Consider the following 287220-nt stretch of genomic DNA (forward strand, 5'->3'; position numbering starts at 1 on the left):
TGCTGGGGAGGGACTCTTCGTCAGGGACTGTAGTGACAGGACAAGGGGTAACGGGTTAAAACTTAAACAGGGGAAGTTTAGATTGGATATAAGGAAGAAGTTCTTTCCTGTTAGGGTGGTGAGGCACTGGAATGGGTTGCCCAAGGAAGTTGTGAATGCTCCATCCCTGGCATTGTTCAAGGACTTGGGCAACATGGTCTAGGGTGAGGTGTTCCTGCCCATGGCAGGGGGGTTAGAACTGAATGATCCTAAGGTCCTTTCTAACCCAAACCATTCTGCGATTCTATATCCCCAGCGAAGCATTGCTCTGAGCTTAACACCAGCATGCTTTATGGGCTCAGGACCCACGCTCTGCAGCAAGAGACAGGGTTGCTGCTTGGAGAAAGGTTTTGGGCAGTGAGCAGGGAGGAACTCACCCACCCCACCATGGATTGCTGCAAATCTTCTATTAATTATGCTGAATGTAAAGCAAACACCATGAAGTATTGCTAGGAAGGCTCTCACCCTGCGAATCATAGCCTTTCTCATTGAGACAGAATAAGGGAAATAAAAGGGGAGTCTGACTTCATTTCTTTTCCCCTATGTTACAGAGAGCTCAGACATGACTGCTACACAAGCAGTAACCCCACTGTTTAAATGACAAGTTAAAGTCCCAGGGTTCAGGAGCCATGGCTGCTTAAAAGTACCACAGTTCTTGATTTTGATTTCTGTAAGTTTTGCAAATGGAGCTTGTAGAAATGTCTTATTCCCTTTTCTCTCTGGCTGCTGCTGTATCATGCTGTCAACTGACTGGTTTCTTATAGTCCTATGAGGGGAGAAAAAAAATTAGTGAGAAAATATTCCAAAATATATCTGACTGTGCTAGGGGGGAAACGTTCCTTCTCCAAGTCTGACTGCTACCACATTTTGGTTGGAATTTGTAAAAAGTGCGTTATTTTTATCTTCCTAGGTGACACAACATCACCTTTGCTACCGTCCCAGCGACCTAGCAAAATCCTAGCTATGTTTTTAGCACTGCTGCTTACATGCTGTGACTCACGAGAGCTGTTCCACTGGTATTCTTCATTACCAAAGCTAAAAGTACATCCCTCTAAAGAAAAAAGACGCTGTCAGGTAGGAATTTTTATTAAGCAGTGGGAGTTTGGGGTTTTTTGTTTGTTTGCTTGGTTTTATTGTTTAGGAGACTCAGGAACACAGCTGCTTCTTTTGCACACAATTTTCCTGGGAGCAGATCAATGCATTTAATTTGGTTTTGAACCTTGCTGCACAATCAATACTGCCTCAAGACTAGAAGCAAATCCCATGGAAAGTGACTTCAATGTGAGATTTCAAATCAGTATCCCTAAAATTCAAATGTGAAATCCCTTTCCCCAAAAATATTGCTTTTGACCAAATCCACATTAAGAAGAGGGCTATACATGTTTGTTAGAAGAGGCTAAACTCTGGCACTGTTCTGGAAAGCTGCAATAATAAGGTGTAGAAATAACCTAAGGAGTGCACTCCATGTGTTGGTAGTCCTGTGAGGTAGTCTGTTCTCATGTGGACGTACACTTCTTCTGCCAGTGATGGTCATGCCTGTTTGCCCACATCCTTGGGCTCTAGACTCTAGCAATGTGTTTCTACATTCTCTTTTTATTGGGTCTTTGCCCTGATTTTTCACATTTGCACTTTGCAAGCCTGGGCAGTGCTATCAGTTCATCTTACCTTGTCACGTGAGGCTGTGATGCTGATGCTGGTGTCCACCATTACAAATGAAGGGCCGGTTAAGTTTGGAAGGCTCTAGGACCTGGGTTACTCCATGATGCTCCGCCCCAGAAGAGGAAGAGCAGTACTTCTCTGGTCTCTGCCTATGCCTTGGGCAGGATGTTGGTTTCCTTTTGCTTACAGCGAACTTCCCAACAGGCATCACCTCTCTTTCATGGGTAGTCAGATCACTGTTTTGAAAGCAGACTTCACTATTCCATAGTTTCTGTTGAGCAATCAGCAACAATTTTACCCCATACCACTCTCCACTGTCTTTGATCAAGTGTCTCATCAGTTATTATTTGCTTCCTAATGACTTCCAGCTGTGCAGAGCTCCCCAGACCATCTTCCTGCAGCCTGTGGGCCTCTGTTCACCCCCCACCGCACAAAATACTGCCTTGTCAAAATACATGGCTGGGACGTTTCACTTAATTCCGTTTCTTGATTTAGGGGAAGAGAAAACAACATGAACATGACATTCACTTCTTCTTTCTGACAAGGCAATTAGACTGAATTAATCTTTCTTAAGACCTGTGTTAACTGTTTCTGGTTTGCTGCAGTACATTTGTCCGTGTTGCTGGATTGGTTTTGTTGTTTGGTTTGGTTTTTTTTCTCTGAAAGAAGTTGCCCTTAAACTCCTGATTTAATAATTTCAGACTGCTTTGAATGGCAGCTTTTGTAAAACAACAGCTATAAAATTTAATGCTGCTAAGGGAATAGGTATACTATATATTATGATCATAGTAAGCATATATTCTTCAGACAGTGAACACAGAAAACCTTTAATTCAAGACTGTAGATATTTCCTCTTATCTTCATGACATTTCCAAGCATAACTTAAGCAAAACTCCTCTCTTCTGTGTTATCCCATGCTGATGGCCAGAATCTCCCAACACAGGTACAGCACTTGATAGTCCAGCAGTGCTGGTGAAGCTTTGAAAACTTATTAACCCAAACCCAAGCAGCCCAAACCTGCTGCACCTCCTAATGATGGTCAATGCAAAGGTTCCTATTGTTTTAATAGGTGATGAATTGAGCTCACAAGAGCAAGTTTAAGGAAACAGCAAGGTAAAAAACACCTCTACACAGACAACCACTGTGAGAAGGTGTCTGTATCCCCCCTACCCCATAAGCAAGGACTGTCTATACGGGCCAGCAAGTGGGCCAGGGCTATGGAGCACTGCTTGGTGAGACAAGCCAGTCACCAGCAGCTAGAAATGCAGCAGGGAAGGGTAGGCTCAGGACATCAACAATCCTTGAGTGAATTTAGGATTGCCTCTCCATTTAACTAGTGAGGTTGCTGCACAGGGGAGGCTCGGGAGAATTTCCTTAAAAGCAGTCAAATGGCAGAGGAGGCATTTTTCAGGCATAGGTATCCCACTGTACTTTACAATCAAATAATTAACACCCACTAAAAACTAGGAAGACCATTCCAAGTTTAGAGGTAGCTAAATAAACATTGAGATGTTGGTGTGCAACATCCACTGATTTAATAACTGCTATCACAGCAGAACCAAGGAGCAGTTAAACCCAAAGAAAAATTATAGAAAGAAGAGTAGATTTATTTTTAAAGTCTCCAAAGAGTAACTGAAAGCATCCCCTTTGTTAAATATGTCTTAATTTTAAAGCAAGGAAAATAATCCATACTAGTAACAAACTACCTTGGGATCTTTTTGCCTTATTGTTTCTCCCTCTTGGCAGAATTTGAGCTGATCTCATGCCTTTTAATGAGCCGTCTCTCAGTTGGAAATGACAATTTCTACTATTTTTCCAAAAAACCCCATGTTCAGACTGTGTAATGAAAGTCTAATCATCAGTACTTGTTCAGGAAACCGCATGGTGGAATATATTGTAAGGAAGTAACGTCTTGTTGATCTAAAAAAAAAAAAGAAATCAGAATATGCTCTACCTTCTTTGTATTTTCAACAGTCAGACCTATGACTGGAAAGCTGATCTGTACACACATGAAACAAAACCAGGTAGGTATAACCTGTTAGGACAATGATTAGGTTTGTTTCTAGAGCATATTTTATTGCCACTTAGGTAAGTTGGGAGAAGCCAATGGCATGTCAGCACTGGACTTCTAAGATGACCTTGCAGTGTGCCAGGAGCACACTGCACAGAGAACATTGCTGTGCTTTACTTCAGATTTCTCATCCAGGTGGAAGGCAGAAGAGGTTGCAATCAGTGGCTCGTTTTGGCTGACTTCTCTCTTGCTTTGTCACACCTCTTTTCGCAGATGTATGGTGCAAACCCAACCACAGCGGGCAGTCTTGGGTGAGACCATGGCTCTGTGCAGCCTGGGCTGCCTGTGAGGTGGGAGATGCAGTTTGCTCATCCCCAGTCTACGTATGTTTTCTGTCTCAAAGAGTAACTGGGGAGCGGGGAGCCAGGACAATGTATCTGCATATGTTCAAGTATGTGTGTACATCCGACCTTTAGCATTTCAACAGCATTTTTAAAGTTCTGCTGCAAGAAATACTGCCATGTCAAATTCTGTATGAGGAAAAATCCCATTTTTTAGGTAAAAGTTTTTCATAGATTATAAATTCTGCTACGCAATAATTCTAATTTTGATTCCATAGTAATTTCAATCATGATTTAAGGCATCGTTTGATGTTCACTGATTTGTATAATCAATCTTAAGCTCTTTTTGTCCTTCATCTTTATGATATTTTCATTTTTCACTTGGAAAAGTTATTATTGCATTAAAACCATTAAAATAGGTAATTTTGCAATCATATGTAGTTTTACAGTACTTCATAATTCTTCCTTGCAAGCAGAATCTGTATATATACTTACTAAAATAATTAACTACTTTAACATACATTTATCCAAATGCTTATTTTTTGCATTCCCAATGTACTGATTAATATGTCAGTAATAAAAAGAAAATTAATGTGAACTAATTTGTGCCAAGCACTTTTGAGGAAGAATGGAACTCATTAAAAAATGGGATAAGTCAGTATTTCATATTTGTGATTTATGTACTGTAGAACCTTCTCTGGTACCTGTCTGCATTTAAATTATTAAACAAAGGAAGGACTACCCGCTCCTTTCCTCTAACTTAAACACTTCAGAAAGTATTTTTCTTAAGTAATTGGACTTCTTCACATTTTAAGAATCTTCCAAGAGCTTATTCAGTCACTGATAAAAGGAGTGCTTCAATTACACATATTCCAGTACTGAACAGCCGCTGATGCTAGCATCTTGCACGTATTCCTTTTTTTTCTGTTTCATGTTTTGAGGATACTGTCTTTTTATGAAATTCTGTTGAGATGGCAATGCAATAGCAGCAAAGCTGAGCATGCTGCTGCTTTTATTCTTTAAGGGTCAGGTAGTCAGTGAGACCAGTTTGGAGATTTTGGCTCTTGGTATCACTTAAGGCAGCAAATTCTAAAGATGCTTTGTTAGAGACTTCTATGCTTTTAGGCTAGGTTTAAATATGATGAATTTCTTGTTAGTCGTTTATCAGTAATTAATGGTTAGGGCTGGAAGGGACCTTTCAAAGATCATGTAGTTCCAATCCCATGGGACGCCTCACCCTAGACCATGTCTAGGGTCAAATTATCAAGTGATAATTTGATGAATCCTGATTTATAAATAGGGCTATACAAAAAAGGTCTCTGTTCTTAGACCTTTGTGTGCCCTGTGGATGTGTTATGGAAGAGAAATATCATTTACTTCTTGTAGTGCCTTTATTGTTCTTACCTGGCAAATGCCAAATGCCATGTCATACCTACAGCTTCCAGCTTCTCTTCTGCAGTGCTAATAAGCAGAGATCTTCTGGAAGATCTGCAAATATCCACTGATCCTTTTTATTAGGTTCACTCTGTAATGTAGAGCTATTTCCTGGGATGGTTTCAGCTGGCCTTCTGTTCTCTTCTGCTTGTCCTCTTTCTCTCACAGTGATTCACATGGTGTTAGCAGTGAAGCCAACTCTTGGCCATAGCGCTACTCTACTCAAAAACTTTTTTGCCTATATATTGCTTTGGATTTTCTTGGTTTGAGCTCTGCAATATATTTACCACCAGATTATAGATAACAATCATATTAGAAACAAATTATCTGAATGTTGTTGTGGTTTGGGGTTGTTTTTTTTTCTATCTCAGCAGGGTAGTTCCCCAAAATCAGACTCCTGTTTACAACAGGAAGTGCTTCTTCCACTAATCCTGTTATATGATTTCATAGAGGTAGAAGTCTTACTGTTGAGTCAGTTACGGCTCTTCCATTTGGATTAATGGATATCCTATTTTTAACCAGAAAATGTTTGCATCAAAGAGTGCTTCCTAGTCTAGTCTCCAGATTGAGTCCTGTGCTTATTTTGCTACAATGATATCTTAATTCTCAGTGTATATATGGGAGCAAGCACAATGATAATGGGCTTTTGCAGCTCCAATGTCCCCACTGAAAGTTGGGAAGTACCTGTTGTCCATTTTCTGTGCAGATTTTCTTCTCTGACATTTGATTACTGTGCATTACACTTAACTAGCACTTCATGAATCCCTGGTTCTTTCAAGCACATTTTCGTTTTTTCATCTGACAGCAGAGACAGTCTGCTTCATATAATGATCCACTTGGATCTGCCTCAGAGGCTCCCTATCAATCATTGCTGCTTTCCTGTTCTGACACAAATGCATACAAACATTTCTTCCCAACTGCATATATGCTAAAGCACTGCTGATAACGCTGGATCTGCTGTACTTTACTCTCGTTTCCATTTCTGGCAAATCCAGGCTGTAACATGACTGAGGAACTGGCATTTCTCAGAACTTGTGGTTTGTGAATGTAGGTTTTGAAGCAACCATGTACGAGCCATGGGATTTCTAAGACTGTGTGAATTATAAATGCCCTTGTGCTCTCAGAGGGAGGAGAGGGATGTTTGCTGGCTTCTTTCTCTTCTCTATTTAGCTTCAGAAATGCGACAATTACATTGAAATCTGCAATTAAAAAATTATGTATTCTATGCTGCACAACAATTCACCAGTATTATGTAAACCAGAGAGTCAGTAACAGATGTACAGACCAAACAGATACTGTGACATTTAATTTAGTTTTGGTGATGTCTCGGGAAAATTACTCATGTGGAAAGATTAACATATACAGAAAGACTACAAAACCATACAAATAAACTTAATGGAAATGTTTCCACAACCTTGCATAGTAGTTCCCACCTGGTTTGTGGGCTTAATTATATCCTTAGCCTATGGCATTAATTAATGGCACAAATTGGGTTTTATTTTTCTCTCGGATATATTGTTGTAATGCCAGTCTGACCCCACTTGTGTCACCAAACCACACCTGAGAAACCAAGGAGTCACATCTATAGAGCAGGGATTGTATATGATGATGACAGATAATATTGGACACTCTCCTCTGGCTTCATTCATACATTAACAAATCAACTGAGATTTATTTTATGATACATACAGCAGTACCACTAAATCTTTGTCCTTTTAAAAACATGTTTATTGAGTTTCAGGATGGCAAAGCCACAGATTACTCCAGAACAGCATTTTGAAGTATATCAAAACCATAGTGGGAAAGCATTTCCCCTTCTGTAGAGCAGCAGCTTACTGAACTGTAAATGCTTTGAAAACCAGGAAAAGCAGGAAAAAGCAACTTCTTCCACTTCTTCAAGTTTTCATCTGTATTAGTGATCTGGCACATTGCAGTCTTTTATCTTTTTGTGTTTTACATGTTTATACATAACAGGGCGACTTACCAGCTGCTCCAGCCAGAACCAGCAGCAATGGCTTAGCTCCGAGGGGGGTAGGTTTTTACTAGAGCAGCTCACAAAATAGGTACGTTGGTCTGTCAACATTTGGTTCTGAATACTGCATACAGTGCTGACTGCCATTGGAAACATGACAAAACTGAGTGGTATGCCAGTGCCACGAGAGCTAGAAAGCCAGGTACTGCAGTTAACAGAAGCAATCCTAATGCGGTGCCAAAGCTGAGGAATCTCATTTGCCTTCACATTTTGGTCCTCATCCACCATTCTGGCAATGCAAAGGAAAATCAGTTGACTAAGATTCCAGAATTTCTTTAAAAACTCATATAATACCAAATCTGTTTCCTACGTCTATGGCAAAAATCAGAAAATTCAGAATCAAGAATATCCAGTAAAGTCAGCTCTGTCTCCTTGATCCTATGTGTTTAGTAGGGTTTCATTACCCCATCCTATTTCTTTGTACAGATGTTTCCTACAGGAGTCTTTTTCACACTGTGGTCTGGGAGCCATGCACAATTCATAACCTGTCAGAAGGTGGAATGGGCCACTGAAACTCAGTATCAGACATACTTGCATCTTTGTATACATGCAAGCAAGAAAATATGCAAGTTCATTAAAGGAAAGCTAATAAATAGATACTTAAATATGAACCTAACACTTTCTCTTTGTAAATGAAAACCAGAGTGGGTGCGTTACAAGGTCCTTTAATTTTATGTGAGGTGGCTATGTAGCCCTTGGACCAGATGAAAAAGCACCAGGCTAGGTGATGTCCAGCCAACACTTATGCAGCCACACAACACAGCATGTGCTGGATTCCTTTCACCTGACACTCATGATGTTCACACTGAGCTGGGCTCCCCGCATTAGCAGAGGGCAACAGGCCTTGCTAGGAGACCAAGCCTTGCTCAGGCTTTGGAGGTTGAAAACGCATCACTAAGAGAAGGATTAAATATATGCTGCTAAGAGGGGTTAAATCAAAGTAGCGTTTATCTGAGATTTCCTCAGATTCAGTTACATGTATGACTGTGATCCTGCTTTCCTTGTACAGAAGAACTCCCACTAAGTTAATTGGTATTTTTTCCTTCAGCGGATGTACAAGATACAACTCTTAGATTACAGGAAAAAGTATGCAATTTCAGTGTAAGTCAAGAGTGTTTGGTTCGGCTTTAAGTGCCTTGCAATAAGAAGAGAACTAAAATTCACCTCAAGGCACCCAAAGGTAACAAATGCATTTTCAAGAGAAAGTATAGAGATTTGTAGTTACAGCAAAAAGTGTATTGTGTCATTGTGTTGGTTTTGGTCTCTGCTGAGCAGCATGACCTATTTCCCAGCATCATGTGATTTTTGCATCGGAAGACTCTTCTGTAAAGAAGTACAATTAATTTTTCAGGGGAAAAGATACAAATCTGATTTTCCTTAATTCTGCAAGATAAAATAGCATTATGTAGTATTTCTTTCCATTAACTTACTTAAACTTCATAACCCTTTGAAAGATACGTATGTATAAAGCATATGCACACACTTACGTGTTGCTGGCAGTAGGTAGTTTCATTAAAGTTTTTATTCAAAAAAATGTACAAGGCATCGGGAAAATCCAAATTAAATTACACTTGGATTTAATACAATTTAAAATCCATCTCCCACCACAATGACAGTTACGCACTTAGGAGTCTAAAGTGCATGAAGGGAATTTAAGCTGCTTTCTACACCTCCCAAGTGGTGCCTAAGTTTTCTGCTTAGATTTTGCTTAGCTGCCTGACATGTTTTCAGCTAAGCACACGGAGATGGAAATCTAGGGGTGTCATCTCTGGCTGAAATGATGTGGCATCTCTAAAGCAGGAATTCCAGTGTCCCAGTCTCATAAGCAACCCTGTCTATAAGACTTCCTCAGTTCACTCCTAATAGCCAACACTAGAGCAGAGAGAATAGAGAGAATAAAATAATGAAGCTGTACCAGAGACATCCGGAAGGGAACTGTTTACACAAACTCAACAACTTTTGAAAAGCTGGCCCCTTAAAGCATGCACAGTTAGGCACTCCAAATCGTCAGTCCCTTCTGAAATAACTGCTATATAGGCATTTTTAGCTTGTGCTTCTTTATTTCTAGGCATATTTCTTCTAACATACTGGAAGCATTTGTAATTATGGTGATAGGACTCTTTTTAATGCTTATGTAATTCAAAAATGACCAAATGAAAGCTGACTATGCTTTCCAAAAGGCGGGGGGGGGGGGGAAATATGTTTTATGCATCAATAAATTTCAGCTCTAACAGTAAATAATTTTCAGGTAACTGTTAGAAAGCTGTGTTCGTAGGACAGGTTCCTGTTCATTTGCCGGTATCAACAGCACAATCCTACTGAGAACACAACAAAGCAGAGAATACTGTAGTAACGATTATAAAGGCAATGTTGAACATTTGGTAAGATAAGCGGATATTCAGTTAGGTTGGATTTAAAGTATTAACCTCTTCACTAGATGAATTCTGCCTTTCTCTATCTTTCGTATCACATGCATGTTAATGCACTGCGTCGGCATGTGGTTTTGATTAAGACCTCAAACTAATTAGAGCTTAAATTTAGGATAGGATGTGTTAACACTAGAATATAAGTGTTGTGGTTATGTCATGTTTTCACTTAGATAACCAGTGCTGTGTATCTGCACTTGCCAGAGCACCCCTGAATTTTCAAGTACAGATGAAACCCAGTTCAGGGTCAGCTTCAAGTCTCCTTGACCTGCCAGTGGCTGGTGCAGTTCCTGCTGTACAAACCTGCAAACAGTTCCTTGGCTTCTGCTCGCTTCAGAAGTTAATAAGGGCTTCACTGCAGCTGATGGGAAGTGAAGAGGAGCTGCCTTTGGACCAAGGTGTTGAACAGAACTCAGACACAGCTCAGTATTGAAAACTAACATGGAAATGTACTCTGGTGATTTCAAACTAATGGTTTGAGAAAACAGAATGAGATTTGGGGTGGGAGGGGCTACAGCAGGTACAAAAGGGATGGTACATCTAAAAAACAGCAGGTACAAAAGGGATGGTACATCTAAAAAACTAAGAGACTCTTTAGGTAGAGAGAAAATCTGCTTCTTCTACTTATATTCATGTTTTCAGAAAAATTGACAAATGATGATCATTGTAAGATTCTTTCCAGCAGACCCTGCAGAGCTGTTTGGGTGACTTGAAATAGCTGCTTTCTTGATGCTCATTGTATCTCCTGATACATTTCAACTGTGTTAATACGTTAAGTAGTTTTTGCTCAACAGAAAAGGTTAATAGTGGTTTATTTGAAATCTTGCTTCATGCACACGGCAAACACTGCTTCTGTGGAAGAGTTCATTTTAAGCCTGGGGATGATAATGGATAAATACCAGGACAGTTGGTCTCAATTTCACTCCAGTTGTAACGGTCAGCACTTCACAGAGCTCCCTTAGCAGCTGAGAAAGGGAGAATGCAATTTGCCAGTAAGGTGTCAGAACACAGCTGGGCAGGAAAAGTGGAAATTAATTTCTTGGCAAATTTTACAGGTGTTACCTTTTGGGATTTTTTATTTTTATTTTTTTTCCATGCTGTTTCCATATTCACCACTTTTATTCCCAAACTTCACATGTATTTTCTTTTCTCTTTTTCTTCTTTATCTGTCTCATGCTAAAATACCCTGTGAATGCACCATCCTTCCAGATTTTAGTTTTCATCGTTTGGTTGTCATATGCATAACACTCTCACTGAGCACTATAAGCATGTAAGCACTGTGAAGCAAAACTACCAGTATATTAGAAAAATACAGGTAGTTTATACTTTGCTGTAGTTAAAATTCAGGTAGAGCAGAGATACACCAGGCAGGCTTAACTGTCTTCACATTAGTGATACAATCCGAAAAACCTTCTGACTTAAGATAGTATGTCATGCTCTGTTTCTGCAAACTGTCATAAGCTATTTCTATTAGATAATTTCCTTGAAAGAATTATTTCTTATTTAGAAACAGATTTGTGAGGTATGCTTAAAGTTCATACAGATAAAAACCCACAATTATCTGTGTATTACAGTGTGGAAAATGAAGACAAACAGGAGACTCAGCACCAGGCCCCTTAGAGGAATGCCAGTTGCCTTTATCCTGTCACAGTTCTGAGCTACACAAGGGACTGAAATCACCTGTGATGTTCTCCAGAAGCCACAGAGGCGCCTGTCATTTACAGCAGCCTACTATAAAGCTCCGCCAGCACAGGAAACCAGCCAAAGATTTTGTGATTGGCCAAACCAGTATGGGCTGAGCAGCACTAGATAAGGCTTGTCAGAACTGCTGGCAAGAGGCTGTGTGGAGGAGATAGAAGGAAAAACAGCGTATGTACTTGACTTGAGGGCAGAATCTCTGCCTCGTACTAGAACTTGTGTAAAACTGGAAACCAGTAGTGAGTTCTGTGATGACAGAAAAAGCCAGCAATTAAGGATTTTAGGGCACTTCAAGTAAACACAGAATATAAATATTTAGATATTACTTGTGTGTACTTTCCTAAAGCAGGTCAAGTTACGATGTTCTGAATGCTACATACCACAGGTGAAAGATGACAACATTTAGAACCTAAATAACTAATAAGACCATTTTACAAGTCTTCCACAACTGCCAAGGGCAGTATTTGCTTTACTGTGATGATCTGAAGAGCACTTATAACCACTGTCTTTTCATGTTATTGCCTAACAGTGGTCTCCTCGAAATCTCTGTTCTGGAACCAAATAAAACAGACTTTCAGAGGTAATGAACACCTGCAATCTTGAACAAAAAGATTTGAGAGTTGGAGGCACTCCCCACTGTGAAAAGTAAGCCCAGTTACTTAGTGGCACCGGTAAGGTGTTTGAAACATAATGCTAGATACCGGTATTTTAAAACGTTGCTCCAATTTTAAAGATTTTTTTTTTCTTCCTAAAAAAAGATTTGTAACTTCCCAACTTTGACATTCCCTCATACTGCACCCAAGAAAGGAGCAGACCTTCCCACCCCTGATCATTATCGCCTGTAAAAGCCTCACCGAGTGGGATTTCTCTGGCAAGAAAACGCAGTTGCAGCAGCTCTGGCATTTCAGTCCTCTCACACCCTGAGAACGAGCAAGATTCCAAACAAAACCCAATCTATTGCAACACTTATTGTGAAAACCAGACTAAACTCGTACTCCTTTTGGTATGTTCTGACCTGCTTCTTTATGATGCACACAACGCAAGGATATCGACAGCTTTATATTGGTTCGAAATCAAATAACCTCGGCGATACCCTGCTCCTTTCGTAAAGGACTTCCACCAATCCGGTCCTTGGCAGGGCACCCGATTTACTGCCTGTGGAGCATCACCCCTACTAGCGCTCCCCCACTTCACCACTGCTCCTCACTCGGACCCGGGATGGAGTCGTTATGTATTAACACCGTTACGTAGCCGTTTCCTGCACTACTGAGAATTCCCGTTATCGATTCGTCGCGGTGCCACCTTCGCGTCCCTTCCACACAGACCCCCCCGTTCCCCTATGCGCACCCGGAGCTCCGCTTGCACCCCCCGGCTCCCAGCCCAGCGGGGCAGCAGCGCCGGTCTCCGCGCGGCCGCGGCAGGCCCCGCATCTCCCTGCCGCTGCGGCAGCCGGACGGAGCAGAACACCCCTCTCCTCGAGGGCAGCCGGCGGGAAAGCGAACCATGGCTCCGGTGAGCGGCCGCGCCCCAGCGGAGCGGCCCTCGCTGCGCATGGAGGGACCGGGGGCAGGCGCCGCTCCGGAGACGGAGAGTGGGCTTTCACCGGCCGGCCGCGGTGTTTCGGCACTCCCCTCCGCGGGGCTTGCGCTCGCCGCGCACCCTCCAGCGGGGAACACCGGCTCCGAGCCTCACAGCCGTTCGCCGCTAACGGCGGTCGGAGGAGGGGGGCCTCGGTGAGGGAGCGGGAGCGGCGGCGCCTCCTGGCGGCCGCAAAGCAGTGGGGGGCGCTCGGGGCGGCTCCGCTGCAGCGCGTCCCTGCGCGGTGCTGCCAGAGCGGGCGGCTGGGGTCCCGCCGCGCTGGCCGGGGGGGAGCAGGCCTGGCCCGTGCCGGAGGAACTGCGGGAGCGGCCGCTGCTGCCCGCGGTGTCTGACCCGACCTCCGGCTCTTCTCCTCCTCCGCCCCACGGCTCCCGCTCCCAGCGGCCCGGGAGGAACTGAACCATCGCTGCACAGGAAGTAGCGGCTGCGGGGAGCAGCGGCGGCGACAGCTGGGGCTGCCGCACTCAATGAGCGAGGCTCCCGCAGCCGCCCGCCCTGCTCGCCCCTTCCCCGCCTCCCGAGGGCAGCGGCGCCGAGCCAGCCCGCCGCCGCCGCCGGGGGGGCACCGCGGGCAGCAGCAGGCGGAGGCGGGCAAGGCCGCCCGCCCCGGGGCTGGAGGCTGAGGCGGGCAGAGGCAGCTCCGGCTCTTCCCGAGGAGGCGGCGGCGGCGAGGACTGCAGGTTGGTGCCGCTCCGCCGGGGAGGCGCGGGTGCCGGGCTGCGGATGGAAGGCGGGCGGCGGACCCTGCCCGTGCAGTGCCGGCCCCTCCGTGGCCGGGGCAGCGCCCCCCGCCTCGGCGCTCCCCTTTGCTGGCGGCGGTGGCAGCTCCGCCGGGCATCCCCCTCAGAAGGCCCCACAGCACCGCCCCACGCTGCGGCGGCACTGGAGGAGCCGCGCCGGGCCCGGCTCGGCTCGGTCCGTTGACCGCGGTGCCGCCGGCACTACAGCCCTTTGTGCACCGACTGGGCCCGGCGGCGGCGGGGGAGGGGGTGGCGGCGGTGCTGGGATGGGCACAATGGTCCCGCCGGCGCGGCCGGGCCCCGGCTGGAATGCAGCCTGCACGGCCGGGGGTAGATGGACATCCTCCGCGGGGTGCGGAGGGACGGAGGCGCTGGCTGGCGGCTCGCCGCTGGGAGGATGGCAGCTGGGCTCTGCGCCGAGCGTGAGGGGAGGGTGGGAGGGAGGATAGGGGGAAAGTGGGAGAGCGGTTTGAAACAAAAAAGAAACAAAAATAATAGACGGAAAGCCCGTTTCCGAAGGGCCGGGCTGTCCCCGGGTGCGCGGCTTGTGAGCGCAAAATGGAGAAGAACAATCCGTATTGATCTGTGAGCAGCAACCAAGTAGGATGCTGTTACGAGTGGATTCTGTTCAGATGATGTTGATGGGTTTAATAAGCTGCTAACCTAACGTGTAGGCATCTATATCGGTGAAAACATTGATTATCCCCTTATATTAAACAGACTGTATGCTATGGGGAGTTTTGTGTTGAGACTGTTACTTTTTTGATGCCACATATGTACGTGTTTTTTGCTTTTTGTGTTTTGCTCTTTGAATCTTCATCTGCCCTCCTCGATCATGGAGAGAGCGGGTGCGAAACAAGAAAGGAAAGCGGCCGAGTTTGCAGTAATTTTGCAGCTCCTTTTTCAAAGCAATGATAATCTCATTAGCTCATCATGTCATCGAACTCATTTATTTCAAGTCCAAAATAAACATCATGGCCTTTCCCCCACTTTCCTGCTCTAAGGGAGGTAGGCTGGAGTCCAGTAGTACATGTTTGCCATTAGTGAATTGCTGATACGTACAAGCATGTTTGGGAGTGAAGTGGTGAACTCTCCACTTGCCTTGGCAGTGTTTCTTTTGTGGTGACGGTGCTCACTCAAGGCGCTTTGCTTGAACTGCTGCTCCTTTGGGTGAAGTTCAACATAATCACAGATAGAGACATTAATTTATTTTTTCCCCATGCAAACCCAGATGGGTCCCATTCGTTTTTCTATCAAGACCACAACTGTATATGAGATGTTTAAGTTACATGGAGTTTTTTTTGTTGTAACCTGCAGTGAACTTTCTTTGCTGTGGTGAGTGTTGGACTGCTAGAGTTCCTTATTCTGGCCCTTGGAGCCTAAACGTAAATGTTCTCATCTAACTTTCAGAACAGCCTTGGCTTTTGGTTCCCTTCTGTGTGCTCTGGTCTTGTTCCCCTTCACATCTGTTGTTACTGAATCTTCACAATCAAGATTATGTGCATTACATTTCAGTATCTTTTCTTCAGCCTTTTTAAGGGCAGCCTTATGTACTCCAAGAAAGTCTCATTATCTCTTTCTCTCTTAATTCCCACCTTCACCTCTCCACCCTTACGCACACACTTAATTGGAGAAAGCAGGGTAGAGAACAGTTGGTCTCCAAATATAGCTTGAATTCAACAAGCGCAGGAAAAACACCTGACCAGCTTGTCCCTGTTGAGCGTGATTAAGATGGCAGGACTGCTTATTGAAACTTTGTGCTGCAGTTCAACAACACATGGCAGATAGCTCAGGTGACGGTGCGCGCATTGTGCCTGACAAGGACTGAAATCAGAATGGGCTTGAGTTGAGGTAATGCTGGACAGAAGTAAGGATGCTGTTTCTTCTTCCCTGTGTGATTTCTTTTATCGCTGCAGAAATGCATTAACAAACAGGACAAATTCCACTTACAGGGAGCTCTGTCCCAGCACCAAATGTATGTTCTTTTCCCAGCCAGAGCCAAAGGTTTCTGCTCTGTGTTAATCTTCTTACAAAATGAAACTATTGCATAGCCCTGTGCTAGCTTCTTGGGCTGGAGATTTTTTTTCTGCCTCTGTTTTCAGAAAGATGCATTGTTTTCAAATCCCAAATGGTGTTTTGTTTACTTAGAAAACTGTTACGGAATAATTGGATTTGGGGCTTTCATTTTGTGGGTGACTGGTGTGAATAAAGTATTGCTGCTTAATGTAATATGTTCACCTATGTTAAATTTATGATAGCCATAAATTGTGGTAGGCTGCTTCTAGGCTTTCTGCAAATTCAAAAAACCACAAGAATGTTTGCATTCATAGATTCACAGAATGGTTTGGATTAGAAGGGACCTTAAAAATCACCTAGTTCCACCCCCGTGGCATGGGCAGGGACACCTTCCACTAGACCAGGTTGCTCAAAGCGCCATCCAATTTGGCCTTGAAGACTTCCAGGGGTAGGGCAGCAACAGCTTCTCTGGGCAACCTGTGCCAGTGCCTCTTAACCCTCACAGTAAAGAATTTCTTCATTATATCTAACCTAAATCTACCCTCCTGTCAGCTTGAAGCCATTCCCTCTTGTTCTGTCCCTACATGCCCTTGTAAAAAGTCCCTCTCTGGATTTCTTGTAGGCCCCTTTTAGGTACTGGAAGCTGCTGTGGGATCTCCCTGGAGCCTTCTGTTCTCCAGGCTGAACAACCCCAGCTCTGTCAGCCTGTCTCCATTGCAGAGGTGCTCCAGCCCTCTGAGCATCTTTGTGGCGTTCTCTGGACTTGCTCTAACAGATCCATGTCGCTCTTGTGTTGGGAGTCGCAGAGCTGAATGCAATACTGTAGGTGTGGTCTTACAAAAGCAGAGTAGAGGGGCAGAATCGCATCCTTTGACCTGCTGGTCACACTTCTTTTGATGCAGCCCAGCATCAGTCTTGCTCCTCTACCTTAGGAGAACATAATTATTGATAGGAGTGGCCAAGGTACTGACAAAGAAATGTAGCTGTTATCTGTGAAGGCTAAAAATGTTCAGTTCTTTCAGTGTTCTTTATTTTTAGTTTTAATACTGAGTGTTGGTGCATGTGTGTTACTCTGTTTATAGTAAGCGCCCAAACAAAGAACAGGTGACTAGGTAATCGCTATCTTGAGTATTGCGAGATAAAGAACAAAAGAAATTATAAAGAGTAAAGTGAAGCCAGAAAGTACCTGTATCTCAGATTGTTCCATTACCTTCTGGTGCTGAGCCACTAGTAATAAAGATTGTCTGTCTATGCTTGTGTTTCAGGCTAATACCAGGGAACTTTTGCTTGTGGGTAGCTCTTGCTAAAAAATTGATACCGTCTTTGTAAGTAAGGCTGAAAGGAAGGGAATAGAGAGGCATTAGAAGGCATTATCCAAAGTTTTTGTTTGCCTGTGATATTAACCAACATAAAATGAAAAAAAAAGAAGCACTAATCCCAAGGCCTCTGCTATGTCCTTGGTGAGAATACTCTTAAATGTGTTAAATGTGTTACATGAAAATCAGTTTGCCATCTGATACATGATCATGTCAGGATTCCAGGAGCGAGTTACCACCTAAATTGGGGACCAGTTATCACTAGGACACAGGGTCTTACAGGTATAACCAATATATTCTAGGGAGTGTTTAATTTGCTGGAGCACCAAACTACTAATCTCTGCTCCCTGTTTTTATTGCAGGAGTCCAAATTTCAAATGGTTAAAAAGGAAGCAAACCCTTGCTTGCTTTTTTGCTTTTTTTCTTTTTTCTTTTTTTTATTGATGCTGCTGAAATCAGTGGATGTTTACTATTCTTGTGTAAAATTTCCTTGTGCCTCTGAGCTTTGACACATTTAGGAGGGTGCAAGACATGATGGTGATGAGAAGCTGGGCATTTAGAGCTATTACACACATGTCATAGCAGAAATGAAATAAATGCTTGTTTCTTTTGTAGAGACCAGTCTAGGAGTGTTACTTTTGGATCTGGTCCTTCACAACAGTGCCTCCTTCTGCTGTCTTTATCTGTGGCTGTCTAAACTTCCATGGAACAGACAGCACAACTGTGCTTTACCACGGAAGTCCTGGGTTGAGGTTATGATACCTGCAGGGAAAAAGGCAAGGAAAGCTGTGTAGAAACTGCACAGATCAAACTATGAGAGGATGCTGCCTGTCAGGCTAATGTTAAGGGAGTCAATCAGTCTTGCCTTGCTGCTTCATGCTGGTGTTTTATGAGGGGGTCGATACAGTCTTGGCATGTTGAACTTTCCCCTAAAATTGTTGATCTCTGTGAGACATAAACTGAGGAAAAGCTGGGATCTATGGTACATCTTCTTGCTGTGCGCTATTGGCCAAATAGCCTAGGTGCTTGTGTTGGTTTTCTGTCGGTCCCCCTCCCCCTCTCCGCCCCCCCCCCCCCCCCCGCCTCCTCCCCCCCCCCTTTGCTTATTCTCAGGCATGCAACGTCCTTCATGTATTTTGTAGGGAGAGCAGGAACAAAATTTTGGGCTGCCACTTCCCCTGGGATTTGGGGAACTTGGGACCTAGTCTTTGTGAGGCATGGTACTGCTATGCTGCATTGTTTGTGCGCCCATTGGTGCTAGTTTCTTGGTGGAGACCTACAGTGAAATAAAGAGAAGAAACTTTCTGTCATGTCTTGGATGGGGAATAAAAGCTGGTGTACTGACTAGGCCTAGTGCTGTTGTTTATCTTGCAGTAGTATCAGTAATGTGGTGTTTGCTTTCCAAACAAAAGATGTGGTTTGTGTCCCAGAGTTTAAAGAGCCTTTGAAGCTTTGTGTAGGGGAAATGTTAGTTCTCTCAGCCAGATCCATCTTCACTTGGGGCACATCCTTGTTGCCTAATTGTGACTACTGCTGTAGTTTGAGACTGCTCAGAAAAAAAAGAAAATGCTTATCCTTGGAGTAGATGTTGAGCTATTTATGTTTTATGAGAATGAAAAGGCATATAGATTCCTTATACATTTGGAGTGAAGCAGTAGAAGTTTTCCTTTCAGAAGAGGTAGATCTGAGTGTATAGCAGACCTCTTAGAATCCAGCACCTTCTGTGTAGTTGTATGTGTGTGGGGAAAAAGTAAAAGCAAACCTAATTAAAATCTTTACAATGTTTCTGCATCAGTGTTAACAGCTCTTTAATAGTCAGGCATAAACAGTATGATGTTGGCCTCTTTCTGTGTGTAGCACCTCTTCTCCATGCAGACAGACTTTCTCATTTGCTGTAAAGGAAGTGGGATTTCAGTGAAATTTTTAGTTGCTTTTTTTTCCCCCTGTTGTTCTTGTGTGTTAGCATTACTTAGGTAATTACAGTGTGCTGGTTGGGAGCCCTGACAGCCTAAACTGAGTTCTTTGTCAAAAAGGCAATGTTTCCCGTAATTAAGAGAGACCAGAAGCAACACCTGAATCTATTAATTAAATAGTCAAAGTTGATGGCAATTTAGGATATATTAACAAGCAAAATAAAATACATTTCCGAATAAAGTGTTGCCCAGAGCAAATGAGCTACTGGGAGGCTTTTTTGTGAGGGAAAGTAATCTATTGGTGCTGAAGCTGTCACACATGCATGGTTGTGCAGAATTCATGTGAGATCTTTCCCAATTCTGTGGTACTCAGGATAATAGCCACTGTTTCTTCTTCAAAGCTCTTCAGAGATGTTAAATCATACTTGCGACAACCCTATGAAGTGAGTATTGTAATGTTTTATGGATGGCAAAACAATTAATTGGCATTGTTTCCAGCTGTACTGTGAAAGCTGGATTTTCAAAGTACCTGCAGCGTGGCCCGCTGCTAGAACTTGTGGCTGTGTGAGTAAGCGGTGGGTGAGCATGTCTTTCCACCTCTTCTGCTAGCTGTGGTTTGCTGATGAAAACATTTGGCAGATGCAGTGGTTGTCACTGTGTAGGTGAGTGCATCAGGCTGGACCCTATGCATCCTCATAAAGGATGAACTTATGTTGTTCTGAATTATTCTGCCCATGTTACAGGCATCACTTCTTGGAGAAGAGAGATGCACAGCTATTGGCTGTGCTGGTGTCTTTAAAGTCTGTCCACATGTGAAAGTTGGGTTGCTTACACTGACTTGAGAGCACAAGTTTGTTCATTTTTGGGATGAGGTCCTGGTCGAACTCTTCCAGCTGAGCTCTTGGCAGGCTGGTCTTGCTCAGGTTTACAAGTTGCTTTGAGACTGGGCTCCTAACTCCCTTTGATCTGACCAATCTGCAGACCCAGCTGTTTCCTTTGGTATGTGAACATCAGCACTATCTGCAAGCTGAAGGAGGTCTGGATAACCAGGATGTAAGTTCCTGTTAGGGTCAGACCAGCATCACAGCTTTTCTGAGAAGCCTGGCTTGGGTTTCCGAGATATGTGTGTCTCTTCTCCTCCACCAGCTCTGCTGGCTGCCCTTCCAGGAGTTATAAATGCCACAGCAGATGGCTTGGGGAGGCAGTGTCTGTAATTACTGTTGCAAGACTTGCCTAAGCTTGACTCTGTACAAAGAAAGCTTTTTTTCCCCAAAAGGTTTGAAGTTGTCGGTGCTTCAAATGCAGATTTGGTCTTTTCAGGAGAATGTGATGGTGGAAATGTGTGCATTAGGTACTGGTTCAAAACCAACCTTTCTTTCCTTTTAACACAATTCATATGATGGTTTAGTGTTACCAGTTCTCAGTCTTCTCCTGCTAGACTGCTAAAGTAAAGGCTAGTAAAGGCTAGACTGCTTATGGACCCAAATTTTGAGAACGGCTGCCACACCATTAAATAACACAGCTATAATCAGCTTATTTGATAAAGGTGGGTTTTTAAACCCATTAGTCTGACTGGTAGCCTTCCATCAGGTTTCAGTATGAACATTGTTTCTCCTCCCGACTGAGCAGAGATGTGCAGCTATATGGTTGATATATGCAAATTTAATGCCTAATGCAAGCGGTCATCTCCCAGAGGCAGTTGTGATTAATTGATCCAACGTTATGCTGCACGCTGTGTACTTTTATGTGGGCATCCTTGCTCCAAATGCCTTGCTGCAGTCTTGGGATCCCTACTAGTGTGTCTGAGCTGAACTTCTCTGGCCTCCAGCTGGTGCCTGTGGCCTTAGCATTATTAACCATATAGCCAGCCTCTGCTGTAAGTTTGAGTTGTGAGAGGGCTGAAACCAAAGGAAGGTTTTCATTTCTTAGGTCAGAGAAGATGCCATGACCCAAACCACCCAGGCCCACTCAGCAGTGGGCTTCTGGTGGTCACAGCAGAGAGAGACACCTTCAAACAGCTTCCTGGGGCTGCTCAGAGGGTTGGAGCCCTCCTCTTCCCAGGCAGGAGGAGTCTGCCATCTCTATTTCAAGGCTTTATTTTTTTTCTAAATGAACTTTTCCTGTAATGTACTGTCCTGGGTTCAGCAGTAGCAGTTACTTTTCTCCTTCTTAGTAGCTAGTGCAGTGCTGTGTTTTGATTTTTTGGCCTGGGAACAGTGTTGATAAGGCTGATGTTTTCAGTTGCTGCTCAAATGTTTGGTCTGGCCAAGGACTTTCTGAGCCTCATGCTCTGCCAGGGAGGAGGGGAAGCTGGGAGGAAGCAGAGACAGGACACCTGACCCAAACTGACCAAAGAGGTATTCCATACCACAGCACGTCATGCCCAGGATGTAACCGAGAGTTACCCCGGAAGGGCTGGGAGGACTGCAGGGTTGGACGAGGTATTGGTCGGTGCTCGGCTGGGGTGAGTGGGGCGATTTGTTGGTCGGCTGGTGTTGAGGTGTTGTATTCTTTCCTCTTGTTATTTCCTTTATCATTATTATCATCAGCGGTAGCAGTAGTGATTTGTGTCATACCTTAGTTACTAAACTGCTCTTATCTCAACCCGTGGGAGTTGCATTCTTTTCGATTCTCCTCCCCATCCCTCCAGGAGCAGGGGGAGGGCAAGAAGCTGGGCGGGGAGTGAGTGAACGAGGTTTGTGGTTGGGTTTAAACCACGACATGTACCTTTAGTTAAAATTACAAGCAGCTGTGGGAATTTCGCCCAGATTCCAGATCCTTGCTGATTACTGGCACCCCCATTTTCAGTGAGATATTCCCGTCACTTGGATCATAGGATTGAGTTGGTTCTTTGTATTTTGTGTTTTGAGGTTTTTATCTTGTCTTTTGCTTTACTGGCCAACCCGTGGCAGTGGGACAGTGCTGTGCCTTTCAGCAGCCTCTGATCATAACTAACTCTTCTGAAACTTGTAAATGTTTTTCATGTTGAGTTTGTGTGTGGTGTCACTGTTACCTGTGCAGAAGGCAACTACTTGAACACAGGTCTAGCGCTGTGGCAAGGATAGTTACATGCTCTCTCTTAAGAACTGAGATGGACTAAGCTGAAATACCATGTACTTTGAGTAGTGCAGTTTGCTTTTTGTCCTTTCAAGGTGTACTGGTTTTGATGGTGGAAACTGACCTGGCTAGCTTAACTCTCCAGTAGGTTTTTTTCCCAACATCTTTCTGTGATGGTATGAGACCTATCGCTGCCTAATGCTGCTGGATTTCTTTCAGGCTTTCCTGTCCAAATATTCACCAGAAAACACTCAACAAGCCCCCTCCCTCTGCCTGCTCTGAAAGGATTGAATTTGCATTCATTTCCTAATGTTAGAGCAGTATGTCTTAAGCTGAACTCTAAAGGTAGCTGTGCTCCTTGTACCTTGAGAAGTGCCTTGGCTGCAAATTGCTAGACGCTGAGAGGTTAGGCACAGTACGCTTGGCTTGGTTCTCTGTTCTTCCCTGGCCATTGTCTCCTTGCTGCTGCCAGGCACATGTGGTGAGGTGGGGGTGGACCTTGGTTCTGACCTGGTACAGATGTGCCTGCTTGCAGCCTGGGTCCTGCTCAGCCCTGAAAAGGCATTCAGTGTTGCACTTGAAATGAGAACTGGTTAAAAATGGCATTGCTTCAGCTTGCCTGTTGCAGCTGTAGCTGTGGCTGGGAATTGAGGGCCATAGCTTAACTAATGGGAAAGGACTTTGCAGCATATGTTCTTAGAATGAAGATACGTCCATTAAATGCATACGTATGCTTATGCTGTTAGATGTATACTGCTAGCAAGCTCTCCTGTGTGCCTCTGTGCCTACAGCAAAGCCAGCTTGATGATACCTTTCTTTTTCTTAATTTATAAGCTTTTGCTAGCAACTTATCAATAAGGAAAACCTTTCCTGGCTGAAAACTTTCATTTCAATTTGTGTACTATCGGTTTTTTATGGTATACTCCGGTACACTGCTGGAGTAGTATATTGGCTTTTCAGTAGCAATATCATACTAGAGAAAGAGAGCTGACCAAAGTAGTGGTGATATTAAAGGGAATTTTATGTAATGACTTGGAAAGCAGGTTTTGTAGCTTTCCAGGACCCAAAAGTATCATTAGCTTTACTGGCAAAAAAATGAGGTTTTTGCTGTTTACCTGAAGAACTGCCATTGACAGTGTCATCTTGGTTGTATTTCACAGTAAAAAACAGATAGTCAGTGTTCATCATCGCTCACCTGCTGCATGCAACCCACTATGAGCCTTACCTCATTCAGGTAATGTATTTTGCTGTACCTTTCTCTACAGCAAAAAACATAATATCCTTTTATTTCCTTTTCTCTGTGTGTTCAGGTTTCTTCCTGAACAGCGTGGGAATTAGTGGAATAGTGGAGTACTCCTCGGTGTGAGCATTTTGTCACAGGGCAGATAAAACTGGCTGCTTACCTCCTATCTAGTTGGCTCCTTGCTCCTCCCCAATGCAATAGGAATACCAACACTGATAAATGTTGGCAGCATCTTTTCTAGTGGGACTGCAAGTTAGTCTGGAAGGGAGGACTCTGCTTGCTGGTACTCTTAATCCCTCTCTTTGAATAACATTAACCAGATTTTACAGACCAGCCTCAGTTTTTGGTGATATCATTGCCTACATTAATTTGTACCTCTGGATTTATGATGGAGTGTCTTCTTTAATACTACTCATTAGCACAACTAGTTTGGCAAAACATCTAAAGGAAAAGCTAGCCCTAGGTTTGACCTGTATTCCTGCCAAATACCTGTTTTGATAATAACCAAAAATGTAATGCTTCCACTCAGCAGTTTGCAGACTTCAATGTGAGTCAGTCTTAAGTGGTAGCAAAAAAAGAAACACCGAAGCAACCAACCAAACTCCCCCAAAACCCCAACCCCAAACCTTTCTCTTCTCTGACCCCTAAAGTAGAAAGCAAGCTCACTAGGTGGGGATGCACGTACATGAGGCTGGGGTGCATACACACTCCTGCAGAATGGTTCTACTGGGCATGAACTGGCCTATGGCATGCTACTGAAAGCATCACCTTTTAAGAAACACCTTTTTCTGTGGACAAAGCTGTAAGAAAACTTGAGTGAAAAAAGTCACATGTATGTCTAGAAAACATTACCAAAAGGAAGGTTTACAGAATGAAAGTTGGTTTACATAGAGAATACCTGAAAGCTTGCTGCAGGAGAAGGGAATGAACTTCTCTCTGTGCCGGCTGTAGAGAGGACAAGAAGTTATGGATTTAAGATGCAGAAGGAAGAGCTGGAAAGCTTTGGAAAAAAGCTTTCTGTTGCCAAATGGGAGTTGTGAAATTTCAGTTTCTGGAAAGAATTCAAAAAGAAAAGATCCTGGCAGATGCCTATGGGAAGGGGTGGGTTTTGGTGCTCCTGCACTGGGAACCAGAGTGCTGGGTTCCTGGTGGGAAATGCACCCTTACAAGATGTGGACAAGGGGCAGGAAGGATCCAGAGAACAGAAGTTCTGGCTGTCCTGCTCATTCCTTCTGTTGTTGTGTAAAAAACATGTGGGAGGTGGTTGTGGGGGGCAAGTGGTCAAGATGAAAATAAGTTAAACATTTTGGAGAAGCTTGGCTTTCAAACATTGGAGACAGCTGGGTTAGTTGTCCTCTTGACACCCTCTTCAGCTGCACACACTGCAATTTTATTTTGGTAGAGACTCATGCTCCAAGCCTGCTCCACTCTGGAAGCCTTGCGTGCTGTGAGTTCCAGCACAGGGCAACACTGCTCAATCTGTGCATCAGACTGACCCCAGCAAGGGTATATTGGTATTTTTGCTTTTCTGACAAAGGGTCCTTTTAATTAGTGGCTGCTTCATATCTTCCTCTTTTAAGTGTGTGAAATAATTTGCTTGTGGTGAATTAATTTCCATGTGCGTTCCATGCAGAAGGTGGAGCAAAGCCTTGAAGGTGTTTACCTTAGAGATCAGCCCCAAAAATGAAGCCTGAACCCAGCTACCGGAAAGAGCATGGTGCCTGTTTCCTTTGGTTTGCTATTTTTTCAGCCATTTGGCTCTTGATGAATTTCTGTGGCAGAGAATTAGCCAAGTTCCTTAGAGTTGCCCTGGCCAGAAGCAGTAACTACCAGCAATGTGTGGAGGGAACTAAACAAAAGCTGAAACCTCATTCAGAGGCTAGTTGGTGTGTGCCCACAGAATTTAAATGCAAGTGCTGGTTCTTTCTCCAACAGAGCACTGCTTGCCTTTTTGGTATTGCAGCCATTGCACGAAGCTGGTGGGTGCTGAAGTAGTTTTGCAGAATGATAAGGAATGAATTAAAATCTGAGTCAAGTTCCTGGCTCCCTGTACTGGGGAACGCGTTGCTAGCAAGTATTAGAGGCAAAGTACCAGAAAATTTATGGGCTGTGATGGTCTGTCACTCTGTATGAACAGGAAAAAAATACCATTCAGCTTCCTGAAATGTTTTCTTTTGTGCGTAGTATGCCTAAAATGGTTTGGCAGGACATATGGGTTTTGCATGTTGGTAAAGCACAGGCGATCTAGGATGCTCCACACAAGGAACTTCTTGTTCTTTGAGTTCTCCCCCCAGCAATGGACAGTGAGTAAACTTGGCAGTGCTGAGCTGTCATCATCTTTGTCTGAAAAACTCATTGAAAGTGTGAATATATTTAATATAAATGAGACACAACTTGTTTCCTTATGACCACAAGGAACTTTGGTCTTCCTCTCGCTGTGGAGCGTGTGCCTAAGTAGGAGCGACAGAGCTAAGAAAACTTGAGCCTCTATTGAATGACTCAGTAGCTGTTGGTGGAATTTGTAATGCTCTGCTTTTTAAAATGCCATATGCTCTTATGAAAGGGGAGCCCTACTGCGTTTCTTCCTTAATTCCAGAACAGTGTTAAAGTAAGATTCTGTGTGTTGGAATTATTTTGGATGCTATTGTTTGGTAAATGGCCCTTGTATCTTGGAAGACTCCATCTTTTGTAGTTAATGTGGTGTCTGGAGTTCACAGATCTGGTGGAATTACATACACAACAGGGGGTATAAACAGCAGAAAGCCAGTACCTGCGCTTTCAATACACGTTTGCTCTGGGTAGCCAGTGAGTCCTCATTAGCTATGTGCTTCTAAACCAGAGAATAATTGTTACACAAAGTAAAACCACGCTGCACTGATACAGATTCTCTCCGCAAGGGTGTCTGGCAGCAGCTTTGTTTAACAAGTTCTAGTGGTGCCAAGCACATGCAACTTGGTTACAAAACAGGAAGTTTTTTTCTCCACGGTGTTTTTTGCATGAAACTTCAGCTTGCAGATACTCGCTAGAAGAGAGTGGATCTTCTCAGGCAGGTGAATTTGTGCGTCTCCGACTTGATCTCTTGGTGCAGTTTTCTTTCTCACATCCTCCTCCTCTTCCTCGTTTAATCCCACTCATTGTGTGGTTTGTCAGGGCTCTTTTTAAGCATTTGATTCAGTTGCCAAATTACAGTAACGAGCAGGTAAATTTAATGCTGCGTTGGATGAGAGATGAAGTAATTGTACTAGCAACACTTAGTCTTCGTGTATTCCATTTTTGTACTTCCAGTGTAATTAGATCAGGTTTTCTTTATTGTACATCTAACCTTTTTTTTTCTGTACTAGATGTACTGGGGAAGGGAGGGGGAACAGGAGAGAGGCGTGAAGGGCATAAAAAGGGCCTTTAACTGTTCCTAGGTTTCCTTGGATTTATGTTTATGTAAGCACATCTGCCTTGGGTGGAGCCTGTGGGTCTTTACTCCTGAGTGCATTGCGTAGATAGCCAACAGACCTGAATGTAATTGGGTAGATGCTGACATTATTTCAGCTATAAACTAAGCCAGCAGGTTTTTGAAAGGGTTTGGGCTCAAATAGAGGAGAGGGAGAGGGGAGATGCTGCGGGGTTTGCAGGTTCATCTCTTCAACCCACTGATTTTCGGACTCCCTGTTGCCTTCTTGCTCCAAATTCCTACAGCACATCAATGCTGGCCTCGCTTGCTGCTTCCTGGGATCTGTCTTTCACATCTTGAATATGCAGTTTGTCAGATTTCTTTATTTCTTCCACCATGATCTTGTGGGGTTGTTTCTGCTGCTTCCTTCCCCCCCTTACCCCACCAAGGCACTCTGTTGCTTTGTCAGAGGGTAAGAGGCTAGGGCTGCTCTCTGGAGGGGTCTCTCAGGCTTTTAAAAGCTGCTGCCCAATTTTTAGGAGGGCAACATCTCTTCTTTATCTCAGGAGTCCTAGTTTCCAGCTTCAGGTCTGGATGCAATCCTAAATTATGTAGGGATCCTATCTTAAGACTTGTTCGGATGTTAACTCAGCACAGACAGCTTTGCAGTTCTTGAGATGGAAGTGATAGTTTCTGTGTGTGGAGGCAGCTGTGTAAGCTTGCTAAAGACCCTGGTTATATTGGGCAGTTCTCGATGCAGCCTTCCTAGCTGTTTGATGAGAGGTTGTTTTGGGAAGAAGACTGTAATCAGGTCAGAAGTCAAACTCTAGCCAAGGCTGACTTATTTTGTATGGGTGTGTTTTGCTTGCTAGGCATCACTCAGTAGAAGTTGGAAGAATTAAAGTATTTAAACTACTTTATACTAGTGGTCTTTTCTATTGGCAACGATTGGCTTTCCTGACATGCTTTCATTTCAGATTCCTGAATACTAAATTCTGTTTTGTATTAAATGTACTTTTGACTGTCTAACAGAAATACTGCGGTGAAAATAATAATGGCCAAAGGAGAACAAAACCATTTCCTTTTGGCTTAGTGTTTTTCCCTGTAGATCAGCTGTGGCTATATTTTGGGTTGATCTATTTCATTCCTAATAAGAATTTGAAATTTGAAGTACTGCCAGTGGGCAGAGTAGACTTAATAAACATTCAAATACAGTAAGGTGGAGTACTTGGAGTCTTAATGCATACTTACTTTACCTTTGACCATGGTGTCATGGTGATTCCCATGAGTAATGGCAGTGGTCGTGGAGAAAAGGGTACCAGCTCTGTGCAGGTAGGAAACACTTTCCAAAACTGTGTGTATCAGGTATTTGATACCTAAAACCTTGGGTTTTGAGTTTGTAGTGTGTGCTCTTCCATACTGGGGCCTGACTTTGCTTTTATTTTTTTATTTTTTTATTTTGTAAATAGAGAAATTACCATCACAGAGAGATAGTGGACACAGCGATGTAAATTCCTGGATGCATTGTGAAAGCCTAGTCCTTTCATGCTGCTATCTTCTATCTGCCTTCTGTGCAGATCAGTTTTTAGTATGCCTCTTTCTCTCATGGTCTTTAGTCCCAAAAGTTTCTTCAGTTATTTGTTGGACCAATACCATGCAAAGTATTCCAGATATTTACTCTGAGAAAGCCCCTTGCTTTTCTTCACACTGAAATCATGTGGCCATCCACCATATGAACTGGCTGGAAGGGGGTAGGGTGGAGGGACTAGGCTGGTTCTAAACCCAGCGGTAATCTTCTGCTTTAATTAAATGCTGTAGACTAGTGGGGCTACTCAGGTATCTGAACATCTGATGTCACTTTAGGCACCCTAGGGTATTTCTCTTGGTCTGGAGCCACCACTCTGAAGTGGTATAGACTTCCCAGTGTTCTGGTGTCGCATCTGTCAGTCCCATGTGGATGATGTGGATCTTGGAAGAGTTTAAAAATGATACTTGGCACCTGTGCTTAGAAACCTACATCTCTTCCTTAAGCCTTGGTAAGAATTTCAAGAACAACTTTTCTTTGCCTGTTAACCTAGAAGCTTTCGTAAGAGATAGATGTTTCCTCAAACCTCAGTTGTCTTTTCACCTCCCTGCCTTAGTGGTCGTCTTTGTGTTTGAAGTCAAAACCTTTAAGTGCCAATACAAAAATACACCCATAGGTCAGTGTTAATTCAGTTTGAGATTATTTGACTGTCATGAAGATGTTACTTCAGTGGTGTAAAGCTCTTTAAAATCTCTCTGAAATTAAGATCTTGGAATAATCTGTTATTAAGGAATGTTCCATGAATTCAACACTCCAAAAATGCAGGTGTGTCAGTGCATGAGTAGTGTGCCTTCACAGATAGCTACTTATGGGGAGTAAGTGCTGTAAAGCTTAGTATTTTTGTTAGTAGTGGTGATCAAGACTTTTATTATGTATTAAATAGTTTCTGAGCAAAGTAGTGTCTGATTGCTTGCTTTCTTCCCTATTCCTGACCCACACTGTCATATCCAATTTAATGAAATAGCATGCCTCTACTATGGTGAAGGCAAAAGTGTTTAGGTAGTGATTGGTATAGTGAGAGTTTATTTTTTGTTTCTTTGGTTTCCCACTGTCCTTTAACACAGTACTTCCACACTAATGAATGCATTGGAACACTATGTGATAACTTTGTAATAAATTTGATGTTCTGAAGAGACAAAAGAAAACACCTCCAGAGGTTTCCAGCTTTGGAAAAATATTTGTCCTGTGAAGAGCAAAATCATTCCCTAGCAAAAATTACTTCTGTCTCAGTGCTTTCTAACCCTCTGTTATTCACTAAAACACTCAGATTTATGTGTAAGTCCTCCTGATTTCAAGATTCCCATGTGTGCTGAATGAAGCTGCTTTATTATTATCATCAATCATCATCATCGATCATCATCCATGAAGAGTATTTTGGACTTTGATAAAAGGACCATAGTTGCGGAACTGCCTTAGAAATAGTGCTGTGGAAAGAATGGTTAGTGTGGATACTAAGGGAAAGTTCAGCCTCTGAAAAGCAGTCACATCAATGGTGCAAAGTTGGGTATGATTCAAGGAGTCTCTGAATGTTGTTCTTGGTGCCTGAATGCCTATCAGAAATCTAAAGTGAAGCAAACTATTTGGTCAGTAAGCAGTCAGTCTTTAGTAAGACTTCTAGTATGCAGGTGCATGTGAAGGATCTATACCCATTCAGCTGTTTAGTATTTGGGGTAAGTATTTCATGTTGTAGGAGGGAAGGCATTCAATGAAAGGAGGAAAGGGTGGGGTTTTTTTAAGTGTATATTCCTTTTCTGTTGGTTTTGTGGGGTTTTTTTTGTTTGTGTTTTTTTTCCTTGTCCAGAAGGGAGACACAAGCATAGTTGGCTGTTTTTAAGAATCAAACAATAGGCAGAGTTTTAAGTCTAGTAATGAAGAGTTCCCTCCACCTCAGTAGTTCATGCCCGTCTTTGTAGTAACTAGCATTTCAAGTCATGATCCAGGTTATTGCACCGCTGAAAGCAAACATCCTTTCCTTTGGAAGGCATCAAGTGCTGGTTGCAGTTGTAGTTAATGCATTTGATTTCAGAAAGTGTTAACAGTGTGCTTGTTTTTACCTATTTTTCTTTGTCTAAAAATTAGCCAGTGCTTTGTATATGGGTGAAAATATATTCTATTCACCAGTATATACGCTGAAAAGCAAAACCTCTTTCAACAGCATGTTATAACAGAATAATGGAAGGGCTAAATACTACTATAATTCGTGTTTTCTAAATAGTTCAAATTGTGTTTGAGGATTGTAATCAAATGCTGCTTTGTGATGTGACAAACCCCTTGCTGTGTTTGCAGGGGTGGATGCAGCTTGGTTAGGAGGCAGCAGAGCCTGCAGTGCTGTGGTTGGGCAGTGGGGCAGGACACTGGACTGAAAAGCCAAGCCTGGCAGCTGGGAAAATGCCTCCTGAGAAATCATAACCATTCCTCCTAACTGTAAAAAGCACTCCAAAAGAGAAACCTGCTCATACTGACTTGTGCTGATCGGTAAAATTAGTTGAAGGCTGTGACAGTATTTCTCAGTGCCAGGGTTGGCCACAGAGATCCAGAGTGCATTTGTATGTTTGCTTTACCTGTGTACTTTACCCCGATTGTGTGGCTTTTCCAAATGGTATTTATATTTTAAGCAACATGAGATTGTGGCTGGACCTTTGAAATAGGTGAGTGGTGGTGTGTGCACGTAAGGGTCAGTATATACTTGCTGTTCTCCAGACATGTTCTGCATATCTCTGCAGGCCCAGGTGGGCTGGGATTTAACATTTTAAGGTGATGATTGTGCTGGGGGGCAATGTTGAAGCTGGGAATTCATAAAAGAAAAGCTGTAATGCCCTTAGATGTGTCTTCTGAAGTGTGTGTGAGGTCTTAATCCATTTACCACGGCATGTGCTATACTTAGGTTGTTTTGTCAATGTGGAATTCCATTTTCCATGTGCCAGTAAATATTGTGACCTTTACTTATTGTTTTATGGGTTCCATATTCTTCAAACAGCAATCCTTTTTGTAAAATCTCTCATCCACTTAGGAAAAGTTGTCTTTACGTGTGAATTCCTGTTGCCTGTGAGGATAATGAGACAGTTTCTGCCTTCCATGATATGTGAAAATAGATGGATATGATAATGTGGAAAGGCATCTCACTTTTTTTAAATTAAACTTTTAGTTTCTTAGTAGGGTAGGAAATGCTCTGCTATTCCATTTCAGCCTTCTGTGGCATCTAGGAAATGAGAATGAGAGAAAATATAACCCTATGTTTAGGCTGACAATGAGGTGTGAAAACAGGCTTCTGACATGTAGGTGCCATTGACTCTTTCTTGGAAATTGAAGGCAGACAGTCTGACTGCAGGACCCAGATCTGTCACTTAGAAACAAAATTAAAAGTCTGGTTTCTCAGGATTTGACTGTTAATTTCTTTCCTTTGCCCTTCCTTGTGTTTAGGAAATCTTGTACAGAGGAAAAAACAAATCAAAAAACAGGATTATTTCTTCAATGGTAGTTTCATACAATCAAATGTTGTGGGTTTTTTCCCTTTACTTTTAAAATTTTAAAAATCATGCTGTGAAATGAATCTGAAAAGCAGTAGGTAGATTAAAAAGGCATACTCTTTAACATGAGTAATGGAGCTCCCAGGAGCAGAGCGACTGGAAGCTGGGCGAAGCACACTCATGAGAAGGAATAAATCTATGACTGTGCTGTTTAACACTTAAAAGACTTTCTGTGGGGGGTGTGAGTACATTACCAGCTGTCTACAGTGTTCAGGAAGAATTACTCTCCTTTCTTTGAGTCATTCTGGAGTCATTCAGCTATATCTATACATTAGCAAGGTTTTTTCTGCTTCCTTCTGATACCTCCAGAGCGAATATTGCTTGGGACCACATAATGCAGTGTGGGGATCACTGAGCTGATCCACAGTGGTATTACACAAGTTGTAAAAAGACTATTTGGGATTGATTGGCAGGGTGGGACAGACCTGTCTTTGAACGCCTGTGTGTTTACTGTGGGGTGGTTTTTTGTCTTTGTCTTTGTTTTTTGTGTTTTGTTTTTTTAATCTCCAGTGGAAGAAGCCATGTGGATGAAACATGAATGTAGGTGGAAGCGAAAGGGGATGTATCAAACCCCGCTGTGTTCCCTAAGACTTTCAGGAGGCTTATTTTCCCAGAGTTCCGAGTTTTGCCCGTGACTCTTTATGTACTTGTATGATGCTGTGTGTTTTTTCTGTTTGCAATAGTGCTCAGTTGCAGAAAGTGTAAGCTTTTGTGCAGTGTTTATCCACTTAGAAGTTTCTGTTTTGCTGAATGTGATTTTTGGAGCAAAGACAGGAGTGAACTTGGATCTGATGAGGGAATGGATCCACCCCCCCCTCCCCCAGCAAATTACTATCCCATGCCTAGCAGAGGTGAGAGAAGCCTGTGGTGCTGCTGTAAATAAACTTTCTTGCTGTGTTCAGAGAGACCGATTACTTTCATTGATAGAGCTGTAAGTGAGACAAACCAGCCTGCTTTAAAACCTCCATGGCTAACAAATCAGTCAGCATGTTTTGATCTGTCCTTTAGAGTTTGCCACCTCAGCTACTCTTAACTATAAAGATGTGAACCATTATATGGAAAACCCTTTTAATTTGGTTATTGTTATTCAATCCTATAGTTGTTTAAAGCCAACAGAAAGAGCTGAGCTAGGTAGTCCTTTCCTTCCTGTGCTTTTGTGTATCTATACCTGGTGTCTTGGTGTCTCCTTTCCTTTTGCATAGATCACAATGCCTGCACACATCTGATCCCCCACAGAACTGGTATCCAGGTAAAGTTTCTCTGCTGTGCCTTGTCGTGGACCTTGAAACAAGTAGTAAATGAACACAGCTGTATTGATCAAGGCAGCATGCAGGAATACAGTGACTTTAAAGAGCATCTGCTTCCACATTTCACTTGGACAGGGGATCACTAAGTGTAAGGATTTGTCACCTGGAAGAAGGCTGTCTGTGAGTGTGACTGGGGGCATGTTTTAGCTGTAGCATTTTTCTGGCTTACTGTCATGTGGCACTGTGTACTGCCTACACAATGTGAGAACAGTCAGAGTACTGCATAACAAGCTGGACCTGGGTTTTGCGGTGCAGGGAATTTTGCACGTGGAAGACTCACACCTGAAATACTCCGTGACTTGAGGAAATAAACAAAAAAAGATCTTTTCCCTCATGGCCTCTCCTTCCCTCCTCTCTAGCCCCAGTCCCTTGTTCAGAATTGGTTTTTCTTGTTCTGTTTCTTTCCTTCCTCCCATGCATCTTCAATTAAAAGAAATTAAATCATTATGTACTTCCTTTGTCTTTCTGTTTATAAGTGCTTTTATTCATTCTGCTTCATTATCAGTATGATTTGTTTCCCTCTATGTCTTTTTCTGTACTTATTGTCTTTTCCTGCTCCATTTTCATTCCCCAGCCCCTTCATACATCTACCCCTTGGCTTTTTAGACCATGAGACAAAGGTTGAGGGTGTAGGAATTATATCAGGGTTAACTGTGTATCTCATAAATCTGTATGCAAACTGTAAGTTGCCTCCATGAAAAACTTCCAAGCTTGATTTAGAAAACAATCAGTCATGAAGACTATCCTGGCCCTTGGTAAGTTGTTGCAGTGGCTGGCAATCTTTGCTGAAGTACGTGGCTTGTGACCTGAATTTTTTGTTTCATTCAGAAGCCAATGGCTTTTGTTTAGCAGGCTTTGGTTCTGGCAGCTGAGGCATAATCTGCTGTAAAACCTGTTTCCATGCAGGGACTTAGACTGTGATCAAGTGTGTGGTGTGTTGTTGTTTATTTGTTTGGTTTTTTGTTCATTTGTTGTATTTTTAGTTTTTCCTGAAACTTGAAACAGCTTCTCCTTGTTGAGCCTCCTGCTGAAGGCTTGTTTTCTGGTGGTTGAAGTTTGTTTGTGAAGCTCTGCCGTGTGCACTTATCAGTCTGTAAACATAATCCTTGAACTACTGAAGGCAGAACTAGACATAGCGATGTGAGATGCATGACGACCCCATCTCCTGTTTGTATGAGCTACAGCAAGGCCCTGGGTTGTTTTCTTTTAATTTTCTCTCCTTTTCCATCCTGCTTCCTGACCTCCACCCTGCATCTTCATCATCTTTGCACACTCTTTGTTTCTTCTCTTGCCTTTCCTATGGAATTTCCTTTACCTGCTCTGATTCCCCTTTCTCAAGGACTGTCTCAGCTTCTGATGATGCGCGATTTTCCTCTTCATCATTTCATTGAATCACAGGATGGTTTGGTTTGGAGGGGACCCTAAAGATCATCTAGTTCCAACCTGCTGCCATAGGCAGGGACATCTTCCACTAGACCAGGCTGCTCCAAGCCCCGTCCAACATGGCTTTGAATGCTGCTTGGGATAGAGCAGCCACAGCTTCTCTGGGCAACTTGCGCAGTGGTGAGGACCCCTAATTTGTGTATGTTTTGGATAGAGGAACTGACTGTTTTGAAAGCCATTGAGCCAATATTGGGAAGACTCTTAGGGTGGTTCTACTCTTCAGGCTGGCTTTGGAGGAAGCAATGACCCCAAGTCGTGAGGCTCACCAGGCTCAGGCATGAGTTGTGTACGTAGTGATCTCCCTTCGTTTTCAGTGGCTTAGTACCTCTTTGCTTTTCCAAGTGCCTGTCAAGGCTTCTGTGGGAAAACTAGTCCTTTTGGTCACCTGGGAGAAAAATTGACAGGGCTCATACACAGGAGTCTGTATTATTAAAATCTTTATAGGTAGGCAGAATGTAATAATTTTATTTGTACAACAGTAAGGCTTCAGTTGCTTTAAGCTTTGTAATTTGCAGGGACTGAAACGAGTCTTGAAGGCTGTTGATTTCTCAGTTCTCAAAGGTAGTGCTGAAAGGTAATTGAGGAGAGCGAGTGCATTTTTTCCAGCCTTCAGTTTGACAGTCAGACCAAGCCTGTTCTGAAGAAAAACATTGCTTGCCTTGGAAAGGTCATTCATGTATTCAAATAACAGCACGCAGGAACAGAAGACTCTTTCAGAGCAGGTGTCCAGAGATGCAACAGAAGATAACTTCTTGTCTTCTCTCGTACCTGTCACCATGGAAATCTGGTGAAGGAGTCTCCAGTTGCCAGCAGGAGAACGAAGTTGCAGTGAGCAATAAATAAGAGGCCCACCGGGAGCATCATCTTTCACACAGACTGGAAGCTCTTTTATGCCATGTGGAAAAAGAACAAATAAGTAAACCTTTCATGTGCCACTGAGGGGACACATTTGAAACATTAGGAAAAATTAAAAGGTCAGGTTACTTGCAGTTCTTGCTGAAGTTAAATCTTTATCTCTGTGCTGCAGAATCGCAAGCAGCATTTCTTTACTTTTCAAAGGAGAGGGTCAGTCAATCTGGCATAGGAATACAAAACCCACTTTTGTTCCTCAAAGTCTAAAAATGGCTTGGTGGAACAGATAATATTGTGTGAGAAGCCCATGGAGCATATGGAAATCTTTCATTACATGGTTCTTTGCCTTTGCATGGAGTGTACAACAGTGCTAGAGGTGGGCTGTTACTTGTCGCTGAAAATGTTGCAGTAGGGAGTCTGTAGTAGTCCAGTGGTAAACTAGTGTTTGCTTGAACAAAAATATGAAATGCAGTTTTGTTCCATAATATTTCTCTGTCCCATTAAGGCAGCTTAATAAAGCTCCTTTAATAAAGGTCTCCAAAGCTGAAGCTAGCTTTTGCTTTTGATTATTGGTCTAATTTAACTGATCTGTGACTCAGCTGGAGTGCGGTAGGATGATGCCAATGAAATCTTTGTAACTGAAAAAAGCCATTTAAAGAAGAGTGCTTATTTGTCAGACTTCCTCTTACAGGTAAGAGTACCTGGGAGCTTTATCTTGTGTGTTGAGAAAAGTTCAATTTGTGCAGGGTATTTTTTAGTATGGATGGTAGAATTTCATATGAAGTACTGATAATATGTTTAGATAAAGATTGTTCCATATAAGTACTCCTGTGCAGATATGTATTTGAATGGAGTTTTCCATAAAAGTGAAATAATCCCGAACATGTCCACCCAATGGCTTTGACCTACCTCTCTCTCTAATCAGCAAGCTGGCATGGCAGCTTGATTTTGCAAGATTAGCAAGATGTGGGCTCTTCACTTACCTGTTGTTTGGTCTCTGGTTTTCACTTCCCAGTGTGTCATAGGAAAGTTTTCTAAGGACATAGGCTTCTGCGAGTGCAAGCTCAAGTACCAATTCCCGCAGTTCTTCTATTCTTTGGAGTTTCTATCTTTGTTTCCTGACAGACAGCAAGGTGGGGCCATTGCTTCGTGGCTCAATCCTTTTGCATACAGAAATGAGCATGGCCTGGTTGGTGGAGATCGTTGTGTAGGACAAAGGTGGCTCCTGATGGAGCACAGCCTCTGTGTGCTGAAGCTCAGCTTGAAGGCGCCGGTGCTGGTCCAGGGGAGCTCTGCACAGGAGCTTATGGATGTGATAGTTTCTGGCTGCCTGGCTCTCTGCATAGCTATCCCTGCCTTGGAGATTATTCATGTATCACTGCTCCTGATCTATTGCTTCCCAGTGCAGTGTCTACTTTTGATGGAAAATGCTGCTTGGCAGTATGCTGAAGTGCATTAATACAGCAGTGGCTCTAAGAGTGTCTTGGGGTCACTGATAAAACCATTAGCCTTGAGCCTTTCCTTTCCCAACCAAGCTTTCTGATGTGTCAGTACAGAATTGGTGCTAAACTCTTTTGGAAATTTGCTAACCAGCAGGGGCCCCTGATGTCAGGATCCTTAAACTCATTCCAGCATCTTTGTTGATGAACTATAGAAAAACTTTTCCTCTGGTTGCTCTGGGCAGTGGGTTGCTTGCCATTCCCCTGATTCAGTGTTCCCCAAGCAGTGTTCTTCTAAGGCGGATGGCCTTAGTCTGGAGGACTGTAGGGAGAGTGTTCATGGCAAGGCTTGGTGCTGCAGTCTTGAGGGCTGCTTTACAGGTGCTTGAACTGGTCTGTGAGGAGAATGAGAAGGGGGAAAGGTGGAAGCCTCTTTAGCAGAAAAGGTGCAGTAACCTCTGCAATACACTGAAGAGGCAAGAGAACTGCTTCTGAAAATTGCAGCAAGTCCATTGTACTCCATGGTGGCCCTACCTGGGGCTTTGCACTTCTGTTTTATTCTGAAGACTTTTACAGCTTTTTATAAAACAAGTTTATAGAAAACACTTGAAGTCCATTTTGCATTTAGTCTTACGAAAGGTTACAGGATGAAGTTAACAGTGCAGACTGTAAGCCAGTGGACCTCAAGTTGCTGCAAAAACTATTCTCAAACTAGTACGGGTTTCTTGAAATAAAGATGTAGATCTGCCACAGACTCATCACTTTTGGATGCACGTGATTGATACTGTCCATTAAAGGACAGTATTGATACAGGTTTCCCCTGATGTTTGCCATGTGGTAGAAGATGTTTTCTGTCTTGCTGTTACTTCCATGTACAGGAGCAAAAGCCTTGGGTTTTGCTGTTTCAGCATTTTGGAGTTGGAAATCCTGTGGATTTCCAAAGGGAATGTACTTGTTCTTATGTGCTATAGGATATGCTTGGCTGGGGATGATGATTTTGGCTAAGAACACTGCACCAAAATGTTTTCCACATGACAGACTTCTCCTGCATCAAACTCAGCAGCTGTTTCCTCTTATTGCTGTCTTCTGCAGCACTGTCCTCTGCCAATTCTCTCTTCTCTCCCTAAGGAGAATGCACACTGGTGAGCTGATTCATCCCAGTGATTAGCTGTGCTCAAATTAGTCCTTTCCCCAGGCTTCAGAGTATTGTCCAACCATGAGCAGAAATGGATGGTACTAAGGTATTAATGTACAGCTCTAGTCAGGATTTATCCTTTGCATTTCTGAGGGTCCTGTTATCCCATTTGAAGCTATTTCTGTCCCCTTTTGCAGGCAGCTGCCAAATCTGCTTAGTCTGTTCTGTACATTGACCTTTTTGATTCCTTTTGCCCCATCCCTCAATTTGTGTCTTCCCTGTTGTCTGCTACGCAGACCCCTAGAAGACAAACGAGCTGCCTGATAAAGAGATTTTGTTGGATTTGGTTGGTTTTTTTTCCTTTTGTTCAGGAGCTGTTTCTTCCCTCTTTAGGAAGAAAACACTGAGGTCCACCAGAGGATTTACATCTAGGTGGTGATAATATGACTATGTGTGAGATCTGGTATCTCTTGGATTTCAGTGGCTGAGAAATGCTTTTTGTTGGGAGGGTAGGTCAGCACTTCTAGTTTAGGAGCTGGGAAAGCACAGAAATAGAACAAGAAATTACTGAAAAAAATATTTCAGTCTCTAGAAATAATGATAAAGATTTGGGGTTTCTTCACCTCCCCCTTAGTTAAAATATTTCTCCTCATGTCCCTCAGTTTTGGAGAGCCCTTATAATCACCTCGTGTCACAGTAAGCCTGGATGAGAGGAAACATTCCCTCCGTCCCTCAGTATCTCCTTTATGTAGGGTATAGGTACCTGTTCAGAACTGTGGAGGATGGGAAAGGTCAAGGCAGTGGACGTCTTCCATGCATGTTTGTAGTGGAGCCCTTGGTGGGAGGCTGGTGATGGTTCATGGCAAGCTGGAAAGGGGTCATGTTTGGGAAGTGGTGGATGCATCAGTAAAGCACTTGGTGGTGTTACTTGCTGGAGTGCTCTGACTTCTGTGGAGCCCAAGGGGGGAATTCTGTAAAAACAGTCCACAAAATCATCCTAAGGACCACAGCCCTTGTCATCCACCCTGCTTAGCTGTTGGCTTGCCCCCGACTTGTTTTGAACCAGACTCGGCCTTTCTTTTAGCAGCATTGGTCTAGCTGTAGACTAGTGCCTCAAGTAGCAGTGGCTGCATTACCTGGCAGGGTGCATGCCAAAATGGAGTCCTACACTTGCCTTAAACTCTTCGTGTGGCTTGTGAATTGGTACAAAATCCACCAAAGAAGAAATAGGCTTCTATAGCAATTTGCCCTGGGACCATGGTATTTGGCTCCTGAGAGGCTGATTAGTACTAGCTCTGTGTTTGATAACTTCTGGCATTCTGAATGTCATGTTTGGAGGAGGAAGGGGAGAAATACACCCATGTGAAATGTTCAGACTCAGGATATTGCTCAAACTAGAAATCAAAGGACTATATGGTATGCTTTTCTGTCCTTATCAGTTGTTCAAATAAATGTGCTGGTCCCTGTTTTTCCTAGTAGCTAACAAAGGTACACATTTAAGGAAAGGATGATTGAAAAGGCACCTGTCCATCAGATAGCTGAAGCAGAAGTTTATTAAGACAAACAAGCCCCTTAGCAACAGAACTGTACTGCAGTATGGCACGTAATACTCATAATGCTGTTTAGCAGAAGTTGTCTCTTCCCCGCAGTGCTGGTGCTGGGCTTTGGCTGGGATTTTGGAGCTGCTTTCTCTGGGTTCTTCTCAATGGGGGAGAGAATCTTTTTGCCAGAGGAGTCATGGCTAGCCACGTCTGTGTTAACTGCATGTGCAGGGCAGTCAGAGCAGGCCAGCAGATCACATTTCAGTTTCATTTGCTTTGTCCACTTACTGTTCTTTGAATTTGAGTGAGCCTACTCCCTAGACCAGCCATCCTCCCTGTGTTTGTGCTGCAGAGTGCTCTGAAGGAAAGCTGTCCCACTAAGCTCTGCTGTTTGGACTGTTGCTCCAGGAAGTGTAAAATTGTCCTGTTCCCTGTTTCGCAAGGAAGATGCCAGCATGTCATTGCCCTGTCAGCAGTGTCTGTGTAAGCTTCTTGTGGGAACAGACAATTTCTCTTCCTGCTTATCTAAGTGACCTTTCTAACCTGCTGCCTGCATCCCCTCTTGGCTCTTGAGATCAGTGCTGGAGATGGGTGTTTTGCACCATCAGCTGCTCCAGGAACACACCCAGAAGGCCAGGCTCTCGCCTTCCAGGACATCCTGTTGTTCGGGAAAGAAGAACATTCGCTGAAGTTTTGCCGCTACTTTTTCTCTGGTGCTGGTGGAGAAGATTGGTGCTGTAGGGTGCAGTAGGATGCCGTAGGATGATGACACCAACGTATGTGGTGCAGTCAACATGCTGGAGGGAAGGGGTGCCATCCAGAGGGACCTTGACATGCTGGAGAGGTGACTGCCAACCTCATCAAGTTCAACAAGGACAAGTGTAAGGTCCTGCACCTGGGTCATGGCAATCTTGGGCACAGCTACAGGTTGGGTAGAAAAGTGATTCAGAGCAGCCCTGCGGAGAAGGGCTTGGGGGTGTTGGTCAATGAGAAACTTAACATGAGCTGGCTTCAGTGTGTTGCTTGCAGCCCAGAAAGCCAACCGTATCCTGGGCTGCATCAAAAGGAGTGTGACCAGCAGGTCCAAGGAGGTGATCCTGCTCCTCTACTCTGCTCTTGTGAGACCTCACCTGGAGTATTGTGTGCAGTTCTGGTGTCCTCAACATAAAAAGGATGTGGAACTGCTGGAGCAAGTCCAGAGGAGGGCCACGAGGATGATCAGGGGTCTGGAGCACCTCCTGTATGAAGACAGGCTGAGAAAGTTGGGGCTGTTCAGCCTGGAGAAGAGAGAAGGCTGAAGATGGACTCTTCATTAGGGCCTGTAGTGATAGGACAAGGGGTAATGGCTTCAAACTTAAACGGGGGAGATTTAGATTAGACATATGGAAGAAATTCTTTAGAATGAGGGTGGTGAGGCACTGGAATGGATTGCCCAGAGAAGCTGTGGCTGCCCCATCCCTGGCAGTGTTCAAAGTGAGGTTAGACAGTGCCTTGGGTGACATGGTTTAGTGTGAGGTGTCCCTGCCCATGGCAGGGGGGTTGGAACTAGATGATCTTAAGGCCCTTTCCAACCCAAACTATTCTATGATTCTATGCCATTGCTCTCTAGACATGAAATGACCAGCAGTGTGCACAAAGCTTTTGTGTGTGATGAGGCACAGTCAAGGACTTCTGCTGTCAGAGGGAGCAGCATCTCTGCTGTCACCAAATTCAATTTTAGCAGCCCAGACCTTGGATGAAAGAGTGACTGTCATCTGTAAAGTCTCGTCACCCTCAGTTTCCACCACTAGTGGTGAGCTGATGTGGGATGAGCTAGTCTGGTCTTGGTGTAGTTGTCATCAAGGTTTCCAAGGTCATCTTCCAAACCTTTTACCTCCATGTAGTGGAGCTATCATCAAGATAACCTGGATGCTTGCCTTCTGTGGATCCCCAGGCAGTGTGAGCAGTATTGATTCCAGTGTGGTTTGTGACCCAGCCCTGCTGTTAAATAAACAGTATGGGCAGCCCTTTGTTAGTCCTGCTGGCTACAGACCACGATAGGGAATTTCCAGGCCATGGCCTTGTATCTTGCTCTACTGAGGTAGAACAGGCTCCCTGGTTCTGCCTGCACAAAAGGTGAGACATAAATAAATTCAGCAGCCTGCAAGTCACACAGGTGGCTGCTGTGGACACTGAGGATGTGGGTGAACCTTTTCTGAGGCTGTAACTCCAGTTTCCCATATCCGCTTCAAAAAGTTGGAGCACTTCATATTACACAGAGGAAACCCACCGTGATCAGTGGCTGGGAGCAGACAGAGTGGAATGAAGGAATGAAACAATGCGCCATGACTTATTAGTGTGTGAAAACGTCTGTGCTGAATAAAAAGAGATTCCCAATGGACTCTGGATCTGCTTAACCTGCCCTCCCCATGTTTGCATCTCTGTTCCTGGTGGCATTCAAATCCGCCATCACATTTTTGTCCTTTTTAATTACTGTTTTTGCTGGGCTTCCAACCCTTTGGGCTGCTACTACAGAAACTTTGGGATAAGATGCCTACGGCTGGTGAATAGGGGCTGTCTTTCAGATCTCCTGTATGTGAGAGGACCTTAAAGAGGAGAGAAAAACAAACTGCAGCAGAGGAAGGGGAGCAGTGCAAAAGGGAGAAGCAGAGAAGGAAAAGGAAGGAAAAGGGATTCCTCAAAAATGTTGATCTCTTGGGTATTTTTTGCTGGTCAGCTCTGAAGGGAGAACCAGTTGGGAGTATCTGGTGGCCTTTGAGGGCATCCCATTGGTAAGTATTGTGACTCTGCTTTACGCCATACAACAGTCCGCCTGGATCTAGGGGTCACTTAGATTCATGTGCTTTGCGGTTTTGCCCCTACACTGGGGAAGGAGGGCGCGATAGTCAGGGCCTTTGCGGGCTGAGTTAGCAGAATATGCTTTATGCACGTGTGTGCTTGGTTAGCAGGACTGAGCAGGGCTTTTGTACAGGGCACAGAGTGGAGAGATGCTATCTAGTCTAGCTGCTTGCTATGAGCAACAGCAATCTTCTGCCCTTGTGGAGTTGCCTTTAAATCCATGACAGCCTTCCCAGTCAGCCTGCCGATTTGGCTGTTTGCAGACTCAGGATCAGTGCGCTGTAATTCAGCTTGAAGACTTGTGCATACATCCTTCTTCCCTAGCAACAGCTACAGAAAATCAATGAACCTAACTAGGTTGGAATCAGGAGTGTTAACGCAGGAAGTTGCTGATGTTGTCCATGTGTAAATGAACATAGGGAAGGGTCCATTCCCTGAACATCAGTGTTCCCTCATAGGAGCTACCTGCAGAGTCTGGGAACAGGAAGCATAGGGACTGTGTTGTCTTAGAGTATAAGCTATGCGATGATCCTGGCCCCAGCACAAGCACATCCTGTGGTAGTCGGGGGTAGGGTTGATGATATGCCTAAAGATCTGTTTGAAGGTATCTGTTGCAAGGGTTGCCTGCCATGTTGCTCGCATGTTCTGTGGTCTTTAAGAAGGCAGCCTTCGTCCCCTTGATCTTTTGTGACACCAGTCACCAGTCCTCTTGCACTTGCAAGTAAATGGTCTTTCTCCTTGGCCAGTTATCCTCCTCTTGCTGCTAGAGAAGCCTTCTTCTCCTTTCAGCATTGTTTGATGATTGGTAGTGTGTCCATGTGGCTCCAGCTGCCACTGTGCTGCTGTGAGCATGAAGGGGATTGATTTTTTTGCCAGGGGAAGGGACATTTGGAAGGAGTACAATACAAAATGAAGCTGAAAGTAGTAGTAGCATTCAGCAGTGGTGAGGAAAGCAACAGAAAGCAGGGCAGGTATTGGGGAAAGAGAAATGGCACAGGAGCAAGAGACGCCTCGGCACAAGGTAAAGGGTTCACAAAGAACTGGGAACTGGTGGTTAACATCAGACACAAAAGTACTTTATGTAACAAAAGTGCAAAGGGTACTACTTAGTCCTTTGTTTAGTATGAGGTACTCCAAGTATTGCGTAAATCTGCGTCAGTTGAGTCTCCTAATGTTTGGGACATGCTGGAGAGCTTTGCAGAGATGCAGTTTGCCTATTGCTTTGGGTGCTTGTGTGTTTAGAGCGATACTCTTAAGTGGGTTTTCCTATATGGTTTCATCCAAAGGGAAACTGGCTTGTGCACACTAAACCCATCTTCTGATGCATGTCACAGAAACAATAGGGTATTCCCTTCAAAAGTAGACTGATGCTGTGGATTAATATGCTATTTTAGATCATTTGGGCCTGTATCTTCTCAGGTGACTTTGATGCTGGCTATGGCTATGGCTCAGTGGTGTCCCTTGCTGCTTTTTCTAGTGTCTCATGATAGGGCAGGTGCTGGAGGTCTTGTTGATGTCTTCATTTCTCTGAAAGAAGCTATTTTTGTGGCTCATGTGCCCGTGATTACAGAAATACTGTCCTGAGAGTGACCCCCTCAGTTTGGATGTGTCCTTGTGAGTTTTGTTTTCCTGGCTCATATTAAGGAGCCAGCTTGTACCTGCAGGATGGATCTGCATGGATCTGCTCAGAGAAGCACATCATCACACAGCTCTAGTGCTGAGGAGGGTATGTGAGCAACTCTCTGAAATTACAAATGGGTCATACCTAGCTGCATATTAGCTTATCAGCACACAGGTTGTATGTGGTCAGTTTGACACCCAGGTACTAACACAAGCCATAAACCAGCCTGATTCGGGCATTGAGTAATGTAACGAAAGGGAAGATTGCCAGAGACAAAACCGATTTCATTCACAGTGCATGTTTCTGGACAAACTTTTACTGACATGCTTATTCTGGAATTTAATCCATTTTAAAAGGGGGATTATCTAATTCACAAAAGGTAGCTAAATTGTCTAACAAAGAATTGTCATGTGAACTCAATGGCTTTTAAACTAGGATATAAGAAGAAATTTGATACACTGTCACTTCCTTGACAGATGCACTTCTTTTAAGCAAACCCAAACTTGATTTTGGTTAGTGTATGAGTTTTCTATTATGTTTTTCATAATCAGAGAGGATATACAGCCTTTGGTTTCTCTCTAAGGTTTTGGATGCTTCTGTTGTCTTGCTTTGGGGTTGTTTACAATGATAAAGAAACTATTGTTTGGTAGCAGAGGAGGAGCTGGCAACAGTGAAAGAATTTCCTCTTTTTTTGTGAATTTAATGTGGCAATGAGGAGAGGATTCTTGAATTCAAACTAGCTATTTCCTTGTCTTTGGTTTTCTACTGAAGACTGAAATGAAATCACAGCTGCATGGGAAACATTTTAATCAGTAGGGACAAAAGTATTTCAGAACTGGGTAGAAGAGGTAGGTGGGTTTCCTCAGTTGAAAGCTGCCTAGCAGCTTGTTTTAAAATTGTGTAAGATTGACCTGAAGTCTCGCTGATTTCCACAGTGCAACAGTGATGCAGTGCAGGGTCTTCAAAGGGTCAGTCTGTGATTGAGGTAATTGAGGCACATAGATTTTTAACTTGGAAAGCCTATAATTTTTTTAAATCCTTACTTCCACCTTGTGGTGAGTTGCAGACTCAGGTGATTTGCACTGTATGAAAGTAGTAATAACCCACTCACTTACCATTCACCTGATGTCGGTGTGTGCACTGAGATGTTTGTGGTGTAGTTTTGTATTACGGAGTCCCTCAACTCTCTGTTATTTACCCTGTGATTAGAGGTGTCAAAGTGTAGGTAATGCCAGTTGGAAAAATACTTGGAGGGTATGGCTGAGTGATGAGTAGTCTTGTAGTAGGGAATACCTGGAAGGAAGACAGAGTTGTTTCAAGTTTATATACAGAGATATGTATTCTCTTTCCCTACCCCAACTTTTGCTGTTTTGATGAGTATGTTAAGAGGTTGAGCTTAACACAAAATCTAAAATAACTGGGAGTAGATAACAGGTATCTTTCTAGAGCGGGAAACTGAAATACTGTTAGCTTCAGAATACAAGTTTTCTTCCCAGTTTTGTGGATATAAACCCTGTCTTAAGCTGCTTTATTTTCTCTTTATTTTTTAATGGAAGTTTGTGACAATTAGGAGAAACTTCCTTGACAGAGTTCTGCTTTTCTTGTCTATCAGACCTATCTCTTCCCACACAAATAACCTATACCTTTGATAAGCTGTATCCTGTCCTTGAAAATAAATCTTCAGATGATTTGCATAAGATCAGGGACACGAGGTTATTGGGGTAGAATAAATATGTTAGCAGTTATAGGGCCTGAGTATTCAGGGCAAGAAGGTGATGGCTATTAAGAAAGAGAATAAGGAAGAGATAAGTAGTCTTTTGTTGCCTGAGGGGTTTGTATGGCCTGAGCTGCTGCTATGGCTGCTGACTTAAGTTTTTGCTGAGGTATGGTGTATCCTGCAGTTGGGGTGGTGGGTTTGGTTTGTTTTTAAGAGCTAGCCTACAAGGTCTTGAGGGGTTTTGTGGGGGCTAGCCAATTAGAAATACTTAAAAGCGGCAGGTTTTAAGTATGAGTCTGAAGTGTTGCATTTAAGCAGAATGATAAAAAGATGATGCTGAGGATGCTGAGGAGTTTGCTTTCTGTGTTGGTTGGATTTTGTTTTTATTTGGTTGGTTTTTGGTTGTTTGTTTTTTTTTTTTAAGCACCTCTTTGAAACTGAGGAAATGTTCTTCAGCGTACATGCGTAACCCTTAGGTTTGTGTGGTTGAACGGGTGGCATGACGTACTTGTTGCAGTGCTCATGGAGCTAGGACTCATAAAGCAGGCTTTCCAGTAGAACATATTTTCTGGTAATGCTTCCTCAGAGATCATGCTGCTTTTTTTTTTTAGATATAAAGGAATAAATATAGCACAACTCCGGTGCTAAAAATAACCACTTGCATGACGTCTACATTTTTTTCTTTAAAAGAGACCTTTGGATATTTATCAAGATGCTTCATATCTGCTCAGAATCATTTTGGCTGCAGTCATTTTGAGGGAGAGACAAGTCAGCTGATCTTAGAAAATAGCTTATCTTGCTTTAAGAGTGCAGTGTGGGAATGGAGCAGATGCCGAGGAAGAGACTTGATGTGGATAATAGAATGAGAAGTTGGTTTAATTACTGCAGCTGTAGAAGCTGGGCATTTACAATCTGAGAGATTAGAAGACTGCTCAGCTCTTGTCTTTATGGGGAAAAAAAGATATGAAATACCTCAGTCAAAACCTAAGATACATACTGAATCTCACTGAAAAGATGGTACTTTGATAGGAAAGCTGCTTGTGCTGAATGGCTTCAGTTACAGTCCAGGATATAGTAATTCTGGCATCCTTTCAAGTGTGAGATGAGGGAATGAATAATCTTCCAAAGGTCTCTAATCATAGAAGCTGATATTTCTGTAGCATAACTTACTTGAAAAGGATTTTGAAGTAATTCTCAAATTGCAGATGATCTGCTGTGGACATAATTCCCTGTACATAGTTGGCCACTTCGTTACATTCAAAATAGTCCTTTTGAGATCTGTGATGTGAGAATGAACTGCTGAATCAGTTAGACTATTGCTTCAGTGCTCTGTCATGCAGAACTTCACAATGTATTAATTCAGTGCGGCACTCCTTTATTTACAAATTATGCACACCTTACAGTATCCAGAAACATTAAATTAGCTTAAACAAGTGTGTGCTACCTGCAGTCTGGTGCTGTCAGAAGTGGGTTGTGTAATGCACGGGGAAGAAAGGGTCAGGATTCTTGGTATCTCACAGGTTGTGCAGCTGGCTTATGACAGTTGGAGTGTTCCTGCAGACTGTTCTGCAGCCCACCAAGCATTTGAGGGCCATGACTGCATTTCCCCGCTCAGCTATAGCCTGCCCTTCTCCACCGATGAGATGGGAGCACATTGCTTTGCCTGCCCAGTGGCATTGCTGCAGTGGCTTCTCCCTTTGAACTTAATAACAGGTCGGATGTAAATTGCAGTTTAGACATAAAAATAGCTATCACCTGCTGCAGTCATGCTGGGCTGGAGTGAACCCGTGCCAGCCCTGAGCTGGCATGACCCAGAGTGGTCTGGTGAGGCTTGGTACACGTGGAGCAGCCTTGGGGAGGAGAGTGGACAGCCCCTTGGCAGGGTTGTTGGCTGGACTCCTGCAAGATTAATAAAACTCTGGTGCTGTATTACCCTTTGATCACAAGTATCTTTTGTCTCCTCAGCCTGTGCTCTTCTATTAGATGTGGTTTTTTTTTTCTCTGCTTTTAACCTCTAACATAGCAATTTCCTCTCTTGCTGTGTTTGACCAAGACCAAGTTAGGACAGTGTAAAAGATAATGCATCTTCTTAGGAATTACATCGTTATTTTAGATTAGAACTAGCTCAAGCTTCATTAGGCTTCTGGAAATCTGTTATTCATGTATATTTCTGATTTAAAAATGCTATTAAGGTGGTATTAAACTTATCTTGAAGAAAGACATTAGTTCAAAGGTTCAATGCACAGGTTCTCCTGGAGAAGATAAGCTGGGCCTTTCTGCCTTGGCTGTTAGCTCTGTTGAAGATTGTATTTTATTTCTATTATTTTACTCTTAGCCATTATACCTTTGAAAGGAGTTTGCATATCTAGGGTATAAGTATGTGTATTTATGGGTGTTTGTTTTGAGACCCTGCAGAGCTGATGCATCCAAAATTGTCGCCTCCTTCACCGTGAAATGGTTTCACTAATAACAAAGAATTTTTTTTTCTTGAGATATAGGTGTATTTAACTGTTCTTTCCTTGTTTGCATTACTCAATGAGCTATGATAGCAAACGGAGCTAGTTTCACTGTTGTCTGTTCAGATTTTATCTGCAGTTGTTCAGAACTTTAAAGCTTTCTTTAAAAGGCTTTTACTTAATGCAGAGTGCTGAGGTTTCGGGGCAGGAAGTAAACTTAATTAGTTAAACTTAATTAGTTCAAGTGCTTTATGATACTTTGTTTCTAAGATGCTATTCGTGTTCATTAAAGTTCTTAACTAGATTGCTAGATCCTTTTAATTTCATTTGTATTTGAATTATGAATAGTGAATAAACAGGAATGTGTGTAGTTAGTTTAGTCTAACCAGGGGCAGTAAGTTAACTAGTGAGGAGGAGGATCCCTCAGCTGTGGATAGCTGCCACAGAGGTTTGTGCCCAGTGCTAGCAAGTGGCTGTCTCCTGGGAATTGCTGGTGCTAGCGCTGACAGCAGTAGGTGCTTTGCAAGCAGTTTGGAAGCTTGAAGGATATCCAGCATCAAGGCAGAGGGTGTAGTAGACAACAGTGAGGCACATGAGGGACAGTGTTGGAGAATATTTTTAGCCAAGCCTGTTTGCTCATGACCCCGTTGGCAGTCTCATGCTAAAAAAGGCTTAATGTGGATAGGGAAGCGGTGTGGAGGGAAGGGGGGCAGCTCAGCGAGAAGACATAGGTCTGGTGCGCTGGACACATACAGGTTGCAGGGAATTTTAATCCTGATGTGAGTAACACTTCACCTACAAGTTTTCGTTTTGGAACTTTACAGATGCAAGACCAGTAAAGGAAAGGTACTCCTGCCAAAGGCTTGCTGCAGTTCTCAAATCCCATGAGGTAACTCCTTCCAATTAACTTTATCTGTGAATTCCTAGGAAAATTGTTAATTTGGAGTAACTGGAAAGCCGGCTTGTGGAAGATCAGAGCATGACAGTTAATGATCAATTGTCTCTCATTAGTGGGGTAACTAAGGAGAATTGTGTTTGGGGATTATTTTTCTTCGCCTCTGACTGAAGGCCTTTTAAAAACCTACAGCTCTAAAAGCTATCTATAAATCTATTGTACACCAAATAAAACACCAGAGCAATGGGAGAAAAACTCGTGAAGCCCTAGCTGTGCAGTGGAGGCTTCCCCAGAGTGCAGTGCACGGACCCTCAGCCACAGGGTTTGGAGCTTAGCACAAGGTGGCAGGGGGCCACTGTAGTGAAAGGAATGCGCCTTTATGAAGGTCAGCCAGAGGATATCAGTGGAAGGTGTTTGCAGCTCTTTTGTCTCTTGTTAAGATTTGAACAGCGAAGGAAGGAGGGAAATGAGGAAATTAAGCTTATCTCTTACCCTGCAGATTATTCCTGTGTATGTTTTCCACACTAACTTCACAGCAGGTCTCTCTATAGTATTGTGGCGCTAGATACAGCAAGTGGCTATCCTTATTTTGGTGAAGGCAGTCCTTTATGTAGCTCTGTGGTAGGCAGAACTGTGTTCTGTTATTGCCATAAACATTTTGTACTAGGCATATTCTAAGCAAAAGAATATTACAGTGTTTAAAAGGAAAAAAATATCCCTGGTATTACTCTGACCATGGCAGGCTTACATTATATATTGTGGTAGGAACAAAACAGGTTTATAAGTAATAGCCATTTAGAAAAATAATTTAGGCCCTTTTTTCAGAGCCTGCTCCTTCCCAGAAGCCAGTTTATACAATTTTTTATAAAGCACATTTAAGATTTATTCACAATTGTAATTTCATTAATAAACCCAAGTGAAACCCAAGCATTCTTAAACACGAAGAAATACAGAAACCTTGCCTTAGCCTACTCAGCTTCCCCTCTTACTCATTTATGCTGGGGGTTTTTATTTAGGCATTTAATCAGGGATAAGTCATGGCAAAACCTTAGAGATAGCTGCTCTCTGAGAAATTGCAGATAAATTACTAATTTTCTTGGGTATAAACCTGTCTGGGCTGTAACCGGGGTAACATATCCCAGGACAGTGCACGCTTGGTTCAAAGATGTTCTGCCCTAGTTGCTTAGGGCAGCTATGGCTTTCGCAGCTTATGTCATTTTAACTGGCCATGGTTTCCTTTTCTATACGTCATATTTAAAGCTAGAAGTGAGATGAAAGCTTTCCGACTAAGCACTATAGTGCTACACAGACACCTGAATTAACTGGCTGAGGTCTTACCCTTTTTCTGGTCTCAAGTATGAGAAGAATTATAGCCTCTTTAACCAAGAATAATTCAATTTCCTTAAGTAGGATCAGGGTTGCCTAGCAGATCTTGCTGCAGTGATCTCAGAATTTGGTTGCTCCTTCAGATGTTAGCAACCACTGGCACCACAGAAAGGGCCATGTGCAGGTGCTTCAGCCCCTGCAGTACACAGCTGGAAAATGCTGGTGGAGTTTGCTGTCTTTACTTAAAAACAAAATAAAAATAGAGAGTCATGGCAAGAACCCACCTTCATCAGGGGTTTAAACCAACACACTGAGTTCTGAATTAAGGCAGCTAAGGTGCAGGCTATGAAGATGTTCCAGCTGTAAAGCAGAGGTCATCAGCAGAAGGCTGGGATGGACAAGAGGGGGCAGTAATGTTTTAGGCTGCCGCAGCTGAACCTGATGGAGGATGTTTATCCTTCAGAGCCCTGGCCCCACAGAAGGCTATGTACAGGGTTAGGTGTAACCGGTCTTCTGCCGGTGCTCAAGCCCTCTCCTGATAAATAAACAGAAAATTTTACAGAGTCATGAGGCCACAGGTACATTCTTTCTCTTCATTCTTGCTTATTTGCTCCCCACCTTACAGAGGGAAGCTCAAAACTGAAGGGTTTGGTTGCAAAAGCGCTTTGCTGCTGCAGAAGTCTTGAAAAGGGAGAGAGACTGGCTGTTATTGGTCCATCTAGGTCAGCAGTCTGGCTTACAATGGATGTCTTACAAAAGGATTTGCAGTCAACACAATGACTTGTATTTCCTCTGTCATATCCTTCTAATATCCATTTCATTAATAATTCCAGTTCCTCTCTTTTCAGTCTACTTATGCCACCTTTAATAGCCACAACAAGAAGGTTCACACGTCAGGCATGCATTATGGGGGTGTGGGGAAATGCTTCTGATTGTTTGTTGTATACTCTTTATAATTTACTGATATTCTTCTAGTTTTACCTGCTATGAGTGAAGACTCATTTTTCTCAGTCAATCAGTTCCAGTTGTCATTAGGGAAGCATTTAGTTTTTAGGGTCTCTAAGAAACAATGGCCACAGTAGTTGGATGGTGGTAGGAAGTAATTTCCCGAAGCTGTTATATTAATATCTCTCTGATTCCATAAAACATTGACAGAGGTTTATAACGAAATCAGTTTTACCATCTAAGGAGTAAGTTAACTTGTGATTAAAAACATATTATCAAGCTTTTTCCCTGAGTGCCATTTCTTTATCAACATTGGGATATTATAATATGCAAGATGGTCTTTACAGAATGGACTGAGCTGTGGTTCAAGGGAATAATCAGAAGATTAAAAGATACTGTCATTTTCTCTGGTAGGAAGAAAACAGGCCAGAAAATGGTTTCAGTAATTTTAATAAATTATTTTAAAAAGGGGTGGAGATGGGGTGGGGAGGGTGGAGAGTGGAGGAAAAAAAAGAATGAAGTGTTCCCCATGTGAGATGATGCTGAAGGCAGAGTTGTATGTATCCACTTTTGAGTCTTATGTGTCCTAAATGTTGGAGCACTGAGAATATTTTCAAAGCTGTGCTGTCAAAGTAGCTAATGGAAATATGGGTTTGAAGGTTATCATATTGAATTCAATGCAAGGCACTATGCGAGAGAGAAACTGCTTGAGTGTTCAAGTGTGTGCATATGCATTTATATTTGACTTTTTTTTAATGGAAAAATATGTCTGTATTTAAATGTGACTCCTTTATCCTCAGTGTACTGCCTAAATCTGTTTGTTCAGTCTTAGAAGACATCAGAAAGCAGTTTGATACAATTTGAAGTTTCCAGTTCACGGTTAGAAATATATTTGCATGTGTGTGTATATATATATATATATTTATTTTTTTTCAAGTGAGGAAGATGAGGATCTTAAATGGAAAGAGCTTTTCACTGTTTAGGGCTCAAGTACCTTTTATGCAGGCACCGGTACAAAACCAGTGTCAGATCAAAACTTGCTCTTTCGCATAACACTGCTGTGCTTCAGTATTGAACTAGAATTTCTTCTACCAGTTGTAGTCTTTCTGGAAACTTTAGCCTCACTTTTATCACTTTTAGTAAAATCTTACAGGCAGTGAAAAGGCAGACATCCCTTTGATAGGCCATAAAGGCAGTATTCCAGAATCCCTTCAAGACCAGTGAACGTTCTTGTTCCAGGGAGCAGCTCGGTTTGAGTGATACAGTTTGTTGAATGATGGCATGCTCTGTTGCATCGGTCCTACAGACCTCTTTCTTGTGGGAAGTGGGATGAGATACTGTTCATGGCTTGCTGATCTTTTTTAATGGACGGGTTTTGTTGCCGTAGTTGTATGTGAGGGTTTTAATGTAAACAAAATGGCTAACATTATTTTAAATTAGGAGATACATATTTGCCTTTTAGGTATGCAGGAATGTTATGGTAACTATTTACGCTTTCCTCTGTAACTTACCTTCCATCCCTTGCCCTTTAACTCACAGACCTTCCTCCACTAGCACTGAGAACTGAACCAGCTGGTTTTGGTGATAGTTCAACAGACCCTTCAATGAATGTTTAGATGGGACAGCTACAAAAATGGTGGGAGCTATAGGAAATGGGTGATGCGTCATAATGTACTTCTCATAACAAGGGCCTCCTTAAGCATGTAGGTTTATTGTTACCAAAAGCCTATCCCAGAGCCTTGTTGTTCTGATAGTCTCCAGCCTAAACTTACTTCTGGCCAGTTGATACCTGTTTGTTCTGTTAACAGCAACCTTTTTTTGGCTTAAATGGTTTATTTCCCTTCCTAGCACTTAACTTTGCTGTCTTAGAGTGAGCAATTACATCCCCTGTAAATCCCCCTGCATCCCTCTGCTGAGTGTGCCCATCACCATGCATGATGTCAGCGCTGGAAATTCTCCTTCAGCCTCCTGTGTTTTTAATGCCTCATTTTTGAGCATGGGTAGCCTCTCTTGCACGGTATTCCAGATGGGATTTTAGGAGTGCTTCTTATGTACCTCCCTGTACTTCCTGTCTCCGTTGGAAAGGTTTCTGTGGGTACATCCCATGATTGCATGTGTGCTTTTTGCAGCTGTATCTCAGCAGCGACACGCAGCCACTTTGTGCTAGGATGGGCTAGGGCATCCAGGCCCTTCTGCTTCAGGCACTGGTCAGCCTCCCTCTACCTGGGGCTTGTTTATTTTATATATGTGATTGTGCATTGTGCGTTAGTGACTTTCATCCCACTCTTACGGCTCCAGTCTTGAAGGCTGTGGTGCCTGTTGTATAATGACTCAATACACCCTGATGTTCAAATTGCTTCCCAGCTTTGCCATCAGCTGCCATAATTACTTTTTTCTATGCAAGTCATTAAGCAGTGAAAAATGAAGCAGAAGGCAGATCGTTTGGCTTTGTTTAGTGTTTTCATTAGGGACGTCCAAGATGTCTGCAGTTTTTCCTTCCTATGTTGTCTGCCATGGTTTCTTTTAGGCAGGATCTTTGGTGCTGTGAGTTCCTCTACTAGTTTCCAACTTCACATTTTCACTGTGATACTACATGGAAAAGTATTAAATAATGTTTGTTGAAAACCCAGGTAACCAAGACTTACTTATATTTATTTTGAGTAAACTCCCTGAGGCAAACGTGTTTTGTCCTGATCTCTTTGTAGCTTCATGTTCTTATTTTTCTTTGTCAGTCTTTGGTGAAATTTTATGCACTTCGGATGAGTTCTGTAGCTTTTCTTCTATGCTAAATCAAACTGGCTCATAAAAATACTGGCACTAGATTCTTGAAATGAATCTCCATCTTCCACATTTATAGAGGTAGGTCTGTATTTGTTTGAATGCAGTTGACTTTTAATCGAGTGTTGAGCAGTTGCATGTGCTTGGTTTTGTTAGACAATTTTGAAGACAAAGAGTTGCAAAAAGTGGTGTGTTTTTGAAATGCTTCCCAGTCATCTGTTTTCCTTCTCTCTAATGGCAGCAGTGGAAGATGATACCCTTTGTTCCAAAAACCAGCAAATCTGTTTGGACATAAAACTGGCCTTGGGCAGCGTGCCAGCCCAGATGGACGAGCTGCCAGTGTTGCCATTAACTGTATACAGACCTAAGGCTGAGCTAGATGGATAGTTAGCTGAAAAACTAACTAGCATTTCCTAGCAATCTTTGGTTTCAACAACATGTTTACACAAATTTGTCTGAAGTAGATTGGAATTGAGCAGTTTGGGAATGGTATGATAATCAGGGTAAATATGTACAGTATAAACATACCTAGTCTTTTTTTCTGTTCCTCTGATAGCACTGTCACAGATGTGTTTAAGTGAGTGATTCAGTATTGGTTACATCCCATGGCAGACACCTGCTGGGCATCCTAATAGACACACACATTTTCCTGTAGACCTGCTTGGCATCCTAATACGCACATACATTTTCCTGTAGACCTGCTTGGCATCCTAATAGGCATGTACCTTTTCCTGTAGGCCTTACATCCTGGTTAAAATAAGTTGTAAATGAAGTGATTTGTGTGAGAAAAGCATTTTTTTTGTTGTTCTTACGGCTTTAAACTTTACTAAAGGTAGTGGTGGATTAAAGAAATGCTTTATAGTAGCTTTTGTGATACATTTGACTTGTTGAGCAGATGTTTAAAGACTATTTTTCTTCAGGTTTTTTATTTTTATGGAAAAACAGGTTTGCAGTTCGGTAAATCTGAGTTTCTTTGGGGGATTTCTTTTTTTGAAGTTTGGTTTGTAGATTTCATGGCATTAAGGGCTTGTGAAATTAGATAACATGCTTTAAACAAGCCACCTCTGGGTAAAGTACATCTCTAATTACTGACACTAAATTATGTGGAGATAGAGCTTGTGTCTGAAGTAAATCTCCAAGTTCAGCAATCTAAAATTAAATAATGATTAACTTAATTGCTTCAGGATCGTTAAAAAACGCTCTTAATATAAGGATTAATTGTGTGTGTTGAGAGTGAATAATTGCTTCTGCTTCATTTTCAATAACTTATATCGAGGCAAGGTTTGTAGGTAAAAGAAATACCTTTTGTTATGCTGATTAGTAAAGCTAGGAAAAGTAGGCTAGTTCTTGAGTATGCAAGCTCTTGCTCTGTTCTGAATAGAAGCTGCAATTTTACTGCTAAATATAAGTTGAGAACACTTGCTTTTAATTTCATAGGTATGTGCCAGTTAGACCCTCTAAAAGCGATAGTGGTTGGTACCCATGGAGCAGAGTGTAGTATTAGTACATAGGAAGGATGATTAAACAGGGTTTTTTTTTCCCCAAAGAAAAGAGAGAAATGGGTAATTTTAATAAGAATTTCAGTTAATGTTTTTGACCTGGGTTAGCAACTGCATGTTGTTTGCATTGAGTTTTGCTTCTAAACAAAATACTTTTACCTTCATTCATTCAAGAATGTCCTTTTTGCTTATAGGCAAATGAAAAAGCAAATCTCTTGAAACATAAACAGTGGTACTTCCCTGGAGGGAGGAGATGGGGATTCTCCCGTTGCTCTGAGTGTTGCCAGGTGCCAGAAGTGGTCCCCAGTGGTGGTGGTAAGAAAGAAATCTTCCCCCACATTTCTGTATTTGCGTTTTGTCTGTAGCAATAAGCTGCTTTTAGAAAAAAATGGGGGTGCAAATCCTGTTCTTTTCATAGAACTTATGAGTTGCTGGGGGAGGTGTCAAAAGTCTCCCACTCTGAGAATTTTAATCTGGGGACAAAATCAGCGCGTTAGCTTGTTGCTTCCTCCTGTGTTTGCGCCTGCTCTCTCATGTATGCTGTATGTGTTGGTAATCATTGCAGCAAAGATTAAACCACAAAACCCCCTCCAGACGACTCTAGAAATACTTAAGTATTGTCTCCCCCCTTAAATATAGAAGGAGAACTGTGGCCTTACAGTACTTTGAGGATATCCTTTAAAGGATTCTTAGAATTCTCTTGAATGCTGACTCTGGGATCATCTTAGGCTGTCTGTAGCCCAAATATCCTTTAATTTTGTTCAGCAACCAGGCATGGAAATGTTAAGCTACAGGAGCAAAATTCCTTTTTCTTTTCTTGTTTTTTTTCCCACTTTCTTTTGTAGTCTGTCCTGCAGTGACAGCAAAAGTGGAAAGCTGATGAGACCCCATCAACACAGCATTAGGACAAGGTTTTTCCAGGACAGGATCTTAAAACCCCAGAGTGGTTAATGTCAGATGTAGGTATTTTAATGGTGATCTCTGATACCCTGCCCCTTCTTGGGCTGTTAGTAGCTTTTTTTAATAGGAAAGTCATCTGATCTTTATGATATTTCAAAGACCCAGAGTTTTGATTTAGTATTCAATAGCATTTCAAGGTCTATTATAGGGCAAGTAGACTCCCAAGAAACTTTCATTTCTGTGAAATGTTTCTCAAAGCTCTGATTCACAGGGCAGTACAGCCACCATCTGTGATCAGGGCACGTATTCTGACCTCATGCAAAGTTACATCCCTTTTGAAGCTGTACATTTTCCTGCTACAGGGGAAGTTAAAGCATTTATCCCAGATCGCATTAGGTGGGCAAATAACCACTCTGTGAGCCCCATATATTCTTGGATCGAAGAGGGGTCTCCCTCTGGGTGTGCCTCAACCCCAAAAATTAGTTATTGCAGCAGAATCTGGTTAATGCTGACCAACTGCAGCCTTAGTGGGTAGAGGGAGACCCAGTAGGCTGCTTGATGAATGTAGCCTTGTTACAGTGTCATGGTGATCAGCTACTTTCAAAACCAGTTCTGCAAAATGCTTGTGCCTGGGCTCATTGCCATTGGTGTGAGAGCAATGCCCCAGAAATACACAAAAGCCTGTTTTTATGTGTTTGCTGGTTTGTGGCATATTTTGCAGTTTACACGGCTGCAATTTTTTGCCTTTTTTTGCATGTGAGGCCTGAAAAGGCCGTCAGTGTGAGTGTTACTGAGAAGCTAAGATATGCTTGGGGAGCAGGTTTTTATGAATTATGTACAGTTCTTGAAGTTTTAAGCTCTGCTTCTGTTTGGAGAAGAGAGAACTTGGGCTTCTCAGATCCAGCCCTGCAGGCTGCCAAGGCTGGTGCCTGTGCTCCTTTTGTAGTGGGTGCCTGCGTGTCTTATCGCAGATTGCTAGAACCTGCAAAGAGGAATAATCTGGATATTAAATATTCTGAATGTGAAGTGGATGGCCATGCTGGAAGCTGCATGGGTTGAATAATCCCATGACTAATTCTTTCAGCCTTTACCTTCTTGATTGCTCAGATAAATCCTGAGATAGGTATTAATATGGATTATAGAAGTTGCATAAAGAGAGAGCTTTTCAGTGTCCCAGTGCATGCTTCTTTTTGTGGAACAAATCCCCACTTGACGAACCAAAGCACAGCTGGTACCAACAGGCACACAAGGGGAAGAAGGTGAGGGACTGAATTACGGGAAGGCCAAATTATGATAACACTTGCCATAGCAGCCGTCCCCTCCTGCTGGGGTTTACACATAGGCAGAGGGCCTATGGGTATCATCTGCTGCTCCTGTCCTGGTTGTGTGCCTTTGTGAGGGGATTTCTCTTACTCAGGCTTGCCAGTGTTACAATTTGTAACAATTTTGATGAAGATTTGGTTTTCATATAAACTTAGTTGGGGGCCACAGAGAGATAAAAAAACCAAACCAACCAAACCCCAGAAAAACAAACCAAACAACAAAAAAGCCCCAACCCAACAGAAAACCACCGATCTTTGCAAAGCATCTGTGAACGTAAAGGTGCAGCAGGCAGGACCACAAAGCAGCTCACAAAAGCAGTCACAGCAGCCACAGTTTCAAGAGTTTTCCATAGTTCAAGCAAGGAGAAATGTGAAGTGCATTGAAGGCAGAATTACACTGTGCTTTCATAGTCGATTTACCAATGTGGAGTCTACAGTAACAGGCTGTTTCAAAGCCGGTAAGACAGAGGTCTCTTCTCTGGCAGACAGGTGCTCTGAAAAGCTGCTACCAGAGGTGCAATCCCTGCTGTTAGTCTGGTGTGGTATAGTCTTTAAACTGAGTCGGTTTTGCACAACATGTAAAGGTAATGTTCTCTCCTGTTTTGTTTTGTTTTTTCAATAGATAGCATGCTGAGTTGAGAGACTATGAAAATCAGAAAGGAGTAGTTTTCCTTGGTAGTCTAGGAGCACTCAAGAAGGTCTGGGTGTATTAAGTGCATTATAGCATGGAGCACTCTTTTGCAGAGCGGAAAACATTGCTCTAAACTCTTTCAGGACAGGGCAAATACTGTGTGCATGTCCTTCGCTTGAGTATGTCTCCTCTAACTCCTGAGTGTGTGTAAGAGGCAGGCACCAGAAGACCAGCTCCTTGTGGCATTTATTTGGAATAGCCAAGCATGTCACCTGTATTTTGTGAAGCACTCCGTTCTCTCCATCTTTGAAAGCACTCGGATTGCTTCACACTAAGCTTTACTCCCCAGAAAGCTTAGGGAAAGAGCAGCCTTACTGGACAGCGCTGGCTGTGCTTCTGTCCAGGACCCAGTGCTGTTCAGCCCTGCAAGGGTGGTCTGTGCTCTGGGCCAGCAAAGGGACCACTTCTGACTTGGGGAACCAGCTGGTGAAAATCAAAGACCAAGGACCTATATGCTGGATATTCTAGTGATGTTTGAGAAGAAAAAAGAAAACTAAAAGCTTCTTTATAAGAAGCTATAATCATAGAATCATAGAATGGGCTGGGTTGGGATGGACCTTAAAGATCATCTAGTTCCAACCCCCCTGCCATGGGCAGGGACACCTTCCACTGGACCAGGTTGCTCAAAGCCTCATGCAGCCTGAGGCACCCACTTTTCTCGGCAACCTGTTCCAGTGTCTCACCACCCTCATAGTGAAGGATTTCTTCCTAGTATCAAATCTAAATCTCCCCTCTTCCAATTTAAAATCATTCCCCTCTTGTCCCATTATTACAGGGAAGTCCCCCTCCAGCTTTCCTGTAGGCCCCCTTTTAGGTACTGGAAGGCTGCTCTAAGGTCTCCCCGGAACCTTCTCTTCTCCAGGCTGAACAGTCCCAGCCCTCTCAGCGCTTACTCTTTTCTAATTGTTTTGAAAATGTCACTGGTGCTGTGAAGCAGTTGTTTTTATGTTATTTTTTAAGTTGTGAAGGCCACAAGTAGATGCTCTTTGTACTGGCTTTATGAGCTTTAGCCTTGTTCAGTAAGAAATCATCTGGGTACTTGGGGTCTCTATTGCAAGATGGGAGCAAAAGACCTAAGCATCTCCTTGTGTGGTTCTTTTTCCTTTACTGAAGGTATATCAATGCCACTTGTTATTGTCATGTGTATGCCAGAAAGAAAACATCTTCATTGTTTTTGAATGTAGGCCAGTGTGGTGTCCCAGTACTGGGACATTTGATAACATAAACTTACAGCCCAGTTGCAGGTGCTGCTCTGTTAAGGCTGATCATCCCTTTGTGTCTAACACTACCAGTTTCTCAGCTTTACTAGGTTAACTTCACTAATGTCTAGCAGAATTATCTATTTGCTGAAAATTGTAAACAAATATTAAAAAACTCCAACCAATCATAAATCCCCAAACAACCCCCAAAACCACCGCCAATCCCTCCAAAAGAAAAAATTCTCTTAAGATGTATCTTGTTATCACAGACCTGGGATGAGTAATAACTGTGAAAGCAGTTATACAGACAAACCCCAGAGTAACACTCACCTTAAGCGCAAGTTAAGACCGAGCCCATAGCAGTGACGTGTTGAGCAGTCAGTCAAACCAGGCATAGGGTAAGCTCCCAGTTGCCTGAAAGTAATGAACTTAGTTAGGGAAGAATACTTCTCATTAATGGAGTGAAGTTTCAGTTATTACAGGTGTTTAAAAAATCTGGTATATTGTAGTAAAGGTAAAAGGAATTTAAATAGAATGAATCAGGTGAAGTAATTAATGTTAATGGGCTTGAAAGTGAACAGCACGAAGCACAGACAGCAGACTGAAGAAGCAATTACACATTGCTGAGTAAATAGCACAAAGGTTCTTGTTATATGTCTTGACTGGAGAAATATTGATTCTTCTAGGTTAGTTCTGGCAATTAGACCAGTGTCCTTGTTTGTTTATTTTAAACGAAGGTAGCCTGGTCTGCTAGACTCATTGTCCAGAAGTGTGTCCTGTATTAACACATCGTGTGGAACTGCAGGCACTTTTTAATATCCTTGAATATCTGATTTTTTTGGCATACAGCTGCAGACGAACTAAGGGTAATTCTGGCAGATAAGAATGAATCATAACAGCATAAATGCTGCTTCTCAAACCAATACTCTGCCTGACTGAGGAGCTTGTGAAGAGCAGTGCCAAGCTAGAAGCGGTCACATCCAGAATTGGAGTATGGCACACAGGCTTTATTCAGTATGAGGCTTTGGTACAATAAACACCTCTGTGTACTAATTAGCTTCTAATTTTTCACATGATGGGGAGCAGTTTTTGACTTGGCAGTCAAACTGTTCTGAAATGCTGCAAGCTCCAAGAAAAACGGGTGTTCACTTTTATAATAGTAATTTCACATTTCACATCTCTTTCAGTGCTTTATAACTGTGCCGGGTAGCAGGAAACATCTTTCCTGTGATGTTGTACGTATTTGACAGAAGTGGAAATGATACAGTGGAATGTACAGAGATGTAGAAATTTCCATGCAGGCAGCTGGGAAATGTCCTGTGGTCAGATTAGTATCAGTACTGTGGCACTTGTTGGACTGAAAAAGTACTTGCAACATCATAACTTTTTAATGTCCTTTTTTCCAGTTCAGTCATAGCTAGCTTATGTGAGACAATGATAAAAAGAGCAGAGAGCATCTGTGGAAACTCCTGTGCTTTTGCCGTTGGTTGTGGAGCAGCCCTCATGCGAAGTAGGTGTCTGAATTTTGCTGGTGCAGGGCAGGCACATGTTTCCAGTGGGGTGGTCATTTGAAGGATCCCTGCAGCCTTCAGTAAAAGGATATTTAGGTCACCTCCCTCTCAAACACTGTGTTAAAAAGCTAGCATCCAGAAGAAGCTGAACAAGTGAAACTGAATCATGACAGTACTACCCTGTGCTGGTTTTCTAATCTTTGCTGGCGGCATCTTTCAGAGACCAAAGACTATGTGTTAACCATAGAAGGGTCCCCTCCTCTGCAGAATTCATAATGGTTTGAATTAACTGTATGTGCTACAAGAGGCCTGTTCAGCAGTGAGATGCCAAACTACCAGAAGATGGAAGATCTTAACGAACAGGGAAAGCTGTAGGTGTTTCTTTTCACGTTTTCCTCTTACGTGGATTTTAAGATAGGTGGGCTGTTTGCAGAGCAGCTGCTGCTCAGTTTCCCAGCTGAATGGCCAACCACAGCCTGAGTTTTAACCAAGTATAGACTTCCCACTTCTACATTAATGTTTTTGGACGAAAAAGTGTTCTGGTTGTAATTCATAAAGATTTCACCGTATCTGTAAGTGCCCATTCCTGTGCAGGCAGTTCAGCTTTATGCTCAAAATGTGGTCTTCAGATTTGAGTTTTTCTTCTTTTTTTCCTCATGCTGTTTTTGTGGTTTTTTTTTTTTTTTTTTGGTTGGGTTGGGTTTTTTTTTGTGGGGTTTTCTTGTTGATTGGTTTGTTGGGGAGAGTGTGTGTGTGTTAATGTTCCATTTACGCTGAAAAGATTGTGTGGCATGTGGCTGCTGCCAGTACTGGTATTCAGACCAGAAGGGGCTGGTGGTGTGATCTTGTCTGACAAAGCAGAGTAAAAAACTTTCTCCAGCATGTATTTGGTTTTGCTATCAATCTGCTTGATAGTCTGCTCTTATCTTTTTAGAAAGATACCTGCTTTTGTGTACATGCAGAAAGAGATCTGACCACAAGGATAGTTAGGAATCTAGACTGGTAACAGCCTCGTGAAATATTTGTCAGTGAAATAATCCGAAAGAAGCGTAGCCATTGTGTTCGGGTAGAAACATGCTGCTGATGGCAGCACACATGAAGGAGAAGAGGATACAAGTTGGATCCCGTACAAGGAAGAAGGGGGATGATGTGGGCTCCTTCCCAGGTACAGCTCTGCCTTTCTTGTTTTCTTCCCCTTTGGGTTGTGAATAGCAGGCTGCACACAGCACTGTATGAAGCAGTATTGCACCAAACATCCTCTTCTTCCTCTTCAGGATCAAGGTCCCTGGTGCAGTTCAGGCTGCCAGTTCAGCTTACACGAGCTGACTGAGGAACCGTTTGGGTTGTGTACCTGTTGGTTTTCCAAATCACATTTTTCACCTATTAGTCCTTCCTATAATTGCAAAACAATAGGGTTCTATTATAAGCTATTGTAAACTCAATAACAGTTCATCACCTAGCAGAACACTTACTGCTTCTGGTTTTAGTATTTTTACGTCTCTCCCTGTCTCCCCCATACTGGAAATCTTCCATATCCAGATACTTCAGAACAGTGGCTTCCACCTTCCCTCCCTCTTCATGTGGCCCCCACCTCCGTCCTCTGTTGAACTACAGAAAATTTGATGGTGGAAGTGTAGACTTCCTAAAGAAATGTCTAGAGGAGGCATCCTTGTCCATGTGACAAAATGTTGGTCTGGTGACAGAAGGCTGGTTGGCCTTTCTCACTTGTCACAGGTCTGTCAAGAAATATGGGGACCATAAAGTTACAATTGTGTGACATGTATTCTGCTTCTCAGCTATCTTCTAGAGCATCCGTTCTTCTTGCTGGTAAGCTGTGAGCAGTTAGCAGCTTGGAGGTACACTGGTGGGGTGAAATAATGCAAATGCTCTTCTGGGAAATTTGTGGATTTAGTATAGCACAGGGGAAAGCATTCCTGCTGTCTCTCCTCAGTTTTGCAGCTGTGATTCTTACAGCATATGGATAGCTCTAACGTCATCTGGGCACTTTGCTTTACTGGGTTATTCATTTACTTATTTAATAATCACAAAAATAAATAATTGTATTTCTTTAAGCTTTTCCATCCTTGCAGTTACAGACTGTGATAGCAAATACTGGAGCAGAAGCATGAGGCATAAGTGAACAAAGCAGGCATGCTGAGTCTTGTGTCTGTCTCCCAGCCTTGCTCTCGGGAGAGGGTAGGTAAGGGGAGGTGATGGATTTGCTGCTGGCCAGCCCCTGCCTGCTCCTGACGGTTCACTTGCGCCAGTGATCATGTGTTATCATGGATGCAAACATAGGATAAATCATATTGCTCCTCTAGTATTTTATACCTAAAATTTAAAGCAGCTCAGCGCGTCTTGAAAGACACACTTCCAGTTTCTTCCCAATTAGTATGCAGTAATTCAAAGAAAAGCTTTGAACTTGGGAAGGGGCTTGTAGGCCCACACACTGTTTGCTGAAACTTCGTTTAGCAGCAATCGGAAGCTTCTCCTTGTTCAGCCACAGCACATTTGCATGTTGACAGATATCTCGTGGTTGGCTCTCTGTTTCTTATGTTTGAAGGTTGATTTTTATTTTTTTTTTTGGCATAATTTTCCATCCAGAAAGCAAAGTGTATCATTCATCTTATAACACTTATCTCAGATGATTGCAGATGAGATGGCTTTTGTTTATCCTCTATTTTGCATCCCTGTTTTAACAAGTAAGGAAACGGTGTCACAAAGCAATTTTCAGATTGACACAGTCTCTCTAGAAGGAAATGGGTCCCTAGGTTTCACAGCTTGGTGTGCAGATGCACTTACACTGTTGAAATTTCTCTTGTAGTTTATTTTTGTCTGAATACAAAGGATGAATTCCCACTTGCCTCAAAAATTCAACCACTTGGAGTGAAGGGAGCATTTTGCATAGTCATAGGGATGAGTAGACACTACTGAGGTTTTTCTTAATCATCAGAGACTAAGATTGACAGCAACATATAATTACATAACATTGATCTATTTTATACAATACAAGAGACCTATTACTGAAATCGTTTTGCACTAATAAGACTTCTGTTAGATAGCTCCTTTTCTGTTTGTTATATAAGGGCTTGTATTACAGAGTCACTGTTTGAATGCCAGCACTATAATTTTAGAATTCCTTTTATAATAGAAATACCAAGTAAGCCTTGCTCCCAAATATAGGCAATTATTGCACTATCCTAATTATTATTATTATTTCTTTTTTTAACTTCATTTTTCTTTTCTTTTCCCAAATGAGGCCACTTGATAACTGCTACTTTGGGTTTGTATCTTATTTATAAAATTCTAAGGCTGTCCTTTGCCCAGTCATATTCCATTATATGCATTTTCTGTAATGAAAAAGTATTGATCAGCAATCTTGGAAACTGGTGATTGAGCTTCACCTACGAAAACATTGCAAGTGCTACTTTGCAGACTCTGCATGCCTGGAACCCTCCTGTCACTTTGAACTACGTATGTGTTTCTCTTGTGGTTTTGGCATTTCTTTTAATATAATTTTATTTCTGTAACTGAGAAAGAAAACAGTGTGAGCAGTCGCAAAGGGAGATTGGGGAACACAGGCGGTAAAAATTCATTTGGAGCCCACAGAAACTGACTATGCCTAAGCAAGGAGTTTAGGTGCAAGCTATCTCCTTCACTCACAAATATAGATAGTAGTAAGACTTTTATCTGTGCAGTCACTTGAGAAGTGTGGTTGAGCTATAGGTGAGGTTGAAAAAGGTTTTACAATAGACCTGGACTTTGCACAGGATTTAAGAGGGCAGGAGGACCTATAGACGGTGCATAGAGACCACCCAAAATTTTCCCTTATTTCATGAATGCTGTGATGCTTCTGTCCTGATTGAGAAGTTGGTTTCCACTGGACCCTATTCACCATATTTTCTGGAGTATGTCATATTTATTTGGTGTGTGTTTTTAAACTCAGAGGTGGCAGCTTATATTCTTTTTTGGTTTTGGCCAAATAATTTCAGGTATTGTATGTTTCTCTTTTTGTAAAAACTTTCCATTTGTTGTATCTTAAGTGGTTTTGTACTGTTTTCTCTTTATTGAAACCTCCTAAAATCTCTTTGACTCCACTTACAAGGCAGCCAAGGGTTTAAGAGGAGCTGACAGCATGTAGCTTTCTTTAGTGCTGCTGTTACAGTTTGGTTAGAAATGGGAGCATCAAGGTGCTGCAACTACCACTTTAATCTTTCTTTAGCACTTAAGGCAGATTTTGTTTGGGTTTTGTTTCTTTTTGTTTCTTGTAGGGGCTTAACTCCTCAGGTGAGGATCAGTTACACCAGTGAAAACTAATCTGCAAGAAGGGCTGCGTTGGTGCAGTGTTAGGTGGATAGGAATCACACTCTTGTGTCCAACTGTTAGTCCTGTATGGACATTGCATCAAGTCTCTCTTTATCAGGACTGTCCAGATTGTGATGCAGAACAGCCAGACAGGCCCTATAGCCTTAATGGCACCAGTGATACCATGTTCCTGCCACCTGGGTAGGGTATAGCTGCTGCCACCTTATTTCTTTCCTCTCTAGGCTCTGGTATCTCCTTTTTGTTAACCAAGCTCCTGGAGTGTGCCTGTTGTGGCTCAGATCTTCCAAAAGCCCTGAATGTGGAGCAGGGAGACGAAAGAGAAAATACTTTTATTTAGTTGGGTAGAGGTCTCCTCAGAGACCTGCAGAGAAAGATGAAGGAAGGGCAGTGGTGTCCCAGGTCCCCCTTCAAACAAAGCACCCCACGAGCCTGCTCCCCTGCTGGCTTCAGGGTCCCTTTCTGTAGTCTGTGCAGTTCAAAGATATCCCTTCTTCATGCCACAAAGGCAGGTGGTCCTTCTGCAAGGACTGTACTGTGGATGCAGACCAAATTCTTTCTTTGCTGTGGCGTTCTTCTCAAGCTCTTCATGGAGAAAAGACAGGCTTTGGTGGGGGGGAAGAGGTTTCTTTTTGTTAAAATCTAGATTTTGCTCAAATCGTTTTGTCAGCTGTTAATAAAAGATGTGTCAAGCAGCAGTGCTGAGAATACATACCTCACCACACGAGCGAACCCAGTTGATTGTAGCCTGGTAATTTGCTGTAAGAAGATTATTGGATTACAGCAAAAGCTTGGTTTGTCAGCAACACCACCTGACAGTAATATTTATTGAGGAGTATTACCTATTCTAAATATTAGTCCACTTATGCCTCAGTCGTACCTTCGTTCTTGAGGTAAGAGGGGCTTTTTTAGTAGGTTGCTCTATGTGGCAGGGAGGACACCCAGCTTTCTTTTTGCCTGCTGCTGAGCAGGCTGTTTTAGTAGCTGCAGCGCTTCCAGATTTACCTCAATGTGCTTTTGTCATCATAATCCCTCCTACATGTCAAGACTGATTTGCGTTCCTAGGCAAGATTCACATCGTCCATTTTTGCCGTTCCATTTCTCCTCTTCCCTTTTTTTTTTTTTTTGTTTTATTAAGCAATAACAAATTGGGAAGATGTTGGTAAACCAGTCAGGTATATGCTTGCTAGCAGGAATCTGTGCTACGCTCATCGCCCTGGCTTTAGCCTATTACTTGTATTGGTAAGTTGGGTTTTTGTGTTGCAACTGCAGTGGTGGCTTGTTCTTTAAAATGCTTTCTTGGAGTAGGCTTAGAGAGTGGTGCTCCTTTTGAAGTGCTCTAGAAGGCTGATGTAATGTGGGATACCTTCCCTGATTTGTGCTGGTACCCTCTTGTTTTGTTATGGTACTTGGTTTTGCTGTTGTTTGAGGGTTTTATGTTTTTATTCAGCTGAGAGCATAGTAGCTAAGGATGCAATAGCCCACATTGGGTAAGATGGTGATTTTGTCTTCCCTATTTGTTGTGAGAGCTCTTTTAAACTTCTTTTGCACTCACATTGTTTGTGCTTTGCTTTCGCATGGCTGTTTCTCTGGGCATGCAACTTGGGAATTAGGCTGCAACAGGCTCACAATGCATTAGGGTGTTTGTGGGGCAACCTGTGTCCTTAGTACTTTATAATATAATGTTTCAGGCAGGTGCAAATTGAAGGACTGCCATAGCTTTTCCCACCACCAGGAGCTCAGCAGGTTGCTTCCCCTTGAAGGTGAGCTGGGGCCCAGAAAAGTGGTGGTATGGAGTGGTGGGAGTATTCACCATGCTTGAGGAGCATGTGGTGGTGGACCTTTGTGGGTTTGGGGAAGGTAAGAGCAGTGCAGGGCTGCCCTAGATTTCTGAGCTGGGTCTGTTTCTATGCACCTCTACATATGTCCAAGACTTTCAACCAAAAGAAACCTCAGAACTTCTTAGAGCTGCATCTGGAGCAAATAGCAACTTACAGAAGAAATCCGAGTGCAATCTGTGGATTACTTTTAATGAAAGAATTACATGTCACTTCAGTTGTAAAAAGAAAAGCCTGCCAGAGTTGTAATTAGTATGCTTACAATTGGAAACCTTTCCATGGGGTGTGATGTTGCTAAGAACAAGTCTGGAGCATAATATGTGGGTTCTTTTACTTGTTTTGTAAGTCAATGAAGAGGCAAATCAATGAAATCGGTGGGGTGATCTAGGCTTTGTTTTTTTCCAGGCAGTTATGCTTATGCTATTTACAAGCCTACAATCCTCTGTGTGTGTATGCACACCCTTCTAATATTAATTAGTTTATTTCCATTTAAGCTTTACAGTGAATCTCTGCAGATATGTAGGCTTTCAGCTGTGTAGTGTAGCAGCTCAAATTAAAATGTGTGTGATTACTGGCCTCTAGTCCTCAAAATGTCCAAGAAAACAGGATGTATATAAGTGACTTAGTAGCTTTAATGTCAAAAACCAGGAAGAGCAGAGATTAAGGATGTTAAGGGTTGTCCTGCTAAATGCTTGTTGTTTTTTTGTTTTGTTTTTTACTGAAGAAAGTACATGTGGTAGGTGTGTGTGTATATATGTGAACACTGTAGTTTTTAGTTAATTCTTCATGTCTTGACTCAATATTGGCATGTAGTATATGCATCTCATATCTGATATATTATGCTTTTGTATTGACACAAATACAAAATTGAGTGCATGTTACGCATAGGCATAGTGTGTACATTTCTTGTAATTTTATTATTTTTTTTATCTTTTTCCGTATTTTGCTCACTCTTCAAATTGTTGACTTGAATCCAGGTCAGATCTGGTTTGTAGGAGAGATTATAACTGCACACAGCAGGAATTAACCGCTGTTAGGTCAGATCCTCTTCAACAGCCTCAAGGTTCAGGGAGATAATTAATGACATCATCTATTTGTCTGTGAACAGAAAGCTCATTCAAAACTCTCTGATTAGATATGGATGACACCTAACGCAAGTACCTTGGAATGCTCTTTTGGCTGTGTTGGTTTGGATAATTTTAACTCTTTAATTTGATGCTTGAAGACAGCTAATTTTGATAAGTATTTTAGTTTATTAATATTTTAACGTAAGTCTGCTCTGTAGGAAGTAACTAGAAAGAGTGTTTTTTAATGATATTTTTTTTTTCCTTCATCTTAAATGTGTTAGTTTGGCTGCTGCAATTTTCTTAGGATATCTTCATACAGAGCTAGTGTGTTAAGATCAGAGACCGCCAGTTCAGCAGGGAATCAGTTTTGCATATTGAGAGATTAACCCATTTCTTCTGTAATTCCATCTGTGATCTTTGGCTTCTCCTGGATTGGATCACCCTTATTAGCTTGCTGGACAGGGTGTATTTTGGTCACCTTCTGGGGTAGATTTAGTTTGTATGTTCTAAGGAACTTGGCTTTGTTCTTCTGGAATTTATGTGGCACCCATATTGCAGGCCTGAGGCTGGCTCCCGTGCTGTGTGTCTGATGTAAGAACACCAATAACCTCAGAAACAGCCTAGGAAATCCAGCATAACATCTTTCCAGCACCCCCCACCCACACCCCCCACCCCACCACCCCCCCCAAAAAAAAAGAAAAAAAAAGTTAAAAAAATAATTATTAAAAAATGCATTGCTCAGATCTGTGAAGGCTGGTGCTCAGGCAGCAATGAAAGATGTGCAAGGGACCACCACAGTAATGCTCTCCTGAAGTTACAGGAAATATTGCAGAGGGCTCACGTTTGTATACCCATATGTCTCTTCACATAGGCTTGTTCTGATATCAGGCATGAATGTTTCACAAGATACACTGCAGCAAATTACAAGAGTATGAGACATCACATTTTCTTTGGTCAGTCATCACTTCCTCAGGAGTTTGTTTGGTTAAAGAGTCCCCACAACATGAGACCCTAGAAGAACTGTCCTTTTTCACCAATTAACAAATTGCTTAGTGCATAAATAATGGATTTATCATTCTGTGTATGCTTGTCTTCACTTAATAAATAGAATAAGCTGAGAAGAATCTTCTGCTCTAATTTTTTGTGGCTTTTAATTGTCCCATTTGAAGGTACAAAGTGTTTGGAACAAATGGCTTTTTCCTCTGTTGCAAAATCTGCCCTCTAAGTTTCATCTTCTGGCCACCACAGGAGCCCAAAATACCAGTGTTTAATTTGATTAATTGATGTACATTCCATTAGAACTTAAGGCAATCTAACTCTATCTCACCATGTTCCTAGCCCTGCCTTGTAGCTTGTGTGATCTGTTGAAACACCTGAACTTGCCGTAAATGTTTCGATTTCATTAATGCACTTTGAGTTAAGAGCAAATTAATTCAGATCACACTTTTGGCTACTGTTGTATTTTGTACTGCAATAGTTTATCGTTTTTTGAGACAGATTGAGAGAGGGGAGGCCTGTGCTAGGCTTTCACTTATATTCAAGCAGTTTTAATGAGCTGTTTAATTTCACTGCCATTTAGTTTATTTGCTTATTGACTGTAATTGTGCTTTGTTATCTCGATTTCAAGTGTTTGAAGCAATAGTTTAGCAAATGATCTCCATCTTCACTTGGATGTTATTGATATTCCCTATCATTGTATTTTTGGAGTGAATGTGTTGTCTGTTACTTTAGGCAGAATAACCTGGTGGTTCCTCATTTGTATGTGCTGGTGGGGATGACTTGAGCACACAGGGGGTCAGGTTGTTTCCACGTGGATGGGAGCCCAGTGCTGCTGGCCCTGAGGATGGTTAAGCACTGTGGGAAATGCTGCTGTGTAAATGGTAAACTGGTGAAACGTGAGCTTTGAGCCCTGCTCCTGTTAAGTTTGGTGCTTGGTTTGTATTTTAATCCAGAGTAGTGCAGCAAAAGACTGCACAGTGACTGCCTGTTAAAATTCTATGTTAAAGGAAGATTGACTTCTGAAGAAGATAAATAGGCAAAAACTTGTAGCCAGGTCATTTGTTAGTGTGGCTGCACCAGTTCCCCAGCCTTGAGGGGAGGACCAGAGCAATGAAGAGCACTGATCTGCTGTGGGCCCTGCCATCCACATTGGCTGAAGGGAGGGCACCCTCATGGATGGGGAACTCTTGGGACAGAGGTTTAAAAGATACGTCTCATCTATCCTTAGTTTATTATTCCCGTATCTAAATGCTAGTATACTTCACTGATGGTTTCTCGTAATGGTGGGGCAGAGGATCGTTATGCGTTGGCTAGCACACCCTTTATCAAGCCTTCTGCACCACCATTAAGGGAGGCTGAGGAAGAACGAGCCTGAGCCTGGTAGAGGAGCAGTTCGTTTTTTCCAGGTGAACCTGTACAGATTATTACTTGACACGCAAAATGCAGCATGATCTATTTCTATATAATGTCTGTTAGCTGTGGGCAATGTGCCCATAATCTATGGGCTGTGCTTGAAATACCACGTTTGTGTAAAAGTCACTGTATACTCTGCTGCTTTATTTAGGCAGCTTAAACTGAAGCACTGAGAAGATAGGTGTCCTACATTGACTGGGTAGTTGTCTATGAGATAAGTGGCTAGAGATTAAAGCAGCCAATATCTCTCTAACACACCCATAGCACCAAACCATGGAATTTTAAGAGCTTAGATTATTCAAATAAATCAGGAGTTTGCAGAGATGTTGAAGCTTTAAGCACTGTTATCAATGTGGATTCTGGGCGGTTGTTTCTGTGCTGTGGCTGCTGCTCGTGGATCTGCAAACCCGTAAAGATCAACAGCCTATAGAGGTTCAGCTTGACCGATTTTTAGCCTGCTTCAAGTGTGGAAATCAAACTTCGTATCATGCTCTTGAAATATATTTATCTGTGTCCCTCTCCTTGGCAATATGTTTTGAACCCACTGAGGGCTTTCCAGCCATGCTTGGCTGGCAGGTGGCAGCGAGCGTGTCCCCAGAATAACTGGAATACTTCAAGTTTCATGGAAGTAGCTAGGGAGAGGAGAAAGGGGCTGCTAAGAGCCTTACCTTAGGGAAATGTCATGACATAGGGTTGGTTGTTCTTTGATACCCAGGTCTCCACGTGGATATGAGCTTGTACAAGTGTCAGTCAATATTAAAATACAATTTTGTAGGGAACCAGTGTCCTGGAACTTCTTCTTAAATTCCCTTCGTCAGCAGGCTGCTGTCTCATGATGTGTAGCTGGCTACTCAAGCTCTTCTCTGCAAACAGAGCAATTGTTACACGTGAACAAAACAGAGACTCCTATATATTGGTCAGAGTTGGAGCATAAGAGGAAGGTGAGATAGTAAAGACTAGGGGAGCAGCTGTCAACACTGCATATACTGTTTTTTACTCTTGAACACAAACTAAGTCAACCTTGGGGACTTTGACGATCATACCCCTTACGGTTGCTCTGCCACAGACTCTAGTCCGCAGAGGCAGGCACTGTTCCCATTTCAGTGGGGATGTGCAACAGTGCAGTTCCCCAGGCACTTTGTCCCCAGTAGGCAATTTGGATGCCCTTTGTAAACAAATTATGTCAGACTGTGGGATGAACGTGATGTGACTTAACACACTGAAATTTGGAAGGTAGTGAGAGAGACCCATCGTTTTAATGCTAGCAAAGAGATTAAGAGTAGGAAAACAAATGCTTTAAGTAATACTTAAACTTGCATCTGCCTTAAGAAGGATGAACTTTCTTTAAATCCAATCTTAGATTTGCAGAGCTGGTACAGGGAAAAAACTGAATCTGCAGCTGAGTTACCTGATAGGGCATGTCTATACTGCAGCTGTGATGTGATTAGTTTTAAAGGAGAGGTAAAATGCTTGTAAGAGTAGCCATGGTAACATAAAGCTCACTGCAGGCTGCAACCACCTGGGAACTGGAGTGAAAACTCAGGCAGTTTGGACTTATTATTGTTGCACAAAATGCATTGCTTGCCTTCCTGTAGAGCTCACTTGGTGACATTTCATGGAGGAAAGAGGTCTCAGAATGGTTTCCCATGGTCAAATATGAGGTCTCGGCATCCTTTCTTTCTATGGAGATTGCAATTGCAGGCTTTTAATTTTACAAGCATTCATTATGCTGTTGGAACAAGTCCAGAGGAGGGCCATGAGGATGGTCAGGGGACTGGAGCACCTCCTGTATGAAGATAGGCTGAGAAAGTTGTGGCTCTTCAGCCTGGAGAAGAGAAGGCTGCGTGGAGACCTCATAGCAGCCTTCCAGTACCTGAAGGGGGCCTACAGGGATGCTGGGGAGGGACTCTTCATTAGGGACTGTAGTGACAGGACAAGGGGGAATGGGTTAAAACTTAAACAGGGGAAGTTTAGATTGGATATAAGGAGGAAATTCTTTCCTGTTAGGTTGGTGAGGCACTGGAATGGGTTGCCCAAGGGAAGTTGTGAATGCTCCATCTCTGGCAGTGTTCAAGGCCAGGTTGGACAGAGCCTTGGGTGACGTGGTTTAGTGTGAGGTGTCCCTGCCCATGGCAGGGGGGTTGGAACTAGATGATCTTAAAGTCCTTTCCAACCCGAGCTATTTTATGATTATAAAAATAATAAAATATAGAAGAATATATTTGGGTGGGAACTCTGGAGTCTGCTGTTTGAGATTGCTGTGGCTTTCAGCAGGGCTTATTTGACAAATAGGTTGGGTTGCTCAGGGCTTTGTCCTGTTCAGTTTTGAAAACGTCCAAGGATGGAGTTCCCTCAGCCTCCCTGGGCAACTTGTTCCAGCAGTGAACCACTGTTTGTTTGTATGGTGCTAATACACCTAGCAGTAGCACAAATTGGGAACTTCTGTCAGTGGTTGAGCTTCATGACTTGGCATCCCAAGATGACTTCATACATATCCAGAATTTTGGCAGCTGAGATGCCTTCTTATTAGTCTATGTCCAAAAGTAAATGATAGTTCACATTTTCTGGAGGCTGCTTCTTGAGAGATGCCTGTTGCCAAGACAAAGCAAACATTTGAAGTTGTGGCCTTGAAACCAAAGTAGACCTGGTAGCACGCTCTGGGTTTTCTTTATTGGCAGCCTTTATGCCTGGAAGGAAAGGATCAGACCCAATGCAGGTGTCCACAGTTTGGCCTTGTCTGTGTGTAGAGCTGATCTGTCATCCTGCATTAGGAGTCTGTGAGGTAAATGGATGCTATCAGCAGCTGGGGTTGTTCTCTTTCTCCCACTTCTCCTATAGCCTGAAATACACGTTCATCGGTCATTGTTCAAAGGTGATTTCCCCCGCATCACTGTCATGCATGTATTCTGTATGCTTTCACGTGGTCCAATTTATTTATAAAGCTAGAAACTGAAAGCAGAATTTTGAGATGTGCAGCAAAGATCATAAAGTGCTCATAGGAACTGTCATCCAGGACAAGATAGAGGAGACTAATTGGCTGTGTGTATGGGAGTAGGTAAGATAACAAAAAAGTGTGGATGTCAAGAATTCATTAACACAGAGAAGAGGATGAAGCTTTGCAAAGAAAATTAGCTAGAAATTATAGTACGAATCAAAATGTCAGAAAAAAAACAATGTTGCTCTTGAAATACAGTAGCCCTTGTTCAAAAATTTTTTGGCAGAAACCACAACTAAGGAAGTGGCTTGTAATGATAGAAAATTGGTGGGGACTTGAGTTCTTGGGAAATTACCGTAAAAATAAAACCTGCTAACCATTGGGGTATTGTTTTGTATCTTGTGTACAGAAATAGCATCAAATGTACTGTACTAAATAGACAGTCTTGCTACTTGGTGCATGTATTGCCATGGCAAGGGGAGAATTAAAAACCCTTTGTTCTCAAGAGATCAATAATAGAAGCTACACTTCTGAAAATAGATGTTTACATGGAGAAGGAGACAAGATAAGTAAGGAATATTTTAGGTTTACTATCCTCTTGACACGTCTGAGAACTTTTTTGATTGACCAGCGATTGCTTTGCTTGTCCCCTGCAAATGGATCTGGTGGAAGGAAGCTGATGCACGGGGCAGAGCTGAAGAGAGCTGCACCGGTGTGATGTGTGAGCATGCGGATGCAGCTTCCTTCTCGTGCCCAGTGAGTTAGGAAAAAAATAGCCCAGTTTATAGTATTTTCTGGCAACTGGTAAGCTCCTCCTGCCTGACTAAATCAAAGTGTCATAGTGGTGACATTAACTATGTCTCTGTGCCACGGTAGTAGCTAGCTATCAAATTGATGTAAGAATACCAGATTGTTATTTTACTCTGGATTCAGCAAGTAGGGGGGAAAGTGAAAGTAATGAGTATTTCTTCTGACATATAAATAACTCCTGTAGTTGCATGTAGTGAGAGGAAGGAAATAACATGCTAAATATACTGGCATGGAGGTGGAGAGTGATGGATGGAAGACTTGATCACATTCTGAATTCAGACATAAAAGTTGCAGGGGGGAGCATGGTCTGGTAGCGATGTCTACTACCCTGTGTTGCTTTGTTCCTGTATTCCACCTTCATCTCTCAGCTCTTCAGCCATTGGCATTTCAAGGTTGCTATCTTACCCGTCCTCTTAGCTGCCTGAGCACTTGCAAATCAGGTTTGGACATCCTCCCTGACCTTTGCTCCACTGGGATGTGGGAAAGATGCTGTTCAGAGGGAGGTGTGTGCTGTCCCTGTGCATTTTCTGACTGAACTTACTGTTGAACTCAGTAGTGTTGGTCCCATGTGTCAGGTTTTCTCTTCTGCAGTTCTGTGGCTCACTTTAGGAAATGTTGGCCATCCTCCCCTGGATGGAGGGACTACTTTATTTGCCACTTCACCTAGCCCCTAGATGGCCAGGGCTCTGACCCCTTGCTTGCTCTCTCTTCAACAAGGGTGGGGGCACTCTGGATTTTTTAGGAATTGCACACATTAGAGCAGGTGATTAAGGAAAGGGTGCTCCAGCAAGTCTTCTGTCAAATTGTAAATCCCTGCATCGAAATACAGAAATACTAAAGTTTCTTATTCAAATAGTTGTATATTAACCTGCTTTAAAAAAACAAACAAAACACAAACTTTTTTAAACTTACTAAACTTCAGAATTAAGGACCTAATTCTTCATTACCAGATATGAAGCAAATCTTAATCTCAAGTTAGAAGGTAGGAGACAAGGTGGTGGCAAACTACCTAAGTCTTACTACTCTTTAAATACCTGTTAGTGTTTTCCCCATAGCATTTATTTAATGCTTTAAAAGTGTTGCAGTCAGCATCTAGACATAAATCTGACCAAATCCTATTTTACGGTACCAGTTGTAATTGTAGTAGCTTCAGATTTTTTGTATTCATAAAATTGCATTTTCACCTGTGCAGGCAAACTGTTGGCTTAATAACTTCAGAAAGAATGAAGGGCTTTGGAGGGGTATTGAATTACTCTGAAAATCCATTCTGGACAGTATTCTTCTCACTAAAGAGAGAAACCACAGCCAGAACATTTTCACTTTGAGAAGAACAGAAGCCTACTATAAGTGAAAAAAGCAAGGTATAAGTACTAAGGACAGTCTGACCCCATTTAAAATAGAGACCTCATATTCTCGCACCTATTTCTTCTTCAGGGATTGCAAGAGGCTCTTTGCTTTTCCAGCTCCCTGTCGGGTTTTCCACTTGGAATGCACTAGTTGCAACGAAGAAAATATTCTCACTACACCTTCCAGCTCTTTTGAAACCAGAAGTAATTAAGGCAAAATGTCTTTCTTCGCAGGAGAAATTGAAAGTGCTTACATTTGAGAGGAAAATATCAGTATCAGCATTTGCCCCATAGGAAAGGCTGAAAATAATAGAGCTGCTAGATGCAGAATGTGATTTCCTGGTGGTTAAATCTTGACTTGATCCCCAGTCAGGTGGGACAAAAGTCCTGAGCTCTTCAAAATAATAAAAATGTCCACTTTCAGCTCTGTTGAAAAGAGCTCGCTGAAGCAACTTAAAGCTTCAGCTATTTCTGTGGTTAATTACATGTTTGTAATAGATTATATAGTAAGTTTTGGTCTCAGTCCTCTTTCATCATGGTAAGCAACTGGAGTGGTTTGGGGGGGGGGGTTTTGTGTGTTTTGTTGTTTTTTTTTTAAATCAAACTAAAAAAAACAGAATTGTGCCTTGCAATAGTTGTTGATTTTGCCCACCTTCACATAAAGAGGAGGAAGAGTTTGTAAGAATGAGTCTGGGGCCAGCTCAGGTGCAAGGTGGGTTACTGTGCTTCAACTCCCTGCTCTTTTTGCTCCTCCTGGCCCATCACAGCCTTGAGAATTGCATCATTCCCTGGGCTGATCAGTGCAACAGTGCCCCCTGATATTCGATGTGTTTGTTATTATATGCAAAACAAGAATCTGTTCCAAGCCAGTTAAGAACTGGGAAGAATTACTTCTTTTTGTGTGTCCTATTTGAAAAGAGTATCTATAAGATGTTCATTTTAGCTTTCTTATTACTGTGTATTGAATAATCTGTGTGTTGGTGCAACAGGAAAAATTCAGCTGGCATCAGTTACTTTGTGGAGAGGGAAGAGATTTTATATTCTTGCCACGTTGCCTGAATAAAAGCAAGATTCATGCTTGTCAAAATGCAAATTTTATCTCAGTTTTGTGGGATCGCAGTTACTGTGTAACAGTTGCATAGGTGTGCAGACTGCAGTGGGATGGAATAAATAATGAGCTGGTTTGAGACCACTGGTTATGGCCAGCCCGGCCTCATGGCATTACTTGTAAATCCTGAAGTCCGTGCTGTTCTTGCTTCCACTTCCTACTCTTTCTCTGAATACAATGCTAATTCTCTGCAGACCATTACTTCCCAAATACTAGCACAACTACTGGGTTAAAATCAGTTCCTTCAGGCCTACAACTGCTATCCTGGAAATATCTCGTGCGTGTTATATGTATGTATGTGTGTGTGTGTGTTTATAAATATATATATTTGTGCATATGTTTAAATAAGCAAAGTGATTTTCAAAACCATGTCTATGTGCAGTTCTGTCTTACTGTACAGAGACCTGCTGTTAGCTGAGGGGTGTTGTTTGGGGGTGAATATATGGTGCTACCCACCAAATCTACAAGACTGCCAGAGTATCCACATTGTGAGCACTAAACCTGACTGAAATGGGTCATCCCTTCCAGCATTCTTCTTCTAGGGAGAAGCATGTTGTTTCCTGCTCCTTCGCTAGAGATCTGGGGTTCTGTATCACGGGCAAAATGGGGATGTTCCCAGCCCTGGGCACAGGAGTGGGCAAGCATGTTTTCATGGCAGTGTTTTATTTTTTTTTCTCCATCCACCTGCTGCTGCATGGTGGAGAAGTATTTTGTATCTTTTTCTTTCTGTGACAGACGGAGGTCTCTCAGCAAGCTCCTCCTGGAGCTTAAGGAAGAGATGGGAGATATCGGAGCAGATCTGTGTGGACACTTGCAGGCTGTTGCCCCACTGTCCTTCCCCCACCTTTGACCAGCTGAGACCCAGAAACCTTAAAGCCACATCATTGTGGTGCTACACACAAACCGGTAAATCATGGCTTAGCAGCAGAGAGCATGAGCAACACAAGCAAGTGGGCAATTGACAGGTGCCTGCAGGGATGTGCGCACTGTACATCTGCGATATCCTAAAGCTGTGTGTTGTCATTAAAGAAGAGATTTCCCATGCCTGCAGTGCAACTTTGGGAGTAAGTCAGAAGCATGCAGATGCTGTGGTTATTAGAGGTTTGTTGGCTTATTTTTCGTGACGAGCATTCAAAGCTGTTTAAATGTCTTGTGGTGCTGGTGGTGATTTCATTCATTGCAAGTGCAATGGTTAAATGATGTGTGAGCTGCTGCTGGGCTATGCAGTAAGCTCCATCTAGTTGTTGGCTCACACATGTGTCCATTCCCTTGTGTAGAAAGATGCACAATGTTTACAGAAGGCTAACCTGGCTGGGAGAAAACCAAAGGGAGTATTTAGCACCAAGAGCATCCCAGAACTGCTTGGCAGGTATTGCATCCAGTATTGCCCATCATCTGCCACACTTGAAATTTGGAAAGGGCACCCTGCTGTTGCACTTAGGGTGAAATTGCAGAGCAGTTAGTAGGACAGAAAACATTTGGCTCTTCTTCAGAGGCCTGGAGTGGACCTGTTAGACATGTTGGAGTGTGTAGAGTTCTCCAAGAGCTTCTCCCAGCCTGCTTTGCTCTCAAAGCCTGTGCAAGCCAGAAACTTCTTTTCAGAACTTGGGGTTGATGTGCAAACTGAATACCAGATGGGTAGGCAATGCCTGTAGTGCTGAGCGCAGTGACAGAGTGGCATAAACCTGATGTGGCAGGCAGCAGGCTTCTTGCACCAGCCTGTGAGAAAAAGATAGAGTATAACATGAGGGAAGGAACAGGGAGCTGGGGAGCTAGTAAAGATTAGGATCCTGTTTCTCCCTTGAAGGAGTTTTATTTAAAGTGGTAGAGGAGGAGAATAGCTGCCCCCAAACAAACAAAAAGGGCCAGAGGGGGGTTTAAAAGCTCCCAAGAGAAGGAGCAGGACATGCAGAAGGTGTTTGACAGCCATTTCTGAGTGAGGCACACTTAAATGTCTGTCTGGACCTGTAAGGAATTTGCAAAACTGGGTAATTGTTCCTATTTATTTCTTAAAATATACAGAACATGACAGTGTTCTAGCTCATGCATTTCAGCGTGGGCTGTGGGTTGGTATTTTCCCCTGGGCTTATCCTCTTTTTCTTCTAAATTGCAGCCTCTCTGTCTTTTCCCCTCTGTGTAGGAGCCAGATCTGTTCCTGCTGTGTCTTACTCTATGCCAGGAGGCTGTTGGGAACAAGGTGAGAATCCCCTCACCCTAGATCAATGGCTCATGTCCCTGTGTGTTGCTGTAACAGGGAAGTTGGCTTCTGTAGCGCTGCAAAGAAAGGCAAACGCACAGCCCTGTGCAGCCCCCAGAAGTGCAGTCAGCTCTGGGGAGTGTGTGGGACCCTTACTGGGTCTTGGATGGCTTGTATCCTTCGCTGGGGAAGCTGGTGCATTACGATGTGCATGTTAGCTTACAGTTTAGCTTAGCCCTGCTGCAGTAAGGCTTCCTCAAGTACAATTTCTTTTTGGTTCAGGAGATAGGCATTGAAAAGCTCTTATTTATTTGCCGCAATTGTTGAATTTTCCATTAAAGATGAAACCAGGAGTAAAGTGTGTCTACCAGACATCGGGTTTAAAAATGAGGCTAATTCTGTAAATATGCAAATATACATAAACCCTATCCATATCTAATGAGATGAGGCAAACTTATTATCTAATCTAAATTTAATATGCAATTAAGGTTTTGTAATTATAACTTTAGGAAGAATTAACTTTGTGGTGTTTATGCTGAAGCAAAAGCGCCAAACTGGAGACTGAACCATGGCAAATGGGGAAAAACAGCATGCAAACACCTGCAAGCAGTTGTAAATGGCATACTATGATAGAAACTATCCTCAGATTACTAAACCAGAAGGCAATGTTTTTCTTCCTGAAATAAAATCAAGTTACATGCGTGTACATCCAGGTTTTGAAGTAGTGGGATACCTTCACTGGAAAAATCAATGGAGAATCCTGTGGTGTCTTACAAGTACAGTGAGGCTGTTCTATGGAAAACATGGTATCAGCCCAGTTCACTGATACTCAAAGTCAGTTCAGATACACTGAAGTTGTCTGGGCTGGTTTTACCCAGAGAACTCATGGCAGAATCTCTCTGGGTTCCCTCTTGTAAACAGAAAATCCATAGTTTTCTTCAGCAATAGAGATACTTCCAATGAGAGAAGTTTCTTAAGCAGTTCTACTTAACTTCTGTTGGTTGTCTTGCAGCCAGAAGATTTCTAAGCAAGTCAGGATTCATGTCAGTTATTTGATCCACTTGTTTAAATAGGGGCTGAGTTAACTGAATTTATATGCTGAGGAGAGACTGATATTGCGCACACTTGCCCTGGAGTTATTTTGTATGTTCCGAGTATGCCAAAAAGAAATAGTTGAAATTAAATTTGGAAAATAACTATTTAAATATTGCTCTTGTTTTCATCTGTAATATTGTAGCAAGGAGTTAGAAAAACACAATTTCCTCTCTAGCAGAGGCATAAGCACAATGCTCTCCACAGCTGGTGAGGAGTCTTAATCATGTCAGTAACACTTTCTATAGGGCGGGGAAGTGGGAAAACTGCCTCTCAAGTGCAGTGATGTGTAGTATCCAGAGCTGATATATCCCCTTCTGGTTCCATTGAGTTGTTTGAATATTTTTCTTTGCTTTGTTTACACATTCTGTGGTCTTTACCTACAAAATGTAAGTTAAACAACTCATTATCTTGATTTTTTTTACTATTTATTACTATTTTAGAGCAACCCATATCTTGTGAAGAAGCTGCCCCTCATTTTAGAAGCAGGAAGGAGCGCGGGGGCTCCTTCAGGACCTCTTCAGGATGTTCTCCGTGGGGTGGGCAGCTGTTCCGTGAGAGGAGGCTCTCCAAGCACATAAAGGCCTTCCCACAGCGGGGCCATGCCCCAGCGTGGCATTTGTGGGGTGATGGGGTTACTTGTTACGGTCACTCCCCAGTGTAGTTCGCTGGTACACAGAAACTATTCACATGTGCATTTTATTTTAATGTTCTGTTTTATTTAAACGCTCCTAAAGTTTAATTGGTAAACTTACAGTCTTTTAATGGTAAAATTAAAGGTTTAGAGTGAAGGAATCATGAAGAGAGACTAATGTTTCTGTTGAGGGTGTGTATTCCTCATATGGTTGGCATTGTTATAAGTGACCATCACATAATGCCTCCTCAAGTTAACACCTACACTTTACCTACAGCAGAATTCCTTATGCCTATTACATGACGGTGAATGTCAGCAATGTGCACAGCTTTTTCTTTAACCTTAAAGTGTTGGCATCTCACTAAGAGAACAAGTCAAGCAAGTCTTGTAGTGATAGGACAAGGGGGAATGGTTTTAAATTGCAAGAGGATAGATTTAGGTTAGATATAAGGAAGAAACTCTTTACTGTGAAGATACTGAGGCACTGGAACAGGCTGACCAGGGAAGTCATGGCTGCCCCATCCCTGGCAGTGTTCAAGGCCAGGTTGCACAGGGCTTTGAACAACCTGGTCTAATGGAAGATGTCCCTGCCCATGACAGGGGGCTTAGAGCTAAATGATCTTTAAGGTCCCTTCCAGCCCAAACCATTCCATGATTCTAAAATACTATTTGATGAAAATAGACTAATCTCCTCAAAAATCTCTACAGATACGGAGCCAAATCTAGTGACACTAGTGGAAGTTTCTTTGATTTTGTGGACTTCAAATTAAGACCGAAGTAATGAATATATTTTGGTCAGATGATGGGGATAATCTTTTACTTTTGACCTTTCCTAGAAACCGGCTATGGTGCTGTGTCAAAGACAAGTTTAACAGCGTTTTAAGGAATAAATTCTCATCTAATTTCATGACAGTAACTCAGTAGCATTTTTTTCCTTTTGAGATCATATTCCTTGTCACTACTCAAAAGCAAAGTTGCATCCTTGTGACCTGAGTTTGGCTTAAGGTCTTCTTCCATACACTTTAACTAAAATTCATGACAAGCAGGGTTTTTAATGAACCCTGAATCAGCCTTGCTTTTCGCTGAGGGATGTGCAGGGAAATTAGACCAATATATTATGTGAGAAACTAAGATAATCTTCCTGTCATGCTCAGGCTTAAAAGGCTAGATCTGTAGTAGACAGTTTGTAATACTGCATAGGATGCGATCAAATAGTTGTCTATTTTTACAGCATATCTGGAGAATCCCTACCACAGGCTGTTCAAATGTATACCTAAACTGTTGTTGCACCTTATTTCCTTTAATTTGCTTTACTGACTCACTGCTGTTGATCTAAGCCATGTTTTCTAGCCTACTTAGCTGTGGTCGACAGTGTTTCTTCTAAAACTGTACTTCTAAAATAAATCAGGCCTGACCGGAGACTGCTTTTGTTTTTGCAGTGGCAGAGTAGAAAGGAGCCTCGGGTTGCTTTTTTGAAGTCTGGGGCAAAACCCTGGGTAAATACTCCATCTGTTGGTTTTGTATGGCTTCCGCATCTCGTGGGTCAGGTTCCCAAATTCTTCATCCCAGAAAGAGACGGGACGCAGGAAGTGGAAGACTATCAGATACCTGCTTTCTTCCTGAATATTTTCCTATATAGGGGTATTTGCTATGAATAAATATATCATTACACTTTCAAAAGCTGGTAGTCACTGCTCTTTTGTATTTTGTCTAGAAAAGTGTTGCATATTCTGCAAGAAAAAAAGTAGTTTAGGGATAACTGAGGTAATCACTTCTAAGGACTGAATGCAGCTCATAAGATGATCAACACATTTTTGTGTGATATGTCTCAGAAATGTCCTGGAAAATAATCTGTTGCCCCTGTGACAATGTAATACTTCTGAGGGATGCTAGAATAACCAAACTGGGACCTGTACTTTTATTTATCCACCAAACAGGTATAGGCAGTGGCATTGAAAGCTCTCCTTTACATCTCTGCCTCAACTGTTGGGTAGCTGGTTAGTATTTTGGAGTTTTCTGATCTTGGAAGGAGAGGTGAGGGGAAAGATGATGACGCCAGTGATTTTTATAGCTGGTTTTAAAAGAGAAGTAGCCTGAGACAGGTCATCAGAGAAATCTGAAGAGTAGAAAGTATACTGAGAGCAGTTGTCGTCAGCTCCTGGCTACTGCAGTTTGTGCCTGTCTTCCTCGTACACATGAAGCAGCTCATAGCACAAATGGTTCTCATTTTGAATAAAAAATAGGTTTTAATTTTCCATGTGTGTTTTCAGTGAGCAGAGTTTGTAGAATTCTAAAAAATGGTGTGGAAATTCTTGATAAGGACATGGCCAACTAAATGCCTTTGTGTACTGCTTTTGACTTTCAACATTATTAGCCTTTCTTCATAGGCAGGGCTTGACAAGTTTATACAGACTTCAAGGAGGCTTACAAAGCTCAGTTTGAAAAATACAGTATTTTAAAATATGCTGGTAAAAGGCAGAATTCAGTATTGTAAGGGTTTCACTCGATTCCTCAACTAGCAAAAATGAGGTAAGTAAAATACCAGCATTCAGGGTGAGAGCAACGCATTCAGAATAAAAGATGTCTGTAATTAGTTTCATAAATGGAGATAAATATGGCACGGTAGGGTGGAAACAGCTGGAAAATGGCAGCAGCATGCTCAGAACAACTGAAAGCAAAAGGCTAGAGGTAAAGTATTGGCTGCCACAGTTTTTGTCAGACACGTTAGTTCTCACTGAGTTGGAATATCAGGATCAGTGGACCAATTTCTAATTTCATGCTCATATTCCTGCAAACCTCATGAACTTCAGAGGAACTGTACACCCATGGCAGCAATAAATTAATTAAAACCTGGAGTTCAAGCTGCAAATACTGTATTATAGAATGATTAATGGCTTAATTTTTAATTTTGAGTTCATAAATCCGCGCGTGTTTCATGCAGTGGAGGATGTTTCATCAGTGCTTCGTGCACGTTGTGCATCTGAGGTTTTTTAACCTGATTTTTTTTAAATGAAATGTGACTGATGCAATCGCGCTGTCTGTATCATTCTCACTTCTAGTGCCTTTTGAACTTGGTGACACATTTTAGCAACGTTTAACAGAGAAATAGAAATCTCAAAGCAGCTTAATCATTAGAACTTTCATGCATGTAGAAAGCTGGGTAAAGGAAAAAGATTGTATTCCTCCTGAGGGGCACATAGTGTCTTTTGCATACCAAAGAATCCATATGAACACGGAGCCTTAAGACACAACTCTGTACCCGACTTTGTTGGGTTTGCATGGTAAGGTTTTGGTAGTGGGCGATGCTACAGGGGTGGCTTTTGTGAGAAGCTGCCAGAAGCTTCCCCCATGTCCAATAAAGCCAATGCCAGCCGGCTCCAAGAGGGGCCTGCTGCTGGCCAAGGCCAAGGCACTAAAAGGGAATGGAAGCTTGCTGTTTGGTTTGAGCTGGGGTTTACCCAAGTGCTGTTCTACAGCATGGCTGTGAAATGCAGGCATTGGGCAAGGATGTGAAAGCAGGGAAGAGTACCAAAATTGCCTGCAGTTCTCAGTGTGGCTGCAAAGGAGGAATTGGAGGTTTTGTGGTGAAAGTTCACTACTGTGAAGTTACAATGCCTTTCAGGAAAAGAAGGGAGAAACAAAAGACTTTTAGGGAGAAACAAAACTTTTATCGCCAGGTCCTTGAATATGCACAAGATATGGGTATACTTTAAAAAAAGAAAAAGTGAATAATGTTGAGACTTGCTGTCTTCAACTAAGGCAGATGTTTACTTCCTAGACACTTCACTTAACTGATCTTAATATGTGCGTTAGGTGCAGAAAAGTTGCTTCTCCTCTTTCCAGCAAATACGGATTTCCCCATCCTCTCTCCAGCCTGACCATGGGATTCAACAAAACAGCTGCTGACTACCCTTTGCCTGTTGGCCTGCCCCTGAATTGCCTGGCTGTCCTACATGGGCAGGAATGCAGAAAAGTCAAGAATTCCTGGTTTAACGTTAACTTCTGATTATCTTAAAAGTCAAATACAATTAAGTGAGGGATTGGCAAAAGGGAGACTGTCAGATTCTGTATCCAGCATTGAAGCTGGAGGGGTCAGACAACAAGACTAACCCATTTTTCAGTTGATCCCTGTCCGTTTTAAGAGGAAATACAAGTAAAGCCGCTGTGTTTTAGGAAGCAATTGGGCAAATGCTGTCCTTGGAAGGTGCTGGAGGGGAGCCAGCTATGCTTTAGCTGCTGTTCTCTTTACCCTGTAGCAGTACTGGTAAGACCTGCAGCGCTCAGATGCAGAGGGGTGCAGTGAGCCCAGGTGCAGGCATATGAGGTGACTGAATCACAGCTCTGGAGTCCCATCAGAGTGAGGTGGTGCCCAGCCTGTGGGGCAGGACACTGGCACTAGAGTGAGAAATCCTGTTTTTCCACATGTAATGAAGCTGGAGAAGCACCATGCTGCAGTGTCTCCAGTTTCTGTCTGGTAAAAAGGTATGTATCCTTTTGTATCTGTAATACAGCAATGTCCTTAATGTAAGGGACAAATAACTAGAGTGCTCCAGACTTCACTTAAAGCTATGGAAATGGAGCTATGGAAGTGGAGCCATTTTGTTTGAGGATAATACTTGACATTTCTCTTTTTCCTCATGCCATCTGTGTGTGCTCTGGGCCCTTGTCTGGGAGAGGCTAAACTGTGTGTTGAAAGGCAGTAAGTAAGTACTGGTCTCACAATTGAGATAGAGGCAAGTAGAGATTTAAAAAGAAAGGGGGCGGGGGGGGGATTTGTTCTTTTCTGGTTTGTTTGAAAACAAACTTTGAGAGAGACCAGATGAAGAGAATAACTGGTCTTGGAAGAAGAACATGTTGTTGAAAGTTTGGCAATACTTAATAGAATGTGCCAGTGGAACAGATACATGAGCCCATTGCTGTGTTAGGGATTCAAGCACCAAATACCATGGCTGCCTCCCCATACAGTACATGTGAATGATAGTACAATGTTTTGGCTGTATGACACAGCTATAACCTCCAAGCTTTTGGGAGGGGAGAGGAAGGAGAGCTCCACTTGTTTATTTTTAAACACAAGTCTCTGCTTCCCAACAGTTGTTCTTAAAATAATTTATTAGTGGAAGAAATGATTCTTCCATTCTTAATTATAGAATCATAGAATAGTTAGGGTTGGAAAGGACCTTAAGATCATCTATTTCCAACCTCCCTGCCATGGGCAGGGTCACCTCACACTAAACCATGGCACCCAAGGCTCTGTCCAACCTGGCCTTGAACACCGCCAGAGCTGGAGCATTCACAGCGTCCCTGGGCAACCCATTCCAGTGCCTCACCACTCTTACAGTAAAGAACTTCCTCCTTATATCCAATCTCAGCTTCCCCTGTTTAAGTTTTAACCCATTACCCCTTGTCCTGTCACTACAGTCCCTAATGAAGAGTCCCTCCCCAGCATCCCTATAGGCCCTCTTCAGATACTGGAAGGCTGCTATGAGGTCTCCACGCAGCCTTCTCTTCTCCAGGCTGAACAGACCCAGCTTTCTCAGCCTGTCTTCATACGGGAGGTGCTCCAGTCCCCTGACCATCCTTGTGGCCCTCCTCTGGACTTGTTCCAACAGTTCCATGTCCTTTTTATGCTGAGGACACCAGAACTGCACACAATACTCCAGGTGAGGTCTCACGAGAGCAGAGGGGCAGGATCACCTCTTACAGGAAAACATTTGCAGAATTCCGACCATTAATCACAAACTCCAGTATTGGCTTATTCAACTTGCTTTGCTTTCTGTGGTAGGCATAGTACTGGCTATATTGAAACAGACTTTTTTTTTCCCCTCAGTAATGTGCTTCTGAAGTGGGTAGATTACTAACGATGCAAATAGATTTTAATTGTGCAAAAGTGAGACACTCTGTGCCTTGAAAGGCAATACCTGATTTGTAGACAAGACAGTAGAAAATAAGCTTTCACAAGTAAAATTGCTGTTGAGTTTTATAAATAATACCATACTGTAAGCAGGTGGCAAATGGAAATGGTTTGGTTCCTCACTTCTGGCAGGTGCTTTATTTTCAGGCATCAGGAACTTCTGCATCACCTTCAAATGCCTGGCTTGTCAAAAGTGTTCGTTACCATCTACTGGTTGGTCTGGTCTTTTGCAATGCTTGTAAAAGCTGAGCCTAAACACTTGTTAGCAAACTTTTGCTGTGGCATAAAATCAGGGTCATGCTTTTATTTTTGGGATGAGGCATTGAGTCTGTGGTTTGGATGAGACATTGAGGTTGTGGTTTGACAGCCTGGTTGGCCTAGTTGCAGGGATTCCTGTACGCAGCAGGTCAAAATGGCCAGTGCCAGATAACATGAGGTTTGTAATGAACTCGGTCTGGTGGTTTGGTAAATAGGTTTTATCGGGCTAACTTTGTACTGGCAGGATTTATATTGGATATAGCTTGTCTGTCTAAACTACTGTGACTTTCTGCTGGTTCAGACATCGCCTGTCTTTCTGCACCTGGTATAAATATGACACATGCTCAGAGCTGATATGGGGGAATCAAGTTTCTGCACATAAGCCCTTTACAGATCAAATTTGTACTGCTACATAGCCTAAGGTTTTTCTATTATTTTACTTCCCCAACCCCCACCCCCACCCCCATGCTATCTGGTATATTTGATCATGGAACTGTGGCTTGACAAAATGAGAAGTTATTAAACTTGCTTCATCATGGTTTTGGATGTAGGAATACCGAATTTCCATTTCCATGCCTAAGTGTTTGCCAGAGTGACACTCTTTTGTGAGCAGCCGTGTTCTTTTCATCCCCAAATTCACTTTAGGATGAAGAGCCTGCTCCCCAGATGGACTGTTGTACTCTTCTAGTCAAAGCAAAGTCTCTGTAGCCCCCAGCAGCCCTCTCTCAGTGCTTATTTGGGAGAAGTATGTACAAAGCGGTGGCTTTGAAGGCAGGTCAGGAAAGCTTTGGTTAGTTTATGCTCCTCCAGAGGCTCAGCATGCCATTTACTGGGAGACGGGGACTAAGGCTCCTGTTGCAGTTCAGGGACAGCAACCTCAGAAAGCACAGCAATCACTGTGTAGCTTGTTCACCCATCCCAGCTCAACTCCTTCACTGCAAGTGCGGGGCTCTGTGTTCCTCTCAGCATTAAGTCCAATTATACGACCTTTGTTTGAAGAGTGGTGTGAGGTTCATCTTCAGCAAAAAATAATCTTCTTAGTGGGCTGTAAATTGAAAATAATGATTCCTTCCTATTTTTGGAAGTGACTTGCACAATCAACAGTTTATTGTGTGAAGACCTGAATGAGGCAGGCTTGGAGAGCAGAGTGCTTATTGGGTTGGGTTCCTGTTGTTGAAGTTGCACAGACTGTTTCAGGGCTCTCTCTTTGCCCTTCCTCAGGGTTTGTAAATCCAGTCTCCATTTGATTCTTCTCTTTCTCTTTCAGGACAATTATTCTGAGTGACGGCCCTTGCAAACGCTTCTGAGTGGTTATCATGGGCTTCATTGCCTTTCTGAAGACCCAGTTCATAGTTCACCTCCTCATCGGGTTCGTCTTTGTTGTGAGTGGACTGATCATTAACTTCATTCAACTATGCACACTAGTCCTCTGGCCCATAAACAAGCAGTTTTATCGACGAGTAAACTGTCGCCTTGCCTATTCACTTTGGAGCCGTGAGTATGCTTGAAGGGGATGTGAACACTGGGGGTGGAGAGGGGTGTGGGTTTTGTTTCTATTTTTGTAAATTAAAGAAAAATATATGTATACATATGTGTATGTATATACACAATGACACAGGGCAGAAAGAAGAGGTAAGTAGACTCTTTCGGAGCGGCTCAAAGCCGCCACCTTTTCTGAAATACTGGGAAGACATACGGAAGTCGAGGGACTGGTGCATATTGTCACTCTTATTAAAACAAGTGGGAGATAAAACTCCTCCCCAACCCTGTCTTGACTGGTAGGAATTACTGTCTCAATATCATCTTCATCCAGCATCAGACCCTTTGCTAAGTGATGGGGAAGGGGGAATTCACAGAGACAGCTTCAGGAATTAAGCGTACGTGCCATACTGACCACTTACTTATGAGCCAAAATCAGCTGTGTGGTTTGCAGGTGGAGATGTCTGTCTTAAAGTATCTAGTGAGTTGCCTCTGTAGCTGAACTGTGTGACAGAGTCCTCTTACACCCTACAGTGTTCTTCTCTGATGCCAGTATCTCCTCTTGTGAGCAATTTGTCACTCTTTTTTCCATTTGCCCATGGGACGGCTCTACAGTGAGTGCAGCTCCTTTGCTCTCTTCTTTCAGGCCTTTGCAAAACTTCCCCATGGATGCCCTTTTTTCTTATACAACTTAACAGGGGATTGGTTTTCTGAAATGGATGTTTAGAAGACTCCTTAGTCCGAATGTCACCTCCTGTTTCAGCAGAGATTCATCTAATTCGTTTCCGTTCTCCATCTCCTCCCAGTATGCATGGCCACTTACCATAGTGCTCAGCATCCAACTCCCACTTTGGGTAAATGAGTCACCTAAATGAGTATTTAAATTACAGTTGAGCAGTCCACTTGCAGGCACCCACATTTCTTAAATCATGGATGTGAAGCCCTATCAATACAAACTCTCCAAATACCTAGTTCAGTTTATTTTTAAGCTTTTTCTCCTTGTCCTTTCCGTTCTTTTTGTCTTACCTATTGAGAATGTTGTCTGAGAAGCACAGGAGAAAGGGAATTAAATAGAGAGTGACAGGCAAACTGTCAGGAGAAGAAAGTATTGTGATGGAAGAACTTATAGGTAGAAACTTCAAGATTAGCTTGGTTGGAGGGGAGTTGGGGGTATATGGGATTTATTTTTTATTTGCTTGTAAGAATTTCTTAATGTGATTTTAAATAATCTAGAATCTGATCTCATCTTGAACACTATTGTTGCATTGATAGTTTGGCTTTTCTGAGAAACTGAGCTGCTTCTGCGTGTAAGGCTTATAGGCTCATACGCTTGATTTCTACAAGTTAGAATTGTGCATGGAAAAAATCATGTTTTAAATGCTGTTAAATCTTCTACACACAGGAAATAACTTACACCATTGTTCAAAAAGGTTTGGAGAAGCTGAACAGATTATTGGGTTGTACCTAGGATAACCCCTCGTGTATAGCCTATTATAAATTAAATTATTGAGAAATTAAACTGTGAAAATTACTGTAATAAATGTAATAGGGGATTGCAGAGTGCTGATGCCCTGTAATGGAAGAGCTGACAGAATAAGTGCTTCAATTGTGATTTATAATGAATTAAGTAAGCTGTGTAAATGCAGCAGTTCAAATGTTGCCATTCATAATGAAATATATTTCATTATGTGGAAGCCTTTTGGCAACGAACCTGTAGATTGGTGTTCTGTTCTAGATGCTATGTTTTGCTCGCTTATCCCAAGCTGTCTAGTTTTCAGCTGAAGGTGTTCATGTCAGAGCTGTCTGTAACAGAAGCTGCTCTGCCTGTCCAACACGGGATTGGTGTGCAGGGGTAGATATGCAGGTGATCATCTATGTGGCTATGTACTATAGCCAGCTGAAAACCAGGTTTTATTCTTACTGTATCTCTTCTCAAATACATGAAGCACAGCTTCAGAAGGAGGAGGAGACAGACTAGCCAGTGTTAGTGGCAGATGTTTGCGAAGAAAAGTGTCAGGCTCTGGCCTCAGTGTAAATAAATCCTTTGCAGCACATGTAGTTCATAATGGGTAGTCTGTACTTCAAGCTCCCCTAGATCAGCTCTTTTCAGATGACTCATGCCTTTGGAGAGCGCAATGCATTGGGTTTAGTCTGGTTGCAAAAATAATCCCGCAAATGTTAGTTAGTACTTTAAACCGCGAGGTGCACTGTGCCTCTTGTTTGCTTGATTTCTGGGTGGCATGTGGGATCCCTGGATGAAGGACAAGGTTTGCTGTAGCAAGGTGTTGTCTTCTGCAGGAGGTATCCCAAGCAGTGCAAGTGTTACCTTTGTTCAGAAGGATGGGCTTGCTGTAGCAAGGATCGGTGCCACACAAAATAGCTGTAACTCACATACTAAAAAAAGAGGAGCTAAGCCCACTCCTGGTTATAATTACATGATTTATCAATACACTTGTAAAGGACAGTCTGTTTCCTCTTATTAATTCTCTGGCTTATCAACTCTCCTCTCTCAGTATGGACTGGCAAATCTCTCAGCAAAGCTTCCTCCGTTATTTTAAAGTGAATGGTACTAGAAATGCTCTGCAGAAAATCATCCACACCTGCAGATCGGGGTTTTTTTTTCTGATTTTGAAGAAACACACCCATTTTATTTTATTTAATATAAGAAAATGCAGCAACTGTAACAGGTACTGGAGATGTTTCTCCTTAGTACATGGACAGCAATGGAAAGGGAAAATTGCTGAGTACGACACCGTGTTTGGTACCACTATTCCATTCTCCTGGCCACCAGCTTGGTGGAAGAGCATACCTCTCAACTGAGGACACTCTTACTGTCCTGTTTCCCTTTTTACTGAGCCAGGATAACCAGAGCAAGGAAAGGTAAGTGAGCACATCATTTGCAAAAGAGTCAAAGCTGGAAAGCAATGCTAGAAATCTCTAGTTTGGTATAAACTCTGATACTGTCTTTCCTCAGCTGTATTTCCAGTTGACCGGAGTTACACTGTCTTGATCAGCAAGTTGCATAACTTTGTCATGCCCCCAAAGGAGTGAGTCTTGAAAATGATACAGGGGCTAACCTGGTAAATAAGTGGCCACACAGGGAATACAAATGAAAAAAAGTAATGCTAGAGAAGCTATGTATCCTTGTCAGACCAGGATTTGTTTTCCCTGTCATCCACCTAAATACTGCATTTGCCTTCTCCCTGATGTGGTGCAAAATTGGACCCGCTCTTGTTTAGTAGTATGGCTAGATTACCCTGCTGTGATCCCACTCATCAGAAGCTGTTGTGTAGGGAGGCACTGCCTTATTTTGCAAAACCAGGGCCTCCCAAGAGAAAGCTGAAATACCACATGGCAGAACCTGACATAGAAAATGGAGCAGTGTTTTCCCTGCAAGTTTGTCGTAGTAATGAGACAAGACTTGGAACTTTTTAACTGCCGTATTTGTGCAACCAAATGTTGATTGCATCTATATCTCACTGAAATGAGAAAATACCAATGACTACAGTTTGCATGGAAGCAAATCTTCCTGCTGGAAGAATGAACTATTCTCATACTTTTTATAGTTGTCCCATGATACAAGCAATGCCTTCCATCTGCCTTGTTGTGCTGAAATGAGAGAAATAGGCTAACCATAGCAACTACATTCAGTAGTGCTTGCTGAATTTAAGTGGAAAGAGTTTTTAAGATGAAAAAGGGGAGATGGAAAATTAGAAGAGTGGGTAACAAGGGAAATATTCAGGGTAGAGTAAGAGAGATGCTGGGGTATTGAAAAGCTGGAGAAGACAGAGATGAAAGGGCTAATTCTTTCTTTGCAGTAAGACACAATTTACCATTCCTGTCTTTGCCCAGTTATTTTGATAAATTAGCTCAATTCTCTGGTGCTTCTGACTCTGTGTTGATGACCATAATACAGAATGATTAGAGTCCTCTGTTCTAATATTAAAATCTGTTGCAGAAGATCTATGGCACTGTATCCCTTTAAAAGGCCTTTATTAGTCTGTTTACCTCCATAAAACTTGTTTCGTGTTGAGTAAAAGCATTAGGCTGCATCTATGCATAATTTGTATTCCACCTGGGAGAAGAAACTGTACTCATTTAGTGGAGCAATCAACAGCTCAGCTGTCTGTTTTCAGGCACAAAGTTCGGGGTTTTTTTCCAATGATGCTGAAATTTCGCATTCATAATATAATGGCAAGCTTGTCACTGTTAAAAACTTGCTAAGTTATCTGTAATGTATATATCTAGTGCCCTAAATACTGCTTAAGGATGGTGATGTGATTTGGTCTATACCTATCCAAGCTTTCACTTTGTGTCTGCTGAGTTGGATTGAAAAGGTGATAGTGTTGTTGGGAATCAGAAGAGACTAGGCACTGAATGGGGCTGGAGAGGAAACACTAAATAGCTTTTTGTAAGCAGCACCCCTAACTCCTCTCTCCATCTTTGTCATGTTTGTTAGAGTTGGTAATGCTGCTGGAATGGTGGTCAGGCACAGAGTGCACCCTGTTCTCAGACGAGGCCACGGTGAACACCTTTGGGAAGGAACATGTCATCATTATCTTGAATCACAACTTTGAAATTGACTTCTTGTGCGGCTGGACTATGACAGAGCGCTTTGGAGTGCTAGGGGTACGTTGGGCCGTGAGCTTTCTCTTCATCTGGAGTCAATTTAAAACTCCTCTCTATACAGTTTCTTTGCATTTGAATTTTCAGATATAACTCCATCAACTCTTTATCACCTTAACTTTAATGTCCTTGTACAAATCAGCAAATGACATTTTTGGATTGTTGTTTTGTTTCTTTCCAAGAGTTCTAAAGTCCTTGCTAAGAGAGAGCTACTATATGTGCCCCTAATTGGCTGGACGTGGTACTTCCTCGAGATTGTTTTCTGCAAAAGGAAATGGGAAGAAGACAGAGATACAGTTATTGAAGGATTAAAACGCTTGGCTGATTATCCTGAGTATATGTGGGTAAGTGTTGAGTTCCTTCTCTAGTATCAATTGCTAGAAGTGAAATGGTGATGGAGGTACTCAGTGGTACTGTAGCCTTATGTATCAGGAGAAGATCTGCTCACTGCTTTCTTCAAGTGTTGCCAAGGAAAACCCATGCTCTGAGGTCTTCTGGATATGCTGGTAAAGTGTTGCTCCGTTTGCCTCTTGGTAAGGGAAGTGGTTTGGGAAACAGTTCAGAAGATTGCATAGATGTTTAGAAATTTGATGATAACTTATGAATCAGGCTTGTGTAATACTTGTTAATTTTATCTGAATTTATTTTTCTGTTTAAAACAAAATAACAGTCCATATTTGACCAGTAAATCTATATGGCTTTAAGCTACATTTTCTGAGGTAGGCTAAAAAACCATGAAAACGAAACCATCTTTTCTGGAGAAGTGAGTGAATTTGGGTGGGCGTGATGCACAGGCCATGGATTCTAATAGGAGTTTTGTTAGCATGTTCATCGATCTGTGAAATTACAGGTTTCTCAAAATGCCTTTATGAGAACACGTGGCAAGGTTACATCTACTTTTGCAGTGATGCTTTTCCTTTTTATTCTGACATTATTTGAGTCAAGGGTGAAACATCTATGTTTCGTTATGTGGGATGTTAGCTTTTACTGCAGCTACACAGTGATATAATCAACCTATTAACTTTTATTTTTGCTTTGAATGAAAATGTGTTGATAAATTTCCTGGTTTGCTTTTATAGTAGTGCTTGTACGGTTATTTGGCTCATAAAACATTTTAAGATGCTTTTTCTGTGTATTTTAAGTGATTTTTCAATATTATCCAGTACAGCTTGTTAAAATGAATAGTGAAATAGTAAGCCTTAACTAGCGCATTGTGAATGTGTCATTTGTGATATTTTTTCTATCGTTACAAAGATATAAAAAAGATACAAAAAATAACAATCTGGAGAATGTATTTTAAACTACTTAATTGCTTGAACATACGGATATGAACTACATTTAATGTATCCTCCTGATTAGGGCTGAAAAAAGAAGTAAGAACCCAACCAACTGAAAAATCTGAAGACTGAACTTCAGTTGCAAACTTATACATTTTAATGATTCTATGATTGAAAACCATGGACAAGTCTCTAGGGAAAACAACTAGAAAATATAAATGCAAAATGCAGTTAGCATTGATTATTTAAATCAAGACTTCCTGCTTGACAATTTAAATAATGAATAAAATTGACTTCAGTGGATCAATTTCATCATTTTTATTCATTCTAAATGCCATAATTAGGGCTGTCTGTGTAACCTGCATTGGGGAGATCTTTCTCACACATGCACTGCCGTGCATAGTCTGGACCTCTCTTGCTTATTTGGTCCGAAAGGATCACTGCGCCGTTGAGCAGAAGAGGGTGAGAACTCGGTTTAGAGGAAAGAGCTTGCACTGCAGACTGGAGTTGAGATTGTGGTGTTACTACCTTGTGCTGTCCTCACCACTTGGTGGTGGTTGGTCAGGTTTTCATGAGGAAAATGTCCTGAAGGGCCACGTGAAGATTGCAGGGCTGGTTCTTGTTCTCTCGCTGTGCTTCAGCAGGTCTAACTCTTGTGTCTATGGCTTCGTGGTTCTAGTGGTGCAATGGGAGCAATGTCCACTTTTCAGAAAGACCAGGGATTAACAGAAATTCACGCTAGGGCCCTCAGAAGAGCTTTGTTTGACTGCTCTTGGCTTTGCCTTGCTTCTGGTCTCACTCTCAACTAGAGCAGAGACCATATAAAGGCTGGAGGACAGATGGATATATTCTGCTACTTGAAGTCAGTATGGGAGCGTTTAAGTCTTTAGTAGTTACTCAGGGTACTGCAATCAGAATAGTGTCCTACAAGATGAACAAGGTAAAGATTTTGGAGAAAAGCACCATTTTTCATGAACACAACTGGTACAAATGAAGAAAAAAATAAGAGAAAAGCTTTCAAACAAGTCTTGTTTTCAGATGAGTAATTCCAGTTGTACTGTACAAATTTTAAATGAGGTAGCTAGTGATTAATATGTTTTTTCCTAAAGTGGTGGTGTACTGATATTTGGATTGCTTTTTCTGATTTGTAGAGTAGTCCATCACCAGCCAGCCAAAGCCTTCAGGGATTTTTCTTTTTTTAAGTAAAAGTTTCAGGTATAGCCATATTTAGACTTTTTTTTCGCCTTAAATTTGGTACCAGTGTTGTTAAATAAAATTGTAAATGAGTCGCAAGGTGGTGCTTATGCCTAATAATTGGTGGTCAGATGAGACAACTGAAGTGTGTGTGCATGCATGGGTGTATGTTTATCTTACACAGGTTTTCAGTATTCTGCTCAGTTTCTTTTGATCTCAAATGCCCTTGCTTTTGCCTTTTGTCTCCTTGTACTAGTTTCTCCTGTACTGTGAAGGAACCCGTTTTACAGAGACCAAGCATCGGATCAGTATGGAGGTAGCTGAATCCAAGGGGTTGCCTAAACTGAAATACCACCTGTTGCCCAGAACCAAAGGTTTCACCACTGCTGTCCAGTGTCTCAGGGGAACAGGTACTGGCAAGCTACTATTTGGTCTTTGCAGTAATTGTAACGTGTTGCTTAGTATGTTCTGTGTAGCACGGTGTAGTATACTCTTATTATTCATTAGACCCATTGCAATTAGTGAGTTGGCAGTGATAAGCATTCAGCATATCAACCATTAATTTCTAACTTGCCACATAACTCTCAGATACCAGTCATAAAAAATATAATCCTTTCACGTATGTCATTGTTGCTTAGTTTGTCAAGTCTGTCTTGTGTTCTGATAACTTAGGTGCTGAGGAGATGGGAATCTCAAGTGTGTGATACACATAAATACGACATGTAAACACGAAGTAGTGAAGGGCACTGCTACCTGACACCATTAGTGCAAGGCTTGCACAAGGCTCTTTTGCTTTCTCATGCAGGGATGCCAGCAACGTGGTTGCTAGAATTGCTGTAACAGCCATGTTTTCTTTTTTTACAACAGTTTCAGCAGTATATGATGTAACACTAAATTTCAGAGGAAACAAGAACCCATCTTTATTAGGAATTCTTTATGGGAAGAAATATGAAGCAGACATGTGTGTAAGGTGAGCATGTAATGGTGGAGGTGAGCTCTAAGATGCATGCTTTATCATGTTGACCTGTATTCAGGTTTACAGGAAATGTCCTTTCCTGTTTTAGTGGTGAAAGACTTTCTGGAAAATGACACTGATTATCCATTGTACTGAGGTACAGCAGCAATGGTTTTGTGAAAGAAATGCTATCTCGGGGGAAGCAGAGTGCTGCAGCCCTAATGGGGAAGGGAAGGAAATATGTTCCAGTTACCAAATACTGCAACATTTTAACCTTTCAGTTGGGAAGAAGGCTGCAGGGGTGATGGGCAGAGAGCTGGGATCACTCATTTGCAAGTGATTTAATTTTAACTATTTACATTTGCCAGACATATTCTTGATGAGGAAAGTGAGCAGACAGCTTAGCAGCTAGCAAAACAGCTGGTCTGGCCGTTGCCACCTGTAATCCTGTACTGATGGCAGATGCATGCAGCATGTCTAGCTAGATCTGGAGCACACATCCATGGATGTACATTTCTGTAATTGTACATAGAAGAGTGGCTGCATTCAATTAAGTATTTTATGGCTTGCTAATGGAGATGCAAGTTGGTTTTATTTATTGGTGAGGTAGTGGGAGGAAAGAAGAGAAATGCAGCTTTCAGTAGTTTTCTAGAAGAGGTTTGGGTTCAAGGTGAGGATGATATTGCCAGGTACAATTACTGATTGTACACCACTAAAGGAACAAACTGCTATGTTCAGATAACTTTGAATTAAAATATGTTTGTGGACTGAATCAACATTTTCAAAGTCCTTTTCTACACTTGAAGTTTTTCTCTTGTTTTGGAGAGGAAGCAGTGAGAATAAGGAAATTATTTTTGTAGTCTTTTTGCTGAAAATTGAATGTGTCCATAATGTGCCAACAGACTCAGCTTAGCTCAGACAGAGAAAGCGTGTAAGCTCTTGTTCTTGGCATATGTGTGTGCAGTTACCTGTGCAGAGATAAAGTTAGCTGGCTGCAGAGGATCCAGTCTTTCTCCTGACTGGCTGTAGAGAAAATCAGCTGAATTACCAGATGCTGTTGCTGTGAGTACCCTCTAGTGGTGATAGCAATACAGTGACAACTTTCTTATAGAGCTTTCAGCAAATGACTTTCTACTGAGCTTTTACTAAGCATTATTTATATGAATTGAGCGGCTCCTCCTGTTAGAGCTAATGAAAGAAAATCTGTAAAATCTGGTGTCTGATTGGTTTATGGGATACAGAAATGATGAGGAAATGTATTAGAATATCTTCCCTCAGTGCTGCAGACTTCAAGGCTTTAGTACATACTATGAAAATATATTCCCTGGTTGAACAGCAGCAAGTAAGTTGTATCTGGGTTCACTGTGTCTAGAGCCCTCCTAGATGTCACCCTGCTGTAAAAGGGCCTTGATACAGTCCAGGTACTGCCAAAATATGGTTGAGCTGTAGGTGAGATGTGCGCCTGCCCTCTAAAAAACAAGCAACCTCTTTCTGAATTGATTCACGACTGAGATGTATGCCACTGAGAAAGGAGACGATACATTTTTGTGAGTGTGTTAGTGGCTTATCTTAGAAAATAACAGAATGCGGGGAAATGGTTGGCTCTTCCCCATTGGAAAGAGGCTCTTACAAGGTGCTTGTTCTCACTGAGGTCAGGTCAGTACCTGAGCTGGGCATAATTTTTGTATGCACCCAGAAGTGCACGCCTCAATCTGTAGGGCTGGAGATGTGAGGAAAGCCAAGTGCAGCAGCTATAGAAGAAGATGTTTTCTATAGAGTGGTGCAAAGTGAATTTTTAACCACCCCTCCATCCCTCCAAAATGTGGTTTCACTAACAAAATGTAACAAACAATTATCCTGGGGTTTGCCACTTTTTTGTCTTTTCCAAGCTCTGGGTGCCTCGGTCTGAGCTCACTGGGAATCAGGTGGTAGCAGCTCCAGTGAAAGAATATTGTTTGAATGGGAAAGGGTTGTTTCACTTTGCTCTGAAGTTGGTAGGAGCTTGCACAGTTTCTTTTGCCTTTGGAACCTGAGGTTTTAGGTGGAGAATCAGGTGTTAAAAAATTTAAGTCTCAGTTCTTTTCTGCTTTTAAGACCTCTGCCATCAGTGACAATACCTGTAGCTTATCCCCATCATTGAATGGAAGATCTTCCCAAGTAGAGATCAAAAGGCAAATACCTGGATTTCCCCTTAATTCCTTTTTTTTTCTTTTTTTTTTTCTTTTCTTTTTTAATCTCTCTACTAAACTAGGAGGTTTCCTCTAGAAGATATCCCTCAAGATGAAAAGGAAGCTGCAAACTGGCTTCATAAGCTTTACCAGGAAAAGGTAAACAGCTTTGCTTTTTTTTCTCTTTTGGGAGTTTCATGGGGTAGTGTATTAAGGCACTGAGTAATGCACACTGTTGCACTGGATGGAGAGAAGAGATGGAAATATTCTGTGTAATTAGGCAGCCATCCCTCAAACTGCTGGAAGGAGCAGTACAGAAGAACCCCTTGGCCACAGAAGGCTGGCTGGTGAGTAGGTATCAAATTGCCAGGAAGCACAACGGGATTCAGAGATATTGCTGAGTTGCAGAAGACTAATAGCAATCCACTGTCTTTTTATATTCTCCAGCTGTTGGGTCTCTGTCATACATTTGTAAAAGCTTCTTTCTCCCTGTGGGTGTTTTTAGACACTCAAGGAGAGTGATAGCTGTCTATCAGGGGCAGGCGGTCTCAGCTCTTAGTTGCAATTGTCCTTTGCTTTCATGTTTTTTCCATCGTTTCTTTCCTTCTGCCTCCTGTTAACGCCTCTGCAGTGGTGCATGACATGGTGTGGACAGTCCCTGGGTTCTGCTGTCAGGAACTGGTGTAGCACATAGTTCAAACAGCCAAAAGCTTTTCTTCATCCCTTTCCTTTCCCTTTCCTTTCCCTTGTACTAAATTTCTTGACAGATTTAACAGTTCTGTGGGGAGGAGGAGTGAACTGTAATTCGTGTTGCCCAGCCCCAATTGGTGGATTGTTGAACTTGAAATGCGTATCTTGATTTTTGTGTTGCCTGTCTTTGTGGAAAAACAGAGGAGCATGGAAGCTTTAACTATCTTGGGCTTCCTTCTGCTGTGATGACCTGTGCTGCAGCATTTCCAAGCTTACATTTAGTGTGTAGGTAGGCAGCAGATCGTTCTGAGTTTTACTTCGTTCATTTCAGCCTCATTTGTTTGAATATCTAAGCTTTAATTAAGAGGAGAGAAATTATCTCACAAACAGCAGTAGCTATCATCTCACCACCTCCCATTAGCAGGCGTATAAAACTAGTTTGTAGGTTTCTGATGTTGCTGGGCTGGAACATTAAGGTGTATGTTACAGAGGTGGCTCCTGCTTTGTTAATCAGTAAATGCAGAGCAGTAAATGCAGATGTGGCACAGAGCATTCACTCGTCTTGGTGCTATTCCTTAGGCAGAATGCTCTGCTTTGCTTCCAGATGGAGGGCTTGGTGTTCTTGCTGGTGTTGACTGTACTTCTGCTCAACTTTGGTGTCAGCTGTTGCTGTAGAGATGTTACTTATATATGTGGATATTTATATATTGATCTTACGGTAGTAGCAATATGTTGTAACTGGAATTCTTGAAATACTCTTCCTGCACAGAGGTTATGTCCTCAAAACATGTGTTACTGGCAAGGAACAACTTGTGCTTCTTAAGCCTTTTAAGGGATGCTAAAAAGTAAAACAGCTTAAGTGGGAAAAATAAGAAATAGCCAAACTCGAGCCACCCTTAATAACGGCTTGGAAACTTTACAGAACATTCTTACAAACTGAGGGAAGACTGTGGGCACTCTGCTCCTCTGAGTGATGCATTTCATGATTGCATCTCTCTGTAGGCTCAGCTCAGTATGCAGCTGCTCTGTTGAAGACTTCAGGTTATGGCTAGCACAGTGTTGTCTCTGCTGGTTAGCTTGTGCTTTGTCTTCGTCTTCGTCTTCTGGCTGTACATAGAGCACTTTTCTACTGTGCTTTGCTAACCTTGTAAAAACAGGAAGAAAAAGCACTCAGCAAAGAGGCAGGTAGTGTCTGAATTAGCCTCTGGCCTGACAGTGCCCTAAATTCCCCTGCAATTAAGAGAAGAGGTGAAGGTATTTTGTAATGGAGAGGCTGATACAATGTCAGTTTCTGATGGTGGCTCAGATTGCCTTCAGAGAGCTTATACAGTGGTCTTAGCGATCAGCGGAAATGCCCAAATAAATGACAGCAGATGGAAATGGATGCTGTGTACTCCGGATGGGTATTTACCACAGATACTGTCCTTGATGTTGTCCTACGGTGGACTAGTCTTGGATCACTTGGTGTGCACACATTATGAACCTGTTTTCTCCTATCTTCTCTTTGTCCCAGGATGCTTTGCAAGAGATGTATAATCAGGAAGGCATATTTCCTGGCCAGCAGTTTAAACCTCGTAGGAGACCATGGACGCTCCTAAACTTTCTTTTTTGGGCCACAGTTCTTCTCTCTCCTCTCTTCACATTTGGCTTCGGAGTTTTTGCAAGTGGATCACCTCTCCTCATCCTTGCATTCCTGGGATTTGTTGGAGCAGGTAATAAAAGCAGAGAAAAACTAAGCCCAGAGTGACATGTAACAGGATCCATTACCTCCAACAAGTTCTGTGTATTTATTAATCTGGATGGGGCTTTCAGATGAGTATTTGGCGCTCACTCTATAGACTTTATATTGTATAGCATTTTTATTATTTCAAAAGCTTTAATCCAGGCAGGCTTGCCTTTATATCTTGGGCAATATCTATAGCGATCAATAGCAAGTGAGTCTTATAGCCCATTATTATGGTTCCTGAAGGAGGAAATACTTTTAATGGATACCTTGCCTGTGAATGAAAAAACCCACAACCAACCAACAAAACAAACAAAAGCAACAAACAGAAAAAAGCCCAAACTCTCCCAAACAAAAAACCCTAAGGAAAAAAAAAACCAAGCCCACAACCAAATACCAAAACCAAATGGGGGCTGGGGAAGGGAATATACCTCAGTGTTCACACTACATGTTCTGTTAATCAACATAGAAGCATTAAGTATATTTTTAAATATAGATTGCCCTCCTCTTCTAGTGATACCTGACCTGTGATCCCTATGCAGCCTCATACAACGCACTGTTGGTCTGTAGTCAGCTACCGTCTTCAGGATTAGGTTAACTCATGTTGGTTATGCCTGTGTGTTTGTTACTTCCTGAATCCTTGAACTGGTTTTAATACCCTCCCTATTTCTCTGTTATATTTTAAAGCTTCCTTTGGAGTTCGTAGACTGATAGGAGTAACCGAAATAGAAAAAGGCTCCAGCTATGGCAACCAGGAATTCAAGAAAAAGAAATAACTGACAGCTTCAGTACAGCACATATAACCAGACTATGGTGTCCGATTAACTTCAGCTAAAAAACAACAATGAACACTTAGAAACTGTATTTTCTTAATAACTGATGACTAATATTAATGAATAAAACTTGAGCCAAGAATGAAGAAGTTGGAGGCATCAACTGAAGAGAACGCATCAACTTTCTGCCTGTTTAAGGATTACTATAGTCAAACTGTGGGAGAAAATCTGGGGTGGGATGAAAGAAACAGCTAATTTTTCTCGCTTTGTTAGGGGACTTGGGAGTGGGGGAAGAAAAGAGGGCATTGGCCATGGCCACGTGCATCTTCAGATGACTGAATACACTCGTTTCTGTCAAGAGCACTACACTCACTTTTACAACAGGAGCCATTGAATGTTTCCTCTTGCTAAAGCCAACATGTTTGTTGATTTCCAACTTTTTTTATTAATGAGCCAGGAAAATCAATCCTTCTTAAATTAATTGCAGATGTTTATTTGGTTAGAGTAATTTTGGAAAGGCTGTGTCGTCATGGCTGCAGATGAAATCCTATTTGTCTGTTACAATGATACTTTTTATTTTTAGGCAACATCTTAAAACTTCTTTAATGTGAGGGAATGGGTAGTGGAGTTCGGAAACAGTGTGGTATTGATCAGCACATACCATAGAACAGATCCACTAGTATTAAAACAGTTTAAAATTCTCATCATACGTCCTGCTAATTGCTCAAGGCTGTTTAATTTCGAAGTATTACTTCAGTCTTGAGTGTTGTTTCCCTGTTTCACATCCTACATGTAAGATGATCTTGTTTCTCTTTAAGGGCTTGTTATGTTTTCTGAATTAATGGTGACTGAGGAATTTAGAATTGTGTGAAGAAGGAAATTAATTCAGTTTTTCTGATGTTTTCTCCTGTTATTTCTATTTGAATCTCTTATCGCCAAAGTCCATTTCTGCCAACCTCTCTCAGTAAACTGGGAGGCAGCAGCAGAAATCAGCACAATAGTTTTCAAAATGTCATCTTTTACAAAAATCTGAAAAGGAGAGAGGTCTGTAGCAATCAGATTTCAAATACTGTCATTTCTTGAACTTTTAATGAGAGTTTTGACATTGATTCAGATGGGGCCAGGTTCTTACTGGCCCTGTGTACTGCAGTGATAGGGTGTGCCGCATTTTCTACTTGGACATGCTTTAGATGTTAGTCTGAAGTATATTGCAAGGTGAGTTGTGCTGTTAAACATTAGAAAGATCATAGGGTCTCTTCAGGGATTTTAAATATCTTTAGTTTCGCTTGTTGATTTTTTGGGGGGCTTTTTTTTTCCACTGAAAATAAGAGATTAGAATCATGCTGTACCTGTGCTTTTTTCCAGACACACATTCTGAGATTTTTGTAGATTGCTGCTGTATGGGTAGCAAACAGATGTGTTACCTAACCAGTGTACCTGTATACTCAAGTCTGAAAGCCACGATCTGCATTTGGCTATGCTCAGAAGTTGGTGAAATGGGTTGCAGATCTAAAGCTGAGAGCAGAAGCTGACTCTCTGGGTCTGTATTTTTAACCCAGCTGCCACTACTTATCTCACTTTTGCAAAGAGCAGATCTTATCAAAGCAGTGGTCATTATTTTCATCTTTGCTCTAGTAGCCAAGATAAGAGAGTAATAATTTACCTTGTTTTCATATTTACTGTAACTGTTGGAATGTAACCTCTTATCCCACAGGTTTTTCTGTTTTCAAACACTGGAAAAGCAATTTTGTAACTTAGAAAAATATTTTACTTGGGGTTATTAATCACTATTCTGTCAGGCACTTGATTTTTATTTGTGGTCTTTTCAACAAGAGGTTTTGAAGGATGACCTACATTGTCTGTGTCCTATTAGACTCATCCTCACTGAATCACTGTACCTGTAGCCCTGGCATTCTATGTCATCTTTGTCCCCTCAATAAATCTTTCCTAAGATAGGGATGCAAAACTGTTGTTAATCTTAGTGGAATTTGGAATATGCTTTTGGAATTGAGGAGAACAGAGCTTAGCCAGGACTCTCTTTTCCTTGCTGAATGTTTTTGTACTTTGTCTTTAAATACGGTTAGACTTCCAAATGCTGATGAAGATAACTCTCTGATTTTTCCCTGTGTTTTAACCGGAGGACTAAAAGCAGTGGGCTTTTTGTTCTTTTCTGTAGTCTTTTATTTCTTTTTCGTCAAGTAATTCAGTAATGGATGTAATTCTTGCTGCTTAGAGAGATATTACAAATGCTGTACACTTGCTTCCTGAAGATGATACTGAGTTTATATAAATTGTACTGGCTTAGCAGAGTGAGTCTTGCAAAGCAGTCTGACCACTGACATGTTTTATACTCACATTTTGAGCAGTATATTAATGGGCATGAAAAGAATTTCACAAAATAAATCCCTTCTTAATACTGAGAAGAGGGGAGATGCTTAAAGGAGAGATCTCTTTACAGGATTCTTTTCTCCTCTTAGTGCATGTAGCTCCCTATTCTGAATCATGGGATTAGTGCATGTACATCAAGGGGAGAATAATCAAGATTTCATATTTTCTTATGATAACTTATTGGTCATGCTTTCTTTTTGAAAATATAATACATCATCACTTACTTAAATGTTGCTCTTCTAAACAGACATATCCGTAGTCATTTTGAAAACTGAAATATATAGCAATGCACAAAACAGTACAAAACTGACACAAGTCTCTTCATTTTGACTTTTATCTCTTCAATAGGGGTTTTTATACACACGCACGTGCACATGTACACAGAGTATGTATAAATTAAAATGACTGGAAATAGCTGAAATTAATGTCACTAATGAAGATTAGCAGGTGGCTTGGATTGGAAAAATGAGCATAGATTTTATATCTTATTTTCTTCTGGTTTAATAGAACATAGCTTGTATATTTGACTACCAAGCCCTTTAAGAGCAATAATAAACAAAAATATATCATGTTTTTTGTCTTTTGCTTTTCAACCACACTAGGTTTAATAAACTTAAAGCTATGGGAGCGTTTTCTCTCTCCACTTCTGAAAACTTTCACTTGCTGTTTCATTGTTCAGACTAAATACCATATTCTCCAGTATGGACTTGCAAGCCGACTGCCATGGAGTTCAGCATTGACTCTGAAGATGAATGGTTCTCAGACTGATATGGACAGATGCTAAACTCTCTGCCTTGACATTGTCATAAAGAACGCTCATGTTGCTCTCGTCACCAGTTCCAAGGTAGCATCACGTTGACCTACATCTAAGAACCTGGTGGGAGAGCTTGGAGACTGCTGGAGTAGTGGCATCTCTCACTTTGGAAGGCACAAAAAGCTGATGCTGAAGAAGGACTGGATAACTGTTATCCAGAGATCTTGGCTCAGTAGGAATTACAGTTCTCTGTTGCCCATTGTGGGCTGAATGTGATCTTGCAATTGACTTTGTCTGGCACAAAAAGCATGGGCAACGTTCCTTTGTTCTGCTTTAAATTATCTTGAAGGGCTCTACACTTGCTTGTTGACCAATGAATATAGCTACTACCTTTGTCCTAATTGCCTAGTATTCACAGAAAAGGTGAGTGTGTCTGCTCGCTTCCACATGATACCGCTTGTCTCAGTCATGGATGTCTGTATTTGCTCGCCTGTATTTTCTGCAGATGGTTCGGTTACAACCTCTTAGCTGGAACTTGGAGCTTTCCAGTCCAACCAGTCCTGTAGAAACTGTCTCACATAGCTGAGGTTTTGTCTTCCTGCATTTTGCACTGGTTGACGTGCTCAGTAGGTCTGAAGTGACACAGTTTGTGTTAAGCGATAACGCAACTTTGCTGCTTCAGAGCCAAATTTTCATTAGGGAAGATGAGTCCTTCCCAGGCCTGCTCACATAGGTCGTCACTACCTGGTAACAGGTCCTTCTGGCATTGATGAAACCAACAGAAGGGAGTTGGAACAAGGTCTTTACTAACACTTGGAGTAATTACCAAGCAGGGCTCACTGTACATCTGATAATTTCTAAAGGTAGTGTTCCTGTCTGGGACTACCCCAAAAAACTGGTTTTGCTTTGTGTACATTTTGATTAAAGAAATGTGGGGTTGGAGGCTTTTAACTGAAGGCAGATAATACATATTTTGGCATCTTGGAGAAGTATGTACTAAGAAGTCTATGGCCAAGACTGGACAGATCTCACTCAAGTGTTTCATTCAGATGGTGGAGACCAATGCAGATAAAAGTGAAAAATCCATTCCTAGATTTCCTTTGAAAATTGGATGTGGTGATGTAGCTCACAGCATCTCCTGGATACACTTTAAGTCACTTGGTGTGAAGTTCCTGTCTTGCAGCAGATGATTACTACACATTCTGGTTTATTCCTGTGGAAAGAAGCCCATCCCCATAATGGCAATGCTGAATTTATACGTTGGCCAGATTTGTCACAGCTACTTGTTTCCATATCTCTGAATGTTCTGATCCATAATGGGCTGCCAGCACTGAATGAAGCCAGGATGTGAAGCAGGTGGCAGCAGGTGAGAGCTGCAAGGCTCATTGCTGAGGGCAGCAGAAACTCCAACAGGTCTGGCCAAATTCTTGCCCTGGGAAAATGGAGCCATTGCCAGGAGTTTTGCAAACTAGACAGAAGTGTGTATGCGGGCAGCAAACTGACTCCAGCATGAATGTGAAACTTCCCTGTGACCACTTAAAAGGTAACCCTTAAAATATTCATGTGATCAGGGTTGGAATTTGTTTCAAGGGCTTGTTACAGATGGCAGCTCTTACTCTTGCCACACTTCCTCCTATTTATCTTGAAGACTAATTTGATTGTTTCCGCAGTCTCTGCATCAAGGTCCTTGCAGATTGTTGGTTGTGTATTTTTTACCTGCTACGGTTTTGAGGGAGAACTTTCTGGAAGTCAGTGTTAAGTCTGCACCCCATTTGGTGGCCACCAGCAAATGTCATCAAAATATTTCATACTTTGCAATTGGGAAGACAGTGGATTGGCATCTGTAAGACAAACATGTCGCGTCTCTTATCCTGGGCCTCTCTGGGTATATGGAAAGCTGCCTGTATTTCTCTAAGATGTTCTACCTGTAGTTACAAGCCAGACTTGAGACTTTGAAACTGTGAAGAAGGTTAATTTGTGCACTCTCACTGTTGAGAGTACTTGAGTGCAACTGATTGTCATTTCTGAAAAGCTTTACATTAGCAGAAGCAGCATTTTATCTTTTTAAGAGGAAATGTATTTTTAAAATAGACCCTTTACCAGAAACCAGACTTTAATGGTACTTCTGTAACCTAAACTGGAAGTATTCTTTTGTATGGGGGCTACCACTACCAATTTGCAGTCTTCCACGTTTTATTTCTTTTTCCATTTTGACCAGTGTGCATTTTCAAGGAAAACACACAGCTTTGCCAGTCACACTAAGACCTAATTTACAGAGGGAGGAAGAGTGGGCAGTAGAGGCTAATCAGAAATTAATTACTTTTCCCCCCAAGGCGTGAACTGGTTCTAGAGTCCTCCTTTGTTTATGTGCATGTGCATCTGTGCAGAGAGCCAAGCAGTGTCCCTCATGTTAGTTTGCTTCAGCTTTGCCAGAGCTGTACCTTGTGACAAGGGAATGCTACTGCCTGAATGCCAGGCAGCCACCGTCAGCTGACGTGTCGCTTACTCCTAAAGATCACCAGCAAGTACTGTAGCTTTAATGAAAACCTTCTCTCCGAGAAAACTCACCCTCCTTAACCTGACTGATTTGTTACAAACCTGTCAAACGTAGCCAAATCTAATGAGTAATAACACTGTACACAGGGTATGCATTTACTGGGCATGTGTATATATTTTTGTACGTTTTTACGGTTATTTCCTACACTTAATTTTATGATGTTCAGAAGAGATGCGTCTGAATCTGGTTAAAAACAAGAAGCTATTCAGAAAAACCCAAACCTGTCGCCTCCTGTAGTTTCTACTAAGATCTGTGCCCAAGCAAATACGCAGATTTATAGTGCTATGCAAATACTACTTTGTAAGTTGTCTCTTAAATTTTGCTGAAAGTAGTTCATGCTGTTTTTACTGGGCTTTCAGAAAAAGATTAATGCAAAAGACTCACCTTGTAAAATAAAATAGCTTTGGCTGTGTGAAAGTGCTGTATATTAGAATCTCATTCACGCTTTCAGTTGCTTATTTTAACTGTATGGGATTTTGGATGTAATATGCTGGCATAGAGGGTTTTTTAATGGTGCCTGAATGAGAAAGGGTGACTGCCCAGCATCTGGGTGTTTTGCAGTGTTATCAGTTATGTGCTGTAACTGGGAGATCTGCATCCTTTTCCTGTTTGCCATTCTGGTCTTTGTAACTAAACATGCACTAAGGGCTGTTGTCTTTTTGCTTTTGTTTCCATTTATGCTTTTTGGTCTGTCCTGCAAACTGATCTGTGTGAGGGGCACGTCTGCAGCAATAATCTGGGTGGGTTGTTTTCTGGGGGCTGCAAGTAAAGAACAAGCTGAACCCCATGTCCATTCCCAGTCATTGAGCCACTTACTGAGAGCTGCAGAGGGACGGTACATTGCCATACTGTTTGTAGAAGTTTCACAGAGCTCCTCCAAATGACCGTGGATGATGGGGAGGGATGTTCCTTTCCAGAAGAGTCCTCTGAAGTAAACCCAAAGCTGTATGGTCTGAGATGTTGAGACTCCAGCACGGTAAGCTGGTTGTATGGGTTACTAAGCTGTAGATTAAACCAGTTTCCAAAATCTGACATCTTTTAAGCTTCTGTTATTTGCTGGAAGATGAACACCTTGCCCCTTCCTCAGCTGTATGCCAACATCATGCACTCCTACCTACTAGAGCAAACCAAGACATACTGGAAGTTCACTTAGCATTTTTGCTCCCTTCCCATACCTTTATGAGAAGGCTGCGCAACAGAAATGGATCTCTACAATTCCTACCCCTTGTATAACCCTGGCCTGCCTCTCTGCCTGCTTGGTCCCCTAAGACATCAGCTCTGCTTTGGGACGTTTGTGCCTGTAACAAGTGACAGGCATGTGTTCCTGTCATCTTTTTGCTAGAGTGCAAGCACTGAGTTCTTAGTTTCTCCTGTAGGTTTTTCCATGATCCTTTGCTCCTTTGACTATTCCATGTTGTGCTGAGCCGCCTTAAAGACCCTTTTGTGGAGAGGGTGGGCTCCAAGTTCAAGAGTATGCACACAGAAGGTTCCTTTCTGTGACTTTGCACAAACACAGCTTTTCTTCTCTCTGTGCCACCATTGAGACTCCTCAGACTCATGCTTCATTTTTAAAGGATGATAATTTTGACCTGGAATTTTTAATGCTTTTTTCCAGGACTACTATTTAAGCTTTAAAGTGAGAAATATGAGTCAAAGTTTTTACTAGTACAGAATATGAATAATTAATTTTGTTATGATGGTATGATCCGTAGTACCTGCATGCAGAAGCCAAGCCATGAAAAGCAAAGCCACAGCTGGTGCTGGAGCAATGTGCTGTCTTGCCATGCGCTGCTAAAAAGACATCACTGCTGTCAGTTCTTGTCCCTAGAAGAACCTGTTTTCTCTCACTGCCTATCCACCTGCCCTTCTGCAAGTCCTATTTCCTGAGCTGCTTTCTCTTGGTGAACCAGCCAGTGACAGACATCACAACCACACATACTGGAGGAGCAGAAGTGGTCATCAGTAGGAGGTATGGGCAAGGGTAGGTGAATGGGGCAGTGTGTCACCACAGTATTCAATGGCCGCCACCACTGTATGAGGCAGCTGTGGAAATGAAAATGCTTGCCAGCTGGATGAAGGCACAAGGAATGTTGTTGGGTGGTTTGTTTCTGTACTAAGCAATCCATATAGCAGTGAACTTTAGGTTTTGGGAGCTTCTTATACAACTTCTCTTTAAACTGCAGACACAGTAGGAAGTTCACTGTGGTGGTGGTGGCGCTTTGTAGGGGTTGCTCTTCTAGATTCCTTAATCTCACTTAGTTCACCCTTTTGCAATGAAAGTTCCAATACTGCATTAATACATTTGGGAAGACAGCCTGTACATCTAAAACTGTAATCTGTTCCCGAGAGGCTTGTTAGACTGAATGCATCTATGAAACAAAACTTTATGTAAATATAACAGGGTTTTTTTTATAGGTAAATATAAGCTTAATAACACTGTTATGAGTTAATTAAATACCCTTCTGGATTTTGCTATTCTATGGATTCACATCCATGAACATATATCTATATATATATGTCTATGTCAGAGTCCAATATGCTTTGACTGGGTTGTTTTAGATACCCACAGGGTGGGTGTAATGTTTAATTCCCACTATGGTGGTCTGCCTAACTCTGGAAGATTTTTACACCATGGGTCAATTCACTCAACTGTTGATAGCTCTTCATCTAAAACAAAGGTCACCCTTCACGTGTGTTTGTGTTGAGCTGAAGTCAGCTTGCTTTGCAACAGCTGTGCTCAGTCACACATTACAGTATTCCCTGAGCTTCACAGGCACATCCCTCTTACCAATCTTCACTCAGCCACCTTCCCTTCAGAGGGGTTTATTGGTCAGCTACGATAATACCATCTCAAGACACGATATATGGTATGATAACAATATATTACATTATATATATATATATAAATCCCCTATAATGCCAACATTATTGTGTTCCTGCTGTGACGAAGGCATGTGCCAAAGGGGCAGGATTGGTGAGCTGGCTTGAGCTGCACCACCTGAGGCAGCATGGCTGGAGCAGACATTCCTGCTCACTGCCTGAAAGGCAAAGCACATTGCTCTCCAAGGCATTTGCTAGAAAGCAAACTACCAAAAGCAGATACCAGGTTGTCATCTGTGGTAAATGCCTCTGCACAGAGACTGACACATAACTGTAAGGCTATAATGGGTAGGTTTCCAGGGGACTGACTGTGAAGAACATGGTACAGAGCACATTTGACTCTGATGACAGGTTATTTTTCTTTTCTTACTGGCACTTACAATGTGAACTGCCTTTGTTTTCATCTTGCTGATGTAGGGCAACATTTGCAAAAGCTGAATTCAGCAGTGGCCTAGTTGTGACATCTCTTTTATTTATTTCTTCAATGAATTTACAAGTGGCTATGAACTAGTGGCTGCTTCATTTATGAGGAAAATCAGCGTAAGAAAGTAGGTGGGGTTTAAGAACATGTATAAATCTCCCACCTTGGCTGCAATGAATTACAAACTACACGTGTTTTCAGGAAAATGCTATTTCTCCTGTGCTTCCCAACAGCTCAAAGCTCCTTGTCAAAGGTAAGAGAGTGCTACACTCTCCTTTTTTCCTATCTTTTAAATCAGCTGTAGCAATGTTGTATGTCAAGATTAGGGCTGGAAGATGCATCTTTCAGTTGTAGACTTTTACCATGCAAAACCACCCAACTGCACTGTTGCAGGCTGCTTCTCTCAGTCCATGAAGGCTCTCATGGCAGTGGTTTGGGCTCTCCCCTGACATTTGTATTTCCCCATCACTCTGGGAAGTGTGAGCTCTTTCATGGTTGTTTCTAGAAAGAAGAACAATGCTGCACTTTATTCCATCTGACCAAAGCTCTCCACTTTATAATCCAGCCAGGTACCGCTCATGGGGCAGAATGGAGGCCTGCAGCTTGTTTGCCCATCAAACGTTTTCATTTACGTGGTGACATTTAAGACAATGAGTTTACTTGACCTAAAGCCTGTTCAGACCATTGCGGTGACTGGGGTGTGTATTTGTGCATTGCTTGCTCTCTTTGCTAGCAGGGAGGTTCACAGCAAGACTCACAGACTGAACATGATCCACGAGTTTGCCTGGCAAATCCTGTGTTTCTTATCTGATTAATTTAATGGTTCACTAAAGGATGGAGAAGACCTTCTCAAACTGCTAAGAAATGCTTCCTTGAAAGGGCTTTTGAATAACCTGCATCTGTGAGGGGTTGACAAGACACAACCACATGGTGCAGAATGGAACCCAGTATTTTTGGGGAGGGAAATTTGCTCAAACCAGGGTTAGTTCCCTGTCAGATGGGTATGAACAAACATCATTCTCACCACTACCCCCAGCCCAGAACTGCAGCAACCTGAAAACTTGTTACTTCCTGAGCCTATGCACTCTTCTGCTGGAAGCCATACAAGAAAGCAGTTAGCCTATCTAAATTAAGTGCCGCACATAATGGAGTATCAATCACTGCTGTTAACTCCACAGCGATAACGTGGTTAGGGAGAACAAATTGCACTGAGGTAATATGGGTGGGTTTTTTTACTCTCAAAGAGATCTCTCAGTGCAGCAACCTCTGGAGCTAATATTAGGTCTGGGAATTTCACAGGCACTAATAGGATTAGGCACATGACTTCCTTTTCAGTCTGATGGAAGTCAAGTGTTTAATTCCCTTGGGCTTCTCTTGAGATTTCAGCACAGATTCAGAAGTGGCACCCAAACCATCAGTACACCTAGATCTCCTCTGATTGTCCCCCAGGCAAGGACAGAATTGCTAATCCACCATCAGAAGGGCAAATGGCCTTCCCAAGGAAAAGCACTTGGTGTGCAACCTGTGACAAAACAGTTCATGCTCCAACTCAAAATGTAAAACAAAATATCATAACTTCATATAGTACCTTTTCAAAATATGAAATAATAGAATTGTGTTCTTTTACTCACAAGAAGAAACTTGTTCTTATTTACCAACAACTCATTTGGGGCATGGGATGGGGGATGTCAAGCTTAAGTCTTACTCAGCTTCAATTTGGTGTTTATGGCAAGGTTCATGGTGCCTTTCCATCTTCAGGAACAGCTGAAAAATACTAATGGAGTGTTAAAAGTAGTGAAGACCTGCTTGCAGTGCTGCTAGAGGGCTCTGGATGTAAGTAGCATCATCTGTTAGAAATATTTACTGTTTATTATTTGGGTGGCAGTGGTGGTCAGAGCAAGAATTGATAAGAGATCTCATTGTCCCTTCTCTCCTATCTGTCAATGTTACCTTTCGTTTTACAGCTGCCATAGCTTTATTACTAAGAGTGTCAATGTCTAATGGGATCAAATCCTGAAATAGAAACCTGTGACAGAAAAAGCCTGTGCTGCCTGGATGCCTTTATGATCTCAAAACATACGGTACTGTTGTGTCTCGGGTTGCTTAGTCCTCCTTCTCTGTGAAATCACATATGCACTGAAATTAAGAGGTGTCAATTGACAGTTTAACCTTCTGTGAGGGTCACTGCTATCACGGCATTTAGGGTATAAGGCTTTCAAAAATGAAGGCTAGTGCTAACAGAGCATCTTACCATTTGATGGTGGTGTAAGAAAAAAGTCTCCTCCTAATGGGACTCACTCTGAATGCTTTGGATGCCAAAATCCACACTTCACCCCTGCTCCTATGCATAAAAGCATCTGACATCTTCGTAACAACATCCCAGTGCATGCATAAAAGCTGTCCTCTCTATCCAAACTCAAGATGATGAGTTTGGTTATACCTGTCATGCCACTGCAGAATGCAGGAAAAGAAATTAGGACTCTAAAGTGGGGGATTCTTATCTGAATATTTACTTCTAGGCTTACGATGGCTTTCTGAGCCTCTTCAGACTTCATTATTCCTGTAGTATTTCCATTTGCCACCCAGGGAGGACCTGCATAAGGTAAGCTTGCAAGGGAATCTCATTTCTAATTAATACGGTATTTTACTTAATAACTAATAGCTTTTGACATGGTAATTTTGAAATGAGCTTTCCCGTGATGAATTCAGAGTATTTAAATAATGGTTCCCTCCTCTCCTCTTCCATCAATTTTTAATTAAACCTTGGACGTGTGAGCTCTTCCCTAGGCTGGTACAATGGACAGAGATGTTTATTGCCTAAAAAATCAAATTATAAACTTTATGGTCTCTAGTTCTTACCAGTTTCACCCACACTCTTCAGAAGCTAGTCCTAAGCAAGAGCATAAATGAAGAGAAGAAACAGCCCAGAACTACTCTGTTACAGTATGTCTGTAAACTTATGCAAAACCATAATTAGCTGGTTAAGTTTATTAATGTTTCCCACAATGTGTTTTCTAAAGGGACTTCTAGAAATGACCACACATGTGTACTTCTAAAGTGTATGAAGTGAAAATGAATAGAGTCGTGAATATATGCTGAAGGGCTGCCTTTTGCCTGGTCTGTACAGCCTCCAGCTAAGGGTGTACAAGTGCATGAACTGCAGTGTGTGGCTGCTAAAGCAACTTAAGTAACAGTGATTTTCCTCCTGAGCTATGAACTCAGTTGGCTGTGATATGGGTTAAATAAATCCTGGTCTATCTATGCACTTGTGGCAGGTCAGAACAGGTTGCACATTTCTAGCAATGCAGTCACCTTCCTTGTGGGTGGTATCAAAGCCTCTCTGCTTAAGTTGATTGTGGAAACATCTCATGACCATGTCTTACCTCCTCCTTTCCCAAAATACAGGCAGTGTTCAACTTTTTACCTTTCTGTGCTTCTAACTCCTTCTCTCAGGATAATATAACATTCCAGATAAACAAGAAATAAGCCCTTTTCTTCTAAGGTCTTCAGGGTCAAGAAGAATTTCAAAACTACACTGGGCTCTCTCCCACTCAAACTCAGTGTAAATGAGAATGAAACTCCACATACAAGCCTTCTTTCTTTTGAGCTAGGATAAGTGCATTCAATTTCTATGCAGTAAAAGCTGACTGTCTCACAGTAGCTACTGTGGCTGCATACTCAGCAGGGCTGGATGATATGAAAAGGGAGCTGCTAAGGGAGCACGTTCAGCAGCGGGTGACACAGAGAAGCAGCATTCATGACCTGCTGGTGAGAGTGCTGGATGCTGTTGGTTTGGATCTTGATGTTGAAGACCAGCTAATTAGCCCTAGTGCTTCTCTGCTGGCAGTTGAAGTGTTCCTATTTTACTGTTCTGGTCCAGGATTGACATCCTGAGAATACTCCAGAGCTTCAGGAGCTCCAGGAGCCTTCTCTGTCTGCTGGCACCTGACCTCATTTCTGCCTGTGCTGGAAGCACTGAGAAGTTGTTTGGATTTCTGCAGAGCTGTAAAAGGCTCTAGGATCACTTCATTATTACTAGTTAGTTTTTAAATAAGCTTGAGTGACTCAGGAAATGGATATAAATGACCTGCTAGGGGAGAAGAAAAGGAGGCAAGTACAGTGGTGTCTCAGCTGCAAACATGACAGGGTTGAATTACTCTGGTCTTCAGAACTAGCTTGGAGTAAGAGCCTCCAAGCTAGTGTCTTCCTCTTCCTCCTTTTATTTTGTTCATGCGGCATAGGAGGAGAAAGAACAGTTGTTTGCACCATTAGACATATTATCATCCTGATAATGATGTTCATACTTTCATACTCAAAATTTCACACTCAAGTTCACACTCAAAATTTCATATTTTGAATTTCTTTACCAAGGTGGATAAGAGCACCTGTAACATACCCAGCATTTCATCTGTGAGTTCAAATGCCTTTCTCCTCATGCCTGCAAGGTGAAGCTGCCTCTGACAGCTCAAACAAGCTGCCTTTTGGTAGCATTTTCACTGGATTAGTAGGGTTTTTGAGAGTTGTAATACCATAGCATCATGCTTGACAGTCAAAACTAAGGTAGAGGGCTTTGGCTCCCAAGATGCCTGCTGTTCAGAGACTGGCTGGGCACTGGTCTGCTTGCGGGAGATGCTATTTCCTTTGCTTCATTTTTATCTCTTTCCTTCACCTATTAAACTGTCTTTATCTCAACCCATGTATTTTCTCACTTTAATTCTTCTTCTTTTCTTCCCCTGCCCCACCGAAAATGGAGGAGTGAGAGAGCAGTTGTACGGCTGCTGGCCAGGGCCAGCCCACTATGTGAAACAGAAAAAAATGTTATTATGAAAAATCTTTGTTTGGAGGTCACCAAATAGGAACAGTGGACTATATGGATTAGAGGGCACAAGGAATTTTACATAAATGACCGTTACTGCTAGCAAAACCTGGAATCCTAGGATCTACCGTGATACTCTGGGGCCTCCATTATCTTAAGGGCTACCAGGCAGTCAGGCAAAACTGGACAGAAGGAATCAAATTACACTGGTGACACTGCTAGTTTTATCTTTGTCCTGATCAAAATCTGGTGTAGGCATTTTTGTTTTCTTCCTATCACACCCTTGCCTGGTGGGAATCATTTCCCTTCCTCAACACTATTATCTTTCTTTTCTCTCTCTGCCTCCCCAAAATAGGATGGTTCATACCATCTTCAGAATCAGCAGGAAGATTTTCAAACGTGAATTTCCCCCTGTAATGGACATTGCAGCAAAACATAAGGCAATTAGGGATACAATTTAACTGCTTTCCTTCCTTCTTCCTGCTGCTTAAGTATCTGAAAGAATTTCAACAAGGGCTGTCCCAGTAGGGACCTGAAGACTGACAGTGTATTTTAGGATTTAGTGTTATAACAATGAGCCAGGGTTTAATTAACCTTCCAGCTCTTTGGGAGACCTGAGAAAGAGGATGCAGTGCCTCCCCAAACCACTGCTGCTCCTCTTGCAGTTACTGAACACATTAATATCTCTGATACTGCACTTAGAACTACAGCTATTTTATTATGGTCAAGTTAAAGTGCTAAATATTTTACAGAGAATGAAATTCCTTATCCTGCCTTGCAGAGAATATAATTTCAACAAATCAGTAATAGAAGAGCTGGGGGAAAAATAAGGAAATTCAGGAGCAGGGAAACGTGTGGGGTATGTTGACTTCCTTTTGCTTGATACCTGTGCCATGTGGGTTTGTGCTTCACAACACATGAAATATGACAGAAGGGGACAACAAGAAATTTAACCTTCTGTTTACATTAACCAATATATGTGTACAATATACATATATGGCAGAGCTGAAACCGTTTCTTTCTCTGGAACAATGCCCACCTTTCAAGTCAGACTTCATTCCTGGTCCAGGAGGGAGAGTTCTCAAAAGCCACAGAAACTGCTCATGAAACTAGCCTAACCCAAAACAAGCCATGTAACATGATTCCTCCAGAGGAGGCCACAGAGGTGATGAGACAGCTAGAGCACCTGTCCTATGGAGACAGGCTGAGACAGCTGGGCTGGTTCAGCCTGGAGAAGGCTCAGGGGAGACTGTAGAGCAGCTTCCAGTGCCTAAAGTGGGTCTACAAGAAAGCTGGAGAGGGACTTCTTACAAGGTCATGTAGTGACAGGACAAGGGGGAATGGTTTTAAATTTAAGGTAGATTTAGATTACATTTGGGAAAAAAAAAAATTACTGTGAAGGTTAAGAGGCACTAGCACAAGTTGCTCAGGTAAGTTGTGGCTGCACCATTTCTGGCAGTGTTCAAGGCCAGGCTAGATAGGGCTTGGAGTAACCTGGTCTAGCAGAAGGTGTCCCTGCCCATGGCAGGGAGATTGGAACTAAATGATCTTTAAGGTCTCTTCCGACCCAAACTGTTCCATGATTCTATGATTCATGTTATCCTGACAGGATTGCATGATGGCAGTGACTATTGGCTGTATAAATCTCTTAAGTCATCAGCAAAAAGAAACATCAGAGCAGAACATTAACAACTGTAACTGCAAAATTTTGATGGTGGAAATCTTAAATTCTCTGATATCTTTCAAATCCTGTTACAGAGAGAAGTGGTGAAATGAGCAGAAAGTGCTGTGGCTGCAAGATTTGAGTGCATATACAAAGTAAAAGTTGGAAGAATAGGCATCAGCTGTTGAAACAGTTGGTGAGGTGCAGTTAAAATTAGCCAGAAGAGTGGAGTCTACATTTTCAAGTGTAACAAGAGAGTTTGTGCACCTTGTTTCAGACAAGGGACCATTTTTTCTGAGGTTGCTTTTCCTGCTAGCGTGTTCTCACACATCCAGATCCCTGTTCCTGTACGCATCCACTTAAGGAAGTCAATGGTATGTGCTATGGCCATGTTCAGCCAGTATGCCTCTGATGGCTTTGTACAGAAGCTAGGCTGTGCAGTACTGTTGAAAGGAAAGATTATTGTGCATTTCTGTCCACATCAACCTGAAATTCAGAGGAAGCTGAGATGCATGCAGACTTGGAATACTCTTCCTGGTCTAATAACATCTATGCAGTCTTTCCATCCAGTCACATAGATGCCTCCTACATTAATCAGCACCTTCCCTTTACTGCACCTCGAAGTCAAGATTTATCCCAGTGGTGACCTACTTGGCCAGTGAGCTTACTGCTGTAATAGAAATGATAATGCTGATACTCAGGAGAAGCATTTGTCCAGGCTCTGGGTGGCTATAAACTACCTCCAGTTCAGCTCCTCCTCTCTCACTGATTCATCATTTGAAGTGCAGGTATAATTCTCCTCTGCTAATGTGACTAGGGAAAAGCTTCAGGCGTCTGATACCCAACAAACTGAAATGATGAAGACAATTTGCTAATTGCTTTGCTGAAGAGAATGTTGTATGCATGAATGTGATTTTATCTTGCTAAGCATGTTGAAAAACTGGAGAATGATAGCACCAAGGTGGCCTTGTGTCTATGATTGGGTCTTGTGGATAAAAAAATTAATGTTCACTTAAGACATGTATGATTTCAGTAGAGACAAAGAGCATTTTAGACGTTGGTGTAAAGAGGAACATTTTAACTGCAATTCAAGTGATCCCTTTTTCCCTTTCCCACATTTTCCCCAGAATTTCCTCCATTCATTACAAAATGCAAGGTAAAAGCACTAATTGCCAAAGTTCTGATTTCCAAGTGCTTTATTTTTTTTTCCTGTATAGTTTGCTATAACAGATGTACTTCTCTACTTCCATCAGAGACCAGTTAATTTCAGTTCCCAAATCAAATTCACTTTCAAGTGTTTTTGGCAATTAAACACCTGAGAACAAAGGGAAAAGTTGTCCTTAGTATTTTAGATCTTCTTGCCTATGTTAATGTATATATATGTTTTTTTTTTTTTGTGGTTTGGATAAGATGGTTTGGGAATAAACTACAAATGCAGATGTATTTGCTTCACTTCCTATAAAAACAGCTAGCAAGGCTAGGACTTTATTTAACAGAAACAGCTATGCTGCAAATACTACAATATACTGCAATACTACAGCTATGCTATAACAACTAGTGAGAGGTGATTGAATATATATGAAATTCTGTGGTGATTAAAACTTTAATTCCAATGAACTACTGACCTTAGCTCTAATCTTTGAGAAAGGGGACAAGCACTCTATAGTGCTATAGGGGAGATCATTGGAAGAGATTCCTGCTTATTTGACTTGGGTTTGTCTGCTTTCCTTCCTTGTGTTGTTTAGGACCTTGCAGGACAGACTATTTGACAGATGCGTGACATGAGTTACCTTGGAGTTTACTGGAAGGAATTTATCATTTTCTGCACATGCACACAACAGTGTTTTTCTGTTTCAGTAAATTACGTATTTGCCACCCAGTTATTACTTATACTGTAAAATGATGTATAAATGGTATAAATTTTTTTTAAACAAAATTGTGCCATGACACATCTTGATTCATAGCACTAAAAAAAAGTAATGAAAAAGTCTTAGTGTCCAGCTGCTCACCTAATCCTGAAAAATCAGATACAACATTTTATTGTGCTGCATAAGATTCTTAGTTTTGGCCTTGTAAGCAATTTTGTATCTGTGCCAAAGAAACAAGCCTTATTACAACCAAGGTGAGAGAGAATTCTGTGTAAAAGCTGAAGAAAATACTCCAAGAATTGGAAACAACCATTAATCCCCAAAGCAAAATAGTAGAGATAAAACACGAATATTCATCTGCAGCGCGGAATGAAACATGCTACAAAGATGCTGCAATTATTTTTGCAACATTTTAAGCCCAGCAAATAAGGGAGCCAGGTTTCCCTTACCAGGAAAACCCAGGTAAGGTTTTGCTGAAAGACAAATCTAAACGAACTGACTTCTGGAAATACTTGAACACAACACCCAAACCACCTCAGCACAATGTCACTGTGCAGAGTCATGAATGCACAGATTATTTATAGTCCTACCTTAGATTACATCTGGTTTTCCATGTGTATGCAGTGTTTAGTTTTTTTACCCATTGCGGTAGACTACTTTCAGTATGCACTTCTGTATCTTATTTAGTTGTATTTGAGATAGTAAGTTTAAATCATCTAAGTTTAGGACTCTTGACTGTGAAGAAACTGCAGATTACCAAAGTAAACAATAGATTTATTAAAAACAATGGAATAGGATCTCAGTGTACAGCAAAACAAGGGACAATTTTATGAGAACTGAAGCCTAATCAACTAGTAAGTGCCAACAGAAGTGCAGTATCTTACTATGTCTATGCATTTTAAAACCGCACAGTATAAACCCTTGAACTTTAAGGGCCTTATTCACCAATGTACTCAAACTGCTATGCATTGCTCTGGCATGGAAATACACTTATGGTTGTGCCTCCTTTGCATGAGCCAGTTGTGCACTTACGCCTCATTCACTGCCACTGAGCCACTGGCCCATGCTGTGTGCTCTTTCCTGTTCCCTATAATCCTCCAAGGTCATGCTCCGTACACACAACTCATTGTCCTTTCTTGTTGATGATTTCCATGCTCCAAGAATGTAACTAGAGAATTATAAGGTCATCCATCTGTTGCCTGATTCCCTGTGATCTGTAAAGCACATTTTGAAGATGGCCTGCAACAGAACTGCTTAAAGTATTTGAGGTCAGTAGAAAATATGACCCCTAATGCACTCACTCCCATTGACCCAGCTGAGCTGTAGGCTCTAACAGCCATGGGAATGACCTAGGCTCTGAAGCATGCGCTAGAGAGTCATAGCATCATAGAATGGTTTGGGTTGGAAAGGACCTTAAAGATGATCTAGCTCCAACTCCCCTGCCATGGGGGTTTCTTTACGTAAGCAGAAAAGAAGAAAATAGCTCTCAGTGCTGCCACCGGGGATTATTCAAAGGTGGTAAAGAGAGGCTTAAATCCACTTGTGAAAACTGGTAACGCACCTGTCACACAAACCCATTTCTTCTGGGCCCAGAGCAACCACCCCAACCTGTCTGTCGTAGGGCATTGGCACTGTCGGTCACGGCACAGCCAGGCCCCCTCCCTGACCTTACAGGCCATGGGCCACTGCCCACCAGAACCTCACGGAAGTCCTGTAACACATTTAAATGGAGATTCCCGCCGGGTATCAGCGAACCGGGCAGAACAGGGGGGCTCTGTCCTGTAGTCTCCTCAGGGAACCGGCAGCCTCCCCCCCAGTCCCCTGGGGTTCCCTCCGGCCACCTGCAGCTTCGCGATCGCCGGCAGGCCCCCACAACCCCGCCCGGGAATGGCTGCCCCAAGCTCAGAGCGGGGCGGAACGGGCCGGCGGCGCCTCAGCGACCGCCCCTTCCCTATCCCTGAGGAGAAGAGAGCGGGGCTGCACCTCACCCACACGGAGCAGCCGCGCCCGGCGCCCCTGGTCCCTCGTTCCCCCTTTCTTTCACCCGTTTTCCGGGTTACCCCCCGGGCGGCCGCGCCGGGCCCCGGCGGCGGCGCTCTCCCGGAAGCGGTAATGCTCAGCCGGTGATCCAGGAAGCGGATGAGCTCGTCCGGCTTCCCCTCCGGAGCGGCGCTGCGGGAACGCGGGGAAGGGGGTGGGGGGGAGGCGGGGGGGGGGGCACCAGCAGGCCCCGGAGCGGAGTGGCCCGTCCCAGCCCCCCCAGCACGGGGGGAGCTGCGGCGGCGTTTCCATGGCGCCGGGCGGGCGGGGTAGCCGGGGCTGAGGACCCCGCCTGCTCATGGACCCCGCCGCGGCGGCGGCCGCCGAGGAGGAGGGCAGGGAGAAGCCGCCGGTGATCTACACCATGGAGAACAAGCCCATCGTTACCTGTGAGTGCGGCCCGCGCCACCAGACAGGCGATAACAGTCGCAGGCGAGGGGGTGGAGGCAGCAATGGCTCTCCGGAGCAGTGGCGGTGGGGGGCGGCTCTGGCCGGTGCCCCTCTCTGGGCCCGGGTGGACGGCGGCCCGGGGCGGTGTCCGGCGGCGGGCGGGCCCGCAGGGGCTGTGCGGATGGCTGGCGCGGCGGGGAGGCGGCAGCGGGGCGAGGCTGGGAGCGGCCGTGTTGGAGGGGTGCCGGTGGGGGTCACGGAGCCTACGAGGGGCTCTGATGTCCGGTTTTGCCTCTTTACTGATAGTGTACCCCCCACTCCCTTTGATGGCAGTGGATAAACTTGGTTTTCTGTCACTGTGGTTCAGGGCTGTAGTAGAGAGCAAAACCGAATGACATGCTTACAGGTGCTAAAGGGAAGGGATTCAAATATGACAATAAATCTTAAACCCCAAACTTCTTGCCAGGGAGCTTTTTGTAGTTTTGATCTGGGCTGGAGAAGTCACGAGGAGTAAGGTATCCTCTGTGGTGAGGAGAAATTCCCACTGATGGATTCCTACTGACCTTATAATTTAACTACTGTGCTTTGGTTTCATTGCTGAGGCAGTTTATTTAACAAACTGGATCGTGTGTTTCCAGTGGTGAATTATTTCTTTTAGGTGTCAGAAGCAGGCAGCTGGGATGTGTGCATGCTGGTCCTGGTGTAAAATATGAGGTCCTATGCCCTTACATGTATGGAGAGTTGATTGCACACAAAGGCCACTTAAGCATGTGAACTAGATTGGACATGAGGTATCATTTCTTTACCAAGAGGCTGTTCAAACACTAGAACAGCATTCCTAGAGAGGTGGTTGGTGCACCAAGCTTGTCAGTGTTGAAGAGGGATTTGGAGAATGCTGTTAACACCATGCTTTAGCTGTTGGACAGCCCTGAATTGGACAGGCAGTTGGATGAAATGATCGCTGTAGGTTCTTTCCAATTGAAATAGCCTGTTCTATTCTAAGTACATCTATAATGTTCTTACTAAAGAAGTAAGGTAAATGAGATCAGCATAGAGAATTCTGCTTTGTTTTTTAACAAAAGTAACCCATGACTTCTTAGAAGTATCTTTATTGATGACATAACAAACTGTGTATTCGCACTTTATCACTAAAATGCCGGGAATGCTTTATGGGCCTGTGAAATAGAAACTATTACACAGGTGTGTGTGTTGTCTTACTCTGAAGTCAGCATTTATTGAGGATTAAGGTCTTAGACTGAGTTGATATTTAGAAAAAATATCTAACTAACCTTGTAACTATGTAGCTATGGAACTTGATGTGTATATGTATTTTCTCCAGACTGTTTTATAAATGTGCTTTTAAAAGTCTTACTTAGACTTTTTCCATTTTTATACAGTTCATAAACTGAAGTCAGTGATATTTGTATTGAATCTTCTGTACTCACTTACTCCAAGTCTTTTGAAATCTATTTCACTACAGATTAAAAGTCAGAAAAATATACATATTGGAAGCATCTAGAGGATATCTTTGCCTTCTTTGTTGTTATGCTACAGTTCAGGCTGTGGTGGACTGCTTTTTAGATTTACTGACTCTATCCTGTACTTGGAATTGGAGAGTCTCTGTGTGTGGGGTGGTGGTGGTGTATGTCAGTCCTTACTGTTGTGTATGATTTGAATGAGGAGCATATCTTTCAGTCTGTTGAAGTACATACAGTTTTATCTCAGGCTTGCTTTTTTCTTGATAAATGCAGAAAAGAACTTTGGTATCTTTGTGCAAGGAAATTTTGAAAATTCTGAACATTAAATTTCATCAGATTTCAGTCAAGCCCAATTATCTGGTACTGAAAATAGTATTTTATACAGTGAGTGTACTTCATGGTTGCAAAATGTTTTGGACATATCACTATGCAGTATGGTAGCAGCATATTTACAAATCAGATACAAGATGAACCTTGTGTATTGGTTGTATGCATTGCTCCTGTACTGAAGGAATAATTTCTGGTGCTGTGAACAAGCATGACACTAGTATATTTACTAGAATGGCTTGGTCTGAGATAAACTAATTCAGAAATTAAGGCAAAAATGCTCAGAGATGACCTCTCTGGTAAATGTAGTAAGGGCAACTTGCTACCATTTTTAAACTGTAACATTTGCTTTTAATGGGGAATGCGTTTTGCTTTAGCAGTTTTAGTTTCCTTTTTTTTTCTGTCCAGAGAAACGAAGCACTTGGAGACCCTAATATTTCAAACAAATGCATTCAACAAAAGTCACTTACTTGAAGGAAAGCTCTTCTAAGCATTACATTGCCAGTGATTTATGAGGAGGGGAAGCTTGGTCTTCCAGGGAAAGAATTGTTGGCTCGGTATTGGTCTGCTGGAATACACATTCAGAGCCACGATATTAGAAGCTGTTCAGCAAATACAGTTTTTCTTTCATTTAGTGGTTCTGATTTCATACAGTTGGAGATGTCTGGGATAACTGCCCCACCTAGCAGGTGCACATGAGGGGAAAGCAGATCTGCAAGGGGGTGCCTAGTTTTTGATTATATGAAGGAAGAGTGAAGGTTAAGTGACGCTGTGTCTCGGAACATAAGGGTTTCCTTTTTGCCACAAGATTTAGATTAATCTCTGTCAGGTAAATATTTGTGTTGTGAAATACTCCTGTTAACTCTTAGGGCTTATTCTTAATAAGGGAGAACCCAAGAGAGAGTTTTGTTTGGAATAAAACGTACTTTGAACACTGCATACCAGAGATGTTTTGTAAACAAATGACTTGAAATAAACGTGACAGTATTCTGTAAGGAATGCTTTTCTGGTAAAGACATTTATGCTTTCAGATTTGTGAGTTAGTCTGTATTGTAGCAGTAGTTATTTTCTATTTTGGTACAACCCTGAATTCAGCACTCTCAATGTAAGTACAGGCTTTGGCCTATAGAATAAAAATGGTGGATACCATGTAGCTTGTATATTTGATGCCAATTGCAAATGCAGTTTTTTTCACTACTCTTCTTATGTCGGTACTGCAACTTAATTGTCCTCAGGATTTTTATCTAGATACATTAGCCTTGTATTTATGGTATTTGTATTACTGGCAAAGCCCTACAGTTTTAACAGAGTTTAGGTTAATAGTTTTCCGAGCCAAATTCTATCTAACCAAAAACTTCTAGAGACATTTTCTCTAGGCAAACAGACAACGATATTTTGTAAGTGTGGAAAAAGTAGTGTATTCACAGAAAGATTGTGTTCCTGTATGTTGTTTTCCCTTTTCTCAAGATGACAGCATCCCATGTAGTATTAAATAGTTTTTGTTAATTAGGACTGAGTGCCATGATGATTCCTTTAGAAATTAGTTTGAACGGTGTTCTTATGCTGTTGGTTTTACATAGTCATGAGTAGCAGCAGCATATTCTTGTTAGTGTTAAACCTTTATTTTACATATTTAGTAGTGGAGCAGTAAGTAAAGATGTAAAGTTTTAGAAAAAGGATTTTCATCTGCGGGCTACCAGTGAATCAGCTAAGATTTTTATACAGCAATTAAGCTGTCTTGTGTTTTGAACTTGGACCTCTTTTGAACATGAATCTGGACTGGGGGAAAGGAGAAACATTTAAAAGAAACAAATACAATACACCCACCAGCATTCCAAAACTTCAGATGCATGCACTTATAATAGGCTAGGGAATTATGAAAAAGATTCATAGCAGAAATTTTTACCAGTGGAAACAGAAGTGTGATTACAGATGTTAGCAGTTACTGGTGTTTGGGGTCACAAACAAAACAAAACCACACCAAAATGTAGTTTTAGCACTGAGCTTTTTTTAAAGTTATTTGAAGCCTTTTGTCTCAGTTGACTGGGTTTGTCATTAGTATCAAATGAAAATATTTGTCTGCTTTAGTCAGCTGGCCTCAGGAGTTTTCTTTTTCACTGCCTGCGTAGTTAGTGGGTTATACTGCAGTGGCAAAGCCTGTAAGTTTTCAGGAAGTTTGGAAACTGTTAGAAAAAAAAATCAGTTCTTGGGGATTTTAGCATTTTTTAGGCAGGCATCAAACAACAACAGCGACAACAAAAAGTCAGTATTTTATGATTCTTTTGTATCAAACAGCTACCGCAAAGAGTACGTTTCTCTTGGGAATCCTGGTAAGGTGGTCATTCTGGTTCTCATATCATTCCTGAATGAATTTTCAAGAGAACAAGTGTCCCAGGCAGGGGTAAAGGAGGATGGCTGCATTGGCTTGATCTACCAGAATGTCAGGGAGACAGACAAAGAGGAAGGAATCATAGAATTGTTTGGGTTGAAAGGGATCTTACTAGTTCCAACCTGCCTGCCACAGGCAGGGACACCTTCCACTAGGCCCAGGTTGCTCATAAGCCTGTCCAGCCTGGCCTAGAACACTTGCAGGGATGAGGCAGCCACAGCTTCTCTGGGCAACCTATTCCAGTGTCTCACCGCCCTCACAGTGAAGAATTTCTTCCTTACATCCAATCTAAATCTACCTTCTTTCAGTTTGTCCTGTCACTACATACCCTTGTAAAAAGTCCCTCTCCAGATATTTTGTAGCCCTGTTTAGGTACTGGAAAGCTGCTATGAGGTCTCCCTAGAGACTTCTCCAGGCTGAACAACCCCAGCTCTTTCAGCCTGTCTTCTTAGGTCCATCTGTAAAATCCATGTCTCCCCAGTTTAGAGACAAAGATGTTGTGCAGGACAGCGTCAAATGCTTTACACGAGTTCGGTTGTAATGATATCAGTTGCGCTTCCCTTATCCACCAGTGCTGTCATCCTGTTGTAGAAGGCCACCAAATTTGTCAGGCACAATTTGCACTTGTGAAGCCATGTTGGCTGTCGCCAATCCCCTCCTTAGTTTCCATGTGCCTTAGCATAATTTCCAGGAGGATCTGCTCCGTGATCTTGCTGGGCACTGAGGTGAGATTGACTGGCCTGTGGTTCCCTGGATCTTCCTTTTTTCTCATTTTACAAATGGGGAAGAAGGGGGAAAGGGAAAATGTAGGAGCAATAGCATAAATTTTTTAAAATTAGTAGTTTGAACATTCGTGTGGTCTTCTGGAGCTGTACTTTCTAGGATGCACAGTCACCTCTGCATTAATCTACAATTTAAACAAGGAGCGTTTTGGCATTAGATACCAGCTTCAGTTCTTGGGTAATGTAGTTTTTAGAATTTCTCCCCAGGATTAGGTTTATGCCTATGAGGTGCTCTATAGAAATGCAGCCTATCCTTGAACAAAAGAGGTAGATAGTTTTTACTTAGTTTACATGGTGAGATTTTACAACCAGGTTCACAATCAAGACTCATTTGAGTAAGTTTTGTTTCTCTTTTGCTTGACCTGGCCATCTTAGTATTTTGGATGTCAATTTGATAGCTATCAAGTCTTTGAAGGTCATAGAAATGTTTTTAACTTGAGCTGTCTGATTTAGGCTTGTCATAAAACCTTCTGAAGGCTCTGTTGCTTTCCTTGTATTTGATTTCTGAACAGCTACCTGTTTGTCTGAATTTGTTTGCCAAGTGTTTCGATAAGTGGCAAAGGACATACCTTCTGAACTTTATAATGTGGAAAGAAAGGAAACGTGCTCTCTCATTTCTTCCTTTTCTCCAGAAGTCTTTCTTTTTAATGTTTATAATTTGAACACTACCGCTTTCTGTTATTTTCTAGAATAGCAGGGTGCTTAAACATTATCGTTTTTTAGTCCTTTGTATTCTGGAGTAGTCCTTTTTACTTGAAATGTTGAATTCTGAAACTTTCTTTTTGCATACATTGGAGAAGTAGTGAATGCTCCATCCCTGGCAGTGTTCAAGGCCAGGCTGGACAGAGCCTTGAGTGACATGGTCTAGGGTGAGGCATCCCTGCCCATGGCAGGGGGGTTGGAACTTAATGATCTTAAGGTCCTTTGCAACCTTAACCATTCTATAATTCTATGACTTTTGGGTACAGTACAGAAAGTGCACTTCGCTATGCTCCCAAGGTAAAATACAGGGTTCATTCTTTCAGTCAGGCTCCAAGCTTTATGAGTTATCATTCTACTGTGGTGATCATGTTGCTAAATCACAAAGCCATTTTTCACTCTCTGTGGGCAGTAATGAGTTTCAAATCAATAGACTGTTTTCTATGGCCTAGCTTATAGAGAGATTGTTATATCAAGTTATAACGTAACTTGATATAAGACAGCATTAACAATATGATTAACACTTGCTTCAATATTCGTTTTAGACTTTGTTTATAGTCTTAATAAGCTTTGGCATGGTACACTTAGTTCACAGCACAGGACGAAGGTGAAGAGTCAAGAACAAAGTGCTTTCTGTAGACTTAAGGCTAAAGCACTAATATTAGAGTGGGGTTTTGTTTGTATTTTGTTTTTTAACTATTCTAGAAAATTGTATCATAGAATAGTAGCTATTGTGGTCAGACATCAGAAGAGCTGGTTTTGCTTGTTCTGACAGTCAGACTATCAGACTTTTGAGGTTGGTGATTTAATGATGTGGTGGTAGAATTATGGTAGTGGCTAGTAATCAAAATAACACATACTGGAAAATTGGGAAAAGGTGAGTGGGCTAGAAAAGGGTTTCCAAGATAAACTAAAGCATGCTAAGCTACTGTGGAGGTAATGCCAGGCTGTGTGCCAGGAGATGAGACTGCGTGGTGGAAGGGAGACGAAAGGGTGTTAGGTACTCCTCCAGCCATGGCTCCCTGAAGATCTTTCTGTTCAGGTTGGGCTATACAATGCCAGATTGTAAATAGAAAACAGGCGGAAAACTTGAGGAAATAGCAGAATTGCCTATATGCCTCTTAAAATTTTAAATGGACAATGATCCTGGGGAAGGGTGGGGTGGAGGGAGGAGAGGAAAGACTAGAATCTCCACAGGAGGAAATAAAGGGCTTAGAGTAAAATTGGCAGTCTTCAATAGAGAGTACAGCCAGTGAATGATGTGGCAGTAAGGAGGAAGTGCAGGGAAGGGAGCAATAGCTGTAGTAAGTCAGGGCAACATGTGGATGAGACATTTAATAAGTGATATCATTAAACTAGTGTGGGCTAGCTCATTCTCCCAGATTCATAGAGTGCACATGACATAACAGATTTTAGAGTTATGATCAAATGCAGTGGTAAGTATGTTTTTGACCTTACTCCCTTCTCATTTGGATGTGTCTGTTTGACAGATGCCAAATGCCTAGTCTTCTGTTTAAGAATTATGAAGGACTATTTGGGCATTATGCATTGGCCAGTATGGTTGACTGGTCCGTTTGTATTCGAACATGTCTGAAAAAGTACCTTACTCCAGAGTTTACTGTCTCTTTGCTCAAAGATGCTGGTAACCATCAGAAGCTGGAAGAACTTACTTTTAAGCCTGTCTTTTCCTTGTCCTCCCTGTATCCAAAGGAAAAGAAGAGAATTTGAGAATGAATATTAATAGACTACTGATAATACATTTTTTCCATATGGTAGACCTTACGTTTTGTTCCATTTTGTATACAAGTAGCTACTACTGTGGCGTTGCGTTTAATGTAGTTGTTCAAAGCCCAAGTGATGAAAGCTTAACCGCAGATGTGTGATTCTGTATGGGGCCAGCTCCAGGGGACCCGCACCATGTTAGCAGACCTGATTTTTCTGAAGGCAGCAAGAACATGGTGGTCAGGGAGCTGCTTCATATTAACAGCAGCCCCATAATGATGGGAAGGGAGGAATCAAACCCAGTTAAGCACAGAACTACGCTAATGCTAATTTTCTCATGGCAGTCCCAGCTACAGAAGGGATGTGAACCACTGTCTAAATAGTCATCAGGCTAGATTCTTGAGGGTTTTTTTAATACATATTGATTAACCAGTGACTCTGGCTAAGGAGTTTTTTGTTTGGTTAGAGTTGGACCAGCTGTTTGTATGATACTCTCTTTCGTATATGGATTATGTAGCTGTGTGGAAAATTGTAATATGAAGCTGTAACAGTCTATGTGGTATGTGCCTTGTCAAAGTGTTGTATTAGATTGTGAGAGCATGAGACTTAACGAAGTCTAGTTCAGTGGTAGACTCCAGTTTCCATATAGCAGACAAAGTTACATCTTTTTATTGAAGCAACAGACATTAATAGTATATCTTACTAATCTCTTTTCTATAATTTGCACAGGATGATAGATTCATGTTTCTCACTTTTAGGTGCTGGAGATCAGAATTTATTTACTTCCTTATATCCTACACTTTCACAGCAGCTTCCTAGAGAACCCATGGAATGGAGGAGGTAAACTTGCATTTTAATCTGTGATGTTATTTCATTGTGTGTTTTTAGACTAGGGTATGTATTTGCTGTGCTCTGAGAAGCTCTTACAGCAGCTGACTAGAGGAAAAGAGAACTTAGGTAAGCAAGGTAAATGTTGTGCACATCAGGATGATCAGTTCCACACTTCAGCTTTGGGGAACTTCACCTAAAGAAAAATGATAGTAATGCTGTGTTTCTCTTTTCGCTTGTGTGGTTTTTCGGTTTGTCTTGGTGTGTGCTTTGATGTGCTTTGGCAGCCTTGTTCTGAGAGTGATAAGCTTTCCTCTTAATGATGATATAGGTAGAACGTACATGAAACTAGATGTGTTTTCCTGCAGAAAGTTTGGGATGGCCACTGTTTTCTGATTTGGAAAAAAAAAATAATAATAATAGGTAGATTTTCTTATTTGGAATTTTCTACTTGTAAAGGTCCTAGAGACACAGCAAATATTTTAGTGAAAGCTGAAAAGCTTCTAGCTCTTGTTGTTGCAGAAAGGAGCATGTCTTATTGCAAGTGATACTAAACTTTAGTTAACTAAAACTAAACTGCAGTAAGGGTAGTTAGTGCTAGAGTGTTTCAGTTTATTCCTCATTCCCAAAATACATGTTCATTTTTGTATTCTGCTATGTACGTGTCATCTGTTAATTTCAGTTTTTAAACTTTGTAGGTCTTATGGCCGTGCTCCGAAGATGATTCATCTAGAATCTAACTTTGTTCAGTTTAAAGAGGAGCTACTACCCAAAGAAGGGAATAAGGCTCTTCTGACTTTTCCCTTTCTTCATATTTATTGGACAGAATGTTGTGTAAGTATTAGGAAAACACCATGAAAAACTGAGTACTGGGATTGAAAAATGAAATGGTTTTGATTTTCTGCTTGTGTTCTCTCGTATTTTCCATTTGATTTTTGTGCTTGTTAGAACAATTAAGTCTGCACTGCATAAGCATAAATACCCAGTAGTATTGGAACCGAAACTTAGTCAGCTTGAGTACTTTTTGCAGTATTTATTCATAATGTTGTTTGACACTAAGAGGATAAGCCTTTGAATAACCTGTTTTCAGTACTTTGTCATGACAAAGCCCAGGATCTAACAGTGTTACTGCAGAAGCACAGCACACGTGCTTCTTAATACAGAAATGGCCAGGTTATTTTAGTTATGATTTATTCATGAGGTTAAATTGTAAGATAAGTATTTTTTCTTTAGTGCATCTTTGATATGTGTCAGTTACTAGTATGTATCAGCAGTCTAAACTGGGCAAGATTTGGAATTTCTTAATCCTGTTTATCTACAGTTCACTGCTTTTTGCTTGGTCTCTGTTATGAATTAGTTATCTAGTTGACAGAGAAAGGTGACATCTAATCTGTGACCAATTAAAAGGTATCCAAAAAAGCCTTAAAAGTTGTCTGAATTGATCTGTTTAAAACCAACCCAGAAGCCAGAAAAGTGCCAAACAATGCTTTTGGGGTTTTTAAAATTTTATTTTTATGAAAAACCTTTTAAACAGATTAAGATTTGAGCAGTGTTAGAAGGCACAAATATCACACTTCTGTTACTATGTGAGAATAAAACAGCTTTGTAGTTAGAAACTTTTTGTTGTAAAGTTCAAGAATGTGTAAAATAGTAAATTATGTTTTAAGATCTTAATTTCATTAATTGAAAGAATGATAGGATACCAAATACTAAGATGTATTTACTGTTAAACAAAATACTAGAAATAAATTAAAGACCAAACCCTTACTATATTTTCTCATTTGATTTCTTTCAGTAAGTGAACTTAATTGCCATTAGTTCTGTTTGATGTGTCCTTTTGTTTGTCTTCTGTTGGAAAAAATAGTTGCCTTTTGAAATTGTTGAGAATATCTTGTTTGGTTTGATGATTCACCATTTCTCATCCCAGGACACGGAAGTGTACAAAACTACAGTCAAGGATGACATTACCAAGTGGCAGAATGTTCTCAAAGCTCACAACTCGTTGGACTGGCTAATTGTGGTAGTTGAGAGTGATGCCAAGAAAAAGAACAAAACAAATATCCTTCCCCGAACCTCTATAGTAGATAAAATAAGAAATGACTTCTGTAACAAACAAAGTGACAGGTAAGCATTCTTGCAAATATTTTAACCTCTTGATTGGTGTGATAATTTAAAAACTTTCTATGTAACACGTTTGTTATTCGTTTAAGGACTTTATTTGATGCTCAGCATTCAAACTGCTGGTACTGTAAGACCTGTACTTTGAAGAAGACTGACACAAACGATAAAGGGAGAAGTTTTATTTTCAGTTCTTCCTGGATTTGCAGTGGCTTTGAAAGTGTTTCAAAAAACTTTCAAGTATCTCCACATGGCTAAGAGAGGTTTAAGGGGAACAGTGTGGTAATAATCGGATTTTAGAACTTGAGGGGATTTTGTTTGCTTAGGTGCTTGCAAAAACATTAGCAGAATAACAGGTAACAGGAGTGAGGTGAGCGGGGAATATGAAGCCAATAAGGCTCCTTTTTTTTTTTTTTTACCACTGTACTTTCTGCCTTTCACTTAATCACTTTTCCATTACAAGATAATTGACTGAAAGCCAGTTTCTTCAGATGCTTTTATTCAAAGGAAAAACAATAATGAATATACGAAACTGTTTCTGCTTTCAGTAAGGTCAATATAATACACAAATGCGAATTTGAAACCAACTTTAATATATGTTCTCTTCCTTATTTTGAAACAGTTCACTGAGTCTATTATATACTACATTTTTTTCTTTTAGCCTTACGAGTTAGCTTGAAACAGAATAAACATTTGAAATTGAAAAGAGTAGATGGAAGCACTCATTGTACCTTGGTGTGCACTGACAGTGACTGGCAGGTCAGCATGTTAAAAGATCCTGTGCATTGGCAGCACTTTCTTTGTACCTAGACAGTGTTTGATATATTACAGGATTACTTGGGCAAATGCTTAGAACAACACTGATTCAATTTGGTTTTGGTTTCTAACTGATTGATTGGCATGGTTTAATCATTTTGCCTCAAGATAAGTTGACTTTTCTAAACACAAATGGTGTTTTATTTGGATGAGAGGTTTTCCTGCCTTTAGAGGTACGGGTTGCTTTTTGAATGTTACTAAATTGTGATAGAAAAAATGAGGAAAGAAATTGCTCTAAAAAAGGCTGATTTATGAATTAATGTGACCTGTTTATTTCTTTTCTGAGAAAAGCAGAATATAGCATATAGGATGTGTAAAACCAAATTGACATACTGTAAGAATATATTATGGAGGATTATTTCAGGTCATTTTAGAAAAGCTGACTATATGTGATCTAATGGATCTTGATTTGTATCTTGCATAATCCTTGCCAGGAGTAACTATAATTACTGTTCTGCTGATTTGTATTGCTAAGCAGACTTCTTTCTTGGATAGCTACAGCATTACTTATGTTTAAGTAATCAGAATAATGTATCTGTAATTTGCTTAAAAAACAAACAAACAACAGTAAAGCTTGATATACTTATTTTGTGGAAAGCACTTAACAAAATCAAAATCCTAACATACTGCCCCCAAAGAAACAAACATAACCCTCAACTTTGGTATTTTCCTCAGATTAGTGTTGAATGAAAACCTAGATTTTGTTCAGTCTCAATCTGTCACATATGCACAATATTCAGCTGTGCATTTATATATGAAGCTTGTTTTTACCTCCTCAAAAATATTTTTATCCATCTCCTTTTCAGATGTGTGGTACTTTCTGACCCTTTGAAAGACTCTTCCCGTTCTCAGGAATCTTGGAATGCCTTCCTGACCAAACTCAGGACGTTGCTTCTCATGTCTTTTACCAAAAACTTAGGCAAGTTTGAAGATGACATGAGAACTTTGAGAGAGAAAAGGACTGAGCCAGGGTGGAGCTTCTGCGAGTATTTCATGGTCCAGGTAAGATTCTCTTTTTATTGAGAAGAGTACTTGAGTCCTAATTGTAATAAAGGCTTTGTTGTTGTTGTAGTTGGCTTTCTGGTACTTTGAATGTTCTGCTCATTCTTTGCGGGTTGGGGCAGGAAATACGAAGACTTGTGCAAAAGCAGCATTCCTGGATTTTGTTCACAGCAGGTTTGTGTTACGTTGTCATACAGTGCTATTACAAAAGCAGAATCCAAGTTTTATGGACCTCCACTGAAGCAAAAAAATTGCATCTAGAAAGAGTTTTAGTAGTTGCTCTTGAATTTTGGATAATTGTCCCAGTACTGTGCCTGCAATACTTATACTGATATTGCAGTTGATGCCTTCACAGTGTAAACGGGGGAGGGGAAATATTACTATTATGGGAGATGAATCTTCAGTTTTTGGGTTTTGGTTGTTTTGTTGGTTTCTTTTTTGTTTTGTGTTTTTTTTTAAACATCAACTTTTTAATTGTTGTATGAACAATGTCTTGTAGTGGGACAGAATTTACTGGAAAAGCTGTATGACTTAATCTTCTTTTGTGGACCTCTCTGTGTTAAGAAGAAATAGTACATCTGCTACAGTGGCAGGTTTCCCTACATGTGTGAATATGGGAACGGGAAGAATATTTGGAAAAAGTGGTCGTCGGAGTTCTGTGTATGGATGGGGGCAGGCTGTAATACCAGACATGACTAATATCAGTAACGTGATCCTTGTATTGCTTGTGTGTCAAAAGGAAGAGCTGGCCTTCGTCTTTGAGATGCTGCAGCAATTTGAAGATGCACTAGTACAGTATGATGAACTGGATGCCTTGTTTTCTCAATACGTTGTCAACTTTGGGGCTGGTGGTAAGCGTCCTCAAGTGTTAATAAATGTTAAATAAGTGTTAATAAATGTTAAGTGTATTAATTGCTTCAATATGGTTCTGCTAAACAGCACAGTGCTTTGGGTACTTTATGTGTACATGGGAGAAAAAGATGGCACATTGTAGTGAAGATGCACGAAGCAGTTTGTGGTCTTGTTTTATGCTGTATGCAAACTCATGTACATCAGTCATTCTCTCATTAAGTTTTTTTTCTCATCTGAGGCTTAGAAGCAATTTTAAATGAAAAGCTGTGTTTTGCTCTTACTAGGTGATAGTTACAAAGGGAGCCTTGAGACTCTGTAATTACTTAAGTATTGATCTGACTGAGATACAGTTGCTGTTTTCCCAGCTCACTGTTAAGTCACTCAATAAAGAGCTTCCAGAAGAAATGTGCTCAGTTTTGCCTGAAATTACATGAGATATTTGGTATACGCTGCAAAACTAAATAGAAATATGCGTTTAATCTGCACTACAGAAGATTTAACTTTTTTCCAAAAAAAAAATACTGTGCAAGAAGTATCAAATAACTTGTACCAAATAAATTGTTTTAATGGGCTAAAGCACGTGATGTTATGTAAGAACTTTAATCAGGTATGTGTTATGAATCTGTTAAAAATATAGTGCAGGAGTAATTGCAGTGACATGTATTTGTCCTGACTGAATCTGATGCTATACCTGAAAGTGGGGATTCATCTGTTCATGATGGCTGAGTAAGAAATACTTAAGTAGATAAAGCTTATTTGTTTTAAACTTCAGGTAGGCTTAATTGCTAGATCACAAACTGATTGCCACTAGGTTAATAACAAATATACAATTAACACAAAATGCTATGGGGTTTCAGTGTGCTGAAGTTCAGTTATCTGTTTAACTGTGTAAGTTTTGCTGGTTTTTGTTTTTTTGTTCTGTTTTTGAAGTTAAGACATTAAGTCATTTATCTATATGATAAACTTTAGAAAGAATAAGCGAGCTTAAAACCTCTGGAGGGGAGGAAGAAGAGGCTTTAGTAGAAAGCAGTGGTTGATTCTTGGATATTAACTTTATTTACTTAGATGGTGCAAACTGGCTGACATTTTTTTGCCAGCCAGTGAGGAGCTGGAATGGTTTAATACTGCGAAAACCAATAGACATGGAGAAGAGAGAGCTCATTCAGAATCAAGAAGCCACTCTACTGGACTTGCGTAGTTACCTATTTTCTCGCCAGTGCACGTTATTAATCTTCCTGCAGAGGCCATGGGAGGTTTCCCAGCGAGCGTTGGAGCTTCTTCACAACTGTGTACAAGAACTCAAACTATTAGAAGTGAGTCAGTGTAATATATTCCATTATATGAATGGTTTTATTCAATGATGATGTAACAAGACTTTTGAAGTTTAGATATTGGTGACCAGAATAAAGTAAACACTGTCTGTGAGTTATCAAAATGAGGCCTTAATAAAAGATTACAACAGTGCTACCATTGAATGCTTCATCATGAGGATGTCTTTGGAAAGAAATTTGGAAACAAACCTTTGTTTAGTTCAAGTATTCTAGTCTCCACCTGGAAAGTTGATTTCTTAAGCTGGTAGGTAATTTGTCTGCTTTTTTCCTGGGTTATTACCAGTCTCTTGAGCTATAGTTCCCATCATTTAAATCTGAAGCAGTGTTGTACTGAAGAATATAAGACAGAGTGGTTAGTATGCCGATATGCAGGCTAGAAGTCTAACAAAAAGCAGTTCTGAATTATAAACAGTACCTACAGTAGGGCTTCTTACTGCCATATGAGTTGGATGCTGCTTTGATCGCCTTCTTTGGTTCTTTGTGATTCTTTTATGTGCCTAGTAATGCTCTTTGGTGTTATATATGTGTCTCTGCCTATCTCATCCAGTGACAGAAGAAAGAGATAGAAACAACTGATAGCTCTCAAAGCTTTTCATCATGTTGCATGCCTCCATGCTTTGCCCCTCTTCCTTCCATACTTTATTTTCTGCCGGTGTTTTTTAGTCCTCTGAGGAGGCTTTTATCAGGGATGTTGCACACTGATCATCCTCCATGTATGACCACAGATGTCTATGAATTGAAATACATCTTTAAGAACAGCACTGTGTGCATAAGAATATTTCTGGATTTCACTTTGTGACTCATCCATGTCCTTAATCCCATGGGTTCTCTGTTAGTTTTATCTCTGCTGTTATAACAATAGCTCCTAACTTTTGCCTGTCTGGCACTGTGGTAGTAAGTTCCATCTGTTTATCCATATTTAAAAATAGAGAATCTAGTTCAGATGCATTGTTGACACCTTCATGTATTCTAAAACTAACATGTAATTCTCATATATATATTTATATTATGGTTTGTGTGTCTGTTTTGTAGTTGTGAGTGTGGGTGTTTTTAGTTTCCAGACTAAATAGATGCAGCCTTCTAAATCTCTGAAGGTGCTTACTGCAGTTCTGCTTTTTGCTCCACCCCAAGTCTGTCCTGTGCCCCCCAGTACTTGGGGCTCTTTCCTGCACTGTCTCTTATTTCTGCTGTTTCTGTCTTCGTGTGGTGATCCAAATTGAATGCAGGTGTTCAAGCTGTGAGACAGTGACACTTACTTGTGCATAGCGTGTCGTTATCCCTGCTGTGAGCCTTTTTCTTAATACAGGCAAATCTCTTAATGTGGCTTGACACCATTTAGTGGAAATCTAAACTATGCTGTTCTCATTACCTTTCTCTTCCTGAAAATTATTTCAGAATCCAGATTTTTATTTTTTGTTTCAAATACATTGGGCTTGCATGTTGAACCTTCCTCTCACATTAGTCAACTCCCTAGTTCATTATGGGTTTCAAGACTTTCATAGTCTTTCTGAAAGAAATATTTTTGCTTATGAATGGGATTATGAGACACCATTATAGTGATTATATTCCAGATCTTTAGTTATGCTCATCTTTATCTTGATTCATGATGTTTTCTGTGTCAAACTCTACTGTCTGTCTTTATCATGACTAATAACCCCTTCTTGGTAATTTTTTTGTCTAGTTGTTTGTTTTTATCTTAATTCTTTAACCAGTTGTCCATGACAGATCTCTTATCCTTTCATTAACGAACTTACTCCTGAGAAGGAAACTTAGACTAATTTTTTTTTTCCCATTTTTTTAACCTCCTTAGTGTACTTTAAACTTCAGTCTCAGTTAGATCTGATGTCTCCTTAGGAAAATAGTAGTATATTCACAAAAGTTTTTCCTAACTCTGCTTTCCTTAGGCTTTGTTTCCAAATTTGGGGAATTTTCCCAAGGACTAGTATCTATTAGTCCTCTTTTCCTTCTCTTCCATCTTGGTGAATGTATCAAATCTAGTTAATATAATGACTGTTTAGTTGCTTAGCTGTTCTTGTTTCATGAGCTAATATATATAAAGTATTCAGGAGGCAGTGAGAGTTGGCCTGGTGGGGGTTTTTTGTGTGTTCTTAGCATAAGCTCTTCTAAGAGACTCTGCTATGTAGTATCAATAAAAATATTTTGCTGAAATGTTTTTCTCATCTGACTAATGCTTATTTCCCAGCTAATTCTATCTGTTCATCTTCAGGTCTCTGTTCCTCCTGGAGCTTTGGATTGTTGGGTATTTTTGAGTTGTTTGGAAGTCTTACAAAGAATAGAAGGCTGCTGTGATAGGGCTCAAATAGATGCAAATGTTTCCCACACAGTTGGCTTATGGAGCTATGCCACCGAGAAGGTAAGCAAATTATGTGTTGTATTTGTGGTATTACGGTTTTGAAGTGGACCATTTGTTTCTGTGGAACAGGTTTTTCACTTTCTATTACGGAATTTAATATGGTGTTCTGTATCTTGTTCTTCCCGTGCTTCTTACATGTTTCTATGAAAGGTGTGTACCTAAGTTGGAAATGTTCCTCGCATTCATAGTACTTCTTACACAAAGGGTAAAGGAAAAAGTTGTAGAATAATGAGTAGCAGTAAGGTGGAACTGAAATTTAGCAGAAAAAAAACAAACTTAGCAACTAGTGACAAAATTAAGAAGAATTTAACAACAACAACAAAGTTAATGGCCATCCCCATTTTGTGTGGTGTAATGTGACAAGCTGAGACCTTTTTTTCTTTTGTGGGCTTACCTTGGTGGTTGACTTATTCTAAGAGAATTAATCAAAAGACCAACACAACTGAACTTCTTTAAGATAGTATCCTGTGTTGACTCTGGGTATCAAGCATACCCACTGCTGTTTAGAAGCCTGTTTACGGTAGTGTGTGGTATTGTTTTAGCACTGTTAGAATGATAGAATTGTTTAGGTTGGAAAAGTCCTTTAAGATCTTTGAGTCCAACTGTTCACCCAGCACTGCCAAGTCCACCACTAAACCGTGTCCCTAAGAGACACATCTGTATGTCTTTTAAATGCCTCTAAGGATGGTGACTCCACCACTTCAATGGGCAGCCTGTTCCAATGCTTGATGGCCCTTTTGCTGAATAAATTTTTCCTAATATCCAGTCTAAACCTCCCCTGGCACAACTTGGGGCCATTGCCTCTTGTCCTATCACTTGTTACTTGGGAGAAGAGACCAGCACCCCTGTGCTACAAGCACCTTTCAGGTAGTTGTAGGGAGTGATAAGGTCTCCCCTGAGCCTCCTTCAGACTAAACAACCCCAGTTCCCTCAGCTGCTTCCCGAGAAACTTGTTCTCTAGGCCCTTCACCAGCTTGGTTGCCCTTCCCTGGACATGCTCCAGCACCTCAATGTCTTTCTGTTGTGAGGGACCAAAACTGAACACAGTATTCAATGTGCAGCTTCATCAGTGCTGAGGACAGGGGCGCAGTCCTGCTGGCCACGCTATTTCTGATACAAGCCAGGATGCTGTTGGCCTTCCTGGCCACCTGGGCACACTGCTGGCTCACGTTCAGCTGGCCCAGGTCTGTTTCTGAGCAGCTTTCCAACCATTCTTCCCCAAGCCTGTAGCATTACTTATGGTAATCATCTCTTTGGTTTTCCTGAATATAACACTTTAGGTGAATTTGCGAGCTTGTCTAATTAGTGTACTGGAGGCTGCCTGCATTTCTTGAGTATATAGTTTTCAAAAATATAGACACAGTTATTAGAAATTATCTTTGGTTATAATTGTCAAACATCTCGAGCATTGTCCGTGTTTATATGGAAAACCGGAAGGATTTATTCTGATTAAGTGTTATGCATGTAGGGACATCTGTGTATGTACCTGCGTTCCAATGTTATTTGAGTCAGTAATTTATATGCAATTTTATTCATAATAAAATCGATTTCTACTCTGAGAAACAGTTACTTTTGAAAGGTTCTCTACTTTTTTCCCATGCAACTTTAATACAGATCTTATAAGCAGTACAATATGACAGCAGTGGAAATGCATTGTAGGAATGATGTAACAGAATAAAAGGAGTTTTATATCGATTTTGTAGCCTATTTAAAACAAGCATCTGTTTTTTCTTACAGTTAAAATCCCTGGGTTACCTGTGTGGACTAGTGTCAGAGAAGGGACCCAATTCAGAAGACCTTAACAGAACTGTCGATCTGTTAGCTGGACTGGGAGCAGAACGCCCTGAAACAGGTATTACCAGGAATGTATGCATTCTTTCTAATAGCTGACATTTGTCTTAAATACCTAGTACGTAAATACATTAGTAATAATAATTTCTAAATATCCCTACATACAGATGAACATGATAGAACTATTATTTCTTACGAGATCTTTTCACGTGTGTCTAGTACTTACTTGCATCTCCTTACTGTTGCAAGTATAGGCTTTTCCATTAATGGTTCATTTATCAGCATTTAGGTAAATAGCCTTGAACAGTACCGGTTTTGAATAAAGTTTTTCATACTTGCAGACAAGTATTAAAAATAAAATTATTTGAAAAAGAAATGGAGCATCCTTGATCTGATGCGAATAGATAACCTGCAGCTGGAGCTACAAAGTGGTATTATTTGAGTTGAAGTGCTATTATTTGTGTGTCTGAACAATCAAATTTGTTTACTCATTGTGGATTTTACCACAAGGGTATTTCTGAAGGTATTTCTGAAAGAAGAAGTTTTAAGAAGTTAAATATGCTAGAACAGTTATTATCTTTGAAGCACTAGCTTCGCTTGTTCTTGCAGGTATGATGATAAATGATTCTTAATTCAGTGCTATGGTGCCTGTTGTATTCATTTAAATGAAATTAAATGAGGGCTTTTTTTCCTTCAAGAAATACTGACACATATTTGTTCTGGCAAAGATTTCTAAATTGGGCAAGCTACTTGAGAAAAAAACGGTACTGCTAACCATTTTCTTTTGAATTACATTGTTTAAAGTAGTAAAATGTTTTTAAATTACAGTATACTCCTGTCATGCTGATTTCTAAATCCAGCAGTGGGGAGTTGCGAGAATATCAGTCTTGGCACAACATGGTATTTAAATACAGTTGTGTTTGTTTCTAAGTTGAATAAATGTTAAGACGTTAGTACAGTTGTACTGCTGCTTGTCTTTACCCTGCTACCCTGAACATCGTTCACATATGCATGCATATACACAGAGTTGTGAAACAGCCTTTCTTGATCTTATTTTAGAGCCTGGTGAAGAAACTCATGATCTGTCTCTAAGTGGTAGTGATGTTTACCACATAAAATTAGTTTCAAGTTTTCCCTCTGTTTTCTATTGAAGGAAAAAGCAGGCAGGGGGGTGTGTATTATTAAAATAAGAGTGTATTTGTAAGTGACACCTCTTGTTCTGCTTTTTTCTAAAGCCAATGCATCCCAGAGCCCTTATAAGAAACTTAAAGAGGCCTTATCATCTGTAGAAGCTTTTGAAAAACACTACTTGGTAAGTAGGGGCTTGTTTGCTTATATTAGTTTTGTGTGTTTACATTATAGGTTGAAGAGGGACAAAGAAGACTGAGAAGATAACACTGAGAACTTAAATCTATATTTCTGTGTTTTGATATCAATATTGCTTACATACTGAACACAAGAGGGTTGATTTGTTTTACAGCTGGAACCTTGTATGCACCCCAAGTTTCAAGTATTTGATTAATGTTTACAGTTATGAGTTGAAGGTTATTATCTGTAAGTATGTACACTTAGTTGTTAAAATAGCCAATGCCATGGCTATCGTATTCTGCCATCCCAGATGCAGAATTAATTGAGTCTTCCCCAGAAGAATATTGAGGTGTGAACTCAGCTTCCTTTTGAATGATTTAGACTTGGGTCTTGCAATAGTGTAGCATGGTTTATGTTATACTGTTGATTTTTTTTTTTTTAATATATATATATATGTATATGCACTGTGGGACATCTCTGTATAATAGGGTTGGAGCTGGCATAGACTGAAACATGAGAATTCTTACTGTGCTTTAATATGCATGTTTTATTCCCTGACAGCTCCCTTATTGAGTAGCCATTGTAATGATGATCTATTAGTTTTGTTTGTTTGTCTGTTTTGGTTTTTTTTAATGAAAGATTGTTAAATGAAATAAAAAAAAAACACTGTCACAAGAGTGGGGGGGATTTGGGGGTATTTTGTTTGTTTGTTTTTTGTTTTCCTTAGATAATTTTCCTTTGAAACTTCTTATATTTGATTACTGTTGTTGGGGAAAAGTTGGAGGAAAGCTGAGCTGCTTTTTTTAATCTGAGAACTAGGTAGTACTTAGAGTTACAAAGTTTTATTGAATGAAAAAGTCTGAAAAGCTTTTGTCTGAAGATACCAGGTTTTATGTTAATGCTTCATTTCTTTGTAAGACTGGTTGGATAGCTGGGCCAAAGCTGAAATCTTCAGAATTGCTAGCTGCTCTTACATGTTCAGTTCTAACTTGCAACCAAAATATCTCTGCTAAATTCTGCAGTATCTGCCTAAATTTAAGAAACTAAGTGGGATCTGTAGACTTTGCCAAAGAAAGAATTGCCATTCCTGTTTGTATTTCTAACTGTGCTTTTATGCAACAGAAATTCAGATACCACTATAAAAGATTGTTTTTTATGTAGCTGTCACATTAATATATATGATTTATACATATCCATATTTTATCCATATATTCAGTGCAGAAGAGCATAGAATTAGTTAAAACTTCCAGATACACCAAAGAGCATTTACTTGCATTTAAATTTTTAATTAGTCTGGAATGTAAAATGCAGCTTTTCAGACACGTTAAAAGCAGGAAGTGATGAGCTTTTATTACCAAAAAAACCCTTTATTCTCATTCTGTGGCTAATCTCATGCAACAACTTCAAAATCTTTTGTGAGACTGTCAGGTCTTCTATAAGCATGTGGGCATGCCCCTTAATTTTGGGGGAATATGGCTTTTTGTTTGTAGGTGTAGCTGGTGTCTAAGACCCCTCTGGATCTGTTGAGGAGTGACTGAGTGATCACTTAGTTTATTGTAGGATACTGTTGTGAGTTCTTAAAGAAAGAAAGAAGTAATTTTTCTAGGGTCTCCATAAGAAACATCAAAAATGGCCTAAGAAAGGCTTTGGGAGCTCATTTTAGGTCATTTTCCTGCCCCACAGGAATAGATGCTTTCTGACATACTCTGCAAAATATTTAGGCAATTGGAAGCACTTACACAATGTATTTTGAAGCATAGTTCTTAGTACACAAAGTGAAGGAGAATGAGCTTCTGTGGAAGACTGCTGACAGAAGAGGCTGTGGGTTTGTAAGATATGAAATGGTTTTATGTTGGTGGCCAAAGATTGAGAACTTGAGGAAAATCATTTGGTGGTGGTATACTGTGTGTGTTGTAACTGCTGATGTTGTGAGAAAGATTTGTTGCTGTTACTACAGGTGTAATAAGGGCAAAGCAAGGAAGTGTGGCTGCATTGGAAACTATCTTAAAGATGGCTGAGGAACTTCAATGTGGGATTGCATAGCTTCCCGCAAAATTCATTTAAGGCACTCTTGTGAAAATACTCCGCTTGTAACTTAGCATTTTGTGTTTAATTGTTTGTTTACATACTGCAGACTTTCACTAAAGCTGCATGTAATGCCATTAAATGCATAAAAGAATCATGTACCATTTTCTGTGTGTAGTTGGTTTGGTTTTGGAGTACTAGTTGTGAGTCTCTGGGTCAAGCTCTAATATTATTCTAAACATGTTACAGTATGGTATGTCCTGGAATGATATACTACGTGATCCCGCAATGATAATCTGAGTCACTGAGAAATAGGTGTTTTCAAAAAAAGGAGAATTTAAGTGTAAAGAAGTGTTTGAAATTGCATCTGATCTATTATTTTGGTGGATTTGGGTTGCCTTATTTAACTGTTAATAGATTTTTTCTTCTGCCATTTGTAATGCAGATATGGGATAATGACCAACTGCTGAAAAAATAAAAATGACCTGTTACAAACTGCTCTGTATTGTATGCTGGGGCAAGGGGAAATCTGAAAAGTGATTCATTCTGGTCATTTTGTTGTAGTAACTTAGTTACTGGCTATGAGTTAGTGTGAAATACTGTGTAATTACTAAAAATACATAAAACTTACAATAGTTTCTTTTTTTTATTTTAAACAGGATCTGTCCCATGCCACCATTGAAATGTACACAAATATTGGAAGAATTCGCTCAGCTAAGCTTGTGGGAAAGGACTTGGCAGAGTTTTATATGTAAATGAATGTTTAAAATGTCTCAGATGCATTAGCTTTGGAAATTCTGAATATAATCCTTGAGGAAAATATGTTGTATTTAAACAGGAGTTTTAAAAATTTTTTTGAAATGTAGATATACCCAAAGTTTCAGGCTGTGTTTCAGAAAAAAACAAAAATTAAGAAGAAGTCTGGCAATCTCTTCATATCAAACCCTAATTCTTTAATAACTAAACATGAATACTCATGTTTTAGTACTTTTGCCTTCAACTGTCTTGTGTTCTTTAACTTGGTCATTTCTTCTCCTTGGGAAAAAAAGGGCAGTGGGGTAGGGGGAGAAAAATACATACCTTTGCATTTACTATAGCCTGCTTTGTAACAACTTGTTTCAAAGCTTATCTTAACTACATATGTGTCTATATATACCTAAGAAAAGCCAGAAAAGATGGTATTTGGAGAGTAATCAGTTTCATATGGAAAGCTGTTTCCCCACTGTGAAACTCAACAGTGATTTTATTTCTAACTTCCAGATATAGAATCATAGAATAGTTAGGGTTGGAAAAGACCTTAAGATCATCTAGTTCCAACCCCTCTGCCGTGGGCAGGGACACCTCCCACTAAACCATGTCACCCAAGGCTCTGTCCAGCCTGGCCTTGAACACCGCCAGGGATGGAGCATTCACAGCTTCCCTGGGCAACCCATTCCAGTGCCTCACCACCCTTACCGTAAAGAACTTCCTCCTTATATCCAGTCTAAACTTCCCCTGTTTTAAATTTGAGCCTGTTACCTCTTGTCCTGTCACTACAGTCTCTAATGAATAGTCCCTCCCCAGCATCCCTATAGGCCCCAAATATATTTTTTTTTTGTTTATCCCTGCTGTTAAATTCCACTAAAGGAACTTCGTGCATTGCTTTTCTATTTCATTTTATTTTTCTTAGAAGAATTCTGGAGTCTCAAGTGGTTTATTTGGGAAAAAATGTTTGGGCATGCTTCTCGCCTATGTTTGCTAAAGCAGTCTTCTAGCTGCAACAGAGTCTCCTAAATTAACTTAAATTATTCACCTGAGGGATTAATGTTAGGTTGAAAGACTACCATTGAACTACTACTGTGTAGAGATAAAATGGTTTACAGCATCTTGTTGTGCATTCATACACAATGTGCCTCTCCCATCACCCCTTTTTGAAAATGTGTAGAGTTTTCACGGCTGCAGAGGTTCTTATATCACTCTGTACTCATTTCTTTATTTTTTTAAAGGAGGAAGAAAGGTCCACAGAAGGCAGAAGTCTATCTGCAAGGAGCACTGAAAACTTACCTTGCTGAGGGATGGGCATTGCTCGTCACACATACAAGAAAACAGTTAGCTGAATGTCAGAAACAGCTTGGGCAAATAGAAAAGTATCCTTTAAAAGGCAGAGGCAAAAAAAATCAAGATTGGAGAAAATGATACTTCTGATTTATTTTTCTGACATACCTCTAACTTTTATTTAACAGTTGACATTGTCAGACATCAGAGAGCTGAGTTATTTTTTGTTTCCATTGTTGCTGTTCAGTTGGGGAGGGTTGGGTTAGTTATTTTTTCATTTCTATTTTGTCGTGGTTTAAGCCCAGCTGGTAACTCAGAACCACACAGCTGCTCGCTCACTCCCCCCCTCCCCCTTTCCTCCCCCTGCTCCCAGAGGGGTGGGGAGGAGAATCGAAAGAATGTAACTCCCACAGGTTGAGGTAAGAACAGTCCAGTACCTAAGGTATAACACAAAACCACTGCTGCTACCACCAATGATAATAGTGATACGGGAAATAACAAAGGAAGAGAATACAACCACTCGCTGCCAACCGATACCCAGCCCAACCCAAGCAGTGATCTCGCCCTTCTGGGGGTAGCTGCCCCCAGTTTATGTATACTGGGCATAATGTGCTGTGGTATGGAATACCTCTTTGGCTAGTTTGGGTCAGGTGTCCTGTCTCTGCTTCCTCCCTGCTTCCCCTGCTCTCTGGCAGAGCATTAGACTGAGAAAGTCCTTGGTCAGAGTAAACGTTACTGAGCAGGAACTAAAAACATTGGTGTTATCAGCGCTGTTCCCAGGCTGAAAGTCAAAACACAGCGCTGCATCAGCTACTAAGAAGGAGAAAAATGACTGCTGCTGCTGAACCCAGGACATATTCTTTCAGTTTTATTTTTTTGACATCTGATTCACTTAAAACTTTTTGCATATGGTTTCTGCTGTCTTTTAAATACGTGTAGGCTCTAGAGAGTGGTGCAACGTAAATAGTGTGAAGTTTGTCATTAGTTCAGCAGATACCATAGAGGTTTTTTATGATTCTGTTTGTATTTCATTATTATGGAAATTTTTCTGTGGTACTGGTTTTTCATTTGGTAAATGTGGTAGTATAGTGACTTCTTTTATTAATGAGCTTAATTTCTGGGCTTTCTTTCTGTAACTGCTACTACCTTTATCCTGTACCTGACCTGGCAAGGACTCTTCCGGTATTTGTCATGGTGACTTTTACTAAAAGTTACACAGAGGCTCAGGAGATGAAAATCTTGTGACTTTGGTTGCTGTTCTAATGTTTTGGGGTTGTTTTTTTTTTTTTTTTTTGTTATTATTTATTTTTTATTTCTGGCTTTGGTCTCTGCTTTAGAAGGGGAGTGGGAGTTGTTTGCTTTTACCTTGAGTAAAAGCTCAGTCTACAATGTGTGAGCGAAATCTCTAAACGCCGCATGAATGCAAAGTAATACTTCGAGAGAATGATTTGGCTTAATCCTAATGTTTGACAGGCTTCAAATTCTTTGCTTTGATACTCTCTGCATTATTTTCATGCACCAACTTTATCAGCTATAGTTGTATTTGTTTAAATCTTTAATCTGTGATGCTGTACTCTTGCTGCTTTCAAGATAAGAGATGCCGGGAGGGAGCAAAGTCTGCTGACTGGCCTTGGGTGTTTTGTTGTATTCTTTTTGGCATCAGAAACAGCACAATTACATATTATAGCAAAATTGCAAATTTTCATTATTTTTGGGGGGTTTGGGGGAAGGGCACTACTTTCACTGATGCTAGAGTTATAAATAGAATTCCTGTAGGTGTTGCAAACTGGCATGGTCACAGAGTTTTCTAGCTTTTCGTAAAGTTGTTGGGTTTTGTTGTTGTCAGTTGTTTGTTTTCCTTTGTCCAAGAAGCTCATATTTTAGTCTCTAAGTGACAGAAATACTAGAAATCTACTAGAAATCTAGAAATTCTAGAAGAAACGACAAATCTTGCTGTACCTGAAAATAACTTTTTAGCTGAAAATCAACTAAGTTTGTAGTATATTTTGGTTTTTTTGCTGCTTTTTTTTCACTAGTTTTTTTTTAGAACTAGACTTGGAGACTGTGAATGTCTGCCTTCTTTGAATATTCTTACATCACTTTTAAACACTCTTAAATTTTTCTGCTTCAGTGCAAATGCTTTTAAAGAATCTGAGCCAGTAATATTGCATTCTTAGCTAAATACTTAAGCAAGCATTTGTATCCCCAGCACCCAAAAGTATAAAGAATATTTTATGACTTAATGTAAGTGATGCTGTAACAACTAGCAGATTCTCAGCCAAGTAAACTGGAATATAATGAAATACTCAAGTTATTTAGTTCTAAATGTTGGGCAGTGTATTGCAACACACTAGGTCTTTAACTTGCATGCTGCATTTATCTATTGTCAAATGAGTTTTCTATGCTCACAACTCTTTTTAGATTGCACAGGTTAGTAATATGGATCATATCTTAGTAGGTCTGCAAAAAATAGAGATTCTGTAATATTCTCAGATGGTAATAAATCTTCCATTGTTTCTTTCCTCATGGAAAAGTATGGCGATGATAAAAGCAGGTCTTGTATTTAAAGATCAGAAAAGCAGTACTTGAACTGTCTTGTTCTCAGTCAAATTTCTGAATGTTGTAGGTTTCTACCTCATGTTTCCTTAACTTTGTTAGTTATCTTCAAACAAGCAGCCTTTTAGCTGGTGATAATCACTTAACAGAAAATGAACGCAAAAGCTTTTGCCAACAAATACTAGATTTTGCCAATCAGCAGGAAGAGAACCAAGGTAAGTCTGGTGCTTAAATACTTAATATGCTCTAATCTGATCTTTCCCTAGAAGTGCATTGGAAAGCTTTTTCTGATTGGTTTAATTACCTTGTGTATAACTTCAGAACCAACATGTTCTTTTCTTGTTGTCTCCAGAATTTTTATGAAACTTCTGCAATAATTAAGAACAGTCAAAGATAAGAGAGTAATTAACATTTATATTGAATACTGGAAAGGCTTTTTTTTTCCTTCACATTGTTTCTCTGCTTTGACAACTCGTGATTTATCTTGTGTTAGTTTTACTCCAGTTCCTAACTTACCTTTGTCTCTGCATTACTGGCACACAGATGGCAACTCTGTGATGATGTTGCTTTGGTTTTGATGTTAGGTTCTGTACCCATCCACTTGCAGCTTATTTTTACCATCTTACCTCTTCTCTTTATTCTTCCTGCTGCTTCAGTAATACCTTGCTCTCAGATACTAATCATCATTCAAATCCATACAGAATACTTCCTGTAAATCTGAAGACTTCATTTGTATGCAGAAGTTTTTCCTGATGAATGGATGTAGCATAAATAATACATTATTTTAGACTTGCCTCTTAATTCAGTTTTGGTACTGCCTCACTGTTGGTTTTTGGAATCTAGAAAAGAGAACGAAAACACTTTGTATGGTAAAGCTTATGCCTCAAGGTACCAGTCCAGTCATTTGTTCCTTACACTTGTACTTGCTCTTGATTTATGTGCTCTGGGAAGTTTGTCACTTTATGCTACTGTGTTCATCTGGGACACTTTATGTAGTAGTGAAACAAGAAACTTCTCCTTAGATGTGCTTAGTTTAGTCATCTTTAATAGCCTGAATACTAAAATTCCAGTAAATGTAACTGTAAGAAAACAAATCTCAGCATCTTTAAGCCTCAGTTCTACTCAAGGTAAAATATGAAGGTATTGATTTATTGTGAAAGGGTTCATTGTGAAAAGTTGTTGATCAGTTTATTACTAGGTGTTGAATTCTTAAGAGATTTGTTTATCTTCAGCAGCACTGGAGAAGAATAAAATCCCTGTTTTTATCTTTCCAGGTCAGAAGGTTGTATTGCCTATGCAGTCCTTTGCACAGTTGAAAACCCTGCATTTTGACCCTCCAAATGCTGTTGTCCATGTGGGTGGAAAGTTGTTGATTGAGTTGACTTTGCTGAGCCAAATGCCCATCCCTGTCCAAGTGGATCAGATTGCCATCCATGTTCACTTCAGCATTGAAAAAAATAGTTACAGAAAAACAGCTGAGTGGCTCACTAAACACAAAACTTCCAATGGTGTTATCAGCTTTCCAAATGAAATTACAGGCTTTCCTTTATCAAGGAACAACTTGCCAGCACTGGAGCTGTACGAAATGTATGAGCGGAGTCCCTCAGATAACTCTTTGAACACAGCAGGAATAATCTGCAAAAATGTGCACATGCTACTACGAAGGCAAGAGAGCAGCAGTTCACTGGATATGCCCTCAGGGGTGACTTTAGAAGATGGGGCTCATGTGTTGAAATGCAGCAACTTAATACTGGAACCAGGGGTCAATAAAATCACATTCAATACTCAGGTATGTTTTTATAGTTGAACAAATGTAAGAGGAACTAAAAGCACTGGCTGAGGAAGAACCTAGTGCTGGCAGGTGGCACCTGTATTGCTTCCTCTTGAAGCTTGAGTGATGCCATTACCTTTTTGGCTTTCAGTTTGCTGTTCTAGAATTTAATTTCCCTTGAAAGATGGCTATTGTGTTTGTGCCAGAATTTACAGGTGATTCCTATTTGCAAAGATTTGAGTTGGCCTTTCAAACCTTAAACATTGATTATTGCTGCCAAAAATGAAACTGATAAATTCACATACAAGATAATGTACCACTCATGAAGTCTGCCTTTGCTGTTGAGCTCATTCAAAATAATGTTGAAAATATTGATAGGAGTGCATTTTCTAGCCCTTAGCAAGTGACTATGTGGTTAGACTTGTTTGATAGCCTATTCTTCACTGGGGAGGGTGGTAGAATATTTTTTCACTTGGTGGGTGTAGTAAACCTACCTGTAAGAAGTATGACAAAGCTCATCGTTTTAGAAGATGTCAGAATTAAAATTGTCCCATTATTCATCTTAATCATATAAGGAATGAGAAGACAAGAACATAAGGATTGTGTGCTGCAGGAATACTAAATATGCATGAGCAAACACCCATGAAGATAAAAGTTTCACCATCTAAATGCCATCCTCAGAAAACGGCATTAGAGCCATTACAGCCCTGCTTCTGCCATATAGTGGTGTATATGACATTCTCTCAATTCCTGACTTACACATTCACTCTAAGTCAGCTTCATATTTGGAGTAATACTTTTTTCCTTCCATTCTTCCCCCACCAAGCGAAGTACTCAGAGTAACTGCTGAAGTATTTAAGGACTGAAGTGCTTATGACTTCTGTTTACATTGTGTTACCACTAGATGCATAGTAACTAGAAATCAGCAGGCCTTGAGTACCAGTCCTGTTGGTTGTGGTGTTGGTTTGTTTTGTTTTTAACTGCTACTCATTCTGTGGCCGTGTACTTTGCTGGTCTGTGGTTTGTTTACTTAGCTTAATGAAATGAGGAAGGGTATTTACCTGATGACTTAGTTCTCGGAAGTGAAATGTCAGACATTATCAAAACCAAGACTTTGCCATCTGTTTAGCGTTCCAGGAGTAGGAGCTTCTGGCCTCAATTATCATGCTGTTCTGTTCTTTGGGTTTCTGTAAATAGTTTCTATGTATGTCCTCACCTCTATAATACTTCGTAGGGAAGTATTTATCCGAGTTCAATGCTACAGTAATGAACGTAAGTGTAGGGAAAGTTTAAGTGAGAAAATGCTGAGAAATTCAGTGTAACATCAGAATGATAAATAAGGGATAAGGTAGCGTAATGAGGACTGCAACAAATACTTCATAGCTGCTTCATTTTAGGAGCATTATCCATCCTCTCTATTGGAAAGGGTATGGTGACCAGCAGGTCCAAGGAGGTGATCCTGCCCCTCTACTCTGCTCTTGTGAGACCTCACCTGGAGTATTGTGTGCATTTCTGGTGTCCTCAACATAAAAAGGACATGGAACTGTTGGAACAAGTGCAGAGGAGGGCCACGAGGATGATTAAGGGACTGGAGCACCTTCCCGTATGAGAGAAGGCTGTGTGGAGACCTCATGGCAGCCTTCCAGTATCTGAAGGGGGCCTGTAGGGATGCTGGGGAGGGACTCTTCATTAGGGACTGTAGTGACAGGACAAAGGGTAACGGCTTAAAACTTAAACAGGGGAAATTTAGATTGGATATAAGGAGGAAGTTCTTTACGGTAAGGGTGGTGAGGCACTGGAATTGGTTGCCCAGGGAAGTTGTGAATGCTCCATCCCTGGTGGTGTTCAAGGCCAGGTTGGACAGAGCCTTGGGTGACATGGTTTAGTGTGAGATGTCCCTGTCCATGGCAGGGGGGTTGGAACTAGATGATCTTAATGTCTTTTCCACCCCTAACTATTCTATGATTCTATGCTGTGAAGAAAGAAAGTGTTTTGCAGTCACATATGGTGTATATAAACACCTGCTAGCTTTGCCATTTTCTAATTGGTTTACATTAGCTTTAGTCCCTTTAAAAACTCATTTTGAAATAAGAATCTATGTATATGCTTTTGATGACTAAAAATGAATAGCTAGAGAGAACTGGTCAGGAGGTTTCTCTAGGATTCTTAGCATATTTTAAATTATCCACACCTGGGATTTTAATTTTTTCTTTTTCAATTGTTAATTTCTATCTTGTCATAGGAACTTTGTTTAGAGTGAAGCTTTCTATAGGCTTACGTACTCTGCCTTTCCATTTCTCCAGCACTGTGGCAGAAAGCAGTTGAGAAGGGTTGTTTGTATCAATGTGCACACATGCGTTTGTAGAACCTGTGTGGATAGCAGGTATCTCAAGATAGAACTTGAGCTCAGATCCCCGATGATACAATGTGATATGGCAGTCATGTCATTTGAACTACCTACTGACCTAGATTTTTAGATTTCTCATTCTTTTAAAGGATTGAGACAAACTAATGGGATTTGAAGATACCAGAGGTCTTGGTGCCTGCAAATTTAGTTTTCTGTCAAAGAAATTAAGATGTATGTAGAACTGGATTTCACATGAAGGAGCCTTACTAGGAGAAAGCTGTTAGACTGTTCTGAGCAGGCATTTTGGCTTAGTGGGATCATTAATCAATCTGAAACTATGGAAAAAGAGATATGGATGAAAAGCTAGATGCAGCACTGCTTTAAACTTGCTTTGTTCTGCATGATTATGGTAGCTGTTGGAGGATAGACAGCCTTACGCTTGTAACTTTTCTATTTTCCTAACCTTACTTTCTTGAAAGAAATTTTCATGGAAAGACTGCTTGGTGTGAATCCTACTTAATTTTATACAGTTGTTCAAAGCATGATTTATCTGCTCTTAAAGGGAAAATCTGAATATGTTACAATTTTGACATAACATGCTGAAAGCTTCAGTAGATTTGAGTTCCAGTATTTACAGAATATATACTAAAAATCTATTATCACTGTAGTAGTAGACTGTGTCAGTTCTACTGGATTACATAGCCAGCCAGAGAAGAGAAACTGCTGACAACTTGTTTTCTAAATTTTCTTACAGTAATGCTTAATTGCACTACTTCTGCAGTGAGAGGAGTGACTGCGCTTCCAAGATGCAGAGGGAGTTTGGTTCTCTCTGAGGATCTTAGGCTGATGATTAGCATTATTTATGCTGATAGCAATCTTCCAGTGTACTTTGTAAAGCTTTAATAGAGATCAGAAAGCATTATCTAAATTCTTCAGACTGATTCCTATCCCATGTTGAGGTTTGAAGTATGTTTATATACAAAAGAGTTGCTTTTCTGTTTATTAAAGGGTTCAAATTCAGTAACTAATGTAAATGCATAATACTGAATTTCAGTCAGGATTTTCTTTGTAAATAACTGTGAGATTTGAATGCTAACTTGTTAGAGCTTTTCTCCACAACTTGTCTTTAGATGTAGTTATATCCAGCATCAATATGTATTACCCTTGGTAAAATGGCACATGGAAAAAGAAAACACTTCCTATTCCCCAGCAGTAGTAGCTAAGAGCAAATAGAATCAAGAATAAATATACTAGCAGATGTTACATGTTTGCTTTTTATGTTATCAAAAACCATCCAGAATCCTGTTATTCAGGGTAAGGGAAGAATTTGAAATTCAGTGTGTGTGTAAAACTTCTCTGTAAGCATTCAGACAGCATGTGGGCTGGGGAGTGTGTGAAATTGTTAGCTTGAATTAAAAGCTGTGCTTCATAGAACATAGGATTTTATGAATGTTAGCCAAATGAGTACTTCAGTGCTTGCTAAATATCATTTCAGTATTTAATAAATATAATAATATTTTAATGTATGTGTCATTTGGAGGGGGAGGGAAGCAACCAACCAACAAGATGAAAAGCACCCTGAAATAACAATTTGACAGCATAACTGCTCTAGTAGTTATTCTGGCTATTGGCACTTGTTACGTACTGGTTTTTTTCTTGAATTAGCCAGCACTCTAGAGCTTCTCTCTTGATGGGGTGGAAGGGGATCCTTTGTGAAAATCTTGTTACTTATTAAGAAAAGTAGTCTGTCATTTTAATTTACGAATGCAAAGCATCTGATAAAAATGAGCTGGAAACATGCTGTTCTTTAGTAGAGGATTTGTTCCAGAACCTTTTCCTAAATTGAAAAACCTATTCAAATGTTTTTTTTTGGGTTTTTTTTTTTTTTCAAAGGCGAAAGAACCTGGGACATACACACTCAGGCAACTGTGCACTTCAGTGGGAAAAGTACAGTTTGTCCTTCTTCATATTTACCCAGTTGCGCAGTATGATGTATATTCTCAGGAGCCCCAGCTAAAAGTGGAACCGATGACTGGTAGGTATAGTTGTTAAACTGGTTGTTTTGATGATTTCTTTTGTATTTTCATGGTACTAAAGTGTTTTCTGTCTTGAAAATTACTCAGATTTTTTTTTGCCTTTTAATTTTGAGTCTTAAATTCTTGCTTTTCAAATTATCCATCAAGTGTGCCCTGTCAGTGATGCCTAGTTTTCAATAATTCCAGGGGTTGGTGCTGGAACATCTGGTGTCACATTTGAATATGAATTTGAACATGTATTGTCACTTAAATATCAGGTGTGGTTTGAGCTGCCATACTGGTTAGAAGTGACTACTTAAACTTGCAAATGAATGAGCTCCTTATTGTTTAATTCTGCCATGCTGCAGTCCCTTTGGTATTTACAGGAAACTGGGATTGTGTACGAGAACTGACAATACTAATTTATTTAAATTTAATACTGAATACATCCATTGAATTCACAGTGAGGTGAGCATTACTTAGATTCGTAGATTCATAGAATAGTTAGGGTTGGAAAGGACCTAAAGATCAACCCCCTTGCCATGGGCAGGGACACCTCACGCTAAACCATGTCATCAAAGGCTCTGTCCAACCTGGCCTTGAACACCGCCAGAGATGGAGCATTCACAGCTTCCCTGGGCAGCCCATTCCAGTGTCTCAGCACCCTCACAGTAAAGAACTTTCTCCTTATATCCAATCTAAATTTCCCCTGTTTAAGTTTTAACCCGTTAACCCTTGTCCTATCGCTACAGTCCTTCAACAAAAATTCAAATCATTGAGCTTCATGGATAGCATCTGCACAGTAATGACATCAAATTGTTATAGAGTTTATTAAAGTTTATAAATAGAAGTGAGCAGCAATTTTGTTTTCAGGCTATTAACTGAAGCAGTTGAGTTAATATGCATTTTGTACTATCATTCTAGTTACAGTGGTTGCAGCATGTGGTGAGGGAAGGACAGGCATATTGGGCTTTAATCAGATTAGCTACCCGTATGAAATTGATGGTTGTGATTCAGATATTTGAGAGTCTGTGTACATACTGGCATTCTTGTTATGTTCATTATATAAATACAGCATGTGGATACGACTGGCATTGTAGGTGCAAAAACACAAAGCTATCTACAACCTGAAGAGCTTAACAAAAAGAATAGGAAAATTTGGGATTACTGTATTTCACTGGGTTCTGTGTTGCTAAAGCTACACAGGATGTGAGCCAGCTAATCCAGGCCATCCAAGGAACAGGGGGTTTGTTCACGAAAGTTAAAACAACTGGTTTCTTCACACCAGTGTATCTGAGCTAGGTTTAATGTGTTGCATAGCACCAAACCCCCACACTGTCACGTTACCAAAACGTGTGACAAATCATCTGTGAATATTGCTGACAAGCCTTAGCAGTGCATTGTAACCATCTGCTGGTGAGTACTGGAACCTGTTAACAATTTCTTCTTTCTTCTTCAGATAGCCTTTTGGCTGGCATTCCACAGAAGGTGAAATTCACAGTGACTACTGGTCACTACACCATGAAGAATGGGGACACTTTGCAGCTCAGTAATGCAGATGCCATGCCTATTCTGTACCGTCCGGAGAGCAAGGCAGTGATCTATTCCAACACCAGGGGTAAGCAAGAAAGTAAAAATTAATAATCTTTAAATGGCTGAAAATTCAGTAATCCTGACGTAAACCTATACTTACATTAAGGTTAAGAACACTGATGCTGTCTTTTTCAGTAGTTGTTATTAAGAACAATTCTGGTGACTTGCAGCTGAATACTTCAGTGCAGGAAAGGTCTTAAACTTTGACCCTCAAGTAGTAGTGTGAACTTTGCAGCAAACATAGCTGGACAGCTTTTACTTTCATTGGTGTAATTTGGTAGGCATGGTGAAACTGCTGCCAAGGTGTGTATCTGTCATGATTTCCAAGAGAATCATGGCTGTCTTTTATTACTGCGTGGGCTCTATCTTAACTAGACCATTTTTATTGTGAAGTAATTGTAAGTAGGTTTCTTATGTTGTGCCTTATGTAAATAAATAGAGCATTTCCTTTGGCCAGTGTTTCATTTAAACAGATGACATCCCAGTTCCCTTTTTTCTGAGCATAAGTACTCTATAGTCTCCTTAGTTGCTCAAATGTGAGCAACTTTTACGTAAATGGGAAGAACAGTCTTAAAAGACTTGAAGAAATTGAGATTAAAATAGACTGTGTAGAGGCACCCCATGTATAGTACTTTAAAGACAGATGATTAATGATGTGTATGTGCGTATTTTTGGTTGTGCACATGTGTGTTCAGTAAGTTACAAGTTTTTTTTCAGTATTTTTTTAACATCAGACTAAGGACGTGCATGACAAAAAAACTTCAGTAGATGTTGTGGTGGACTAATGTAGCTCTTCAGCATGTTTGAAGTTTGTTATCAAATTGTCCTCTTAGTTCCTTCTTTAACATTGGAAGGGTTTGTTACGTGGAATGTGGTGGTTACCTTCCTTCAGCTTATAAGGACAGAGTGTTGCTATTGGGAAGTTGTGAACAGTGGTATTTAAGATGGATATATTATAGCTCATTTGAAGAGATTACTGTGGAGTTATATAACATGGTTTCTTGTTGCTTGTTTTGCAGACATGGAGGTCTTGCTAGGAAATGCTTATGGCACTGCATATTTTTCTATAAATTTTTAGACTACTTTCATTGTGTAGATACAGATTAAAATGAAAATTGGGAAGGGATGAATGGGTTTTAAATCTACTTACTTTTCCCCATTCTACACAACTATAGAGAAGATCTCAGAATCATCATTAAGGATTCAGTCTTCTGAAAAGATCACAAGCATCAGTTTGCCAGTGGCTCCTGCATACCATGTAATTGAATTTGAGCTAGAAGTCATGTACTTACCATCAGCCACACAATCTGTAGTGGAGAAAGAAAATACTACCAGTAAAGAAGTTCACAGAAAAAGCAAAGAGAAGCAGAAACAGGACAACTGCATGGCTACTGTTGACCAAAAAGTAAGATGTAATTTAACGGTTTTATTATGAAATGTATTTGATCACAAGGGCATACTCTTCACAAAATGGAAGTGGTGGTAATGGGGCAGGGGAGAGCTTGCACTGAACTAATTTCCCTTAAAAGATGTACATGCAGAAACTGTAGCAAATGTTATAAATGTAGAGGAAAGCATAAACATAAACAGAAATATATACTGTTTACTGCCAGCTGTTCCACTAGCCAACAATCTGAGATTTAATGCTCTAATGCTCGGAGTTTACATAGGATGAAGGACACTCATGTCTTTGTAAAAGGTGCTATGGTGTTCTTCAAATTCTCCCTTCTAAGTCATGGGGAAGGTATTTCTTCCACTTGCAAAGAAGCTGTATGCTGTGTTGAGGTGCTTAACACTGTAGTGCTTCAAGCTGCCACATTATTTAGTTGGAGGTAACATTTTCTCTTCATTATAATTATGAAGGGTGAATAAAATAAGCAGTATGTAAAGAAGCTCTTCAGCAACAAAATGATATTAACAAGGAGTACCAGCTTTCATAGCGTTACTCCTTGTTGAAACTGACCAAGCGTGCTGCCATGCGTCCTCGTGTGTGAAGACTCAGGTAAACAGGAATAGCTATAGATCAGCATTGCTAAAATGTGAAGTGACAAAAAATTTTTATTTTTTTTATTGTTCTGCATATAGAAATATGTCGTTAAATGCATATGCTTTACAGTTGAAAGAATGGCAGCATTTACTTCAGGAGAAATTCTTCAGTTAAGTGTGTTGCTTTAAGTTAAACATTAAATACAATTTTCAAGTACTTGGAACTTTTATTTAATATATACAAGTATTATCAAGACATTTCAGTAATGGATTTCATAGCAATTTCTTTGATACTGACCTTTTATCAGATCATTGTAATAAATGCTAAGTGTTTTTAGTGTCCTTTCTTCTATTCTCCTTCCTTTATTTCTAGTCTTCAGAATTGAGTATGCCAGTTTCCATGGGAAAAGTTTCACTGAGATTTTAAAATCTGCACAGAGGAAAACAAAACCCTAATATTTTGTGAGATTAGTTTCTCACATAGTGATTTTTATTTTTTTTCCCCTTCTGGATGCATTAGCTGTAGACACTTGCTGAGAAAAGTTTTGCTTAGAAATGAGAAGAAAAGCAAAATCATTATGCCAAAGACCATTACAAATAAGAACTTTGTTCTCTCTTTCCTTTAGGTAACCATTGATTGTCCTTGGTCGATTTACTCCACTATTATTGCATTAACATTCTGCATACCTTTTAATGCCAAGCATTCCTTATTGTCAGCTGGCAAACGGTAATGTTCTCATTAAGTATTTATTGTTTCCTTCTCCCTACGAAATATAGAGCTGGAGTTTAATAAGTAATATTTATAGCAGCCTTTTTTTTTTAACTGGGCTTTTGTGATCTTGTACAGCTTCCCATTGGAAGCTTGTGTATTTCCACTAGTGTCCTTTTGTAACAGTAACCAATTTGTGGTTTCAGCTATTCCAGAAATACGACCACAAGATAAATCAAGCTAGCCTGTTTCTGTGTAGTTAAACTAAGGTAGCCTGTTTTGGTGTAGTTCTTCATAGAATCATAGACTGGTTTGGGTTGGAAAGGACTTTAATATTGTCTAGTTCCAACTCCCTTGCCACTGGCAGGAACACCTCACCCTAGACCATGTCACTCAAGGCCCTGTCCAAACTGTCCTTGAACACTGCCAGGGGTGGAGGATTCACTTCTGTGGGCAACCTGTTCCAGTGCCTCACCACTCTCTCTGTGGGCAACCTGTTCCAGTGCCTCACCATTCTCACAGTAAAGAACTTCTTCCTTATATCTAACATGAACTTTCCCTATTTAAATCCATTACCCCTTGTCCTATCACTACAGTCCCTAATGAAGAGTCCCTCTCTGGCATCCTTGTAGGCTCCTTTCAGATACTGGAAGGCTGCTATGAAGTCTCTACTCAGCCTTCTCCTCTCCAGGCTGAACAACCCAACTTTCTCAGCCTGTCTTCATACAGGCAGTGCTCCAGCCCCCTCATCATCCTTGTGGCACTCCTCTGTTCTTTGGTTTACAGCCTTGTTTCTATAGACTCAGAAGCATTGAGGAACAGATTGAAAAAAACAAATAAACCTCCCATTTTGTTCTTGCTTGAGCTGTGTACTTTGAAAACAAGTTATACTCTTTTAGTATAACTGTCCAACTTTTGTTGAACAAACTGTGTCATGTTTTTCAGGAAATATGTGCAAGTCTGTGTACAGAATTTGTCAGACCTCTCTTTCCAGCTTTCAGACAACAGCCTGAAAAATTCTGCTGACTGTACAGATTTGCAGCTGATACCTCTGAACCCTGAATCTCAACAGGTGAAAGATTCACTTGGTGGTTTATGAGCTCATTGGCACAACAGATAGATGAAAGTTCTTGTTACAACTTAGACACATAGATTTTGTAGTAAGTAAGGCCGGATAGCTGATGTTAGGTCAGACCTTTGGAGTCCTCTTGATTCTTAAAGATGCTTTAGAAGGCATTTATACCTGCAGATCTCAGATTAAGTTCTAAAAGTTGCAAAGATTATTAGGTAAATTTTCAAACTTGGTCATTTACCTCATGCAAAGTACTACATACTTGTTTGAACAACAGCTATACAAATGTAGTATCACTAATATGATTGTTAGCATTTAATATGTTCATCTTACAGCTACAGTTTGTCATGAGGTTTTAGGGAAAAAAAATAAGATAGAGACTGTGTTTTCCAGTTAAATACAGCTATAAACTAGTTAAGTTGCAAAACAGTCCCTGTGATGTTTCTTTTAGCCTTTCAGTCTGAACATGATACTAAATTGGTTGTTCTTGGTGCCTAGGAAAACTATACACAAACATTATTAATCTTTTATTAAATTGGGCTTTTGAATAAAATATTGTTCACACGTACTTGATTTGTGAACTAGTCCCTTTTGAAACGTTCATTTTGACAGTGAAATGTATCCCTTTTAATTAGGCATGCCTTGTTAAAAAACAACAAACCATTATTTTGGTTGTGTATTTTCCTTAATGATTTATTTAACACTAAACAGGTAATTTGTTTTTATAAACAATATTAATGGCAGAACAGACAAACTTATGCATGTGCACTTCCAGTCCTTTGTCAGAGGAAGGAAGGAGCTAATACTATAAACATTCTCTTTCAGGTCATATACAGTAAGCAATCGATATTCTTTGTATGGGAATTGAGGTGGACAAAAGAGCTTCCTCTCTCCTTGCAGTGCCTGTTTTCAGTCACGTTTTGTCCAGCTACCTCTGAAGAACAGTCTATTACCCTGAAGCCGTTCACTTATGAATTCCAAGTGGAAAATTTTTTTGTAAGTACTCTCTTCTAAGTATAGCCTATGTTAAGTGAAATACGGTTTCCTAATATGCAGAAAGGGAAATTCAAGAGATACATTAAAACCACTTCTGTTTACCTAATGACATTGCTACTGACACTGAATCATTGCAAAGCCAGTTTGTTGAACAGTAGAACTGAAGCTTGATATGTTATGGTGGAATTATATAGTTGCCACTGGACTGTGGGGAGGAAGCACAAGTACTTGTACAAGTGTACTTAATGTTGTTTCATTTTTTATTGTGTTTTTGCCTTCTTGGGCTTGTGCCATGGAGACTGTCTGTAGATTACTGAGCTGCTTTTTCCCTGCAGGTTTAAGACTGTGCTCTCCAAAGCAAATTGCAATTTCCGAAAAATCTTTGCTATTTAAAAGCATTTCAGTTGTTTTTTCAGTGCTTGAGATGAGCTCCGCTCATGAAATATTTAGTGTTTTCTAGGCCATTATCTTAAATGTTTCTTCTTTCCCTTTATGGACAAACTTTTTATTCATCAGCTAGGAAGATTATAGACTAGAGAGAATTTCTTTAATGCAAAATTATATCAACATTATTTAATCTCATCTCTTAATTCAGTCTTGTGCTACCCTTTATGATGCCTGGGTAGAAAGTAGCAACATGAGAAGATTCTCCTTTGGTCAAATCCTTTTGTCTGTTTGCCTATTACAAACTGGCATTGAGCAATATTTTAGGCTGGTTGTGGGTTTTTTTACCTACTGGCACATAACTAGCATGTGGTGGCATCTGTATCAGCATCTTTGTGGAGTTTTTAAAGAGAACTAACTGTGCTAAACAGTGGGGGGGGGGGGTTGGTAGAAATTTCATTTTCATAGTAATTAAAAATTAGCTCTTTGATAACGTGGGCACTGTTATTCTGGGGACAGTGATGGTAGGAGTGATGAAGCAGTTCTGTATTAATCGGAATCTGAGTATGTGTCTGGGCAGTGAGGAGCCGAGAAACATTTTTAATACTATGTTGTTTAAATAGTAAGATTATTGTCCCAGACAGCCAACCGTATCCTGGGCTGCATCAAAAGGAGTGTGACCAGCAGGTCCAAGGAGGTGATCCTGCCCCTCTACTCTGCTCTCGTGAGACCTCACCTGGAGTATTGTGTGCAGTTCTGGTGTCCTCAACATAAAAAGGACATGGAACTGCTGGAACAAGTGCAGAGGGCCACGAGGATGATGAGGGGACTGGAGCACCTCCCGTATGAAGACAGGCTGAGGAAGTTGGGGCTGTTCAGCCTGGAGAAGAGAAGGCTACGTGGAGACCTCCTAGCAGCCTTCCAGTATCTGAAGGGGGCCTATAGGGATGCTGGGGAGGGACTCTTTGTCAGGGACTGTAGTGACAGGACAAGGGGTAATGGGTTAAAACTTAAACAGGGGAAGTTTAGATTGGATATAAGGAGGAAATTCTTTCCTGTTAGGGTGGTTAGGCACTGGAATTGGTTGCCCAGGGAGGTTGTGAGTGCTCCATCCCTGGCGGTGTTCAAGGCCAGGTTGGATGAAGCCTTGTGTGGGATGGTTTAGTGTGAGGTGTCCCTGCCCATGGCAGGGGGGTTGGACCTAGATGATCTTGAGGTTCCTTTCCAACCCTAACTATTCTATGATTCTATGATTCATTTAGGAGCATTGAAAGGCTGAGTTAAAAGCACAGAACTGGAGGGGAAAATGGTGTGCTTGCTGCTGGTATCAGAAATAGACTGAATCAAATTCGGCTTGATTATTTTCTCAAACTGAGGAAGATAATGAAGTGAGCATTATTTAAAACTGAATTTGGCACTAAAAATATTTAATAGGATGTGGATGTTTTAAGTTTGTCCTGTATCAATTGTCCAGTTCAGTTTAAACACAAATAAACCACCTCTTTTTTCTTGATAACAGCACTGTTTTCTTCCTGACAGACATTGTATTGTGTGAAAACTGAAATTTTCCCACCACTGGGGGCAGAATATTGTAAAACAGGCTCACTCTGCTCTTTAGAGGTGTCAGTCACCCGACTTGTTGACCTCTCAGAAGTTGACAGAGATGAAGCATTAACGGAATCAGATGGATATTACACAACAAAACTGATGTATGAGGGTAAGAATATTTTTCTTCAGTATATTGCCAAAATTCCCCAGTAGTTTTGTCTTGATAATGGTATCTGCCAGGCTTTCTATGGCATATATTCTTGTATTGTGAATATGGCTGCTCAGCAATATTCATTGTGCTAGGCTGAGAACGTTTTATTTTTCATCATTAATCTGTCTTCAAGTAGAATATCCATCCAGTCTGAACTGCTACATGCCCAACTATGCTACCTTTTGGGTAGGGCTGTTTTTAATTACCTTGCACAGCTTTGCACACATAAAAGCAGATGAGCTTTTAGATATTGCTAAAATATTAGTTTTAAAAGTCCTCTAAAACTGCATTAAGTGTTCTTCATTTTTCAGAGAAGATCTTTATAGTGTTTGCTCTTTATTCTTGCAGTTGTTGACAACAGTAGTAACTGGGCAGTCTGCGGGAAAAGTTCTGGTGTGATATCAATGCCTGTAGCAGCTCAAGCAACTCACAAAGTCCACATGGAAGTGATGCCGCTGTTTGCTGGATACCTACCCTTTCCTGATGTCAGATTATTTAAATACCTCCCTCACCATTCTGCTCACTCCACACAACTTGATGCTGGTAAAGCTGTCTTAACTACATGGCTACTTACAGAAATGATTCTGCTTCTCTTATGCTCTGTGTAAAGAGAGAAGCAAGGCTAGGAAGTACATTGACCAACTACTCATAGGTGTCTTTGCTATTTAACTTACGCACAGCTCTAACTTGAAACTTAAAAAATGTTGCTCTAACGGGAACTTTGAATTTGGGTTGCAGCCTTATTCCTCTGTGAGGAGGAATGTGTTTTCTTGTACTTCCTTAAAATATTACTGTGCAAATTAGTTGCCAGTAGATATATAATCAAGTGAAAAATATTTGATAGCCCTCTAATCCTGTGGTTTTGTTGTCTGTAAACTGCACATCTACTGCGTCTTCATTAGCTTTTTAGAATTAGAATTTTTTTCCCAGTTTTTGAAAGGATTAAATATTCAAGGACAGGTTGGATAAAGCTTTGAGCAACCTGGTCTAGTAGGAGGTGTCCCTGCTTACGGCAGGGGGGTTGGAACTAGATGATCTTTAAGGTCCCTTCCAACCCAAACCATTCTATGATTCTATGAAATAGAAGAACTGTTGAAAATTTGTGGCGTATAAACCATATTGGATGAAGAGGTTAAATTGCCACAGCCACCTACTTTATTTATCTATACTGCTGAGTAGTCCCAGAGCTGTAGTTGAGAATTCACTCCTACAAACAGCTTAGCATTTGTCAGCAGAGCTCCAGGAAATCTGTGCACCCTTCCAGCCTGTGACAAATGTGAGGTAATGCTACTTAAATTCTACTTAAAAACCAATACAATTCACTCTGTTACCTCCATTGCTGGCCAAAAGTGTGCACAGACTATTAACATCAGCAGAAATGACTAGTAACTGCTAACACGTGGCAAGCTGACTGTGCATCTGAGCTCTGATTAAAGTTGTTTAACCACTCCATGGAATAAAACTGCAGGTTTTTGTTTTAAACAGATAGCTGGATTGAAAATGATAACCTCTCTGTGGACAAGAATGTGGATGATCAAGCTGACAGCAGCAGCATTAGGAGCAGAGGTAGCTTGCATTCTGCAGCTAGTGGGGAACACAAAGGTTTGCCAATGCCCCGTCTGCAACCCTTCTCATCTGGTCAGGTATTCAACTGCAGCATGGGTATGCAAATACTTGTTATTCCCAGCAAGGACGACCACGTTCTGGAAGTCAATGTCACGTGACAACTCTCTATGAAAACATGGAAAACAAAACCCATTAGAAACTGGATATGAAAGCACTTTAAAGGATTATGACCCCGATTAGTCTATGTTGTAACGCTCTTAACTCTAAGGAGATCTGTGGCACTCAACATGTACTGGCCATGGAAGCACCACACAATTGTATCAATTTAAATGTACAGTGAAGCTTGTGTCAGCTAGTTTATATCGCCACTTTAGTAGGTTTTGTGTGAGCTATTGGGTTTTCTCCCTTCAGTCACATCCTGCTTCACAACACAGGGCAACAAAAGCAAAAAATCCAAATATTTGGACCACTTCTTTATTTTTTTGACTGGCAACTGAGAGATTCATTTCACACTTCCTACATGTTTTAGAATTTAGAGTTGGACAATGTAATTATCCAAATCTTGGATTTTTATTTTAGTAATTTACAAGCCTTTCCACATGTGCCAGAAACACAACAAAGCGTACAACAGCACATTCCCTGGTGTAATAGTTGTTTTTCTGTTTGTTTTTTGTTTGTTTGTTTTATCACTGTTAATTCCTGCCATTGCAATTTTTTATTAAACTTCCATCATTTGCATACTTAGATGCATGGAAGAGCTACTGCTATAAACAATCTTAACTGAACAAAATTCCTTCATTTTTTGAGGCTTTCTTCTTCACAGAGTAGACACTGTGATGTCACATATTATATGATTTTTTCGGGGCGGGGGTTGGGTCATCCTCTTGCATAGTTCTTACCAAAGAAAGATATTGATAGAATTTAATAATAAAATATTTGGCTTATTGAGTTCCCAGATTAATTTCTTTTATTACCATTTCTAAGTGGCTTGGTTTGCTGCCTCAGTTTTTAAATTGGGGCAAAAATTTCAGTATGATGTGATACTTGAACAGTCAACCTTTCATCATAAAGGAGTAGTGTAATTATTACTGATTAGAGGCCAGACTTCCGCATTCGTGATGGAAGAAAGAGGTTGGTTTGATATAGGAAAGCTTGCAGATGTAGAATAATTGTGAAGCAAAGTTAAAACATGTAACTTAAAGAATTTCATTATTTATATCTGAAATGTAAATACAAAAAATGTAAAAATAAAAAAAAAAGTGTAATTTTTGTGAATGTTGCAAATCCACCTGTGACTGGAAAAATTACAACTCCTGATGTCCTGCTTCTGATATTGAAACTTGTGCATTTAATGTGAGAATGACCTTTTCTACTTGCAGATCTATAATGGTGCGTTGTCAACAGACTCCACAGAAGAAAACTGTCCCATATCAAATACTTGTTAGTAAAACTAAAGTGAGGAACTGTTCATTAGAAAAGTTAATTGTTGGTGGGTTTGGGTTTGGTTTTGTTTTGGTTTGTTTTTTTTTTCCTCTAAACTCAGGTTCTGCTAAATTATAAAGGGAAAGAAAAAACTAAACTATCTTTCCCAAAAGAATAGCAATTAAGTTGAAAAATGAATAGACACCCTGCACTGGTCTAAACTTTTTTTTTTTAATTATTATTAATTTTTGTTTTTTAAAAAGTATGCCTAAATAGATGTATAAAGTAGACCTACTAGCTAAAACTGTCATGCATCTTCTTTCTGTGAAGGAATGCCCTATCTCTGTGGAAATCATACCATTTTATTCTGGATAAAACCCAAAGCATCATTTAGTGTGAATGACTGCTGGGATTCTTTGACTGGAAAAGGTAACAAGTTAGTGACTTTGACACTGCAGGTATTATAATTAATTCCATTTTCATGGTTTGCTATTAAATCATTTTTCACATTGTTCTGTAATATACTGTTAGATCAAACACATTGTACTAAGATTGTTTAATGAAATTGTAAGCGTTACAGTTCTAAATATACATGTTTTAAAAAGATATCAACTTCTCCCCTGCTGTGACTTCTATTGAACTTTTAAGGAGTGATTGCTTCATCTGTTTTAGCCAAAGCTACTTTTAGCCAAAGCTCCTTTAACAGGAGAATGTTTTCTAAGCTTAACTGAGGGGCTGTATTTAGAACAGCACTTCAAAGCATGCACTCCAGCTGTCTGCCAGGGGTTGCCACTCTGAGAAGGAGCTGCCCAGCACGGACAGGGCCCCCTTCAGCGCTGCCCCTTTTGACATCGTGTAATGAATGAGGTTGGAGAAGACCTTTAAAGTGCCAAGTTCACTACTAACCCATGTCAGTAAGGGCCTCACCTGTATGGCTTCTGAACACTTCAGGGCCGGTGATTCCACCACTTGCCTTGACAGCCTGTACCAATACCTGATTACCGTCTCAGTGAAGGAATTTTCCTCAATCTAAGGCCCCCCCCCCCGGCACAGCTTGAGGCCATTTCCTCTTGTCCTATCACTTGTTACTTGGGAAAATATACCTACCCCCACCTCACTACAACCTCTTTTCAGGTAGTTGTAGAGTGATAAAGTGCCCCCTGAGCCTTCTCCAGAGTAGCCAACCCCAGCTCCCTCAGCCGTTGCCTATCACACCTGTGCTCCAGGACCTTCACCTAGAAGGGCCTTCACTTTTACGTCCCGGGCAGCCCCGCTGCCACCGGGGAACCTCACACACACGCACATCCCGCCGCTCTCCGTTCGTACTCCCGCTCCGCCTCCCCTGGCTCCCTTCACGATCGGGAGCCCCGCGCCCAGCAGCGGTATCTCGAGGGAAACTGAGAGCGACTGACCGGCGGCGAGGCCGGGTGACGGCATGGGCTGTGCCAACGCGTAGGGGGGGCAGCCCGAGCGCTGCAGAACGGGCTGAACCACGGAGCCCTTTGTTTCGGGCAACAGTCCCCCCCTCTGCATCGGAAGGCCGGCGGGAAGCCACCGCCTCCTCTCCGTACGCATGCGTGGGAGTGCCGCGCCGGCGCTGCCGCGTTTCCGTGTCCCCCGGTGCCGGCCGTGGCTCCACGCGTTCCTCACGTGCGGCCGCCGCTGCCATGAAGTTCGCGTATCGGGTGAGTGCCGCCCGCGTGCGACCCTGCCGCCTTCCCCCTGCCTTCTTAACCGCAGTTCCCCTTTCCCTTCGCAGTTCTCCGGCCTGCTGGGCACCGTGTACCGCCGCGGGAACCTCACCTTCACCCGCGATGGCAGCTCCCTCATCAGCCCCGTGGGGAACAGGATCTCCGTCTTTGACCTGAAGAAGTAAGCGAGGCCCAGTGTCTGTCTCTTCCCTCCATGCCTCCCGGGCTTCCCGCAGGTCATTGGCCTAGCTCTCCGCCAGCCCCCTACCCAGACCCCCCCGTAGGCGGCACGGCACGGCGGCAGGCAAGTCCGTGTTGTCCATGGGAGGTGGGCACAGTGCTCCCTGCGCCGCCGCCGCCGCAGCTGCTGCGGTTTGGGGCTCTCCAGGGTGGTTTGCTGTGTAAAACACCCTGAATTACCGTGGCTTAGCCTTGAGAGGTAGAATCCTGCCTAGCAGAGTAGCCGTTGAGGCGTTTGCACGGTGTAGGTTTCTGTACATAGGCCTGTGAGGAGTATAGGATAAGAAGGATGTAAAAGCGTGTGTTAGAAACAAAAAAGGGGGAAAGATGACTTGTGTTGGATTCAGTTGTATGGTTTTCTCATGTGTTTCTGAGAGGCTGCTGCCACAGGTTGCCCAGAGAAGCTGTGGCTGCTCCATCCCTGGAAGTGTTCAAGTCCAGGTTGGATGGGGCCTTGAGCAACCTGGTCTAGTGGAAGGTGTCCCTGCCCATGGCAAGGGGGGTGGAACTAAGATGGCCTTAAAGGTCCCTTCCAACCCAGACTGTTCTATGTTTTCTTGTATATGTCAAGGTCTAGGCTGTCATCTGCCCTTTGCTATAGGCCAGAGAGTGATGATTGATTAATGAAAATTAATTAATTGATATTGATTGGTGCTCATTATGCTGGTATTCTGGTCAGGGGCTCATCTCTTACATAGTTGGTGTTTATGGGATTGTGAAAGCTAAAGAAAATCATGGGGGTTTTACATCTAGGTGTATTCTGTGGCTTTAAGGTATCAAACCATATTTCATTGTTACTGAAGATGACTCGTACCAAATTTACTGTTTTATCTTTTCCTTGCAGCAATAAGTGTGAGACACTCCCATTGGCTACACGGCTTAATATTGTGTGCGTGGGACTCTCTCCAGATGGAAGTCTTGCCATTCTGATTGATGAAGGTACTTTTATAAAGGAGGCATTTATTTTGTAAAAGAATGTCAGAAAAATACAGCCTCAAGAGGGGGAAGATGAGTACCTGGTGTATTGCTAGGTATTCAGCCTTAACACAAATCAGAAGTGCTCTGCTTTAAAAATTATGTTAGAATTTCTGCGGAAGATATCTTCTTTTACAGAACTTAAGAAGAACTTATTTACAGAATTTAGGTAGTGAATTGTGATTTTGATTATATTTTTCTTGTTAATAATATGAAGCACACTGTCATGAAACCTTTCTGAGGAGGTACTTCCCCCCAGCTTAAGGAAAGAAACTAAAGCTTGCTAAGGTTATGGTTTCTGTGGGAATTTGATTATTTCCACAATCCTTCTTTTTCTGTGCTTACAGAGGGAGCTGCCTTGCTTGTCAGTTTGATTGGGAAATGTGTGATACACCACTTCTACTTTCACAAGCCAGTTCACAGTGTGAGCTTTTCCCCTAATGGCAAGTAAGTAAAATGTGTGTGCTTTAGAACAAAACAACAGAAAGTACCCCATAAACTAGTTGTGATTTTGAAGACATTCTGACCAATCTGGGATGATCCTTACTGATTAGTGTAGGGGGTATTTTATCTGTAAAGCTGAGAGGGGAAGAAAAGAGGAAAAGCAAAGCCTTGGAAACAGATACTGTCAGGAAAGTTGCCTGTAACACATGTTGTTTGTGGTAGGGCTCTTTGAAATGAAGAAGGTTTGCTGTGAGTTTTAACTGCTGTTATGTGTGGCATAAGGTGAAAGACCCCACAGGGAGACAGTGCTGCGGGGTTGCACGATAGCACTTGTGTCAGTGCAGTTTCACTACTGACTTGGGTCAGTGTTTGGGTTAGTCTAAGAAAACTGTGCTACTGAAAGAGGCAGTTCTCTGAATCCAGTGCTTCTGTTTACATCCCTTATATTTTAACTGCATGGTCACAGGTCTGAAGTGCGGTGATATAAATGTTCGAAGAGTCAGAAGGGTAAGAGGAAAAAGTGCAAACTCCCCTCTTGGTAGCATTTCTCAGTTGGATTGACTTAAAGTGATCCCGAATGAGGTTTTTGAGTTAAAGTTGGAATCACAGTTCTATGTTAGGGAATTATACTGGCAGCAGGACCAGATTAAAAGATATGTGTAACAGGGGTGTAGATGCTTTGTGTTGCTGAAAGTGGCTGATATGTGGAGGTGAAGAGAGGTTGAAATAGAGTATCGTGGTTTGAATGTTTGAACTTTTTTTTCCTTTGTGAGAATTGGACAGCAAGTATTTCATTATTCAACTGAAGTGATTTTTACTGAAGGTTTTCTGGTTTACATCATGTAAGTTGGGGGCTAATAACAACCTGGAAATAATTTTTTGTTTTTCATTCAAAAGCAGTCTATATTTATCATTTCAATAACACAGTAACCATTTTTAACATTGTTTTGTTTCATTGTATTGCAGTCTGTACTGAACAGTTGTTTGCTTTAACAGCTTTGTGTGCAATTTTTCCCCACACATGACAGGAAATTTGTGATTACAAAAGACAATGTTGCTCTTATGTACCATGCTCCTGGGAAGAAGAGAGAATTTAATGCATTTGTTCTGGACAAAACTTACTATGGTCCATATGATGAAACAACTTGTATTGACTGGACTGATGATTCCAAGTGAGTTGTTAAACCGAAGTGCTGTCTCCCTGCCCATGTTCTTAATACTCGCATGCATGTTGCAGTCTGTTTTCTTTGCTTAGTATTGTACTAGCTTTAAAAACTCTTTCTGGCTCTTCTGATTCTCATTCTGTGTTGAATTAAGAAAAATGTGTTTAGGCAGACTAAACAGAAAGTATAAAATGTGCAAGGATCAGCAGTGGATTCTTGCTTGAAAAATGCCTAGTTATGTATAAAAGAAACGTATCTTAGGAATGCAAGCACTCCATCTACCTTTGTTAGAGTTGCCAAGCTCAGTTTAAAGCTCTGTTGTGTGTAAAATTACTTTTAAGTTAGTGACTGGTGTCTTCTTGCTCATGATGTTCTCCACCCCATGAATTGGGGTTTTGCAAACCAGTATTCTAATTCAGATTGCCTTTTCTTTTGTAGATGTTTCGCAGTAGGGAGCAAGGACATGTCTACATGGGTGTTCGGAGCAGAACGGTGGGCAAACTTGATCTACTACTCACTTGGAGGGCACAAGGATGTAATAGTGGCCTGCTTTTTTGAAGAGAACAGTCTAGATGTATGTATAATCACAAAACATTCTTAAGATTATGCTTCAACTATTTTAATAATAAAATTTATCTGTAGGTAAGGATGATGACTGTTTTGATAATATCTCAGAATTTAGAAAATCTGTAAGTAAGATGTCTCAGTTCCTCAGCTGTGATTGGGAGTTTACAACACCATGAGTGTTTGAAGAAGTAAACTTTAGGAGGGAGGGTAAATTACTTAAAATAGCTCCCTTGAAAAATAACAGTTTTAATGTGAAAAAATAATTGGCTGTAATGGTAACTGGTAATCAAATTGCCATTGGTCTTTGCAAAAATTACCTGAGGGCAGGTAAAGTAAATCATCACTTCTCAGGGCAAGTGATTTTTTCTGAAAGCACGTTGGGTTCTAGAGGACTAAGTCATGTATTATAATAACAGAGTGCAGATTTGCTAACTCTTCTGCTTGTCTGTATTTGTAACAGGACAGCAGAGTACAAAACACAGGTATTGTACAATAATTCTGTTTGTGTTCTAGCTGTACACAATTAGCCAGGATGCAGCTCTCTGTGTGTGGCAGTGTGATACAGAGCTTGATGGTTTGAAGCCCATGCCCCCTAAAAACGCAGCTAGAGAAAAGGATGCAGCAGGAGATGATGAAGAGTTTCTTGAAGAGCCAAAGGGTGAAGAAATTCATGGAAAAGCCAATCCAAGTGAACAAGAGACTAGAGAAAAGGTTAAATATTCACGTGTTGCAAAGTAAGTGATTCAAGTCTATAGACTTTGAGTTCTTGCAAGAAGAGATTGGATAACTTCAAGAGGTGACAGCAGTGTTCTATAAAGATAGTTCATCAGCCTCTTTGGTGAACACTTTGGAGATGCTTTCCGGAAGGATCTCCATGTCTGTCAATACCAAAGGAGGTGTGGCTTACAAAGAGAATTGTAAGATAGTCACAGCATTTACCTTTGATTGAAGAAGGGTAATGTTCATAAGCAATCTCTTGTCAGTGGAGTTGAAGGAGGAGGTACAGGATGTATGTAGGGGCCATCTGGGAGCACCTGACATCAAGCTTTTGTTCTCAGTCTCTCTGACTGTTAAGGAGGTATAAAGTAAGTACCCTACCCCAACCTGTGGTGGAATTAGCTTTGGTGAGCATCACTTCCAGACTGAAGGAATTCAGAGTATGCAGCCATTGGATAATGTTCAGATATTCTTTTTATTTGACTATCATGTGGTGCTTACCTGTTCAATTTCAGCAAGGGATATAGCTACAAACTGAGAAGACCTTTTCTAGGCAATAGTATTTATGACTGTTGCTTCAATTCCGTGAATTCAATTCCTCTGTAAGAGGACTCGCAGTGAATGCGTGGAGCCATCCACATTAAGGCATTAGATAATAGGAAATGCACAGTGCAGTCCCTTTCATTGTGTGTGATCAGGTACCCTTCTTATAATCAGGTTACTGTAGCAGCTGTAAACATTGCGGAAAAGAAGAGAATTGGCTTTCACTAGCTATGTAAAGTACATATATTAGCAATTTCTGGAACTACTGCTTTTTAGTTTTATTGTAGAATACCTTGATCAGAATTATTTGACCTGTATTTAAATGCATCTGTCATTGCATGCTTTTCTTTCACATTCAGTTTGCTTCTAACTTTTTTGATGCCAGGTATTTTTTCAATAAGGAAGGAGATTTTAATAACCTGACATGTGCAGCCTATCACAAGAAAACACACCTTTTAGTCACTGGTTTTGCCTCTGGAATCTTTCACCTCCATGAGCTTCCAGATTTCAATCTGATCCACTCGTTGAGGTGAGGTATGGGGTTGTTGGGTTTTGGGTTTGTTTGGTTTTGTGTCGGAGATACGTTTTTTAGGGAGGTTTCTTATTTGAGAAGTAACTATGTTTAATACTGAAGGATGAATAATCAGAGCACAAAAATCTTAAAACAGGAGTGTCTGTTTAGTATTGTAATTTCTGGAAAGGCAGGATCATAGTTAGACGTACCTAATAAATACCATACAGCTGCATTCCATAGCTTATTATGCAAAAGTTTGAGTGAGGAACTCCTGCATACTTAGTTGTTGGCTATAGGTTTCTTTAACATTGTGAACTTTGTTCTCAGCTTATTTGCAGAAAATAAAGACAATACTGGAGGAAAGGGGGAAGTTCTGCATATGTAATATCTGTAAATTGTCTCTAAGTTGAAAAAAAAAATATTTTCCATTGCTCTGTGATGCTAAAGAACGCATAATGTCCCTGCTTAAAAAATATTTTTTTTCTTTTTCTTGAACGTGGGGAGTTTTACTCTGTGCTGGCAAGTACATCTTTGTTCGGCATGTGGATATTCTGTCTTCATTCCGAATAAGGCAGTATTGCCTGTTTGATGTTTTTGAGTATAACAAGGCAAGAATTTTTGTGAGGTTTTTGATGTTACAGTAATACAAAAGTTTAGTAATCAAAGAACTTGCTTGAACACAGGTAATAAACCCCACATTTGAAGTTTTATCACACAAGGCATGAAAGCACAAGTTTGTTTATTGAGTGATTCTCTCTTCAGTATTTCAGACCAAAGGATAGCTTCCATTTCTATCAACGGTACTGGTGACTGGATTGCCTTTGGATGTTCAGGTTTGTCAATTTTTTTGGTCTGTATTCATGGAAAAATGAGGAATGTTGTGGGCATGCGAGCCCTAATTCCTCTTACTCATCTTACCCCCAAATGTTAGTTTTGTTAATAATTTATAGTCTCATCTCTGTAGTGTCTAGATATAATAAAGCAAGTATCCCTAATCAGTTTCTCCTCACAGAGTTCTTGTGATTCAGGAAAGTGTTGTGTTGACAAAGGCAAAAAAAAAAAAAGATGTCATGTATGAAAACTCTACAGAATTATGATAAAGCCCATAGCCTTTGTAATTTATAATATGCTTTTGTTCTGCACCGAGTCTCTCTTCCTTTGCCACTTGTTGCACATGTCATTTTTCAAAGCTGCCTGTATCTTCCAACTTTCCTACCCAGTCCATAATGGTTTGCATTATAATCAAGATTATACCTGTATGTGTAGCCCTACTTTTCTTTCCATCTAATTTATCATCTGGTTGATAGCATTGCTGTTGCAGAATTGAGACTGTTAATGCAAATAACAACTCCTGCTTTTTGAGGAAAGTTGCCTTGATCTTATAAAAGGGAAAGGGCTTTTGTTAGTATTGATAGATGCATGATGCAGGCTGTCTGTATCAAACTATGCTTGCATTTGCAGGGTCATTGTATTCTTAATTCTGGTTAATCCTTCTGCGTTTACAGGTTTGGGTCAGCTCCTGGTGTGGGAATGGCAAAGCGAGTCCTACGTGCTGAAGCAGCAGGGACATTTCAACAGCATGGTTTCATTAGCATATTCTCCAGATGGACAGTACATCGTAACTGGAGGGGAGGATGGGAAAGTAAGTGAGGCAGTAGTAATGAGACACGAACTTGAGTCTTAATAACATAGTAAAGAGCTTGAATTTTTAATTTATCTAAAAAGCTCCTTTACTGTAAATGAATGTGTTTTTCTTAATATAAAGTCGTATTTTTTTGCTCCTCAAGTGTTCTGATTTTTCTCTTGAATATATATATTTTGGTTTATTATTACTGGTATCCTCTACAGATTGCATCACTCATGCTATTTAGCTGATGATTTTTTAATCATTATAGATGCCAATCACCATAAACACAAAAAGATCTAATTCATTAACTGTTAACTTACATCTGCTTGTAGTGATTCCATGAGATTTTGAAATGAATGAACTTCACCCAAGTTCGTGTCCTTTTAATAATTGGTTTTGATGTGAAAGCAATTTAAAATTATTTATAAAATTGCAATCCCTAAAGAGATTTTTCTGAAATGTACCACTGCAGAAGCTTGTGTTCTTTTAAAGAAAAACTAGCTTCTTATGAATGACTTGTACTGCAATGACAGGTACCTTTGTTGGTTTTCTAAAGATGTTTTGTAGTGTAATCCCACAGTCTCTTGGCAGGTAAATGGGACAAAGATAGTATCTTATTTTCTATCAAAACTTGTGAATGTCAGAAAAAGACATGCCACTTCATGGTTTCTGCCATTTGGATACTAAATTGGCCAAACCCCAGAAGTCTCAAACTGCATGTAGCTAAAAGCATAACATCTTTCTTCAATGGGAAAAACCCCATAATATCAATAATTGTAACTTCTGGAATGGCTTTGCAGTTAGTTTTGAATTTGACACTTGATTAGACAGTATGAAGTTTGGGAACCGAAAATGCTCAGTAAGTGCTACAGCTTTCCAAGAAAACTAACCTTGTTTCAAAATTTTTTTTGTGTATCTCCACTTAGATTTTTATGTTGTATGTGTGTCTTCAGGGGTTTAATGATAAGCTGTGGCCTGTTTGTCTCACTTGTACAGAATTCCTTACCAATAGTTTTGAAAATCCTTTATGCTATTGCAGAGTTCTAAGACTGACTTCTTTATTCTTCTACTACCTTACCTTTACATTCTGTCTGAACTGCTGATGGAAATTCTGATAAAGCTTTCCTTTTCTCTCATGCAGGTGAAAGTGTGGAACACTTCAAGTAGCTTCTGTTTTGTCACTTTTACAGAACATACCAGTGGTGTGACTGCTGTAACTTTTACTTCCAATGGTTATGTCATTTTGAGTGCTTCCCTAGATGGAACAGTGCGTGCTTTTGATCTACACAGGTAATTCTTCAAAAAAGCTTTTGTGTGTCATATAGTCTTTAGTTGCTGCTAAGTGATGTTTAGTCTGACCAAGGACTTTGTGAGTCTCCTGCTCTGCCAGGGAGGAGGGGAAGCCGGGAGGAAGCAGAGACAGGACACCTGACCCAAACTGACCAAAGAGGTATTCCATGCCACAGCACGTCATGCCCAGTATGTAAAACTGGGGGCAGTTACCCGGAAGGGATATCACTGCTGGGGTTGGGCTGGGTATCAGTTGGCAGGTGGTGAGCGGTTGTATTCTCTTCCCTTGTTATTTCCTTTATCATTATTATTATTATTGGTGGTAGCAGCAGTGGTTTGTGTTATACCTTAGTTACTGGACTGTTCTTATCTCAACCCGTGGCAGTTACATTCTTTAGATTCTCCTCCCCATCCCTCTGGGAGCGGGGTGGGGGGAAAGGCAGGGAGGGGAAGGTGAGGAGTGAGAGAGAGACTGCGTGGTCTGATTTACAGCTGGGGTTAAACCACGACACTGCTCTTGCCTCCTATTTAGTAATTAGGAATTTTATCATTCCTACTACTCAAAGGGGGAGAAGGCAGCCAGAATAACTTAACAGAATGCTTGCCATCATTTTAGTGATGAAGCTATTTTAATAAAACTGTATACAGAACTGGATGTGTAAATGAGCCTGTGCTTTCTAAAGAATGGGCGTATGCTGTGTAGTAGAAGAAAGCTCTTCTGTTTGAGTATTTCTGGCTGCTGTTTCTAGAAAGTTGTTAATACCTTTTTTTGAATCATAGAATTATGCTGAGGCTTTGCATCTGATTTTATACAAATAATATTTTTTCCATAGATAGCTTAAAAGACTTTACAAGTAAAACGAAATACCTTTTCAAGAAAGTTTGTAAATCAGCTGTTTAAATCTACCTGAAACATTTTCATAATTTTCACATTTACCACAGGTACCGCAATTTCCGTACCTTTACATCTCCACGACCAAGTCAGTTCTCTTGTTTAGCTGTGGACTCCAGTGGTGAGATTGTGTCAGCTGGTTCACAGGATTCCTTTGAAATATTCATCTGGTCAATGCAGAGTGGAAGGCTGCTAGATGTAAGGACCTACAGTGTTGGGGGGCTTGAATGTAACACATAATATAGATTGTGATGATCCTAAGTACTTTTGGGATTTGTTGGAGGTTTTTAGTACAACATTGTTTTGTTGTATTTGAGAACTAGAGCTGCTCTATGTTACTCTTGGCAATTTTTGATTGTTGCATGGAGGCTATACTGGATTTTTGTGGGGAAAATGTTTTTAGAATTTTGGAGCTGATGAAGTAACACCAGTATTGCTGAGCTAACACATGGACATGAGAGTCTTTCCTCCAGTAGCTCTTCAGAGATACTGTTTTCTACATGGTTTTGGTTTGTCTGGTTTTGGGTTTTTTTCCAAGTAATGAAGAAATTTTAGGTGCTGTCCGAAGACTTTGATACGGATTTCATGGACAGTTTTGCTGGAGCAAAGCAGGGCACAGTTTCTTGTGTAGAAGATTTTTCATGTGTAGGGTGAGAAATAACCCACTGTCTTGCTGCTAGTTTGAAAAGCATTCTGTTCAGAGTAGATGTAATAAAGCAAGGACATGGTACTTCTGAGCAATTCAAACTCACTTGCTGTTTTTAATTCTTAAGCATTATTGTACATGTTGTACAAGTAGATGAACTAAGCAATTTATGCATGTAATTTGGCATAGCTGTTGAATACTGATCACTGTAGTAACTCAGCATATACTTGAGTGCATCTCCAGAGTTTTTAGTTTCTTTCCTTGATTTCTTTTGAGAGGAGCAGGAACTCCATGCTATAAAAAATCTGTATTACTCTTATTCACAGTTCTTACTAGCGTTTTTTTCTTTAATATTTTCGGATGCAAGACACAATGAATTATCAGAGCAATGACTTGCTTTTTCACAACTGATCTGATTGTTCTGACATGGGGGTGGGGGAAGCACACTGTATTCCTAAGTCTTGGTCTCTAAAGAGCCTACGTGCATGCATAAGAATGGTTGCAGAGGTCTATGCAGTGGTTGTACTTCAGTGATTTTAAAAAACCCAAGAACTTGTGAAAATGAAAAGTTGGGAGTCACTGGTATGCATCATGCCACATGTGCAAAAGTGAACTCAAGCATATGTGGACAAGTCAGTCATGGTTTCATTGCTGTATTTAGAGTTTACTGAATGCAGACTACATTAATTTGTTTTTCACCTAATTCCATGTTATAATTTTTCTTTTATTAGGTCTTATCGGGTCATGAGGGCCCCATCAGCAGTTTGTCCTTTAACCCAATGAAGTGTGTTCTAGCTAGTGCCTCTTGGGATAAAACTGTCAAGTTATGGGATATGTTAGAAAGCTGGAGAACTAAGGAGACATTTATGTTGAACTCAGATGGTAACCTTTATTTCATCTTTTATCAAATATAAAAACACTATTAAAAATATTTCAAGAATGAACAAGGCAAATATAGACATTTATTCTTGGTAATGAAAACCAAAAGTTGAGATATTTCTCTCAACTTATTAAATCACTTTGATTTAATACTGGCTTTAGCTTTATAATTAGCTAAACATTTGCATGTTTTCCAGAGAAAAAGTAGTCATGCTTGTTACTCTGAATCTTTTTCTAGTAGTTGAGATAAGATCCTAGAAAAATATAGTGTATTTTACTTCAAAAATATCCTCACAGCATTTTGAACTATTGATCGAATTCTTTGCAGTTCTTGTTGTTGCTTTCCGTCCCGATGGCAAGGAGCTTGCAGTTGCTGCTTTGAATGGACAGATAACATTTTGGGATCATGAAAATGCAGTGCAAACTGGCTCAATTGAGGGAAGGCATGATCTCCAGATGGGAAGGAAGGAGCTTGACAAAATAACTGCCAAACAATCAGCCAAGGGAAAGTAAGTAAATGAGACTGCAGTGAAAAGAGGTATCTTTTGAATTGCATGAACATTTTAGAGTGCATCTGCTGTTCAAGTATTTTTATTCTGATGTTGGATTTTAAATGACTGCCTGACTTGACATCTGGATGGATCCTTCTTGTCTTCTGCTTTGTCCACCTACTGATCAGATCTTTTTTGTCAGTTATAAACTTGGGTTGGCAGCATAATATTGAGCTGCTCATGGCAAGTTGTTCACTTGCTAAATGTGGTAGGTTTTTAAGTGTGTATCTTGCTATGTAAGCACTAGTATGTAATTACTGTTAGTGTCTAGAAACTTACATTTTTAAAAGAAGTCCTATATGCTGTGGGGTTTATTACACATGCTACTATGCAATGTGAAGTAATGTTTGAAGGCAAGTTGTGTTTTGTCAAAAAGTGCAACATAGAAAGTCAAGTTTCATTCTTTTCTTTTTCCCTTGAACCTCTCCTTTTTTTTACCTCTGTGCTGCTCCCACTCAAAACAAAATGGGAAAAGGAAACCCTTACTTTTTTTCTCAAATGTTTTGTTTGTTTGTTTGTTTGTTTGTTGTTTTTTTTTTTTGTGATGAGCTCTCAAACCTCTCTTTAAAACATATCGTTACAGTTTTTTCTCTAGCTTTTTGACCATCCATAGTGTAGGGTGTAGTTGAGAGCTCATTCATTGAGCTGACATTCAGAATCAGAAGTGTGGCAGTACTTCAGAAAGCTGTTGAACTTCTGAATTATTTGCAGTTCATAGTAAAGCACCAAGTACTTGTTTGTGGTAAACGATTTTGCATGTCAAGTACATACTGTGTGAGTGAAGATCTCTGCTTTTCCTATGAAATGGTTATTCTTGTGTGTCTTCCAGCTCAAATGTGGCAGTGGAATTAACTACTTTCTCTTTTTCTTTCCAGATCTTTTACTACTCTGTGTTACTCAGCAGATGGTCAGTCTATTCTGGCAGGTGGATTGTCAAAATTTGTCTGTATATATAATGTCAAGGAGCAGATTCTCATGAAAAAATTTGAAATCTCATGCAACTTTTCTTTAGATGCAATGGAGGTATGTGACCACAGGAGTCAGGTTTTTTTCACTCCCCCACCCCTTTGGTTTTGGTGTTAACATCTCATTGCGTGAGATTCATGAATGTTTTGTTAAGCAGAGGTCTGTTTTCTTAGTTTTGTGCAGGAGAGTAGTAAGGAAGTATTTTACAGAAAACAAAATTAATTAAAATTAATTCCTGACATTAAGCTAACTACTAAAGTCTTGTCAGATTGCAGTGTTTGTACTGAATGAGCAGAACCCTTAAGCATAGTTAAGTCAGTTGGCACTTAACTTAAAATTGAAAATTTAAACTATCAATATTTTGTAACTTTCCCTGGGTGTCAGTTGCTTGTGTTAGCAAAGAAATGAAGGATTTTATTTTGGATGCAGAACAGCATCACTGACCTTTACAAACTGGGTTTCTGAATATTGCCAAAAGCAAAATTAAGTTCCTTTAAAGTGAACGATGAAAAGCATCAGAAAGAACAAAATTCTGGTAACCCTTTTTGCCATCCCCTTGTCTGGGAGAATGAGGGTTATTCCCGTGTTCATGTCAGGCTGTATTTGACTGTGGTTCCAAGTATGTTGTGGTTTTTTTTTTTAACAAGAGTGGAGCAGCCTTTGTTGCTCTGCTGCCCTCTTTTGTGGTAGTGTATCTCAACATGTGGCTTAAAAGGATATCAGAAATCAGACTGCTAGAAAAGAGTCCTGGAGGGGATGGATGTTTTAAAATGGAGAGCAGGGAAGTCCCTAAAACATTTGCATAGCTGTCAGCCCTTCTATTAGCATGATGCAGTTATGGAACCTGAAGGGGAAGAAGAATAGGGCTGCATTTGAGGAAATACTGTATGTCTTAAGTAGAACAACATTATAATAATGTGAAACCACAGTCCAAACTGAGTTGTGCTGTTCTGAGGCCTTAAGAGCAAAGCAGCCTGAGTCGCATCTGTGGTTGGATGCTGTTGCCTGGTATTGTGAAATAGGCAGTTTCTCCATGATTTTGGAAGAAAGTGTAGCGAAATAATTATTAGACAACTCCTAAATGTTAGGAAGAATTTTCAGTTAGCATACGTGTTTGAGAGGAGTTTCAGTGCAGTGGATGTGGAACTTACTTGTTTTTCTAGGAGTACTTAGATCGGAGAAAAATGACTGAATTTGGCAGCATGGCTCTGATTGATGGAGGAGCTGGAGATGAAGATGGTGTTGCCATTCCCCTTCCTGGAGTAAAAAGAGGTATGGTTTTTGGTTTTGCTGTGTTCTTACTAGTTTTTTGTGGATCAAAACCTTTGACATAGACTTGATACCAGATAAGAAGGGTTTAAATTGTTCAGCTCAGTTTTAAAGTTAAAATTACCTAAATGTTCTGTAGCTGCAGGAATCTGTTACATGGGTGTTCAGGTGATGGATGGGTGGGTCCTTTTGCATAGTAAAAGCAGCAGGAAACAGGTCTCCTGGGTATGGAACCCAGTAGCGATGATTTAATTTTCAAAGAGCAGAATTCAGTCCCACTGATTCAGCTATAGGGTCTCCTGGGCATGGACTGACTTTTACTTACCTTGTCTTTAACTCTGCCAAGTTTTGGCATGTTCTGCATTATTTATCAGCATAATGATAACAGTGTAGTTAGAGTTGATAGCTAGACTGGGAACTTTGGTGAATATCTTAAATCACTTTTAAACTTCTCTTTTAGGTGACATGAGTTATCGACATTTTAAACCGGAAATAAGAGTGACTTGCCTGCGATTCTCTCCTACAGGTGAGTATTAACAATAAATATAGGCTTATTCTTTTCATTTGATAGTAACAAAAAAAAATAGAGAATTGGATGAGTAATAATGAAGTACAAATGGCTTGGAGATGGTGTCTCTAGATGTTACACAGTGCTGCTAGGTTTGTAGGCTAGTTTCCCACATAGTGGATAATTGGGAAACAGAAGCATGTATCACTTTCAGCATCATCATCAATATACATCATTTTTCACATGTACTGTCATTGCTGACAGTCATCCATCAATGATGCATGGCTTTCAGTCTTACCCACATCTTGTAAATAATGAAGAGTCACCTGTTTATCATTACTCTTTTGTTTCTATCCTAGAAAACTCAGCTGTGTTCTTAAATATTGTTGACTTCTCTTCTAGGACGAAGTTGGGCAGCCACCACCACAGAGGGTCTCCTTATCTATTCACTTGACGCTGGGCTAATTTTTGATCCTTTTGAGCTGGATATTGATGTCACACCGAGCAATATACGAAAAACACTGCATCAAAAGGAATACACTAAGGCTATTGTCATGGCCTTCAAGCTGAATGAAAAAAAACTAATTCAGGAGGTCGTAGAGGGTGTACCTAGTGATGAAGGCGAGTAGATCTTCCATTAAATTAAAATCTCTGTAAGCAGAGATGTGTAAGCTAAATAAGCTGAGCTGTAAAGGGCAGAGTTTAGCTCTTGGGGAGCTGGGGGGGGAGAAGTATAACACTGATGTCTACTGTAGCTGAAGACTAAAGATTAAGAAAGGGTATTTTATTAAAAAAAAAAAAAAAGACAAAAACCCCAGAAGAAACACCACAACTTTTTAATGCAGTATTTAATTTTACCAATTTGCAGCATGCTCCTGTATTAGCATATAACTGTGTAAATTTTACCAATTTGTGTAAATTTACTGTGTAAATTTACCAATTTTACCAATACTGTGCAAATTTTACCAATTTGCAGCATGCTCATGTATTAGCATATAACTGTGCTGGCAGTTAACCAGATACTGGGCTTGTAGTGTCAAGGAAGTAGTCAACAGTTTGAGGGAAGCAATTAGTCTTCTCTGTTGAGCACTTGTGAGGCCACATCAGGAGTCCTGTGCTTTGGACTTGACAGTACAAGAAAGACTTTGATACTCTGGAGCATCTGGTGGGGGGCTTGGAGAATTATTAGAGGGCCGGAGTGTATGACAGCTGAGGAGAGGCTTAAGAGAGCTGAGTTTGTTCACCTCAAAAGAAAAGGGCAATATTTTTACTGCCTTCAAGTGCCTAACAGGTGTTAAAAATAAGACAGAAACAGAACTGAAGTTGCAGAATCATAGAATCACAGAATGGTTAAGGTTGGAGAGATCCTTCAGTAGTTACCTAGTCCAACCCCCTGTTACTGACATAATCAGTAAAGTGTAGTTACACTGAAAGAGGAGGAGAGGGTGGAAGTTCTAAAGGAGAGCTGATGGGGGAAAGTTTTCTGTTAAGAGGAAGAACTTGGAGGCGAGGAAGGGCAGGGTGTTACGTTCTTGCTTTTAAATACGGTAGTGATTGGAAAGCTCAAAAAGGAAAGACAGGTACGGTACCCTGAAATGGAATCAAGACTGACTTTTTGTTTCCTTTTTTTGTTTGTTTGTTTCTTTGTTTTGGGGTTGTTCTGTTTTGTTTTTCCTTCCTCATGCTTTACTGTGGTCTCTTTCACATTATTCAACTTTGATGGCTATGAGCCTTTTTCCTTTTTGCGCAGTTGATGTTGTCTGCTCATCACTCCCAGACCTGTACGTAGAGAAAGTGTTGGAGTTCCTGGCCTCTGCATTTGAGATATCTTGTCATTTAGAGTTCTATCTTATTTGGGCTCATAAGTTGCTCATGCTGCATGGACAGAAACTGAAAACAAGGTGAGATCTTGTGAAAGTCAAAACACTGACAAACAGTTTAAAATTGGTTTTCCTGTCAGCTTAGGATTTGTACTTAACATTTGCTGACATTCTAAGACAATGCATAGACAACAATTAAAACTACTTTTTTTCCTACAACTTCTTTGCTAATGGTAAAAGTTACAGTTTGAACTTGATGATCTTAAAGATCTTTTCCAACCTGAATGATTCTATGATTCTAACAAGTGTGTATAATAGAATTGGAATGCATAATAGGAATTTTGAGGATAAATTGCAAAAAAGTGTTTTGCAGCTATTACAGGTAAAATTTAGCATAGCTTGCTTAGCCTAAAAGCACATAAAGATTCCAAGAGCGATCGTAGGATTTTAGAATTTGCATTTTTAAACAATTATGCATATTAGTTGTAATGAAAAAATAATGTGCAGGTACGACTGCATTTTTAGCATTTTTATAGGCTTATGATTATAGCACACACTCTTAGCTTGTTAGTACTCTGCTTTTCTACATCATTCTTTATAACTACATGGCCCTTGTCTGTGAATGACATTCAGCCAACCCAAAGTATAGAGTTTATAGACTTTCAGGAACAAAAAGTAGACAACTTTGCAAATTTAAAATAAGTTAACTGAGAAGTAATATGAGAAGGAGTCTTGCAGGTTAAAAGAAACAGTGCATTGTTTAATGCTTTCCTTGCTTCAACATGGGTATTCATGTTTTAGTTACTTAAATGACTGGAAAATATTTTCCCCTTTGGTTACTCTTAAAGTAGAAGAAGACAATTTAAAACAAACTGTTCCTTGTTCAGAAAGTATTGTAGTAACTGGAAGGAACTGTTATCATTACATTGAGCAGAATGAGTTCTTCAAGCTGCAGTTTTACATTAGGAAAAAAATGGTTTCTGGCAATATTCTGTTTGTGTTGAGATAATTATTGAAGGCTGAGTCAAAAGCAAAGAGCTTTTGTTTATTTAGTATTGTCTTAAAATGTTCATACTGAAAAGTTAACATGTATGCTTGTTCAAGTTTTGTGAGTACAGAAAAGTTCTAGACTTCCATGTGTACATATAAATTGCACCGCAAATTGCATGTTTTCTGCATTGAAGGTCAGTGAAGCTGCTCCCTGTGATCCAGTTCCTTCAGAAAAGCATCCAACGTCATTTTGAAGATGTTTCAAAACTGTATGTATTGTTAAATTTAAAAGTTTATATCAAAACCCTGCACAAAAGTGTAGAGTAATTGGGGGATATTAGTCTGGTGTTAGAACTTTTGATATAATCTTATTTTAAAGGTGTTTTTATTTTAAGAGGAAAATGGTATCTTATTTTTAACTTATTCCTATTTATTTTTACAGCTGTGAATGGAATATCTACAATATTAAATATGCATTGGCCCTGTCACAACAGCGGGGTATGAAACGTCAGGCAGAAGAACCATCAGAAGATGAAGAAAACTTGGATTCTGATAGCGATTATCTTATGCAAGAAGTTCATAAAGACAATTCAAGTTCCTAGTTACTCTGTGAGAAGGAGAAGACTCAAGACAATAATTTTATGCAGTGGTATTCACTGAGAATGACTGGCCCTCATAGTGGCACAATTCAGCTGTTCTTAACAGTGTGGATGGAGTTACATGTGAGTTAGTTGGAGAAATGTAGGATAGACAAAGTGCTATCCATGGCGTATTTGCTGTGCCCTTTGGCCATAACAACTCGACAGCATTGATTTCTTAATTGATTTTTTTATAGATATATTATTATTATTCCTGATTTCAATAAGGAAAAAAAGTGTTCTTCTATAGGTGAAGTTAGAAGTCTGACTGGAAAAAATGCATTCTCTATTAAAAATGCATTGTATGTAGGTGAAATATTGCGAGTTTTGTGATGTAGGCTTGTCATACTTTGGACTTTTTTTTTTTTTTTTTTTTAATCCTGTTTTAAAATCATTCTTAATTGGAGGTCTACAGATGGTGCTCAACTTAAATGTTTTACTTGGTTTTAATACCTATGTGTTACTGGAACACTGTTTTCCTAGTTCTGTAACACCCAAATCTGATGAAGTTTCAACAATGAGGATAAATGATATATCCATAGCAATGTATATGAGAGAAAATTTACTGGACTGTACAACTTTTGCAGAGGTTTAATTATTGTGAGCTACTGTAGTAAAAATTTGTTTGAAAAATACAAACTTAATGCAACTTGAACTTTAAGAGAATGTGGTACAAATATTTCTGATTAAAGCCCTTGTTTTGTTTTTTAAAGTATTTTTAATTAACATATTAAAATCTGAAGCTTTCAATTTCCTAGGGTTTTGTGAATTCATGTGAAACTGGCAAGTAATGACAGTGAGGTCCTTAATACAAGGAACAATACCCGTGCTTGTAATACTTTCAGGCCACATGTTGAAAGGGCTCTGTTTAATGAAGGTACTGCACATACTAATTTTTTTTTTATCTCCAGTGTATTCTGTTCTTCTGGATTTGTTTTCTAGTCACTTTCCTCTCCTGGAATAGAGGAGAGGTATGAATAATAAAAACTGCTGAAGAAAAGACGTACAGTCAGTTTGTAGAATTTCAGTATATAAAACAAAGATACACTTGCTACTTAAATCATAACAAACATAAAAACCTGGTTTGGGGTTATAGTCTTCACGCTCAAAACATGTATGAAGATGAAGGCTTCTCAAAATGTGTTTTAGAACGTACAAGAGCCTTGAGAGGAGGTGAAGAGGGGTAGTGTAGCACCAGTTATATATAAGGATGTGTTCTAGTTGCATTAGTCACTTGGCTTACGCTGTTACAAGCTTCTAGATAATCAAAACATTTTATGATGCACATGAAAGCCAGTACAATTATCCAGTGTGCCCTACCATCTTCATAGAAAGAGTAATGATGATATACCAGGGTTTAAGCCTGGTCCAAAGTTTGGCTTGATCGTTGTGCTTGCTGGCATAATTTGTGAGTCTGACAATGGCTCATGTGGGCTGGGGTTTGGTTTTGAACCAGTGCTTGATTTGAGCTGATCATACATAGATCATAGAATGGTTTGGGTTGGAAAGGACTTTAAGATCATCCAGTTCTAACCCCCCAGCCATGGTCAGGGACACCTCCCACTAGGCCAAGGTGCTCAAGGCTCTGTCCAGCCTGGCCTTGGCTCCATCTTCCAGGGATGGAGCTTTTGTACCACTCTCACAGTAAAGAACTTCCTTATATCTAACCTAAATCTCCCCTGTTTTAAGTTTGAACCTGTTACCCCTTGTCCTATCACTACGGTCCCTCATGAAGAAAACATTTTCAGCATCCTTGTAGACCCCTTCAGATACTGAAAGGCTGCTCCACGCAGCCTTCTCTTCTCCAGGCTGAACAGCCCCAACTTCCTCAGGCTGTCTTCATATGGGAGGTGCTCCAGTCCCCTGATCATCCTCGTGGCCCTCCTCTGGACCTACTCCAACAGCTCCATGTCCTTGAGGACACCAGAACTGCACACAGTACTCCACGTGGGGGCTCATGGGAGCAGAGTAGAGATGTCTACATGTGTTTCAACAGGACTGTCTTATATGTAGCTTTGTTTCCTTAATAAAGGAGAAGAGGGGGAAAAGATAGAGCAGCAGCTTTCACTTTTCACAAGGAGATTTATCAGTGATGAACCTTAGCACTGTTTAACCTTTATCTTTCTCTCTATTCTTTAAAAGCAAAACACTATTTCATAAGATCCTAGGACGAAAGAAGTGAATCTGCCCCTGTATGTTGGTTTATTTATCCTGTTCCTGTTAACAGTTACAGCCTCAGCAGCCCCTTGTTGCCCTCGGCCTGGTGTGCTCCCCCTGGGGCGGGCTGCACGCAGCTCGTGGCTACCCCCTCTCACTTGCAAAAGGAAGCTGGTGCTGCTAGGCTTGTGTTAAATACACGTGCCAAGGTTTTTTTTTTTTTTTGTGCATATTTAGTTTTTACTCTTTTTGGTTTGTCACCGCGTTATTACTACTAAATAAGGTTAGCGAAGGGACCAAGGGCCTGCAGGCCTCAGCGCGGGCCCCTCCCTGCCTCCAGGGGGCGCCGCCAAGGGCGCAGCGGCCTGCCGTTGTTCCGCGGCCCGGCGCGGCCCTACCGTAGCGGCCTACCCGGTTTCCCGTCCGCCACCCTCATACCGCCTGCGGCCATGCTGGCCCCCCGCGGGCTGCCGCTGTTCACCGCGCTGCGGTGGGCAGCGCCCGGCCTCCTTGCCTCCTTCCACTCCTCCGCTCCGAGCCTCCGCCCCGCCCGCGTCGCTGTGGTGAGTAGGAGGAGGAAGAGGCCCCGGCGGCCTTGGGCTGGGGGGGGGGGAAGCGGGGCAGCTCCGCAGCTCCGCGCAGAAAGGGTTAGTTTTGGTTTTGTTTTCCTGACTGTCACCATGCACCCTCAGCCCCGTGCCGTCGGAGGGCGCTTCTGCCGCTGGGGTCGCTGCGGCGGTGGGATTGGTAGGGCTGAGAGGGTATGGCGTGGCGTCGGGCCGAGGGACGACTCGCCTGGTTGCAGCGACAGCTTGGAAAGCCTTGGGAGAAGCTGAAATCGTATCACAGAATGCAAGGTTGGAGAGGGATCTCAAGGATCACCTGGTCCAACCTTTCTGGCCAAAGCATGACCTAGACTAGATGTCTCAGCACCCTGTCCAGCCGAATCTTTAAAGTGTCCGGTGCTGGGGAATCCACCACTTCCCTGGGAAAGTTATTCCAATGGCTGATTGTTCTCATTGTGAAAAATTTTCCTCTGTGCCCAGCTGGGATCTCCCCAGGAGTAACTTGTGCCCGTTACCCCTCCTGTTTTCCGTGTGAGTCCTTGTAAAAAGGGAGTAGCCACTCTTTTAAGCACTGGAACATGGTGATAAGGTGAGCTGCCTTTTCTCAAGGCTGAGCAAACCCATATGAGGGTATGGTGCAGCCACAGGCTGCTAAAGGAAAATTTAGGCTGTAGATAGCATCCCAAGTGGAAACACAGTTTTTGAGCTCTTTGAAGCTCGAGCTTTTCATTGTCTTGACAGCGTAAAATGTAAAGAAATAAGTAGGCATCACCTGCCGAAGAAGTCTGGGACAGAGTTAGCTCAGAACAAGCAGAAAGCCAGTCCAGGTGTCTGAAAGGTAGTTTACTAGGAATGCTGTCATTTGAGCAAATGACAGGATTTTAAAACAAATGTTCCTGTTGACACTGGTGACATAAATTTCTGACTGTGGTAGAAGACAGATTTGTCACAAGCAGGTATTGAAATAACAGAGGAGGATAGTGGTTTAGTGCTTTGGCTGCAGTGAGTTTCAAAAACATTTAAAAGGTGTTGCTTACAGGAAATAACTTTAGAATAATTGCTTGTATTTATTCAGTCTGAATTCTTAATAATAATTATTCATTATTCAGTCTGAATTAAATGAAAGACAAAAAGTTGAAAAGTAGAAGGTGGCTCTTCAGTATCGGAGCAGTGAAATTGTAATTGGGATTAATGCAGACAGAAGAACATTAATGCATCTTATTCATTTGGTGAAGTGATAGTAGGTGTGCCTGTACGAGCAGAGGACTGGGTGTTGTGATCTGAAACCCCTTTCATGTCCAGTGTTTCTAAGACAGTTTCACTTGCGAGTTTCTGTTCATGTGTCTGTGATTAAAAATTTCAAGCTCTTGAAAACTTGAGATAAAACCAGGAGGGAAAAGAGTAAAGTTAATAAATGGACTTTTTTGAACTGGTTTTCCTTTCAAAACAACCAACCAAACAAAAAACCCTACAAGTGTTTATATATATACTTTCAGAAACTAGATAATTCTTTGGGGGTTTCTTGTTCTGGTTTTGTTTTGTTCTTATAATTGCCTTTTTCCCAGGTTTTTTTTTTTAATGTTTCTTTTTCTCCTTCCTTCTGCTTTGTGATAGACTCTCTCCATCAACACAAGGATAGCTCAATGCTTTGTGCTTTTTTGTTCTCCATTGTGTATAAACAAACCGAAAATGTTGTTAGATTGGTAGTAAGGAAAAGTATGGCTAATATAGAATAATTGATTAAAAGGGATTTAGCTACTGATCTCTGATGTGGATCCCCAGGCAAAATACAGCAGCAGGTAAAATATCTTATGCCAAGTGCACTTTTATCCCACTTCTGTGTGTTTACCTAGGTGAGAACTTATCTCACACAGATACGGACACTTCATAAATAGATGTGTGACACTCAGAGTAGCCTGCTGTGTGCACAATCAAAACATACCTAAGGATATCGTATCGGTTTATTAACTCTGAGGAATAAATGCACAAGCCAGTAAATAAATCGTAGTTATTTCTGAGACTTGTCTGTGATGGGGAGCTATAAATAGGAAATGTCAGTTCTTCAGTGTGTCAAATGGTGACACCGGTGCTAATAGCATCACGTTGACTGGCTTATTTAAGGAGCTCATTGCTAAGTTGTTTTTTGCAGGGGTTGGAGGAGGTTTGTTGTTGGGATTTTTTTTAGGTTGTGGCAGGTTTTTTTGTTTGTTTGTAATCTCACAAAGCTTGTGAAAGATCCTATAGGAAGTTTTGTATCACCTGAAATTCTTGATTTTCTTACTGCAGGTCTTATCTGGTTGTGGTGTCTACGATGGCACAGAAATTCATGAAGCTTCAGCGTAAGTCGCTTTTATAAAACTGTAGGCTCCAAAAACATCTCCTTCACATTACAGAAGTCTGTTGAATTTAGTTTTGCTCTCTCTGGCAATGAAAATTGCCCTGAAAGATGTATGATGAAGCTTCATAGTTTTCTCACAGCATAATTGGGACCTTAGGCCATCTTCTTGCAGTTTTCGGTGATTGTCCAAAAGCGGAGCACAGCGCATGCAATGCGAGAGCAGTGAGTTTGAGGGAGACTGTCTTTCCTTCAGAAACAGAAATTCAGAGTTCCAGAGTCTCTCTTAAGAGAGTTAAGTAAAGACTTCATTTCACAATCACTTTGAGTTTCTGTTCCTGCAGCTAAATCTAACACTAGAATTGTTCATGCTTAAATTGTATTATTAACTCTTAGTGTTAATTGCTAAGAGATACTTCACCTACACCCAGACTAAGTGTATGCATAGGTATGTTAATTGTGGGACTCTTCCGTAATACCTGGGGACTTGCAATGAGAAAGGAAGTTTTTATTGTTCTGGTTGCATTTTTATTGTTCTGCCTCCATAAGAGCACTGAACAAAGAAACTTGTCTCTAGCTTACCTGACCCTGCCTCCAAACTGACTTTATGTTCTGCTTTGCACTTTGGTGTTACATACAAGGATTCTACTGCTGTGTGCTTAGTGTGCTTTGATAAGAGATGAGTTTTATTTCTTCTTTCAAAATCAGGTGGTAGAATATTTGTAGCAAGATCGGGGCCAGGTAAAGCCTTCCTACTAGTTTTACAGCGTGTTTTATCTCTGTTTTTATAGCATACTGGTACACCTGAGTCGTGGGGGAGCTAAGGTTCAGATGTATGCTCCAGATGTTCCTCAGATGCATGTTGTTGACCACAGCAAAGGGCAACCAGCTGAAGCTGAGTCAAGGTAAAGTCAGTGTTTTATGTGTTTTCCGTGACTGCTCTGCCCAGCACAGTGACAGCTGCACATTCTTCAGACGTAGCAGCCTGTAACTGCATTTGTAGCACTTTGCTGACAGGCTTTAGTAGCTTCATGCTATCTGGTATTTTGACTGGAGAGAAAATACTAAATGAGCTTTCTGGGCTTGATTATATACAGTCTTCTAATGCCTGTGTTTCCCAGTAGAAGTATTTCAGAAGCATCAAGTAGCTTCAGTTACTGAGTACCACTGTTCTTATTGGTTCGTCCCTTTCCTCTTCCTCTGTCAAAACTTTCTGTATGCTTTCTTGTGCACAAATGCTTAATTAATCTCCTTGTTTTATTTCTGTTTCTTCAAGGAACGTTTTAGTGGAATCTGCAAGGATTGCTCGTGGTAAAATTGCAAGTCTGGCTAAACTTACGACAGCAGACCATGATGCTGTGATATTCCCTGGTGGATTTGGGGCTGCTAAAAACTTGTGAGTGCCAACTAACTATCAGACTCCTTAACTAACTATTCAAGATCAACTATGACTCACACAATAAAACCAGGAAGCAATAAATGTCCTTATTTACTACATACGTAACCACTACTTAATAAGGAAAACTCCTTTCAAAGTGTTGGGAGTTCAGTTGTGTTGTTCACGATTGTTTCCAGTTGTAAATCTTACTGGCATTGTCACTTTCTAAATTTTCCAAACCGTGTTGGTGAGAATTGGTGAGAGTGTAGATAATGCAGATGAAATCCTTTTCCCTGTACTCTTGTGATGATTCTTTTTTGGGCCTGACTGAGGGAAGTGAGGGGAAAACTTCTGTAGTTTCAGGTGTTCTTACTGCTATTACGCTGTTTCTTCATGTCTTGACTACCAAGAAGTCCCCTCTTGCATTACTAACAATAAAACAACAGCTAGCTCAAAATAAAAAGAGAAAAAAAAGTGTTAGCTGTGGGAAATACTGATTATCTTGTTATTGACCTGCCATTTTGTTGGCTTTGAGAAACCTGAATGTTATTCCCCATTTCTTTGTATGTATTTTTTTCTGTGAAAACGTTGTTGTTCCACTTCTCAGTAATCCTAGAAAGCTGATTTGATAATTCCTATTCCTAGATGCTTATATCAAGTAAGGAACTTCCTGACATACCAAAGCCTTAGAAGTGAGTCAGTTTGGCTAAAGCATTGATGATCAACTGCAGGCTTTTTCAGCCACATTTTAGAAGCTATTAAGCTTGTGATGACCCTTGAAAGCCGGTATAGGGGCAGATGGGCAGACATCACTAGTAGGTTTATATTGAGGTACGTATAAAGTTTCTTCTTGTGGCAGGTCTACCTTTGCTGTTGATGGGAAAGATTGCAAGGTGAACAGAGAAGTTGAACGTGTCTTGAAAGACTTCCACAAAGCAGGCAAACCTATTGGGTATGTATATTAGTTGGAGGGGCATTTATTTGATAATGTGAGCATGGAGACAGCATCTATTTTGTTGAAATGTGCAGCTGTTGGAACTAGAAAAAGCATCTTCCTTTTTATATCAGATGTAGCTTATTTTTTTTTTAATGTGTTTTTCAAGATTCATGTGTGAGTAGGTCTTTGTCAAAGAAGCTAGAAAATGCTGAGTGAAAGTTGCCTTGTGATGTTTTTCAGATTTGTAAGACTATGTCCATTTGAATCTTTTCAATTATGACTGAGTTTCAAAAGAGAGCCATTGTAGAATCACTCCTGTAATTCCTTTTGTTGCAGTCTTTGCTGCATTTCACCAGTGTTGGCAGCAAAGGTTCTCTCTGGTGCTGAAGTAACTGTGGGCCATGAAGAAGAGGAAGGTGGCAAGTGGCCTTATGCTGGGACTGCAGGAGCTATTAAAGAACTGGGAGGAAAGCATTATGTGAAAGAAGTAACTATATCCTTTCCTGTTAATTGCCATGTTGAGAGACACTTTAGTAATGTGTCATTACAGTAGTGGATGCATGCAGGATCTCTGTGCTTCTACTTACCATTTAGTGGGAATATACAGTGTATAGCAGACAGCATGCAATATAGCACATGATTAGAAACATTGTCTTCTGTACACAACTGTGTTATTAGGAGTCATTCTCAGTCATTGCCATAGAACTCCTTGGACATGAAATAAATGCTGAGTGAATTTGCACATGAAATTGGCATGAGCTACAGCTGGTCAGTTCTCTTTGAGATTTTCTTTCTTTTCCTGTAGGCTAATGCTATAATCAAACTGTACTCAGAGACATTTTATTACAGTCAGTAAATTTTGCAGGTTTTCTTGTGTTTCTGAGTGTTCTCGTGAGTGCTCATGCAGTGTTTGTATTTCTGGCAAAAATAGCTTCTAGTATCTTGGACTACAGGTTGCAGCTGTCTTTACAGCTGGACAGTATGATGTATTTGTACGTGATATTTTTATAGGATAGTGGAGTTGCGAGGTTTTTTGTCAGTGATGGTTTATTTTGCAGACAGCTTCTGCAAGTGAGGCATAGGCTGTGTTTTCCTTAACTCCTTTTTACGAAGCTCATGTGGATACAAAAAACAAGGTGGTGACTACCCCAGCATTTATGTGTGAAACAGAATTACATCATATCTTTGATGGCATTGGGGCCATGGTCAAGAATGTCCTAAAATTAACTGGCAAATAAAAAAAATAAATTGAGAAATGTTTAAATTTAGGGTGTATTATCAAATATAATATGGACCAATGGAAACATTTTCACCTGCTTGTCCTTTTCACAGTCCAGTGAATCCTGATACAAAGCTGATTGATTCCCACCTGCAGGGCTTTCCCTGCCCTTCTTGTGAGAGGAGCCTGCAGAATGGCTTATGAAGTACAAGCAGTCTGGCCTGTGACATGGAGTGTTTTCTTGAGTTTTTCCAGCTGAAGAGAGTTGTGCAGATGTATTCTGAAACCAGTCCTTCCAGTGCACCAGTGCCAAATCATCTCTATGGGGACAAAAAGAGACTAAAGGCCCTTTCAGAAGCCGGGGGCAGATGTATTATAGGGCTATAGCAGATATGGTGGCAGTGTCTCTAGTGGAAGAAGAATGTGAGTAGAGAGGAATTACTGCGTGGTTCAAGATCTGTGAGCTGAGGGCTGTATCAGTGAGCAGAAAGCCTGGATCAGCTGTCAAGGGAATAGACATCTCCCAGATCTTAACTTAGCATGGTATTAATTAAAAGATTAATGTTTCATTTTTCCATTTCAAGTAATCCTGTTTCCACAAAGGAGCCATTCTGAATATCAATCAGCAGCAGGCTACATCTTAACTGCCACAACACTAGCACTTTGAAAAACTCATCCATTGGCCCATTATCACTAAAAAAGTCTTGAAGGAGAAAATATCCGCTGATGTGCCGCACAATTTTTAAGGATAATAACCATGTAAAAGTATGATTAGTAGTGGATGGAAAAAACAGCCTCAAATTATCCCCACTTTCCCTGCCTTAGGGTAATAAAGCTTTCTCCAAAGAAACATTGTTGAATGTATGGAATAACGATGTATAAATAAATTAACTTCTGCCTTTATTTCATCCTTGTCCCTTCACTTTTGTTTCAGAGCTGTCTTGGATAACTTACACTGGTTGATACATTCTAGCAGGTTTCTGCTTTTGGGGTCTCTTCAGGTCTTTGGCCCACTTTTCTCATACAGAATTCAGTAGTCTGTTTCCCCTTTTCCGAGATATTTGTCAACTTTTGATTCAGCAGGAAGTAACATTTCTCAAATTAAAACAAGGAAAGAAAATGACACCCCTTACCTTGTATTAAAGTTCCTCTTGCATGACAGACATGCCAAAGAGAACCCATATTTTTAAGACAGAAATGTATGCTACATAAATGAGATCTACAAGCCTTAGGATGGTTTGGGGTATGGTAAATACCATATGTGGCTGAAGACTTGCTAGGGACATGGAACAACTCTTTTTATTTGGGGGAACGAAGAGGAAGAGTAAGGCTAGAGTATGGGTGGTGGGCATGCTCTGCTTGCTCTGTGAGTCTTCACAGAATCACCGTTTTTGCTGCTGGAGCCTCTTGCCGTGATTAAAAAAATCTAACAAAAGCATTCTGAGTTTGTACTTCAAAGATGACGCCATTTTCTTGCAGATTTCACAGAGATTTCTTGTGCAGATTGGCAACTCCAGCGTAGTCACAAAGAAATCATACACAGAAACCAAGTCATCATGGTAGCAGGTTCGTGAAGTGGATTTTGGACATATTCTGAAACTTTTGCTTGTGCATCAAATTTTTCATGGACTTTTTATTATCAAGTTGGTAAGAAACAGAATTTAAACATTGCCACTGTAATTTGGTGCAAATCTTTCCTCTGTAAGCTTTGCTTTTATGTAAGTGGATGTTTTTAATACCGGTTTTATACACAGAGGCTTGGCAGTGTATGGGAGGTCATTGTTCATATAAAATACAATGGCACTTCAAAATGTGTCATTCCAACATCTGCAGGAGTTTTAAAAGAAATTTGGTAACACAAGAAAGCATCACAGAACTGAGGTGGTATTGAAATCCATAGAGTAGATGGAGAGCAGCTTCTCCAGAGTGCCTGAAATACTTTTCAAGGTAGATACAAAAAGAGAGCTATCCATAAGGTGTTTGTTGTCAGTACCAGAACCTTAGGTGTTTAGTGGGGACAGGACAAACATGTGCACTGGGGAAATAAAAGGCAAATTTTTATTTTCTGAAATAATCACATTTTAGTGCATCTTTTTACTCTTCTGTTTTTCTATCATTCAAGGATAATGTTTTTTAAGGGAGAAAGAATCATGCACTGGTTATTGCCTTTCGTTTTGTTTTATTCTCTCTAATTTCACGGTAATGTGCTGAGTACTGACCTTTGATACATACATTTTATTTTTTTAAGTAACAGAAGATTGTTTAGCTTTGGTGGAAGATGTAAGATTGACATCTTGGCTTCCAGCCACTGTAAATTTGGAGGGAAATTCCATGTACTCTTAGCAATTAATAGAGACAGTTGTCTGCCAAGCTGGGTTTTTCCTTTCCTTCCATAGGGCTGTTTGGAGCTGCTGAGGGGTTCGCTAGTTTCAGCCACATGGATAGAAGTGTATGATTAATTTGTTTTGTTAAGCACTATTACAGAAATAAGTGAAAGAATGTGTATTCCCCAAGCCTCCACAAGGAGGCATGCAGTATCTGGCTTATGGATCCTGCCAGTTTTTTATTTTCAGAAAGCATGTGACAACTTTGCCCTACTAAAAGGGAGTGGTAAGAATTGCCCCTCCTGCTTGTGTTGCTTTTCTAGTGCTGTGATAGGGTTAACTTGCCGGATAAGTTGTTACCTGCCAGTTGTGTTTCTGCCTCCCCATTTTGCCCTCTTTGATGGACACACACAAAAATCATGTTCCAAAATGTTTCTCTGCCAGTTGTTGCAGTGTTCACAAAGGTGACAGTGGTACTTTTTTCTTCTAAAAACAGAAATGAGAGTTAGGATTGAGATGCACTTTTCATTTTCACCCTTCAGTTTGTGGCTACAATTGAGTTATGTTTTGGGAAAGATGCCAGCATAGGACAGACACTTCAGTGAACAATGCTCTGGGCAGGTTTTCGCTTACCCAGGCACAGTATTCCAGCTGTTTTCTGTATCCAGGCACCATACTCCAGCTGTTGTTTTCGGTGCAGCATTGTGATGTCAACATGTAGATGTGTAGCGGAAATCAAACAAATACTGCTTCTTACTTGTTCAACAAAACTCACTAGGAAATCCAATTCCATCACAATGAATGCGTTTGTCTTACTGTCTTGTCAAGACTTTTTCTTTAAGACAGTGACTTTTTATTTATCCCCCTGAAAGTATAATATCGAATATACTTGCATTAAGCTCTAAAGCCTTCCTGTGATATAATTATCACTGAAAAATGAGGAAAAGTGTAGTATAAAGTCATAAAATTACACAATGTGGTTGGGGACAGATGTGTGGGTTTTGCTTTTTTTGTTGTTTTTGGGGGGTTTGTTTGCTTGTTTGTTTTAAATAATAATGCTATTATAGCCAAGGTCACCTAAAACCAAAGTTTGTGGGGAGGGACTTTTATCAGGCCAAGAAATACTCCTGTAAGGAAACACTGTTTCTTGCAGGGTCTGTGTGTTTGCAAGCTAGCAGTATCTTATGTGTGTGTGAATACATATATATTTTTTTATATTTTGGACTGGAGACTTAGATAATCCTCCATCTGCAAATAACTGAGTAGCCTGCATTCCAGGGCTTGAGTCTTTCGTTTAAGCTGGTTTTATTCTTTCTTCCCATGGCTTGAAGTAGCTGAAGGGAGCTTGCTTGTTGTATGGGTCAGCCTTAGCCCTTAGAAGACTTAAGGAACTGCTATGTGGCTATCTTTTCCAAGCTGATTTCAGTGGTGGTCAGCATCTCTGCAGAAAGAGATAGATTGGGGAACAGAAAGGTCTAAAATTGGACAATCCCAGAAGTTGAAACAGAAATTGCAATGAGGTTTGCATTACAAATAGCAACATGATTTTGCGCCACATAAAATCTCTTAATAATTTCTTTAATATAGCAGATTATCAGCCTATGCGCTTGCCATATGAAGTACATAGTTGTGGGCCATGAAGATCCTACAAGTGGGAGAAGTGGAGATTCCTCCTTCTTAAATGTGTGAATCGTTATTGTTCTCCATAGTTTTCAAAGCTGTCCCTCTCATTCACAATGAAATTCTGGAAAACACAAGAAATATGTGCTGCTCATGTTCTGTGCATGGGGTAAACACAACAGACGCTTGCTGTGTTACCCAGGCAAGGAAGGACAAATCAAGGTCTACCAGTCATTCAAACCTTTCCTTGCAGTCCCCAAGGAAATCAGAATGGCAGGTAACTATAGCTTTGGGGAAATATAAAAACAGAAGTGTTTAAGCATCCCAAGTGCTGCTGCAAATCAGAGTAATAAAAACGTAGTGTTGTAAACAGCATTTAGAGGTCATTCAGTTTTCTTCCCCCACCCTTCAGTCTGCCTATCTTCATCGGCTCATGTGCTTATTGTGATTCATGCCAGTTTGAACAGGCAGGGAGAATCACTTCTAAGGGTGAAAGAGGCAGATGACTGAGGGAATTGAGCATTCCCGGTAACACCAGCGAGCACAGTGCCTGCTCTTAAACATATGACTGAGCTGTATGTAAACATATGACTCCCTCTCTGCAGTACTGAGGGTCTGTCCTAGACCTGCATGCCTGCATAAAGATATTTAATTACTCGTTAGCTTGCCCAATAAATGCAGCTTTACAGTCATACATCTTGCACTTGTGAGCGGAGGTGCTCATGTTGTCCATGTGCCTCAACACCTTTTGAAAAGTGGAGGGCTGCTTAAATGGCTGTTTGATTTTAGGAGTCATGGGCCTTGAGATGAGGGCAAGCAGTTCAGAGTTTTGGGACTAACAGACCTGTACAGATACCATCTTTTGGACTTTCTGATTGCATGGGGAGCCTAGCTAACTGTAGGAACAACTGGAATACAAATTAAGAACTCTTACAGACCAAGCAATTGCTCTCTTCAGGGTTTTGTTTGTTTAAGCTTTAATTTTAAATCAACTTTTGTTTTGAAAAATACGTGGAATCTGAGACAAACATTTGGAAGGTAGGATGCAAAAAGACAATCACAGTATGTACAATTCATATATTAAAATCTTTATATGAAGTGGGACCCCAACTGCTACACTAAGCTTCTGTGTACGCAGAGTAGCCTAAGTGCCAGCTGAGCATCACGGCAGCAGCAGCTCAGGCTGTGATTGGGATTCCGTCCCTCTTCCCCACTGTGAGGAAAGAGCACTTTGTTAAGAAAGTCAGAGGTAACCATCTCCTTTACCTCAATGGATACCACTTGAAGCTCTATTCTGTTTCCTTCCTTACAAAACAATCCTGTCTTTCTGTGGGAAAGAGAGTGGAATTGGTCCCAATCAAAACGACTTTATGTGCATCCTTATGAGTCAGCCACTTCCCTTGGCTTGAGGGCCCAGCCAGAAGGAGCGCCTTGCAGTCACAGTGGTTCAGCAGCCTGGGTGAGTAGTTCTCTGGATGCTTCTCAGTTCTGCAATAGGGTGGTTGCAGCAGCTGTGGCCTGAAACAGAACTTCTGGACTTTCTTGATACTGCTGGTATTCAGGATCCTTTCAATCTTCGGTTTACACAGGATATCTGTGCTACCTGAATCAGACATTTCCAGAAGTAAATCCATTTAATTTGCATAAGTATCAGTTACAATTATTCTGACCAGTTTTCTTCAAAGGTACTGCTTTTAAAGATGTAACATTATCACAGTACCAATTTCTTTTGGCACAGTTCTAGCTTAAGAATCCATCTTTTGCACAATAATCACATTTACGTTGCTGTGTTTCATGAGAGAAAGAGGAAATACTGAATTAAATCTTTTCTGCTTTTGGCTTATTTAGAAGTGGATTTTGTAATAACATATCACTTCCTTTATGTTGATGTTTTATGAACTTTCATCATCATTCTCAGCCAGCTTCACCCTTCCGCTAAAGAAATACTACATTTCTTGTGGAAGTAAAGTTGCTACTGATAGCCCATGATGCTTAGGAGTAAAAACAGAAGCTAAAGTTTCACATGTTCAAGTTGCACAAGGTTTGTGTCCTTACGTTTCACAAAACGAGAGCAGCTTCCTACTTCCAGTTTTTATCTGACACAGAGGGTAATTACTTTTCTCCTCCCTACAATTCTTTTGAAGGACAGCAGATAAGATCTTAGGCAAAAGATCTCACTAGGGTCAGTTATGTTGTGACCTTGTAGTTTTATGAGTCTTTTATGCTGTCATTAAAGCAAAACCACAAAATCCATATGTTCATACTGGCAGTACTAAAACCGGGCTCCAAGAAACAAATGAAAACCAGACTTGCCACCTCAGAGTTTTGCTGCCTTTGATTTTGTGGAACATCAAAATGCAGGATATAAACACTTAGTGCTAGGTCTGTTTTCAGCTAAGGTGTTTCTTTCACGTGGCTCTGGAACAGTTGTCACACCGTTCTGTCTACACAGCTGTTCTGCCCAGTGAGGTCCTCTGGTGAGGAGAACTTCCCAAAGAGAAGGTTGGCTTTCCCAGTTACAAGTGCCAAACTCCCAGTAGGACCAGGAGGTAGAGAGAGAGGGGAAGCATTGCCAGACATGGTGCATTAGTGGGACTTCTGGAGGAAATCTGGCTGTGTCCTGAAAAATTAAAAAAGAGAAAGTCCACATGTAACTGGTGATCCGACAAGAAATATATTTGAAGATATAGTTTACACTAATGCATTGATGGAAGACTGTTGTAAGATCATATGGACTTTGCTCTTTCAGAATTCTCCTTTTCAAGTCTGTGAATGTATACCATCCAGAAAAGAGGCGAAGACGCTCAGCAACATTGAACACAACTTCCTTTTCTGGATGACCAAGAACACTTCTTTAAAATCCTGACAGAACAACAACTAAAAGAGTATAAAATACATCATCATTCTACCTACCTGGGGCCTGAGGCAGGTGTTGTGATTAAGAGTCTATAAAGAATAGTAATAAGTAGTAAAAAGTCTAGGCCACAGATGCTTAGGTGATACCAGCACTGTGTACCACTATTAGTATGTAAGCCACAATGTGGACACAGGGGCACCGACTGGCTTTGGCACAGATGGTACTTGCAACCTGTGCTGAATGTGGTATACAGGTAAAGAAAGATTTTGAGCCCCCAACTTGAGCAGTAGAGAAATTTCTCCTCTAAGAGTTTAGGTCCAAGTGCTCTGGGAAGATCAGGCTGTATATTGTTTTCTATAAGCAATTCTTAGGCTGTTCCTATTGCTGTGGTATCAGCTTTCAGTATGTTGCTGCAGTTAATTTATGGCTAGTAGTGGTGCTTCCTTCCCCTCTTCCTAGGAGTATGCTGTATTAACATGTAAAGAGCAAGTAAACATTAGGTAGTCCTCAGTAAAGCTTTGAAATAAATGTAGGATTATAGCAAGTCTCTTGGCCTCTTGTGACCTTTTCCAGGCCCAGGCCCCTCCATTAAAACAAGTTTTGATTGACCCAGAAAGAGTCTCACAAGAAACTAAAAGTGACAGTAAAATTAAGCTTTTAAAAATAATCAGGGAAAACAATCCAGCAAACAAACATAAATGAAGCAGAAGTGAAACAGATCAAACCTGTTTCTGTTTTATGTAAAAATAATGAATACCTCCTGATCTGGTTATGATGACTGCAAAGTGTAAGAATTATTTCTGCATACTGTGCCTTTGTTCTCAGCAAGTCATTTAGCTTTTCTAAATCCCTTCCAAAATAACAACTAATACAAAACAGATTCTCTTCCTTTCTTAAGAAATTGCTGAAAGTTAAAAAAAAAAGAGAGCTGTGGCTGATAATTTTCTTTAAAAGAAGTTAACAACAGAAAACATTTTTTCCTTTTTGCAAAAGTTGCATTGCAAAAGTTAGGCTTTTGTTCTTTCCTCCATCCCCAAGCCCCTCCAAATCCAGCAGTACAGGAAACTTCGGGTGTCTTACGTATGTGATTCAGTTTGTTCTCCTGTAGCAAAGGTGAAACACTCTCCCTTATCCCAAACACCTTTTTTTGTGTGTGTGCGTGTGAAAATACCTTTTCATGGTAAGAAATAGTTTATATTGAGGAAAAGTTGTCAGAAAGTTTTTGGCTGAGTCAAACATATATGCAACTATCTCCTTTAAATACAGCGTACTTCTCTTTTGATTTTGAGAACTTTCCACTGCATTAATAATTTCTTATTTCTTGTGGAGGGTAACAGCTAGAGATATTCTAGCTCCTGTTCTGCTTGCTTTTGTAATGTTGTAATGTGGTGCTGTGCCACTGAAGGCACATGATAGCAGCTTAAATTTAACTTCGTGGTTTTCAAAGATCTTTAAGCCAGCTAGGGGAGCTATTGCAGGTCTAAAAAGGATAGATACTTCCTGTGATTTTTCAAGTTGTTTATTGCTCATGACGTACAGAGGTTATTTTTTTCTGTGTAATTGTAAGATAAAACACTGCAACATTTATCTTCCTTAGTTTTTATTTGTGTTTATTGCCATTTAATCTGGCTGTAGTGTCATATTGTGGCTGAACTTATTACATTAACTGTAATATAATTATTGTTATGGAATGGATTATGTCTTTCAGCTACATTGAGTAAAATACAAATTGCAGCTGTTGGTTTTTATGTGCAAAATTTTGCAGGTTTGATACCAGTTTAAAGTTTTGTAGAGCTAACAGGAAAAATTTTGCTTACAAGCAAGATTTTTATGGGAGAATTTACTGACAATGACATGTCAGAGCTGGACAGCCCTTCTGCACTGCATTCCCTCTGGAAGTGTTGCAAATGACCTAATGTAGTTAAATCTCTGTAATGATTAAACTGAGACATTGTCATTTGCACTATACTTCAGAATTGCCTTTGGTGAGATCTGCTTTAGTTTTCCCAGAAGAGCTTGTGTGGAGTCACAAATCATTTATTTTTAGAATATTTATTATTTATGCCAAAGGACTTCCCCCCCCCCCCCCCCCGCCCAAATCTCTTGATCTAGAAGTTTATTCATACCAAAGTAATTTACAAAGGCCTTAATTCATAGAACCGAATGACTTCCATGTTGTTTTTTACTGATTTTTATGATGCCTATAAGGGTGAGTAGCTTTATAGACTGGTGACTGACGGCACTTCAGTATTCTTTCCATGCTTTAGGTCTGTCTTAGTAGTGGAAATACTTTTCCCTGTCTGAGACAGCTGTATTTTGCTAGGCTTAGTAAGAGAGAACAAGCATCATAAGTCAATTAGACTTTCTCTATTCAGCACGTTTTACCAATGTGGCAAATTCAAATTAAAGCACTGGATAATCACTTAAAACAGTTAGCAGATTAAGGAGTATTGCCTTACCAGAGGGGGAAGGAGCCTCCTCAGTGCTAGAAGGAGCTGGAAAAAAACCCACAAGAATCAAAGTTACATGTTTGAGCCTGGAACAGGAAAAGGGGGCTGATAATTGATCTAAGGGTTAGTAATTTTTTTTCTGAGAAAGAATATATTTGTCAAACTTATTGAATGTTTAAATATGATCACATAATTAAATCAGAGTAAAAGACACTGTACTGTTCCCAAACATTAGACAATGAAAAGATTTTGATTCTTCATTTTCAAAACACTTTTTTTCATTTTGAAAACTGCAAAACGTTTCACTTAGAAATTTTCTGACCAAAAGTATTTTACTTCACATTTTAAAAATATTTTTCTCTTGAGAATGATGTGCATTAAAACAAAGATACTGAAGGGTTTCTATTACTTGAAACATCTTTTTCTATTTTAAGTGGAATTAAATGTTTGTAGTTGACCAAAATTAAAGTTTTCTGCTGATTTATTCAACCAAGACACCTTAAAAAACTGTGATTAGTTTGATGTGCATCCCCTTTTTCAAATTTGCTTTTTCAATCTGTCAACTGGCCAAACTTAAAGCCCCATCATTCTGATGGCCATGCTTGTGGGTAGTTCAACCATCTTAGCTCTGTTGTTTGGCACTATTTGAGCGTGTGTTACAGTCTCACTCATTTTCCTAAGGAAGAAATATAATAATTCTTGTTGCATGTGTCCAGCATTGCCACCAGATCCAGATCTTCCAGCTACAAGGGAAAAGGTGATCAGCAACTGTCTGATGTCAGAAAGGGTGTATGGGCTGGACTTTGGATTTAATTACCAGAGAAAAAACTAATACTGCTTCACAGACCCAATGCAAACAATGAAATACTCTCCTGTTCCTCTGGGACAAGGTGGATCCATGACAGTACAAAGCCATAAATAGCCAAATGCTTAAAAGTTGTGGAGACCTCATTATTCATTAATGTCTCCTGTGAAGGGAGGAGGAAGAGGCAGGTGGCTTGCCTTAAGGAGTCCTGCTGCTTCCATAGATATGCTGTGCTGAAGCTTAACAAAGATGCATTTATTTTCTTCCCAATTATTCTTCCAACAAAAGCAAGGAATAGAATAAAACTGGGTGAAGATCTGCTTTAAAAATTGAAGCCATCCCAGCTGATGGCCATACATGGATTGTCAACAAGAAATGCTGCCCCTGAGTCCCTCCTACTGAACTGTAAGAAAAATCTTACCTGATACAATGAGTTTAATATTAGATTTCTGTGTTTTGTCGGAATGATCCCCCGTCTGTTTGTAGATGCAACTATATACAGCTGTGTCCAGTAATTTGACATTGGAGAGCTTTAAGGAAAAGTTGCCATGCTTCATCTGGTCAAAAAAAAGGCTAGTTCTGCCACAGTAATTGTCATTCTGGAACTGCGGCAAATCCTGCCCATTGAGAAAAAAGTGCACTACAATGGTGTGCTGAGGATCGTCAGCCTCTATCTGCCAGAACAGCATTGAACTGGAGAGGGTCAGCTTTCCAGGAGAAGTGGTGGTGCAAGGCAAAACAACAGTTTCTCCAACAAATGCATGGCATGTTGTGTCTGGTCGACCTGGAATAAAACCCATACAACTTTCTCAGTGTGCAGCAGAGCTAGGGACACCAGGTTTCCTAGAATTTGGCTTCATCACACCATTATTGCCTCTCTTCCTCCCTCTTCTATGAGTGTCCTCCTGCTCCCAGCCAGGCAGAGGGCATTAAGTGCCGTGCCAGGATTGAGGGCCATGTATGCTCAATGCTCAGCCAGCTCTGCAGCAGGATGGATGTTGCTGTGCAGCAAGACAGATGTTGCTGCACGCAGTTGCTTTCACTTCATCCGTATGGGTGCTGCTTGAACTTGTCTCTTTAGCTGATGATTTTTCACCCAGTTTCTGAGGAAATTAGTTTTGAGATCAGGTGTCTGATTCGATTCTAATTAACCAGTCAGTTCACAAGAGGAAATGAGGATGCAGGAAAGTGAAGATGAGCACACATAAATAAGCAAGTATTGCTTTTGTAGGAAGGAAGTCTGAAAAAAGAAGCATGAAAAGGGTGTTACATCAGCACGAGAAAGATCCTGGATGAATCCCCCAACTCCTGTTGCTTGCCTGTCAGATCATGGCTTCCAATTTGTCAGTAATGCACCAGAGGCTTCTGCCTCCTTCCCCTGTGACACCTTGCAGAGGGTCTGGCAGAATAGGGCTTTTATCTGCAGCTCTGGCTTGGTGCACTCTTGCTAAGCCTGCCCTCTCATACTCTTTGGTATAGCTGTTCTCCCAGTATGCCAGAAAGAAGGTAAATGACTTTTCCAAGGGAGACAGATACTTTGTATGGGTGGTGGGTGGCCTGGACAGATCTTACCAACCAATTCCGGCAGAAGCAAAAACCAGGGCTATGGTAGCCTGCTGGTGAACAAAGAGGTAGGCAGGGCAGGAAGACAGATGCATCTCACTTACACACACTGTTCATTTAATAACTCTGATACTAATTATTTTTATAAATTATTCCAAGTTAGTTGAAAGTATACTAGAACTACAAATGGGGGAATCTGACACTGTCATGTAGGACAACTTTTACTAGGTTGTGGTGTTATATTTTCTAGAGGAAGACTGCATTATGGAAGAAGAAGGGCTCTGTGCATTTATAAAGCACAGACAAGTAGGTGTTTTCAGCACAGAATGTGGGCTTAGCAATTTAACCAAACCTGTTTCATAAAAATATTTTATAAATTAAAACACAGATGAATTAATTTGGATAGAAAACTCATTTGCAGCAGGGAGCAGAACAAAAGCAGCATGAATTTGTGAGTTTGCCAAGGAGCAAAACTAAAATTCACTTTGAAACGACTCAATCTCTTTTCATGGCCAAAGTTCTGTGAAGCATAAGGGGTAAGTAATCAGACTACAAAATCACAAAATCATTAAGGTTGAAAGGGACCTCTGGAGATCATCTGGTCCAACCCCTGCCAAGGCAGGGCCACCTACAGCAGGTGACACAGGAACGTGTCCAGGCAAGTTTTGAATGTCTCCAGAGAGGGAGATTCCACGACCCCCCTAGGCAGCCTGTTCCAGTGCTCTGCCACCCTCAACACAGAGAAGTTCTTCCTTGTGTTGAGGTGAAACTTCTTGTGTTTTAGTTTATGGCCATTGCTCCTTGTCTTTGTGATAAACACATAAATGTATTGGCTTTCGCAAATCATAGGTGTGGTTATGTGGATATGACTGTACGAGTTTACAATAACAGAAACAAAGCTCGCTAATGACGCAAGATTAGACAAGTTAAAGAAGGGCCGGAACTCTTGAGCAAAACGGAGTCACATAGCAAAAGAATTTGTAAAGGTAAAAGAAAGAAGGGGGGGATTTGATATAAGAAAAGCTAGTGCCTGGAAAACAGAGTCCCAAATCTTCACTCCAAAGCCAAGCCATCAAAGTACTTTTTAACTTAACTTAGGTTGTAGAAAGAGGAGAATGTTTATGTTGTAAGTCTGTGGAATTTAGTGGCCCCACTAAGCATGAGTTAATTGTTTCACACTAGTCTTCTAAAGTATCTTTAGCTTTAAAGAACAATGTGTTGTAAGTCTGTGGTGAGATAACAGGATTTAGTGGCCCCACTAAACATGAATGAGTTATTTCACACACACCATTTCTACTTATCAGTTAGTTTAGAGACAGAGCCTCCCAAACATCTGCTAGCTTGGGATACTCCTTGTCTGCCCATCCTGCAATAAATTTTGCAGGAAGGTCACACTGTTTTAAATCTTTGCTAGTTACCAGAAGAATTACAGATATGCCTGGTTTCAGCTAGCTGTGTGATTACTGGGGCGTCCAACTGTGCCAAAGGTGAAGTACACTGTGGGGAAGACTGCTTACTTCATCTTGAAGACCCCTACTTACAAGAGGAAGACTGCTTACTTCAGGAGACTTATGATAATAAGTTCCTGGAGCTAATTATAATATCCCATGCCTATATACGGGAATTATGAATATGTATGTGACTAATGCAATAGTGAAAATATATAAACCTGTAACAAATACTAATCACTTGCACCTCTGGCTACAGTCATACTCCCAGTACTGTTGCTTTTGCTTTATTGACTTTGTCCCTCAATAAAACCTTGTTATCTTGTTTAGAGGAGTGAGCACGTATTTCACATCTTGTTGCTGTGCACCACTGAAACGAGTCTGGCACCCTTCTCGTAGCACCCAGCTTTGAGCTATTTATATGCACTAACGAGATCCCCTCTTAGCTTGTTCTTCTCTAGACTAAACAGGCCCAGCTCCCACAGTCTCTCCTCACAAGAGAGATGCTCCAGACCCCTGATCATCCTTGTGGCCTCCCTCCGCTGGACCCTCTCCAGTAGCTGCAGCAGTAGTACTGAGGAGCCCAGCACTGGACACAGTTCTCCAGATGTGGCCTCACCAGGGTCGAGCGAAGGGAGAGGATCACCTCCCTTGACCTGCCGGCAACACTCCTACCAATGCACCCAAGGATCCTGTTGTCCCTCCCGGCTGCAGGGGCACACTGCCGGCTCACAGTCAGCTTGTCACCCACCAGTACTGCCAGCTCCTTCCCACCTGAGCTGACCATTAGGTCAGCCTCCAACCTATACTGGTACTTGGGGTTCTTCCTCCCCAGGTGCAGTACCCTACACTTGTGTGAGAGAAATAAATGTTCTGAGTCACAGCGTAGTAATTCCTGTGTTCCAGGCCTGTGCATATATTGGGCTAAAACCCAAAGAGAGTCTCAGTTCCCTTTTGCAGCCACTGACACCAGCCAGGGCTCAGCTTGTTACATACCAGGATCTCTGTTTCTATATTAATCAGTGTCTGTTTTGAGGCTTGTCTGGTGTCACATTGTGTCCATCCAGACAGACATAAAAGCAGAAGGAAAAGTATAATTCAGAAAGCTAAATTGTGGACCCAAATGTCTTTGATTATATCACCAAACATCTGCTTTCCTTCAGTTTTCAGATTTTTCAGCTGAAAATCACCGTCTGCTTTTGCCCAACAGTGTAAACTTTCAGCTGAAAAATCACATCCCCATGGTGATGTATCAAAAATAGTAAACCAATTGTCCATCAGATACAGAGAACCGAGTATTTCTGGTGGTTGGTAGATTTCCCTTACTGTGTGGAGAGCTCAACTGTTTTTAGACTGTATCAGCTGCTGACCAGGTTTTGCTTCTTGAGAGGAACCTGAATCACAACAGTATCCAAACAGGGGTCTTATTTTATTTATAGTAAAGGTTGGCCTCTGCTGTACTGTACCCTGACTGCCACAGCACGTATGACTGTGCTCCCCAAGGAGACTGCTTCAGCCCTGCAATTAGCGACATACCCAGGCTGTTAGCTGTAACTGGCACACCTAGAAGGGCCATGACCACCTGAAGGAGAGCGGGGAGCAGCCTGAGAGCCATCCCTGAGCTGTTCGGGCCTGGGGAGCTGGGGAAGGCTGAGCTCAGCAGAGTCCTTCTGAAACAATGCCATGTCTGAAAGCAGATTGCAGTGATGGCTGGCCATGGTTAGCTAGCCACAGCAGGGAGGTGAGCGAGCCTGAGGCTGCTGCAAGTGTTTTGAAAGCTCTGGAAGAAGTGATCCTCCCAAAGAGCTTTCTGGTGGGAAGAGTCCTGTTCACAGGATGCCCTCAGGAGAGAAAGTGCTTGCATCGTATGGTCTTGCACATGGATGCAGAAAAGATCATCCTGAAATCCACAAAACTTGTGGCTTTATTTAGAAAAATGGACAATAAGCATTTGCCTAATGACCAAAAGAGGGAGAGAGTTTATCCTATTTCCCGATCACAGTAATTTCCGAATTTGATACTGGTTTTAGAAGTCTATCTATTTGCTTTTTGACTCTTTATTCTTTTTGAGAAGATGGAGAACACTGGTGCCCAACATAACCCCTCCCTTCCTGTATGATACAGTGTACAAACCTTGTAACACTTACGATGACTATTAATACCCCTGGGGTTAAACCTACACTGCCTTCAGCTGGTAAAACCAGGGCTGCAGGAGGCACAAAAGGGAGCACAGCTGAAGTTGGCTTGGGCAAGAACAGGTGACTGAAATCTGGCTGTAACGAGTTATTTAACAGAGCCTACAGCTGAATGAGGTCTTTTGTTGATGGGAAGAACAGATTTCTGGGTACAAGTCAAGTAAATGTCCTTACGGAAGCTAGCTCTGGGAAGAAGTATAAAGTAATGCTGAAGATTGCTGATGTTGTGTTAAGCTTCTTGCTGAGGCTTTTGATGTGCTAGGGAGGTATGATAGCAGAGTTGCCTGGCCAGAAGGCAGAAGCAGTGGGGAGGGAGGCAGTTGCTGCTGGAGTGTATGAAGCAGGAGCAGTGCTCATCTGATCTACCTGGTAAGCTTTGAATGTGGAAGGTGCAGTGTTTTACCTTGGAAAAAATGTGCGTTGGTGCATGGCTTTTATTGTGGTTGTATAAATGAAATGTAAAGTGAGATGAGTTTATTTTCTGGTTTTATTTTTTTTAATGGTGTGCTTTAAATATTGTCCAAATGTTTAAGGCTCTCAAGGTGAAGCTGAGTGTGCTAATTTAATCAGTCTGTAAGATTCCTGTAACAAGGAAATACTGCTGTTTGGTGTCTGAAGTGTGGGGCAGGGGAACTTGTCATGACTGGGCTTTTTTGTTTTTCCCTCCTTTCCCCCCAGAGATGGTCTAGGGTAATCATGTTTATTTATTAATTATGTATTGCTTCTACCAGAGGAATCTGGGATGTCAGTAGGCAATCTAGGGTTTATGCCTTGTGGAAAAAGGCCTGGAAGTGGAAAGCTCTTGGGTGTGTGTCTGTAGATCACTCTGGTGATACCAGCACAGTTCTGACATTAGTACAGTAATTTAATAGTGGAAGTAATGGGTTAAGCAGGAAAACTTTCTGGTGTTAGAAACAAGGTAACAGGGAATTTCTTGTATCTCTGAGTACTTAGGAGCTCAAACTGGAATATGTTAACCTGACAAGGTGGTGTTCTGTGGCTTCTCACCACCTTATGCCTCACCCACATGCAAAAGTATTTTAGGGAGGGTAGGGGCTGTTTGCAATCCCAGTTGCTTTCTCAGAGACACTGAACTTGAGCTCTCCTGTTATAGGGAGAGGGAGAAAAAGAGTCAAAGGGTAGTCACTTAAATGCTTGCAGTTGTACTCAGCTGTCTTGAGTGGCAACAGACTCTGCACACTCATCTGTGGAGACACATTGATGTTTTACCTAAAAATGTCAGTTGTGCTCCTTGAAGAGAGAGACTAGTTCCAGAGGAAGTGTAACCTCCTGAACCACTGCAGCGCTTGGTAAACTTGAGGTGTTTATGGGCAAACTGTTTTAACCACACACAGAAGACTTAATATTGCTGAATGTAAGCCTCAGATAAGGAAATTACAGGGAGTTGCTCTGAGGCTTGTAGGAACTCCCTCACCTGCACATACTAGTGTACCTTTTTCTATATAATGTCAGAAACCCAATGTGGCTAGAGCTTTGTGGAGCATGTGCAAAGATTTAGGCAGAGAGGCTGCTGCTGGGATCTGGTCCTTTCACTTACCTGGTTATGCCTATAGCAAACCCACCACCTTAATGTCTAACTGCCTTGCATCATCATAAATGATGGGATTCCAAGTCTTTCTTAACATTGTGGAAATGCTAGGGTGTTTTTAGAAATGTGGGCAGGATAAACTTCATAGGTTAAGATTTGTGTACCTGCAACACCTCAATCTTGAAACCACTTCTTTCAGGTAGAGGTTTATCTAAAGGTTATTATCTGTAAGCAAACCTTGGATTGTGATGAAATATGTTCAAAGCAAAGCATGCATTTGTACAACATCCTCAGTTTGTGTATTCACATATAAATACCTTCTAGATGTGTTGTTATAGTATATTTACCTCTGGGTAGAGATGCAAACAGTAAGCAGGCAACCATCCAGACAGCAGTCTCCCTAATAAAGCAGAGAGAGAGAAATTCCAAATGCCTTGTTAGAATGCCAAAGCAGAGATCAAAGACCCTTTCTCTGGCATAATTTATGCCCTGCTTCACAGCTCCCTCATCTGTGAAGGGAACTTGGATATGAAGCTGAGATGGCTTAGAAACCCTGTCTTGTTTTGCTATCTAGTGTTGGTGTGGATTATATCTCTTGGCTGTAGATCTGAGGTTTCTCAATGGTTGTAATGGGATGGCGCTTCAGTCACAAACGCCCATGCTTCCTGCTTGTGTTCTCATGTGGACAAAATTAATTGCGTATATGTAGTCATAGTTTGCTTTCGAGATTATTTTCTATTGGTAATTGAATGGAATTTCCTCTGCCTCCAAACTTCAGCTGCTTCGTGCAACAAGAAAAGCACAGCTTACCATTTGATTTTCATGCCTTCCCAGCCCTTAGGAATCCCTTCTTGTCACAAGCTTCACCGGGTGCTCCAGCTGCTCTTCGGTCTCTGCAAAAGAGTGAAAGGCTCTTAATTTTTGTTGCCACGGGCATTTCTCCAGAAGGAAATAGGGTATTTACTAGTACTTTGTTTGCTGTGATTCAGTCTGTTTTCTTTCACTCTGTGGGTATAACACAAGTAATGTATTGTTATACACAGTGTATATAATACTGAGTATATACAGCAGGGTATATATACTCTGTGTATTGTAAGAATGTATTCAGAGCATATTTATTTTCATGTGTAGGATGGATGTGTGTACTGACTAGTCCTGAGCTTTCAGCATAGTGGAGGGATTCTTCTCCAGAGGCAGGTGAGATCAGTGAAGGTGCTGAAACCTAATGGGTATTGTATTTGTCAAGAGGTGTGGATGCTATTCCTCAGACTATCAAATACCATCCAAGCTGCACATCTACTAGCAAAATGCAGAATAATGGCTAATAAGCCTATAAGAAAAATGCTGCTTAAAAGTAGAGCTGCTTCTTTGAGGAGGCTGTCAAATCTTAGCCAAGGCCCATTTTCTGCTGTGGTAGCTCTGCCTGGGGAAGGTGCTGGTGCTGTTCTCCTGCCTATTGCTCCTGGTGCTTGCTGGGCTGAGCAAGACCCAAGAGCTGGATTTCTGTGTCTCCTCCTCTCCTCATGGCCAAGCCCTAGTTATGTTTCATTTACCAGCATCTTCCTGATACTCAGTGCAAGCCATTTGCTGTCTTTGGCTTCTTTGACATTAAAACAAACATGTCCTGCATGTTTTTAACTAACTTCCCCTGTGGCTGCCTACCTCCCCATTGTAATGTTTACTGTTTCAAGTGAGGGTATAAGCTGATGCAATTTATCCAAATGTGTTTTCTTCCTTCCTGCCTTTTGTAAACGAAACTGTCTATACGCACTCTCTCTGTAGGGAGGAGTGCTTATGGTATTTACCTATGCAGAAAGAACTACAGATTTGGTAGGTGTGTCCAGCTAACAGGTCTGTGTAAAGGCGCAATAACAGCAGGCAGGCATGACCTGAAAATCAGAGCTCCTAGAAGTGATGTCATTCTTCTGAAGAGCCAGTCATTTTCTAACAGTTCTGATTCTGACTCAAGAACTACATAAGGTCATTGCTCCAGCCCAGCTTGTTTCTGTCTCCAGCTTTTGCTGGCTTACTCCCACAGGGTCCCTGTGGGGCTTCTGGTTCTTGCAAATGCTTGTACAAAAGCTTTTGATGGTGGGGGGAGAGGAGTGGAATCAGGGCTGAAATACCAAACTGCATCTGAATTCCACGTGAATGTTGAGTTCTCTTGCCAGCCACGTGCTTTTGTTACTTTGCTACTGAAGTTCGAGCTTGTGCATAAAAAAGGAGGAAGGTAGGTCTTGTTTTAGGAAGCAGGATCTAACTGCAGGAGTGTTTCAGATTTGTCTAGCTGGGGCATGTGACCTTTCATTTAGCTTACTCCAGTGCTGTTTAGTTGAAAGGACTTTTTTATTTTTCCTCTGGATTGAGAGGATTCTGCTTGGAACAGAAATGTTTACACTGAGCCTCCGGAAGGATTGTTCTTGGTACACTAAATAGGAGATCTGTTCCCATCTGTGCAATTCGGATGCAGTAAGATGTTTCAGTCACTGCGTGGATCAGCATTTAAAATATCTGTTTGATATTTGACACCACTTTTTTTTTCCTCTCTTTTTTTTGGTTGTTTTTTTTTTTGGGTGCTGGTTTAAGCAACCTGGAAGTTGTTTTTTTTTTTCTTTGAACTTTTTCAAATGTAAAAGCTGATCCGCCTACTGCCCATTATAATCTGACAAAGGAATTATTTAAGACTTACTTTTCAGAGATTAAAACAATTAACTGAATAAGGCTTTGCTATGAAGAATCACTTCCTGAAGAACTAAAATACTAATAACTTTTTAAAACACTAACCTACCTGAAATAATGAAGGCATGTGATGTGATTAAACTGTCTGATGAAATGCCAAGACTCCGAACTTCTTGGCAATGTCTCTGTCATTCAGCTGTTGTCATCTGTGAGGTTATTTACTAAACAAGTTAGCTCAGCCTGCAATGCAAGTTAATCAAGTAGGCAAGTAACCAAATGTTCCCAGTGCCTGTAGAATAGCAGGACTTTGTGTCCCAAAGTAAATTGACTCAAGTTATTTCTTTCCAGTGCATGGCGGATGAAAGGGCCTAAATACTATTCTTGAAGGCTTTGTGCTCTTGGAGCAGTAAAATTCTCCCTTTAAAGTGAGTTAAAGTGGTATTTTTTGCAAATGTTCTGTTAACCCTGGAAATAGTGTTGCTACGGTATATTAAAGATATTCCCCTGTGAACAGCTCTCCTGCTTAGGACAGCTGGGGTGGCAGGAGGGGAAAATGCTGTTGGTAGAGATGCTTTGAATGAGCCAGTGGTCTGTGTTGTGGGCAGATGTTTCCTTGGTGTTTTCTTTTTTTCTTCTTTTTTTTTGTTCTTGCCATAAACCTTGCTCTGAATTCTGTGGGCAGCTGTTTGATCATCAAGAATAGTGCAGCTGGAGGATGATCAGGGCAGCAGCTCTGGTGGCTGAGCAGCCATGTTATGGTACTAGAAAACCCAGGTGGTTTCAATGATCAGTCTAGCAATGGCTTGTAACCACAGTGCACCTGTATACTTTCATAGAATCATAGAATAGTCAGGGTTGGAAAGGACCTTAAGATCATCTAATTCCAACCCCCTGCAAAAGTCTGGGATTTAGGATAGGAAAGATCTGGGAACTGATTAGCTAGGGAAGGCTTGTGAGATGCTGTTATGGGATGATGGGTTGAAGTAGGGTGCTGGCCGAGACATGGAGGGAGATGCTGAGCTGGAACCCTTTTGACACAGAAGAGGTACTTCTGTGTGGCGGCCACAAAGTGTGGCACTGATTTAAGTTGTGAACTAAGTGGATGTGACAATCTGGATGTTATGTTGAAGTGATTGATAGGCTTGCCAATTTTTCTGCTTCATTTGCCAACCTCCAGCACTGGCTGAGTAACATAGGTAAGGTAGCCTGGTACTGACCGAATAGTGATACAAGCTGGAACAGGCACCAGCTGCAGAAAATGCCGGTAATTCTGAGAGGATTAGCCAAAACCACTTAGCAGATGAGTAAGAGCCACTGTCAAGAATGAAACTGGTTGTTTAACACCTGGGAAAGCTTTGTAGCTTAGTAACTGATGTAAATTCTCCAAGTGTTGTTCCCCCCTTACCTGTGCAATGCCTTTGGCTTCTGAGAACCGATTTATGAGAGCTGACTTGTTACTGGTGCTTGTAGGAGGGTGGGGGAATATCTCTCCCTGACTTTGTGAAATCCTGAAAGCAACCAAGGACAGAAATGTTGCCTGTAACCACACAGTCCTTTTACCTTTAGGCAAAAGCTAATTGCAAGCTAATGAGTGATCTTCTAAGCGGAAAATACAGTCTGGTTTCTTAGAGAAAGTTCTTATGATGCAACAGTCTGTACTGAAACTGGGTGATTGCTTCTGGTCTTGTCTGAAAGCACCCTGTAAGCAAAATGAGGGGTTATTGAGAGACACATCCTACAATTAGTTCAAGGAGGTGTCAGTGAGGGACATGCTGGCATGTATCAAAAAATTACACAGGCTTTCTCTTGTAGTGTTTTAGGTTTTGAAATCAATTACTCTGATTTGAAAGCAATTTTCTGGGCACTTGTGAGCGGTGGCAGGTAGTGTTTCCATAGTTAATAGCTGTGTGATTCATCCCTTCAGCTCAAGGCTGTGGACAGAAGTGCCATTTGCCTCCTGGGGACTGTCTGGAGCTTTAGACTGCAAAATGTGCCGTGGTGGTAGCTGAATCTTGGATTGGGATCCTATCTTTAGGTTCACTGTAGCAAACCTCATGCAGTTGTGAATGTGCCTGGTCTGCTTTTCGTGTTTGTTTTGGCAAAGTTTATAGCTGTTTAAAACTTTCTGAAGGTGTTATTTGCTGTGCACTGGGGTGTTCTGCACTCTGTTTCCCCCTCCACTCCCTGTGCTCCAGCCACAGCACCTATGCTGTGGAGGTGGAATGGTGGGTGGAGCGCTGTCTGGGCTTGCTTGTTTCCATATGCTGCTGTAACTTCCTCTATTTGAGGTTTATCATGGGACACAGTCATGCTCTGGGGACTGAAAGATTGTTATCAAATGCACATCTAATATGAAAAGTTATTCCTTCTCAAAGGATGAATGAGTGATGGTGTGTGACTTCTCAGTAAAAGGCTGTACCTCCTACGTAGTCCTGCAGGAGGAACTTATACACCTTCCCTGGCTTTAAATAAATGGCTTTTGGTGAGGAGGAGTTTATCCACACATACAGAAATGAAATTGCAGAAATGGAAATTACAACTTATATTTGATCAGTGTTTCCAGGATTAAAACACAAATATCTTCCCAATGGTTTGGAGGAAAATAGCAAAAATCTGGGTGTCTGGCCAAAAAGAGTGGATATGAATGAGAATGTCTGAAACTGGAATGCTCAGGAAACTAAGCTTTATTCTTGAGTTCAGAATAACCTTTCTAAATAGTTCTGACTAAGCTGAAGTTGTGGCTTTGTGAAATGAGAAGGTTTGGATGGCTCAGGGGACTGATGTTAAATGTGGTATGCGTCATTTCAAGTTTCAGAAGGAAACACGGTCTTGGTGTGCAAGTGAGAATTCAGCAATGATCAAATGATGCTGTAGTCTTCTGGGTATTTAGTATTTTCATGTTATGTTCCATCTGGTTGAATTCTCAGGTGGTCAAGATCCATTCCTGTCATATTTCCAGCTGTTGGAGAAATTTCATCTTTGCCATCTGCTTGAATCCCTTGTGTGAAGGTTAATCCGGGGACTAGAAGGATATCTGTAGGCAGATCCCAGAAGGATGTTGTATCGCTGCTGCCTGTGGGGTCTGTGTTAGGCAGTTTTCCATGGTAACTGTGTGTAATTTTAGTAGTGGGCTCTCATGCTATAAATTTAAAACATGCTTTTCCCTCTGCAACAAGACTTTTGTACTAGGTTAAGCAGTTAGGCTTTCAAGAGACGGCTGCTGCTGGCAGGGCAGTGCCTTTGTGTTCTTTTTGTTGGGAATTTTTCTGATTTGGGGAGCAATTTCTGACCTCTAAATCCTTAGCAAGTGTCCTCAGCCCCACCTATCCCTGTCTTGCAGGTTATGAATCCTCCTGAGTTTCTGAGCACTGCACGTTTGACACTGTCTGATGGAAGCTCAGACAGCACAGGCTAAGCAGCATATGGTATATCCCATCCTTTGCCTGCCCATGTGCTTACTGGGGGGACTTCACTCTCTGTGGCTAGCGGTGTGTGGTGGTCTTATGCTGTTTGAAACTTCCGAAGACAAACCAAAAGGCCACTGTTCCTTTTTGTAATGGCTTTCTGGCAGCTCCCCTAAAAGTTCCTTATTCTCAATTCCTTTTTGCTTTTCTGAGAGTTTCCACTACTCTTCATCTGCCAGTTCTAGCAATGTTTTCTCTCTTTTCATAAATAAATTTGCAAGAGTAGAGAGTTGCTCTTTCAAGAGATTGCAGTTACCTGAACAAGGCATAGATGTGTGGGGTTTTTTGTTTTGTCTTTTAGAAAGCTTTAACATAGCGGCTCACAAGTGACAATGCAGAAAGAAGCAGGTGTTCCTTCAGCTGACTCAATATTGTGTAATTTTTCTTCTAACTTTGAAGGCAGTTCCTGTCTGAATGTCTGCTTCTAGTGCTCTCTGGATGATGATTTGTTTTATTGTTGCTTTACTCCATGGTATCTATATCTTCAGAGGTTAAATGTTAACATTGAAATAAGGACTTGAACTTTTCATCTTCACTCTAGGTTTTGTTTTCCTCTGGCATGTGCTCAATCGGACCCTTATATTAATGACGTTACCTGATTCTGGAGCACTCTATTCAACAATCAAACAGCTAAGCTGATGCTTGGATTCACTGATTCACTGGAGACATGAGTTAACTGATGTCAGTAAAAATGCTTGTTGGATTAATATAGCACTGATAAATACTAAATTCTGAAGTGAATAGTCTGAAGGTAGTTGTGAAAATGAGACTTGTTTTTTAAGAGAGAGAATCCTATTTGGGTTACTAGTACCACCTTGGAGTAGAGAGCTCAACTTTTTGTGAAAGTGACTCTAGGTGCATGCCTAATTATTGCCATAAACTCTAATAGGCTTAGTTATCCCTCTTACTGTCTTTGAGTGTGCGTTAGGTCCTTGCTTGGCCATAAGCTGAGGAGAAACTTTTGTAGGCTCTGTTGGGGTAGGGAAGAAGATGGGTGAAACAAAGTTATCTTGCTGTCCTTCCTCTGGCCCTTTCAAGTGCCTAAATGAAAGCCACAACTTCTTTAGCCAGTATGTCAAGTGGTAGGAATCCCTTTATACAGCTCCATATAAACCAGATACTTGCAAGAGGAACCAAAATACACTGAAGTACATTAGAAGGTCCTGCATATAATGGGTGTGGCTGGCAGGTATTTCTTCTTGCCCTTCTGTGTCCCTTGTGGCCTTTCCCTCCCACTGTAGTTGGTTTGCTTTAAAGGGTTTTGTGCTATCTGGATTAGTCATTTGCTGTGTGAAATGAATCTTTCTCATTGAAGGACTGGATAATCTAATGCTGTTAACTGTTACTTGTAGAAACACCCCTCCATTGAAATGACTCCACCTGGATTTTTTTTTTTTTCATCTCCATCATTCAGAGGGCTAAGCTCCTCAACTTGCATCTGCATTGGAAAGCTCATGAGTATTTGAACTCTTCCCTTTACTACTAAGCTGCAGAGGGACAAGAGCTCCCTGGTACATGCACAGCTGCAAATATACAGGGCTGGTTCAGGCTTCTTGGAAAAGCAGGCTAAGGAGAATACTGCCTGTTATAAATCATGGAAAGGACAGAGCAGGGCTAGTGGTGAGCAAAGGGACAGGTGACATGGGGCACAGACCACTGCTATGGAGCCATGGACACTGCAGGAACTGCAGCTGCCTTGTGCTTCCTAGCTCCAGCCAGCCCCCAGCCCTCTGGTTCAGGAGGCCGCACAGGGATTTAAGCAAGAGTGTGTTTTGCCTGTTCTGTGCTGCAAATGCTGAAGTAGGTGTGTGGTCTGACCTCTGCTCACTACCTAGCACCAAGGTTATCTCAGCAGTCTTTGACTTCTTCCCCTGCTAACTGCTGATAAGGCTCAAAAAGCTCATGAATGTGATTTATCTTTCATCTTTAGCTCACCTGTGTAGTGTTTTGGCAGAGTGCAGCCAAAGGACCATGAAACTTAGGGAGGATATAACTCAAGAATAATTGAGTTACTGATCACAAAGTTCTTAGAGTATTGAGCTATTTATATTGTAAAGCTTCAGTGCAGAAAGATATTTTGTTTAAACTGACAGGCTGTCAGCATTTAGTATAATAACTGCATAAATGTTTGTAGTGATGGCTTTGTCTGTGTCTTGCTCAATATATTATCCATTCTACAAATGTGGGGTTTTTTATTTTTGATTTTTTTTTCTCTTTAGTCAGCAGTTATCTTTCACACCAAGCTGGAATTATAAAACCCCCTCAGTAAATGTCATCAGTCCAAAGAAGGAAAGGGGAAAACTCCTTCCCTTTGAACTTTCAAATTTATATACTGGATAAAGCCTGGTAGCAAGAGAGGGAGAAAGGGAAATTCTGGGGGCTTTCCTAGGAAGCAGAAGGGAAACTATTTCAGGCTCAAGAGATCACTTTGAGCTGATGAGATAGTAACTAAAATGTCTTTATTACCTTTGTCCAATGCCTTGTCTAGGAAGAAGTCTAATATACTAATGCCAGAGAATTTCCGTTCTCCAAAATTACTTTCCAGTTCAGTACTGAGAGAGCAGGGAAAATCCTAGCCTGCAGATGCTTATTTTTGCTGGCAACAGCAGGTTCAAGGACTTTCTGGATCGGGAGTCCTCTCATCTTAGCTATTTTTCATTTGTGTATTGTAGAAACCACTGTTCTTCAAGACAAGATGATGTTGTTATTGATGCATATGTACAGTTCCACTAACACACAGTAGTCATTTTGTTTTTTTCTTATTAAACCTGTTACTAGACATCTCCTCCCTGACTTGTAACCCTACAGTCAGTTGGGTCTGTATTTCTTAGTGGGTGAGAAAACCGAGAAAGCTGGATGAAATGTGGAGTTCAGAAAATACTTATTATTGTCCTCTAGGAAGGTGTTATGTATTCATTAACAAAGTGGTGAACTTCACAGGTGGGGCTAATCAGTAGCCAATGCTGTTGTAGTTGCTGTATGGGAAATGGGAATGTGTGTCTGAAAATGAAAGCTCAGGATGCCAGGGTGAGAGGAGAAAAAGAAACGGGGGTTAACGGAAGCTGGTGTAACTTCTCTTGGCTCTTCCCCAGAGAATTATGTCAACTTGTGACTGAAATTACTGAGCCCCATGCTGGGTGCCTTGCTGAGGATTTGTACACCCAGAAGACAAGCTGTGTCTCCTCTGAGTAAAAGGAATGACCTGAACTGCATCCTGGTTTGGGTTGTTTGGGTTTTTTTTCCCTACTAGCTGCAAAATGCACTTTGTTTGAACATGATTACAAGCAACTGCTCATCCTAAAGTCTTCACAATCCTGGAACAAATCCTGGTGCTGATTAATAGTATTAATTAATGTTGGGGCTACTGAACTGAAAGGAGCTAGTCTCTGTCTGAGCTGCTTAATCTAGGAGCATTGTTCTCTTAAAGTAAATGTGAAAGTATCTGGGTCTTATTTATGTGTTGTTTTTTGAGGGTTGGTTGTTGTCTCTTTAATTGTTGTGAACAAACTGCAGTTTGTGAGAGCTTTTTTAAGTGAGAGGAATTGTTTATAGAAAACTTTCCCCAGGAGTGATTCACAGCATATACCTGCTGCCACCTGTGTCCTAACAAAGCACTTCTGGTATTCCTGCAAGTTCTGGTGGCACCATTTCTTACGCAAGAGAAAACAGGTAAGTGCAACAAATATAAGTAGCTAAGAAAAGGAAGAGCTATTATCTTCTCCAGGAGCCCATCTTGGCCTTTTCCATAGTTATCCAGTGAAAAGCACAAAGTACTCGTGGAATGCTTTGTACTAGTGAAAATATTAAGTCCTAGTGGTTCAAGGACTCTTGAACCCATAGCAAAAATAAGGCTGACTGTTGCCAAATACGGCAGGCTTAAAACCAGCCCTTTCCTCCCCATGGGATTGCTTTCCTAACCCCTGCTTTTTGAAAATATTTGCAAGCTGAAGCCTACAGTCTTCTAAGCCTAGCTGTTCTAGTATCAGAGCAGAAAGTTTCTAGTTGTATGAGAACGCTAATGTCCAATTAGCTTCTCTCCATCAGAAATAAATGCAAACGGAATCCTAGACAGGGGCTCCTTAAAGTATCTGTAAGCACTTGATGCTTTTTTTTGCTAAGCTATAAATGATTGTTCCAAGTGGAGAACAGTCATCCATAGAGTTAGTGGGATGTACATACAATACACAACACAGAGTTGTGTTGAGACGCTTGAGTTATTTTGCCCATGTGTTGGAGGACTCTAGAATCTTGGCTTGATAACTGAGGTAGATGTATGTGTTGTCTGAAGACAGTATCTTGAACACTCAGTTTGTGTAAGGAAAAAAGTGGGGATTGTAAGTACTTCCTGAAAGCCCTGTATACTCGGGAATGTTCCTCTAGCTTCTTAGAGCTTTCAGATTTTGTTATTAATGTTTGATGGAGACCTAGTTCAGCCAAATGACTTCACAATCTGAAGCGCCTATCTCTCAAACATTGCAAGTGTGACCAGGTCTTGTCTCCATATAGTCCCACCAGCAGAAATGCTTTTTATATTATGGGTGCAATTACATTGCATTTCCTACCTTTTTTATTTTGTTTTCTACTTCAGTCTGTAATCATGACCACACAAGGAGGTGATGGCTTCTTTATGAAGTAGCAAGCTTGGGGTTTGGAAACAAAGAAAGCAACTCCTTTCTTTCAACGCACTCTGAAAGCTCACTTGTGCCTTCTTCCTATAGATGTATTTCTATTCAGAACTGTGGCACAAGAAAGAGGTGGCATCTTCCCCCTTATCCTTTTTGGATAATGGTACGCTATTCTTATAGCTGTGTGTACACAATTCATTTTCATGCATTGCCTGCGCTCACCTTTAGATGTATGTGGGGAAGGTACTGCAAGACGTTTCATTATAGTTAACTGCTCATGTGTCTTGAAGGGAGGTAAGGGGATGTGTGTTCCTTTTTCTGTGGTTGCTGAGAGTCCTGACTTCTCTGACTTCTGGAAACTGTAGGACTTGACAGAGTTTTTGTGGAAGGATTTTAGGTGGGAGCTGTTCTTGGCTGAAGTGCTGCTCTTCCATAATTGGAAGATGGCTCTCAGCTCTGTTATTTTTCTTTTTTCTTTTTTCTTTTTTTTTTTTTTAATCCAAACTCATTTCCTCCCATTCCTCCTCTTCCCTGTTTCTCCAGTGGACTTCTTTGCTGTAGAAGGATCTCTTCCCCCAAAAGAAAGCAGGGGAATGGTGTAAGATCAAAACACAATTTCTTATGTTTGTCAGTGGGCTACAAAGGGTGCTGGGGAGAAGAGGGAGGAAATAGGCAGGTGCTTTCCTTGATCACATAACCCTTTTCTAAAAACAAATGTGTTGTGAACTGTTAATTGCATCTTTGTACAATTCACTGATACTGATATTCTGGAACAGAAAAGGTAAGCCAGTCTTCAGACTTAGCTAATAAAGATGACAACCCAATATGCAAACTGACTGTAACTTCCCAGAGCTATGTGGGGAATACAAGTCTTAAAAGCTGCTGTTTTTCAGGTGGTCTTTAATTTGCTTTTCTAAGGTGATACAGTTCAGTGATAACAAAGCTCTGGCAGTGAGTTGTCTCATTTCCTCAAAGTGAGCTAACTTCAGTTGCAGCCATATACCTGTCCACTGGTTACTATGTTTAATATTTAAAAGTAGGATGTAGCTGAAAGTAAACTGAACTATTATCTGAAAGCAACCAGATGGTGTTGAGCTTACAGCGGCTACCCAGATATCTTGTGTTGTAATAGCATCTGATGGTGCTTGGTAGAGGACAATAGGGTCATTTTGAGGGTGGTTGAGATATGGCCCCGGGCCCAAACAATGTACCTTTAAAAATGGGTCACTGCATCAACTTTTGTACCACTCTGCTACAAAGGCAAATTGCTGGCTAGGTAGGCAGGCTGCATCTACACTGCAAAAGCAGTGCATGGGTAGCTGCTGTCATCTCTTTTGTAATCAGGAGACCACCGAACTTAACCTTTTTCAATGTCAGGGATACTGAACAGAGCTCTTATGCATCTATGCTGTTTTAAGTATATTGGTAAGTAATGATTTAAAAAGAAAGAGGAGCAGCTTGTGCAAAACCACAAGCTTTCGCACTGTGAAAGATCAACCTGATCTCTCTGCGGTTTTACACTTTTCAATATAGGAAATCCCCTGTGAAAGTTTAGGTAAACTTAGTTTTACAGTACGTTTTCAACTAACCCCAAAACTGGAAGTTGAGGGTGTGAAATGTACATCCCAAATAAGGCTTGCAAATTCAGCAGTGCATTGCACTGGCCTACAGTTTTGTTTCTAGGCTTCACCTTTCCCCACTGAGGAGGTAAGCTTTGTGTATGGATGAGATTGCCTGCATCTATCATTCTTAAGGCTATTAATCTAAAGCAAAATCATCTGAAATTGTGTAGGGGTTTAGTCCTCCATGACAGGGCTCTGCACTGAGCCCCTGGTTCTGCAAATAGCAATCTTCTTCAGGCACAGGATGCAGCTGCTTATGGCACTAGTCTGCAAGGAGTAGCTGTAGTCTAAGGAAGCAGCAGCCACCAAGGTGGAAGGATTGGCAGCTGCTGTTAAGGAAGAGAGTGGGAGAAGATAGAAACAGCTTCTCTGAAGTCTTGCTTCATCCCTTCCCATCTCTTCCTCCTCTGCTTTGCTCTGTAGTGGCAGGGGTGACTGAGCTCTTTCCAAAGTGGCAACATTCAGCTTCACTAGTGGTGTTAAGAAGTCTTGACAGCACTCTAGTTGAAGCACCCTTCATGTGACTCTCCCTGCTCCCACCAAGCACACTTGTCTCTCTTGAATGCCTGCTTTTCCCCTTCAATTGACTAGCACCCTATGAAATACTTTCAGATGGTATGTTGCATCAGGGTTTTTCCCCCTAGGATGATCCTGACCCAGCAGCTTCTTCTGCAAGGGCTGAACAGGCTGCAACTCCACTAGTTGTGATCTAGTAGGAGCTGGTCTCTACAGTGCTATAACAAATGCATAAGCTTTTCTGTACAGTAGTGGGTGCCAATGGCACATCTGTTTTGACCCCTTTCAAGCTCCTGGAGTTGTGCACAAGCAATGAGGCTTTGCATCACTTGGGTAACAACTGTTCTTTGGAAATCCAGGAATATGTGGGATGGAGCATTAGTGATTACGTCTGTGTACATATATAGCAGCATGTGATGCGCCTTGGAGTAAAAAGCACACAGAGGCACTATGTTGTTCCAGCAATATCAAAAATCAAGATGTGTGTGAGTGGAAATATCTGCTAATACTACCTCAGATCCTTGGATATCTTCTCCAAGAGTACTAGAAAGCCAATAGAATTTGGGAGCCACCCATAACTGAGTAGATGATTACAACTATGTATTTGCAGGGCCAGTTTTCTCAAATGTTTCTCTGCTCACATATCCTAGAGGCATGACATAACCTTTAGGCATCCTAATTGTTGTAATTCCTACAAAATGTTTACTCTCAAGCTCTTCTGATGGTCTCTGCTTTATTGATCTTTTAGGGTGTATATTTACTCAAATTAGAGGCAGGGGTGAGATCTTAGCTTTCTGTAACATCATACACATTGAGAACTGTAAATGCCGATGAATAGACCTGGTTTTTGTAAGTAAGAAAGACATACAAAATAGCAACTGAAGGATTTTTGGTTTTGTATACGTGAGATCATTGTTTGTCTTTGGGTTTCTCTGGCTAAAAACTGCTGTTGCACTTGTTCAAGAAAAGACTGTTTTCCTTTACTCAGTTCTTGTGGAAGATCCGTTTCAAATCATAGACCAAATACTTTAAAGTACTATTTATCTGCATGCAGAGGACAGAGGCAGGACTGTATCTGTTCAGGTTCTCTGGCACCTTCTAGTATGCTGTGCATGCTTTAGAATTGAAGGTCGAATTGAAGGATTGTCTGGTCTCGTGCATCTCAAAGTACTTATGAGAGTTTTCTAACAAAGTCAAACCCTCCTTAAGCACAGTATTATTCAATACACAGCTGTTACTGCTAGAGTAAATGATTGAATTTCTGCTTTGCCATTAGATTCTAGGAATGCAGAGACTCCTAAGGAGATCTCTAACAAATCTGTAGCCAGGAAGAATTTTGTCATGGTAATATACCTCTTTGTTTTGTCTTGACGGAGATAGCAACTGAATAAGTCTTCCTACTGCTGCTGGGAAGATACGTGCTGCCTGTGTCATCCCTGTTTCCCACAGCTGATTTGCCTGAATCCATATTCTCTCTTGCCATTAACCTTCCATGAAAGGAGGTGGTCAAAGGCTGATTTCTGGGTACTTGTGATAACATATGACAAGACTTGGAGCCTTGGAAATTGCTAAGTCCGGTGTCAAAATTGTACAGAAACCTTGATTTGGAAAGACAGTCTTCCTTCTCCCATTTGTATTTGCTTACTAGTAAAAAGAGCTGATGCATTCAATGAGAACTTAAATTGATTGGGTTTTGATGAGAATGTGGAGATTACCTAACTGCTTACCCAAGCTGCATCTTGTAATTTTAATTGGAGAAGCGGGGAGAAGTGTTTAACAGGACTTGCTGTGCAACCTACTACATACCTAGGTCTTACAGGAAAAGGAATGTGATGTCCTGGGATAGGAAAGTACAAAGTGCTAATGAATTAGATATGGCATTGTACTTAGTTTACTGGCAGCTGCCAAACATCTTGAGGACTCGTTATAACACAGACAAACAGAATATTTTACTTGGATCTTTAGAGCATTATTAATTGGCATTAAACATTACTGCTGCCCATTCTATAGACGCAAATGTCTGTGAGAATGTGCAATGGAACATGCTCCCCCCCTGCCCCTTGTTGATGTTTGTGGACTGTTAACTTGTAATTACTAGATATGATCCGTACTGTGCTTTAACTAGTAACAGTTAAAGTAGAAGAGTATGGGTTGAACACAAGGAAGAACTCACTTGTAGAAAGCACTCAAACTATGTAAACTTTAAATGGCCTAGTTTTGAAGCACATCCTCTGAGCACTCATGGAAGTCTTCTCTAGGTGTTTACGTGCTTATCTTATGCCAGCAGTTCAAAGCCCTTACATCTCTGTCCTACTACCAGATGGGATTTGAAGAGCCTCATTAGTTACCTATCTTACAGTGCCTCAGATTTTGAGGACTTCAAAGCTGACCTTGGCACTTCTAGGACTGTTTATTTAGAGGATTGAAATAGGAGTGCTACATGTTGGTCTTTCACAATCCTTCATTCCAGCTCTAAACAGTCATTTGGGAGATGATGCTGGGTAGCAGCTGGAGAAGCACAGTGAACTTCTTAGAGCAGCTCTGAAGCAGAACACAGAGGTTTTGAGAATTGAAGCAACCGTATTTCTGAGCAGTTCAGAGATGCAAAATGTCTGAGGATTAGCCTTGCAGCCCCCCGTGCTCTGGAGCCACTCTACACAAAATATTTCCCTGGCCTAAAGAGGGTAAGTAAAGGGATATATTGTTGCTGATCTGCACTTTGCTGGTAGCAAGCTGATGGTGGTCTTAGCCTTGACTTGTGATACCTCAGCTGTACCCTATTTCTTACAGCTGCTTCCCCCCAAAAATCTCCTATACCATGGGCTGCAAATGCAGCTGAAGTAACACTTACACACTGCCTGGAGATGACCCTTGACACAAGGAATATTTTTTTGGTTAGAAAGTTGTTTATGCCTGCCTCAACATGGAAGTAAGGGAAAATGGAAACCAAGGCAATAAAACTGAGTTCTAATCAGGGCTATCCTAACTCGGATCCTTCTCTCCCTTCTGAGGTGTGGAACAGATCTGTAGTTGGGGTAACGACATACTGCCAGCCATGTCAAGCCAGCAGAGCTGCGCTGACTTGGCTCAGCCTGTGTGTGTCACTTGGCATCTGAAGGAAGATGTTCAACTTAAGCTGTGAAAGCAGTATTCAGGAGACACCTGTAAATCAATATAGTGGTCTCATACCATGACCACCATGAAACTTGCAGCTGTGGTGAGGTACTCAAAGGGTCAAATTAATTATGTAGCAGATAATCTTTGAGGAGAGAAGTTTCCCATGAGGAAACTCAAAGATTCCCAGCCAGATCTGCCATACAACCCTGCTAGGTCTTTAAATAGGTATTTTGCTTTAGGTTTGAGGAAAATTAAGGTTTCATCCAAACTAAAGTGCAGCCGCATCCTTGGTGCCATAAAAGGAGTCAGAGCTCAGCTAGGTGCTGTTGCTCTCCTTTGCATTAATGGACCCTAACTGCGGGGCCTAAAGCTGTTTATGGAGTTAGATTTCCCCAGAATATACTTACTGGGTGGATGACAATGCTCTAGCACAAATGAGCATACTCTGTTCTGCTTTGTTCCTCTGTGAGGAGGAGGTAGTAGAATGAGTGTTATAGTGGAGGGACACATGAATTTTAGTCACAGATGAAATGCTAGCTATTTCCCTTTATTTAATTTTTCCTAAATAAAAGATGCCGAACAACACAGGTACAGCTCTCATCTCTCATTCCCACCCTTTCAACTGTATGTTGTTGCAGTCATTCTTGTCAGGAAACATTCCTTCCTCATATCAAACAGAAAAAAGGTCTAGAAAAGAATAAGTTTTGCTGTAGTAGACAGTAGAAGCTCTAGTAGCTTCTACTCTATAGATCCTAGCACACAGGGGCTTCAAATTCCTACTGGGTTATGCTTTGCTTTCAGAAATCTCACGGAGAAGTAACCCCTGTCCAGTTGCAGATGTTGGAGCCAGTTTTTAAGCCACCACTGTGCAGTTTGCTGCCAGCTGAGCAATGTGTGGTGGTGCTGGGAATTGGAATAGGCAGCAGTTAAGAGTGTGGTTAGCCTATGTCAAACACTGTACTGCCTGAGGCAGGTGGCTGCAGGCATTGCTAACTACCTGTAACTGCCAGCTGCAAGGAAAACTTAGCTTGCAGCCAGAGTAGTCTGAGCTGCTACTGTGTGTGATTGAGTGAAGAGTGCATGGGAGTGAATTAACCATGGAATGGCCCTTGCTGGGTTAGGTGGTAGAGCTGGAAAAGTGGTGATGCTCCCTGTCACCATCTTTTCTTCTTGGGTTTCACAAATCATATAATCAGCAATGTTGGAAACGGTCTTTAAGGTCATCAAGTCTGACCTTTACCGGGGACTGCCAAGTCCAGTGCTAAACCACATCACCAAGGGCCTCATCTACATGGTTTTTGAAGACATCTAGGGATAGTGATACCACTTCCTTGGGCAGCCTGTTCCAATACCTGATTGCCCTTTTGGTGAAGAATTTTTTTTGTAATATACAAATGCTTCTAGGAATCTTTTATTTTATATTTTATATTTTATTGTATTTCCCCTCCTTTAGGAGTCCTAAATGCGTACTTCTGGGGGGTGGAGTGGAGGAATGTGGCTATTAGGCAGATTCCTTCATCACAGGTGTTTAAGAGGTATGCACTTCTCTGGATAATGAAGTGAATTTGAGAGAGAGAAAATTATCACCTTTCAGGAAGCAAGAGTTCATGGTAACTACAAGAAATAGTAACTGCAAGATAAGTGTTTTGGTGCAGTTCAGTGGTTTTTGTGCTGTTTGCACTAATGGGGAAGAAAGGCAATGCCAGCTCCTCTAAAGCTGGGTAGCTGTAACATGCAGAGTTTGCAGATGTACACAGTCAGTTTGCATGTATACAAAGTTACAGAAAGCAAAGTACAGCAACTCCCTATAGCCTTGTAAATTTACATTTTAAAAAGAACACCCACGTTTTAAGCTGGGCTGCCTCAGCGAGGGAAATATAGGGAGTTCTGGATGCTCTTCCTTTTCCTGATGTCAAGATAAAGTAATCCTCTTTTCAGACATGCTAATGATCTGCTTGGCTGTAGTTCAGATAGCTCTCTAACTGGTGACAGCTGCTGTTACTCTGGCAAAAATGAGCTTGAGAGCAAGTTTGCTTCAACAAAAACTTCTGGTTCAGTACTTAAGCATGTGGCAATGTAGAGCACAGGGGAACTCGGATGTTAGGAAATGACATCTGGAAAGCCAAATTATACTTCAAATGCGCTTAGTTGAGAAATACATTTGGACTCTACAACTAACTTTATGAATAAACTAAGGGGAAAAAATAGCAGTCTCCATCTTACTGTGCCTAGTCTTTCCAGCAGTCTTGAGAGGAATTTGTAAGTGAAATGAAACAATATGTGAAACTGCACAATAATTCTATGCATAAGGAGGTGTGAGAAGTACCTGCATACAAAATGAAGTTGTAAAAATTTTATTTGTAAAAATAATTTTAAGAAAAAACTCGGTGTTCTCTAGATAAATAACTTGCCTGTTTTCTCCATCCTCCCCACTCTTTGTTAAAGGTCTACTCTTCATTAAAGTTGTACCTTGTAGTGCACCGAACAAAAATTATACCAGTAATTTATATAACTAAAGTGAACTCAGAATGTAACTTCAGTAAATTGCAGCAACTAAAATGAAAATACTTGAAACGAATCCTTGCAAAAGACATGATCCTGTGGTTTCATCCACTGCAGGTGCTCTCTTTCTTAGGATGCTACTGAGTGCTTTTCCTTTCACACGGCCTTAATGTCTGCTGCTTAGTAGGAGGGATGGGTGCCTTGAATAATTTTGCTTTCCAGATTTTGATTGATTTATAGACCCTGTAGCCATGGGTTTTGGTGTTAGCTCTTTATGACATTTGTAGATCTGTATAAATGGCATTTTACTTTTCTCTTGAAGCTTGTGCATTTTCCTTTCTGTTAACAGCACATCTCCTGCTGACAGGGCACAGTTGACCCATTTGTGCTTATGATAAGAATAAAGGGTCCTGAGGATGTGGTAGAGCAAATCATGTATGTTCTATCTATGGTTTGCTGGAGTTTAAGCACAAAGGCCGACAACATGGGTTCAAGACATTTCCTCCCACCCATACCTGCAAGGAGATGGGTGCTCTGAGACAGCAGCTAAACTGAAGCGTATCTGTTGTAACTAGAAAAACTATGGTGGGTTGAGCTTTTCTGCCCTGCACAAGGGAATTTTTTTCCTGTGGCTGTTTTGAGAGCAAAACCAGAAAGTGGTAACCCACAGATGGTGGATTAAAAACCCCTATGGCTTTAAGGCAGTTTGCACTGGGATGTTATGAAATCTTAACTGAAGTTTGTGTGGTCACATCCCTTGTAAGATTGTGTAATTTCACATGCACAAACTCAAAGCATGTGCTTGGAAATAGTCTAGTTTGGAATCCTTGAGCTAACTATGCATTTATCATTCTTAAACTGTGTTGTGGTTTAAACAAAGTCAGCCATAAATCACACAGTCATTCTCTCACTCTCCCCCTTCTTGCCCTTACCCTACTCCTGGAGGGACAGAGGAGAATCGGAAAGAATGGAGCTCCCATGGGTTGAGATGAGAACAGTCCAGTAAGGAAGGTGTAACACAAGTCACTACTGCTACCACCAATAATAATAATGGTAAGGAAATAACAAAGGAAGAGAATACAACCACTCGCCACCAGCCAGCTGATAACACCACCACCCCCCCCACCCCCCACCCAATCCTGACTGAGCACTGACCGATACCTACTCCAACCCTGCAGTGCACTACCCCTTCCGGGTAACTCTCCGTTACATCCTCAGCATGACGTGCTGTGGTATGGAATACCTCTTTGGCTAGCTTGGGTCAGGTGTCCTGACTCTGCTTCCTCCCGGCTTTCCCTCCTCCCTGGCAGAGCAGGAGACTCAAAGTCCTTGGTCAGACTAAAACATTTGTGTTATCAGCTCTGTTCCCAGTCTGGAAGTCAAAACACAGTGCCGTACCAGCTACCAAGTCGAAGGAAAATGACTGCTACTGCTGAACCTAGGACAAACTGTTTCTGTGAGGCAGAGTTGTTTGGAGCAATTTATGTTCCTAGGGCTGATGGGCACATGGAGACCGCTGTAGTTTAGGATATGTATATGTTGTAGTCTTTCTTCCTTTAGTCTTATTGGGCACCTCCTAGAAGATACTGCTCTGGTACCAGCAGTTAATTTTATTCTGTTACAGATGACTTTAGCAATAGGGAAGGACTGGTAGAGAAGTCTGGTGGTTGGAATTGGCTTAGAAAAAAAGAAAATACAGATGCAGTAGGGGGAAAGTCAGCTGAGAGAACAGACAAATCAGGACTTAGCTACAGCCATAAAATGGAGATTCCTTTCAGTGATGCTGAAGGGGTCTCTAGTTTTATTTGTCTGGTACTCTGTGAGCAGGAAGGGAAACTTAGAGGAAAAATATGCAGACAAAAAAACACCCAAACCACCACCATTAAAACCAGCCTCTCTCCCCCCCAGCAATGAACCCAACTAAAAGACCAAGCCAGTGTGAGTTCTGGTATGCCTCTGCTATATACCGTAGGTTGTACAGATGCCTTGTGCCAGGGCTGGGCAGCCAAGGCTGCATGAACCCATGCATCCCTGTGCTGTGCTGATTTGAGCTGCTTTTCCAGGCTAGGAACACCAGAGTCCTGTGGAATGTGGTGGGGAGCTGCAGTTAGTAACTTCCCATCAGATAGGGAATTTATGCCAGTGCAACACTGTGCCAAGAAGGCAGCACTTCTCCGGATCTGGTTAGTACAGGCACCTCTGCGCCACGGCTTGCTGCAGTTATGATGTGCCTGAAGGCGCTGAGGTGTTTTAAAGACAAATGGGCAGGCATGAACAGAAAATCAATGTCTGGAAGCCTTTGAGGCTCAGGTTGCTTTGGAAGATCTGCAGTGTATATGCATCCTCACATGTCACTGCAAATTGTCTGTGTTCAGTAGGATTTCACGGAGTATATATTCACATACAATATGTGTATGTGTTTAATGGACTGTGTCAGAAACTTATCCCGTTGTTCAGAGGATAGTTCATATTGACTTTTTTTCCTCTCCTCCCTCCTTTCTCTCACCTGTTGAAACAAAGCCCTGTCCATCCACATGTGCCTGCAGTGTCCTGTTGCCTGGACTGCCACCTTCTGTGTATATTTAGGAATGCTTAGCTTCCATAGGGTGTGGTTGGCACTATAGGCCCCTTGTGCTGAGTAGGAGGGAAGGCTGCCATGCAGTTCAGAAAAGGAATGTAACTAGGGGTGTGAGAGAAACCAGATCAACTTTTTGAAAGGATTCTTAAATACTAATCACAGAAGCATAGTTGGGTTGGAAAGGACTCATAGATAACCTAGTTCTAGCCCACCTGCATGAGCACGGACACTTTCTCCTAGACCAGGTTGCTCAAAACCCCATTCACTCTGACCTTGAACACTTCCAGCATTGAGACAGCCACAGTTTCCCTGGACAACCTGTTCCAGTGCCTCACCACCCTCGTGATAAAGAATATCTTTATGTATAATCTAAATCTACCCTCTTTCAGTTTAAAACTGTTGCCCCTTTTCCGAATTCTACAGGCCCTGGGAAAATGTCTATTTCTGTATTTCTTAGAAGGTCCTTTTATGTACTGAAAGGCTATGAGGTTTCCCCAGAACCTTCTCTTCTCCATGCTGACCAACCCCAACTCTCTCAGCCTGGCCTCAAAGGAGAGGTGCTCCAGCACTGACCATTTTTGTTGATCTCCTTGGGATCTGCACCAACAGATTCATGTCTGTCTTACATAGCACTAAGCTGCAGATGCCGTTTGCGATGATATGGCACAAAGAGGCCAACAAGCCCCCTAGAAAAGAGTTACTGCACAGTTGTGCATATGGTTGTTTTTTCTTCCCCTGCTTTTGGTTTTGTTTTTTTTTTTCTTTTTGATTACGTGATTTGTTTGGTTTGGTATTTACTTTTTAGTTTTCAGAAGTAAAAGAAGAATGTCCCATCCTGTCTCAGGTTATGTTCTCCCTGCTTTCCCGAGTGACTTCTCTGGCAGACAAAATGTCCAAAAGTGGTGATTACCCCTAAAAGATCAGTCTCCTGAAGGTTGTATATACATCCATCCATTCTCATTTTAAGACTTTCCTAACTGGCAGCAGCATATTGGAGGTTTTATTTGTAGTGCTCATCTTGGTAAATATTTCAGTAGCCTTGCATTACAAGAGGGTTTGGAGATGAGTTTCCTACTGCCTCTTCTTCCTTTCTGGAAATAACTAATTTATCTAGAAAGAAAAACCTGTGCTGATAATCTGCCTTTTACGTTATTTACGTTTGTGTTATCAAGTTAAACTCAAAACAGTGGCAAGGTTTTTTTTTTTTTTGATTTCATGAGAACTGAAATCTGTAGCTGTGTTGTTGCCCTGCTTGCTCCGGATTCAGTTTTAGTCAACTGGTGAAATGTTTCTGTCAATTTAGCCTTCAGAAGGGCAAAGTTGTCTGTTATGAGTTGACTCTTGAGGTTCCAAGGTCACACAGAAGTATGAGAAACTGGGTTTCGTGACATAAATTGTTTTGTACTTCTGCCAAGTGTCTCTCTTCTACTTTCCTCTCTCCTTCCATTACCCTGATGGGTACGGTTCCTTCTGAAGAAGGGGTAAGAATAAAAATAGATTTAAAAATCAAGAAGTTGTTTTAAGTGCTCTGCTGTAGGGACTGGGTTGTACATCTGTGACTGTAATATTTTTAATTCACCTGGTTTAAACCTTTCATTAAAACTTAACGGCAACAGGTTTTTCCGAAACCTACTTGTGCAGCAATATCTTCTTATCTTGTTTTTCAAAGTTGACAAATAGTAATAGAAACCATGGTGACTTAAGGCTTGGGAAAATCCTCTAATGCAGTTGCTTGACCTCTTTCTTGTCTTTTCACTCTTGCACTTGATTTCCTCGCTAGCTGCTAACTGAGACCTCAGGTTGTGTCCAACACTGACTTTGTGACTGTTGTCTGCTGCTAGGTACAAAGGGACACCTCATCTTTCTCACATGGGGCTTTTTAGCTGCTGTTACCCACTGTCAGTTTGAAAACAATAACAGTTCAGTAGCTGAAATGTTATGCAGGGTTTCGGTTTTGGTGTGGCTAGTATGCTATGTATCTCATCTGAAATTTTTCTCTTACTCGGCTGATGTTTTGAGGCAACGTGTGATAAATTATTTTCAGCCTAGTGTTCATTCTTAGAACTTTACTTAACTGAAACTCCCTGTTCAGTCACTTTTATGTCACTTTAATGACTGAAGTCATTAGTGTTTAGTGTCAGTTTAATGACTAAAGAAAAGCAAAAAAGACAAGAAACAGAAATAAAGGTAAAACTGCGCTTGGAAAATAAATTAGTCGGAGATGCCTTTTGGGATGGCAGATGAATGCTGCCTTTTGTTTTACCAGTAGGCTTAGTCTCACTTCTCAATTTGCAGTCTAAGTGCACCCTAGCTGGCCAACAGTGAATGGTAGTGGAGTTAGAGAGAAAACATTTTAACTGGGAAACCTTTCAATACTTCTTTTTCCTCTCCAGCACACTGCAAATTATGGCAAAGAAAACAAGCCAAACCTTGATTGTTTCTTTTTCATTTTTTTCTATATCAGCATTAGCTGAAACAATTGTAAAATACCTTAGCTGAAAAGCTGTAGCACATACAATGCAGTTTCAGTACTTTCTAGTACAAGACAGAAAACTTGATCTTTTACTTACGTGGAGTCTGTCAGTATCCTGTCTGAACGTGCTGAGACTCAAACATGCTGCTGCGAGGAGATTCTGCCTTGAATGAGGAAATGCTGAAGCAGGGCAGGATGTGAAGCAATGACTCAGTCAAGAAACACAGCACTTGGTATCTAAGGAATAAAAGGAATCACTGACTGTGCTCACTGTAGCAGTCTTGGGTGACGTAAGAACATGCTAACTACCACTCTACCAGTAGTAAAAGCTCAAGAATATTTAATATTTCACCTTTCATCTTTTCCCAAACTTTATCTGCTTATGAAAGTGAACATTCTGGTATTGCAGTTCTTCCTAGGAGGACTATCTACCTTTTGTCTGATAAAGCATATGTCCCTGTTAAGAATGTGCCATTTGATGTTCAGAACAGGGACTTTGGTATTGCTTCTGAAACAACTCTTGCCTCTTAGCTCAAGCAGGCACTTGAGGCTTTGCTTGGTTCTTTATCCAAGGAAAGGAAAATTTTGCTTCTCGCATGAATGCTAGTTAAAACTAGGTTCTTGTACACCTGAACACAGAAGCTACTGCCTGCAGTTTTTAAGCATGCATTTCCAAACTCTACATTATTAAAAAAACACACTCTTGTATGCCCTGCAGTCAAGCACATTAGTTTCACTGACCCCCTGCTTTTGATGTGCAGGTACTGAGCAATATTTACCCCTTATATTTTCAGCCAGCCACAGTAGAAAGCTTTCTCTTTAAGAGAGCTATTATTTGCATTTTACTGCACTGTTGTGACTTGGTATGCTGCTGTATCATTTCATAAATGAAGTTTTCTTTTTATGAGTATTTGCTAGCATGGACACTTCTTCGCTGGGGTTTTGTGGCACAGAGTTGGACAATTGCACAGTTCAGCACTTGAGTATCAGAAATGGAAACGTATTAGTTGGATTCTGTTCAGCTCTTGCCTTTAAACTACCATTTTTTTTGGGTACTCTCCCTTGCATTGAATTGAATCCTTCTGGCATATAGGTGTATACACCTATAAATAGGCCATAAAAGGCATGCCAATCGATTTAAAATAATATTCCAAACACTGTTCTCATTCATCTCAACTACTCCTCTGCTTGGGTTAAGCTAGCTGTTCCATCATACTGAATGAATTTAAATACTGGTATATAACACTTAATTATGGGGAAAAAACCCCAAACAAACAACACCCAAACACAAAACCCCAAAAAACCCCCACAAAAAAACCCTATCTGAAGAGTAAGTCTGAATTTTTTTTAGTACTAAGCCAGAAGTTAAATAACTGAAGGAACTCTAGGAAATCATGTTTCATTATGCTAGAAAACAACCTCACCCTACCCCCCAGTACTCTGTGTAGTGGTTTGAGAAGTAACATCTGATAAATTAGTCAGCTTCATGGTAGTATTTCAGCAATGTACAGTTTCTCACTCAAATGATGCTGTAATAGAATTGCTCGTTCTTTCCTGTGACAGTGACGATCTTGAGTATTTTCTGGGCCATTCACTTCTGGATGCAACTCTCATTGGATGAGAGGTAAGACAGCACAGAGGAAAATATTTCTGAATTCATAGAAGTTATTCTTTGTCTGGTACCGCATCACAAAAGTAGAAGGCTTCTGAGGCAAAAAAAAAATGTTCAAGTGCCAAACCCATTTATTAGTGCACTAATGTCAAGAGAGATTTATTGCTTTTTTGGAGTGATGGTTTGGGTTTTTTTTGTGGTGGTGGTTGTTTGTTGCTTGTTTTTTTGTTTTGTTTGTTTGGGGTTGTGGGGGGTTTTGTGTGGTGGTTTTTTGTTTGGGTTTTTTTCCTTCTTTTTTGGTGTTTTTTTTTTTTAACTCCATCCCCCACCCCCATGCTCTTCTGAAAGCTCATTTCCTGATCAGATATTACTTGGAGAGCTCTTTCTAAATCAAAGCAGTACAATCCAAGTTAATAATGGATAACCCAGGAAACTACAGACCAGTCAGTCTCACCCCTGTGCCTGGCAAAATCCTGGAGCAGATTCTCCTGGAAGGCATGCAAAGGCACATGAAAAACAACAAGGTGCTTGGTGACAGCCAGCATGGCTTCACTAAGGGGAAATCCTGTCTGACCAATTTGGTGGCCTTCTATGATGGAGCTATGGAACTGATGGACAGGGACAGAGCAGTTGATGTCATCTACCTGGACTCGTTCAAATCAGTCAACACTGTCCCACATGACATCCTTGTCTCTAAATTGGAGAGACATCAATTTGAGGGATGGACCACTCGGTGGATAAAGAGCTGGCTGGATGGCCGCACACATAGAGTTGTGGTCAATGGCTCAATGTTGAGCTGGATACGAGTAACGAGTGGTGTCCCTCAGGGATCGGTGTTGGGACTGGTCTTGTTCAACATCTTCATTGCTGACATGGACAGTGGGATTGAGTGCACCCTCAGCAAGTTTGCCGATGACACCAAGCTGGGTGGTTCGGTTGATTTGCTGGAGGGAAGGAATGCCATCCAGAGGGACCTCAACACGCTTGTGAGGTGGGCTGATGCCAGCCTCATGAAGTTCAACCATGACAAGTGCAAGGTCCTACACCTGGGTGAGAGCAATCCTAGGCACAGCTACAGGTTGGGCAGAGAAGAGATTCAGAGCAGCCCTGCAGAGAAGGACTTGGGGGTGCTGGTCAATGAGAAAATGAGCATGAGCCGGCTTCAGTGAGCCCAGAAAGCCAACCGTGTCCTGGGCCGCATCAAAAGGAGCGTGACCAGCAGGTCGAAGGGGGTGATCCTGCCCCTCTAGTCTGCTCTTGTGAGACCTCACCTGGAGTATTGTGTGCAGTTCTGGTGTCCTCAACATAAAAAGGACATGGAACTCTTGGAACAAGTCCAGAGGAGGGCCACGAGGATGATCAAGGGACTGGAACACCTCCTGTATGAAGACAGGCTGAGGAAGTTGGGGCTTTTCAGCCTGGAGAAGAGAAGGCTGCGTGGAGACCTCATAGCAGCCTTCCAGTATCTGAAGGGGGGGGCTATAGGGATGCTGGGGAGGGACTCTTCATTAGGGACTGTAGTGACAGGACAAGGGGTAACGGGTTCAAACTTAAACAGGGGAAGTTTAGACTGGATGTAAGGGGAAAGTTCTTTCCTGTGAGGGTGGTGAGGCACTGGAATGGGCTGCCCAGGGAGGCTGCGAATGCTCCTTTCCTGGCAGTGTTCAAGGCCAGGTTGGATGAAGCCTTGTGTGGGATTGTTTAGTGTGAGGTGTCCCTGTCCATGGCAGGGGGGTTGGAACTAGATGATCTTTAGGTCCTTTCCAACCCTAACTGTCCTGTGATTCTAGTTCAACACTTTGGAATCTGACTGTGAGATGTCCAACTCTAAGTAATAGAAAATTGTTCCATAACCAAGTTAAAATCTCAGAAGCTTCATAAGCTAATTCCTTCTTTATGTGCTTGGAACAGATCTCAAAGATATTGTGTAGCCCAGCCTAAATTTAAGACATCAGATGAGGTAATTCCTCAGCATGTCCAATGGGCTGAATAGCCTTTTTCAGTACATACCTTTAAAGTCCTGTGTCTTTAACTATTTCACATTTTTCTGTGTTTTGTCCTCGGAGTGTGTTGGCATGATGGTTAAGTACCATCTAGCAAAAAGAAGAATCATGAGAACAGAAAGGCTGCTGTACTCCAGCTCTGTGCCAAAGTATCCTCTGCATCTTCTCTCTCATCCTTTTCTCACCTTACTGCTGTCCTCCCATCTAGCAGGAAGAGGTAGCAGATCTGGATTACTAATGCATTTGTCCAAAAACACTCAGCATGCGAAAATGCAAGAGTTAGACATATCTTCTTATGGTCTGAAGGGAAGGTTGTGTGTGTGGAGGGCATGGGCATACAGCTATTACTCAATATGATTTTCAGTAATAAGGAATAAGAAATTGTACTGATCTGTAATGACTGCTCACCAAGATAAGCCACACCAACACATACAGGGTTTGTAGTGGTTGTTTTTCATTTGGGGTTGATTTTTGTAATTTTTTCCAAGCTTGCTAATTACTTGTGTAACAGAAGTGAGGTACTGTGCAGTGGAACATTATGCACTCACTACACTGAGTGTAGTTAAATATGAATTAAAATGAGAACTGGGCAGCAGTGAAACCCTGGCTAATAATTGTAGTGACAGGACAAGGGGTAACAGGTTCAAACTTAAACAGGGGAAGTTTAGAATGGATATAAGGAGGAAATTCTTTCTTGTTGGGGTGGTGAGACACTGGAATCGGTTGCCCAGGGAGGTTGTGAGTGCTCCATCCCTGGCAGTGTTCAAGTCCAGTTTGGATGAAGCCTTGTGTGGGATGGTTTAGTGTGAGGTGTCCCTGCCCATGGCAGGGGGGTTGGAACTAGATGATCTTGAGGTCCTTTCCAACCCTAACTATTCTATGATTCTATGAATTGCTTATATTGACAGAAAAAAACCCTGAACTATTGTTTGGTGGGGATGGTTGTTTTGGTTTTTGGATTTACTGTTTTTTTTTGTTTGTTTGTTTGTTTTTTTTGTGGGGTTTTTCTATGTTTTTTTTTTTTATGGCTCTGTTGTTTGTGGTGGTGGTGGTGCTGTTGTTGTTATTTGGGTTATTTTGTGTGTGTTTTGTGGTGTTTTTTTTGTTGTTGTTTTTGTGGTTTTAGTTTCTATCCCTCCTGTTTTCCAGCATCGTCCTGTTAAAGTTAGCATGGGTTGAGTGACCTGGAGGAGATTGCTGTTATGTCTTTATACAGTTTGTTCATGTTATCTCAAAATCTAGCCGTAACTTTTCCAGAATCACAACATAGTTGAGGTTGGAAGAGACCTCTGGAAGTGATCTGGTTTAGCCCCCCCCCCCTACTCAAGCAGGGCCACCTGCTTGATCTTTACACAGAGCATTCTCTGTGTGTTTGTGCCTATTGTCTCTGGTTCTGTCACTGGGCGCTACTGAAGAGAACCTGGCTCCATCCTCTTTGCACCTTCCCTTGAGGCATTCAAGTATATTGATGAGATCACATCTGATCAGGACTTCCTTGTCCTTCATGTGTCTGGAAATGGTTTCCAAGATAAGCTGCTTTATTGTTTTCCCAGGGATCAAGATGCGGTTGATTGGCCTGTATTTCCCTTGGTCCTCCTTGCTCTTGCAAGGACTGATACATGTTCTCCTCCAGTCCTTGACACTTGTCACAGTTGCCATGATCAGTCAAAGATTGAGAGTGGCTTCGCAATGACATTTGCCAGCTCCCTCAGCACTCCTGGGGTATATCCCATCAGAGCCCATGCACTTATGTATGTGAAATTTTCCCTAAGTACTCCCTAGGCTGATCCTCCTCCACCACAGGTACATCTTCCTTGCTCCGGACTTTTTCTCAGTGTTTGCGATCTGGGATTCTTGAAGGCCTGTTTTGCTGGTAAAGACTGATGCAAAAAAAGGCTTGTGGTATGTCAGCCTCTTCCACATCCTGTGTAGGAAGGTCCCCTGTCTCCTTCAGCAATGGGCCCACATTTTCCCTAATGTTCTCTTCCTTTGTCTCCTGTGTATGCACAAAAGCCTTTCTTCTTGTCTCTGACATCCCTGACTGGATCCAGTTCCAGAGGGATTTTGGCTTTCTTAACCATGTTTCTACATGAATGGACAATGTCTTTGTTCTTTCCAGGTTACCCTTTTTTCCACCCTCTGTATGCTTCCTTTTTTATGTTTGAGTTTTGCTAGGAGCTCCTTGTTCATCCATGCAGGCGTCTTGGTTGTTTTTAATTACTTTCTACTTGCTGGAGTGGACTGAACACAGATGTATGGAGGCAAGCTACAGGCTGACATCAAATCCTTAAGTTGGTTCATGTACTAAAGACCACTGCCTAAAGACTTCTTGGTTTTCAGTCCCTGAGGCTGTTCACTTCAGTGTTTGGAGGTGTCCAAATGATCAGTACTTCTTTCATGCTGCTTTTAGGTTGTATAAGTGTTTTCTTTTTTTCCTTCTCTCCCCTCCTCCAACAGAAGCAAAGTAGTATCCTTTTTCATGGACTACAATAAACCACTTTAGCTAACTTCCTAGCTTTGTTAGAAACCACAGTTGCCTACACATCTGCTAATGCGAACAGTAAATCAAATGCTTTCCAAAGTCAAAGCCAGACTCCTTTTACCACATATAGGTGAATGGATGGGAGGAAGGGAGGGTTTATATAGTTTAATCTCTCATATCTGGCATATAAACTTAGATTCAACTAACTCCTGCTGTAGAGGGGACAAGGGACCTTTGGTGCTATGTTAGCATGTTATAATATTGCAATGTTCCTATTTTACTTGTATTTTTTCCCTCTGCTTGTGTTTATGTACAGGATGACTTCTGATCCTTGTGTTGGTTTTGGCTGGGATAGACTGTTTCCTTTACACTAACTAGGATGGGCTATGTTTTATATTTGTGCTGGAAACTGTGTTAATATTACAGGGATGTCTTAATTGTTGCTGAGCAGTTGCATGTACAGAGCCAAGACAGTTTCTGCTCCTCACACCACCCCACCAGTGAGTGCTGGGAGTGTACATGGAGTTGGGAGGGGACAGCTGACCCAAGGTATATCCTAGACCATATGGGGTTATGCTCAACATGTAAAGCTGGGGGAAGAAGGAGTTAGTGTTTTGTATTCCCAAGTAATTGTTAAGCATGATGGAGCCCTGCTTCCCTGGAGCCTTTACCTTAGAAACAAAGTATTGATTTTTGTCTAAGTTTCATGAGAGGAAGCACAGTTGTTCCTAATGTGAAAGTACTGGCATGATAACTACCTGTGTAATTAAGTTGCTGGTGTTCTACCAGCCTGCAGGGAGCAGCATCTCAAGAGAGCAAAATAAGTATGTGCTGTCTTGGCAGTGAAGAGTTGACACTAGCTTTGACATCCTGGGTTGTGGGAGAAATAGGATACTAAAGCAAAGAGTCTGAATGAAAGCAGTGGCATTGGAATTGTTTGCATTCAGTCTGTAGCAGTCCTGCCACTCAGACATAGGTGTTTGTTGTGCGAGCCACATGCTTTCTCACTCATCTCCTGGCAAAATCTGCCCTGCATTTGGCATGCTGCTTCATTGCACTTTGTTCAAATGCACTTTGGTATGTCACTCTGTGCTCACCTCTGTCCAGTTACACTGACTGTTTGCTTGGAGTTTTCAGACAGCAGAGGTATGTTATACAATTATTTATCTCCAGGCTGAGCACTCCATCCCATCTGGGCATCTGCAGTGATTAAGATTATAGCATGCTTTGTAAAACAGTGAGTGATGGAAAAGGATGCTGGGCTGGACTGCCAGGCCTTCAAAGGGGAGGGAGTTAGGGTCCATTTCCAGCTTCACAGCAAACTTCTTGCTTGGCTTCTGTCTAGGTGCAATAGTTTAGTGGCTTCCTCCTTGCTGCCTGGAGCAGTATTGCTGTTGTGGTTTAAGCCCAGCTGGCAACCCAGAACCACACAACCACTTGCTCATTCCCTCCCCTTTTTCCCCCTGCTCCTGGAGGGATGGTGAGGAGAATGGAAGGAATGTAACTCCCATGGGTTGAGATAAGAACAGTCCAGTGACTAAGGTATAACACAAACCACTGCAGCTACCACCAATAATAATAATGATAAGGGAAATAACAAAGGAAGAGAATACAACTGCTCACCACCTGCTGACCAATACCCAGCCTGAGCTGAGCAGTGATCTAGCCCTTCCAGGTAACTGCCCTCAGTTTATGTACTGGGCATGACGTGCTGTGGTATGGAATACCCCTTTGGTTAGTTTTGGTCAGGTGTCCTGTCTCTGCTTCTTCCTGGCTTCCCCTCCTCCCTGGCAGAGCATGAGACTGAGAAAGTCCTTGGTCAGAGTAAACGTTACTGAGCAGGAACTAAAAATATCGGTGTTATCAGCGCTGTTCCCAGGCTGAAAGTCAAAGACACAGCACTGCACCAGCTACTAAGGAGGAGAAAAATGGCTGCTACTGCTGAACCCAGGACAGTTGCCTAGAGACTGAATCAAAACATAACTCCTTTCCTTCCCTGCTTGCCAACCCCACCCCAAAGGCTTCTGAAGAGTATGTGGGCAGGAGCACACCTCTGTGCCTGGAGTCCCATGTGGCTGTGGGTTGCTCAAGCCTGAGTACCTGTGACCTGGGGACACTGAAACCAGTATTAATGCAGAAGCTGGTTCTTACTAATATGTAGAGTATCTACTACTGTTTCCCAAGGCTTAAAGACCTACTGGTGCAGTAAATGTGGCCATGGAAATTGATAGCTTTCTTCTGCCAAGTTTTCTGTTTCTGAGGAACTTGTTTATTTGACTTTGCTTAGAACTAACTTTCTATCCAGATATGCTGTGATCCAATAGGAGTTGCTTAAAAGTGAAGCTAGGACACATACGAAGCCTGTCAGTAGTAGCTGTGTTGCCAAAAACACTACCAAAAAGGCACTGGCTCAGTGTGTGCATGCCTGATACGTTTTGTGTTTAATAATTCCAGCCCACCAGAGCATATGCTTGTTAATAGAAACTCTTCTTAAGGGTTACTTTTTTCTTTTTTTATTTCAAAAAGTAAAAAAAAAAGAAAATATTTCCCACACAGAGCTTCATCTCCAGAGGACTGGTGAACTGAAACTGAGCTGGAACAGACTAAAAGATTCCCCTCACTATTTTTTTTGTTCCTACTTTCAGCTGGCTCAAATTGTTCTATGAGAAATACCTTGACAGGCAGCTGTCTGCTTCATGGTAGTAATGAAAAATTCAACTTAAAATACATAAAAAGGAACAAATGTGTAGAGTTGTGTGGGGTTTTGTGGTTTTAGTTTATAATTTATTTATTCTTTTCCTTTTTCCTGCTTGATGGCACTTCTCGGCCCTAAGCTGTACCCTGTTGTCCCAGGACTCCTGATGAGGTGCTTGCCTGCTGAGCAGAGGCCTGGTACAACAGCTCACCCTAGCTGGGGAACCCTGGAGCCTTGTCTGCATCCAAAGCCTCCTTTACCTCTCCAGCCCTTCAGTTTCTGGGCACATTTCACATGAGCTGGTGTCAGGAGTCCAGGAGACCTTTCTGTGCTGCTGGCTCCCTGCCCCACACTATGTAGAAACAGCCAATGAATTTCCTTGGAAAGGATGGCATTATCTGGTCAGCCCTCTTGCCTTCTTCTCAGAAGATCAGGACCTAACACAGGGCTGGGTTCTTCTCATGATTCTGATAAGAGAATTCAATAATGTATTTCAAATAAGAAAGCAACCTTCCGTGCTGAGGTAGTACCATATGGAATCATGAGCATACATATGGAAAACCAAAGGAATGGCTTTAAAAGAGTAGGTTTGTGATAGCACTCCCAGTACTTTGCTGACAGAGTTTAAAGTCCCTGGCAGTTTATCAAACTGATTTGGGCTAGTTAATATTAAGATTTCCAATAATGGTTAAGATTTCCAACAAGGTGATAAAAATTCTTTGTATTTGCCTTGCTACAAAAGCAGCTAAAGTGCTTTGGCAACATTTCAGACTCTTTATGCCTTTAACCCTTGACCTCTTTTTAGCTACAGTGACGGCAGTAGTGATGTATTTTAGAAGTTAGGTAAAACAATAGTGGTAAGTCTGACTGACAAAGAGATTGAGAGGAATAGAATTGCTTCTAGCAAGATGCTGTGGATTTTTTTCCAAGCAAACCTGATTTTTGTTTTGAAAGTACACTCTCGGTCTTGTAAGACTGATGATGTGACAGCGCAAATCTCCTGGCGGAAGAAATTAAGAAGGTAAAGTCAGCACTCACCCTCTGTCCGCACTATGGCTGTGTTAGTGTTGCATCTTACTGACCATTCTTAAAAGCTAAAAGACTCTATCTTTTTCCTCTTTACAATTTCTTCAAGGGCAGATGTTTTTGTGCAACAGATATGAAAGTGTAATCTGCAGCTTATATGCAACCCTATCCAAAACCAGCAAACGGCTTCTCTTGACTCATGATGTCTACTGGGGTGGATGTTGCAAAGAGCAGGCTTCCCAATCTGGCATGTGAAAGGAGAGAAGGTCTCTGCATCCTGGAGACATTTTGTTCAAGCACCAAGTCAGCTACAGCCTTGTGTGATCCTAAGCGTGCAACTTCTGCGTCCAAGTTTTCCAATTATAAAACAGCCCTAAGCAGCGCTTCCTGGAATCACAGGAAAACAAATTAGGATTTTTATTACTAAACTGTTGGGACTTATCTGGGGCGAGTTGGAAGGTCAGCCTTCTCTTGATACAAAAGCATCTAGCTCTACACAGCCATTTTCTCTTCCAGACTAAAATGGGAGACAGGCTTTTCCCTAACAAAGTACCTGAGTTTGTGAGTAGTTCCCAGTGACTTGTGTTTTGCAGCATGGAGCATTGGTTCGTATATGCTTATGCTTATAAGCAGTGCTGATAACGCATGAAGTGTTGGAAGTGTTCTTTTGTGTTGGAAGGTAATTGTATGAACTGACACACTGACACATCATCACATAAGTATGTCTTGAGAGATGAATGAGACAGGCTACTGGTGTGTGGCTTGCAGTGCCCTGGACTGCCAGAGGAGATCACCTCAAGGAACATGTGGGGTGCCATTTCATAAACTTCAAATAGGGTCCAGTTGACCATGATTTCAACCTGTATTGATACAGTGAGAGTGGTGAAGGTCCTAATGCCACATGACACACTGAGACAAAAAGTCTCAAAGAGCCAAACTAACTTCTGTAGGGGGTGGGAAGGGTTCTCTCCCTGTGGAGTTGGTCTGTACTCACAAATGTTCTTTAGAGCAGTTCCTCTGCGCTTGAAGGGAGAGGTTAGAGAGAGCACCCTCATGAGTAATGTGAACCCTGCAAAACTGCTACAAATATGAAAAGGCTTCATTCTGCAGTTTGGGAAAGCAGCTAGTAATGTTTATTTGACATAAGCATAAAAGGCTATTGAAGTTTGTGGAGGTTTTTGGCAGCATTGTTGAAGTGGAAAAAGGGAATGCATTTTTGAGCAAAACAGGCATTTCAGCTCTTGGCAGGTGGCAAGATTTAAATAATGAATTTGACTGCAGGATGGATAGATTCAGACCACTAAGCAGCAACACATGTTCTCTCCCTCGGGGCTTTCCTTCTGTGGTTTACCAGCTGTGCCACAACAAAAGCCTTTCACTTTGCTGTGAAAGTGAGCCGTTTCTTAAGTCTTCCCACAAAGCTGCATCTAAGTGGCACTTCCCTGTGCACGTGCTTAAGTTGCTTGGGATATGCAGTTCATGTGAGCTGCTATCTTTAACTTAAGGAAATGTGGCGATGCTGGCACCCAAGTCCAGAACTGCCCTGGGACCGTGCAATGAGCTGGTTTCAGTTCTGGAAGCGGGGAGGGTGTGTTATACCTCTGTTCTGCTAGGGGATGGGCAAGAGAAAGATTTATCAGCCTAGGCTCAGTGCTGCGCTCAGGCTACTGTGTGGCTTTCATCAGTTCATTCAAGGTGTGAGTGAAAACAGAGCACAGATTGTCAAGTCCCCATATTGTGTCGGTCTCTTTTCATCTGTGGGCTTAGGAAAGGTGTGTTTGTATGCCCAGAAAATTATGGCTGAAAGTAAACCTGCCACATTGGTTGGGAGCAATGATTTGGAATGACTAGTCTTTATGTGCTGATAGATTTAAACATTCAGAAGAATGAATGGATTTTATTCAAATATAAACATGTATATGACAAAACCTGTTACTACAAAACTCCAAGTACTTCGAATTGTAACAAACAGTCATCATCTAGGATTTACTTGCCTTCAAAAATAGCTGGAAACCTAAATCAATTCAAAGTATGGATTTTGCAACAGCAGGCTGCTGCATTTAGATGTATTCACTATGTACCATGAAATAACCGAGTAGTAAGAAAATCCAACTAGCCTAAATTAGTTTAACAACATATCATGAAGTGACTGCTAGGCTGTTTCTTGTATCTCTAAACCATTCCAGCTTCTTGCAGTTGCTGAATCTAGAGGTGAAAAAGTGGTTTTAGTAAAGGCTTCTGTCAGTTACAGCGGTATGAAAAAGGCTGCACAAAAACTTCATGTGATAGCAAGGAAATGTCTGCAGGACTTCTTACTGAACCACTAGGAAATAGCTCACATGCACACAGATGATGTTCACTTTTTTGAAGTGTCTGCAAGCTTCCATGCTTTCCTCAAGCAAATCCCTTTTAGGGTTCACTGAAACTAGATATGGACCCAGAAAATATCTAACATATAGATTAATGGATCTTGAGAGAAGGCAAGGGAAGACTGACATTTAATTAACTTAAGGCACCTTAGTAATCTTATCTGTTAAATGTTGTCAGCTAAATGTCCCACTGAACAGGGTATGGTACAGATGTAGATTGGAAGACTGCAAAGGACAAAAGTGAAATTAATAAATAAAACAGTATTTTTCAGACATTGATTAGCAATATACTCTTTATGTTAATAGATAAAATGTCTTAGAAACTCCACAGTTGTACACAGTTACTTAGAACCTAGGTGGGAGCTTAATTCTTTAGTTGAAGCTTCCCTTATTTCTTTTTCTAAACAACTTCCCTACCCTGTTCAAATTGGTAAGCCTTGATTGCACCAAGTGAGAGCTAAACTGCTCTTTCGCTTAAATGCCATGGAAGCTGAGCCTGTGCAGCCCTCCCACAAAATACTAACGCAGTGGTGGTGCACAGCTACCCAGCTCAGAGCCTCCTCAGGGGTATTGTTTCAACAAAAGCTATCGGCGTTATTGCCAAATGTTTCTGGATCCCACATGATGGGAGAACAGGAAACCAAAATTTATTTTCACTTGTCTGGGATTTGAAAGCTGATCTTTACACACAAAAAAATCAGTCTTATCTCACGGTTGACACTAGAGTGCCTCTTATATGCTGAGCTTGGACAAACAAGGCTGTGACTTATTTACAGAACTGGTAGAACTTTAGTCTAGCAACTGGTGCAGGAAAAGCCAAGTGTTTTCAGGGCTCAGTTTAAAATCATCATTGCCATACCTGCCATGACAGGATGGGGAAACTACCCCATCTAAGCAAGAGAGGTAGTACAGATTCCTCCTTCTTCAAAGCCTTATACTATGAGCAGCATTGCTGTTTTCAACTAGTTTCTCTGGGCTGAGATGAAATAGCACGGCACATGCACTGGCACATGGAAACTGTAGTTCCATGCAGAATGCATGAATGTCCAGAAACTGCTTTCTGGACATTCATGGAAAACACAGTCATGTACTTGTCATGGTTTAAACCGAGCCACACAGCTCGTTCACTCACTCCCTGCCCCTTTCTCCCTCTTTCTTTCCTTCCCCCCCCACCCCCAGCTCCTGGAGGGATGGGGAGGAGAATTGAGAGAATGTAACTCTCACAGGTTGAGATAAGAACAGCCCAGTAACTAAGGTATAACACAAATCACTGCTGCTATCACCAATGATAATAATGATAAGGGAAAATAACAAGGGAAGAGAATACAATACCACCACCAAACGAGTTTGACACCCTGAAGAGAGCCTGTGCCCTTCCAGGTAACTCTCAGTTACCTCCCTGGGCATGATGTGCTGTGGTATGGAATACCTCTTTGGTCAGTTTGGGTCAGGTGCCCTGTCTCTGCTTCCTCCCGGCCTCCCCTCGTCCTGGCAGAGCATGAGACTCACAAAGTCCTTGGTCAGACTAAACATTACTGAGCAGCAACTAAAACCATCAGTTTTATCAGCTCTGTTCGCAGGCTGAAAGTCAAAATGCAGCGCTGCACCAGCTACTAGGAAGGAGAAAAACTGACTGCTACTGCTGAACCCAGGACAGTACTCTGTACTTCCTTTTTTGTGTGTGTGTCTGTGTTTTAGGGATGGGACACAAGGAAAATGTCAGTTTAAAAATTTGAGTTTAAAATCCTCCCTGGAAGCCACAGGGGAGTGCTTAAGTAAAGACTAGCTGAATCAAGCAGAGCTTGACCACAGGTTTTGTTGTATCCTGAAAAGGGAAAGTCAAGGTAACCTGACATTAACATAGAGGGCACCGTTTTGAATTGGTCAGATTTCCATAGCCTGTTCTTTCACATACTATGCACTGGCTTCTGCCAGAAGTGGAAGTTCTCTTTTCAATGGAATATTTAGTAAAAACCAAAATGCTGATATCAAGTGCATGCAAAGAAAGCACACTGCATTATGGTAACATATTTGGTGCTTAACCCCATCAGAGCAACTGCCATTTTTGGAGGACTAGGTCAAAATGTTCTACTTAATTCTGTACAGAATAACATGCAGCTGGTGAAACCAGACAGTTAAAAGATGTGCTGTGGAGAGAAAAAGGTGGAAAAAGTCACAAATGTCATTTTGCAGAGAGTCCTTCAGTAGTTTGTTGTTTGGGTTTTTTTTGGGGGGGGGGGGGTGTTGGGTGTTTTTTGTTTTTTGTTTTTTTTCTTTTTTCTTGTTTTGTTTGTTTGGTTTTTGTTGTTTTGTAGCTGCCTTTCTTCACATCCAGTAGTCATCATCAGGGTAAGGAGGCACAGCAAGAACTTCCCATGTTCCTGAAATGCAGTTGCTTCTGCTGCTAACAAAGTCCTCAAAGGTGATGAGAGACTGGGAACTCACCAGTTTTCCGTAGTTTGGTACAGAGTAGCTAAGTCCCAGGCTTACTGCTTTCTGCAGTGCAGGAGCATAAAGCACCAACAGACTATCACAGACTGTTCAAAGTGGCTAGCTGGTGTGGTGACACAACTGTTGTGTGGACACAACCAGTGGCTGGAAAGAAATCCAGTGGCTGGAACACAAATCCAGTAGATTTTGCTGTCTCCTTTGGAGAAGCTTTTTTTTTTTTTGCCATCTCTCTTGGCATGGTCTGCAGAAATCTATCACTTGCATTGCAGGTAATACTGCCACTGCAATAAGGGGTGATGCTTCTCCTGACACATCTCCAGCTGTCCAAATTATTGGCAGACTTTCCATTTAGACAGGTGCTGTAAAAAGAAACAACTTCATTAAAAAAAAAACCCACCCCAGAAATAACTGTCCTAGCATTGTCTTTCCTACATAACCAGTGGAACAAGCTGCAAAGGTATGGAAAAAAGATACTTATGCTTCTGAGAAAGAATCAGCCATTGCAAAACCCTGCCTCTGCCTGGGTACCTGAGACACTAGGGACCCTCTGCCTTTTGCCATAGAATGAAAGTACCTCTCTGTGCAAATGCAAGAACTGCTCTCCTGCTAACATCTCCCTCCCTTGTCAGTGTCACCCTCGGAGAAGAAGATGAACAAACCCTGGATGTGGTTAAGGGAAACAATCTTCCTGAAACTCCTTCACAGGCAGGGACTGGATCCCTCCAGAGACCAATTCAGCATTGCTCCAGTTCTGAATTTCTCCCCACTGACTGTAATGGGTGTTTGGAGAAACTAACCCCACCGGGATGAAATTGCTTTTCTTTTCAACCTGCCTTCCTCACAGTTTCCAAAACCTTTTCCTTTGTAACAGCAAAGCTAGTCTCAATAGGCTCTTTTTCTGGTTTGCAGTATTCAGGATTCCCAACTCCTATGAAACAATCTGACCTTCTTCATAAGGTTAAACTGCTAGAAGCAGAAACATACTTTACATCTGTATTTAAAAGCAAAATGTTGTGGCAGCATGTCCCTGTGGGTGTACCTCCACAGTGCCTTACCCCTCATCCACTACATGTAACTTGTTTGAAAGTATAAAATGATTGAATTAGACTAGGATTTATCCAAGAAACCATCACAGTAGTCTCACAGTAGCACCAGCTATTCTAAAGAATTTCTGACAGATACTGATTTCCTTTTTCATTAAGGAAAAACAGAATAGCAGCAAACCTGGACTGATAGAGACTTAACAGCCAGCACAAACTCTTTGCCTCAGTACTCAACTACTATTACCCTTAGACAAGCATCTTTTCTTCCTAACATCTAACTTAAATCTCCTTTGTTTCAGCCTGTTGTTCCTTAAGTGCTGTGTCTGCTAGGTTGGCACAGCAAATAACTTGTCTCATCCTCTTTAAGGACTTGCTGAAGAGGGGGATTATTGTGTCCTTAATCAGTTTTTCTTCTCCAGTTTAAACACGCATAACCAGTCTTTCATCAAAGATCACATTTCCTAGATCATTCTTGCTTCTCTGGTATTGGCCTAAGCTGCCCTCAAATTGGGATGCCTGAAATATTTGGTGCTGTTTTGATGGCGACAGGGGCTTCAGCATAGCTGTAGAACAGGAAGGAGGGTGGCTTAAGCCTGTATGCTCCATGTCCCTTGTTGATTTGTTATGTCCTTTGGCCTGAACTGCTGAAGGAACTTCTAGGAATCAAGACCCTGAGGCTGCCTTTGCCAACACTTGCAGAGCTCAAGGAAAGGGCTGACAGAAACATCAGGGCTATGACTGTACATGCTTGAGCTTGTAATATCCAGCAAGTATTATCCAAAGGCTTTGTGCTGAACTTGAGTATAGAAGCTATGAAGTTCAGTCACTCTTGAGACAAATACAGTAAAATATTTTTAATACTTTTAGTTAGTTACTCTGCTGTCTTCATTTAGCTGGACATCTGTTGAAACAAATGCACTGTTTTAAGCATGTCAGATAACTATCATCTTTAGCCAAACTGAATTAATATTAAGCAACATCCACCAAAGTTGAGAGTTCAATGCTCTTTGGACAGCAAAATGCAGTCCATACTCTATTTGCTTACAAGCTAGGTTACCGTTTGAGCAAGGATTGGTTTGGGGGCTTGAAACAACAGTCCTGCTCCATGTTTTGGGAAGGATATGAGTGGTTTCTGAAGCAATGGCATGGCTCCTAGCACAGCACAGCTGCTGCAGATGCTGGGCAAAATCACTACACTGCCTTTTTCTGAACACCCGGGCTTGCTAGCCATGAGGAAGAGGGCATGGATTGAAAATGTGGTTTGTCCCTGTCCATGAAAAGTGGTGTTGTCCCTGCTTCCCTCTTCCTAGATGTTATCTCTTGCGTACCTGCAAAGCTGCTTACAGTAAGTACTCAGATACATCATTTGGTTCAGAAGATGTCTATTACAGCTACCAACGCCAAGCATTGCAGAGTCCCGCACACGGGAAAATGCATCGATACAACAGTATGTGTGTATAACCTGGAGTGACAAAACATGCTTTATTTCTAACCTGTAGAAAGCTGCTCGATCCCAGTAGGATCTTGAACCCTTATTTGTCCACCCAGTGACTCTAAAGCTCTTGGGATTGATTTATCCTCTGATTTCTGCTTTGGATTGTGCTTAGCAGAACAAACTACTGACCCCAGTCTTGCAAAATAGAGGAGCATCCCCTCCATATGCTCAGGAACAGGCTACAGGCATCACATCTGAGAAACTATGGCCTGAAAAGGCGCAAAATCTGAGTTACTCTCACATCCAACAACTAGCCCCTGTGAGGCTCAGGCACTACAGCAGAAAATGTTAAAGAATAACATGTCCTGAGGCATTACATCTGTCCTAGTTTTTTTGCTAACAGCATAATTTCCTGCTGTTGTGTGCAGGCAGCTTACTTGTGCCTTCTAGCCATGCGCTGGATAGCATTAAATATTTTGGCAAAAAACCCCAAGAATTCTTCCGGTTTGGTCATGCAAATGAAAGGCCTCATTACCTGTGTAGGACTCTAGTCTAGAGGACCTCCGTCTCCTCAGCTAGCAGATTATTACAGCTAGAACACCTATCAGAACGACAATGGAAACGATGCCAGCTGCCTGAGCACCTTGTCCATTTTTTCTCGGGCTTTTGTGACTTTCCGTGCTACACCCATTGCTTCGCTTCTGCTGAGTGTCTAGAAATAAAATAGAAAAATAATGTACCAAGGTGTAAGTTTTCACATTTCATACCAGACAAATATTTGACTGTATTTTACACATGGAAAAAAGTTCTGAAGGACTAAATATTTGCGCTGTTCATATTACTGTGATTCTGGTGGTATTCCTTCTAAGAAAGGTACATCTCCAGCTTATTCTGTCTAATAATACAATGGCAGTTTATTCCTCCCTGTTATCATACGGCATGAATCCCTTTCTTCCTTCTTGTTCTTCTCTTCTGCCAATCTTGGGACACTGTATGTTTGAGCTTGTATATAGATTCAGTTGAAAATAAATTCATACAGAATCTGTAAGACAAATTTCATGGTATTCATAAAAGTGGGTGAAAACCTGTTTTCTTGATGTTAGTGATGAACTTCCACTGACTGCTGCAACTTGAAGGTTTAAAAGAATATCTCCTAATGTTTCAAATATGGCAGTGCTTTTAGAAACCAACAAATAATAGTAAGATGAATTCTGATTTAGCCAGCATACAATATGAGAGAATGCTGTTAGGAAACTAATGAAAGGTTACTTAGTTTTCCTTTAATTTGGGATGACAATAAGGGTATGCTGTCATACAACCACTCTCATGTGCTCAACTCTGCTCTCTCAACTCTGCTCATGTGCACGATTTTTGTTCCTGGAAATAGTTGACATTAAGTATCTTTAAGTCAACAATATGTGATTCCTTGGTGTGTTCAGTTAAACATCTACAGTTATGCAGATCATCAAACCTCCTTGTGCCAGGGTGCAGAAACCTTTTGAGTGAATGGTGTGGTGGGAAGCAGGGCCAGTAACAGCAATAAGGAGATAAGCTGTCCTGCCCCACATAGCTTCTCTACGCAGCTTTTTGGAAATCACGAACTCTGCTGTTGGCACTGGAGTTAAACCTTTCTAACAGCTTGTTGTTTTGGTTTTGTTTGGTTTGGTGGGTTTTTTTTGTTGTTGTTTTTTTGTTTTTGTTTCTTTTTTTAACATCTTTCTGGTTTTGTGAACAGTTGAGTGGCTAATACTTGTTTTTACTATTGATCACTCCTGTCAGTAATAGAGTATTATGCTTGTGCTAGTAGGTCTATTGTTCTATGGCGCTAATATTGCGCTAATATTGCGCTAATATTGATATAGGCATGCTTTAAATAGTACATTGTACTGAACTGAATTTTGGAGACTGAAAACAGAACTTTGAAACTAGCAGAGTAAAAAGCAAATGTGAGCGCTGTAAAGCAGTGGGGCAGCAGTTTGGGAATCATGGATCTCTGGTATGGTGCTCCCTGAAAAATAACCTGACTCCCATGTCATCGTGTTCCTGATGAACCAATGGGTAAAGCCTAGTGACTGCCTTGGATGCAAGAGCTTCTCAGTGCTATTGTCTTAACACGCTTGGTTCAGTATGAAAGAAGTAAACATAAAATCCATGGCTAAACATAACTAGCTTGACAAAACCTAAGCTCTTCTTGGCACTTTCTGGAACTTCTGAATTAATGCATACCCCTCACTAGTGTGTATCTGCTCACAGAGGCACGCCGGTTGATATCCGTGTAAGCTAGAAAACATAAAGTAGCATGAAGGGACTTACAGTTGGCTGACAGATTTTCCTATAGTATCTTATTTTCTATGGAGCACTCTATTTGCATGCTAGAAGTGGCTTTAACCTTCAGTGTGCTAAAAATGCTGTAAATGCCATTGCTGTTGGGGATGATCATTAGCTCTGATGGAGGCAGGTGGCTGTTGTCAGTTTTATTTATCCAATAAAGCCTGGGCTCTGGGTATCCATTGCCAGACCTGCAGCAGAAAGTCACCTCCTCTCCAGTGCTGTCACTGTTACTTACTGGGCCACTGAGTATTGGTTGGCTATAACTAGCTGGAGAGCAGGAGAAAAAGAATAGTTGTTGACATGTCAAAATGTATTGAAAATACAAAATTTTGATATGGGTTCTGAAGCAGAAAGTCTGGGTTTCACACCATCCTCATGATGTGAAAGAAACACCTGCAGGTTTGGTATGTAAGCCAGAGAGCTGAGAGAATTACTGGAAGGGCAGAAAGCTGAAGCCAAACTCAGGAAGAAAGCGACTTCTTAAGCTGCTGTTACCCAGTAAGCCTTTATATTACAGAAAACCAAGATGAAAGCCTCCCACATGGGATAAACGGCTGTGATAGATTCTCCCAGTTCTGTATTCCCTGTCTGTAACGTTAAAATTAAGCAGGCTTCATTTCAGCAAAGGGCTGAACCATGTTTCAAAGTTAATGGTACGCCTAAATACAATATTGAAATGGCATGAATTTGGAAAGATGGAATGAGAACTGGGCAAGTATGTGCAAGTGATACAAGTTCTTACCTGCTAAACTGAGAACCACTTCTGCCTGATGAACCATGCTGGTATACTCAGCTTTCTCCAGTACTACACATCTGTATGTACGTTCATCACTCTGGCTGACGTTTAGTAATAGTAGAGAAAAATCACCATTTTCCAATCTATCCCAGAATAATTGAGTCCTATTTTTAAAGTGAATACACTGTTCACTTTCATTGTCTTGACCAGAGATCAGTGCATGTACAACTGTACACTCCTCTTTATCATCATCTATTTGCCAGTATACCCGTAGATTTTTTAAGTGCAATTTTCTTCCTCGATAAATGCAACTCAATGTAGTGTTTTCTCCAAGTTTACTAACAATGATCTTCTTCTCCAGTGCAATCACTACAAGATTAAAAGAGACAGAAAAAAAAGGGAGGTTATGTGGAAGAGGTTTTACTCTTTTCAAGTATATTCTACCACATGAGTGAACTCCAGTATTAGTACCTATACTAAGCAGATGAACATGTTCACTTTATAGTCATTCCTGCCTCCTGACGTGCTGGTGACTAATTCTCTCCATGTGTGTTTGTCTGTATTTTCCAAAGGGACCTTTTGCAGTATAAAGCCTTCTAGTTATTTCCTTCTCTGACCAATTGGTCTAAGCATTCCCAGCCCCATGGATACCTGCATGTTTCACTTTGCTCATTGCCTGCAGACACATACTCAAGTCCTAATACTTTAATAATAACATTTTTTTCTTCTTTTTAAATGAAGAAAAATGCCAAACACCACCAGGTGTAAATCACAGGAAGTGTAAACACCGATAAGAAAAAGAGTACTGCTGTCATTTTGAGACCCCCAAAATTATAAAGGGGGAGTAAAAGAAATGTTTCTCAAAGTGTGCATGTCATAGCAATCACATTTTATTGCTGCTGGTGGCGTCACCTTCTCAACAAATACACCCAGCTGGGAAACCAGCATGTCCAGGTACCTCTGGTGACACATTCATTAGACATTTATAACCTCTTACGGCCATGTGAGGTAGGCCAGTACAGCGTCTGGCTTTCAGGACACTTTTCTTGGCCTCAAGACATGAGAAAGGCAGGCTCTCCTCCTGGAGAGCAGCAAGGTAAAGGCATGAGCTGGCTGACAAGTGATGCAGAAAGTGCAGGTCAGTGACTCCCAGAAGGCTAGGGTGGTTCTGGCCACAGACTCTCTTCTGAGAGGGATGGGGCACCTCTCCTCCCTTCCAGGAGCCAAAACCTCTCTGGTGCAACTGGTTGCTAAGACCAAAGCAATGTGCATGTTGTAAATGCTGGAGTGGAGGGTGAGGGGGGGTGTCAGACATGGGGTTAAATGGGAGACATTACAGCTGGGGGAAGGGATTATGTGGGTTGGTGAGCTAGGGAAAGAAAGATGACAGGAGTGAGGGTTTGGAAATGTGGAAACAATGCATGGTGAGGTGCAAGGAAGGCAGCAATGTCCACCAGGGACATGTCTTTGTGCTGGTGCACAAGACTCAAGAAATAGTTCATCTACGCATTGAAGTTAGGCACCCTGTCTTAAAAATACCGCTGAAGCAAACATAGTACTTGCAGGGAGGAAGGTAGTTATGTTCTCTGAGCCCTTATCCCCTGTTGGGTGAGACAAGAAGTAACAGGCTTGACCTGTAAGAAGGCTGCTACAGCTCAAGCTTAGTAGAAAAAAACCCCTCACAGCAGCACGAAAAGCGAACCCTGGGAAGGCAGGCGCACCTCATCACTGGTGTTCTCCAGGAACAGGCCAACTGGCATCTACTGAGACTGTATCTGGCACAGTTTGCCCTGATTTTGGGGAGTTTCCTTGATGACTTTGTTGGGCCCTTCTCAGTGATTAAGCAAGAACAGGGGAAAGACAACTCTTAAAAACATTTAAATATCACCAGGTGATGTCATTTAACCTTATCTTTGATTTGAAAGGGATTTTTGGAACTGTAGTAAAAGACTTAATACTGACTACTTGATACTGTGATGTGTAATGCTAGTCATAATATAAGTATGTTATCCAAGCATGTTAGATCTGCTTATCGATAGCCCTTATTACCCCCCTTCTAAGGCTTTTTGCTGGCAGAGATAAAGGTGCAGGAATGCTTGTGAATCAAGCAGAGCAATCTGAGCAAGAGCATCCATAAGGTTCTTGCTATTCTCTGTACTGAAACTGCTAGAAACAAATTGTTTTCTTCCTTCCCTGATGCACGTTACAGAAACATTTCACACTAAGGAATTCTTAAGTGTCTTGCTGAAAACACGAAGATGCTTATATTGTACATATTACAACCACCTTGTGTATTTGGCCAAATGTTTTAAAGAAAGTGCAGCTTCATTTTTAACTAAACTGTTCTGAACTTACCAGCTCTCATGGTATGAAGGAGCAGTAACAGAAATCCATAGCTAAAATAAAAAGTAAAGAAGAGGTTACATGATTGACTTCAGCATCTCTGTTGTTTAAATAATCAATAAACCTAATATTGATTGTTTAATATAGTAGCAGGAGTAGGTAAATTAGGTACTGTGATTACATAATGTCCCATTAAGTATTTGCATTTCTGACAGCTGCAAAACTTCTGTTCAAATGATGTAACTCTGTGGATGGGTGGCTGAGGGCATGACTAACAATAAAATGTGCAAATATTGGAATCGAAGCAGAAGGCATGAAGCTGGTGTCATGCCCAACTTTCTTGACAAAAACACACAATATAGCCTCCAGGGCCTATTTCTATAATGTCTGTCTGGATCACTAAGAAGGATCACAGGTCAAAGCCCTGCATCCCACTGTTTTGCTGAAACCCAACAAGTCATGGTTTTATCTGGTTAAAGGATAACAGGCAGCTGACCATGCTGCCCATCAGTTGTGCGCTCAGTAAAAACACATAAACAGGAGCAGTGGTAATAGCAGTGTGCTGTGCAGAGGTTTTGCTGGAAAGAATTCAGTGTATTTGATTCCTCTGGAGGGGCAAATCTCTGCAGGAGTTTCCCAATAGAGTTACACCTGCTGGATGCTATGGGAAAACCCAGTTTAACCTATCTGTAAAATCCAGGTGATTTAACCCTTATCATATAGGGCTTTAAGAAAGATAAATGTGCAGCCCTTTCCTAAGAGTTACTTTTAAATAGCCTTCCATCACTATGCCTATGTATATGTTGTGCTCTCCTTTCTCAAGACTTCTGTGAAAGAAAAGGAAGATGCTGCAATGGCTTTGGAATGAGAGCTGTGTGGCTGCAATTGCCCACTTTGATATTACCTCTCATGCTGCAGTAAGGTTGCTGAGCTGAGCAAAGGGATGCAAGTGCCTTCTCATCACCAGATTCCCCAGCTCACTTTTGCAAGTGAGCACGACTGTGAGGCCACACTACCTAGGTGTGTTCTGTTACTCAATTGTTCTCGACCCTCAGCTAGGTCCAACACTGAGCTAAGGGCTGAGGCAATGGGGAGTGCTGCCCTCAGAAGCCCACATCCACCTAGGAGTGAGCTTCATGGTCTTCCACCCAGACTGCTCTATGTTTTTGCTTTAAACCAACCCTACCCTGCCCGACCCTCCTCCCTCCAAGCCCTAACCTAAGCTCACTCCCCCTGCATTCATTTCTCAGCTCACTTTCCCCCATCAGCTGCGCATTAGAACATCCCCTCCCTCTTCCAGGCTTCCTGCCCTTTCCCCCACAGTTCCTGCCCCGTTGTCTAGCTGAGACTAACCCAGCACCTCCCAGGCACAGCATCACTTCTGCCCAGCTTTATTTGTATCACCTGCCAGAGCAGAACTTGGGTCTTCTCTGCTGTGGAAGAGGGTTGCTAATTCTCATCTGCCCTCTAAGAAAATTCTCACCTTTCCAAACACATTTGGTTTCCCATGGAGAAAGCAGAGAAAGTTCCTGACACAAAACATACCTCCACTTGAAGCCCCAACTCCAGAGAATGAGATGGAGAAAGTTTAGGGAAGAGTCAGTCTGAATTGCATTACTTTAATACAAAGAGAGTATTTTCTTTTCCTTTTTTGTGTCCTTTGAAATGGCCTCATAGATGAGGTTTCAAAAGCTTAAGTGGATGCGCAGTGTGTAACATTTCTACTCTGATACGTATTTTGTAAATCTGCAACACTGTCAGATAGGCAGCTCTGCTCTGTTCTGTCTCTGGCAGTAGCTTTTGATAGCTTTTACAGGTATTGTATCTTTGTCATATTTTTACACTGCAGGAGCCATCACTTTCGTGCCATGCTTATATAGGTCAGTTTAGACAAGGTCACCATAACTTAGTCCTTAATCTCAGAGCTGTGTTTGTTTTATTGTTCCCCGCCCAAGTCAGAAACTATGGATATATGAAGTCATTTGAAATAAATGAAGGACAACAGTTAACTGATCTTTGTGGGACTCTTTGGGGAATTTCCCATGGTAGGCATTTGCTAGTGCCAACAAACATTTAGCCAGCTGGCTAGAACTGATTAACTAATGGATACATACAAAGCAGGCCTTGATTTCTTATTTTAATAAATGATGACACAGTCAAGATTGGACAGATCTAGAGACGCTCATACTCTAACTTGGAGGTAAGAGTGTGGTAATATGGGGCAGTGTCAACCCATGTTTGTCTGGAACAGCTCTATTGCTAGGCTCCTGTTAGAAAAGGAGAGAAATGCTCTTGCCTGCTGAGAAGCCTCCTTTTTGCCTCGGATGTACACTCAGCTTCTGTGCCTGTCACTACCAGTGAGCTTCACTAAGAACATGTGTAGGTGTATTAGTGTCATAGGTTCTCTATTTAAAAAAAAAGTTTGTTTTTTTTTTTTTTTTTTAATTCTTTCCCACACCTTCCCCTTCTATATATTTTTTAAAGTGTCATGTGGAACGGGAGAAAGTTGCACTTCCTCTTTCATACATTCATGTTTGCTGAGATTATTCTTCCTAGGAACATCTCAACTTTTTAATGTACTATTTATTTTAGAGTTATACGATGCTGCTATTCTGACACAAACCAGCCGGACAAAAGATGTCCTGATACTTGCAATAATAACTTTGGGGCTTTTGCCCTGCTGCCGAGATTCGCTTTGTCTCCTTCCCTTGTGGGGAAATCGCTCTTCTCGCATCAGTGAGTGCCCTGTGAAGCTTTTCTAACCCTTCTGCACGCCAACGCTAACCTGGGCTATAAAAAAAAAAAAAAAAGGCGGCCCAGCTTTCCTTCTGTTATCAGTTACATTCGGCAAAAAGGCCAAATTAAATGCCAGTTACTCGCCTGCAGCACAGGCAGGTGGGGCAGGCAGGCAGGCGAGCGCTGAACCACGGGGGTGCCTTGCAAAACCCACCTCCCGCATCCACGGGCGCCCGGCGCAGCTGCACACCCCGTACACGCAGCCAACACCGGGCACGTTTAAAACTGCCGTCCCGGGGCCGGGTTCCGTGGGGGGACCCCGCGCAGCAACTCGGTCCGGTCTCCGTTTCGGAAGGCCACCCTGGCAGAACTTTTCCTGCCCGCTGCACTGCAGCAGCGGTACTCGGATTTTAATAAGGAGGGCGGGTGTGTATCTTTCTGCACCCTTCCCCCCCAGCCAGCAGCCCGCCCGCCCACCCCTCAATCCCGTTTCCAGCGACAAGCGTGGGGGATCCCAGCTCCTATTGCCCCGAGGCCGCCACTCACCCTCGCAGCTCCATCGCAGCGCCGCGGGAGGCAGGCGGATACCCGAGTTGTGCAGCGCCGAGCTAAGCCAAAGGCTGCTCGGTTCACGCCGTTTCCCTTTTTCCCTCCCACGTCTCCTCCCGCCGGGGATTTCCGCCTTCCGTGCGCACCCGCGGCCGGTGTGCGGCCAGTTCTGCTGGTAGGTCGGCACCCGCGCAGCTGACAAACGTCGCCTCTAGCCTCCTGGGGCGGCTGCGATCCGCCCTGTCTCTGGCACGCCGGGAGCTGAGGTGCGGGACGCCGGCTCCGTACCACTCAATCGCGACGCTCCATTCCGGCTGTACGGAGAGTCTCAGGCCATCGCCCGTCGCCACTGATCCATTCCTAAAGCCTCATCCGTACCGCCTGGCAGGGCGCTCCCGACCTCCGCGAAGGCGTCGGCCCCTGCAGGGAGGCTGCGCTTGCCCCATCAAACAGGAGCCCTTCACCGCCGGCTCTGGGCGCTGCTGGGGACGATGTGGGGAGTCAGGGCTGGACACTGGGTTTTGTGATAACAGCGTCTTGTTGGCACCGTGAGGCGGTGCAGCCCCACGGCCCCATTTGGTGTGTGTGTGAGGCAGAGTCCTGCAACCCGGCAGCATCCCCAGCCCTCTGCACAGCCTGCCAGGAAGCCAGGGGCTAAGCTCTCGAGCTGTGCTTCAAAATACATTTCAAAAGGCATCAGGTTTGTGATCTCGTAATTAATCACAAACCCTAAATGTGATCTGATATGGTGCCTGGCTGCGCCTGAAGATGAAGGAGATAAAAATTGTGACACAATCATGTTAATAATGGGTGCTGTAACAGTAGTCAGCTAATAGAAAGCTCTAGTTGATGTTTGCCCGCCGTGTTCATAGGTCCACATCAGCAACTATGTTTGGCTTGTTGACTGCCAGGCTCCTCTACCCAGCTGGGACTCCTTTGCCAACATGAACCTTGGTGACATGCACTGCAAAGCTGTCACTGACACTCTGCAAACAAATGCCACAGTGACTGTCGTTAAAGAAGATTGTCCCTTTAATATTTTATTTGGTAGTAGTTCTGAGTCACTCTGGGTATAGCAATTACTCTGTACCCTGTGAAGGAGAAACTCCAGGATTGTGCAAGACGTGGAGGTCTTGGTACCTTTCAGGCTCTTGATGCTGTCAGCAAGAAGAGAGCTCCCACATTTGAGTCTTGAAGTCAACATGACTTTAGTCTGCGTATTGCTGATAGGCTGCAAATCAGTGATCAGTCTGAGAGGGGAGACTTAAATTTACAGTAAATTTAAAGGAAGTTAAACATTCCTGCGGGATTATGGCTGAATCAGAACATGTTGGCAGCAACCAATTCACATCTTTCACTGAAGTATTCCCTGGCAGAATATCCTAGTTCAGGAAACTACTCCTTTGATGTTATGGCTTTTTAATAGCCAACACTTGGTGAACAGGGATGCACATGAAATCAGTTCTTACTGACTAAAACACCTAAATGCCTGGGGCTTAACTTTATCGGTGAATTTTTAGAGTTCTGGATATAAACTTGTTCTTTTTAAAATGTGTAGTTTGAATGCACTCTGCTGATGTACTTTGCAATGCTCTTTTCATACATGATGAATAAGAACAGCCTATTGCCATACATGAATACCTTGCTTATTCTGAAAAAGCTTTCCACCAAAACTGGAAGGCAGATGTGTTCATAGCCAGGAGACTCTTTGAGATTTGGAAAGGTCAAATGCAAACCTCTTTTCTGCCCCCACCAGGCTTTTGAATCTGCATTGCCTGAAATCTCTTATTAGTTTTTAATCTAGAAGGCAACTTTGCCTTCCATTTGCCTTCCAAATGGTGTTTCATTAAGGCTCAGCCTTAGGCAGATCCTAAGTTGCTCCTACCTGCAGAACGCACAGAGGGCTTGAAATATAGGGGTATTCTTCTGCTAGTGGTTCCATTCCTATAGCACATGCTGAAGAGATGTGTGGTTAATAAAAGCAAGCTCTCACTGCCAAATCGCTGCCAGTGCATATAAGATGTGCCTTGGGGAGTTCTCCACTATTTCTTTCCAAACAAGGAAAGGAGAAGCATCTGTAGGGAAGGGTCACTGCAGTTGATGTAGTTTCTTCTATTTGGGGTAAATTGCAATAAATTTTTATTCTTTTAGACATATATTTGTTAATGTGTTACTTATTAGCAGTAAGTCGGGATATTTGGCTTAGGGTCAAAATACAGACCTTAGTTACATGATCTTTCCCCTACAAGTATTACATCAAAGATAAGATGAACAATAAGTAGCAAGGGTATTTGAAAAGCCTAGGTGAAAAGTTTTCGTCCAAGATGTGGCTCCTCATCCCTGCTACCATATGCATATAGCAAAATTCAGTCAGGAAAGCCCCTCTGCAGGTTATCTGGTGCAACCTCTACCTCAAAGAAGGGCCAACTTCAAAGTTATGTGTCAAACCTACTACTAAAATGGTGGTTCGAAGTTGCTACTGCTGCTTCCGCATGGCTCTGAAAGTTCTGATAAGACTTCCTTTTTATCAGAGAATGCTGTGAATTTTACCAGCAGTTGTCTTCATTTCCTGAGGTCTAGTTTTAGTCATGCAAAAATGTATATTTATTTTATTTTGTTAAAGAAGCTGTAATATAGGATAGCCACAAGGTAAATCACATGTAAAGCCATCTGATCAGGCTTCTAAAATCACAACGCTTATGACAGGAAAGATGGGTCTTGGCTTCAGAAAATCAAGTTGTTTGAGGTTGTTAGAGTGCAAAACGTATGCCAGTTGTAGTACATAGGTGCAATCTTAGGTAGCTGTTGCACTCTCTTTTAGAGACATAGAAGTGGCTCAAAGAAGATCTGTATTTTCCCTCCTCCTGTGTGCATGTCTGCACGTGTATGTGTCTCAGTGAGACTTCTCTGTGAGAGAGAGGTAAAGACAGCTGAGCTCATAGAATATGTGTAATAAAACCCCCTTATCGTTGAGAGTTAATTTGTTCTGTCTCGTGTGTGTCTGCATCACTTGATGCAATTAAATTAAGGCATTTTAGGCTGTCAGAAGAAGAAAGTAACTCCTGTAGCTTGTGTGTGGCAAATATATCGCCTATGGGCTTTGAAACTAAAAATACTGTGAAGAACTGGGAGGAAGAAGGGAAGGAGGGAGAGAAAAGAGGAGGAAAGTTACATTCTAATTTTTCCAGGCTGTGAGATAGAGAAGTGATCTACATACCAGAGTGCTGATTGTTTTCAAGCGGGTGTCACACAAAGAGAACAGCTTGATCTGCAGAACAGACATCTTCAGTGGCAAGCTCATTAATGCAATTATTGAGAATCCAGAGAGACTGACTAGATTTTGTGAAACAGAGACATATCTCTCTCTACATCTCTACGTAGATAAAAGAAAATCTCGGACATATTGAGTATCTTTGGGGACAGCTGAAAAATGGGTGATGACTCTATGTGATGTGGAGGATTTAAACCATTTTTGGAGTAGGAAAGCATGAAAGAAATGAACATAAAATTAGTAGCAGAGGATAACTGAAAGCTGAAAATTTTTTAGGGTGGCTAGAGCATGCCACCCATTTGAAAAGCAGATGCCTGTGTCATTTGCAGTAGGCACAACGGCATAGTGACAAAACCAAGAGAGAGGTAGGATTGCCAGTCGGTTGCCTGAACTGAACCTCTCCCCATCATGCACAAGCAGGGGCAGTAAAATAACATCCCAACTTATATATAAGATGAAGGCATAGCAAGTCTGCAGCAGGCAACGGAGACACAGTTCAAGAAAACAGACTAAAAAGGAGTACCTAGAGTAGAGACTGCTCAAACTTTCATGTTCCATGTTTTAAACAGGTACATTGTGTTGATGAGCAGAATGATCCAGTTCACACACTGCATGTAACTGGAGAACAACTGAGGATAACTAATACAGCTTGAAGTGGTATTATGTACAGTAGGTTTTGCGGGCTTACCCCAGAATACAGAAAAATAAAAATCTGCAGCTATTTTCACAGGACCAGAAGAAGTATTTGGAAAACCAAGAGCTAACCTCTTTGGTCCTAATTGATCTTCATCTTAAGCCAGAAAAATAGTACCCTGCTATTATCAGCAATGGTCTCACTGGCCTTAGGTGGACAGGATTCATTCACTATGAAGGGAGAAGTACTCTGGTGCATTACATATCAGAGTGTAATTAAAAGGACGGAAAATACCTGCAAATGAGATTGCAGTGGAGGAAAAACAGCAAATGCTGATTAGCAATCTTCAATGTAAAGCAATCAAGAGAAACTACTACAGCCTACCCAACGTGGGTTATGGTGCTTGGGTGTTCGCTGTCATGTTTGGCTGGTGCACTAAACGCCTAAACTAACACTTATCAAATAACTATACAGCAATTTTTTTTTTTTTCATTTTGGTATGTCACCTGCACAGAGGATATAGCAGATGAAGCAGCAGAAATTGATGGAAAGACTAAAAGGAATCATAGAGCAAGTAATCTGATACTAGAAATAAGAAGCAAAAGGATAATCCAAATAATGTAAACTAGTAGAGCAACCAAAAATAGCCTTGCAAAATGGATTGAACACTGCCTTAAGGATCACAGTCCTCCTTTGTTCTTGGAAAATATCTAGAAGTAACGCTTCAAGCAGCAGATCACTGCCGCTGTAGAGGGGCAGTCCATATTGAGCATACTGATGCCTGACAAGCAAAATCATACTCAGATGGAATAGGAATCATGTGGGCCTCTTGTTATTTCATCAGTAGATGCATGACTGTGCTGTGACATTTGAAATATACCAAATCCCTGTGGAATGGTTTCCACAAATCTCTGGCTTTTGCACTGTGGAGATTCTATGGCATGACACTAAAACCAATAGAGTATGAATTGCAACTGAGAGAAAAGTCAAGAGAAAAATCACAGTATCTATGGCCTCTTGTACAATTTTATGTATGGGGTAAAGAGCAAAATGAGGTATGAGGTGTGAATGATTTTCCAGCACTTTTCCAACATTTTTTCTCCATCTACAAAAAAGCTGTAAGTAGCAAGTGTAAGAGAGACATTGCCTCTTAAAAATAGATGGTGAAGGGAGAACAGTTTGTACAAAACCAGGTAGTTTCATTGACTAGTGGAGACATCATGAGTAAAACAGCAAAGCTGACCACTGAGAACAGACTAGAGATGAAATCAGGGAAAATATGTGATTCCAAATAAAATGTTTTATGATTCTGAGAAGATCCTTTGAGATGGTGATCTTGACTGGGTGCAATGGAAAAGAACTGCCAAGAAATACACTTGACAGAAGTAAATGAACTAAGACAAAAGAGTAATCTGTCTGTTCACTTTCTATGCTCTCTGTCTCATGTTTTCTTGCCACACTAGGGAGTCAGGGCATTGGCCAAAAGCACCACTTTTAACACTCGAATTCCAAGATTGCCCCATGCTAAAGAGGACATGTGTAGCACTGCAAAATACCAGTTTCAGGCAAGATGTGCTCTGTGTGCATGGCAACAATGGCAACCAATTTATTTATACACAGAGAAGGAAAGGACTATTAAACATTTAATTATGTTAGAAAGGAATGCTGGTATTCACAGTTCTTTATTAGTCATGAATAATGTGATAGTTGATTTCCTGTTGGTTTAAGAAAAGCAAGGAAATAATTTGGCAATACTTTCTCCTGCTCACTGCGTGGGGGTGTGTGTTGAAAAAAAAAAAAAGAGAGGTATTGAGAAACAGTATGTAATTGCTGAAAGTGTCTCTTGAGCCTCTCCTACTTAGTGCGCATTGTCCTGTGTGGATCTTTGGTGTTGTGAGTGATCTTTTGTTAGAATTAAAACATTTAGGTACATAGGTCTTACCAAAACTAAGTTCAAACCTCAGCCTCCCCAAACTGTAATAAAATTAGATTTATAGAATGCCATATAATTAAGATCTCTCTTTGTTTCTGATCATCGTGATTTTTTTTGGGAAGAGCTCTAATAAAATGTGCAGAGAAAATTCTTAAGAGCCATCTTGGCAGTAGCTGAATATGCAAGATATTTTCAAATGTAAATATACTTACATAAGAGGCTCAAGGCTAAAATTTACTCTAAGGACATAAGTATAAAATTCAGTACAGGTGTTTGCTGTACAAATTAAAGATTTTGGTTTTATATCTCGCTGGACATCAAGAATTCTAAGAAGCAGATTAAAAGGAACGCTATCCATAATTTTATAGATCTAATTGTAACTTTCTTATTTTTTTGATTATGACAACATTTCATTGTTAAAGTGAATGAGCTCTGAGTAGTGATAATGAAACGTAGTAATCGTGATTTTGGAAATGGATATAGTGTTCCAGACTAACAACCTAAATGGACCACAAAGAAAGTTATTTCTGGAAAAACGGGTATAGTAAACAATATTCTTAACACTATAGTAGAAAGCAAACATATACCTGTCCTGCTATAAGCCACTGCCATGAACTTAAGAATCTAGCAAATTTTGGAAAATAATCTCTGATATGAAAATATTCCTTCTTGAAGAAAAACACAACCATATTCCTGGGTACCTTAGTGTCCAGACCAAAACAATGCCTATCATGTACCTAAAATAACATTTTAATGTTGTCCTTAGAATTAGAAATTAGAAAATGGATAAAAGGGTTTATTTCTTCTCATAGCACAGTCAAATGAGAAACTATAACAAAACAGGATGTGATATGGGTGCCAAGTAGTGAGGAACAGGAACTGAAATCTGCATGTCTTATGTTGTTTATTGAATTATTTGATCAGAAATATTAGTACTACGAAAAGCTAATTTGATGAGGAATGTAGTTCTGTTTTATTGTACAGAGCTTTTCTGGCCCTTAAATGACTCGAAAAATTCCCTTTGATACCACTTGCAATACAAAGTGCAGATGCAGCGTGGCATGGCCTATGGGCTTTTGAAAATGTGTTTGTAGGACAGATGAGTGGTTTGGCTGAATTCCCCTAAAAATCCAATCCTTACTCTGTGTAGCAGTCAGGCTATTAAGACTGATTACATAATTGGTATAATACACTGAATAGCATTGCAATTAGAGGCATGTCATTAGCTGCCAGTCTTCCAATACGTACAGGTGAGGATCTACCTGCGAATACTGTCTGATTTTCTGTGTGCTGTCGTGCCATGAAATGCAGCCATGATTGTGCAGCCTCTTTCTTCTGTTCACACCAGGGCAGGGCTTTCCTCAGAAAGTAAACAAGAAGCAATATGGTGTGGCTCATCATCTGATGATCAGCTCTTCCTTCGGCCCCCAGTGCTGAACTTTCTTGCACCATTGTTTCATATATGCAATATTCTGTGACGTTTTATTTCCAGCTCTCCTGACTGCTTTACTTGTTTTTGTTATTTTCTTTTTTTTTTCCTTGCACTTATCTGTAGCTAATGTTGCAATATGGTCTTTTTGTCCTTTCCCATCACTGATGTTGGAATGGTGTAATGCAGGCAAGCTTTGGTGGAGCAACTACTATACCTCTTACAGCTCAGACTGGAGAGAAGTGAGTTTTTTTATTTCTCAGTTTTGTTTTTGAGCTTATTTACTGCAACATTACTTTTCCCTTTGAGGTCGTCTTATTAGTGGAGATTTAGTCGGGAAAACATGAGAAAGAATAAAAAGGAGATTTGGAAAATGACAGGTCAAGGCAATAGTGTGATCTTTGTTTAGACAAATCTCAAAGATAATTCACTCAGACTTTAATTTCTGAAGGAACGGATTGGGACTCCACCATCTTGGGCAATGCAGGAACATAGGGTACAAGCTTGCTTCTAGTAACATACAGCACTTGAGTGGTCATGCTCCACAGCTAGCACTGCAAAGCAAACACTGAACCCTGACTTTGTGACAGTTGAGGGGACCCTCTTCAGGGGAGTGCTGGCTACAGTTCCCTCTGTTCTCCCATCTGGTTCTACCCATTCAGCTTTCCCAGGCATCAGCACTTCTGGGACCTGGTGTAACCACAGCTCCTGGGGCAGCCACAAGACTCCCTTTGCTGTAAAGAACAAAAAAACACCTCTGAATTTGCTTTTTGAATATGCTGCACCAGAATGATAAGAAAACTGGTGGGCCCTCAAGGCTGACACACTTCCTTGACACCTACATCCAAGCTCCCTTTCAGACACCATCATTCTTATCCCAAAGGCAGTGGCAGAGCCAACAGCAGCTAGGGGACTGGCATATTTGCCCCCATGGGCACCTCAACCATCCCCTGTCTTGTTAAGGATCTGTATTTGACATGGTGAATTTGCAGAGGCTAAAAGAACCATTAGACCTGGTATTTTGACTCCTGGAAGTTACCAGAGTCAAAGGGCCCTGAGCTCTCCAGCAAATACTTGGCTAGAGCATTGCCTCCGGAAAGACCTCCAGGTTTAACCTACAGTCCCCAAGCGAAGCAGATCCACATGGTGTTTTATGTTAGTGGGTATTTCAGTCCCAGAGCTCATCGTTCTTACTCTTAACAACTTCTTTTTCACTGTCCCTTGGCAGTGGCCTGGATTTGCTTCTAGTCTTTGGCTTCTCTTCTCATTTCTGTGCTAAAGAGCTTTGTTAGACTGGCTACCTCCTCTCTACTCTCCCTTAGCCAGGCATTTAATAGCCTTTGTGCCACAGCATTGCTCTGAAGTCCGTTTCTGTTGGTTGTAAACAGTGACCTTTCATTACATTTCTTGCTCTTCTATCATCATTTCTTGATGAATCACGGACATGACCTACTGTTCTTCACCCATATGTCATTACAACTAATGGTGGAATAGAAACCAAATTACAAACCAAATTCTCTTAGAATACTGAAGAATACTAGGAAGAAATTCTTCACTGTGAGGGTGGTGGGGCATTAGAACCCAGCTCTCACTGGAAGTTGCCCAGAGAAGCTGTGGCTGTCTCATCTTTGGAAGTGTTCAAGGCCAGTTTGGATGGGGCTTGAAGCAGCCTGGTCAAGTGGAAGATGTCCCTGCCTGTGGCAGGTGTTGGAACCAAATGATCTTTATGGTCCCTTCCAACCCAAATCATTCTATGATTCAAATTTAAAGTCAGTACAATGCATAAAAAGACTGATGGGCTTAAAAGGTGCAGAATCTGATCCTTCACTTCTGCTCCATTAGAGGAGCTACACATCAGACAAATTTTAAGCCTATGAACATTTGTATCTCTTCTTAGCAGGGCATTGAAAATGCTGTCTTCTTTGCACTGGTGTTAACAGACTGGACCTTCTCAAAATGTTAAGTCGAAAATGGAAAAAGAAGAACAGAAAGGCAGGCAGACATACAACCCCCTGGTGAACCCATTTTTAAAACCAGATTACATGCATAAAAAAACCCCAAATTAAACTCCAAATTACACTTCTTAGGAACTGATCTTCTGAGAAGAAAAATGGGCTGGAGTTCATGCCTTCCTCCCTTTGCCTCGGGAAAAAAAATCCTGCTATGATTATGCTTGTAGTGGTTCCCAGTTTCATTCTTTAAAAAATGCAAATATTTTTCTTTCTTTTAAAAGGTTCTTAAATACTTTTGAAATGTTCTTGGCTGTACAGGAAGTTGCTTTTTTTAATTTTTTTAAAGTGTGCTAGTTCATAATGGTTAATGTTATCTCTATGTGGAAACAAGGAAATACTGCCTTTGTAGAGACAAATACTTATTTCATTATTGGAAGCACTGTGCAGTCACTCATCATTTGAGGTCTGGGGATTGCTGATGGCAACTTGCAGCAGATGATTTAAGATATTACAGGCTTAGTTTTCTACAGCACTTGTAAGAGTTGTTTCTCCATGGTGTGAATGAGGGAGCTGGGATCCCTTCTATTCCCCTCTGTAAGTATGTTTGTATTAGAAGGGTGTGTCTAAGCCTGCCATTCTACAACAGATAGGATTAACAAACTGACTGCTCCTAGAATACCTCAGCTGGGGTGCAGAGATGTGTATTCCTCTTTCCCCACATGTATGTGTTTGTATATATGTATGTATTTGGCAGACAGTGAGACTACAAGTAAAGGACTGATGATGTGTGTGCAGCTGTGTCCCTCATCCATCCTCCTTCTCAAAACCTTGGGAGTTTGTAGGAGAAAAGTGACATTTGGACCTTCTCTCAGTGACTGCTTTAGAGACATAAAACATCTCCTCTCAGCAGTAGTTATTTCCCTTACTCCAGTCAGTTCTACTTCACTTCCAAAGGTAGGACAGCTAGGGGTTTGTGCTGTTGCACATCTCCCTGAAGAGTCCTTGTGTCTGTTTAAGGTCTGTTGCTAGAATTTAGTGTATTTTCGCTGTGGGAGAGATGACAGCAGATGGTTGAGGAGTTCCTGAGAGTGTGCATAGCAACTTGTCTATAAACTAAGGGAAAGGTTGGGCTTATTTTTCTTGCCCTACTGGTTTTCACCCCCACTCAGTGCATAATATATCATACTTACCAAGGTACATATATATCAAGGTATGTATACTGAAAGGAGCATTGCCCTTACACCACACAAGACTACTGTAGAGAAAGTGTTGGATTTTTTGAAAGGTTTTATTTATTTTTGCTTTTCAAATGGATCAGGTTGTGCATTAATTGTATTTTGGGGGAGGAAAGGAATCCCACTTCTTCTGCATGTTGCCCGTACACATGGGCAGATACAATGCACAGCAGATAAAATCCACATTGTGCTCCGTATCAGGACTATGGCAAGGGAGATGCACATATGTATGTATGTGTGTATGAGGCCAGCATGGATCCACAAGAAAGGTAAGATGACATTTTGATAAAATGCTGCATCTTTCCCTAGACCATTTCCTGAAAACTTCCACCCATGAGCATAGGAAGTTAGAAAAAAAAGCAGTGGGAATGAAAACCATGGGAATATATTGGCAACACAACACACATCACTGAGGCAACTCAAAATTCAGTCGACATTTATCCCTTGCTTTGTTGTCTGCATGCCATACTGAGATTTTCAGTCAGACTTTAATTTGCTGGAGTAGAGTGTGAGAAGATATGGAGTAAGAATATCCAGTTTCCCTATTCATGCAAAGTTTACCATCCAAACACTTGTTTTTCCACGTGGGGCCATGCAGGGGCTTCCTGGAATCACAGCTGGAAGGGTCTCAGTCGAGCATGCATGCATAACAACTTCCTCTGCTCATGCTACACACTCATACAGGCTCCTTGCTGTGACTCGCATCTGCTGCCCGTGCCTGTCCACCCACATAACCACAAAAGCAGAAGATACTCTGAAAACACAGACGAAAATGGTGTAGTAGTTACTCTGTGACATAATGGAAAATGTTGTGCAGAATGTTGAGCACTTCTGAATAAGTACAGCTGCTAATTGTAAGGATCTGGGAAAGTGCCTGAGTGCCCAAATCATTCATTGTAAGATGGATTGACAGCATCCATTCTTAGTGGAAATGTTGCATTGTTCATCAACAATGGAAGTCATTGAAGATTACTTGGGATCTATCTGTCCCTGAAAGTTCTGCTATTTACACCAGAGTATAAGATACATATCTGACATGTATTACAAGCATTTGTAACTTTACACTTTAGGATTAATCAAAGAATTCCTCTTTCCATTTCTAAGTAAGACTTCATGCCAGTAACACTTTTTTTTCCAGACAGCTACAAACTTCAGTAAATTGTCTGGCCTATTTATATTCTCTTGACTCCTAGATGTGTTTGCTCCTGTATTAACCCCAACAGTGTTTTAATTTTCCCTGAGAATCTTATTTTTGGCTCATGTGTCTGACTGGGGTTTGGTGTGGAGCCAGTCCAGTATGCTCTTGGCCAAGCAGAAGATATCCATCTGGCATTCTTCTGGAGGGAAAAAAGTCTTCAGAAAGTCTTTAAAGGAAATGGAGTCCTTCAGGGGAGGTTATCTGCCGCTCTAGTATCATGGCCCTGAACATTTCCTGTCTGAGTCATATTTTTGTAGGAAAGATTAAGTTTCTGCCGACCTGTGGCAGACTGAGAAAGTATCTAAAAAGCTTGTTATGAGTGTGCTATAGAAATTGGTGGTGTTTCACTGGGTTTGTGCAGTATGATGAGGTCCAGCTATTGAATGCATGTTGGCTATGTGGCTGGGCTGCCTTTGAAGCTGCCTTCAGAGACAGGCTGGGTTACTACTGTCTCAGGGGGGTGTAGCATGCTGAGAGGAGTGAGGTCTGGTTAGGCAGATCACTGTCTGCGCTCATCCCTCAGCAGCAGCCATTGCCAAAAATGCGAGGGACTCTTAGCCAGGGCCAAGGCTACAAAGTGATTTAGTCTGGCGCCAGCATCTAGAAGGTGCCAGCAGAGCTTGGTCTCCTCACAGCTGGTGATGGTACTTACTTTGAAAGTGTTCTGTATGGTCTTTCCTTGAGTGCTAATGCAGTTATCTTGAACAATTATTCAGTAAAATAATAGCATGGCTATAATTTAACTTGGCTGATTTGGTCCTGTGCCTGCTTCTTGTCTGTTGTCAGGCTGGATGTGAGCTGAGGTTGCCCAAAACAAGAGAGTAATGTACAGATGGGATTTTACTGAAGACAGTTGCTTTGTTTTCTGTTTTCCTGACAGCTTTCAGGAGATTACAATTTCTGATTTTTGAAATTATGACTAATAATTTCTGATTATTATCCTATTTCTATTCAGATGTAAAAAGCCCTTCAAGAACGGTTTTAGAAAAAAGCCCTTAGAAAGCTTTTGGGTATGTTTACACTATGATTTTTCCCTTAATTCACCAAGACTCAAAAAAAACCCCCTTTAAACTTGTGGACTGAGAAATCCCGCTCCTTTCTCAGATTCACAATCTTCTATGGCCTTTTCAAAACAAGAAACATTTAGCTATTCTTAGTTATAAAAGAATATTGTTAGGTAAGTGTTTGAAAATATTAAGAAGAAAAATATTTTTATATGCTAGTGTTTATGTAAAAAACCTGATGGGTACTTCTAGAGGTCTCTGTCTTCCAGCCAAATAGCAAAAAAGGACAATAATATGGTTGTGGAAGGCAAAAAAGCTGGTGGGTTTGTTTTACAGGACCATGGAATAAATATGAATAAGGAAAGTTTCAGTCTAAATCTGAGTCAAGGCCATTGAGAGCCGATGTGAAGATCTCATTTACTCCAGTGAACTCTGGACCAGGACTTAATACTGAAATGCCTCAGAAATCTCATAAATTCTGGACAGCCCCTGATCTGAGAGGCACTCATTTCTTTAGTCAGTGGTGGCCACAGTCGTTACGTATCTACCGTATAACTGTACTTGCAAATGTTGATTGAGCAGTTCCCTTAGTGCTGGAGGGACTATTAGTCCAAGTGAGGGAAGACTTTGTTAGGCCTGTATTTCAAGCATGCCAGTAGACAGTGTTCTTGTATGACTCTATTGTATTAAGAATGCTTACCATGTCATTAAAAGGTGCAAGGATGTTTTTATAGTGACTGTGGTAGAAATAGCTATTGAAGCTTAGTCATGATTACATCCAAACAAGCACTATCTGCTTGTGACTCAGCTAAATAAAAATGTGACCTTATTGTCTTTTGTCAGCTTTGAAGAATTGAAATAAGCATATTTTATTTGTTGAGGGAAGATTTCAAAATGGCTTAATAGGATTTCAATTGTATACCAAGCTAAGGGCAGTGATGACGAACCTCTTTTTGCAGTTTATGTGTGAATTTTATTCATTATGAGATGCAGTTCTGGGAAGAGACTTCTTCTCAAGAATATAAAAATTCTGGGAATGCAGGAAATGTGAGGCAGTTCTCTCTAGTGGCTGCATTTCTCCTAGAATCATTATGTGTAATTGGAAAGTAAGTATTTTTAAAATCGCTGGTATCTGCCTATTGAATGGGGATGGCAGAGATATTTTTGTCTCTTTCAGCATGAGGACAATACTATGAAGTTTCAGGTCAGGCGAGAAAAAGTTTAAAAGTTCCAAACCAAGAAAGTTACAGGACTTGGTCTACCAGAGGATCAGATCCTAATATGGTGCTGAAGTACATACACATAATGGGTTATACATTGTTTTTCAGTAGTAAAACCAAGAGGATGATAGAAATAGCTGAGTGTTTAACCAAAAAAACTAGGGCCAGAAGTGAGACATAGTCCACTCTGCTGGCTCTAGACCCTTAGCCTATATAGCTGAGCCACTCAGGTGCTGTCCTACAGGAGCAGCTTCAAACTAAGCCACTAAAGTCATGGTATTTCATTCACATCTAACTGCTCTTCAGAGGTTCCAAAATCTAAATCCAAGTTTGGCCTCAAATACATGACAGCTATAGATACAACAGACATGTAGGTGCCTGAAAGATTCTTAAACTTACATAAACACCCTGGCTGATCACCTCTGAACAGATGATGTGTTGCTTCCTATGATTATCATGTTCAAGATGCTCTCTGCATGACCTCTTTATATGGTCAAGACCTTTGTCTTTTTAAATAGAAAAATTGGCTGCAATTATTAGGCTACAATGTCAGCCAGGTTTTAATATTGTGTGGGGCATCACTGCATGGCATTAGACAGAGTCTTATTGTGAACTAGATAAGGCATCCCTCTTCTCTCCCTTTGAGAACTGAGAGCCAGTCAACATTTTTTGACAATTTGGCATTTCTGGAACATTTATAATTAGAAACAAAAATTATTACTCAAAATCATGGTTGAAAAATCGACATTTTTATCAAAGAATACCCTGACTGATAAAGAAAATGGTGTTTCTGACATTACTGAGTTGAACAATATCTTTTAAGCAAACGGTGGTTGTTTTTTAACTGCCGTTACCCTGAGTCCCCTTCCCTCTTTTTTTTTTTTTTTGCTAACTCCAGTGCATATCTGCTCCTTTATCGCGTCATTTGCCTTCCAAAATTAACCATTACATATGCATTTTTTTCCAGTTAATAGCCCCTCATGCTGTCATTTTGAGCCCATGCTGTCCTAGAGTACTGATGTGATAGTGCTTATCTGCTTCTTGGTCTGAAGACCAAGTGTCAGCAACTTCTGCTAAAGCCAACATGAACGGGTGGTGCTCATGCTTTCCGAGAATCAGCATCCTAGCTCTGTGGGGATGGGCTTCTCCAGCAAATAATATTGTAATGCTTTTGCTTTCATGGATGGTTTACAGTCCTTTTAATTTTAATATCAGATACAGTGCTATTTCTGGTTTTGAAGAACAGTTACTAGGATCACCTATTTCTCATGAAAGCATTGAAATTCTTGAAGAAATAAGTGCTGTAAAGTGATAAACACAAGCCATGCTAAAATCTGAATGTTTTCACTTTATTAGTTCATATGTAATGATTAGTGCACCACAACTGCGAGCACAGTCAGATGCTTGTTGGCGCACACGGACTCTATGGTTGCATGTGTGCCATTTTAAAGTAATTTACCATTAATCCGTTACAGACTTAGACCAAGAACTTTGTCTAGGACTTCCCACAGCTAGGAGGAAGTTCAGGTCTGGATCCTGGTGTAATATTTGGGTTTGATTTATGCAAGATGGATTCCAGGATGTGAACATTAGGCTTTTACTCTTTCTCATCCTTGTAGGTCCTCTGCTTCAAACTTTGGGTAGGTTCAAGCTCACCCTTTATGTTTAATCTGTCACAGTTTTGGCTGGAGAGATGCACTGCAAAGCCTGCTGCCCCCACCTAGGCCAGGAGCTGAGAGGCTTAAAGAGCAGGGAAATAAGTTTGGTCTTCCTTTTGAAAGAAAAACTGTCACCCCCGAAGGACAAAATCAGCTTCAGCTGGGACAGGACTGACCCACCAATCTCTGAGCACGAGTAACATGGGGGAGCAGTGGATTTTCTGAGCACTTTAAACAAGCAAGAAACTGCTTGATGTTGCCTATTAAAAGAAGATTATCCTCAAAAACTTGAAGAGTCAACCTCCCCCAGCAGCAGTGCCAGCAGCTGGTAGTGCTGGTGGACACGCCAGACAGTGGGGTGGCACAGGGGGAGGCAGGAAGGGCACAGGGCATGTGAAAGCTCTCTGACTCGAGCACATGAAAAGACGTTTTCAAATCTTCCCTTTTGAATATAGAAAGGTAGAGCAGTAGGAGTTGTTTGAAAGTGAATATGCCACTTCTAACATATAGAAAGTTTTTGTAACTTTGGCTTAATGATGTGTATCAGAGAGAGAATCCTGGGAGCTACATTCAGGCCAGCACAAGGCCAAAGACTGCATGAAGCAGCCATTTCCACCTGGTCTGTTTCAGGCCCTGGCTTTGGATGAGGTTGGGAACACGCTGAGATGAATTTTGGGATGTGCTCAGTATTTGAAAGTGACACTGGGTCCCTGGTATGAGACAGTATGGCAGGTGACACACCATTTCTTGAAACCTGGTGGTGTCTACAGGCACACAAAAAAGAGTGTTAATAAAAATGCAATTGTTATACATGTTATTGTATAACATGTATAAGCTTAAATTTGCATAGAGCTATTTGAGTCTGTACATAGGTCACTCCAGAGAGATACAGCAAAGTAAAGCAAAGTGAGAGGGAGAGAGACGACTTTGTGCTGTTGCTCTGGTGTCATGCTCACACTTGCCAACCCGAAATCAGGTTGTCAACAGACGAGGCTGTGCACAGCACTTAAAAACCCCAGTGACAAAGAATATGCATGTATGAAGTGTTAATGTTTTTGGCATCACAGAACCTCTCTTCCCATTTTTTTTGTTGACATGTCTAGGAAAGGTATGGACTCGTAGAAGGACTAGCATGAAAAAGCTTCCATTATCTAGAGCCTCAGATTTTGAATAACCGTACCACAGAATCAAATGTACAGGGTTTACACCACAGAGCTGGCATTGGTACTTTTATGGGCAGGGAAATGAGTGTGCTTGTGGTCAGACACTGAATTGCACAATGTTAACATAGTTTCTGTATAGGTAAGGATTTTTCCAACAGGCATAATTAAAAAGTAGTCTAACAGAATTTTATTTTTGCATTGAATTCTGCTAATTTGGAAGAAAATACTCAGCAGTTGCTGCTGGGGAATACAAGCTTCTGGAATGGTGGCAGTTGCAGTGAGTCTTGTATATCATTAAATCATGAATAAACTTGGAAATTGTGTTGTTCAAGCAACTGCTTCTATATTGGAAATGTAAATAACAAAGCCAAATTTTATTTAACATTATGCAAAAATGGGCATGCACAGAATCAGTTTTCTACTCCATGGTGATTTATACTCAATAACAAGACATTTTTTCCAGCAGAAATCTCAAAAAATTCTGGGCCAAGTATAATATATAGTGCTGTTGTACTGGCATTTCCCACAAGAACCAATAAGCTGTGCATTATACAAATACAGAGAAAGGCACAGCAGAGGACTAGGATGCAAAAAATATTCTCTAAGAATTTTGTATTAGAAAAGATTTTTATATCTCTTGCTGTACTTCCTTTTGGTCATTTTGAGGAAGGGTTGACAGTATGGTGAATAAAAAAGTTCAGGGCTCATATATAGGTGGAAATTAGAAATGCTATATTGTGGGAGAACCCTAACACCTTTTGCTATATAGTTGTTTATTAGAAAGTCTTTTTTTATTTCTATTCAGGCTTTTTTAGGCTAGTTGTAATGCATTAAAATGGGGGGTGGAGGGGGCAGCTTTGTGTGCATATCACCCTGTAGCAGGAGTAAGATGTGCTTCTACTGTCGTGTAGATGAGGTCCTTAGTGACATGGTTCAGTGGTGGACCTGGCAGTCTGGGGTAAAAGTTGGACCTCATGATCTTAAAGGTCTTTTCCAATCTAGCTGATTCCATCATACTACATGTGCTGCTTCCTTATTAAAACCAGTGAAGAAGAACTTTTTCAGTCAATCCATGGTTTCATTCCATGTTTGGACCCTAAGACTTGTCAGGTATGCTCACCTTTTGCAATGTTATCAAAAGGGAAAGGATGCTGGTTTTTGCTCGTAGGCAGATGAAGGCATGTAACTCTCAAGATGATTCTGCTCTGAATTAAAACAAAAAATGCTTTTTGTAATTGTCTGAATATTTAAAGTTGTCTGCTGAGGATAATAATACGTACTTGATTAGATTTATTTGGCATGAGCTTTTGATTTGGATTCTCCAGGAGGACAGATCTGAAGTGGTGCTTGGCAGCAGGGCTGGCTCCTCTGTGTGGGGGTTGCTCCCTGTGTGCCTGCAGACTGCTCTTTCTTGATAAAATGATCCACCCAATACATGCTGTCCTTTGTTACTTGGAGCTCCTCACAGCTGGAGAAGCTCATACAACACTTACAAGAGCTCTGTTTTCTTGGAGCAGCTGAAACACTAGGTAACGACTTCAGAAGTGATGGTTTTACACTCTGGAGATAAACATACAGCTGCCACTTTGTTGCGGTTACTGTACTTCATGGAAAGGTTTCATTTTCTAAGCCAGATCCCGTGCTTCAGCCTGCACCCTTGTGCACTGCTTACACCTTACACCTACCTGTGGACCAAACCCTGCTACGTGGGGTGAACAGGCAGCACATCTGAGTGGAGGATTTGGCTGCCCAAAGGTGCGAAGTGATGCTGCGGTGGATGCCCCTGAGTGTCTGAGACAGGTCTGCTGGCATGATGTGAACCTACAGGAAGTCTACTCCTGACCGGAGACTGGAGTGTCTCCAATGGCATGAAAGTGTTCAGGCAACTGAATCATTCTTCTAATTTTCAGCAGTTAAAATGATGTTATCAAAAAGTAACCCAATCCTCCTCCTCGCTATGAAGAGCCACTCCAGACAGGGACTGCTGGCTCTGCATAACACGAACAGTTGCATTTCATGTTAATTTAAACTAACACATGGGCTCAGGACTCCTCATTAAAGCTCAGAGCAGCGTGACTCTGTGGGTGAGAGAAGAGCCAGAAAGCCAGTGTGGTTCATGTGGGCTTGATCCTGCTATAGCTCAAGACAAAAATTGCTTCGAAAAAAATCCCCTCTGATCAAAAACTTGGAGCATTTTCAGTGAAGTTAGAAAGCTGTTTTCCCAAAGTGGGGGTCCCTGGGGGAAGCCACTAGGAGCATTTTAACTCTGTGTATGGGAGCAACCACAAGAATGATTGATGTTAAGAAAATAAAAATCTCACCCACAGTTTAATTCCCTTTAATTCTGGAACTGGTGGAGCTCGGCTTCCCCCTCCTGGGGACTAGGCGCAAGGGCAGGAGCAGGAGGAAGCTTTTCCTCCTTCCTTTGCTCCGCTTCGAAACGTTTTCAGCTGTAAAGGGTGGACTACTCCGGCTTTGCACTCCTAAGGTGCTTGTGAAAGACAGGATGATTTGAAAAGCAAGCCTGTTCCAGTAGGATGAAATCTGCTGTAGTAATATTTGTATCTCTGTTAAAAAAACAAACAACAAGAAAACAGGTCAATACCTTTTCCTTCTTTAACTGAAAAAATCTCTTTAAAGGATTGCAGAACAGGTGATTGAAAGTTCAAGCCTAATAGATCCTGATTCCCTTTTTAGAAGAAAGAGTGAAAGATCTCTTTTAAAAACAAAGGCATGTCTGATTATGCACCATCCCTGGAAGTGTTCAAACACAGGCTGTATGGTGCTTTGGGCAACCTGTTCTAACGGAAGGTGTCCCTGCCCCTTGGCAGGGGCGTTGGAACTGGATGATCTTTAAGGTCCCTTCCAACCCAAACCATCCTGTGATTCTGTGTTTCAGCGGTGCATGCTATTTTGCATTTCTCTTTAGTAGCCTAGGGGTCCTCAAGCACAGATACATGAAACATTACCAGTTGCTCATAGCTTTAACTCTCATGGAAGTGTCAAGAGCATCCAGCCACTTGAAGCAGTAGCACCTGTTTGTATGAAACAGCATAGTTTCAGTGTTGTACAGGTACATTTCCACGAATGGCTCAACTTAATTTTTAACTATTCATCCTTTTAAAATCAAAGCCAAGAAAATGCCATTTTTATCTCAGATTTGTTTTGTTTCGTTTCTAAGTGAAGATGCTGGTACATATCTTGTCTTTGATAAGGTGCATAAATGTAAATGAACACAAGTTCAGGAATGTTATAAAAGAAAATATTATTTGTTTATGCAAAACTTGGTGTATGGGAGGCCTGGGGACACAAAGAACTTTCTACTTTCATGAATTGCGTCAGTGCTACTTATGTCCATAAATCTAATTTTATTTCCTAAGGTAGCGCCCAGAAAAGTGAGAAAAAGAGCTCTGGCTGATTCAGATCAGCACTGGGCTAGGAGCTAAATGTATTGAGAAAAAAACTCAGTTTCTTTGGGTATCAGGATGCAGGAAATACTTTTTGAAAATAATTTCATCAAGGCAGTAAAGGCTACACCGTATGGAGGACATCTGGGAATCATAGAATCATAGAATAGTTAGGGTTGGAAAGGACCTCAAGATCATCTACTTCCAACCCCCCTGCCATGGGCAGGGACACCTCACACTAAACCATCCCACCCAAAGCTTCATCCAGCCCGGTCTTGAACACCCCCAGGGATGGAGCACTCACAACCTCCCTGGGCAACCGATTCCAGTGCCTCACCACCCTAACAGGAAAGAATTTCCTCCTTTATATCCAATCCAAACTTCCTGTTTAAGTTTGAACCCGTTACCCCTTGTTCTGTCACTACAGTCCCTGACGAAGAGTCCCTCCCCAGCATCCCTATAGGCCCCCTTCAGATACTGGAAGGCTGCTATGAGGTCTCCACGCAGCCTTCTCTTCTCCAGGCTGAACAGCCCCAACTTTCTCAGCCTGTCTTCATACGGGAGGTGCTCCAGTCCCCTCATCATCCTTGTGGCCCTCTGGACTTGTTCCAGCAGTTCCATGTCCTTTTTATGTTGAGGACACCAGAACTGCACAGAATACTCCAGGTGAGGTCTCACAAGAGCAGAGTAGAGGGGCAGGATCACCTCCTTCGACCTGCTGGTCACACTCCTTTTGATGCAGCCCAGGATACGGTTGGCTTTCTGGGCTGCGAGCGCACACTGAAGCAGGCTCATGTTCATTTTCTCATCAACCAGCACCCCCAAGTCCTTCTCTGCAGGGCCGCTCTGAATCTCTTCTCTGCCCAACCTGTGGCTGTGCCTGGGATTGCTCCCACCCAGGTGTAGGACCTTGCACTTGTCATGGTTGAACTTCATAAGGTTGGCATCAGCCCACCTTACAAGCATGTCGAGGTCCCTCTGGATGGCATCCCTTTCCTCCAGCGTATCAACCGGACCACACAGCTTGGTGTCATCAGCAAACTTGCTGAGGGCGCACTGAATCCCACTGTCCATGTCAGCGATGAAGATGTTGAACAAGACCGGTCCCGACACCGATCCCTGAGGGACATCGCTCATTACCGGTCTCCAGACGGACATTGAGCCATTGACCACAACTCTGTGTGCGGCCATCCAGAAGATTCATGGTCGTCAACATTTCGCAGTTTGCTTACTGGGGAGAAGAAAAAAAACATTCAGCAATTTTCCCTGGACATTCACAGGACGCTGCATTGTTCTTCATGCCCACAGCCTTTCCCTGGGTTGGATCTTCCCTGCCGTAGGACAGCATGTGCTAAGAAAGAGTTTTTAACTTGAGGTGTTGCTGTGCTTGGCTAAAGGCAGCATGGTCCACAGTGCCAGCCCCCCGAGTAGTAAGGAATCAAAGGTTTGCCGTTGATTTTGGCATGTCCAAAGGTTACCCCAGGCAGAGCTGGTGGATTTCCTGGAGCCCAGAAATCTTCTTCTTTCTCATCTTTTAACCGTTGTTAAATAACTTCCATTATTTTAATAGCTAACTGAAAATTAATGTCCCGGATAGAAAGTGAATGAAGCAGCATCTACAGTATTAACAGTGTAAATGTTGCCCTGGCACTTATTTGTTGAATTAATATTTCTACAGAGAAATGGAATTAGGTTTTTAAAGTCACTGCATCTTCCCTAGTTATTACCTAACTGCTGTCCCACAAGTAATTTTTCCTAATATATTTGGTGAATACCAAGTACTTAAAAACACATATGTCTGCAAACCTGGACTGGAAGATTAATAAAAAAAGGCAGAAAATTGACCATGTATTTGGTAGGTCATTGCAGCATGTTTGCACAGAAAGTAATTCTCTCTCACCTGAGTTTGTGTAGCTTTGTCTTTCTGAGACATGCATTTGGTTGTACTTAGGTAAGCCGAGAGATATGAAGAGTCAGAAATCTTTCTCTTTTATGTTCTAGTGGAGTTACGTCATGGCTTTTTAACGTAAAATAGTTGGTACTTCACAATTTTCTCAGACGTCTGCTGAGTGCTAGCAAAAATCAGTCTAGTTACTCTCCTAAGCCATGCCCACCATTCACGATACACAGGGAACAAATACAAGGTCTCTAATACAGGATGCAGGATGTGACCATGGAAATTGCCAGACTAGTTGGAGGTTTCAGTGAAAATACAAAGAATTTCATTGTGTTTTAGGATTATATCTAAGCCAAATGTAAGCATTTCTGTTTCTTCCTGTGCTTCCTTCCTGTTTAGATATCCAATTTTTATACATGTAGACCAAAAACCTGGGAAGCTTCTAGTTCCCCAGTTAGTAGCTCTTATTAGTGCATGCTCATCGTGTTTACTAGAAAAGAAAATCCATGGCAGGGATGTACTTCAAAGTATTGGAGGATATATTTCTAAAACTTTGGACTTCGGTGGAATGTTAGAAAGGCTCCAACATTAGAAATGCTTAGTTTTAAACAAAACTATCTGGCAAAACATGCTTGTTACTATTAAGCAGTGCAAATTGCTGTCTATCTAATACAAACAATCCTAAATAGTTAGGGAAACATCTACTACTACACTCATCAACTTGGGAGCACTGCTCCCAAGATTTTAATTTTCTAATGTTATCCGCTATTGCCCAATCCAACATCCAGATCGCCATGATTCATTTTTTAGAGCACAATATTCAGCTTGCAGCTTTGATATATAAAAAAAGACCCAAACAGAACCTCCTCTCTGCCATTAAATGTATTTAGCCAGAGAGATTTCCCCTTGGCTTCTGATCCTTTGAGTCCCAACACCATGTATTTTGAGGACCAGGCATAGCATGCTCATTGATGCCCCTAACAGGAGACACAGACGTCAGTGACACATCACCTCAATCTACATCCTTCTCCAGTATGACTATTCTGAAGATGCTGGCTAACACGTACATTGCTGATAGTTTTCCACAGTGTTGCATTTCTCCATTAGGTGCTGACAATGGCACCTGATTATTTTCAACAAGAAATTTCCTGATTGTATAGAGTTTGAGGGACTGAGAGCTTAGATCAGGTTTAAAACTGGTAAATCGAGTGTGAAGGTATACATGAGCCTAACCGTTAGCTACTGCTTCTTACTGTAGTTGTACAGAAAAAGATGTACTTTTTCTCATCTTTAATAATCCCCTTTTTTAGCTCCCCTTTCAAGTAATGGAACTCTAATAAAAAATAACTAGCGGGAGCCCTCGACTGACTCTGACAGCACTATCAGAGCTCTGTGTGCTCTCTGTAGAGTGGCACCATCCACAACATTTAACTTTCCTCTTTCATTACCCCAGCTTTTGACCCACTCTGTAGTCTACAGAGATTCATGAGTCCTATTTCTGGAGAAAATTGGAAACTGTTTATTTCATCCATGATGCAACCTTAGCCAAACAGTTTCAATCTATTTGCAGGGCAAGTTACTGGACTTAAGCGTTCATTTTAAGGGGTGGTGGCATGAACCTTCCAGGACTATTTAGGCTACCAAGATGGATCTCACGCTGACTCACTCCGTGCCTACGCCATGCAATAGGACCTGATCTTCCCTTCCATTTCCACTCTCCCAAAGACTGTACACTTTCCAAAAGGCTTTGGAAAGCCCCAACTTCTTATGACAATCTGAGTTGGAGAGATGATGCTCTGTCTCCTCCAGCTCCTTGTGCTGTTTGCATAACTAGAAGAGTGCCTTGTGATGGAGAGGTGTGGGCTCTCCATACCATGGAATGTGCTGGAAAGTAAAAAGGGGCTTCCAGGTGGATTTGTAGATCCGTTTCTTGTGGGCACAGGCATTCCTGAAGCAGTACCAACAGAGAAGTTAGAGAGTTTTGTTATTTATTTGCAATAAAAGTTTTCTCTCTTGGAAATGTTTCCAGTTTACACAGTGGGTGTGCAAGCAAGTATACTGTGTAGTGTAAGTACAGATGAAGATTACACACTTCATTTCATTACATGAAGTGGTAAAAAAATGTTTTCAGATGTCCCTAAGCAGTTCTAAAAAATAAGCTGATACCATTTATCTATTTGTATGCTTATAAATGTGAATAACAATGTGCATTTTATTAGCAAACTGGTAATATTCTATAGCAATAGAGTTATTGGAATTTGTGTATTGCCTGATGTATGCAGTCTTAAGTTTTTAGTGGTAAATGTAAAGGGGTTTTTAGCTCCTAAAAGAAATAGTTTGTTGGTGATCTGCAGAAAATGATACATTTCTAAAGCTAATTGAGTTATCGAGAAATGCTTATGCTAACCTCATTGTAAATTTTTGCCTTATGAGAAGGTCGATATTCATGTCAGGATTTAATTGTGAAGATTTGTTTTGTTGTCTTTTATTCAAGATAGCGAACAGTTACAAGGATGCCCTTGATTAAAAGATCTGTGAGCTTGAGTGTATTAATTAACTGTTTACCTAGTTTAAGGGGTTTTATGGCAAATATTTTCTGCCTGAATGTCAAGTCATCTTCCCATGCATTATCAGATAAAGTCAATTCAACTGTTCTGTCACTTCCACATATTTGCTATCTCTTGTCTTTGTGGTGTGTTTTGCTGCTCAGTGCTTTCATACAGACTTGCGACACTGCTAATCAATATAAAATCAATTAGGGTTTGACATAATCCGCTTGCAGGTTTTTTGAATTGTCTGGTTTAATAAAGCTCATCCATGGCTGTCTCCGCAGCTTATTATTAAATTCTGCTTCAGAAACATACACAAAATACACATATAATGAATGAGGAATATAGTTGTTTGTCACTGGCATGATTTCCTCTCTAAAACTCAAGCATTATTTTAGTTTGTCAATTAAACCTTAATTGAATAAACCTCACATAACCCTATCTCAGCAAGGCTGTTGTGAAACTTACTTTATGTTTTGTGACCCCTAGTTGAAATGTGCTCTGCAGCAGCAAAATGCTCCTCTTGTTTATTGAGCAAACTTTCTAAATCCGCTGCTCACTGTTTGCACTTCAGGGATTTTCTTTTTGGGGTGGTAAGAAGAGGAATTAACCCCATCATATTCTGTATAATGTCCTAGGTAAAGTGTTAGTTTTTGTGCAGGAGGCATCTGTTGTACTAGTAGAAGCCATTAGCAATGATGTTGCAAAGGGCTGAAAAAATAAGACTTAAGGTAGAAGGTTTTAGTGGAACGAGAGAATACTTTCCTGCTATAGATGAAGAGACTGAAGGTTATTAATGAGGAGAAAATGTACATATTGAGACCTTGAGGCTGATTGATGTTCCAAACAAACACCCACATCTAAGAAACTGAGGCAGGAAGTAAATGTCAATTTATTGCATCAGTTCCAGGTAAGATAATATCTAAAATATACAGAATTCCAACATGACCTATTGTCTGTAGCCACTATTCCAAGAGAAAAAAATGCAGATAACTGCAGAGGAGATGATAGAAATGTTAATCCAGGAATAGTGTCAAATGATACATCATGTATTTTCTTCATCATGAGGTAATAAAAGGTTTAGGACTGACTGATAAAAGATATTTTACAGCAACAGTAAAAAAAATCTCAGCAAAACCAGACCTGGCTTAGAGTTCACAGTCCTTTATTGATTTTAAGCTCCCCCCTAAAAATCAAGCAGAGCATCAGGGAAATGTTTAATGATGGGGTAGAGATTGTAGGAACTAATGAATGCTAAACCAACAAATGAATAATTCTATTGATACAGCAAAAAAAAAAGTGTGTCCTGCAGGAATGAGTGAGGCTTGTGATTGTTCTCCACTCCTCTCATATTGATCATAAATCAATAAAGAGAGAAGTTAAAGTATTTAATGCGAATAGGAACTGGTATTTAATGCGAATAGGAATTGAATTGTTAGAGGGAACTGAAACAGTGCTAGTAAACTCTTCTGTCAAAACCAGAGATGGTCTTGTATGAAAAAAAAAATAATAATTCTGACTTGAAATCTGGGACTTGTGTTTTGAGCTGGCATGGAGCCAGGGGGAGAAGCAGGGCTCAGGCCCACATTAGAACTTCCTCCAAATCTTTGGGAGCTAAAGTGGAGATCCCCTCTCCAGTTAGAAGTGTCGAGATAGCATATGACCCACCCCAGCACAAGTGATGGACAGAGCATGTTTGCACTGCAACTGGGAGGTCTGAGTGCAACAAGAGAATGCATTTGCACACTAACTTGAATTGGCTTGCTTACTAATTCATAATAAACGGGTCTTTCATGTGTACAGCTGTCTTGCCTGTCCAGCCGCAATTTCACTCCCTATCCTCCCCACTTTTATCCCACTCATCTGCTGCACCCTCTTTCCTGCTCTACAACCCAGTGTGGGGTGCAGGTAGTTGGTCTGACCCGGATCTGAAGCCTTGAGGTGTTCCATGTGCTCAAAAGCATTCCCACTCATATTGCTCACTTTGCAGCTGCTGCGTGACACTGCAGCCCTTTCTCTGCCTGGACCTAAATGCGGAAGTTAAGCCTGAATATTCTCATTGTGATTCTACATTTTAGCTGTAGGTGTCTAGGGTTTTTTTTTGCATTGGATCTGTAAGTCTTGTCCAGGCTGACCAGAGCACACCGTCTGGTCTTGGCACATCCCTATTATGCATCCTGGTGCAGGTCTTGTGGTGAGGATCCTTCCCCTACTCTAAGTGGGGAGACAGATTGCCTTGCCTGTTTGGGTTCAGCTCTTACATGGTAGGTCAGAAGTAGCATGCTGGGCCTTGGTTTCCCTCCACCTGATGCCATAAATCCAGGGAAGAGGTTTTGTTTAGACAAAGCCAGAAAAAGCAGAATCCTGAAGATTTTAAAGCTACTGAATGAGCAGTTCTGCTCCAGAGAACAGCATGCTGAGAAGTTAGTTATTCCTGCTGTGCAATCTAAGAGTAGAAGGTAAAAAGCTTATGTAGTAGCTTATGAAGTTTTATAGGTAGAAGTTTAGGAAGACAGAAGTTTGAAGAAATTATTATTGTCAGGTAGAACTGCTTCCATTCTGTGAGAGGAGCGTCTAGAGCTGTGCCCCACATTTTAATCCACACTAATGTTTCATAGCAATCCTGATAATCTAAACCTCATTGTATACTTATTAGATTAACATACCACTATTTCTCTTCCTTGCTGTAAGTGAAATTAAATAGCTTGATTTGGTTTATTGCCAATTTCTCCTGCTAGTGATGCCACTCCTGCTTTCCAGCATTGCAATCTCATTTTAGGTTGTGCACCATGCTTCTGCAGCTGCATGAGTGCACCTGCACACGGTGAAACCCTGCTGTGAGGAGGAGTCCTACTCTGGAAACTCTTAA

At 41.3% G+C, this 287220-nt stretch overlaps 6 protein-coding genes and 2 long non-coding RNA genes across 16 annotated transcripts; 6 read left to right on the forward strand and 2 right to left on the reverse strand.

The window, feature by feature from the left end:
- The first annotated feature begins 987 nt into the window (after positions 1-987).
- On the forward strand, positions 988-12599 carry LOC136012618 (uncharacterized). The gene is made up of 3 exons (XR_010611856.1): positions 988-1113; positions 3983-4160; positions 11517-12599. It is a non-coding gene; the product is annotated as an uncharacterized LOC136012618 (long non-coding RNA).
- Positions 12600-13451: 852 nt separating this feature from the next.
- On the forward strand, positions 13452-105209 carry AGPAT3 (1-acylglycerol-3-phosphate O-acyltransferase 3). 5 transcript variants are annotated; one of them, XM_065677064.1, is made up of 11 exons: positions 13452-13919; positions 49195-49259; positions 56008-56128; positions 88635-88861; positions 93306-93475; positions 93655-93816; positions 96200-96353; positions 96811-96913; positions 99150-99225; positions 101270-101468; positions 102167-105209. In XM_065677064.1, the coding sequence occupies exons 4-11, from the start codon at positions 88684-88686 to the stop codon at positions 102253-102255; spliced, it is 1131 nt and encodes a 376-aa protein (XP_065533136.1). In that variant the 5' UTR covers positions 13452-13919; positions 49195-49259; positions 56008-56128; positions 88635-88683; the 3' UTR covers positions 102256-105209. The 5 variants fall into 5 exon arrangements, with proteins under 5 accessions (XP_065533136.1, XP_065533134.1, XP_065533137.1 ...); XM_065677062.1 differs by lacking the exon at positions 56008-56128; XM_065677065.1 differs by lacking the exon at positions 49195-49259.
- Positions 105210-113010: 7801 nt separating this feature from the next.
- Positions 113011-119605, forward strand: LOC136012619 (uncharacterized). Its single transcript, XR_010611857.1, has 4 exons — positions 113011-113085; positions 113217-113333; positions 113772-113854; positions 119477-119605. It is a non-coding gene; the product is annotated as an uncharacterized LOC136012619 (long non-coding RNA).
- A 2189-nt stretch (positions 119606-121794) lies between these two features.
- Positions 121795-166687, forward strand: TRAPPC10 (trafficking protein particle complex subunit 10). 2 transcript variants are annotated; one of them, XM_065677067.1, is made up of 23 exons: positions 121795-122028; positions 130185-130266; positions 130953-131088; positions 132182-132378; positions 133995-134190; positions 134930-135041; positions 136108-136355; positions 138601-138747; positions 140485-140599; positions 141774-141850; positions 144531-144622; positions 145857-145997; positions 148564-148676; positions 149736-150250; positions 154473-154614; positions 156054-156212; positions 157363-157592; positions 158800-158900; positions 159828-159954; positions 160780-160950; positions 162874-163051; positions 163442-163636; positions 164579-166687. In XM_065677067.1, the coding sequence occupies exons 1-23, from the start codon at positions 121938-121940 to the stop codon at positions 164815-164817; spliced, it is 3804 nt and encodes a 1267-aa protein (XP_065533139.1). In that variant the 5' UTR covers positions 121795-121937; the 3' UTR covers positions 164818-166687. The 2 variants fall into 2 exon arrangements, with proteins under 2 accessions (XP_065533139.1, XP_065533140.1); XM_065677068.1 differs by having other exon boundaries at positions 160855-160950.
- Positions 166688-167641: 954 nt separating this feature from the next.
- PWP2 (PWP2 small subunit processome component) lies at positions 167642-185765 on the forward strand. Its single transcript, XM_065677069.1, has 21 exons — positions 167642-167766; positions 167841-167953; positions 168857-168951; positions 169335-169434; positions 170460-170603; positions 171033-171168; positions 171675-171895; positions 172807-172950; positions 173698-173768; positions 174441-174577; positions 175704-175852; positions 176795-176942; positions 178122-178272; positions 178598-178778; positions 179696-179843; positions 180950-181058; positions 181516-181581; positions 181966-182184; positions 183314-183464; positions 184568-184642; positions 184816-185765. The coding sequence occupies exons 1-21, from the start codon at positions 167749-167751 to the stop codon at positions 184973-184975; spliced, it is 2736 nt and encodes a 911-aa protein (XP_065533141.1). The 5' UTR covers positions 167642-167748; the 3' UTR covers positions 184976-185765.
- A 1727-nt stretch (positions 185766-187492) lies between these two features.
- GATD3 (glutamine amidotransferase class 1 domain containing 3) lies at positions 187493-194506 on the forward strand. The gene is made up of 7 exons (XM_065677070.1): positions 187493-187731; positions 190021-190073; positions 190861-190974; positions 191346-191465; positions 192307-192399; positions 192721-192877; positions 193494-194506. Exons 1-7 carry the CDS (start codon positions 187618-187620, stop codon positions 193620-193622), a joined length of 780 nt encoding a protein of 259 aa, XP_065533142.1. The 5' UTR covers positions 187493-187617; the 3' UTR covers positions 193623-194506.
- A 715-nt stretch (positions 194507-195221) lies between these two features.
- Positions 195222-234230, reverse strand: LOC136013345 (butyrophilin-like protein 10). Of its 4 annotated transcripts, none has more exons than XR_010612232.1 (7): positions 234088-234228; positions 211225-211307; positions 210762-210814; positions 204081-204443; positions 202864-202899; positions 198814-200167; positions 195222-197671 (listed from the first exon to the last, which is right to left on the reverse strand). XR_010612232.1 is itself a non-coding variant. In XM_065677087.1 (7 exons), exons 3-7 carry the CDS (start codon positions 211236-211238, stop codon positions 200064-200066), a joined length of 570 nt encoding a protein of 189 aa, XP_065533159.1. In that variant the 5' UTR covers positions 211239-211307; positions 214499-214601; positions 234088-234228; the 3' UTR covers positions 198497-200063. The 4 variants fall into 4 exon arrangements, 2 of the variants coding, with proteins under 2 accessions (XP_065533159.1, XP_065533158.1); XM_065677087.1 differs by lacking the exon at positions 195222-197671 and adding an exon at positions 214499-214601 and having other exon boundaries at positions 198497-200167; XM_065677086.1 differs by lacking the exon at positions 195222-197671 and having other exon boundaries at positions 198497-200167.
- Positions 234231-245673: 11443 nt separating this feature from the next.
- On the reverse strand, positions 245674-260410 carry LOC136013346 (CD276 antigen-like). Its single transcript, XM_065677088.1, has 5 exons — positions 259799-260410; positions 256529-256569; positions 254180-254542; positions 251642-251818; positions 245674-248987 (listed from the first exon to the last, which is right to left on the reverse strand). The coding sequence occupies exons 1-4, from the start codon at positions 259810-259812 to the stop codon at positions 251682-251684; spliced, it is 555 nt and encodes a 184-aa protein (XP_065533160.1). The 5' UTR covers positions 259813-260410; the 3' UTR covers positions 245674-248987; positions 251642-251681.
- Positions 260411-287220: the final 26810 nt, after the last annotated feature.

This window comes from Lathamus discolor, chromosome 4, assembly GCF_037157495.1.
Source record: "Lathamus discolor isolate bLatDis1 chromosome 4, bLatDis1.hap1, whole genome shotgun sequence".
NCBI lineage: Eukaryota > Metazoa > Chordata > Aves > Psittaciformes > Psittacidae > Lathamus > Lathamus discolor.

Coding starts and splice junctions, on each gene's coding strand:
- AGPAT3 (XM_065677064.1), top strand. CDS start 88,684: ATGGGCTTCATTGCCTTTCTGAAGACCCAGTTCATAGTTCACCTCCTC. Junction 93,817..96,199: donor ATTATCCTGAGTATATGTGG/GTAAGTGTTGAG, acceptor TCCTTGTACTAG/TTTCTCCTGTACTGTGAAGG. Junction 99,226..101,269: donor ATAAGCTTTACCAGGAAAAG/GTAAACAGCTTT, acceptor TCTTTGTCCCAG/GATGCTTTGCAAGAGATGTA.
- TRAPPC10 (XM_065677067.1), top strand. CDS start 121,938: ATGGACCCCGCCGCGGCGGCGGCCGCCGAGGAGGAGGGCAGGGAGAAG. Junction 122,029..130,184: donor GAACAAGCCCATCGTTACCT/GTGAGTGCGGCC, acceptor TCTCACTTTTAG/GTGCTGGAGATCAGAATTTA. Junction 130,267..130,952: donor GAACCCATGGAATGGAGGAG/GTAAACTTGCAT, acceptor TAAACTTTGTAG/GTCTTATGGCCGTGCTCCGA.
- PWP2 (XM_065677069.1), top strand. Junction 170,604..171,032: donor GACTGGACTGATGATTCCAA/GTGAGTTGTTAA, acceptor TTTCTTTTGTAG/ATGTTTCGCAGTAGGGAGCA. Junction 178,273..178,597: donor ATTTATGTTGAACTCAGATG/GTAACCTTTATT, acceptor AATTCTTTGCAG/TTCTTGTTGTTGCTTTCCGT.
- GATD3 (XM_065677070.1), top strand. CDS start 187,618: ATGCTGGCCCCCCGCGGGCTGCCGCTGTTCACCGCGCTGCGGTGGGCA. Junction 190,074..190,860: donor GAAATTCATGAAGCTTCAGC/GTAAGTCGCTTT, acceptor CTGTTTTTATAG/CATACTGGTACACCTGAGTC. Junction 192,400..192,720: donor AAAGCAGGCAAACCTATTGG/GTATGTATATTA, acceptor CTTTTGTTGCAG/TCTTTGCTGCATTTCACCAG.
- LOC136013345 (XM_065677086.1), bottom strand. Junction 204,444..210,761: donor GTTTGCATCTCTACCCAGAG/GTAAATATACTA, acceptor GTTTTATTCCAG/GTCGACCAGACACAACATGC. Junction 200,168..202,863: donor GGAGGCTCCTTCCCCCTCTG/GTAAGGCAATAC, acceptor TTAATTTTTCAG/GACACAGCCAGATTTCCTCC.
- LOC136013346 (XM_065677088.1), bottom strand. Junction 254,543..256,528: donor CCTTCATACCATGAGAGCTG/GTAAGTTCAGAA, acceptor TTAATCTTGTAG/TGATTGCACTGGAGAAGAAG. Junction 251,819..254,179: donor AGTGGTTCTCAGTTTAGCAG/GTAAGAACTTGT, acceptor TTTTATTTCTAG/ACACTCAGCAGAAGCGAAGC.